This window comes from Molossus molossus, unplaced genomic scaffold, assembly GCF_014108415.1.
Source record: "Molossus molossus isolate mMolMol1 unplaced genomic scaffold, mMolMol1.p scaffold_m16_p_11, whole genome shotgun sequence".
Lineage (NCBI taxonomy): Eukaryota > Metazoa > Chordata > Mammalia > Chiroptera > Molossidae > Molossus > Molossus molossus.
The window spans coordinates 40,914,952-41,158,744 of NW_023425346.1; the positions used below are offsets into that span (position 1 = coordinate 40,914,952).

Here is a 243,793-nt window from a genome sequence, read left to right on the forward strand (position 1 = left end):
AGAGTCTGAAGGATAAAAAAAAAAGAAAAAAGAAAACTCAAGGCACAGTTTCTCTTCTGAGTCCTGTCAGTGTGATCTGACTGTGGTTCTAAGTAACTTCTCAACCACCACCCAGAGTTCCTCTGGTCTCGCTGACCTCCCGTCCTCCTTTCTGTAATTACTGAATATGGCCCTGAAAACCCATGTAGGACCAAACACAGACTCTCAGCTCTGTGATCTCATCGCCACAAACACAGGCTGAGGGACAGTCCTCCTCGCAGGAAGCCGCCTCCACGTGGGACCTCCGGAGCACTGTAATTTATAGTGGTGCCTTTGTAGTCCTAAACTCAGAACGCCCTCTTTCCCTGCCCTTCGCAGGGCAGGCTAACAAAAGGGTTGCTGTAGGAGGAGAAGGGGCCAGAGAGCAAGTATGTGCAAGCATGACCTGTGCCGTCTACTCGGAAGGGCACACATGCCCGTCGGTCCTCTGGGCAGAGGGTCTGCCCGGTAGCGGGCATGTTGCGGCCGTGGCGGATACTCCTTCCTACGTGTGTGCGTCGTGCTGAGGACAGATGAGAAGCCTGCCTCTTCTGCTGAGGTGTGCTTTACGAGGGGCGCTTGGCCAGAGTGCGGGCAGCAGCTGCGAGATGGATGGAGTCCCTCCCTGGCTGCCAGAGCCCTCAGTCCTGTGGCAGGTGATCCTGTTTATGTGCGAATGATAGGAGGATGCCTCAGATATTTGAGCTGCTCTTCAGCAGGCAGTGCTGTCCTGCAGTGAACGCTTCAATACTACCCAGTAGGTCAGCAAGCTGGCGAGAAGGAACTGGGGCACCCAAAGGCCTTGGCAGTGTCGGGGGCTGTCGCTGCACAGGAGATGAGGTCTTTTGGAGGAAACATTAAACATTTGACACGGGGTAACCACCTGGTCTGTGGAGGTTTCTTCTCTGCGTTCTGCTTGAGAACCCTGCTGTCTCTGAACAGGGGGTGGGGGGGGAGCAGAACCTGTCCCCGGCATCACCTGGTTTCCTCCCAGAGAAAAGCGCCTGCCCTCTGTTCTCATCTTTGAAATCCTGGCGGGTAAGGGGGGGGTGTCGTCTCGAGCTCCTCATTAAACAGACTTGAAAGGGAGAAAAGGCCTCCAGCCAGCCTTTGCATGCACAAACCTATTAGCACTCAGGTGCCCTGCCAAGGTGGTTTGGTTGGTCCAAACGTGACTACCCCCCACGGTTTTGTCGTTTTTTTGGCAATGAAGCCCGGCCACATTGCTGCGAGGAGGGAATTGACTTGGGTGAGAGCCGGGTTGTCTGGGTGTGTGAGCAGCAGTAGCTCCCTTGAAAAAGAACACTTTCCAGGATTGGCGTAACTGTAAAAAGACTATTTCCCAGGGAAAGACTCTGAGTCAGTCATGGGAAACCTTTTGCCGGAATCCTTCAGTCAACACACACGACTGAGCATCTGCCTCTACTTGTGATCAGAGCAGGAAGAAGGTGTAGGGGGTGGCCAATGAGACCAGCCTTGAGCACCTGGTAGGAGGGGAACCACATGCTAGAACACAGGTGCCTGCAAGGTGCTCTGAGTGCAGAGGACGGACAGGTGAGATGCGTGGGGGCGGGCCGGGCCATGCAGGTGATGCCCGAGCTGTGCGTGGAGGCTCATTTCCAGAGTGGGGGAGAGGTGTGACAGGATGTGGGGACAGGGAGACCAAAAGCGTGAAGCGGGGCGGCGTGTTCGGAAATGGGGAGTGTCGAGAGCTGGGACCTGTGAGGAGAGAGGCAGGAAATATGGGAAGGGGGTGTTCTGGAGAAGTTCCGAACCCTGAGTGTTTTAGAGAGGTTCTTGGCTCCTTATCATAAACTTTTCAAACATGTCATTGTGTACTGGGCTTTAAAGCCATTAGCATCACTTACAGAGAAAACCTGAGACAGTGGAGGAGGTAAGTGGGACACTCAGTACCTTGCTCCAGACAGGTCCCCAGTCACCTTGAACAGAGGGTGTCAGGAAGATGTTCTCGGGCTTGCCGACCAGTCCTGCGTCCCCCTTGGCTAAGCACGCGTGTACGCTGAAGTCTCTTTCCTCCCCTTTGTGGCTTCACTGGGACTTTAGGAGGTTGTAACTGGTTTTATAAATCTGTGCTGCATGTCTCACGGTGTGAGTGTGCTGACAGGTTTTCTTTTCTCCAGCTTTACTTCTAGCTTCCCGTGGTCACCTTGGCCAGTGGAGCTTGGCCGGTGCCCCCGCCTGAGACAGCCCCTCCTTGTTGCAAGTAGGGGGAGCCTGAGGCGAGGCGAGGTGAGTGAGACCTCCCAGGCGAGGGGGACATCGCGCTCTGACAGAGCAGCTTTTCCAAGATAGGCTGTTTTCTGAAAATTTCGAGGGCTTTGAAGGTAAATCAGGTTTTTATTCATACAAACTTAAGGATGGTTTTTAAAACATCAGTGTTAAAGCACTCTTAATACTATGGATGCTTCAGTTCATTCTTTCAGAACTTTTCTAATTTTACTTATTTGTGCCCAGGGTTTTCTGGTCGTTTTTATAGTGACTAGCACAGTGCCTTCCCCGTGAAGACATGGAATGTATGTGGAGTGAAGGTGTAGCACCTGGGCTTGCAGTTTCATCAAGCCGTGCTTCAGCGCTGTTGATTTTCAGTACTGCTGACTGGCTGTCTTTATTCTGTCATTGACATTCTCCTGTTCCCCATTCCCCGTGAAGACCTTGGTGATGTTCAATTACAAATCCCTCCTTAGGCACCAGGAGACAAACAAGGGAACACGTTCAACTCGCTGTACCTCGCTGCTCTTCCCAGGTTGGCTTTTTGGGATCACACCAGTTACAGCTGTTCTGCAGGCTGTCTCCTACCTTATCCGGAGCTGTGCTGTGCTCCCTCAGGGTTCAGGGAGGATTTTCTATTTGTGTGCTTTAGGAACTTCAGGGAAGTTGCTGAACTTGTCCTCCTGTACTATGGCTTTTCTGTATTATGTGTACATTGTGAAACAAAAATACCTGCTTCAAGGCAGGCCGGAGGTTCCTGGTGGGTAATTGTTGTTGTATTCATCTTATTTGCATTCCCTGTCTCCAACGTACAGCATGCAGTAGGACTCACATAATTCCTCCTTCCTCTAAGGAAGAATTGGCCGAGAACAGTCTCCAGTCCCATCTTCAGTGAGCACAGCGTGGAGGCCTGTTGTCCTGTATGCTCAGCCGCTCAAGCAGTGGAGCAGGGACCCGAGGAGGTGCTGGACGAGTGGTTGACGGGAAGTGCTGAGAACTCTGTGCTGGGTTCCCTTCTCTGTGCATGTTGGAAATGCTCCTCCACAGGAGAGGGGGAGTCAAGGTTAAAGCTGCTTCTAAACCTCTGAATTCTTGAAACGCCCGTGACATGCAGGTGCACTTGGCCTTCTGTCTGGTGTGGCTTGCTAGCAGGATCTCCTGTTCTGCACTCACCCTCCTGCCATGCTTTGCTCATCCATGAAGAACAGAGTAGCCAAAGTTTTTTTGCTCCCCAAAATGTTGGGGAGTCCTTTAAAAGGCAGAGATTCTTAGCAGGAGCCTGGCAGGGGAGAACGTATCAGAATCTCAAATGAAACTTTGAAAATGAGGGTACTGAGATTCACACAGGTGTGCCAAGTTCGAGTTTCGGGGGTGGGGAGGGAGACATTGCTGGATGTGTTTGTTTCTTTTTAAAGCTCCTCAAAAGGTGATGGTGTGTAACTACTTGAAAAATATTTGTATGTGGAGCAGACTTAAAAACAAAAACCTCTTTCTTAGCCTGAGCAGATGTTTGGGGGGAATTATTTTTGAACTCTCCTAACTAGTTGAACCAGTTTATGCTGCCAACCCAGACGTTCCCTTGTTGTGCCATAATTTGCTGCATTGTAGAACCATTTTATAACTTTAATTTAAAACCTCCTGTGACAACACTTTGTACGGTTGTAAGGATGCAAGGGCATTGAAGAACAATTTACTGTATTTAAGCAGAGCTTAGGCTTGTTTAGAAGTCCAGGTTGGAATCTGCTCACGTGGAATTTCACCAAAGTATGCATAGATCTGCGTACTGCAGCCGAAGCCTTTCGACCTGTGGGAACACATTTCTGAAAGTACCGTTGAAATAGCAATTTAAGTGTATTGCCCTTAGAGATTTATTGGACAGGGAATTTATTTAGTTATACTTTTTTTTCCTCCAGTTTTTGGGTGGCACAGAATTAGCTAATTTTTCTCTTCTCTGTCCCTGGGACCAACTTGAAGAAGTGGAAATGAGCTTAATAGAAAAGGTGATTTAAAATGTTTTTTGTGGTTTTTGACAACTGTCTCCTTTGAAAATTCCCTTTCTATGAAAGAAAACCTTGCAACCATTGTTAGGTGAGGTTTTAATAATACGATGGGTTTAATGGACAATAGGGAGTTTCTATTTTGAAATCAAGGAATTTTACCATTGAGGAGGGACCGTAAGGAGACTTATGGTTTCCATGGCCTCAGCGTCTTGGAAACGGCTGTTGTGAAGGTCACAGATGGGCTCTGATAGGACTTTTCTATAGTACTCCTTGTTGGCAACTTCTCCTCAACTCTCCCGGGTTCCTTTGCACCATTCTTGACTGCTTTTCTTTTCCTTCTCTCATTTCTTCCTAGGTCCTCCTGTGTCTGCCCTGAAATGTTCATGTTTTCTGGGCTTTCATCCTTGGTGGTTTTCTTTAGTCTGCTCAGCCTCTTTGGGGGACCTCAGTGCTCCCATGACTTCAGCTACCACCCACATGTTAATGGCCCTCAAGTCTCTCTCTGAGTTCACCCTCATCTCAAACAATCTCTCAGGGATTTCTACTTGGATGACTCATGTGTACTTGTAACTTGTGATATCCAAACTGAACTCATTTCGCTCCTAATTATCGCCTGCCCCCCGCCCCCAGCCCCCCGCCCCCAGCCCCCTCATCCCCATGCTTCTGTCTGCTTTCCCACTTTGGTCATGGGCACTCTTCAAGCCAGAAGTGTGAGTCATCCTGCACCCTCCCTTAGTCAGCTCCACATTTTAATTGGCGATTCAGTCCTATCATTTTAATGTCCTAAATAAGAAAGGCCATACCACTGACATTTTATTATTATGGGCTTTAAAAGTTGTACTTGGGCCCGACCCGTGTGGCTCAGTGGTTGATCATCAACCCATGCACCAAGAGGTCGCCAGTTCAATTTTGGGTCAGGGCACATGCCCAGGTTGTGGGCCGGATCCTCAGTGGGGGGCATGCAGGAGGTGGCCAGTCGATGTTCTAGCTCATCGATGTTTCTATCTCTCTCCCTCTCTCTTCCTCTCTCTCTATAATCAATAAAGAAAAAAATTTTTAAAAAGTTGTACTTGGGCCTATATCAGCAGATCTGATCACATGAGACAATTCTGACTGTTTATGGAATATACATTTTGTGCTAGGCATAGTCCTAGGGACGTCTCACGTGTTTATCTCTAATTTTCACATCTAGTCTGTGGTATATCATCTCTGTTATAAATGAGGAATCTCAGGTTCATAGAGATTAAGTTGTAGCCGAGCACCAAATGGAGTTAGGGTTCGGGGATTTTTACACCTGTGGGTCAGTCTGTCTGACTCCAAAGTCTTTGCCATCAGGCACTGTCTTGCTCTGTTCCCATAATGCCGCAGCACTGTTTTAGGCTTCTGGTCAGTAGGTTGTCTTTGTTGAGGGCAGTAAGTGGTCTTACTCATATTTGTGTGTCACTCTATATATTTTTTCTCACATAGTAGGTGCCAAGGACAAGACTCTTAATGGCTAAACCATGGTCCGTGTCTTCATTTGAGCTCAGTCCCTGGTTCTAGTAGCTGAGCGTCAGCTGGGCTGCCTGAGATTAGGGTGGTGGGCGGGGCCATGCCCTGTGTCCTCTGGGTTTTATAAGAATCAGAAGGGATGGCATCAGGGTAAGTGCTTGAAAATTCAAGGAGATTTTTGAGAAGTTCTTTTTCCTTGTGGAAGTCAGTAATTGGCCAGCTCAGCTTAGCCTCTCTCTTTTTGTTTATAAATGACTGCACGCGACAGTATAAACTCTTCTGGATCTATGATCATGCCGGTCAAATCGTCCACGTCTCCCAGGAAATAAAGGCAGGAAAGGCCCTTTCAAGTATAGACCTTGTTAATAAGGATGGTGTATATAGATCTAATTTTTATCACTTCTGAGCATAACTATTTTAGAACAGATAAGGATGTAATCTACAAAAAACAAATGGTTCATGTTTAGGTATGAGCAGGTGAATTGAGCAGTCTACTGATGTTCTTCCCTTCCCATCATATTTTGGCAAAAAAGTTTGTCTAAGGTGAGGGTCACCTTTAATATATAAAACCAATTTGTCATTATGGAATTTAGAAATCATTTAACCTTCCTAAGTCTCGATTTTTTTTTTAAACAAAATTACCCTATACATTTGGGGTAGTGCTTTGTATTTTACCAGGTTGTTTTAACTGCAGAGTGTCAGAGGTAATGTACCTGAAGATGGCAGGTCCTTGGTGAGGAGTAGCTTCTCCCGTTCAAATTTAGTTATCATCACAGGCCTTCGTTTTCAGATTTAAAAAGGCTTACGCTGGTCCATGAAGACACAACTCGGGAAGAACTCGTGTGAGATGGAAAGGGAGGAGGAGTGTCTGACGCTGTGGTTTTCAGGAGTGTGGACCCCGAGGAGCGGCGTCATCAGCTGGGTCTTGTTACCTAAAACAGATCAGACTGGCAGCGGTTCTCAACGTGTGGGTCGCGACCCCTTTGGGTTTTGAACGACCCTTTCACAGGGGTCACCTAGGACATAACAGTAGCAAAATTACAATTATGAAGTAGCAACGAATAATTTTATGGTTGGGGGTCACCACAACATGAACTGTATTAAAGGGTGGCGGCATTGGGAAGGTTGAGAACCACGGAGTCAGACTCTGGGGTGGGCCCGGAAATCTGCCTTAACAAGCCCGACAGGTGAGAATCACTAACGGTGGAAGTTGGAGAAGCCAGGGCCCTTGGAGTAGTCCCACGCGACAGTGACGGCCTCTCCAGCATGGTGGGAGGAGCGGATGGGAGATGGATTTGGTGAGAATTAGTAAGCTGACTGACGTTTCTCAGACAAGGACAGAAGCCACGACGATGTAGAGGCCTTGAGTCTGGTGGACTAAAGGGGGTGCCTGTCAGCAGGAACCTGGAACCCAGCGTGGGGGGTGGGTTTGGAGGTTGGGGGAACAGGAGGAGCTTAGTTTGGGGCATGCTGAGTCTGTTGCCAGGGTTGGTGCCAGCAAGCAGGGAGTCAGTGCTGTTGCTGTGGCCCAGGTGAAACTGGGGAACAGACCTGTGGGCTGCCCGCAGAGAGCCCCGTTGAAAACAGGGTTTCAAGGTACTTTTTCCGAGGAAAGTGGTAGAGAGAAGAGAGCCTGGATCGATGGGTCTGGAATTGGACATCTGAGGTTGTGGCATCCAGTTTCTCTTTCAGGCGGGCAAGTGTGAATACTTAGGAATCCGTGGTGATACCGTTTTGAACAAAACTAAATGATCACAATGACGGTGGGATTTTGTCACCATGCTATCCTTCGGCCGCATGAGTGTGCAGTACAGGCTGGTCTTGTGCATCATTTTGTCTTGGGATCCAAGGCCGAGGGGCCAGGGGCAGGGCTCTGGTGTGTCTTTCTGTAAGAGGAAGTGGGGTGCAGTGGTCAGGGTGAAGGTGTCCTGGGCAGGCTGCTGAGTTTCTCTAAGTCTCCATTTCTTTCTCTCTCAGTGAGGACAGGTCTAGTTCCTACCCCTGCTTGTTGTGAGGACCGAGCAGGTTACTTCCTAGTGAAAAACTTAGCAGGGGCTGCCACAGGGTCATTAGTCCCTACCTCCACTGCTGTTTTCATGGCGCTTTGTTGGACTTGTGGAGTAAATTTAGGTCTTCTGTTTGTAGCAGATTTACAGTGTTACGTGGAGGTAATTTTCAGAAGTCATACTATAACTCTGAGTTGGCAATGGCATGTCTTTGTGGTTTTCAGTGAATTATCAGTACATTGCAATACGGGCTTTATTCGGTTTGTGAGAATGCAGAAGGGAGTTGGCTTGGGAACTCTGCATAAACACAAGGACCAGATATTTAAAAAATCATTTTATATCCAGCTTGGTTGCAGACTCACATACATATTTTATTGTACCAAAAAGATGTTACAGTGAGACCATGAAAACTTAGTACATCTGTACAACATCTTCATTATATCTAGAACAATTTCCCATCCCCTGTCTCTGATTCAAAGACATTCAAGAAACATGTGTTCCTGTTTTCCACCGGGTTTTAATTGGGCTGTTTTCCTTTAAAGGGAGACACTTGGACCACACATTCATATTTAGGAAACAACTTTGTAACTGTGTTACATGTACATGTATGGGGAATCTTCTCTGTTTGGAGACTAGCTTCTGAAACTCACCACCCCACCCCCAACTTGGAAGAAAAGTGACCTGTGGCTTCTGGGCCACGCTTCACAACACTGATTTTGTTCCTTGGGTCTGAGCTACGTTTCATTCTGTCTGTTCAGAGAAGTGGTGACAGAATCCATGAGCAAAGGTTTCACTGCAGACTTCCTAAGGACTTGACCCGAACCTTTCACTGGGTTTTACAGAACAGAAAATCTGATGTTCATACATGGCCTGTCACATAACTCCTGGTGTCGAGCTTGAACACCACAGGTTTGGTTAAAATTCTGTGGGACTCCTGAAAAGAACATTTGTAAACCCAGTGCATAGGAATTAGTCTGGAATTCAAAGTTTCGCTGAAGTGTGTTTGCTGTGGGGTCGGGTTTTAATGCCTTCAGGTTAGTACAGAGCTCCTGCCCCAGCTCTTCTGCAGCCACACAAGGCTGGCGTCTTTCTGGGAAGCTTGGCTGCTGCCGCAGCTGCAGGAGCCAGACTTAGGTAATTTTATGGGTCTAGAAAGTCTTAGGCTCTTGCAGCTGTTGTTGTAGGACCTAACCATGAAAACAAAACCCGTCTCAGTTACCCAGGATCCATGAGAAATTGGCAGTGGCCCAGTGTAAGTTCATGTATTTTGGACTCTGAATTATATTTATAAATCAGGGCATCCCCCGATTTAGGGCACACAGCTGGGAAATGACCTGACTGTACGAGAGGCTGTGGGGCAGAAGAGGCCAAGCCTTGGGTACCACCCGTGCTCGGAAAGTCTGGTCCAGTTAACTGCTGGATCTTAAATGCTTTTCAAAAAGATAGAATCCAAGAAAGCAACAAAATTAATATAAAATATACCTGTCCCAAATGTTGAATGTGGCTTTCCTGCTTTTGTATACCGTCTCACTGTAAATGCCCACAGGTCTTTCTCCTTCAATGCCAGGCTCGGTGTTGTGGGTGAGTTTGTAATTTGGCGGTGATGGGCTTTCTGGTTAAAGAGGACTTTTACAGACTGCTCTGGAAACTCATCACGGGACTTGGCTTTGGATTGCTGGGAGTGGGGCATGTGTGGATGCCCAGTCCTGCTGCTGTTTGCCAGTCAGTACAGGACTATTGAATGTTCTGAATCTCAGTGGTTCGTGAGTGGGGTAAAACTGAGCTACTGTTTCTCCAGGAGCACCGGAGCCATTAGCGGAATTCTTGGCAAGTCTGAGTAATTGTTCGAGTGAGTCTGACTCTGATTGTCTGGGTCAGGGCCTCTCACCCTTGGAGTCATTGGATGGACCTCTGGGATGCTGTGAACGTGGATGTATGGAAAAATTTTTACATCATCATTTTCACTAACCTCTAACCAAAATGTGGTCTTTCCTTCATTCGTAAAAGTGGGCAACCAACCATGTATTATTGGTAGCACATGTGGCTTTGGCACATAGAAAGGACACATTTTTGACCCTGCCCATGTGGCTCAGTTGGTTGGAGTGTCCTCCCGTGCACCAGAAGGTTGCTGGTTCAGTTCCCGGTCAGGGCACATACCTGGGTTGTGGGTTTGATCTCTGGTTGGAACATGTGTAGAGGCAACCAACCCATCAGTGTTTCTCTCTCACATCAATGTTTCTCTCCCCCCTCTTTCTGCCTCTCTCTCTCTCCCCCGCTCCCTCTCTCCAAGCATGTCCTTGGGTGAGAATTTAAAAAAAAGAAGAAGAAGAAATGACAGATTTGTATCACATTGTTGGAGATAGTTTAAACTATCATTTATGCCTATCACTGCTTAGAAAGCTACAGTAGCTGTTAGACCTGCAGCTGTATCTTGTATTTGATGCACTAAGAAGCACACATTATCACAGATTTCCTTTTTAAATAGTATTTTGATATCTGTTTCAATATAATTGATTTTTTTGTTATTCATACTTTCAATGTCAAAATCATTTCTAAACATTCTGATCAGAGGGTCTGGATTGCTGAAGCAGCTCATGGCAATGAAAAGGTGCACACCTTTGCCTTGGATGGCACCCTTGTCTCTTTTTCATCTTGCTTTGAGACTGGGGTTGTTAACATTAAAAAAAAAGTCTTAACATATTTAGCTGCTGTTTCCTAGCATGACTTGTCTTTGACTTTTACCATCTGGAGCTCTGGTGTTCCCCATTTGGGGGCTATTAGAGTAAATTACAAAATAAAGCCATCGCCCATTCCCACGGGACCTTATTCACAAACCCCGGTGGCAGGCCCCGTTAAGACTGCTTACTGTAACCAAATGTGTATGGACGAGAATTGTTTCCCTTCCAACTTTTGGATAAAAGCACAGTGATGTGTGTGTTACTTGCCTTAGCTGTGGGAAGAGACGATGCTGTGTGGCTTGCACGAAGTTGATTCATCTCCACTGCAGGCGTATCCTTATTTCCATGTAGAACTCTATGTCCAGCGTTAAAACTTTATTGCATCTATTGGACTGTGTAAAACCGCCCAGAGAAAGGAAGTTTGGCCACCGGGCCATTCCTTGCCCCATCCCATCATTCAGTAAGAAATAGGGTTGTGTCTTTGGTTCTTCTTCTTGTTCTTCTTTTTTAAATCCTCACTCGAGGACATTTTCCCATTTTTTGTTCAGGTAGAGTGGGAGGGGGAGAGAGAGAGAGAGAGAGAAACATCTATGTGAAAGGGACACATCGAGTAGCTGCCACTCGCACAACCCAACCAGGGCCGGGACAAACCGCAACCGAGGTACATGCCCTTAGCGGGAACCAAACCCGGGTCTCCCTGGACCGCAGGCTGACGCTCTAACCGCTGAGCCAAGGCAGCCAGGGCTCTTTAGCTCTTCTTGAAGAACATAGTTCCTACCTTCTGGGTGAGTATTAGGATTAGGGGAAGCATTGCTCATGTGAGACCAAGTTCTCTGCCTCAATTTATCTTCCCCGTTGGCAATATGGTGCAACTCCCAGTGTTCTTGCCCCGCGAGCTCATGAAGAGCTCGCTCATTTTAGAATGTATTTCGTTGCATGTTGCCTCCAGGTCACACATCGACAACAGTGGAATTGGAAATAGCACTGATAAGTTGGATGCCTAGCAGAACTTAAGGGATTAGACAGTAGGTGTCTGTCTCTCAATAGAGGTAAATTATCTCTTTAAGGTAGATTTGAGACATGGGATGCTGCTCCAGGGGTGTGGGGTGTACGTGTTCCTGTGTGTACCAAGATGATACTTTTTTCCTACGTGGAAGTTTTGTCTGTGCATAACCACCTCACCAGGCCCCAGGGAGCTAGTCTCTTTCATTTTTATCCAAAAAAGGAGGCATAAGATAGGGATTGCATTGTCCTGCTCTGAAGCTGTTCTGCCTAGCTGGGCACCCCGGCTCTGCGCCTGTGCGCCATGTGACCCTGGGCATGGACCAGCCCCTCTGTGCCTCTGTGAAATGGAGATATTTACAGAGGTAGGTGTGAGGATTAAATGACCACATATATATGTTAGAGTAGGGTCTGGAACATAGTAGTAAGTTAAGTGATGCTACACATTAGAATCACCTGGAGAATTAAAAAAGAAAAACCTATATGAGTAGGTAGTATTGCGAACTCCCATCCTAATGAAATTGGGGCCTGGGGAGGCTGTAACCTTGTTCAGAGGATCATAACAAGTCCCTGGCAGCAGTGGAGGAGGGTTTTGATGTCTTGTGTTCTGGGGCTTTCAGTGAAAGGTCCATCTGTCTGCTACATACGCAAGAGGTCTTTCTGTAATGAATAGCCGCCTTTCACCGAGCATCTTTGAAGCTGTCTGACCTTTTTCACTTTGAGACCAGATGCGGTGCAATTTAAAAAATTTAATTTCTTCAGATTTATAATACCAGACTTCATTCAGCTGGCACTGATTGATCGAGTGCCTTTTAACACTTTTTGAAAAATGGACTTTCTGACATGTCTTCAAGGTCTCTTCTCCCTTCAGACTAAAGGCCTATCACCTGTGCCTCAGACTCCTCCCAGGGGCTCTTTTTTCATCTGTGGTGATGGTTTACCCACTCCTGTGATCACAGTGGTCTTATGAACAAGAAATAAAGTTTCCTCCTTAAAATTATACCACCTACAGGGGAAGAGACCTGACCCTGTCCAGATCAGCAGAAAAGGGAGCAGTGTTCCTGTTCGAGGAGTCTATGGAAGACAGAATCACTTGCCCAGAGTCATTTTGTTTCTGTCAAGCCTCCTCCTCCCTTCATTCAGGGAGCTGTGATTATTACACAGCAAGAGGGTGGTCAGTGTAAGGTAGAGAGAGTAGCTCTATTGTTTTATTTTATTTATTTATTTTTATCCTCACCCGAGGACTTTTTTTGCATTTATCTTCAGATAGAGCAAGAAGGAGAGAGGGAGGAAGAGAGAGAAATATTGATGCAAGAGAGACGCATCGACTGGTTGCCACCCATACGACCCCAACAGGGGCCGGGGACGAACTGCAACCAAGGTACGTATCCTTAGCAGGAACCAAACCCAGGACTCTCCGGTCCGCAGGCCGACGCTCTAACCGCCGAGCAAAACCGGCCAGGGCTCTATTGTTTTTTATTTATTTTATTTTTCTTTATTGATTATTAGAGAGGAAGGGAGAGGGAGAGAGAGAGAGAGAGATAGAAACATCGATGAGAGAGAACATTGATTGGCTGCCTCCTGCATGTCACCCACTGGGGTTTGGGCCCACAGCCTGGGCATGTGCCCTGACTGGGAATCGAACCAATGACCTCTTGATACATGGGTTGATGCTTAACCACTGAGCCACACCAGCCAAGCCAGAGCTGTATTGTATGATACAAACGGAAAACTTAACAGGAAGGAGAAGGGAAAAGAGAAGAGCATATAATCAAGTGTGGTTGTTACGGAGCTAAAAGCTATAATGAGGGCTGGGACTTGAGTCTCCAGTTGCTGTAAACCTTATACCCAGGACCACCCTGTGACCCTAGTCACATGCCCTCCACAGAGCTGTGTGGGAGAGGACGGGACCACATTCAAAGACCATGGTTCATCTGCAAACTCTAGTTGGTTCTCCATGAGCTTTTGGCCTTATGGCCCCTGGGGCCCAGGGTCAATGTTGGCTTTCTCTCATCTTTCCTTGGCTGGATCACCCCCATGCAAAAGCCTCCTTGTCTTTTTTTAAAAAATAGTTTTTATTTATTGATTTTAGAGAGGTAAGCAGAGGGGAAGAGAGAGAAATAGAAACATCAATGAGAAAGAACACTGATTGGTTGCCTCTTGCGTGTCCCCCATTGGGGATCTGGCTCACCACCTGGGCATGTGCCCTGATCAGGAATCGAGCCAGTGACCTCTTGGTTCATGGGTTGACGCTCGACCAAGAGCCACACCAGCTGGGCAAGCCTCCTTGTCTTTGAGGCTTGTATTCTGTGCTCTCCTGGTCATCTCTCTGCCCCTCACCCCCAGGTTCATCGTGGACTTTGGAGGTGGCTGCTCGGTGCCTGAGCTTTCCAATCAGCCCTGGGTTCAAGTCCCAGCTCCACCTTTACTCAATGTTTGACCTTGGGAAAGTTGTTAATCTCTCTAAGCTTTTGTTTTCTAATTTATAAAAAGAAAAGAGCAAACTATTTCACAGATGATTTCTTTTAGGATAAAACGAGATTATATATTTATGGACAACTCTTCATCTCACCTGACATATAGTAAACGCTTAGTAAATACTAGTTATTGGGATAGTGGTTGGTATCCCAAATCCTGCCTCCTGCATTGGCATCCCAGTGCCCTTCCCCAACCAAGAATCAAGTTTCTTGACTTCTTTTGCTTCCAACAGTCCTCACTTGAGGACGTTCTCCTTTACCAAACCATGGTATTAGCCACTGTGTGGACTTGGTCGTTGTCTGGAATTGTTCCATAGCCAACATTTTGAAGTTCATTTAAAAGGACCAGACTTTTTCATCCACTGACTCCAAATGTGTTTGTTCTTTGATCTCTTTGAGATACCGTCTCTGCTGTTCATCAAGTATAAGCCATGTGGTTTTGACCGTGAACTTGAAAATTAGTACAACTCATTGTAGGAGAGTATTGCCATTGGTTTTGGTTTCCCTTCCATAACAACCCTGCTACTCACTCATTTAAAGAAATTTACTTTAGTGTTTATTATACCTTATAAGGAACATTGCTAGGTGACATGGGGATTCGTAGAGTTCAGTACTTTTCACTGTGATTTTAATTGAAATCATGTATCAGTACAAAGTGATGTGTGGTATTAAAGACACCATTTAACTCCCACGGCCTGGGAAGGCTTTCTGGAGAAGGTTGTGTTAAAGGTTGGAGAGCCAAATCCCTTCACAATATTTTAAAATGTCTCTTGTAGCTAGAAGGAAATATATTCTTCATAGTTTCCTCCAAAAGTGAAACTTCCTTCTTGCCAGCTAGTATTCAAAATGACAATTTCTCTAAACTTGGACATAGTCATTTCCCAGCGACTTGAAATACCAGTTTAGGAGAGTTGGATTTTTTTTTTTTAAATCTCACCTGAGGGTATGTTTTTATTGATTTTTAGAGAGAGAGAGGGAGGGAGGGAGGGAGAGAGGGAGAGAAAGAGAGAAACATCATCAGTTGCCTCCCATACGCACCCAGACTGGGGATCGAACCCACAACCTATGTACCTTGACCAGGAATCAAACCCGCAGCCTTTTGGTTCACGGGACAACACTCCAACCATCTGAGCCACCTAGGCAGGAGTCAGATTTTTAAAAACACTTTTCCTGGGGGAAATAAATTGTGTATCTTCTTACAGAATATATTAAATGTAGGTTGAAAGTGGTTTTAATCTAATAGGAAGTTTCCACTTAATTTTGTACATCAGAACTTAAACATTTGAGGTCAGACTTCTTACCCAGAGCACTGTTACGTCTACATCACTGTGACCATCAAGTGACTGTGCTTTTAATAACTCACGCTCACATCTGAAGTCGTTTTGCTGAAGACAAACCTGACTATAAAGAAAAGAGTAAAAGTACAGGTACAATTTGTAGAGGGGGTTTGAATAAAGAACACCAGATAGTTGGGTCTATGTGTCTTGGGGAATAAATTACAGCCTGATGATGCTGTATTTCCCAGCTATGCAAGTTAAGCAAAACCAAAGGCCGATTCTTGACTTATTATCACGATTGCTTTCTGGTTGCTTAATTAATAGTCCACTTGCCTCTTCCACAGATTTTCTGGATAAAGCATCTGGATCAGAGAAATTCAGTGACTGGCTCCCAGTTTCAACGCTAAGACCAGGGCTATAGGACTAGGTCAGTTGATTCTAGGCTTTCTCTACTGTAGAAAAACAAAAATGTGAGCGAGACCTCCTGGAATTTTTTTTTTTTTTTTTTATTATCCTCACCCGAGGATATTTTTCCATTTTTTGTACAGTTAGAGAGGGAGGGAGAGAGAGGAAGGGGGAGAGAGAGAGAAACATCGACGTGAAGGGACACATCGAGTGGCTGCCACCCACACGACCATCAAGGGCCGGGGACAAACTGCAACCGAAGTACGTGCCCTTAGCGGGAACCGAACCCGGGTCTCTCCGGACCGCAGGCCGACGCTCTAACCGCTGAGCCAAACCGGCCAGGGCGACCTCCTGGAATTTTAAGTATTCATCAAGGGTTGGCTTTTCCCAGCCTCATGGGATCTCTGAAAGAATGCGGAGATACGGCTCCTGCTTCCAGGGAGCTTCTGTGATGCGGTTTCCCTCCAGTTTCTACCCCACAGCCCGTGTCCCCTCTAGAAGTCCGCCCCCTCTTTTCCCCCTCAAGTGGTGTCTATTCTGCTTTGTTTTCTCCTCTTTGCTCTGTTCTGTATTATTTATCTTGGAGGCTGCTTCAACTCCCCCTGCCCCCAATACCCATTTCCTTTCTTTTGATAAACACTAGAGGTTGCTAATGCAAAGAAAAGTTCTAAAGGTAGTCATGCAGAAGACAAGATTGTTTAGATGAGTCTCATACCTTACTTATTACTATGTTGAGAAAAAATTCTGAGCCCCTAAAGTGGAGGATGTTTTTGATGTCTTGCCTTTCTCTGAAATAAAACATTTTTTTTTTCTTTAAAATTATGTGCCTCTTAGTTTTCAGTGTGTTCACTTGTAAATATTGCTGTTCTGGCTTTGGTTTATTTTGACAAAACAAAAGAGACATCTTCAGAGATAGCTTTCCTCTGAGGCCAGATGGATAGTTTGATGGGAGAAGCTCCTTCAACTGGAGTGTGTATGAAGCAGGTGTTTATTCAGGACAACTGGATAAGAAGATTTTATCATTACCTTCAGATTTTAAGGTTAATTCTAGTGTGGACATGAAGGCAGATTGCAACATGTAGCATTTTCTCCCTCCTATACTATTGCCTGATGTCACATGTATTTAACTGAGTTTTCTTGAGTTCCTTGTGAATGAGAATATATAGGAATGTTCTTCGTGACTTATGAACTGTGATAAGTGTTGGTTAATCGCTTGATTTGAAAGAAATCACTCATCTGTGTTCACTGCAGCCTAGTTGAATCTGTCTTCCAAGATTGAGAACAGAATGGGTATGGAGCCTGTATGTTCTGGCTTCTGTTTGTGTCTATTAAAGAGTAAGCACAGTCCCTGCCCTTGGCTCACAGAGTCACCTTGAAAGTGTAAACAGGCAGGATGGCAGTGGAGAAGAGGAACATTTTTAATGCTTTTGTTATTCTGTGATTTCAGACAAGGTGGTCATGGTTACGATAACTGCCATTGGGATTGCCAACAGAATAGATTTTTGTCTTGTCTTGACTTCATCCCCCTGTTTTACCAAGGGATTTTTGTTATGTTTTATATACCATGGTAATCACTGTGCAGAATTCTAACACACATCATGGGGGCATTGTGCCTATCCCCAAAGACTTGAAGTGTTAAAGGAGAAATCCAAGAAGTGAAAATAAGCTTGATAGTTGATTTAACTTCTGGGGATTTTCGAAGGAAGGCTTTCTGGCATTTGGAAAACTTAGATGATAGTAGGAAAATAAGGAGATTCGGCTGACTTCAGATCATTGGTCTTCAAAGGATAATGGCATATACTCACGTTTTCTTTTTTTTAAAATGAATATTATAGGAAGTTCTCTCCTATTAGTTAATTTCATTTGTAACCTAGAGGCTGGTCGTTCCTTTCTTTCTCAAAAGTAAAAATATAATTGAAAGCAATGAAGTCCTCTGTTCTTTCCAAGATTTTTAAGTATTCAAACCCAACTGTATATTTCCACTCTTTGCTATCATAGAGGCTCAGGTTTTATGGGGAGAAATACAGGGATTCTATTTGGCCAGTATTTATTTTAGTTGAACCTGTGCATTTTGTTCTATAACATATTTAAAGTGAAAAGGGACGCTGTTTCTTATGTTTTATCCCATAAATGCTTGTCTATAAGTACTTCCTGACCACATGAATGGTCCTCAGTGGCAACCCGGTAGCTTCCAGCCACTCCTTTTCAGTGCGTTGGGTTTGTCACTTAATCAGTTGGATCTGAATGACTGTGTCCAGAAGGCTGGTTTGCATCATTTCTATTTTGCTCACTTCTGTGGCAGAACAGTGCTCACTCTTTTTAGGGGAAAAGTGACAGTAGTTGAAGTTGCCGTGGGAAGGGATGTGTGTGTGATGATGCAGACGTGCTGGTTCGGGGAGCCTGCAGCCTGCCTTCACAAGACGGCTGCGTGGTGGCGTTTACATTCAAGAATTCACCACTGTCTCCCTTTCAGTATTGAAACTGGGGTCAAAAACTCAATCTTCTCCAAGAGATGGCACTTGGCAAAGTGACTCCCTCTAACAGAGCCCATGAGAGCTTTAGTTTAAAGCCAGAACATCCATTTATTAATTTATTCCCAGAATATCTGTCAACAAGCCAGACAGTTGTATGGGGTCGACTCGACCAGCACATTCCCACTGCTGTCAGGCTGAGAAAGGAGCCAAATTATGAGGCGCTTCTCAGTGAGAACGGAATTGGGACAGCGAGAGGAGCTACAGGATGCCGGTGTTGCATAGCACTGGGCCCCGAAAGCCTGATGGGTCCCCCTTCCAGAACTGGGTGTGGGGAGTGTGTTTATAAGTACATAGACACTGTCAGGTGTCAGGTAGGCTTCTCAGGACTATCGACTGCCAGTGGGGGCCCCTCCAGCCTATTGCTAGAGTTGCTCTCTCTGAGCTCCCCCCCCCCTTTCAGATGGGCACAGTCTTTAGGTACGTTGATGAAATCAAGTTCCAGTTATGTCTTTTGGACCATGGGTCATTGGTACTCTTGTGACTTTGCGTAGCTCCATTCTGATCTGTGTTAATTTCAGAAAACTCACTGGAATGTTTATTTTTTCCCCTTCCTCTGTGTGTGTGTGTGTAGGGGTTCCTTACTTTGGCACTCAGGTATAATCAGTTAGTTTCTCCAGGTCACAGTTTGAATAGCTTTTGAATATAAATTTAAGCTCTTTCCCTTGACTTGCTATTTATGGAGGAAAGCAGGAACTGAAAAAAAATGACAGCAAATATCCGATAGCTTCTTTTACTTTCCTCAACTTGACTCAGGACCACTGATGTGGAAGATATGACTGTTCTAAAAACAGCTGAGCTCCCTTCAAAGTAAGCACACAAGGTGTCTGGGAAGAAATGCCCTAGTCAGTGCCTCATAGTCCTTGCCCTGCGTGCTGTATATTCCAGTGGCACATGGATGGGCTGTGGGTTGGTGCTAACCGGGTAATTAGTCAGGATTAATCCGGAAGAGTTCAAAAGGGACCTTGGATGTGCTTCAGTATTTTTCTGTCTTTTTTTTTTAAATCCTCACTCGAGGATATGTTTATTGATTTTAGAGAGAGTAAGGGGGTGAGGGAGGGAGAGAGAGAGAACAGAAATATTGATGTGAGAGAGAAACATCAATTGGTTGCCTCTTGTAAGAGCTCCAACTGGGGAAGGAACCAGCAACCTGGGGCCTAGGTATGTGCCCCGACCAAGAATCAAATCTGCGATCTTTCCGTGTATGAGATGACACTCGAATCAACTGAGCTAGCTGGCCAGGACTTCAGTATTTTTCTTGTCTTATTTTTTAAGTGTATAGTCTTTGCTAAATGACAAACCCTGAAGGTTGATTGGTTTGTTTGGAGAAGAAAATGTCTGTGCTTGCTGGGCATCTATTTATTTATTATTTGATTTTGCCTGTTGTTCTTTAACCACAGCATTGTGCAGTGTTGCTTTTCAGCATGACTGCCTGGAGGAGGTGTGTGTCCACAGAAGTTGTGTGTTCCCTGCCGCCCTCGCCCAGATTCAGGGCTTGCCCTCGAGGCGAAACCCAGATCTTTTCCCCAGGGTTCATTCAAGGAGCGTTTTTAAAAAAAAATTAGGCTCTAAGCCGTGCCCCTTTACCTGTAAAGACTTGTTGAGAAGATGACTTAACCCCAATACACTTCAGTATAACTTTCTCCAAAATCTGCTTAAGATAATAACTTCCTAGTATTTCTGAGGTTTGTTTGTTGTTGAGTTTTTGTTTTGTTTTGTTTGTTGGGTTGTTTTTGCCCAAAGCTTTCATTGCTCTGGGGAGAGAGTGAGGTCCACCGGAAGGAGAAGGACCCTTGCTCTCTGGGAGTCTGCAGTTTGGATCTGACCCTGTGTTAATTAATTAGCTGCCTGACCCCTGGGCAGGTCGCCCCCCCCCCCCGGTTTTCTGTGCCTTCATCAGGAACACAAAGGCCTTGGAAAAATAAATACAGGCCTGGACCAAAATGATAAGGATGATCACGCTGTGTACTTACGTGGTGGGATTCTGTGGATGGCGGCACACTGGGCGTCTCCATGCCTCAGTGATCCCCACAGCACCTGTGCCCGGCTCTGGTGTGGAGCGGTTGTGTTGGGTGTTCTGTGGAGGCCACTGTGTGCATTCAAGTTAAATAGGCAGGTTTGGGAGCCCTGCTCTGTGTGGGGGATTCTCCCTCCCTTTCCCACTCTCTCTCTTCTCCTTTTTCTTCATTTTTGTTTTTCGGGAGCAACCTGCATGTCTTCTACCTTCCTTTCCTTAGTGCATTAGTGATGGTGTGACAGGTAACACAACCCACTCAGGTTTGTTACTGTTTCGAGTTGTCCAGCCGACTCATCTGTTAGTGGAGGGAAGAGAGAGCTGAAGGAGACTGCCAAAATGACGAAATAATGGTCCTTTTGTCTGTCTCTTGATGTTGGGGTGGTTTCATGTTTCATCTTAGACCTGAGCCATTGTGTTGTTTTTACATGCTCAGCACAACCCTGTTTAAAAATACAGCTGGTTTATTGAAAGGATTCAGCCCTAATGCCACTGGCCTGTTCTGCTTTTCTCCCCAGCCCCCAAGACAGCCCTAACTGCTTGTAGTAAAAACCCATTGTAGTGTGTGCTGTTTGATCACAACCCCTGACATCAGTTTTAAAATGTGTTCCCACTGGATTTATTTTGCAAATGCTTATAAGGTGTCTTTCATTCTAATAGCCTTCCAAAATGTTTTCCTTGTGGTTACATAATCAGTAGCACCTGTAAAATATGCTTTTGACCATGTAGCTTCTTAACCATTATCTTTTTGATTTTCTGTTTCTATTTTTGATTTTTATGATTTTTAGAAAGAAAGGAAGGGAGATGGAGAGAGAGAAACATTGATTGCCTCCTACATGCCCCCTGACAGGGATTAAGCCCGCAACTCGGGCATGTACCCCGACTAGGAATCGAACCAGCAACCCTTCGGCGCAAGGAACAGTGGCCAGTCAACTGAGCCACACTGGCCAGGGCTGATTTTCTGTTTTAATGTTTTCTTTTGATGAACTAGGGTTGGGAGGACCCACATTCCTGTGCCAGGCACCTTATAGTAATGTGCCCAGATTTACCCTCCTAACCTTCATTAGATGTGGAATGCTGAGAATGCACTGTTGTGGTTTTCTTTTTTTTTAAACTTTTCTAGTAAGACAGTGAACTTCTAATCACTTTATTGTTATAAAACACTCCTTGCGTCTGTAGCAGTTAGTTCCCCATCTTTCTTTTTTTAATTTTTAAAATGTTTTTATGCTTTTTTTTTTTTTTAGAGAGAGAGGGGAAGGAAGAGAGGGAAACATCAATGTGAGAGAGAAATATTGATTGGCTGCCTCCTGCACGCCCCCTACTGGAGATCGAGCCCACAACCCGGGCATCTGTCCTGACTGAGAATTGAACTGGGACCTCTCAGTCTATGGGACAACACCCAATCCACTGAGCCACACCAGCTGGGCCCCCACCTTTTTTTATTCATAGAAAAAAAAATGTAAAACTCAAGGTACCTTTATATTATCCTAAATGATCTGTGTGTTTGAACTCAAGTTACTGCTTTGTCCATATACCGGTTATATTCTCACAATCATTAATTCCTCTTCCCTCCCCTCCTTTTCTCTTTAGAAGCAAAGGAGTGTTAAACATGTTAAAGGCTGTGCTGAAGAAGAGCCGGGAGGGAGGAAAGGGAAGCAAGAAGGAAACAGGTATGTGTACAGGAATGAGGGGCTGAGCCAGCCTGGGGGCACGGCAGCGGGACCCCATTCCAGGCTGGGCAGTGTCCCTGCCTCGGAACGGGTCAGAGAAGTGATGAGTGTTAGCACAAACAGCATACGAGAACGATGAGAAACTAAATACATCTCTAGCTTTTTTATGAGAAGTGCCTTTGAAAATTGAGTTTGGGTTATAAACAGAATCCTTCCCTAGAAGACTTGTTCATAATTTTAAAAGGTCATTCCGATCTAGAGCTAGAGATGTTGTGGGATAGCAGATGTGTCCAGGAATTTGGTTTCTAGGCAGCTTTTACCCTTTTTCCACATGTGATTGTATTTTATATGTGTGACCAACTGCTGGCTGACTGGTCCTCATCTTTTGAGTATCATATTATCCCCTTAACAGGTGTAGCCCCACTCAAGGCCAGACTGCTAGTTTTCATTTGATGAGAGCTACTTAATTTGGCTCGGATTTCATTTCTGTGTGTAGAGTTTTGGTACATATGTGGTCATTGTGACACTCCATTCCAGTTCAGGTGATGAACTCTTCCACGGTCATTTTGGTGATCACTCAGTGTTACACTCTCTTTCTCTTGCTGGAAAACCTACATAATGTCCACCTGTATTGTACAATAAAATTCTGTTAACATGGATTAATTCCCCTGAAATGTGCCATTTCACTCTAAAGTCATGTTAATCCATATTTGGAGAATGGCTGGTTTTCCGAGTTACTGTATAGTGGATAACATTTCAGTTCTAATTTCTCTTAAAATGTAAATAAATAAATAAATAAATAAATACGATTATTACCAAACCATCACTGAATAATAGTTAACTCCTTAATTTGAAAGATCTTATAATACCTTGTGATAATATTGTTAATATATGTTGTTTCTGTACTTACAGATAAAGTGGATTTAAGAACTTTTTTGATTGTAGAATGCAGACGAGTTTTCTATTAGTTATCCCTTAAACCATGCCTGCAAAATGGCAAGCTTACCTTAAAAGTAGAGTCTTTGTTGCAAAGTTGCTGTTAAAATTCCATTAGAAGCTTCTCATTAATGCCTGAGTAAGCAGATAAAAAGAAGAAACCAGTTTTTAATGATAGAAACAGGAGACCTTAGTTAGCTCCCTACCTTAGAAAATCGACCCTTAGCTCAGAATAATTAATTAGAATTGTTACTATGGAGAATTTTCAGTTCACATAATTTCTATCCAGAGGGACATTCACCCCCTGTTGGGTCACAGCCAAAACATCCTTCTCGTTATTGCTCTGAAAGCAGTTAAAATAATTTCCTTCTTCTTTTTTTTTTTAAGTTTTGGTTCAACTGACACTCATCCTAGGAGCTTTGTTGTTTGCATCTTGAGCTGCCATTGTGATTTTCAGCATAAAGTTAGATCCTAAGCTATCTGGCTAGAGCTGCCAACCAGCGGCCAGGGGTCTCCAAGCCAAAACTACCCCCTTCGTAACGGAGTCTTTCACAACAGCCCCAACTCACGTGAAATAGCAGAATGTGAATGGATTCGACAACCTGCCTTTCAGATGGGCCAGACAGTGAACACAGTTTACACTGGAAACTTTCAGTTGCAGAGCATGTGATTTGGGGTTTAACTCTCCTCCCTTTGGTCTTCAAGAGCAACTACTGTTTTGTGTGTGTATGTTTTTTTTTTTTCTCTGAATCACTTCTTCATAATAAGTCCCACACTATGGCTTTTCACTAATGCAAACCAACTTGAAAGAGCAGTGGGAACATTTCTCATAAAACATCTGTATGGTATGTGCCTTTTTTCTTCTTAACTAAAACCCGGTTATATTAGTTGGGGAACAAAGCAGATGGTATTTTAAATCTTGAAGTTACCTCAGAGATGATTGGGGAAAATACTTGGAATCTGACCATTCATATGTTCAGCTCTGTGCCAACTCTCATTATATAAGTAAATCAGAACTAAGTTTCTCCGTAAATTGAAGCTGGCTAATCTACTGAGACGGCTCTGAAACTTGGGTAATAATATCTTCTGCAATATGGAAAAATTTTGCTCTACTGTTTCCAATTAAAACCAATCTTTGTTGCAAACACAAAGGAAAATTCATTTTTATGTACTTGAACTCACAATCATAGAAATTGTCCAAAATACTGAATTCCGCTTTTCCTATCCTTTGTAGATTATTTTTACAAACAACCTTGAACTACACATTGCGGGGGGGGGGGGGGGGGTCAATTCTCACCTTGGGGATATTTTTCCATTGGTTTTTTGATAGAGTGGAAGGGAGGGAGGGAGAGAGAGAGAAGAAACATCGATGTGAGAGTGACATATTGATTGGTTGCCTTCCACACGACCCTGACCAGGGCCAGGGATTGAACTTGCAACCCAGGTACATGCCTTGACCAGAATCAAACCTGAGTTTCTGTGGTCTGTGGGCTGACACGCCAACCACTGAGCCAAACTGGCCAGGGCTGAACTACACTTTTGTGTTGAACCTATTTTAAGAATTTGGAAAATAATCAGAGTTAAATTTAGTATTAAAATGAAACAAGTATTATTGCCCGGCCAGAGTGACTCAGTTGTTAGTTGGACTGAAGGTTGCTGGTTCAATTTCTGGTGAGGGCACATACCCGGTTTGCAGATTAGATCCCTGGTCAGGGCACCTACAGGATGCAACTGATTGATGTTTCTCTCTCACATCAATGTTTCTCTCTCTTTCCCTCTCTCTAAGCATGTCTTTGGGTGAGGATTTAAAAAAAAAGTGCAGTATTATTCAGAAGTATTGAAAAGTTGTTATATTCTCAGCTCCTATCCCTGAAAGAAGATATCACATATATCTATTTTAAACTATTGGTAAAATGTGAGGGAGTTAAATTCAAATTATATGTCTGTAAAGATTTTGAAACATATGCAGTGAGATATTAAACTATTGAAAGCCATTGCATAAACTCTAAAAATAGCAATAGTCTCATTTATGATTATCCTTTTTTTACCTAGAAAGTGCTTATAACTGAGCAAAAAGTGTTTTCTGGAGGCTATAGAATCACATTGGAGAATGCAATATTAAAAACTTAAGTGCATATTTTGGGAAAATAAATTTACCTGTCTCCACCATTCCATCAGGGCAAATGAGCACTGTCTTTCTCTTGACCTTGGGTTAGGCCGAAGGGAACAAAAATTAATATTAAACCATAATGTGGGGAGCACCAGACAAGGACATCTATTTTTTCTCTCTTATGTTAGGACCTTGATCTGAAACAAGCAAATGAGGTGTTATCTTTATTTTGAAGCTCTCCAGAGAGGTCTGCAACCTTCTACCACATGTCTCTCTATTTTAAGTGACTTTTACTATCAGAAAACGTTCATGTTACTATTATTAAACTTAACTTACATTTGAAAATGAAATAATTACTGCACTGTTAGATTGGGTGTATTCCAGACTGGACCTAATAAGAGTTTAGAGTGACTGTAAGAGTAACCTAGAAAAGCAATGTCTTTTCTGTACAGCAGCATTGTTTAGAAAATGAATAGGAAAAAATAGTCCCATTTTGTAATAGAAAGAAAAAATTTAAATATCAACCGAAGAGGCAATGTGCAAGCCTTATATCGAAGAAAATACTAAAACATTGCTGAAGGACTTAAAGGAAAACCTGAATAAATGGAGAGAAATACCATATTCTTGAATGCACAGATTCGTTTTTTTAAACCATTTTGTAATTTCTTAAAAAATCATCTGTACAGTCCATTTAACCCCTGATGATATCTTAACGATTTTTTTCAAGGTTTTATTTTCTTGGAGCAGTTGTAGGTTCACAGCAAAATTGAGAAGGAAGCTGCAGGGATTTTCTGTGTACCCCCTGACTCCACTCATGCACAGCCTCCCCTATTAGCAACATCCCCCATCAGAGTAGTACATTTGTTACAACTGATGAACCTACACTGATACGTTATCACTCCAGTCCATAGTTTACATTAGGGTTCACTCTTGGTGTGGTACATTCTATTGGTTCGGACAAGTGTATAAGGGCGTCTACCCACAATTAAAGCATCATACGGAATATTTTCACTGCTCCCAATATCCCTGTCATTTTTCTTAACACAGCATAACCATTTGATTTAAAAATGTATCTGAAAGAGAGAATGCTTAAGAACAGCCAAGGGAAAATTGAATGTGTAGGACAAGTGCATCTAAATGGCTGAGCCTCGATCTGGCCGGTTTGACTCAGCAGTTAGAGCGTCGGCCTGTGGTCCAGAGAGATGTGGGTTCAGTTCCCGCTAAGGGCACGCACCTCAGTTGCAGTTTGTCCCTGGCCCTGGTTAGGTCGTACGGGAGATACCACTCTATGTGTCCCTCTCATGTTGATGTTTTCTCTCTCTCTCTCCCTCACTCTCTTCCTCCCACTCTATCTGAACAAAAAATGGGAAAATGTCCTTGGGCGAGGATAAAAAAAAAAAAAAAAGGCTGAGCCTCATCCCATGCCTGTATTCTAGCTGCAAGAGAGGCTGGACAGGTATGTATTTGGATTTCTTAGCTTCTATAGGGCTAGATGGACTTTACCTCTCACCAAGATGTGCATTGCAGAGGATTCTCCGGTGATAGACATTGGGCAGGTCCCCTGTACCTCAAAGATGAACCAAGCACAGAGATCTAGTACAGCTCATTCTAATAGCTACTGCTGCCATGTAGCGAGTAAATGGCTTAACTAGTGTTTTGGACCTTTTCCCCTACTGGTCTCCAAGAAATGAAATGTTATTTCATATAAGCTCATGATTATCGTGTTTTTGTTTTTGTTTTAACTCTGGAGATAGTGCCACCATTTTGGAAGCATTAGACAGGCAAGGAAGGCCTCTTACCATCCTAGAGAGGGTTGGTCCCTCCCCCTCTCTGTGCAGCCCTTCTCTGCCAGGCTTGAATCCATAGTCCTTTGCCCTATCCAGCTCTCCTAGTTACTCCATATTGGTGTGGAAGTGGCTTCAAGTTGAGGCAGAAGAGCCTGGTTCAGTGAAATTTTAATTGTGGTCCTGCCTCAATTAAAATATAGACTGATTAAGGAAAGGTTGCTTAATATACCAAAATAATTGTTTATTAGTCCTTCCCTTTCAGTTTAATTATCTGTGTTTTTTGTGTGTCTTGTTTTTTCAGCAGGGGGCCTTAGTTTGAAGCAATTTATTTTAAAAAAATTGACCTTCACCTTTGCATTGTTAAAACCCAGCTGGTTGGCTAAATACACTTGTAATGGTGTTAATTAAGGCATTGGATGGTCTCTAAGCTTGAATGTGTACTGAATTAATCTGTTAGCTTTGCATCTAATCCTTCACTTTGAATTTGTAGTAAAAGGAAGCTGTTGGCCTCTAAAGTTTAAAAGCCATTGATGTGATTGTTAAATGTGGTATTTTAAGCCATTCCAGGCTGCAGTCTGGTTTTCAGTGGTACCTTCTAAAAATGCCTCCATACAAACGATGCTTTGTTTTATCTGGAAAATATGAAGCTGCTTTTGATTATTCTGTGATGCATTGCCCATTTTCTGTGGTTGTGGACTATTATTTAGGAATTTAGTGCAAGGACTGTCTTGCTGAGCTCTGGATATTTGGTATCTTGTTGTTAACTGACCCCAGAAATGTTTCCCAAGCAACAGAACAAGCAGAAGTAAGTCAATGTAAAGCTATTGCATTTCTCTTTACTGGAGCATTTTAAAAAAATACTGTAAAATCCTGGGATATGCTTTAAACATAGAATGGAACCTGGCTGGGTTTTAGTAGGAGCAGGAAAGCTGTTCCCTTTGGTTTGATCGGTCCCTTTATCAGGTTTTCTCTTTGTTCTCCCTCATACATGTCAGAAAGTGCAGGAAAAGCACAGCTTTTAGAATGAGAAGGTACAGATTCAAATCCCAGCTTGATAACCTCCCAGTTTATTTGAATTCTGACAAATTTTTTAACTTAGCCAAGCCACCTTACAGGGACGCTGTTGGGTTAAATAAGAGAACATCTTTGTAACATTGTCTCACTTGACATCTGGCTTCTGGTAGATAGTACAACTTTGCTTTCTTGAGAAAACTGAGTAGTTCCTTCGAGAATAAACAAAAGCCCTTCTCAAACTTCTTGTTCTTGACTCTGTTGAACAGAAAGCAGGAGTTATCTTGGGCAAAAGAGTAATGTTCTAGAAGCTTCTTTCCATGACTTCTCACCTCCAAATATTGATTCCGCCGTAAACTTTGGATACTAAAGGTTCTTCTGCTTTCAGTACCTTTTGCCTCATAACAAATGTGGAAAATCTCCGATTGTTTGTTGTATGGAGGTTTATACTTTGAAAACCATTTATTTTCCCTTTTAGTCTATATCGAGTACTTGTAGTTGATCCTTTTTCTTTGTGGAGTTAAATTGAAAGGCTTTCCCCCTTGCTCAAGAAACTTCAGGAGTCAGCAGGCAGCTTTAGCAATAGATTTCTACAGTTTATAAAGTTTCTGAGATGTTTCATCTCAGCACATTTTTAGTTAATGAAGGTCTATATGTGGAAGCCCCTGTTCCCCATTCTCTTTGTAGCTTCCGCACAAGTGTGAGGGAAATCTAAAGGATGAAAGAGAGAAGGGAACAAAAATACTCACTGAGCATTTATCATGTGTCAGACACCTACATGTAATGGACCAAACTGGTCCTTCCTGACCTGCCTGTTTCCTGTGAGGGACATAATTAGAGAAAGCTCTGGACCGAGAAGAAGGGAAATCAAGGCTCACCCTGGATCTTCCGTTTTTTATGGCCAGTAGGACCTCAGGCAAGTACAGCCTATCCAAGTCATCATAAAGGATGCAGCAGAACTCTCAAACAGTGCTTGCTTACTTGGTGACTGTTTTGTGTGTCTATGTGCAAACACAATTGGAAACTTAGGGAAATATAAATGAACAACTCAGAGTTCATTTCACACATAATTTTTTCTCATTAAAGCTGCTTTTCTGTAAAGAAACAAACAAAACAATGATCCTATTTTGTATAGACCTCGTTTTCAAAGAGCTTTGTCATGTGTAGTTTCTTAATTCCCATAAAAAACTCCCTATTTGAATTTTCATGTGACCTGTTTTCATTTCCTAGAAGGGGAATTCCAAGGTTTTATTTCTGTTCCACAAAAAATATAAAAAAGTCAATTTCATAGAATCCACTGGCAAATATAGTTCCTGAGAGGGGACGTGGTCTACCAAAGATTTTTACCTAGATGGACTTTTTTTTTCCCCCTCCATGGAGGATGATCTAAACGCATTATTCCTCTTAAGGGTCATTGATGAGGGCATTGGCCTTGGCAGGATGGCCATCAGGGGTAATGAGTTGGGTAACCATGGAGTTAGAGAGTAGGATCTGTCTCTGGACTCTCTCTATACCACATTCTCCCCCTTTGGGTAGTAGGCTAGTTATAATGCATCCACCATCAAAGGTACCAGGGTAGCCTCAGATTCTTGTCCTGTATCCTGGGGACCGCAGCACAATTTTGGGAGTAAAAATAAAACAGGACCCAAGTAGCTGGTTTTTAATTGTTGAGTCCCTTGAAGCTTATTTATGTCAGAGAGTTGACCATTTTTAAGAGAGTTTGGGGACAAAACTGCTAGGTTTGGCACAAGATGAGATTCTTTGTGCCCTGAGACAGTCCCAGAGCAGATGAGTAAGGAGTGGTGACAGCTCTGATCCAGGACATGCATGTAGGTGGCTGTAATGATCATGGACTGGCTGGTGGCAGAGGCTGAGAAGCTGGATGTGAATCCAGGTTAAGGAAAGAAGAGAGCACTTGGACATTGCTGCATCCTGAGGATTGCACTTTTATTTCAGTTCCCAACATTTAAAAATTAATGGGTTGATGGCTTGTTTTTGTAAGGGTTCGTTTGTTCCCACCCCAACCCTAAGCAAATTTTCTAAGTAACTTTGGAGTCATGTAGAAAACTTTTTTCCATGTACCAGATATTAAATTTTTTTTTCATTTTTGATGATGCATTTTCTTATTTTTGTTCATGCTGCCATAAAAACATACCGTAGATTGAGTGCCTTAAACAACAGAGATTTATTTTCTCACAGTCATGGAGCATGGGAGTTTGAAATCAGCACTGGCCTGATTGGGTTCTGGCTTGCAGAAAGTTTCCTTCTCTCTGTGTCCTCATGTAACGAGAGGGAGACAGCAAGCTCTCTGGTGTTTCTTATTAGGACCCTAATTCTACCCTCATGACCTCATTTAAACCTAATTTCCTCCCAAAGTCCCCACCTCCTAATACCATCACACTGAGGGGTAGGGCTTCAACATAGGAATTTGGCTGGTAGCAATTTTAATATGCCATCAACTATTACATTTTGGTTTGGGAAAAGTTAAAGTGAGAATAAACATGGATCTTTGAATCAATGCCAATATGGTATGTGTTCATTGGAGAAAATTTGCAAAAGACAAATAGGAGTAAACAAACAAACAAAGCCCTGGCTGGTTTGGCTCAGCGGTTAGAATGTCGGACTGCGGTCCAGAGAGACCCAAGTTCGGTTTCTACTAAGGGCGCGTACCTCGGTTGCAGTTGTCTCTGGCCCTGGTTGGTCATGCGGGTGGAAACCACTTGATGTGTCCCTTTCACGTTGATGTTTCTCTCTCTCCCTCTCTCCCTCCGTCTCTCTCTCTCTCCCCCCCCACACCCTTCCTCCCTCCCGCCCTCCCACTCTCTCCCTCCCTCCCTCCTACTCTATCTGAACAAAAAATGGAAAAATGTCCTTGGGTGAGGATAAAAAACAAATAAACAAACAAAAAACCAAGATATTCTTTTATCTTTTGCTTTATCCTTTATAATGTCATTAGTCATTGAAAATACCCAATACTTTATTGTACCACTATTCCATGATTTTGTTTGGGTGCATTTTGTTCCCATGGTTTCCTCATTCATTTTTTTTTTTTTTTATCCTCACCGGAGGACATTTTTTCACTTTTTGTTCAGATAGAGCAGGAGGGAGAGAGAGAGGGAAACATCAACGTGAAAGGCATGCATCGAGTGGCTGCCACCTGCACGACCCAACCAGGGCCGGGGACAAACTGCAACCGAAGTACGTGTCCTTAGTGGGAACCGAACCTGGGACTCTCTGGACCGCAGGCTGACTCTCTCACTGCTGAGCCAAACCAGCCAGGGCTTCCTCATTCACTTTTTAAAGAAACCTCTGGAAACTAAGTATCTTTGTACAAATCTCAGATTATTTTAATAGAATGTTTTTAGGCAAGGAATTAATAGTGAAAGGAAATGAACTTTTCAGAAGCTTATTGTAGTTCTTGCCAAATTGTTTCCTGGGATTGTATTGGTGGCACCTGTGAGCAGTGTGTGCGCGCTGACTCCTGCTAGCAGTGGGTATTTGTGGGTTGTGGTCTTTGCCGATTTTATAGGTTAAAACATGTATTTGTTTTCAATTCATATTGTATTTTTAATTCTCATTTCTTAGAGATTGGTAGACCTCCTTTCTTTAACTATTGAGTGCCCATGTATATATTTTCTTCGGTGATTGTCTTACATCCTTGCACATTTTTTCTGCTGGGAATGTATGAGGCTCTTCAGTCTGGTTCTTCCCTTTTCCTCGTATTACCCTGGTGTGTGGTAGTGAGGTTTCCTTAGAAAGTCACATGGGGGAATTTTTGTTGAAGTTGTTCATAGTGAAACTGCCTATGTTAAGTGGGTGAAAGTGTGCCTTGCTTGGTTAAAATTTTGTTTGTGCTGAGGGTTGAGATCTGCTAGTCTACATGCTTCTATTTAGGAATTTATTTTATAGAGAAACCAGAATAAAAGCATAAAATCAACTCAAATGAGTCATCTGGTTTTTCACAGTACTTGAGAGCATCCTGCCTCTGAGCACAGTCAAGACGCCTAGGTGCTTCCTGCTACCCGGATTGTTTGCTGGAAGTCTGACTCCTCGCAAGTCCAGACTGCAGGGAGGGGTAGTTCCAGACAATCAAGTATCTCCTTAATTACTGTATTTTTTTTTAATGAATCTTTTTTTATTTTTAAAGACGTTTTTATTGATTTAAAAAAAAATATTGTTGAACGTATTACAGATGTCCCTCCTTTGTTTTTGATTTTATAGAGCGAGGAGTGGGGGAGGGTAGAGAACGAGAGGGAGAAAGCTCCCAGTGCATGGGATGAAGCTCGACCAACTCGGCCACCCTGGCCAGGGCCTTCATGACTGTATTTTTAACTGTAAAACATTTTGGCTGTGGCTTATATTCTTATATTATTATGGGTAGGGATTATTTCAAACTAAGATAAAGTCATAAAATAAAAGATTTTCTAAAATTTTAGAAGGATCTTAAAAATTGAGTTTGGTGTCTTCATTTTTGAGGACTATTTGGAAAAGAGGCATTGAGCCACTGCCCAAGGTCATATAGGTAAAGTAAAGATGGGATCAAAGCCTGGTTTTTTATTCCAGACTAGTTCAGTTTCTACTATGGCTCTGGCTGGCTTCCTTATTTTTATCTCTAGCATTGAGTAAATATAAAGGAAAACATATCTTTGAAATAGAAAACAGTAGATTTTCTTTATATTTATAATTTCTCTCTCCAGTGATATTTATTTTGATGTTTTGTTGTTGTTGTTTTCACTGGAAGTACTTGCTTTTTCTTTCATTAGAAGAATTATTTCTGAAATTTCTCCAGGGTTATAATCTAGACTCAGTCACTTTGAGTAATATCTCTATTTCTTTTTCTGTATCTTACAGCCCATTTTTGTTTGGTGTTTTCAAGACTGTTATAAATCCATCCCAATTTTTTTTTTTTTTTTTATATAAAGCCACTCAAACATCATTCGTATAATAGTTAAATTAAAAAGAGCTATACAATGATATTAAAAGTAAAGACACCATCCCCATTTCTTCTCTGCGTCCCTTTTCACTCCCCAAAGGCAGTTAATGTTAATAATTTCTCATTTGATCTTTCAGGGTGGGACAAAAGAAGGTTTATTTGTATCCACTTTTGAATATAGTAATTGATAAAGAAGAATAAACCATTCCATGTACTCACAACTGTAAGCCAACTTGTGAAATAGTTTATTCTTGTATTATTTAATAATTATTGTATTAGAAAGTGGATACAACTGTAAACCCACTTTTGCCCCACCCTGTGTATGTACACAGGCATACGTACAGATTCATGTACAGATCCTTAGGACAGTACCCCCGGACCATACAATGTGTTTTATTCTGTAAATTACTGTGTTGATTGAATGCAGTTTTAGACATTGTTTATGTTAGCACATATTAAAAGATAGGTTATTTAAAAGTTGCTCAGTATTATATTGGACATATATTTTATAATTTATTATTCCCCTATTGATGATCGTATCTTTTTGTTGTCTTCGTTATAATCAATACTAGAGTGAATCTCCTTGTATAGCACTGGTTTTGCTTTCATGACAATAGTTGTAAGAAAAATTTGGTTAGCAAGTTTGTTCATTTATAATTTTCCTAGATTTTGTCAAATTGCCTTTCAAAAAAGTGGCGTTATGTTTACAGTCTCACCTTCTATATATGAGAATGCTTGTTTGCTCCCATGGTTATAATTATTCATCTTTGCCAGTATGATAGGGAAAGATTGTATCTCATTGTTTTAATTACACAATTCTTTAGAATGAATGCAAACACATTTTTATATGTTGATTGGTCATTTGAAACCATACTGCCAGCTGTGTCAACTTGGACAAATTACTCATGAGTCACTTATGAGGATCAAATGAGTTAATATTTATCAAGTGCTTAAATCCATGCTTGGCAGCTAGTGTTTGATATGTAAGTATTTGTCAAAAATAAATATGTGAATTTCTTTCTCTGTCCTGCCTGTTCATTCAACCTATTTTTCTGTTGGGTTTGGTAGCTTTTTTAATAATTTGGTAAAGGTAACCATTGATCATTCACTAGCTTGAGTTCCCAGCAAGTCAAGCATGTCATATTTAATTTTGAGTTCTAAACCCTAAAAAAGATTAATCGAGGCCACCCTTCATTTTGATAGGATTAAGTGGAGGGTTTTGTTTTAATGCTGTAAGTTCAATGTTGAAAACTGAGCGGTTACAAATCATTTCGGGGGGTTCAGCTTTCTGTCCCTGCTTTGTGTGAGTTTCAGTGCTGCTAATCTGATTAAACCTCTTAGCCCTCGACATTTTAGCTCTAAAATACTGAAGATTAGGAACTCTGGAGTTTTTCTCCCTGCACCCATGAAATTGTTACCATGGTATTGGACTCCCCAAATAGCACCTCCAATCCCTTCTGGTTTATGGAAGCAGCGTCTTAAACATGCATAATCACTCTGCTGATTTGCCTTCAGAAAATTTGGGAAGAGTCAAGTTTGAACATACTAGTTCTTTTTGAACAAGTTGTTTCATTTTTCTGCCCCTCACTTTTCTTACCTATAAAATGAAGGTAGTAATCTCTGTGTCAATTATAATCGTATCAGTTCAAATGAAATGAAGGTGGTGGTTGTTTTTTCCTTAAACTTTAGGCATGATAATGTTGACATGTGGGGAATTTGTTTTGTTTGTTTTGGTTTACCTCATGGTATCCCTAGCTTTGGGATATACTCATTAATCAAGGAAATAAAATATACAAATATTTAAATTTCTATCGGGAGTTTTTGATAGCCAAAAGTTGGATTCATCAGGAAGTGAACCCCCTGGGAGGAAGTATGGCAGTACTAGTAAAAGTTGCTCTTGGAGAGTTCACTGTGTATCAGAGATTGTGTTAAATACTTATAAACAGTCACCTCCCACAATCAATAGCTTATAGAAAATAACTAGCATAAGACTGCACAGGTACCAAGTGACAGAGGTAGGATTTGAATCCAGTTTGTCTATCTGTCTCCAAAGCCTATGTGCAGGGCAGGATACCAGCCAGGTTGCTAAGGTTCATTCCCTAGGTCAAGTTGCTTGACCTCGCTGTTGCCATTTTCCCATCTGTAAAATAAGGATGCTAACAGTATCTGTCCTAGGACTGTTGGTTGTCCCAAGGATTCAGTGAGTTAAAGTACTTAGAACAGTGCCTGGATTATAGTAAGCATTTGATAAATGTTTGCTGTTATTATAATCTATGGTAATTTCTATACCATTTTGGCTTCTTTGATTTTCCACCCCTTGACCCTCCTTGTAGTAAATGGTGGCGTCTTAGATATGTGTGTTTCGTTCGCTTCTTTGTGCAGCACACATGACCTTGGCCATTCCACCTACAGCAGATGGAGAGCTGCGGGGATAGCTGGTCTTAGCGGAATGCCGGGGGACAGTGGCTGTAAGCAGCCTGGGAGAGGGCGGGATGTGAGACCTGAGTGCAAGGACACCTTATCCGAGTTCTGCACAGAGGTATGTGTGCGTCAGAGGTGTTGCTATTCACCTTGGCTTTACAGGCATTGGCTCTGGTAGTTGTCTGGTGATTCCTAAGCCTGGCTTGTTCACTGGAGCCACTGTGACTCAGATCCCATCAGACCTCCTGAATCACTCACCGGCTGTGGGGCCCAAGCTTCTGCATGGTTTTAAAATGGTTTTTGAACAGGTTGGCAGGTTTGGGAGCCATTTGCTCCTGGGTATATGCAGGGCCAGCCCCGGCAGAGGGGGTGTGTGTGTGACTCTGAAAACACTTAGGAGAAAGAGCTCCCCCATTATCTAGTAAACCCTGTTCTTGGCAGCCCTGTAAAGATGAATTTGAAATTAGATGTACAAGCAGATGGGTTATTCCATTACAGCAATAACCAGGGACAGGATTTGATCAAAGAAATTGGTCAGTCTTTGTTGTTTGGTTCTTGTGTTTATGCCGATTCCTCATCAACATTTGCTTATTCTCACACTTGCAAATTAGATACACAAAAACTAATAGCTATTGGATATAATTATGATGTTTACTTTACATGCAACTGCATAGACAGTGTTAGAGGGCGATTTTCCCAGAGTGAAACTCGGAGAATGAAGTGAGTAACTCGCATTCCTCTTTATATTTGAGAAATCATGATTAGAGTGGAATGTTAATATGGTTAGCTGTGGTGAGACAATATTGACATTGTTGCTAAGATATTTTGCCAGACATATCATTGAGGCTGCTGTTTCAAAAACTGAGCATTGATTTTTTTTTTTTTTGGTGGTGGTGATGGTGGAGGAATATAGCAAATAAAATGACAGAGGCAGAAATGTCCAGTCATCTCATTCTCTCCCCACTCTCTGCCTCCACAACACAGGCCTGAAAAGGATCTTGTTAAGTAGCCACATGTACACACTTAATTTAGGCTGCTTCTTTCTGGAATATGCACTGAATTGGTTGTATTGCATTTTTAATGTGTTTTTGTGGGGGAAGAAACTTTAAATGCTGCCTAGAAACTCTGAGGTATTTCCCCCCAAATGTTTATAGATCCCCTCTTCCTTGTAAGGAGTTGAAATAAGATAAATGGTAGCAGCTCCCTTTTACTCTCTTCCTCGCGTAATGAGGCCTGTTGGCAGCCAGCTCGGCTGACGGGACTGCCAGAGTTTGGATTGGAGTAGGTGAGGGGGTGGTGTACTGGTTATGGCATTGTTCGGAAAACCTTTCCCTCCGCGTATTTTCCACCCCCAAAATGTCAGCATGTGCAATGTGACAGAATGTTCCTGATGAGTATCATTCAGAGAAACATGACTTGCAAAGTTATCTGTGGATGACAGTCAGAATGTCAGCACGGAGCAGCGTTCCATGCTTGGTCCACACCTTGGTTAGGGGGTCCCCACGGTGTGGGGAGGCAGACCAGTGGGACCCCATGGCTGAGGATTCTGACTGTGGGCTCATACTGCCTGGGTTCTAATCTGGATTTTTCACTGACAGGCGTGGGAGTCTAGACAGCATAGCCTCTCTAAGCCAGAGTTTCCTCTTGTGTAACAAGGGGGTAGCATTGACCTGAAATGGAATGGGATGTATAAATAAGCTAATGTCTGTAAAGTGCTTAGCAAGGTGTCTGGAACACAAGTAAGGTCATAATAACTGCTGGCTTAATCATTGTCATACATTCGATGAGCATTACACGTATAGTTAAAACAGAACTCAGTATAAATCCTGTGTGTTACTTGGGTATTCAGTGTGAAGTTCAGGTACGTGTTCTCTAGCAGTTATGGTGGGGCTAGGTGTGTAATCGAGATGGAGAATGGCCAGTGTGGAGTTGCAGGCCCCAGGGCCATCTCATTGCACAGTTTTGGGGTATCATTCACATGGAGGTGACATGTGCAGCTTGGTGGTCCTACCCTCATTTCCTCATGTCACTCCTCCCGACTACCACCCAACCCCCAAGAAAGTTATATGGAAAAAGTAGAGTTTTCTATGTTGTTATAAATTAAAAGGATATATTCATAGGGTGGTTTGGGGGAAAGTTTAATATTAAGAGGAGGATTAATTGGAGATTGGAAGTGAAAGGCAGAGAAGTCGGTGTAGACAGCAGGGAGTGAGGTTCTTTTTAATGACTTTGAAGTCCCTGTAGTAAAGAACTGGGTCTCGGACCACGTGGTGGTTGTAGGAGGAAGTCAGCCCAGAACTTCACTATGAGAACAATCTGTGAGGAAGACCATCCGACATCAGTACGGCCTGGGAGAGAGATGACTATGAACAGTTTGAACTAGATGGACAAGGGTGAGTCTGAGTTAAGTGGATTGAGTAAAACCAATAGGCATAATTAGAGGTGACTGGATATCAAAAAGTGAGCCCTCCTTCCTGGGGAAAGGGTCTCAGAGAGCAGGAACTTGATGGGTATCTGTGTGTGGGGGGGTTTGTGTGTTTGCTGTAAAATCTCTGGGAGTAAAAGGAAATGGATAAACATTTATGTTTCAAATGAATGTTTAGTGGAAAATAAAATGTTCTATAAAAATTCTCATTATAAAAATGTCAAAACATAAGTCAACCTTAAAATGTAAAAGAAAGGGGGAGAAACCATCGATACGTCCACTCTTTTAAGAATCACCACTACCTACATTTTATCGAAATTCCTTTTTCCTTTTTGTGTTGCATGTGATTTTCACATTATCTTCTCAAGGCCTATACAAAACTGTGTATATGGGCTTCAAGGTTTATTCCACATGTTTTAAAAAAATGTTGAGCATATGGTAAACTCAGATTTTTCTTTTTTGTAATTTCAGTTCCTTGGCAATGAAAACAGCCATTGTGGTACCTTACTCTGTTGTTTTGCGGGAGGTGGGGGGAGGTGAAGAGAGCTTTTTCTGCTCAGTTGTAACAACCCTGCAAAAAATGTTAGCCATTGTTTTAGCAAGTTCTGGCACAGGGCGCTATTGTTTTAAGAGATTCTTTCTGCACTATGGGGCGAAGGGTATTGTTCAAAAAACACATTTACTGATGAGAAGGGAGTGGAAGCGGAAGGGGGACAGCTGAGTGAAGCATATGAAGGTTGGGCTGGGGTATAGTTTACTGCTTTTTTTTTTCAATTCCTACCCGAGGACATTTTTGCATTTATCTTTCAGGTAGAGCAGGAGGGAAGGAAGGAGGAAGAGAAAGAGAAACATTGATGTGAGAGAGACACATCGAGTGGTTGCCACCCACACGACCCCAACTGGGGCCAGAGACAAACTGCAACCAAGGTACCCTTAGCAGGAACCGAACCCAGGAGTCTCTGGTCCGCGAGCTGATGCCCTAACCACTGAGCAAAACTGGCCAGGGCTATAGTGTACTGTTTTTTAAAAAAGCATAGTTTCCCCACTGTTGAGTAATTAAATTTGATTCTTAAATAACATTTTTCTCAAGAAGCATTAAATAGGGTGTGTGTTTTCTGAGCCCTTGAATATCTGGGAATGTTTTTTGATTGATATTGGCAGTTTATAGAAAACTTGGCTTATTTTTATATGGTGCGATCATGCTGTTTGCTCCAACTTTCGTAGATGATTTTTTCTTGACTTCTGGCTTTTGGTGTTGGGGAAGAGAAGTGTTGTGGGTGGAACTGTGTCTTCCAAAAAGATAACTTTGAGGTCTCTACCCTCAGTACCTGTGAAAGTGACCTTATTTGGAAGTAAGGTCTTTGTAGGTGAGCTCATGCTGGGTCAGGGTGCGACCTAATCCATTATGACTGGTGTCCTTGGAAGAGAAGAGACTTGTACACAGAGAAGAATTCCGTGATTAGGGAGGCAGAGATTGATGTGTCTACAAGCCAAGGATCACCAGGAACTAAGATCAAGCTGTGAACCAGATTCTCCCCTAGAGCCTTCAGAGAGATCATGCACCTGCCCAACAACTTGATCTTGGACTTCTAGCCTTCAGAACAGCGAGGCTACGTCTCTGCTATTTCAGACACCCCATCCGTGATGCTTTGTTAACAGCAGCCCGAGGGACCAACGCAAGAAGTCTGAGAGCATTAGGTAGTTGGGATCCAGTTTCTGATCCCTTTCAAAGTCTCTGTGGTTTCATATCCCATTAATATATATTTTTAAATACTATATAATTACCTGGATGCGTGTGATAATTTTTTCTTAAACTATCAAGTGTTTCCAGGATGAGGTCAGGGAAACAGCCTAGAGCATGGTGGGTCCTTTTAAATTTGCAAAACTCAATTAAAAATAGATTGTTTTTCTTTCTTTGAGTTTCAGAAATTAACTTGTATCCTTTTTCTTCTCAGAAGATCTTTTGTTTTACGTATTTATACTCTTTTCTCACATCATGAAAACGCTTGACCGTTCCCTGCATCCCAGGGAGACCTCCTCCAGCTCGTTCATCACCGAGGGGACTTTCTATAGAGTTAGTTCAGCTCTTTATGCCTGAGATGTGGATCCTAATTTAGCTATTGCCTTTTCTTCCCTTCTCTTAATATTAGTGTAACCTCTAGATAAAGTAATCAAAAAGAAAACACCGTAAGGAAAGGTGTGGAGGCTGTTATTCTATATTCTACTGAGAGTGCCAAGCAGTTTACTGAAATTTTTCTGTCTTCTTTCTTTGTGTTTTCAAGAAGATATTCCTGTTCCTTTCAATAATAACCTAAGTTGGCTCAGCCTCCCACCATTTATTGTTTTGTTTTTTTGGGGGGGAGGGTGGCTGTGGAAAAGAACTTCATTTCGCCCACTTGCGAAGTTAGACTATAGGAGGTGGCTCATTTAGACTTAGGATCTTTACATGGCTCAACCCCATGCACATTTAAAATGTTTATAGGAAATGTATGTACATAGAAAAGATGTAAACCATGTAAAAGTGCATACTTTCATTGACGCTCCCAACTGGTCAGTTCCTGTCCCCAGAGGCAGCCACATCTACTGGTTCCTATGTGCCCTTCTAGAGAACCTCCATGTGTGTGCATGTGTGAATGTTTACATATATTTATATATAAACACAGTGTGTGAGCATGTGCATACATACAGGAACATACACGTGCATATACACACATATGCCTAGGGAATGCATTGTTGGAATAATGGAAGCTTTTATTTTAATCATCAGATTATTGAGTATTCCCTCAAGTTCCTTTTTCTTTTTCATCTCTTCCACCTTTTTGTCTTGTGTTAGGAGCACATCTTTGCGACCACCTTCTTGACTCTGTGGTTCTCCGTCCCAGCTACACATGAGAATCACCTGGTGCTTCAACGACCAGTACCTGAGCCGGGCCCCAGACTGGGCGGGGCTCAGGCCACCTCCTGTGCAGGGTCTGGGAACTCGCCGTGTGCAGTAGCAGTCGGCCTGGCAGATCTCAGAATCTGAGTGTGGTGGGTCCGATAGGACCCAGGTGTCCAGTACCCCTGACAAGGAAGTACAGAATGATGAATCCCACGCAGATTTAAGATGAACCCTGCCAGGTTGCTTTTGCCCACAGCTGCCTCAGGACTTCGTTCCCCGGGGCCAGGCAGAGTGGCAGGATTCTGGGTTCTGTGCCGGGAATGGTGTTATGTGCATTCGTCTGGGGCAGAGGAGGCAGGCCCCAAAGACTGCAGGAGTTAATGCATTTACAGTGCAAAGCGAAATGAGAAGAAACTATTTAGGGTGCTTGATAACTAAACATCTGTCTCGGGTGCACTTCGCTTGTATGGTAACAGCATAAGGTGTGACTGAAAGAAAATTAATGATCGCTGGGCCCCGGGCGCCTCCCAAATGCAGGGTGCCCGAGTGCTGAGGAGCTAATTAACCAGCCAGCACGAAAAGTGAAAATAGACGAGGGAACAGGTTCTTCCCACGGTGGCCCAGTACTGCGTGTAGACCTACATATGCTATTTTTGGTTTTTCCTATTAAATATACAGAACGACGTCATGGTGAAAGGCCTGTGTCAGTAGCCTCTTGTTAGGGGAGCATTACCGAGAGACTGCATGGGACTGCCTGGGTTCAAATTCAGCTCTGCCATTTGCCGGTTTCCTCCAGCAAGATGCTTGATGCTTTCTGTGCCTCAGTTTTCTTACTGAAGGAGGGACGTGGTAGTAGCACCTACTTCATGGGGTGGTTGTAAGGATATGAGATCGTCGGCTTGAAGAGCCAGAAACCCTGTCCTAACACATAGTACATCTAAAAAAGACATATTTAAAATGTTTTAAGTGTACCCCTCTGGGGCTTGGGAGTGGGAATTTTTCTGCGGATATATATGGATATATATATATATATATATATATATATATTTTTTTTTTTTTTTCCCTCTCTGATTTATAGTTTTGTTTTGTTTTTTTAATGTATTTTTGTTACAGATGTTTCTCCTTTTCCCCCCATTGACACCCTCTTCCCGATCCCCAGTCATATATTCTTAAAACTCAGCAGCTCTGCCTGATGACGTTTCCTCAGGGGAAAATGGCAATGATCAGAGAGGACAAGCCAGTCTGTGTACTCTTCATCTGTTCCAGGATAAAGTCCATTTGGTTCTTCAACCATTGAGTATTAAGAATAAACTGATTTACTGATTTCTGTTTAGAACCCGCTTGGTAAAGTTTTGAAGGCAAAGGCTAACCTTGTCCTATTGACTGGGTTCTTCTGTATTCTGGGGGTGGCGGCATTGTTTCCTCTTAGCGGTATTATTTGGAAATTAGTCACGACTGTGTGAATAATGTGTTGGAAAATTGCTTTCTCGGATACATTAATCTTTCATTTTTGAAAATGCACAGTAACAGTCAGTCTGGCTGGGTACTTGGGGAGATCCTATGAGATGTGAAACGGTTCCAAGTGCTTTCATTTTCAGAGAGTGCCTTCTTAAGTACCCAAAAATGATACTGGATTTTGTGGGAGGAAATCTTCTTCAATTTCCTAGGTTTCTGTAAATATATATGAGTTATATGGTTCTAAAACCTCATGTTGGAAAATATGTTTAAGAAACATTAGTGTACTCCCAGGCAGGGGCCGCATAAAAGACGCCGAACACATTTAATGCCCTAGTTAAGTGTGTCACCCAAGCCCCGTTTTCTGGAACTGGATAAACAGAACATCTTTCCTCTTTCTATTCTGAGCTTCCATTTCGCCCTCCTCCACCTGGCCACTTCAGCGGCACAATAAATGGAAATCTTATTTCCTGCATCTGCAGACCTATTTACCTGAATGTCTGCGCTCACCCTGGCCTTCCTCAGGTCTTTCTGAATGTGCATTTGCTTTCATCTCCCTGGCTCCATCGCCCTCGGTTTTTAAAGCCGTCGCTAATCCTGCACTCCGGGTTGTACATCGCGTTCTGCATAGCCGGTAAAAGGCGGCTAACATGCATTATCTCCCAGATTCGCATTTCCTTTCATTATGCATTTAAATTCCTTTTCACGGTCTGTAATAGTGAAAAAAATAAAATAAAGAACTATTATCAAGAGCCATTTCTGCCCATTTAAAACATCTAATTGGATGACTTTATCCCCTTTGATAATTCCATTATTTTTGCAAACTGTGACTTGGATTTACAGTTCTTTTGTGTGTATGTATGTGCGTGTGTATTTACTTATATTAATTACAAACAGGAAGAACCTTAATGCCCTGTGCCCTTTCTAGTCTTTTATTTTTGGAACTCAGAGAATTGGTGGCTTTAAAGTGAGAAAAGGGGTGTGTGTGTGTGTGTGTGTGTGTGTACATGACAGAGACCGTATGTGACCTAAATAGCAAAAATGTGCTGACCCCTTATAGATTTAACTCATTTAAAAGCATGTCTGTTTGGGGAGGGACCTCCTTTTTTATTTCTTATTTATTTATTTTTTAAAGTAAAGTTCTTAATTGTGCAAAGTAGTGCGTATGTTAGAGCCTGAGCGGGCTAGTTGGGGAGACATTGTGGGGAGGTTCTAACCTTCTCCTCATGGTTAACCCCCCTGCTCCAGCTTCCTGTCTGTGAAACAATGTGACTGGACTAGATGCTCTCTGGGATTAAAAGCATGCCGGGCTGGATGTGAGTGTCTGTGGTGTGTAAATGTTCCATGGGAAACACCTGCCGGTGAACAGGAGGAGGCCTGGTAAATCACTCGTGGCTCGTGGTTGATAGGGTTTCCCTACCCTGGCCTGGGCCTTTCTGCTGCAGCAACAGGGAGTGTGCTTCCCATCACTTTGTTGAGGTGGGAATAATATAGATCACAGTTAAAAGAAAAGCATCTATTCAAGGCTCAAAGAAATGTGCCAGCCCTGCTGGTTGTTGCTGTGAAATGTTTTTAATTCCTCCTAAACCTCTTTAAGCATCTGCTGAAGAATGTTAAATCAACCGGAGAATCTCTGGTGTTACGTTGCCCGGACCAATATTGTATAGTTCCCATGGATGCCCCGGAGAGATTTTCACTTTCTGCCCCTGGCATTGTGTGCATCCTTGTGATGCTCTTGGACTGACTTTGACCTGAACCCCTTTGTCCTCATGCAGTTAAAGCACCAGACTCGACAGCTTCTGTCTTAGCTTCTCAGCCGCTGGATCCCCCCCCCCCGCCACCCCCATGCTTTGCGCCACCTGTTCATACATAAACCCGCACTCCCTTTCCAATACAAGGAAGCTGGAAGTTAGGGATCTTTAATTGTGTCTGCAGAACAAACCAACAGAACAACATGTTTGGGACTGATATTATAGTGCGATGTCAAAGTAAACTTGAAATAGAAACCCCTCCTCCCCACACCCCTTCTCTAAGCCCTGTTTTATTGCGAACCACATGAAATCAAAGTGCCGGAGCACAGCTGCTCAAAGGCCGAAGGTCCTTTTGGTTCCGGCGTGCTTTGGAAATTCACCCCCTCCAGACTTGCAGTTAATGAAAATATTTGTTTTCCTTGATATAAACAAAGTTCATGGGCTGATTTTCTAATTAGGAAACTCTAATTTCTCTTTTATCCTCGAATCCCCGATTCCTCTTGTATCGTATTAGAGAATACTAAGTACTTCAGAACATAAACCCTATCTCAGTAGTGAGCTTTACTTTTTATTTATGGTATTGTCACAATAGCTGTATTTCTTCTTAATTTTGTGTCCCCATCCAACCTCAGGGACTTGAAATCTGGGTGGTTGTTTTTTTAATATATAGGTCAGAAATTCTCTACTGGTACTTGAGTTGCTGCGTAGCTATGCCTCCCAGACTCCACAGGCGGTGCCGGCTGCTTCTGCAGGGGTGGGGAGTGCCCGGCCCTTGGGCTGCAGCCCGTATAGGGCTGGGGTCCATATAGGGCCTGTGAAATCAATACCAGCTAACATCACACACCTTACCAAATTATCCTGACCAGATATAGGAGGCTAATTTTTAAGTTGATAATTCTGTATGGCCTGCAAAGGATGATATAAATATCCAGATGGTCCTTGGCAGAGAAAAGGTTCCCCACTCCTGGGGCAGCCTTGTGCACAAAGATGTGTAGAAATTGAGTTTTCCTGCCTGGCTAGACAGCTTTCAATTCAAATCCAGGCCTTGATTTTTTCAGAATCTGGAAGGCATGGTCAGAACCACTTGGATCGCATTTGTCAGATCAGTTTGCCTGTGGAAAACTAGTTTTGCTATATATTATTAAAAGTTTGAAGATGTTTTTAATCATGGGGATAATGATTTACCTCCTCTGCCTGCACTTCCCCAGTTGGTCCTCAGTGGGGTCGGGGAGGAGGTGATGGGTGGAGAGGAACAATAGGGGGCGTGCCGGTGATCTGAGTACTTTTGGGTTGGAATGGCTGTTTTTGTCTTTTTTTTCAGTGAGGCTAGTCCTAGCTCACATATTCCAGTCCATGTATTCTCTCTTCACTCTACCTGTATCCTCTGTATCTTTCCCTTTGGGTCTGCTTACTCTATACTGTTTAAGTTCATAATAGTAAGCTTGTTTGTCCTTAACTTCACTGGGGGACTGAATGTCAAGGAGAACCTGTTTAATAAGGGAGCCATGGTTCCAGTCTCATGACTAAGGGTTTGGGCTGGTTGAGTTACAGGAGGGTCCACCATGTGCCTTGGGGAATGTGAGGTGGATCAGGTGAGAAGAGATGTATGGGGCTGGGGAGGAATTTGGTGTAGGCTAGAACCCTGCCTAGGACCTTTATTTTGGAGAGAAGTGGAGGGAGGCTAGATTGTTGTGGAATGGATCTTGGTGTTTGAATCTATTCTACTGATACCCATGTAAGACCAGTAACCCCTCCCTTACTTCAGGCTGAAATCAAAGCTTCGTGTTGGTCATTCATACTTGATCTTGATCTAATCTCAGATCAATGACTTTCTGGATTCATTGCTATGAATGAAACTGGACCAGTTGATATGGTGCAGAAAAGGCTATGAGGCAGATACTTGAGGGATGAAACTTGAATTTTCCCTCAAAGGGTAACAAGTTACTAAGAATGGTAGAGGGGGAAAAAGTTATTAAAAAAATTCACACACTTGATATATGGGAATTATATATTATGAGTGCAGTTCTTAGTAATTAAATTTGTTTCTGCCTGTAATGGATAGTCTAACCTATGGTTTTCTCTCTCCACGCCAGGAGGTGACTTTGGTCCAGACACTTCCCCTCCAGTCCTGCCCCCTGGCCATGGTGGCGACTTTTCTGTGAGCAGTCTTCCTGTAGCAGAGGACACCTACAGGGTGAGCTTGGCCAAAGGCGTCTCCATGTCTCTGCCTTCATCACCTCTGCTGCCTCGACAGTCTCACTCGGCACAATCAAGATCAAGCAAAAAATCCCCAGGTAAACAAGCAACAGAACCGCACCCAAACCAGCAGTCTCAGCTGCGCACGTACTACGCTTGTTGAAATTAAGCAAAACGAAGGCTTATAAGAAACCTGGAAGTGGGTTTTTTTCTTTGTTAAAGTAACTTCTGGAAGAAGGAAATCTTTTTAAAAATTATGATTTGAATAGAGTAATTTCCTTAGTTCAACCTGCATATAAAGTATATTGACTACCCAGGCTAGACTTTTACAAAGATTCACGATTTTATTATGAATGATAATGTTAACTGTCGTTTTTGTTTGTTTGTTTTCTTGCTCATGAATCAGGAAACATTTTAATCTGAACACATTGTGGTGCATTTAAAGGTTTTGGATTTTGGCAAGTGTAATCTGATAACAGTCTTTACTACCAAGTACTCTATACTGACATGCATCCTTGATTACATCATCCAACATTTGAACAGCTATACAATTTAATTGTGAAAATTCAGACTTGTACAGCATTGGGGGAAAGGGACTTACGGATTACTTGGTTCAAGTATTTTTCACTTTCCTTATGCTTACCAATTTTTTATACTTAGCATTACCAATAAAAACCCAATGTTACTTAGCTTGGAGAGTTTATGAATCAGATGTGAGGAAAAGCCTTTCCAAAATGCTGATAACTAGAGTCATAAAAGTCCTTTGATCTTCTTGTAGGTTTGCTGAGTATTTGTCGACTGAGGGGAGGACCGTTTGGGGCTTTAATGATCATACGGCCAGTGCAGATGCGTCTCATTTACACGGAACATACTTGGGATTAGTCTAAAATGTGCCTGGAGGCTGTAAAATTGGTATCTGTTTTTTCTGGTTTCCTAGATATGTGTATTTCTTGATGTCATATGTATTATTTATGAACCATTTAGTGGATATTTGCAGTTTGTGGGGAGGTAAAGTTAAGAGAGTTAAGGCTTTAACTGCTAGAAATAGTGCTATGAATTGGTGAGTGTCCAAAATATTTTATTGTTCTAGAACTTTCTTATTTCAGACAGCATTGTTTACAATCCAGTCATTATCTGGAGCTTGGAAGCCTTTTCGGCATGAAGCAATTTCCTGTGCCAGGGAATTTGGCCTGTTTATCAGTATTTGGGGAAATTCCTGGAATGTCCTTTCTTCCTTCTCTGCCTCTACTGTCATACCCCTATCAGATTTCTTCTCTTCTTTTAAATCCTACTTTCCACACTGCCTTTCTTACCGGCTACCCCATTGGAATGGCTCCCTTTCTCTAAGTTGGGCGCAGCATTTTACTTGATCTTTTATCAGCCACGCCATTTGTCCTTTTTCCTTGAAGTAGTGTTTTTATGTGCTTCCCATGTCTGGTGGTTGAGGATAGGCACGGTGTCTTCTCTAAGTGTACTTCCTCTATGTAAAATAGATGATCGAGAGAATCCAAACCCATCTGGATTCCTAGGGGACCTCAGTTGAAGGTCAAGACCAAATGCAGAAATGGGATCATTAGGACAGTTTTCTCTCCTGGGTTCTGTGCTACCGCAGGTGACTTGTTGCTTGAGTCTTGGGACAGGCACACACTTGAGAGAGATTGCTGCATTTCAGATATAATGTCATTAGGAATAACAAATTCAGTTTGTTTTAGTAGGACTTCAATCTTCTTCTTCTTTTTTTTTTTTTCTTATCCTCACCCGAGGACATTTTTCCATTTTTTGTTCAGATAGAACGGGAGGGAGAGAGGGAGAGAGAGAGAGAGAAACATCGATGTGAAGGGACACATCGAGTGGCTGCCACCCGCACAACCAACCAGGGCCGGGGACAAACTGCAACCGAGGTACATGCCCTTAGCGGAAACCGAACCCGGGTCTCTCTGTACCGCAGGCCGACGCTCCAACCGCTGAGCCAAACCGGCCAGGGCTCAATCTTCTTTTTTAATTTGTTTTTTTTTTCCAGATTTGTTGAGATACAATTGACACACATATCCATAATTTTGTATCTGTGTATATTGGAAAATGATTACACTATGGTTAGTTAATACATCCGTCACCTCACATAGTTATTTATTTGGTTATTCAGCGGCATTTTAGTGGCATGTTAGCGGCAGTGTGTGGCATTACAAGCCTGGGAAGTGTGGCTCTCCAGAAGGGTCTCAGAGGCTACAGGCATACCCGCAGGGATGTCCCAGACAAGACCTTGCTCCTGTGTCTTTGGTTTTGAAAAAACCAAATTACAAATCTTTGGTTTTGAAAAAACAGCCTAGAGTTTGTTTTTCTCCAAAGGATCAAAGTTTACTTCTCCAGAAATCTTCTTACTTTTGCAAGGCCTTATGCATAGAAGGAACTACTTCTACACCATTCAACCTTTTAATGGATTGAAGAAAATATTCTTTATAGTCACTGTTCAGGGCCCAAATGGTAATTAAATGCACGAAGCCGGTTCTTCTCTAGCAGATCAGTGCTGGTGTCATGCCCACATCTTCGTAGCAAATTAGTGTCTCACAGTGGAACTTCGGCTTTATTTTCCTCATGATTTTAATTTGAAAAAGAAAGGTAAGGGCAGAGAAGCTTGCTTAAAAATGGCAGTGACTCACAATACATCAGACACATAAATAGCATTTTCCCCAGTGTCTAACACACACGTATTTCTGTTTAAGCCATATTGTCGGAAAACTATCCAGAGCCCTAATGTTCTACCTGCCTGCAAAAATAGCCGACATATGGTTGTGAACGTGCACTGGATTTAAAAATAGCCATCTATTTTAGAACGGGAGCACAGTTGTTGCCAGTGATACAGTAAATATGGTGTGCTCTGCGCTCAGCGCCCATAGCAATGAAGCCCCCCCACCCCAGTGGGATCTTGTCATCTTTCAGACCCCGCTCTGAAATTACCTTGATGATTTTTGTTCTAATTTTTTTTTTTATCCTCACCCAAGGACATTTTTTTGTTTTTTGTTCAGATAGAGTGGGAGGGAGAGGAAGAGAGAGAAAAACATCGACGTGAAAGGGACACATCGAGTGGTTGCCACCTGCACGACCCAACCAGGGCCGGGGACAAACTGCAACCGAGGTACGTGCCCTTAGCGGGAACCGAACCGGGTCTCTCTGGACTGCAGGCCGATGCTCTAACCGCTGAGCCAGACTGGCCAGGGCATGTTCTCATTTTTAAGACAAGACCCCTTTCTCTCTTTTAAGAAGGTGCTTAAAAAAAACACCAAACAACAACAACAAAACCCCAAACCTGTTTTACTTGTTTGAATAGAAACTCTTCACTAATTGATGCTAATCAAGAAACTGTCGAGGACCAAAACTATTATTCTAGCTAAGGTCAAATACTATAAACCCCTGTAATAGGCACTCACACAGCCTGTATTAATGAAAATTTGTATATTGCTACAATTGGTGGTTAGCTCCTGGGCCATGGGAACTCTGGGCCAGAGACAATTTTCACTAACCTTGCAGTGCTATGACCCTGTATTTTAGTCTCCTACTAGCTTGCTCCATTTGTTTATATTTTTTTACTGCCAGTTGAAAGATAGTTTTCTGAGTATTTCAAATCTGTGTTTTCTAAATAGAAAATACATTTTCTGGGAATAAGAACAAGCACCAGTGTCCATGACAGTAATTCTGTGGCTAGTGCAAGACTTTTTGGATTAAGAATCCATTAATATTTGTAATGTAGCCTCTTGTCTTCCAGAAAAGACCAAAGCCCATTTACTGCGGTTTGTTTATTAGTAATATCATTAGTTACTTTATGTTTGGATTACGTTTCCCAGGTTACTTTAGGCCCATTATAAAACAATCAGAAAGTCCTGCACAAATGAGAAGCAACCTCTTACAACACTGTGGTGGCTGGGACCAGTAGATGGTGACCAGTAGGTGATACTGCGTCTCTTATCCTTGCTTGTGTGGGGCAACTGGGTCCCACTGGCTGTTTACACCTTTGCTGCTTCTAGTGCTAGGTCTGTCTCTGTTGACAGAGCTGACATAGCAGTTGTGAAAACTCCTCTGGCTGTCTGTTTCTTTAAGGGAAAAACCTCAAAGCTGACAGGCTGTAAAGTGGAAGTCATTCTGCCCTTTGATTCTTGGACCATGACTTAATGTCTGCTAGCCCCACCCTCCCTCACCCCACAAGAGTGTTTGGAAGGCTCAGCAGAGAGGCAGAAATACTCTTAGTGTTTTGATTTTTCTAGTTGTTTATTTTTTAAATCTACTCCACCTAAACCTGAGACTGCATGTGCTCTGTCTTTTTTCATTTAATATTATATCATGAGTAATTTCTAGTTTGCTTGAAGAACTTGGTAGTTAATGTCCATTGTTTCAATATTTCATAATTGATTTTTAACTGATTTTCATGCACAGTCCAGTAGTGTTAAGTACATTTATGTTGTTGTGCAACTGATCTCCCAAACCCCAGATGTGAGTATTTTTGTCCAGTAATTTTTATTTTATTTTTAATATTTTTTAATATATATATTTTTCTTTATTGCTTTAGAGAGAGAGAGAGAAAGGGGGAGGGAGGGAGAGAGAGAAACATCGATGAGAGAGAACAGGGATCGGCCGCCTCCTGCATGACCCCCACTGGGGATTTGGTCCACAACCTGGGCATGTGGAATCGAACTGGTGACCTCTGGGAATTGAACCAGTGACCTCTTGGTGCATGGGTCGATGCTTAACCATTGAGCCACACCAGCTGGGCTGTTCAGTAATTTTTAATACACAGTTGGTATCTCAAAAGTGGCAGGTTCCCAGAAGTGGAATTATTGAACTAAGTGGACTGCATTTTTAAAGATTCTTGATACATACTGTCTAGTCATTTTCCAGAAAAGTGGTATTGATTTTTCATGCCCTCTAGCATTCTTTGAGAGGCTTCTTTTTGAAGTGAACCTCTTCAAGGAACATCTGAAATAGATGGAGCTGGTAGGTGCTTGTGGGGCTGAGTTGTGGATGCCTAAGAATTAGGAAGAGGAGGCTGAGGGAAGTCATTCTGGAAACTTCCTCGTTTGAACTTCTCTTCTGTCTGCATGTCTCAGACAAGTCCCGTTTTCTCTCTTTCCACGATACTTTCAGGGGAATTGTCACAGCTGGGTCAGATCAAGTTCATGGTCAGAACAACACTCAGTTGGCTTCCAGTTTTAGCGGCAACCCCACACAGTCTGTTTAGTGGCAAGGATCATGGAGGCCCACAGACAAGTGGTCTCTAGAGCACATCCAGCCAGGCCTGTTTGCAGATTCGGAACCAAAGACTGCTCATCTTGGCAGAACTTGCCCCAGTGTACAAATTATTGGTGGAGCTTGGCCTAAGCCCAGCTCCCCCTTGCTCCGCCCCACCCCCATCTCCTTCACATTGCCCTGTGCCAGTCTGCACTGTTCTCTCTGTCCATTGTTGGCACATGAGCTGTTAATGACATGGCTTTGCATTCAGGCTGCATGTACATGGGAAGGTCATAGGCTAAGGGTTGTGCACATGTGCATCTGTGAGGCTCCTTTTTGGGGAGGTGGAGACTAACACAGGAAATGCACAGTCCATGTAGCTAGTTCAGGGCCCTGCCTTCACCTCTGAGTGGTCAGGGCCACAGTCAGGGATCTGACCTTCAGCAAGGTCAGTTCCTCCTGCTGTGGTGAATAGGACAGCATTCTTTGTTTTCTCCTGGAGACTTGTCACATGATGGCCTCCTCCAAGGAGTACATGGCCCTGCCTGTGCTGGCTGCTCCAGCAGCCGAGACCCAGACCCACACACCTTCTGTTCTGCGTTCACACCTGGAACCGTGTGCGTGTGTTTGCTCCACTGTGAACCTAAGGGCTTTTGAATGCCCTTTCCTCCCCTGCCCCTGAGTCCTGCTCTACCCATATACAGCTTGGCTACTCCTTGAAACCACCCCAGAAGTTTAAAGAATACTGGTGCTGGGTCCTACCGTCAGAGATTCTGATTTAATGCAAATGGTATGGCCTGAGCATTGGGATTTTTTAAAAACTTCCCAGATGATTCTGACATGTAGCAAAATCTAAGAATCCTTGATAAAGAATTGTGATTATCTCCTAATTCCTCTACAATGATGGTAAATACATAGGTATTTGTTGTCTTTATTTTCTACATTTTAGAAATGATATTTGAGGAGGAACATATATTTCAAAAATATACAAAATAAAGAGACAGTAAATCTTGGTTCTCTCCATACCCCCAGAAAACAGCTACTTTTGACACTTGGTTGAATGTCTTTCCTGCCTTATTTCTCTAGTACATAAACACAGGGATGCATTTGCCCATTCCCTAAGCATTGGACAAGTAAGAGATTCCCAGTTTTCTGCTAAATAAAGAATAGCAGAAGAAGATTCTTGGATATTAATTTGAAGGCATCTCTCATATTTTCATTGACTAGACCAGCAATTTTCAACCTTTTTCATCTCTTGGCACACGTAAACTAATTACTACAATTCTGCAGCGCACCAAAAAAATATTTTTTGCCTACTTGACAAAAAACAAATAGGTATAATTTTTATTCATTCACACCAGATGGCTATTATTATATTGGCTGTCATCATTTCTTTATTTGACAGTCTAAATGAAAAGAGGTTAGTTCCCCTAACTAAAAAGTCAAGTATTACATGTTTTAAAAATACTTGTAGCACACTGGTTGAAAATAGCTGGAATAGACTATGAAAGTAGGATTACTGGGTGAAAACTTGTTAATGTCGAGAACAAATGTTTATATACTTATTGGTCATTCGCTCCTTTTTCTTTGGGGAATTTTTTGTGATCGTTGTCCTGTGTTCTGCTGTGTGTTTCTTACTGAGTTATCCCAGCTTTCATGCTGTTTGGATAAGGCTGTCAGTCATGTTGGTTATTAAAATTTTTTCCCGGTTCATCATTTTCCACTTAATTAAGTTTATAGTGTTTTATGACTCACAGAAGTTTTTTGTTTTCTCAATTTAAATTGAAACATTTTTCCATTGTGATTTATCCTATTACATTTTTTAAAAACAGCTGTATTGAGATATTTTACATACCATATAATTCACTCAAAGTTTACCGTTTAGTGGTTTTTGTTTTTTAGCATTTTTACAGGGTTGTGCAGCCATTGACACAATCTAATTTCAGAACAGTCTTATCTCCCTTAAAATGAATTCTCATTAGCGCTCACATTCTTTCCTACACCCCCTCATTCCCCTCTCCCATCCCCTATTCCCTCAGCCTCAAGCAACCACTAATCTACTTTCTGTCTCTACAGTTGTCTGTTCTGGGCATTTCATAGAAATAGATCATATAATATGTAGTCTTTTGTGACTGGCTTCTTGCAGGTTACAGTGTCTTCTAGGTTCATCCATGTTGTAGCATATATCACTACTTCACTGCATTTTGTTACCATATATTTTATTCTATGTACATACGTCACTTTAAAATTCCATTCTTCAGTGTATGGACATATGGGTTGTTTCCACTTTCATCTATTATGAATAATGCTGCTGTGAACCTTTATGTATGTATTGTTTTTGTGTGGATATATCTATTCTTTTTTTTCTTGGGTAGAACCTAGCAGTGGAATTGTGAGATCATATGGTAACTCCGTTTAACCTTTTGAAGTACTGCCAAATTGTTTTGTAGAGTAACTGCACCATGTTGTATTCCCACCACCAGAGTATGAGGTTTCCAAGATCTCCATACCCTTGCATGTATAATGGCCTGTCTGTTTGATTACAGGCATGTGAACTGCTCTCTCGTTGTAGTTTTAACATTCAGATGTAAGAATTCTTATTATAGTCTAGATACAAGTTATGCAATATGCAGATGTTTTCTTCTCTATGGGTTTTCTTTTTCATATTCTTGATTCTATTGTTTCATGCACAAAAGTTTTTTTCTTTTGATGTAGTCCAATTTATTATTTTTTGCTGTCCTTTGATGTCATATCTAAGAAACCATGGCCTAATCCGTGGTCACAGAGACTTATGCCTTTGTTTTCTCCTAGTACTTTTACAGTTTTAACTCTTGCATTTATGTCTGTCATCTCTTTGTGGGTTTATTTTGTGTGTGTGGTGTGAGGTTGGCGCCAACTTCATTCTTTTGCATGTGGCTATCCAGTTGTTCCAGCGGCAGGTATGGAAAAGATCATTCTTTTTCCCTTGAGCAGTCTTGGATTGACTGAGACATTGCTGTGCCCTAAACCAGCCCTGTCGTTCCGCCTGCTCCTTTGCGTATTCTCTTCCCTGTGGCCTCGGCCAGCACTTGCCCTGTCCGAGGTGTCCAGGCGTGGCCTGCATCTCTGCTGCATCCAGCCTTCCTCTGTGTCTCTCCTTTGCCCCACGTGGGAAACCACTTCTGACTCCAGACCCCTGTGAGTCCTCCATCTGCCCCAACATCCTGTGAGCTCCTTGCTTTTGTGTGGGTCTCTTTCTTGTTTCCCCTTGGAGCCTGGAACACAGGGTCTAATCAGTCTAATCACTTCCTTCACTGAATAGGTATCTGCCTTTTTAAATGAATACGATTTTAGTGGCCGGCTTTCCTCAGCTCCATGTGATTGGTTGAAAATACTAAAGGACGCAGCAATTTAAATGTAATGCTATCCTACATTTATAAAGCTAAGAACATACCTCCCCCTTATCTAGTGAGAACTGATACTTTAATTCAAGCCCTACCTCTCTCTCAGGGCTTGGCTTCTCATCAGGCAGTGAGCTCTCAAAGAGGAGGAGGTTTCACGCTGGCCTTGCCAGCAGCCTCCTCAGCCCTGCTTCTCTGCGCTCCTGTCACTGTCCCACTTTCCCAGGCTTTGGCATTTCTGCTGCCTGTTTCCCACCACGAAGCTCATGACGACGGGGGTGGGGGCTTCATCCTGTGGGTTTCATGCTCCGGCGGTGTCAGCTGCACCTGTGGCGGGGTCAGATGGCGGCTGGAACAGACCCAACCCCATGCTTAGAAATGAGAGTTTTTAATCTCAGAAACATGGTTGGGGGCAGGGGCAGTGGCATTGGGAATCTTCGTTTGGGTCATTTCTGACTCAGAGAGAAGCAGAAGCCTGCGGAAGCGTTTGCATCTGTACCGAACATTAATGAACACTAGTGTAAAGTAGAAAGAGACAGAAGGAAAGACTGGCGTTCCAGCGCGAATCCTCGCACTTGTCGTGAAACAAGTCTGCGTGTGTCGGCAGGAGTGGCTGGCCGTGTTCCAGGCTGGGGGGCAGGGTGTGCGAAGCCGGAGTGGGAAAGCACAGTGAGCCCCGGACAGTGATCTAGGGGAGAGCCAGTAAGAACCAGGGTGCCTTACCGGAGGGAAATGGGACCCTCGGGAAAATCGTCTTTTCGTGGGACCTGGAGCATTGAAACTGGTGAGCTTTCCTTGAAGGGCCTCAGTAGAATAACTAACTAACCGTGTGGCTTTCTTGTCACTTCTGTTACCAACAGAGTCCTCTTTTATTGGTCAGAGGTCCTAACTGGCCAATAACGAATTCGGTTTTTTAAAAATAGATTTTATTTTTTAGAGCAGTTTTAGGTTCACAGCGAAATGGAGTGGAAGGTACAGAGATTTCCGGTATACCCTCAGCCCCCACACGTGTACAGCCTCCCCATTATCAACATCCCACCAGAGTGGTGCATTTGTTAAATCAGTGCACCTGCATTGACACGTCATTGTCACCCAAAGCATCCATAGTTTACCGTAGGGTTCACTGTTTAGGTTGGACATTCTGTGAGTTTGGACAAATGTATAATGACAAGTGTCTATCACTGTAGTATCACACAGTGAGTATTTTCACTGCCCCCAAATCCTCTATGCTTCCCCTATTTCTCTCTCTCCACCCCACCTCGAACCCCTGGCAGCCACTGATCTTTTTCCCGCTTCCAGTTTTGCCTTTTCCAGAATATTGCGTAATTGGTTTCTTTCACTAGTAATAGGCATTAAAAGTTCCTTCATGTCTTTTCATGGCTTGTTAGCTCATTTATTTTTAGCACTGGATAATATTCCAACTGTCTGACTGTACTAGGGTATTTTTATTTTTATTCATTGACCTACTGAAGGGACATCATGGTTGCTTCCAGGTTTTGGCAGTTTTGAACAAGGCCGCTACCAACACCTGGCGCAAGCCTGCGTGTGGACATAACGTTTTCAGTGCCTTTGGGTAGACGCCAGGGAGCACGATCGCAGGATCGCGTGTTCCGTTTGTAAGGAACTGCACACTGTCTTCCAGAGTGGCTGTGCCGTTCACATCCCCGCAGCACCCCTGAGAGCCCCCACCGCTCCACACCCTCCCCCGCGCTCGGTGCTGTCAGTGTTCGGGGTTTGGGCATTGTAACAGATGTTCCCTCATCTGGGAAATGGGGGGCATGACAGTGCTTCTCTTACAGGGTAAGTGAGGTTCAAATGAAGCGTAGACTGTGAAGTGCAGGGCCTGATCCGCAGCTTCTTCTGGGGTGGCTGCTCTTGCAGTGGACCCCTCTGCCTGGGAGCCCCTCTTCAGCTTCCTCCATCTGTCTGGGGGGCCGAGCATGATTTCCCACAGTCTCTGTCCCCTCGAGACCTTGTCCTCAGGCGGATGCCCTCCAGTGGCTCTCGCCCTCAGTCTGTTATTCCCTGGCAAGCATGTGCCTTCTTGACATGCAGCTGGCTCTGTTCCCGGTGAACAGGACGCGAGAGCAGCACGCATGCCCTGGCCGACGGCGCCCGGTGCTCCTCCAGCTCTGCCACCAACTCCTCGGCTTACTCGTCTTCCTTCGGTTTGCACGTGATTCGTGATGAGAATCGTACGTCTGTAAAGCTGCCCTGTGAGGGAAGCTCTTAGACCCAGTGACGCAGGTGTAAAAATGTAAGGAACGGCCGTTCTCAGCAGAGAGAAGAAATTCAGGTGGAAAGTGAAAAGGTGGGGTACCGGGGGGTGCCCGGCCTCAGCAACTTGTGGAGCTCCCAGGAGCTCTGTGTGGAAATGAGAGCCGGTGCTTCCTGAAGCTGGCCAGAGTGCGTGCCCCAGAATGGCCCTGTCTGCCCACCAGGCAGTGAGGGACACACTCCCGTGGAAGGCGAGCAGTTTTACCGCCTGAGACTGCGCTGAGACTACAGTTGTGCCTTCCGCAGGTGAGTGAGGAAGTCAGCAGGTAAGGCAGAGACCCTTGTGTCAGGTTACCCTTGAACACCCCTGACATTGCCCATGAATGCCATAGGCAGACACCCTGTCTCCGGGAGGCCCAGCTGTTTTTCTTCTGCCGTGAACACAGATGGCTGTTCATTTGAACGCGCACCACAGGAAGGAGATTGCCTGTGCTTAGGTCTGCATCGTGCCAGGAATATGTACCTTAGACACCAGCATCCCATTACGTGAGGGGCAGGGGGGCCGAGACCGGTGGAGGGAGCCACGCACACGTGTCTCGCACCCTTTAGAATCGTCTCATCTTGTAGAGCACGTGCAGTCAAATACAGCAAGGCTGTAACTCATGCAACACTGGACAGAAGAGTCCTTTGAGAATGAAGAAGTATTCCTGACACGTCTGTCGTGGGCACTTTGATGTGTTCAAAGGACCCTGGATGGTGAGGGTCTTCAGTACTCAAAAGGAAACATTGGCCAGTTGAACACTTCCTAGAGTCTAGTATTCATATTTGATTTGGAAATTAGAGATATTGGACTGAGGCATACAGGCTTCTCTGTCGATCAAAAAATGATTGTGGACTACAAGCTCTTGAGCAAAAATTCAAGAGAGAGAGCCTGCATTGAAAACACTTTACTTTTATACAATGTTTTACTTTTTTTTCAGTTACAGAGTTCCTAATAGAGCTAGATGTGGGTACTCTAAAATTTGAACGAGCCTGGGTGGGTGTGGCTCAGTTGGTTGGAGTGTCGTCCCGTGCACCAAAGGCTCGTGGGTTCGATTCCTGGTCAGGGCATATGCCCAGGTTTTGGTTAGATCCCTGGCCTGGGCATGTGCAGGAGGAAGCCTGTTGTTCTCTTTCTTTCTCTCTCTCTCTCTCTCCTCCCTTTTGTTCCTTCTTCCTCTCCCTCTTCTCTTTTTAGAATCAATGAGAAATATATCCTTGGGTGAGGATTATAAAACATTTTTTTTGGATGAAGTTATATATGTACTCATATAATGCATTAAAATTTAAGTTTGTATATTGAAAAGATGATCAGAGTGTGATTTTTTTAGAAGTGTGAGGTTTGAGCAGATCTCTCTGTATCAGGTAAGCTTGAACTCTCTTCCCTCTCTGCCTTCTAAGTGGAGACATTCCACCCGAGCTATGTAGTGTCATGGGAGTTTCTGGCCCTAAAAGATACACAGACCTGGGTTCAAGTGTCCAGCCCTTGTTCTTAGTAGCCCTGTGTCTTTGGGAGTTACTTGACAACCTCTCTGATTCTTGCTTTCCTCATCTGAAAATGAGAATAAATAATCTACCATTCAGGTCTTTGAGCACATAGAGAGAATGTTCTAAAATGCCTGGTTCCTAAAACACACTCAGGAGATGCTGCTGCCGCCCCAGCTTGTGAGGTCGGGTGATCTGTCCCTCCCCTGCTTCGCTGGCCTCTCTCATACTTCATCCTCTTTTTTAAAATCGAATTTATTGGAGGTGACATTGGTTAATACAGTTATATAGGTTCAGGTGTACAATCCTATCATACATCATCTGTATATTGTGTGTTCCCCATCCCAAGTCAAGTCTCTTTCTGTCACCATTGACCCCTTTTACCTTCTACCTCCCTCTACCCCCTTCCTCTCTGGTCATCACCATACTGTTGTCTGAGTCTTTCAAGGTTTTTGTTTTTGTTTTTTTGCTTAACCCCCTCACCTTTTTCACCTAGCCCTCCCACCTGACAGCTGTCAGTCTGTTTTCTGTATTTATGAGTCTGTTCTTATTTTGTTTGTTTACTTTGGTCATTAGATTCCACATATGTGGGAAATCAAATGGTACTGTCTTTCTCTGGCTGGCTGATGTCACTCAGCCGCCCCGGCGCAGGGACCCTTGGATTTGGGTTAGTCAGCGTGGAGGAAACTGTTCAAACTAAATTGTTAATGTTTGGATTTGTGTTCGTGAGTTCTGGGCCTGGTGCTGTGGACTAGCTGACCCACCCACAGCTTCTGTGACAGCATCTTGTTCGCCGTCTCTTTGGTTTTCATTTCTGTCGTGTGTGTCACGCCGGCCAGATGTCTTGTTTATTTATTCTCGGTTTGATTGTAGCTCTTATTGAAAGTGATAAAGATCTACCAGTGAGAAACACAAGTAACTGAGTTTAGAGGAGGATGAGAAGCAATTCACCAGGAAGCAAGACCATGCCAAAGATTGGGGGAGGGGCAGGAAACTGGCCAGCATCTCTGTGTTATCTGGTGTGAGGGTTGGATGCGTCTGGCTGAGAAAGACGCCCCAGAGTGGCCACCTGAGCCCTCTTAAGCCAGTAGGAAGTGGGCCAGGTGAGGAAGTACACACTCAACAGTTTCTGAGGAATTGATATCAACTGAACACTAGTTTTCACTCTGTATGTTTCTTAAGTTTGTGGTGTTTTAATGAGCAGCTGAGGAATTCTAGCTCCTTTTAAACAGGAAAACTCTGACTGTAGCTTGATGCCCGTGAGGCACCTTGACTTATGCTCACTGTGTTGCGTGTAGATTTCTTCCTGATACACAGAAGGGATAAAATAAAGACTGTCCAGTCTAACATGTGTTCCCTGAAACAAGAAAGAAACATCCTAGCAGGCTGCTTAAGAAAATCACCCTTTGGTTTGCATTGCCTCCCTTTCATTATTTTTTGTGGTGTATTTTCCTTGTTTCTTTCTTTCAAAGTGGAAATTCTTTGTGTGTGTGCCCTTTGGTCTTAAAAATAATCCCTTTTTGAGTATGGTTCAGACTGAAAACCTCAGAGGAGCGGGGGGCGGGGGGATAGATGAGATGAACCAAAGAACTTACATGCATGTATGCACAACCAATGACATAGACAACAGTGGTAGGGGCGTGGGGAGGCGGGATAGGAGGAAGGTGGCTGGGGAGGAAGGAGAAACATCTGTAACAAAAATAAATTAATTAAAATTGGGAAAAAAATTAATAGACAAAAGGAAAAAAAAATCGTCCCTTTTTACGGACTGGTGCTCTCTCGTGCTCTTTCTCCCTGGCTCCCCTGGACTTGACGGCAGCTAAGTTGGCAAGAGAGTTTTCCGGGACCCCTTTCATCATAAGATTCTGTGCAGGTGGATGTGACCGTTTTTGGTGGTGCCCTTTATTTTCCCAAATGGCCTCAGAGGCACTCTGAGTGACCTCAGGCTTTTTCACTGAGCTTCCATAGACATGTGTTGCCTGCAGGTTATCGAGCATCAGCTGCATGTTGGACACTTAGCTGGACATGAGGTAGATGCAAAGGTAAACAAGTCCTTGGCCCTGAGCTTTGGAGACCTCGTGGTTTAGTGATACATGTAACAGTTAAGACATCATCTGAGGTGTCTACAAAGTTGTGACATCTCAGAGAAGAAACAGGCCTCTCTTTGGGGGAGCTGATAAGGTCCCAGGAGTATGTGATACTGGAGGGGTCCCTGAAGATTGAGTTAGGGGTTACCTGGCAAAAGGTGTTTCCAGGGTTGGGTTGGGTTGCGCAGGAAGCCTGTCCCATAGGGAAAGAGCAGCCCCTCACAGGTCTGGAGGGCACCGGGATGAGGGAGTGGCCGGGAGTGACTGCAGTGGCTGGAGCTCACGAGGCAAGGTGGGCATCAGCGAGAATGATGGAAGTACAGTGGGAGCCAGCAAGGATTCTATTCTTTTGGCAGTAGTGGTGGTGGACCATTTTCTAGGCAGAGGGATGAAATAACTATACAGGCCATCTTGGAGTCGAGGAGACCGGTTGGGACTCTTTTGCAATGATTCAGATGAAGTAAAGTGGCTTATACCCTGGCTGTGACAAAGGAGAATGGAGGGAGCTGGAGGTCAGTTTAAGTTTTAGGGAAAAAAAAATCTATAGGTTTATGAAAATCAGGGAAGGAAGAGAAGTGCAAAATGGCACACAGAGGGAGTATTGTTCCAGCTCTCGGGGTAAGTGGACCGTCCCTGGAGGCACTGCCCAGCAGACCAGACAGCTGGGGGGTCCTCCTCTCCTCACACCACACTCTTAACTCATTCTTTGCACCCAGCTGGGAAGCTGACTAAGGGCTCTCACTTGGTTTTCTAGATGGGTCCAGATTCCAAAAATTGCTAGTAGCTTTACACTTTCCCCTGTGTGGTTGTTACCAGGTGTCTCCAAGGTGGTCATTATTATTATATTTTAGGTAAGAACACTAAGGCTTTGACAGGTATAATGCAACCCAGGTTCTGGGATTCCCAGGTGATGTTGTCCTGTCCTGTCACAGGAAGGTGCTGGTGTTGGCTACAGTGTGGAATACAGAACAGGCTGGTCAGGTAGGGGCAGCAGGTTTGGGTTGGGGGATCTTGAATCTTGGATGTTCCACAGATCACTGGGCTTAAGGGAGGAGGCAGGATTTCAAGACCTGGCATCTGTGCCGGATGCTGTGAAGGTCAAGTACGATAAGGGATGGAAAGTGCTTGTTAGCGATTGAAAATAAGGTAATCGATGACCTTAGACTAGAGTCAACAAACTGCCGTCCCGAGCCAGGCAGTAAATAGCTTAGGCTTTGAAGGCCACATGGTCTGTGTAGTAACTACTCAGCTCTGCTGTTGTGGTGCATCAGCTGTGGATAGTACATGCGTGAATGTCTGTGGCTGTGTTTCTTATAAAAATGTGCAGTGGGACAGATTTGACCCCTAGTCCATCGTTGGTCAAGCTGACTTAGAGGAAAGGGAATGGGGAGTGGAAATAGTGTTTATTCGGTGCTCACCACATACTAGACACTTTAGAAACATTTTTAACCCTGAGGTGTGGGTACCAGCCCCACTTAGAGTTTAGTGCTGTGCCTGAAGGTGACGCAGCTAGTTAATGACAGGCTGGGATTTGAACTTCAGGCTGCCCGATTCCAAAGCCTGGTCGTGCCCACTCCACTTCATAGCCACCCAGCCTCGGGCCAGATCCCTCTCCAAGGGCCAGATGGCACAGAAGCCAGCGAGCTCTGCGTTCCTGCCGTAGTTCTTCCCGTGACCTTCAGTGAAGCTGTCTTTTTAGCTTCATCTTCGTATTAGTCAGCTTGGGCTGCCATAACCAAGTGCCACAGACCGGGTGGCTAAACAACAGAAATGTATCTAGGAGGCTAGAAGCACGTGACCAAGGTGTCGGCAGACTTAGTTTCTCCTAAGGCCTGTCTCCGTGGCTTGCAGATGACCATCTTCTTGCGGTGTCCTCGCGTGGTCTTTCATCCCTGGTACCTGTCTGCCTGTCCAAATTCTCTCGTTCAGAAAAGAGAGAGAGAGAACTCATGGACACAGACAACAGTGTGTTGACTGTAGGGGCGGGGAGGTAGAAGAAGCTATAGGGGGGAGTAAATGGCAAAGATGGTGATGGAAAAAAATAACATGGAAAAAAATTTCCTCTGTTAAGGGCATACCACTCAGATTGGATTAGGGTCTGCCCCAGTGGTCCCATTTTAATTTATTCACCCCTTTAAAGGCTTCATCTCCAAATACAGTCACTTTCTGAGATACTAGGAGTTAGGGCTTCAGCATCTGAATTTGGGGGAACACAGTGCAGCCTATAACAGCCTCCCTCCTCTGGGGTGAATGTCACAGCACTGTCGGGAACACAGCGTAAATGCCTCAATACAGGAGACAAAGGAAATCTTCTGTATGTGAAGGCGTCTCTCAATTGTCATTTGCGCCTTCAGTTAACTTTTTTAAATAAACATTTTTATTTTAGAATAGTTTTAGTTTTATAGAAATGCTCTATAGTTCAGAGTCCCCATAAACTATATACCCAGTTTCCCATTATTCGTATATTATATGACACATTGTCACAACTAATGAACTCATACTGATACATTATTAGCTGAAGTCTGTGCTTCCCTTATATTTCTTTAGTTTGTCCCTAATAGCAAGGATCTTATTCAGGAGACCACATTACTTTTAATTGTCATGTCTCCTTTGGCTCCTCTTGGCCGAGACAATTTCTCAGACTTCCCTTGGTTTTGATGACCTTGGCAGTTTTGAGGCATAGTGTTCAGGTATTTTGTAGGATGCCACTCTGCTAGGATTGTCTGTTTTTCTCGTGATTAGACTGGAGTTGTGAGTTTTGGGGGAGGAAGACCTGAGGTGTCAAGTGCCCTTCTCATCACGTCGTGTTGATGGTACATATTAGCATATGACTTATCACAGTGTGTAATAACTTGAGGCACCTGACCGAGGCAGTGGTTGCCATGTTTCTCCAGGGCAAAGTTACTCTTTTTCCTTATGTCCCTCTCCATACTGTGCTCGTTGGAGGGAGGTCACTCTGCACAGCCCACCATGAAGAGGAGTTATGCTCCCTTCCTTGAGAGTGGAGTATCAACATAAATTATTTAGAACTTTTCTGCATGGGAAGTTCGTCTCTTCTTCCCTATTTACTTATTTATGTATCAATATAGATACACGAGTAGATGAAATTTCAGCATTGTACTGTGAGGTAATGAACCCAGAGGTCCTTCTGCCCCCATATTGCCTTCTTGGTTCTAAGTGAGGCTGATCAGCCTTTGAAAGACCAAAGATGTTGGAATTCTGTTAGGTCCAGCCTAAAATGGGGGCACAGAGTTGCTGCCTCAGCAGTTTAATTCTACCATATAGACTGTTAACCATATGTGTGTTAACTGTAACCTTAAAGAAAAGCATTTCAGGACTTCAGGCTCCTAACTCTTAATGGGTGCAAGCATTGTTGTCTTGATGGTAAAGAAACACACTTAGGGATTTAGTCTGAAATCAGCATTGAAGCAGCGCCACCGTGTGGTCAATGCTGAAGGATCAGTGTGTTCTAGGAACCATTTCTGTGAATTGCATGACTTAACTGACTGTTGTGTGTACTGTCTAGTAAAAAAAGTACTTTAAAAAAATTTCAAATTTCTAAAGAAAAGAAAAGCTACCTTCTGACTTGGCATATATACATGCCTGGGTTCACATAAAAAGTAAACACTTTAAAGTTAAAATTCCCAGTTTATTTTTTTGGGTATATTAACTGCTAACTTTTTATTTTGTTAGTTTATTAATTTATTTTTGTTACAGATGTTTCTCCTTTTTCCCTCATTGACACCCTCCTCTCCAATCCATCCCCAGCTTTGTTGTCTATGTCTACTGGTTATGCATACATGCATATAAGTTCTGTGGTTTATCCCCCCCCCCCACTTCTGAGGATTGTCCGTCTGTACCCTACTTCTATGACTCTGGGACTATTTTGTTCATCAGTTTGTTTAGTTCATTATGTTTCAGAAATAAATGAGATCATGTGATATTTGTCTTTCTCTGCTTGGCTTGTTTCGCTTAGCATAATACTTTCCAGGTCCCTCCATGTCGTTTCAAAGGATAAGAGATCTTTCTTTTTTACAGCTGCATAGTACTGCTGACTTTTAATAGATATCTTAAGATAAGCTCCCCCCTCCCCCCGCCGCGATTATTCAAAATTGTTTAATAGCTAAAGTGTAAGAGTGCAACAGATAAAAATCCCAGTCTTCTGGAGCTGTTTTTCTTTGGCTATAGGCAGGTTGGGGACTTAATGTAATAGTTTCATTCTTCTTTGCCTAAATGTTTGAAGATGTTTTTACACTTGGGCCTAAGATGTTCAAGCTTCTGTGGAAAGTAGCTGGGGAGGCTGCTAATGCCTACCGTGGTAGGTGGGCTGTGGGGCGGCTGGGATTAGCCTTCTGGAAAGTTTACGTCCACAGGAGGAGTTTTCAGAATGGGAGAGGTGGGCGGGTTGGTGAGATCATTGGCTGTGGTCCGTGGTTGACCTGGGTGACTAAACTGGAGATTAGTGTGGCAGCCTGTTATAGAGCTGGTTTATAAAAAAACCAAGAAGCAGCCACTCTTTGTTGACATCAATCGGTGTTATTCTGGAGTTCTCAACTTAATGTTCATTTTAATCAGCTTTTGAGAGTGAGATGAGGTGAGATTGCATTTCTTTGGCAGATAAGAATGATTCTAAGAGAAGGTGGACTGTGACTCAGTTATGTGGAAACCCTCTCTCGGCCGTGTCCCGCACCCAGGACGCTGACAGGAAGTCCGCGTGGAGTGGCGAGGGCTGTGCCCGCCTGGCACCTCGGGTGGGGAGGGGGTGCGGTGAGGAGACAGCCCGCCTGGGCCTCTTCACCTGGCTCCTTGTCGGTGATGTCACGGGTTACCTGTGTCCTCTGTGAGTGCAGGCTGTCCTGTTCATACTTGAAAGAGATAATGGCCAAGCCCCAAAATATCACTTCGCTGCTGCTCCCGTGGGTTCCCGATGTGTTCAAGAGGTGTTTCAGATAGTGGGGGTCACATGCTTCCCGGCGTGACCTCCTCACGGGACAGGTCAGAGAAGGGTGTTTGCCTCAAGCCCCTAGGCATACCCTCTGCTGTGCCCTTTCAGTCTCGGCTGGGGACGCCCTGGGATTGGGAGCGGCCGCTTGTGTGTGGCCTGCCAGGCCAGTCCTGACAGTGCTCAAAAAGATTGCGGCTGCTCCTGACCCCAGATGGTGTCTCAGGGCAGAGCAGACAGTCTGCTGGGGAATGCTGGCAAGTGCACAGCGGTGACAGTGACAGAGGACACGGAAGATTCTGGAATTCAGCTGAGAAACCCGAGGGGTGGGGAGTGATAGGCTGTAGACAGTGGTGGACTCGAGATTGTGTTTCCTTGCTTCCTTTCTCCCCTGTCTGTCCCTCTCCTTTCTAGGATGAGAGAATCTTGAGCTCCTGTGAGTATTTCCGAGCCACTGTTGTTAGAACGAGCGTTTTGACGTCCGGGAGCAGCAGTCTTTTGTGTACAGATGATAAGACTTTCAAATCACTGCTCAGCGTATTATAATTAAAAATTTAAAACACGGCTTCCCATAAGCCTTTAAATTCAGTGTGCAAATCTTATGTTTATAATTTAATTAAAATTAAACATTTAACATGAATTTCACTTGAAGCTAAAAATTACATATTTCAAATAGGAATCAAAGCTAATCAGCCTGATACTCTGTGTTACATTTTTTTTAAATGCTAAAAATTCTCTACGGGATATATTTCCTGATTATGCCCAGTGATGCAAACTTATTCCTAAATATAACACCGTTATATCAATATTTTGGGTTTGACTTACTTCCTCAACTCTTGATTTAATTTTCAGTCTTGCAGAGGTTGAAAGACCAACAATATTCTAGATCCACTCAGGCGAGGTGAGGTTAGAGCCAATAATTCACGATCCCAGTATGTTACTGGGGATTGTTTAGCTTCTAGTGAAAAGCAGTCAAATACTACGTAATAGCTTACACAAGTAAATATTTATTTCTCTTTTTGGTGAGCAGTCCGGGGTAGATGGACCTCAAGGCATCACCAGGGGGCCAGGCTCCTGTTTGCTGCACACCCTCTGCCTCAGTCTCCTGGGGCTGCCATAGCAAACCACAGACGGCGGCTTAGAAACAACAGAAGGTAATTAATTCTCTCACCTTTCCAGAGGCCAGCAATCCAGGGGTCAGCAGAGCTGGACCTCGTCTGGAGGCGCAGTGGAGGGTCTGTTCCTTGCCTCTTCTAGCTTCTGGGGGTTCCAAGTGAGCCTTGGTTCTGCCCATCTGCACATGGCCCCCCCCCCGTGTGATGACCTCATCTCCCTCTGCCTTTCTTTCAGAAAGTGACTTGTGATGCATTGCAGGCCCACCTGGATAACAGGGTGGTGCTTTTATCTCAACATCCTTAGTCACGTTCGCGTAGACCATTTTCCTAAATAAAGTAACAGTTACAGGTTGCAGGGATTTGGGTCATGGACACACATATCTTTGGGAGCCATTATTAGCCAACCACACCCTCCTACCACAAGGTCACCTTGTGGTCCAACGTGACTGTTAGAGCACCAGCTCGCATGTCCGGGTTTCCTGCCCGTGGAGGAAAAAGAGAAGAGCAGAAAGCGACCTCTCCCAGCTAGGTCAGCTCCCCTCAAAGAGCCTGTCTTAAGATCCTACCCAGCACCCACTTTCCTCTCGGTGGCTGCATTTACTAGCTGCCAAAGAGGCTGGAAACCGCGGGCTTTTATTCACGTAATGCGCTGTGCTGCTAAGTGTAATTTCTCAAAAAGGCGAAAATACGACATACAAATAGAAGGGGGTCATATGTCAACCATTTTATTTGGCTCATTAATTAAGGAGGGAATGAGCAAGATGTTAAGGCCAGTTTAAATGAGAATTTGGATCACAGAGATTTAAAATCTCTGCCAGACAAAACCCATTGGTGTTGCTGTGGACAGGAATCATCTGCACTGCTCTCGGGTTTTTTGCAGTTTGCAGAGCTATAAAAGAGTCCAGTTGCTAGAAAGTCAGTCAAGTCTGTACACACCCATAGAATGAGACCATCCTGAAGAGTCTGCTTCACATAAACCGCCCCAGCACCCATGAAGGGACACCCTATAATCTTTTTTGTCTCTTTCTAAGTGTTGGATACTTCCAAAAACAGTTAAAACTTAGGGCTCTCTTACCAAGGTGGAACGGTGTGGTAGATGCTGGGCTGGCCTCCAGCTGTTTCTGCCTCTCCCTGGTCAGACACTTGCCCGGGATGGAGGCTTCTTACAGCCGGAGCGACGCTCCCCTGCACAGATGGATGCCCTAAGTTAGACCCCACTGTTTTTTTATTAAATTTTTTTTTCACTAATTTTTAAATTTACATACAATATATTTCTTTTTGATTTACAGCCTGTGAGCTTTGACAGGTGCGTGGAGTTGTGTAACCATCACTGCCATTAAGTGCAGAACAGTCCCTCCTCCCCCTCCTTTGCAGGCAATCCCTGTCTCCTGGAAGCCACTCATCTGTTGTCCAGACCCATAGTTTGCCTTTTCCAGAATGTCATGTAAATGGAACCATGCAGTGTACAGCTGTTTTGAGCCTGGCTGCTTTCACTAAGAATCATACCTTTGAAATGCATCATGTTGTAGTAGGTATCAATACCCCTTTACTCTATCCTGTGGCATGGGTGGATATACCATAGGTTATCCATTCATCCGCTGAAGGACATTTGAGTAGCTTCCAGTTTTTGGTGATTAGGAATAGAATGGCTATACATATGTGCATTCGGGTTTTGGGGTAAATATACAATTCCACTTCTCTTGGGTCAGTCAGTACCCATTTGTGGAATTGCTTGGTCATATGATTTTTAGTGTTACATAAAATGCCAGTTATTTTCCAAAGTGACTGTACTGTTCTGCATTTCCACCAGCAGTGTAGGAAAGTTCCTGTTGGTTTGCACCGGCAGTTTCTAATCATCGGAAATTTCCCCCCTAAATTTTAGCCATTCTGCGAGGTATAGTATGGTAGCTCATTGTCTAAACTGGGCCCTCTTGAAGGTGCCAATGCAACCTAGTCAGGTTGTAACCAACACCTATGGTCAGTCTTTTGACCTAGTCTGATTAAATGGATAAATCCTCCTATTCAGAGCAACAATCCTTATAGATATTTCTCTGTAGAAACTGCTGGATTCTGTCTCGCCCTTGACCTTGACCCCCTGAGCACAGGTGGGTGGGTTAGCATTCATGGATGCCACAGGGCGAGGATCACTGCAAGTGTGAGGATGGAGCTGAGGAACGTTTCAGGTGTTTCCCTCGGCTGGCCGCTGTGTCTGGGATTGGGAGCTGGGGTTCCTGTGCAGGGTGCGTGCGGGGTGTGCATGTGTGTGTAGCAGAGGTTTGTGTGAGGAGGATGGAGAAGTCTGGACCTGGCCACTGTGGAGAATGGAGCGAGAGAGCTGATAAGTGAGACACAGGACTGCTCTTCCCCTGCCCCCTCCAGGATGGTTAGACCCCCCTGCCACCTGGTGGGAACCTCTGGGACCCTGTTTTTCTCTCCCACCCCATCCCTTTCGCCCACATCTCCTACTCTTGACGAAAGAAAGACAGAGGTTACGATAGGATTCCATAGTAGCCACTATACTGCATGAATATTTGGAAAATATTCTGAAATCAGGAAATTCTTTAGGAATTATTAGTTTTTCACAAGTAAGTTTAATTCATTTAAAAAAGCAGAAAGAAACCTTTTCTTATCAAAATTAATAAATTTCTGTTGCCTGCTGAGTACACAGCACTGTGCTGTGCAGTGAGGAAGCCAACAGGGCACAGGTCTCTTCCTCAGGGTGCTCTTACGTGGGAGTGGAGGGGGGAACGCTCTCTCCCACCTCTGCGCTCGCCCTCTGGGAGCATGGCACCCCCACCTCACCCTCAGCCCGGCACAGGTCCTGCCTCTGCCCTTCACGGCTGCTGTCCTTCCTGAGTCATTGGCACCGGCCCCGTGTGACTGTCTCTGTCTGCTCTTTGTACTCGATTGTAAGCTGCTTCACCCCAGTGTGCACCTGACTCACTCGGCTGACAGTTTGCATTTCTAATGAGATCCCAGCTGCTGCTGTTGCTGCTGGTCTAGACACTACTCTGAGCACAACTGGTCTGAACCCACAGGGAAAGATAGTTCTCAAGGGCCCCGCTGCCTCCTCTGTGGAGTCAGTTAACTTTATCATGCAGCACAGGGCTCGTTTGCTGCTAGTCTGAGAACCAGGACCCCTTTCCTCGTTCCTTAGAGATACTCTGAACTTTCCAGTTCAGAGAGGACTCAGATCTTACTTCCAGAGACTTTTTAAAACCCAGGTTTGTGGTTATTCATTTATTTGTCACAATTTGGTTAGTGATTCTTACCAGCATAATGAAACCGACTTCAGGTATTAAATTCTTTATGTTAAATTATAATCACTACCAGAGTTAGAGGAGGTGAGGGCTAGAGATTTCTCTATAAACTCACTCAAGTATAAATGAAAACAAGGCTCAGACTGAATTCTGCCTATACGTAGGTTTATATCCAGGTTTGCATGATTCAGCCATATAACAAGTTTTATATGTGTAGTAAAGTCCCAGCTACTAATTTTCTATTGTTGCCCTAAGAAATGACTACAAATGTATTAGCTTAACACAAATGTATCTCACAGTTTTGAAGTTAGAAGGCCAGGCACAGTGTGGCATAGCTGGGTCTTTGCTCTGGGTTTTCTGGGGGAGCTGAAGAGGTTGGGCTGTTTTCCTCTATGGAGGCTCGTTCAGGTTGGCAGAGATCAGTGCTGTGCAGCTGGAGGGTTGAGGTCGCCTTTTCCTTGCTGTCTCTGGGCTGGGGATTGCTCAAAACTTCTGTGCACTGGCTGCATTCCTGTTCTTTTGGCCGCCTTCCTGCATCTTCCAACCTAGCAATCTGTTGAGTCCAGAAGGGTTGAGTCCTTCTCGAGCTTTGAGTCTCCCTGGCTGCCTGTCCTGTTTCTGCCTTGTCTCGTACTTTTTTTTTTTTTTAATCCTCTCCCAAGGATAGAGTGGGAGGGAGGGAGAGGGAGAGAGAGAAACATTGACGTGAGAGGGACACATTGCTGGTTGCCTCCCGCACGACCCCAACCAGAGCCAGGGATGAGCCACAACCAGGGCACGTGCCCTTGACCAGAGTCGAGTTCGAGACTGGTCCGAGGGCCGATGCTTTAACTACTGAGCCAGACCGGCCAGGGCTTGTCTCCTACTCTGGGTATGGATGAGGTCACTTTAGTAGTAATAACTCAAATTGTAGACTTGCTACCCTCCTCTCTTTACACAGGCCCTTGTAAAAGTGTTTCTGGAAGCCCCCCAGGGGGCGTGTCACGTTCTCATGAAGTGACTGAGTCTTCAGTCTTCCTCTTTCTGCTTTTAGGGGTTTCTGTGATTGCTTTGGGCCTACCCCTCCATCCAGGGTGATCTCTGTCGTTCAAGGTCAGCTCATTAGCATCCTTCTTATCCATGTGCTGATTCCCTTTACAGCAATGCCCAGATTGTGTTTGATTCAATAACCAGGCGATGGGGATCTCGGCACGACGTCTTTTCAGTTCTGCCTATTACAGATGGAATGCCGGTTGTCCTAATGTTGTGTATCTAGGGCCTAACAATCCCCTGGAATCAGCAGCTGGACCTGGGGCCATTTACTTATCAAGTCTCGGGTGCCTTTCTGAGGGCCTGTTAGCTCTGCATCCCTGGGTCATACAAGGGCCAGAGTTCTTCTGTGGTATTTCTAGTCAATCCTCGTACTTTAGGTATCTATCATAAATTTCACTACTAAAAATAAATTTCCACAACCATTGTACTAATTAACAAAGTCAGAAATTTAGCCAGTATGAGAATCCACGTCTAACCCCAAGTGTGCCACTTGGTGTTGGCTGTGGGGAGGGTGGCTGGCTGGCTGACCGGCCAGTGGTCCCTTCATTAAAACACTAGATAACTACTCCTGGAGTCCGTATTCCAGATTAAGACAACAAATTGCCTTTGGGTGACAGGTTAAAGCCAACTGACACACATTTATGTCACACTGTTTTTTTTTTTTTTTGTTTGTTTGTTTTTTATCCTCACCCGAGGATATTTTTTCATTTTTTGTACAGATAGAGTGGGAGGGAGAGAGAGGAAGGGAGAGAGAGAGAAACATCGACGTGAAGGGACACATCGAGTGGCTGCCACCCGCACGACCAACCAGGGCCGGGGACAAACTGCAACCGAAGTACGTGCCCTTAGCGGGAACCGAACCCGGGTCTCTGCGGACCGCAGGCCGACGCTCTAACCGCTGAGCCAAACTGGCCAGGGCTATGTCACACTGTTTATGTTGAAATGTTTTGAAATAAAACTCAGATGAGGTTGCAAAGACACGTGAACCCTGAACTGAAATCCTCAGGGTCTCACCCTTATTCTCACCCTGTGCCTGGCACACAGTGGACTTGCAGCAAATACCTGAGTAAATACATAAAGCGAATTAACGAGCTTCTGGGCTTCAGTATATACAGCGGTTACATACAGTAGAGGAACAGTATGTCAGATGGAACTGCACAGGAGGAAGTGGAACTATGACGGGTCATTCTGTGGAACGAGGACTTGATCATACTCAGCGCTGTAGACGTGCACACTGCAAACAGACTCCAACATCTTTGTCAGCATTGACCGTAATGATGCCTTATTGGAAGGTGCATGCTGCATTTTGAGGTATTGTTTTAATAACTAGATTAAAGCACCTGATGGTAAAGGACGTTTATTTACATCCACCATCAGCAATTACCAGTTTTACCCCTTTCTCCTTCCCACCTGACTTTCTCAGACCTCACCTGTCTTTGGGTGTTGTGGATGAAGTCTGTTGGTAGTAATAACTCAGATGGTACTGTCTGGCAACCCTCCTCTCCTTACACAAGGCCCCGGGTCCTTGTTCAAGGGTTTCTGGAAGTTTCTGGAAATCCGCAGTGGTTATGTCAAAGGTCTCATTACTAGGGCCGCGGCTGCACCTGCGCTTCTCCCTGAGCCTTGCCCGCCAGCGCCGCGCCCAGCCCGTGGGTCAGGGGAGCTCGGGCAGCCGTTTGTCATTCCCTGGAGTAGAACCATCTCAAGCGGCAGTTTAAGTTTATATTTACAGCCTCGCCCCTGCTCCTCATGGGAGAAACATGACTGATGGACAACACGTGCTCAAAACTGTCCTCCCCTCGAACTGAGACACTGTGACTGGGTCAGTCTATCATCTGGCTCCTTCCCTCAAAGTGAAGCCTCCCAAGGAGCCTCACTCCTCATGCACAGGCCGTGGGCAGCCCACCTGCTTCAGTTCCCCGAGGGACACATCCACAGGGCGTCTGCAGCCCCGGTCTCTGTTACAGAGTGCCCCTCTTACGCCAAGTTTTCCCTCTTCTCAGTCCCAAATTCTGCCTCCTCACCTCACCCATACCTTCTTTATGGGGTGTAGGAGGGAGAGGGGTCCAACTTTGGAAGCCTAGATATTGTGCCCTTTAAAAATCCAAGACTGTGATCTTACAGTAGTTTACCAATTGGAAATGGCTATTTAATGACTTTTGCGTTAGTGATAAAGGTCCCTGCCCCCGCTCCCCCACAGTCCTCTTACTCATCTCCTTTTTACTTTTTTCTTCGTGTTGTGAGCATTTCCCAATGTGAAATGAAAACCTAGACCAGATAAAATTGACAGGAACCTTTACTGTGAAAGTTCAAGATGCTAAAAAAAAAAAAATCTCTGAAATGATGATTGATACCACAAAGTATCACCTTTCGTAGTCTCCAGATGTCGTGAGAAATATAAGATCTGTTTTAAATGCAATAAAGAGCCTCAGGTACTCTGGTCCCCAGTATTTCTTTCGTGTGTATGTGATTATATTTACCTGAAACACTCAGGAATGAAAAGTGACCCCTGCCCTTCTCTCTCCCTGCCCTGAGATAAAGCCCAGTTTGGTTTATTTCTGCCATCCTTAAAAAAAAAAAGAAAGAAAAAAAATTCCTTATATGGCAGTTTCTAAGCAGCCAAATAGTCAGCTGTGTGATTAAAATGTCAAAAAAGAGTAGGAAAGCTGGCCCCTGGGAAAAGTATGTTTGGAGATTTACACAAAGGCTGGAGACGGACCGGGGAGAAGGCTGTGCCTCCGGGTCCTGGAATACAGTGACTAAGGGCAGTTGGCCGGTCCCCTCCCAGACTGACACAGGCCTTTCTGCACAAGAAGGGAGCTGGCAGGAGCTCTTGGCGTGCAAGCAGCGCACCTGCTTAACCTCTGCTTAGCGCCTTTTCTGCTTCTCTTCACCTCACAAGCCTTTAGCTTTGAGAGCCTCCTTCCGCAGTATCACATAGCAGCGAATGGGGTTCGGGGTGGGGAATGAAGGAACTGGGATGAGGAAAGGGATCCGAGGTGCAATGAGGTGGGTTTAAATTATGATCAAGAATGATCCCCGTTTACCTCAAACCTTGTAAACTGGACAAGTTGGTGCATCAACCACAGCCCTAGACCCTGCTTTAGACCCTGACGGGAGAAGGGTCTTCCTCAGAAGCCCCGCCCTCTGCCAGTGGTCCCGCCCTCTGCCAGGGGCCCAGGAGTGACTGGGAGGTGGGGCAGTGAGACAGGGAAACGCGGTGGCTTCTAGAGAAGCTGGTTTTCAAGCTAATACCTAATGGTCTTGTCTTGTTTTTAAAAGCCTCTTGCCTTAAAACACAGCTAGTAGCCGGAATACCGTGCTCTCTGGGTAATTATTTTCTGGTGTTGCATCCTGGTTAACTTGTGTCGGTTAACCTGATGCATCTGCTTTGTGGAAAGGGGGGAATTACTGTAAGGTAGCTTATGCTAGGAAGTGAGGAGCATTTCATTTTAAACAGAAAGCTGTGTGTGGAAAGGTGATGGCAATGGTTTCCCCCGAGTCAGAGGGTGTCGGGGAGAGAGGTTTTTCAGATTCGATCTCTGTTCAGCACTTTACAAGGATAGTGGGCACTTCATTTAGGGGGAGTTTTTCATTTCAGTGGCATAGAAATCATTGTCTTTGTGGTTTAATAGATGACAGTTGCAGTGTAAGAGCAGTGTCTCCTGGTTTCAGTGGCTCCTAACAGGTCTGGTGTCCAGTGGTCCTCATTCTCGAGTCAGTCTGCTCAGCTGACCACCTCAGGGACCTCGAATGCCCCTTGTCATAGTAGCCCAACGTGGATACGGTAGCTCTTCTCATTCCGGAGAGCATTCCTCTTATTCTCTCTGATTCCTTAGGTCCTTTGTTAACTTGTTTGGATGGCTGTCTTTTAGAGTAGGGTCTTTCCTGGGCTGTTTGGTCATCTGTGTATGTATGTAAGTGTGCGGTGCTAAAATGCTGATTGAAAGGGGTGGGTGTTTATTGAGCACAGGCTTTGAGTAGAGTGATTGGTCAGGGACCACTATTTCTTTCCTTTTTCTTTTGTCTTTTCTTTTTTTATTTAATTAATTAATTTATTTTTGTTACAGATGTTTCTCCTTTTCCCCCCCACTGATCCCCACCCCCCCACTTTGTCCCCAGCTTGGTTGTCCATGTCTATTGTTCATGCATACATGCATGTAAGTTCTGTGGTTTATCTCTCCCCCAACACCCCCTCTTTTGGGGATTGTCAGTCTGTACCCCACTTTCACATCTCTGGGACTACCCCATTCCTCAGACTGTTATGTTCATTATATTCCACAAATAAGTGAGATCATATGATACTTGTCTTTCTCTGTTTGGCTTGTTTGACACTTTCCAGGTTCCTCCATGTCGTCTCAAAGGATAAGAGAGCTTTCTTTCTTATAGCTGCATAGCATTCCATTGTGTATATGTACCACAGCTTTTTTATCCATTCATCTACTGATGGACACTTGGGCTGTTTCCAGATCTTAGCTATTGTAAATAGTGCTGCTACAAACATGGGGATACATATATTCTTTCTGATTGGTATTTCAGGCTTCTTAGGGTTTTTTCCTAGAAGTGGGGTCACTGGGTCAAATGGAAGTTCAATTTTTAATTTTTTGTTTGTTTGTTTTTTATCCTCACCTGAGGACATTTTTCCATTTTTTTGTTCAGGTAGAGTGGGAGGGAGAGAGAGGAACAGAGAGAGAGAGAGAAACATCGATGTGAAAGGAACACATCGAGTGGCTGCCACCCGCACAACCGACCAGGGCCAGGGACAAACTGCAACCGAGGTACGCGCCCTTAGCGGAAACCGAACCCAGGTCTCTCAGGACCACAGGCCGACGCTCTAACCGCTGAGCCAAACCGGCCAGGGCAACAATTTTTAATTTTTTGAGGTAACACCATATTGTTTTCCATAGTGGCTGCACCAGTCTGCATTCTCAACAGCAGTGTACTAGAGTCCACACCCTCGCCAACACTTGTTGTTTGATGATTTGTTGATGATGGCCATTCTGACAGGTGTGAGGTGATACCTCATTGTTGTTTTAATTTGCATCTCTCTGATGATTAGTGATGTTGAGCATTTCTTCATATGTCTCTTAACCATTTGTATGTCCTATTTGGAGAGGTGTCTATTTAGTTCCTCTGCCCATTTTTCAATTGGGTTCTTTGTCTTCCTTTTGTGGAGTTGTATGAGCACTCTATATATATTGGAAATTAACCCCTTATCTGATACATCATTGGCAATTATGCTCTCCCATACAGTGGGTAGCCTTTCCGTTTTGATGATTGTATCTTTCGCTGTGCAGAAGCTTTTGAGTTTGTTGTAGTCCCATGTGTTCATTTTCTCCTTTGTTTATGTTGCCTTAGGGGATGTATCAGTGAAAATTCTGCTGCATATGATGTCTGAAATTTTGTTGCCTACATTTTCTTCTAGGATTTTTTATGGAGTCATGAGTCACATTTAAGTCTTTTATCCATTTTGAGTTTATTCTTGTGTAGGGTGTAAGTTGATGGTGTAGTTTCATTTTTTTTTGCATGTAGCTGTCCAATTTTCCCAACACCATTTATTAAAGAGGCTGTCTTTACTCCACTGTATGCTCTTGCCACCTTTGTCAAATATCAATTGAGCATATTGCGTTGGGTCCATTTCTGGGTTTTCTATTCTGTTCCATTGATCTATATGCCTGTTCTTGTGCCAGTACCAGGCTGTTTTGATTACAGTGGCTTTGTAGTATAACCTGAAATCTGGTAATGTGATCCCTCCAACTTTGTTCTTCTTTTTCACGATTGCTGTGGCTATTCAAGGTCTTTTTTGGTTCCATATGAACTTTTAAAGTATTTGTTCTAGGTCTGTGAAGTATGTCATTGGTATTTTGATGGGGATTGCATTGAATCTATAGATTGCTTTGGGTAATATGGATATTTTAATTATGTTAATTCTTCCAATCCATGAACAGGGTATATGCTTCCACGTTTTTATATCTTCCTCTATTTCTTTTTTCAATGACGTGTAGTTTTCTGCAAATAGGTCCTTTATTTCTTTGGTTAAGTTTATTTCTAGGTATCTTAATTTTTTTGCTGCGATGGTTAATGGGATTGTTTTTTTAGTTTCTCATTCTGTGAGTTCATCATTGGTGTATAAGAAATGCTGTTGATTTCTTGATGTTAATTTTGTATCCTGCTACTTTGCCAAATTTTAGTGTTGCCCATTGAGTATGATGTTGGCTGTAGGTCTTTCATATATGGCCTTAATTATGTTGAGATATTATCCCTCTATTCCCAGATTGCTGGGCATTTTTATCAGAAATGGGTGCTGGATTTTGTCAAATGCTTTTTCAGCGTCTATTGATATGATCGTATGATTTTTATTCTTAACTTTTTTTATGTTGTGTATCACATTTATTGATTTGCGAATATTGTACCAGCTTTGCATCCCTGGGATGAATCCCCACTTGGTCATGGTGAATAATTTTTTTGCTGTATTGCTGGATTCGATTTGCTAGTATTTCGTTCAGGATTTTGACATCTATGTTCATCAGGGATATTGGCCTATAGTTTTCTTTCTTTGTAGTGTCTTTTCCTGGTTTTGGAATTAGAATTATGCTGGCCTCATAAAACGAGTTTGGAAGTCTTCCTTCTTCTTAAATTTTTTAAATAGTTTGAGGAGATCGGGTATTAGTTCTTTGAATGTTTGGTAAAGCCATCTGGGCCTGGGCTTTTGTTTGCTGGGAGAGTCTTGATTACATCTTCCTTTTCTTTTGTTGTTATTGGTCTGTTCAAGTTTTCTATCTCTTCGCGGTTCAGTTTTGGGAGACTATGTGTTTCTAGAAATTTGTCCATTTTGCTTAGATTGTCGTAATTGTTGCCGTATAATTGTTCTTAATATTTGTTAACAATCCTTTGTATTTCTGTGGTGTCAGTTATTATTTCTCCTCTTTCATTTCTGATTTTGTATATTTGGGTTCTCTCTTTGTTTCTTGGTGAGTCTAGCTAAGGGTCCATCAATCTTGTTTATCTTTCCAAAGAACCAGCTCTTTGTTTCATTGATCCTTTGAATTGGTTTTTTTTGTTTGTTTGTTTTCCATGTCATTTATTTCTGCTCTGATCTTTACTATTTCCTTCCTTCTACTTGCTCTGGGGTTTTCTTTTTGTTTGCTTCCTAGTTATTTAAGTTGTGAGGTTAGATAGTCTATTAGAGATTTTTCTTGTTTCTTGAGGTAGGCCTGTAGTGCTATGAACTTCTCTCTCAGAACTGCTTTTGCTGCATCCCATAGATTTTGTCTTGTTGTGTATTTGTTTTCATAGGTTTCCAGGAAGTTTTTAATTTCTTCCTTGATCTGCATGATAACCCATTCATTATTCAATAACATGCTATTTAGCCTCCATGTTTTCAAATGTCTTTGCATGTTCTTGTTGCAATTGATTTCTAGTTTCATGCCATTGTGATCTGAGAAGGTGCTTGATATTATTTCAGTGTTCTTGAACTTGTAGAGACTTAGTTTGTGCCCTAACATGTGGTCTATCTTTGAGAATGTCCCATGTGCACTTGAGAAGAATGTGAATTCTGTAGTTTTGGGGTGTAATTCTCTATAGATAACTATTAAATTCATTTGACCTAGCACTTCATTTAGAGTCTGCGTTTCCTTGTTAATTTTTCCTCTGGAAGATCAATCCAGTGATGTAAGCAGGGTGTTGAAGTCCCCTGCTATGATTATATTGCTGTTGATTTCTCCTTTGAAGTCCTCTAGAAGATTTTTAATATATTTTGGTGCTCCTATATTGGGTGCATATATGTTTACCAAGGTTATATCTTCCTGTTGGATAGATCCTTTCAATATTATGTAGAGGCCTTCTTTGTTTCTAGTTATAGCCTTCATTTTGAAATCTACTTTATCAGATATGAGTGTTGCTATCCCAGCTTTTTTTTCCTTTTCGTTTGCTTGAACGAGTTTTTTTCATCCCTTCACTTTCAACCTATGTGTCTTTTGTTGTGAGGTGGGTCTCTTGTAAACAACCTAAATGTGAGTCATGCTTTCTTATCCAGTCACCTACTCTTTGTCTTTTTATTGGAGCATTCAAACCATTCACATTTAAGGTGATAATTGATATGTACTTATTTATTGCCATTTTTGTTTAGTGTAGTTATATTTTTCTTTCTATTTCTTCTAATTACGGCAGTTCTTTTAGCATATCTTGCAGTGCTGGTTTGGTGTTAATATATTCCCTTAGCCTTTTTTTGTATTGAAAGCTCTTTTTTTGACCTTCTATTTTGAATGTTAGCGTTGCTGGATAGAGTAGTCTTGGAGTCAGATCCTTGTTTTTCATGACCTTGATTACTTCAACTTGGTTGGTTTTCAATGTTTCTATATCTTTACTCATGGTGCTGATGTCCTTACTCATCCTGTTGAGCTTCCTCAAGATCATGGCTCTGATCTCTACCTCTGATAATTTACTTAACTGCATTTCATTTATCTCATCTTCGATAGAGTTCTCTTGTTCTTTCATTTGGGATTTGTTTCTTTATTTCATCATTTTGGCTATCTCAGTGGGTTTTGGAGCCTGCCAAATTTTCCCTGTGGGTGTTGGTGTTCTGCTGTTTGTGGCTCCCTTTACTGGGTTTGGATGAGCCTGGGTAGGCCCATGTTAAACACCACTGTCAAGTCTTACTTTCCTGAGTAGATTTGCAAGCCCAGGAAAGGTTCAGTTATCCTCTAGCTTTTTCCTGGAGGCTAGTAGTCTCAGTTACTCAGTGCCTTAGAATGTAGCCCTGGTGTTCTGCGTGAGAGGATTTCCAGAGGGTGGGATAGATGCTGGCTTGATAGATGCCTGAGGCTCAATTTGCATTTCTTTGCCTCACCTGGGAAAGGCTGAAACTCCGAAGGGGAGGCCTGCTGCTTTTCCCCACAGCTCTGGGAAGGAGCACACTGGCCACTGTTCTTTGTGGCTGCAACTCAGCAAAAACTCTGAGTGCCCTCCAAATCCTGGGTGTCCCCACATAGTTCCAGCCCAGTCTGCCCTCCCTCTGCCGTAGCCCCCAGGTGAGTGGCTGTGGCTATTTTAGCACTCTGTTCAGGATCTCTGCACTGTGGAGTGGGCTTGGTCTTTATTCCCCAAAGGTGCTGCTCACAGCTAAGACTGCTGCTGTCCATGGGCTCCCAGCCTGCCACCCTCTTGCACCTCCGCAGATCCTACCAGTGTCTCTGGTTATATAGTCCTGTCCTGCTGCTTTACTGTTGCTTTTTTTCCTGAGGATTTGTCTTTATTTTAGTTGTAATTTCCATTTGGTCTATGTAGCTTCCATTCACTCTGCCTCCATTTTCACATCCTCTACACCTATCTTGTGTGTAGCTGGGTTAGGCAGGCCTCTCTGGTGCCCCCGCACCCTGCAGGTCCCGCGGGTAACTGGATTGCACAGACCCTTTGGGGACCTGGCTCTATGCCTATGTTATGGGCTGCCGGGTCGCACAGGCCTCTGTGGTGCCCCTGCACCCTGCAGGTCCCGCAGGCAGGCAGCTGGATTGCACCAGTTTCTCTCAGGCTCCGTCTTCCCACTGCTGTTGTGAGCTGCTGGACCACACAGGGCTCTGTGGAGCCCCAGGTCCCGCTGCTGGTGGCTGGGGAGTGCTGCTGCCCTGTGGGGCTCAGCTCCTGCTCAGCTTTTGCTGTAGTTTTTGGGGATGGGTCTCAGCTGCTGGTCTGTGCTTCTGTTGCCTGGGGATGGATATCTGCTCCCCAGCCTCTGTTGCTGGGGGTGTATCTGGACTCTGATCGGGCTGCTACTGTGGGGGATGGTGCTGGGCTCCGGGCTGTCTGCGGCTTCTGCAACTGGTACCTTGGCAGCTCCACTACTGTGCACTGGTCTGTGTTGACACAGAGTGTCCATGGTCCGATGGTGCCAGGTGCGCTGGTGGGCTCAGGTCGCTAGGCCCTAGCCGCTCACACTGCCTCCTCCCAGGGAAGACCCGGGATCTTCCAAAATGGTGGGACCTCCCCACGGTGCAGGGAGAAGCGCCCTGAAGGGCCTCTTACAGCAGCAGCCGGCTGCTCCGTCCACAGCACAGGGACCTTCTGCTCCGCGGCTCTGCACTTCAGGAGTTTGGTCGTCCACCTTCACGTCCACTCACGCTCTCTCACACTAGTTCACTCTCACAGACACACCCTCCCTCCGGTCCTGCCCGCCTCCATCTTCATGGGGAATTCTCAGGACTGCTTTCTTCAAGTCTAATAGATTTTGCATTGTTGTATGTTCATTTTTGTTTGTTTCCAGGAAAATATTTGATTTCTTCTTTGATCACATCGCTAACCCATTCATTGTTTAATAACATACTATTTTGCCTCCATGTGTTTGAATGTTTTTGATTTTTTTATTGTAGTTGGTTTCTAGCTTCATGCTGTTGTGATCCAAGAAGATGCTTGATAATGATGTCAGTCTTCTTGAACTTGTAGAGACTTGATTTGTGTCCTAACATATTGTCTGTCTTTGAGAATGTTCCATGTGCACTTGAGAAGAATATATATTCTGCTGCTTTGGAAATAAATGTTCTGTAAATATCAATTAAATCCATCTGATCTAGTGTGTCATTTAAGGTCACTGTTTTCTTGTTGATTCATTGGTTGAGTCTTGTATGTGCCCTGTCCAGTAATCAAACTGTTACCTTGGTGTATCTGGACAGTGCTCTAACCAACTTAGTTACCTGCCAGGGTAGTACTTGCCATTTCTTTGGAGGCATGTCCCCAACATGCCTGTGATTATTGATAGGTCTTTTCCCTTGCTGAGTTTCCCAGAGAGGAATCCTCTAGTTTCTTCCTGCCTCTGTGGGCAAGCTTGTAGTCAGTGTTCTTACAACTGAGAGGGAGGAGGCATCCCTCTGAGACCCACTGATCTGCATGCAGAATTTTTTCTTAATTTCAGTTATTTAGCCAAACATTGAAGAGTTCAGCTCTTGAGTCTCCATGGGCTTTACATTCAGCCTTTCCAGAGAAAAACTCAGTCTTCAGGATGAGGGATGCAATGCCCCTGGTTCAGGGTGGGGGTGGGGATCTTGAGTATATTTTCAACCATGGTCCTCTCTTTGACCCCGCTTGTGCCCCTGCCTTCAGAGGTGTCTCCTGTCTCAGCCCGAGTCCTCCCGTCCTGCTACCCGGCGCTCACTTTTTCTAGTTGGCTCTATCCACTGCCCCTTGGCAGTTTGTTTCTGACTTTGACGTTTGGTTTCTTGCCTGTGGTTGTCTCCTTACCCCATTGGTCTCTCTAAATTCTCTTTACTGCAGTTTTAGTGGTGTTTTGAAAGGGAGTTGATGGCAAACAAGCGTTCGTCTGCTATGTTTAAGGGAAAGTGAATACAAATTCTCTAATAAGCGATTGAGAGTGGGAAGAATAAAATCTATGGTTATAAATTTATCTTGTTTTATGGTGTTTTAGATCCAGCTTCTTGTGAAATAAAAGGACCATGTTGGAGAACAGTTGTTTATATTCACCTCATAATATTTCAACTCCTGGTAAAAGTTACAATGAATAAAAGATTTGCTGACTATTCAGCCAAGGTCCACTGCCCTGGCCTTTTCTATAAATGCACATTTAATCTGGATTTCCTAGTATTGTAAACACTGAGTGGTGGTTTAATATGTGGGCTTCACACCTGCATAGACTACAAAACTGGATTCTGCTTTGCTGTGTGTGGGCCATGAGTAAATTGTCGAACTGATTGGACCCTTAGTTTCCTGATCTAAAAATGGGTGAAATAGTGCTTTTCTCCCAGTGTTATCAGGCTTGAATTCATTATTATTTGTAAGTGCTTATGTATGACCACTGATTATGTACTTTAGTATACTCTAGGTCTCCTTTTTAAAATAATTTTTATTTATAGATTGATTTTAGAGAGAGAGAGAGGAAGGGAGGGGGGGAGAGAGAGGAAGAGACATCGATTTATTGTTCCACTTATTATGCAACCATTCATTCTGGTTGCTTATTCTTTTTTTTAAATCCCCACCTGAGGATATTTGTTAATTTTAGAGAGAGAGGAAGGGTGGGAGAGAGAGAGAGAGTGAGAAACACCAATGTGAGAGATAAACATTGATTGGTTGCCTCCTGTATGTACCCCGACCAGAGAGTTGAACCCTCAACCTTTTGGTATATGGGATGATGCTCTAACCAACTGAACTACCCAGCCAAAGCCATTGGTTGCTTCTTGTAGGTGCCCTGACTGGGACGGAACCTACAACCTTGGCATATAAAAGGGACGATGTTCTAATCAACTGAGCTACTCAGCCAGAGCTTAGCTCTGCTTTTGTATCTGGTATCGCTGTTCACTGTGGTGAGTCTAGAGGCTCTGCTCCTCATGCCCTCACTCCTCAGTGTTGAGTAATTCTTATAGTTAGTGGTTGCCCTGTGAATAGAACACAGTTCAGACAGTTAAGTGGGTGGGCATGGATGCTATCTGAAGGCACTGCCTGATATCGGGGTTCGGGGTTCCGGCCATTTGTAGTGACCGTTGTGCATCCATGTGACATACCCACACTTGTAGAGAGTACTTATTTGTAGAGAACATTTCTGAAGGACATATGGGGCAGGTACATTGGAGCCAGGAAGCAGATCTTTTGGAGATCTACTGTTACTGTACCCTGAAGAGTTAAGGTGAACAGAAAGGTACAGGTAACTCTTGTGCAGGGGCATGGTGGCCGACTGAGCAATTCGAATAATTGGGCAGTGATAATAGAGCGTGCTCTCTCTATTAAGTCCTTTTAATAGAAAAAAGCAGATGACCAGAGAGAAATACGTCTGATCTCTTCTACCATAGTGAGTTGGTCCCAAACCAAACATGAAGAAAAGTTCTCATGTGTGTCCTGGTTCCACTTCTGCTTGCCCTGTTTGGGCCTCCCTAGTTTTTGGCTCCTCCACAGTAAATATCTTAGTGCTCCCTCTCCCCCGTCTTTCCCTCCATGAGTATTTCCATACGGATATGTGCATGTCTCACATAAAATCTGAATCGTACTTCGTACTCTGTTATATAGCCTACATCTTACACTTAAATTGTCGAAGAGCATATTCCTCCCCACCCCCATAACCATTCCATTTTAACCTTTAAAAAAGCCCTTCTCTAACACGGACAAATATTCCTTAGAGAAGAATCCCAAATAATACATGTGAAGAAATGAGGGAGATACTGAATCACCATTGGAACACCCCAGTGTTAAATACTGCAGGCAGGCCCGGTCAGTGTGGTTCAATGGTTGAGCATCAACCCATGCACCAAGAGGTCGCCGGTTCAATTCCTGGTCAGAGCACATGCCCAGGTTGTGGGCCTGCAGAAGGCAGCCAATCGATGTTCTCACTCATTGATGTTTCTGTCTCTCTCTCTCCCCCTTCCTCTCTCTCTAAAATCAATAAAGAATAAAATATTTAAAATAAATAAATAAATGAATGAGTACTGCAGGCAGCACCGGAGGCTGAGTGCTAAAATTAGGGAGCAAACCTTTAAAGAGAAATAAGACATTTGCAGAGTCTCAAAGTATTTCCCTCCAAATACTTACTGATTACTGTGATGGTTTTAACCAATAAAAATTCCTTGACACTTTTTGCTTCCAGAGGTGGACCTTAGTTCTCCTTTCCTTTGAGTGTGGTCTAAACTTAGGAACTCACTCGTAAGGAACAGAGGAAAGAAGAGGAAAACTGGAAACCTTATGGTGAGAGACCTGATAGGTGCCCCTAACTACGTGATCACGGTTATATCACCAGTAAAAGTCACGTTGAAATCATGAGCTGTTACAATCAGATGTGATGAGAGGGTCATGTCACCTCTGTAGTGTTCTTCCGAAAATCTATAGCGCCAGTCTAATTCATAATAAGACATCAGATAAATCCAAATTGGGGGAAATGCAAAGTATCAACTAGTAGGCTCTAAAATAGTCGAGGTCGTGAGAAACAAGGAAAGACTGAGGAATTGCAGGAAGAGGAGAGTACGGAGGCAGGATGACTGATGCAGTGGAATCTCAGATTGGATCCTGGAGCAGAAAAATGTTTTAAAAACCATGGTGTCTAAGGTTGGAAATCATATCCCTATTTGTCAAGTACCATAAGCTTCTTCAATAAGGTAGTTTATTTTCAGATGTAGTGCATTATATCTGGCTGGGAGTTGGATTGTATTTATGGTGGTAGAGATGCTTTTGCAGTAAACCTTTAGATGGCAGCATCTCTCACCATAAACCTCACTCTGAACTGAATTCCTCAGATGTGTAAGATGTTTAACACAGAAGGGCGCTCAGAATTAGCCCAACTCGCCCCTTCAGTGTGTGGTGACAGAGCTGAGGCCCGCAGAGGGTCAGGGCAGTGGCCAAGGGCCGAGTGGCAGAAGAGCTGTGGACCCCTGTCTGGCCCTCTTCCTACCACCCTTTCTCTTCCTGGTTCTGGGGCCTTGTTAAAAGCACACTTTCAGCCCTGGCCGGTTTGGCTCAGCGGTTGAAGCGTCAGCCTGCGGTCCGGAGAGACCGGGGTTCGGTTCCCGCTAGGGGCATGTACCTCGGTTGCAGTTTGTCCCCGGCCCTGGTTGGTCGTGCGGGTGGCGGCCACTCGATGTGTCCCTTCACATCGATGTTTCTCTCTCTCTCTCTCCCTCCTGCTCTATCTGAACAAAGAATGAAAAAGTGTCCTCAGGTGAGGATAAAAAAAAAAAAAGCACACTTTCAGTATCAGGCAACCAAGGAAAACAGGAGTACAGTGGGTGGTTTTGAACCGAAATGTGATATGATGTTTGAAAGGAGCACACAGAATAGGCGATCTATCTTTTTTATATATAAGAAGAACTATTTAGATATAATCCTCATAGCATACAACTCATTTAAAGTGTGCGCAACAGCAATTTCAGCATATTCACAAGATTGTGCAACTATCACCACAACCTAATTTTATAACATTTTTATCACCCAGAAAGAAGTCCCTTACCCCTAAGCCATCACCCCAGATGCCTACATATCTCCCAGTCCCTGGCAGCCATTCATACTTTGTTTCTATAACTTTGTCTATTATGGACATTCCGAATGAATGTGATGTAATACGTGGTCTTTGGGCGCTGGCTTCTTTCAGTTAGCATAAGGTTTTCAGGTTTTATCTGTGTTATAGCATGCATGAATCAGTACTTCATTCCTTTTCATTGCCCAATAATATTCCATCGTGTGGGTACATTGTATTTTGTTGTCATTAGTTGACGGGACATTTGGCTGCTATGAATAATGCTACTAGGAGCATTCACGCCCAAATTTTTGTGTGAACGTATTTTCACATAGAAGTGGAATTGCTGGGCCATTTGATAACTCGTTAACCTTTTTGAGGACCTGCCAAACTGTTTTCCAAAGTGGCTTCACCTGTCCATTGCACTAGCAGCGTGCAGCGGTTCCATTCCATCTCACCGAGAATTCCAGCTCTTCCGATAAGTTGGGGTGGAGGGAGCAGCGAGAGAGGACTCTGAGGCTCTCTGGTATCTCGAATCGCACGCCGCCGGCTGCGGTGCTGTTCTGAAGGCAGCCGTGCCAGCTGCCAGGAAAGCAGTCGTCTGCTCTGCCCCACGCACTTGCCATGCGTCACAGTCTGATAAAATGCCTGCGTCCTGCGGCTGCTCGGAGCGTGTTGATATTTCAGGCTGCTGTTTGTGATCCTTGCCTCCTGACTTTGGAGAGACCGAGCAACCCAGTCGTCTTTGTCCCACTTAGAGAAAAATTCCAAAGGGAAAAGCCCTCTGCCTCGAGCCGTCCAGGTTTGAACATGTCAAAAATCACTTACTCGACACACACCAAGGACAGCTGTGGAGCCTTCACAGCAGAAGAGCCGTTTGCTTGTTGTCAAAGTTGACATTCTCCGAACCGGGCTTACCCGTTTCTTCTTTGGCAGCCTACGCTGGACATTCCCGCGTCCGCGCTGAAATGACTGTGTGTGTGCTCAAGGGAGGGGAACGGCTGGCTCTTCCTTTAGGCATTTTTGGGTCCTGGTGAGGACACACACTCTACAAGCTGGGGCTTTGTTTGCATCTGGAAAAAATTAGCCACACTCAGATCTTTCCCATGCAGGTCCTGTCAGGAAGCCCAAGTATGTGGAAAGCCCCAGAGTACCTGGAGATGCTGTTTTAATCCCGTTCAGAGACGTGTCCAAGCCAACAGAGCCTAATGAGAATGGTAAGAATCTGTTTTCAATAATCCCCCCCCCCCCAAGATTTTACATAATGACACTTCATTTCTGAGTGAAACTTGAGTGCCTCTTTCAGGGATGCTGTGCTAAACTGAATGTATTTGGGAGGTTTCCCCCCCCCTGGGGTAGTTACAGAGATCTGTTCAACCACTGTAAATTCTTGGAATTATGTACATAGTGTAGCAATAGTTGAGTGGGTGTATATGCATTGTTTAAGGGTTAACTCTTATTTCCTCTCAGTTTTGACCTTCAGGGCACAGGGGAATATGAAAACTCAGACTGCTTCCAAGACTTTGTTTTGTTTTGTTTTTTAGTACTCCATCATTGTAGAATATTCAACAACAGGTTTTCGCTGAAACTCTAGCTGCACGAAGATTATAATAACTAGCTTACTTAAAACCATTTGGTGGCTTTTGAATGCTTATGTTTTAACATCTATAATTTTTCTTTAGGGGAATATTGAATGGGACAGAGGGGAACAAACCTCAAAGTGATTGAAACCTTTTCAAGAAGACATTTTATATTTTGCTTTTTTCCCCCTATATCTAGAAATATGTGTAACAGACATTACAAACTTAGAGCATTTCATGGATGTATTAATAGTTCTTTATTTTTTACAAATCAATTCAAGAATTTACCTATTTGTTCCTTTCTTGGGGTGGGGGGAGTCTCCCAACTCACAACTCTATAGTTTTTAATTTGTGTTTTTGAGTTTGTATCCTAATTTCCTAAAGAAACATGTGGCTAGGAGCCCTGGCTTATGTAGGGAAACCTGTTTTACCCTCATTTGGACACAGGCTCATGTAGTAATATGGAAAGAGAACTTGGGAAAACTCTTCTGTGTTTGCACTTTGAAACACCTGGCACCCTGCTCTCCTGAGTGTGGGTTGGGAGTATAGCTCCCGTATGTTCCAAGCAACAGGTGTGCATTTTGAGTTTCTGCATCTCGCATGGTGGAGAGTGGGTATGAAGTCGGGCATGGTAGGAAAATGGAGTGGGGTGGTGGTGGTGAAAATAAAGCTGAAAATGAGCTGAGAGAGGAGGGATTGGCAGAGGATGAAAATCGGGAAGGGGAGTTTGGGATGGTGGTGAGTGGGATGGGTCCAGGACTGGGCATTTGGGACAGGGAAGGGGGGTGTTGTGTGTGTCTTGGCATGAGTAATTCCACCTTTTCCCCTTCTGTCCAGGTGCCCAGTCATAGGTTTAGGTAAGAGGCTCCCACTGGGATTTGTGCTGAGGATGGGCAGGGTATGCAGTGGTGAAGAGGGCAGAGTCCACAGTGGTATCTGGTTAAGACGGCCATCCTACATACATGAGGACCCCCTTGGTTGCGAATTGCCGTGAGCAGGGTGTCCGTGTGTTGATCTGTTCTCTCATTTATGTTTTGGGTGTTGAATGGAAAAATAGCACCCTGTTCCACTAAAGTGAATATCAGTAATCTGCCTGTTTCTGAATAAGCCTGCCACCTCTTGCCCTCATTCCCACCCCCAAAGTCTTTGTAATCCTGGGTGGTTATGTCCCTGGCATTTTGGCTGGCCTAGACTCCATTATATAACCTCTTCCTCCCTGATGGAGAGTATTGTGGAGGTCCTGTCTCAAGTTTATGACTTCCCCTACAGTGAGAATGGGGGAGAAATTTAGGATTTTTATTGGGCAAAGAAAAGAGGTTATAAATAGCTTCCATTGTCAACTTCCCTCCTCTTGCTTAGGGTGGAATTGGCCGTCTTTCTCTGGGTGAGGAGGCATTCTTCTGTTTGCTGGCAGCTGAGCTGAATTCAAGAGTAGTGATTTATATTACAGCAGTCGCCCGAGACCCGAGCTCTTGGATTCGGCATCGTCATTCTCTGTGAGATCTTAAATTATGACATACTATAGTTTAGAAGCAGGGTACATTTTCCCCTTTTTTAGGTGTCTGGAAAAGGGGTGTCATTCATGTCTGTGGGCACATGGTCATGTGTAGCTAGCCATGATGTTGGTGGAAGCCCAAGCTGAGTTACCTGCTGGATGATGAAGAGGTGGTTGCCTAACAGAATTCAAGTTCACAAATGGTCAGGGATGCTGTGTTTGGTCATTTCCATGGAATCCTTTGAATTTCAAAGGAGTTAATTAAGTTTGCCTTGTTAAAGTGTAAATTTTGTGTCCAGGTCATTGAACCTAAAGGAGAGGCTGGAGTGAATTAAAGCTAATTGAGTTTTTTTTCGTTGTTTTTTTTTTTTTGGTACATGCCCTTAGTGGGAACCAAACTCGGGACTCTCTGGTCCACAGGCCGATGCTCCAACCGCTGAGCCAAACCGGCCAGGGCAAGCTAATTGAGTTTGAACCCAAGTATGTACAGATCCACTTCTAGGGTTTCGTATCATCATCACTTAAGTTTTAATTGAAAATTTTGGCTTATGCTTTCCGTGTTTCCTTTGGGCATTTAAAAAAAATCTCTAAGACATTTTTCTGGGTGCTGTCAATAATAGCATTTCAGTCTTCACCAGTCTAACAAACTCTATGAAAATAGCTCTTAGTGAAGTGCTTGCTAAATTTCACATAGACTCATGATATATCAGGTTATTCCTAAGTGTTGTTAATACCCCTCCGACACTAGCTGCCTTGCTTTATGGGCATGTAGCTCCATAAATTCTTGATTCTTAGCTTCGTGTTTAAAATGTAAATCAGCCCTGGCTGGTTTGGCTCAGCGGTTGGAGCATCAGCCTGTGGACCAGAGAGTCCCGGGTTCAGTTCTCGCTAGGGTCATGTACCACCCCCCCCCCCAAAAAAAAATTAAATCAAAATAAAATTAAACCAATGAGCACTTTGAATTTATAAGTAATTACAGTTACCTGTAATTTGCATGTTTTAGCCATCTGGGAAGTAGGTTATAAGGGCAGATGAACATTTTTAATGTAAACAAAGAACCTGTTAAAATTTTCATTCACCTGGATCCATCTTTAGGGAAAGACATTCTGCTTTATTCAGTGTTTTAAGATAGTTTTGAAAAACAGCATTTTCTACTCTGGGAAAAAAGAATGACTTAATGAGGTCCTCAAACAAAATACAGTCCCCCTTTTCTTGTCAAATGGTCCTAATAAGCTCTGTCACACAGAATAAATTCTTCATAAATAAGCTTTCTGTTGTAAAGCAACATATTGCCTAGGGAAGAAATGTCATTTACTCACAAAACAATACCTATGCCTTAAGGGTAAATAAAAAAACAGATAAATTAGAGGGGATTATTAAGTTATAATAAGATTCACAGCTGTGTTTCTTTGAATTAAGGGCAACAATAGTCCGTTTAGGTTTGCTTCAATCTATCATTGGCTACTTGAGCAAGTTTTAGTCTTATGAGTCATTGCTGAAGATCAATCTCAAAATATGATAAAACTGTTTTTCTGTCAGTCTACTTAGCAAGTAAAACCAACACGTAAAACGGCAAAATAGCCCTGACCAGTTTGGTTCAGCGGTTAGAGCGTCTGCCAGTGGACCAAAGATTCACGGGTTCAGTTGCAGTCAAGGGCACGCGTACCTCAATTGCATTTCAGTCCCCGGCCCTGGTAAGGGAAGTGCAGGAGGCAATCGGTCAATATGTCTCTCTCACATCGTGTTTCTCTCTCTTTCTTTCTCTCTCTCTCCCCCCACCTGTCCGAAAATAAATGGAAAAATACCCTCGGGTGAGGATTTAAAAAATAATAACAACAAAAAAAACAATAATTAAATGCAAAACTCTTATTGGGAGGAGTGGGTTTTTTCTGAGATACATGTTTAATGAAATATCGATGCCTTTTGTTTCTGGTGATTTCAGGCATTCGAACAGATGTAGAGAATGAAAAGGTGTGAAGAATAATGGCATCTGTCTACCCACTATTTAGGTTAACAAGTAAAACATAACTCTTTCCTCCTGATCTTGTTCCTCTTCCTTTCCCAAGAGGTAACCTGGCTCCTGCTGTTGAATTTTCAGTTCTGAGCATGGTGATGCACTATTTGACGAATGGTCGAGTAAGATTTTATTAAGTGAAAGTACAGAGGGGCACACCTGGTAATGTGTGTGGTGAAGAGAGACTGGAGGTAGAGCATTTATTCATTTTCTGTTTCTTTGAATAAATATTAATCACATTCCTGTACTGTGAAAAGCTGTATGTTAGACGCTATTTGAGATGGGTTATCAAGCATAGGTCTTCTCTTCATGGAGGCTTAGAGTCTGCTTGCGGATTAAAGGCCGTGTACAGAGTGACTATAGTACGGGGGGAAGTAGAGTTGACTAACTCAAGCTGTGTGATGAAGCGACTGCACATGGAGGTGCTGACCAGGAAAGACTTAGTTGGACCTATGCCTTAAGATTTACCTGCCATAGGATCGAAAGAGGCAGGAAGGAGACGCGGATCAAAGAATGTCTGGAAAATTTCAGTAGTTAAATGAGAGAATAGAGATCTCAAATTAGAACAGGATCAGGGAAGAAGAGGTGATGAACAGGAAGATTCTTGAGAAGTTCCAAGGACCCGGAGCCATTAGAGACAAAGATGGTGATGACTTCAAGGCTTTGAGAGTGTATTGAGAGGGCAGTGGAGGAGAGAAAAGCAACCATTTTTTGGTTTGAGTTCAGTTTCAGGCATGTTGAGTTGGAGGTGCTGGTGGAACATTTAGGCAAAAGTATCCAATGAACAGTTGGAAAAATCAAACTGGTGCCCAAGAAAGAGGTCAGGTGGTCATCTGGGCAGCCATTTATTCACAGGAGACCAGGTGTGTTAGACTAAGACAAGGTAGTTGAGAGAAGAGGACTGAGAAACTTTGGTATTTTTATTAACCTGTTAACCGGGGAATTCCCTCTTTAATCACACAGCATATAATGGGTGCGAAGACGTGTAAATACGTCCCACTTGGTTAACAGGTGAATGAGCTGTGAATAAGGAAGGAGAAGCACCAGCGAGAGGGTAGGAGAAGAACCCACGAGACCACACAGTTCCTGGAACCATGGATTTCCCCTTTGGACGTCTTCCATGATAGTTGCCACTTGCCCCTTGCGGGACAGTGTTTACAAGGTTAAAACATACAAGAATAACAAAAGAGGAGGCGGAATGTTCTAAAAAAAAAATTACTGTGTTTAATAGCAGTGTTTGAGGAGAGCTGTGAAGGTACTTGAGTTTGAGTTGTAGGTTGGTGATGAAGGAATTGGTGGGGAAGGACCCCTTTTTTATCCCAAGGCATTGGGAGGGTAAGGGAAAATGAGAGATCCGTTAAGTTACTAGGGTGGGGAGTGTGTGAGACTATGGCTCATTCATTTCTTTTTAAGAAAAGGGAGAATCTAATATTTGACACTTAAGGCAGAGGTTCTCAAAGTATATGTAGGTTGTGGACTTCTAGGCATTCCTGAGAGCCTTGCAGGGGTCTGTGAAATCAAAACTCTTTTCATAATAACACTAAGAAGGGATTCCCATTTCTGTTGCATTGAGAGTTGCACTGATGGTTAAAAGAATCATTGATAAAACTGCTGATGCCTTAGTACGTGCCAAAGTAGGGGCACCTGCTATTTTAGGGCTACACGTGGTATTTTCCACCACTACTCATTCGCATCAAAAATAATTCACTGAAGAATGTCCTTGATGAAAGGCTAAAAATAAAGAATGTTATTAAATCTTGACCCTTGAGTCCTCCCATGGTTGTCGCCAGGAAAAGCAGTTGTGTGGTTGTTTGCATTGCAAGCTGAACAGCCTTATTATTTTTTTTTTTAATAGAACATCTGTTTTACTTGAAAGAATGGCTGACAGACCATGGTTATTCAGAATTAGGTATTTGACACACATTTTCTCGAAAAGGCAAAACATGAATGTGTTGCTTAGATTTAAAAAAAAAAAGAAGAAGAAGAGAAAACCTGACAGGGTTTGTTGCCAATAGTAAATTTTGACCTTTCAAGTGAAAATTAGATTCTTGGGAATTTGTCACATGGAGCTTGACAGCTACCTAGGACTTTTCCATTGAGATCTGTGGTGATATTAATAAATGTGATTTTTTGGTATTGTGTAATGAAATGTATCATCATTTGCAAGATCTAAGAAACCAGTATTTTTTTTTCTAAATGACCCAAAGCATGATGTTACAAAATTTTGTATGGGTAAATATCCATTTGAAGCATTGAATTTTACTGTAACAGAGTACAAAAAGTTCATTGAGATGGATTCAGAGTCAACATTGGAGTAACCTTTAAGAAACAGTTACTTGTCAAGTTTTGATGAGGTATCAACGCATATCTATAGTGAACTAAAAAGGTTCCTCCCTTCCCCAACTGCATATCTGTCTGAGGCCACAATTCTTCACATATTTCAACTAAAAGAACATATCCTAGTAGGTTGAGTGTAGAAGCAGACACTAAAATCTAGCTGTCTCCCATTAAATCAGACATTAAGAAGAACTTTGCACAAATGTAAAACAGTGCCCTTCTCAATTAACTTTTAAAATGGGAAATAGTTTTTTTTTTATTTAAAATGTTATTTGAGATGTAATAAGTTTTATTAACTTAAACTGTATTAACATGCATTTTTAAATTGTTTTCATTTCTAATGTGGTAAAGCATCAATGGACATAAGCCAACGCTCTCTGGAGTCCTCAATTTTTAAGAGTGAGCCTTGAGACCAAAAAACTTTGGGGAGGAGATGCGGACTTCAGAGATAGGGGGCGTGTGAATTCAGGACACATTCTGAAAGAAGAAATGGTATGATTTGGTGATCATTCAGTATGAGGTAAATGAGATGAAAAACTTAATAATAACTTGTTTGTTGGCTATTTTTTTTTTTTTAATTAAAGACTAGAAGCCAGTTATTGACAGAACAGCCCAGGTTGGTGTGCGGATGTTCTTCCAGAAGTGCTATTTTGGGAAATCCAAGGAGGAGGGGACAGTGGTGCCTTAGGAGAAAGAGCAGCTTGGAAGGAACAGGTGGATGCTGGGACATAGAAGGCAAGAGGATGGGCAAGAAGCAGGCTGTGGATAGGTAGAGGCAGAGGAAGTGATTTAACAAGACTGTGTTTCATGTATCAGATTTGATTGAGAAATACTGTCTTGGAAACTGATGTTAAAGGTGCTGTAGCACCCTGGCCAGTGTGGCTTAGTTGGTTGGAGTGTCATCCTGAACACCAAAAGATGGCAGGTTTGATTCCCGGGCAGGGCACGTACCTAGGTTGCACATTTGATCCCTGGATTTCTCTCTGTCTCTCCCTCTCTCCCTTCCTCCCCCTCCCTCTCCCTGGGATCAATTTTTTTAAAAAAGAGGTCCTGTAGCTTGTAAGTGGCCGGACATTGTCTACAATGTCCAGTGCTCTGTAGAATTTGAGGAGGATGAGAGTGGAAAAAAGACTTCTCTTGATGGGATGGTCTTTGGTAATCTCCAGGGATCTTCATGGTTCTAACAGTTTGGCTTTAAGAAGTGGGAATGATTAACTCTGGCCGGTTTGGCTCAGCTGTTGGAGCGTCCCGGGTTTGGTTCCCGCTAGGGGCACGTACCAAAAAAAAAAAAAAAAAGAAGTGGGCCCTGGCCAGTTTGGCTCAGCGGTTAGAGCGTCGGCCTGCGGTCCGGAGAGGCCCGGGTTCGGTTCCCGCTAAGGGCACGTACTTCGGTTGCAGTTTGTCCCAGGCCCTGGTTGGTGGTGCGGGTGGCAGCCACTCGATGTGTCCCTTCACGTTGATGTTTCTCTCTCTCTCTCCCTTCCTCTCTCTCCCTCCCACTCTATCTGTACAAAAAATGTAAAAATGTCCTCCGGTGAGGATAAAAAAAGAAGTGGGAATGATTAGATAGGAAATGAGAGCAATAAGTATGGGCCAAGTTGAAACAGTTTGATAATCAGAAAAAAAGGAGGGGAATAGTGAATTCAGAAACAGTTATTTAAGACAGGAAAATTATAAACAGAATTTTTTAGGTAAGAGAAAAATAAGCACATTGTCTATAGATGTGAATCCATGAAACCAGAAAATGAAGTAATAGTGAAAAAGTAGGCTCTTGGTGTTGGTAAGACTAATGACCAACTTTGATACAGGATCTCATCTCAAGGATGTTTGATTTCTAAAGTGTTTCTCACTTTTTAAATTTATTTTTATAAATTTAAATTGCCACATGTAAGAAGTAGGTATTGGTGACTTGCCTGGTGGGAAATTAGAGAGGTTAACACTGTAAGGGGTCCAGAGAGCTTTAGCGTAGAAAAAAGCTGAGGCTTAGGGAAGGGCGAGCGGATGATTACAAAGGACACAAGTAGGTTTGAGTTACGTTGGCAGCCACTGGAGAGCCAGTTTATGGACTACACCTGAATGTCCGTGCCCCAAACATGGTCCAACAGGTGTGAATAGACAGGAAGTGATCCAAGAAATTCCCCGTGCCTTTCTCCACATGGTATTCCACAGTGGTGTGGTGTTCAAGGATTCTTTGAAAACCCTGGGAGGGCTATCACTCTCCACTTGCCTAGTGGATTCCTAGGGAGTGAGGCAAATTATTCTCTCAGATCCAAATACAACCATCATAAATTCTTTGAGTATTTAAAATCTGTGAGATACAAAGCGTTGCTAAGAGTTGAGGTCTTTCTCTCATCCCTTATACCACTGGTGTTGGGTAAGGTACACCCATTATTGATGAGTGATTTAATACTAACTGCACAAATGAAAATAAACTCTCCCTTTAAAGTGTCCCAGTGGATTTGGGTCCTTTTGGAGTAAGAATTAGCTTAAAGAAAATCCTCTCTGGCTTTTTAGATTTCAGTATTTGGTGATCAACAGTGGAAATAGAAATGCATTTCCATGTCAGTCAAATGCATCAGTGTGGGTTCCCAGGCACCTGCACTGTCGCCCTTCACCCAGGTGTCCTGCCACAGTGAAAAATTCAGTGAGAGAAGGCTCTGTGTGTCCAGGAAGGTGCAGATGGCTGGGTGTGGACTGAGGCATTCAGAAGGAAGGGGACTTCTGAGGGGGGAAGTCACTAGGATGGCATTGTGCAAGAGAGAGTAATATGAAAAGATAGTTAGGAAGCTTCCGGAAGAAAAAAAAAAATGGCAGTGGCTGAATGAATGTCAAAACGGCCATAGTGTCTGTTCATTCATTTCAAACCTCAGTAGGGTTTTTGGAGCTTAGGTAGAAGCCAAGTCCAGGTTGAACAGCGTAGAGAACAAGTTAGTCATGCATCTGGGTGTCTTTTGTGAATTCAGGCATTAAGCTTGTCTGAAGGGAGAGGCTTGGATGACTATTTCTCTTTGACAGTCTGGGCTGACTGTCTGCAGGCACAGTGTGGAGGCAGCAGTGACTCGGCCGGGGGCACCCCTGCTCCCCGCAGGGCCGACACGGGAGTGAGCCCCAAGTGAGCCACGGTGGGCTGTTTGTCTTCAGGGTGAATTTTGCGGGGGCCAGGCCTGCGCAGCTGCTCTCCCTGCCTCCACGGCAGCTGCCAACTGGGAGTCGTTTCTGGCTCCTTCCCCAGCGTGTTTCAGGTTGAACTGGAAGCTAGACCTTCTGGGGCACAGTCACAATTGGGTAGCAGTATGGAGATTGTTTCGAAAGGAAAGGGGGGCGTGGAGCACAGAAACTGCTGCGTTCTGCCCCTTCACCCACTTCTCCCCCTTGTCAAGGGCATCCTGTTTGTTCCCTCTGGGCCAGCTGCCACCTAAGATAAAGTAGCTGCCCTGCCTGAGCCTTGGGGCAAGGGAGGGTGGGAGTGACCCGGTTCTGAAGTGGTTCCGCCCTTGGGTGTGCCGGGGCTGTGCTGATTCGGTTTGGTTCCTGCTTTCCTCACCCAAATACGCGTACCTTTGAGAATCAAAGTGTGGCTGGGAAGTCTGGTGGGAAGGGGTCTCTGTTGAGTGGCTCAGGGTGTGGTGGATTGCCCCCGGGGTGGTTCCCGGAACCCCATTGGCTTGGGACCACTGCCACTTCATGTTAGGAGTTTAACTCAAATGATCTGGGCTCTCTTGACCCAGGCACTCAGGCCTTGGCTATTTTACCCCTAGTTTTCTAGAGCAACTGAAAAAAAAACCCAAGTTGGTAAACAGCTCTTCTTCCCATCCCACACATTGGAAGCCTTTGCGAGTAAGCAGGGGTGGTGCTTGTCCTTCCTTGAAGATGCAGCCTCCTAGTTTCCCTGGTAGCTGCCAGCGGCCGTCCTGGGAGCGAAGCTGATGCGAGTGAGGGCAATACAGATGGTCTCAGCTCTGCTAGTGTTGGTTGTTGGCGATTCCTTACAAAAGGCGGTTAGCATTGACCTTCGGTGCTAATGTTATAGCTCAAAGGTAACAGTGCTATTTTGTTCTTCTTTTCTTATTGAATTTTTCTAAGACCTGTTATCTATTTTCTGCAGATTTCCACATCTAGGGAATATTGGTTCATGAATATAGGGCTCTAGGTATCTACACAATTTAACAAAAATGAACAAAACATTAAGAGGAGAGACTATATTCCAGGTTGCATATTGTTCTTGAGTTCTGACTTCTGTAAGCAGCACAGTTTGCTTTATACATTATGGCATTCCCAGATGGGTGCTGATTTTAAAGTGTAAGAGAGGTATTAGAATAATGCGAATATCATTTGTCAACCATAAGTAAGTATGTGCCCTTAGGCTTAACCTGCAGCTCTATATTTAAACCAAATCCAACAATAAAATGTCTTAAGTGCAAAAAGCAAGATGACCAGCCTTGGGGAGACCAGAAACGAAAGGAAGGTTCCGAGTATGCCCCGAGGCCTTCAGATAAAAGGGGCTCCTAGTGTCACTATGGAGTAGGTTGAGAGCACAGCCCGAGTTGTCTACATTTGTGTGGACAGCAGAGCGTATTACTAGATCCGGCCTCTTGGGACACATTTCACTGGGATTGAAAATCTTTGTTTCAACTTGGACTTCTGGTGGTTGACCCTTGAGTTGGACCTGTGAGTCTGTCTCTGCTGGGGGTATGAGAGCAAGTTTGCACTAAGTGGTTGTGCCCCTGCCCTGTTTAATGAACTTGCATTTCAGTTTTACCCCAACGTCTAAGCGGCCTGGGCCTCTGCCAGCATGCCTCTCGGGTTTTACTTTATTTCAACCTCCTGTGGACATTGGCCACACCGCTCTTCAAGGGGGAGATGGAGGGCAGGCCTTTTTCTATTCTTGGTGTCTGACGTACCGGTTTTCACATGCCATGGACGTAGGAATCGTTTTCAGATAATGATACTAGGTTCTTCTGATTCGGGTCAAATATTTCACCCTTTGCACTTGGAGTTTCTCTTTCAGTTTTCTAACCCGTCACAGCCTCCTAATTAGCACGTATTGCTAGTGGACAGGCAACATTGTCAAACTTTGTGCATTTTACAAAAATACACAACAGCACCAGCCAAGCAGCTGTGGTGCCAACTCCTCCAGATGCGATACTGAAACTCCCCAGAGGGCATCTTCATTGTTGTCTTTCTTTGTTCCAGAAGCAAAGGCTGATACTGAACAGAGCTGTTCGCCGGCAGCTCAAGAACTGTTGACAAGGCTGGGATTTTTACTGGGAGAAGGGATCCCAAGTGCCACACACATAACCATTGAAGAGAAAAATGAAACCATGGTAATGCCCGAGGAGGCTGCTGCATTCCAGACCTGCTCAGAAAGGAAGGAGGGGACAGCCATCCTCTCTCCCTCCCCAAGGGGGGGTGTCACTGTTTAGTGGAACGACTTTGGGCTGTTGGGTATTGAGATTGATCGCAACTGCTTCTGGGTTTTGCGGTGGGGGAGGGGGTAGAAGCAGGAGGGGGAGAACTTAAGAGAATGTGCACATTAACCTTCCAGGCAGCACCCTGAGAAGAGGGGCTAAATGAATTAAAGTGGCTGAGCGGATTCCTCGGTGATGATACTACTTTTATCTTTATAGCCACCATTCTCCTCATTTGGCTGCTTTGGTGTATGCTTTCCTGTGCTTTATTTTTTAAAGCACTTGAGATTTTGGAGGGTCAGTGGGGGGAGGAAAAGATTTATAGATGAGCCAGAGACCAAACGAGATGAGACCAAATGGTTCATCTACCAGAGAGCACTCCCGTGTCCCGGGCCACAGCACCCTGCCACTTTGGAGAGAGGTGTCCATTTGAATCGCAGCGAGGGGCTGGAGCTTCTGCCCGCTGCAGGGTCTCTGCATGGGTGTCATGCCTCGAGGGAGCAGGTAGTGACAACCAGTCTCCTGCCCCTGCTCCCGGAGCCCATAAATCTTCAGGAATCGAATCAGGCTGCAGCGCTGGCGAGAGTACAGAAGCGGGCCCCGGGTTCTCCGTACAGAGGTCGACGAACCCATTTGTCTTCCACACATCTGAAGTGAGAGGAAGTCTGCCTGTTAGCTATTTCTGTTTTACAACTGTGCATTCCCACTCCATTATTCCTAAGACTGCCCGTGCCATAAAAAAGAAAAATCACACGGGAGGGGAGCAGAGCTAGGATGTTTCTCTTTTAGAATTTGGGAGGCCACGTAGACATTTAGCTCCTGAGATTTTAAAAACTGTTTTCCACTTTACTGTTTTAGTTTTATTGTGTTAGCGTCAACAACAAAAGAATGTGCCGAAGTGTCCTGTGTGAGCCCTGCTAACTCCTCCTTCCATTCGTCTTACAGTGCACAGCCCTGAGCCAAGGCATCAGTCCTTGCTCCACACTAACAAGCAGCACCGCCTCTCCCAGCACCGATAGCCCCTGCTCAACCTTGAATAGCTGTGTCAGCAAGACGGCAGCCAACAAAAGTCCCTGTGAGACCATTAGCAGCCCTAGTTCCACCCTGGAAAGCAAGGACAGTGGAATTATAGGTAAGAAGCACACTGCTGGGTAATGGAATGGCTCGGTGCACGTCAGCCAGACCATTCATTCGCCAGGCTCTTCTTAGGAGGGTTTAGCACGGTCTGTGAAGGTCGGTCTGCCAGGGCCTGCTCTGTGTCTTGCAGACAGCGCTGGCTCTGTGCACAGCCGACAGAACAAAGCATCGGCTTTTACTCTTGATGTTTCTTTTACCACACTGGACTCATTTGGTAAAAAAAAATTTCCTGATCAGATCTGGAAAAATTTGCCCTCCTCACCATTGAATTGCATTTATTGGGGATTGGTCCCACCAGGACACAGCGAGGCAGTGAAATCCATGGATGTTTCAAAGTCTCCCCGGCCCAATCTCAAGGTCACTTATGCCCCCACATATTTCTAGGTGTTCTTAAGTTTCTTATAATGGGATCTGACCAGTTGTGAGGCCAGGATTTTCTAAGAACGCCCCTCTTTGTCCCCCCACAATTGCATTCTTTGCTCATCTCTCTCACGGGGAGTGGCCAGCTGTATATTAGAACCATCCAGGGAATTTAAGAGCCCTTGTTTTTACATCCCATCCCAGACAGACTACATTTACATTCCTGCAGGTGGGCCTGGGCATCTGTGTCCTGAGTCTCCAGCTTGGCACCTTTCAGATAACAGGTGTGTGGGACCACCGGACGATTGTTCAGGTCCTCTGCTCTGAGATCCTGCTGCTGTGTAACGTCGGTACACTGCCGAACAATTCGGCTCCTTCCCTTTTGCTGAATTCTGCACCTCTTTGAAGGATATTTTACATTTTATTATGGACTGAATCCCATTTAATTCTATATTAATATGTAAACAAATGGAATGACATTTGAGCTCCTTGTTTTCCTCAGAGACCTGTAGTCTCTTTCAAGCGCAATTTGAAAAGCCAAGTTGCGGGTTCACCCAGTTCGTATTTTGGAGATTGCCCAGGGGTCTGTGAGAGCCCTGGGACTGGGCTGTGGGGCAGCCTGGTGTTGCGCTCCCCATGGCTTTGTGTGGGCCCCTCAGCAAGGGGAAGGCAGCCTCTTCCCTTAGTTTTCATAAGGATTAGGCTCTTCGGTGGGTTTTGTTTCGCCAATTGCTCTGTTGAGATATAATTCACATTCCATAGTATTCACCCATTTAAGCCATTGAATGGTTTTCAGTATATTCATAGTTATTATACAACCCATCACCACAGTCTGATTTCAGAACACTTTCATCACCCCAAAAAGAAATCCTGTGCTCAGGCCCCCCCTCACTTCCAGCCCTACTCAGTCTGATTTCTGTCCCTACAGATGATTGATTCTGGACACTTCACATAAATGGTGGGCTGAGGTTTTTGTAGCAAATTTAAATTCTTCTCGGTCTGCGTCCTGTGAGCTTATTTTGCGAGTCCCCCATCCTCATCTCACTCTGCTTCCTCCCTGCTGTTAGTCTCGTCCAGCAAGTTTTTCCCAGTGGTGCCTCTGTTCTCACGCCCGGTCTCTCTGAGCTGCTCACCTTTGCGAGATCTCTGGGATTCGTTCTGTGATAGCCAGACGACTTCCTTTATGGCCTTCTTCGCTGTTCTGACACTCCCTCTCCTCCGTAGAGTTTATTTTCATTCAAGGAGTTAGCCCCTGCTGCAGTCTTTCTTTACATCCCTTTTCCCTGGGTGTTCTGGCATTGGCATTACGTGCCTCTTGCTATAACCAAGCCAGCTTCTTGTTTGACAGTTAGAAGCTTTCTCAATAGTATATAAATGATATTCATTCATTTATTCTTCTCTCGCGCTCTTTTTCCCTTTCTCATTAAGATACAGTGCTGCAATTTAAAGTGTTCTAAAGAGAGGAAAGAAAAGTTGCTGGTTTGGTTTTCTGTCGTGCCAATGAAGATGATTGAGCTGCAGGAATATTGAGGCTCTACTAAGTGTTTGGTTTAAAACAGTTCCATTCAGCCCAGGCTGGTTCGTCTCCTTTTTTTTTTTTAATGGTTTTTATTGATTTTTTTAGGGAGAGAGAGAAACGTCCATGTGAGAGACATACATCAATCGGCTGCCTCTTGCACGCCCCCTACTGGGGATTGAGCCCACAACCCAGGCTTGTGCCCTGACCAGGAGTTGAACTGGGACCTCCCAGTCTATGGGATGATGCTCAGTCCACTGAGCCACACCAGCCGGGCTTAGTCCCCTTCTTATATGCTTTCCAGAGCACCTTAGTATTTTCTTTCAAGGCACTTTTTCTTGTTTTACTATTTACAGTGATACCTCGGTTCTCGAACGCCTCGGTTTTCGGCCAAATGGAGATTCGAGAAACTTTTGTCTCGGAATCCGAACAAATATTTGGAACTCGAACTTCCGAGATGAGCCGAATGGCATTCATTCGGCCCAGCGCGCCTTGCTTGCGTCATCAGTGTGAGTGCAGAGAGAGAGTCACGCTTTGTGGAGTCACGCTTTCCTATTGGTTTCATTGCTTCGGTTCTCGAACAATTCGGTTCTCGACCATCCTCCTGGAACGAATTATGTTCGAGAACCGAGGTATCACTGTACTTTTGTCTCCATAGAGAGAGGGGTCTCATCTATATTATTCGGCCCTCTACTGGGCTCCCAGCAGGATGTTGGGAATGAGAAATTAAAGAGAGCTGTTGCCGCTATCAGGTTGCATCGAAAGATGGAGCGTTCAGTTGGTTTATAAAGAAGCTGTGCAGCCCTGGCTGGTTTGGCTCAGCGGTTGGAGCGTTGGCCTGCGGTCTGGAGAGACCCAGGTTCTGTTCCCGCTGGGGGCACGTGCCTTGGTTGCAGTTTGTCCCTGGCCCTGGTTGGGTCGTGTGGGTGGCGGCCGCTCGGTGTGTCCCTTTCACGTCGATGTTTCTCTCACTTCCTCTCTCTCCCTCCAGCTCTATCTGAATAAAAGGTGGAAAAGTGTCCTCGAGTGAGGATAAAATAAAAATAATTAAAAAAAAAAAAAAAGAAGAAGAAGCTGTGCAGGCTTTCCATCCAAGTTGGCACTGTCAGATCTTCGAATGTCATCTGTATTTTAAGCTCTCTTGTCCTTAAAGTTAAATGACACATTTTATGTCATTGAAGCTGTCCTTCATTTTTTGGCTCAAGTTAACATGTTCCCTTAACTCAGCAGAGGAGTGGGAGGAACTAAGAAGTGGTAGGTCCCTCTTTTATGGAAGACCCCAGGCTGGAGGTTCTCTTCTTGTCGCTCTGGCCGTTCTGCAAGGACTGAAGGTGGCCGAGAGGGAAGCCACTGCGCTGGTGGCAACGTTCCTCTGTTCTCTCTCCTTTCGTGACCTGCAGAGTCAGTCTGTTGCCAAGGGACACACCGGAGGTGTGGTAGGGAGAAGGGGAAAAAGCAAGTATTTCCTCTCCAGACAGGCTGTAGCCACAGCCCTTTGAAGAAGCAGGAGCGGCGGGGCCAGGGAGTGAAGGCCCTTCCCCTAGGGCTGTGCAGGGTGTGCAGCGCCTTGCTCTCCAGAAAGCAGGGGTCCGTGACTCAGTTGTGGTTCTGTGGTTGCTGGGGTGGTGTGGGCTGCTTCTCCCCGATGAACAGTGTCTGTTTCATAAGGTGCAGCCCGGGAATGGCAACCATGGGGCCTCTTAAATGTTTAACAGAATAAAATGTTCAGGAACACGGTGATCCCAGCGGGCAGAGATGAAAGAGAGAGCTCAGCGCTCCGTTTTGGAAGGCCTGGCAGCGGCTTGTGAGAGGCTGGTTCAGATCCATGAGCCGGCTCACTTAGGGCCTGGAGACGGGAGGAAGAGGCTTTCCAGTTAGTTTTCCATTTTAAGTTGTTGAAGATTTGTCAATCCGTAGAGCTTAGGTACGAGTGGCAGAGGTTTTGAGGGCGGGTTGGTATAAAGTACACCACTGTTGTGGCATTGCAAGCTTTGGGGAACCAGGAGCCCTCGTACTGTAGGGCTCAGTCCAGAGCGCCCTGTACAGCATCAACACAATTCATTTAGGACTTTTAGGGGAGATTTCAAACAGTGCTAACCCATCCTTACATATCCCCGGGCCTCCCCTTCCATTTAAGCTGATTTCCATCGTGCTGATTATATTCGATCTAAATATTTTGGCCCAGGATTGCCTGAGGGGGCTTGTTCTCACACGCTGGCTCAGACAGCCTCCTCAGGGCGGCCACAGGGTGCCCTGCCTGTGTTGTGTTTCCACCGGTTTTGACATATTGCAGGGGAAGAGAATTTTCTTTTTAGGAACTGCTTAGTAGGAGAAAAGGCAGGCTAATAACCATTAGAAGAATTTATTGGATGCCGTCCAGTCTTTCTCTGTAGAGGCCAGAGCTTAGCAGAACCCTCCCCACCCCCATTCCCACTTCATTGTGTTACACAGAGGGGAGTCCCACTTTATCCTATTTCAGGAGGTCCACGTTCTGCCAACATAAATGTCTTTAGAAGTATAATAATCCTGTCATTGAGAAATACTGTCTAAGCTGGATGGTATTAACTGAATTCCCTATGACTATCTTCTTTGAAAAAAAATTCCTTACTCTTTATATATTGAAATCTTTGGCATGACCTAGAAGTTAGTGTCTGACTTTTCAAATTTGCCAAGTAAAAACCTTCTAAATGTTGAAATCCAGGTGTATCCAATCATCATAAACTATACTTTTTTTAGTTACTTGCTTTGAAAAGGAAAAAAAACTTTATGAAGAAGTGGCTTTTAAAGGTGTTTCCTCCATGCCTGAGACAACATTTTTCTTAGTGATACTCCCTTGATATAACTTGCTTCCAGCTGTTACCAAGTGGAAATTGTAAACCGTAGTAATCCCAGCTTCCAAAAAAAGGTATGTGTTTTCTTCAGAATCTGTGTGAAAACCGATCTGACTTTGTTGTTGTTGTTAATCCTCACCTGAGGGTATTTTTTCCATTGAATTTAGAGAGAGTGGAGGAGAGGGAGGGAGGGAGGGAGGGAGAGAGAAACATTGATGTGAGAGAGAAACATCAATTGGTTGCCTCCTGTACATGCCCAACCGGGGCCAGAGATTGAACCTACAACCCAGATACATGCCCTTGACTGGGAATTGAACTCATGACCCTTTGGTGTGTGGCTGATACTCAATCCACTGAGCCATACCAGCCAGGGCTGATTTCTTTTTAACTTATTCATTTTAGAGAGAGAGGGAGGAAAAGATGGAGAGAGGGACACCTATTTGTTGCTCCACTTATTTATGCGTATCGTTGGTTGATGCTTGTATGTGCCCTGACTGGGGCTTGAACCTGAAACCTTGGTGTATGCGTTCGATGCTCTCGTCAACTGAGCTACCCAGCCAGGGCACAATCTGATCTTTTTAAAAAGAATTACTGGAAGTAGTGGGTTTCGAAGCACTTTTTGATGTAAACATATTGCTTAATATTTGTTTATGTCCATATCATGATCAGCATTTTATGTGTGTGTATTTGTTTCAAGGAAATGGGCTTTTCTCTTAAGAAGGAGAATGGATATTTGATGAGGAGAAACAAATAACACCCAGCTTTCCATATCAAGATTTAAAAAAATAACCAGTCTTTCCTGTTCATCAATACATGTGGCCAGGACAGGGACTTCCAGGTAGCAATGAGGAAAATTCTGGCTGAGACGAGAGCTGGTTAAAAGTCAGTCGCCCCTTCCATTCCCTCCTCCTGCTGTCCGCTTGTACCTGCTGACGTTGATAACCTCCGGATGGCTTCTGTGGTGTGTTGGATATGTTTCCTTTTGAGAGCTGGTGTTAGGACAGCTCCAGGACAGGAGGGGAGAGGATTCCAAGGGACAGTGGCCCTGTCTCCCCCACTGGGCGGGTCTCCTGCACCGAGCAGGTGTGTTATTCACCTGCCAGGCTCCCCAGCCTCGGAGCCACCACATTCCACCAGGCCAGGTAGCTTTCAGGATGATTAAGTGCCCAGAACTTGGAAAGGGCAAAGCAAGAACTTGGGTTCTTCCTGCTACCTTTCCCCTTTCTCTGGTGGGAGGGCACTTGCATTTGCTTTTGTCCTCTCACTTCGAAGCTGGGAGGCAGGTACACACTCAGGCAGGGGATCACGTCCACAGGAGCCTTCTCCCGCGGAAGTGACTTAAGTAAAATAGTGGACACTGGGATTCGTATCCTGCTGGTGCTTACTAGAGTCTGATAATAGTTGTCTTTCTGCCCAGTTGCTTAGGATATTTATAAAAAAAGTTATGGGGGGGCTGACTTTTATCTTCCTGTCTCTCTTCTGTGCCCAGAGCTTGTAAAATGAAAGGGATTCCAGAGGTAGCTTTAGACCTTTCATTTCCCGGCCTTTGTGTCCCAGGAGAGATGATCAGATGCAGGAGAGGCAGACAAAGAGGAATTAATTGTACTATATTTTCATTTTTAACTTGTCACTCCTGCCCTTTTGATTTTATGCTGATGCTGCTTTGTTGCCCTGCTTGCTGCTAAATGGAAATGCTTCGGAATTGATTTGGTAATGACTGTTTAGTGTTTCAGATGTGTTAATATTCATTTTACTTCATCGCCTGCCATTTAAAAAATCATCCTTAATTGTAGACACTTTCTTTTTTTTTTTTTTTTAAACCTCTTAGGTGAAGGAGGGAAATTTGCCTTTACAGATGTAACTCTGTGATATTTGTAATGTGGGAAAGAAGCCCGTGGTGATTTGAGTCAGACTGCTTGTTCTGTCAGTGGAGCACGTATTTTTTGGCACCTGCTGTACCAAGAGCAAGTCTGTCCAGTACTGGAACAAGGGACAATAAAGATAAGGCACAGTATCTATGTCAAAACTTGTCCGCCTGTGGGACCAAGAGTGGCCTGTGGTCCTGTGGAGGGTCTGGGCAAGTTGTCAGTGCTGAAAAGGGTTCGAAACATGACAGTGGTCGACCCCTCTGATGGAGGATGTATGTTGAGGTGCATAACCATACCAACCACTAATAGTGCCTTGTGCTCCTTTATGGAAGATTCCAGAACGCTGGGGAGTCTGGGCTATGTAAGAAGCTCCACTGTCTGTGCCTTCAGTGTCCAGGTTCTGTGAAGCTGTGTAGTGCGCTAGGAAAAGTCGTGTTTAAATCCAGAGGCTTTTTTCCAGAGACTGTTACCTGCTGTCAGACTGAACCGGGCCGTGTGGCCGAGTGAGGCGGGTCTGGCCTCCCCTCCCCCACCGCCCTGCTCCAGCTGATCCTTCAGGTGTTTCCACAATCAGAAGCTTGAAGAATGCTGCTATGAATGCATGGCTCTGGTCCCTGGCCTTGCTGCATGTCATAGCAGAACACGCCTTGCGCAATGCAGTGAGCCCTGAGCAGATTTGGTACAGAGATCTGTGTGTCACAAGCCAGAGCACAGGGCATCTGTGCAAGGCCGGGAGGGGAGGACTCTGCAGCACGTCACACACGGCTGGCCAGAAGAGCCAAGCTGTTGTCCGCAAAGAGTTGCAGAAGGAGAAGCCAGAAAGTTCCCTGGAGCCAAAGGTAACCAGGCCACCCGCCCCGTGGCATTCCAGGGAAGGGCGAGTTAGCGTGCCTGCCTTCCTGAGTCCTCTCCCCGCTCTGCCCAGGGAGTGCGAGAGCAGTCTGCGCAGGTGAGCCTCAGACCCTGTTCCCCGCGTGGTTGTCAGTGTGTGGGTGGGGCAGAGGGAGAGGCACAGGCGCGTTTCTGGTCTGCCGGTTTCATCCATGCCCCCTTTCCCTTTGTCACTTGGGGAGAGCCACGCTGTGGCGGGGCAGCCTGAACCGTGTGTGGAGTGCGTGCAAAGGAAAGGAGCAAAACTCAGGTCAGGTCGCGAGGACCAGGGTGAACACCTGTCTCTTCCTTGCCGCGGCGCTTTGATCTTTTCCCACTCGTTAAGTCTTTCTTTGCTTTCCCTTTTGAAAGTTGTTAGTGAACTTGATCCGGTCATGTGAAAGGAGGTGGTGTCTGCAGTACTCACATCTTCCCTCCTCTCACTTGCATAAGCGACCTTTATGTGTCTTGTTTGATCTTTATTGACCGGTCCGGTGTTTTAACTTTTAAACTCTTCTCGTCAACCATGAAGCGGAATATAGAAGTTTAAACATGTTTGGTTTTTTTTTGTGTGTGTGTGCTACTTTATTTTTCTTCAGTTGTGTGGGGAGGAAAACATTCTTGAGTAATAATGACAGGGGAGGCCCTTCTCCCAGCCCGTAGATCCAGGTTTCCCCATAGACCAGGGAGGGACAAAGGGTTCTCTTCAGGAGCCCTGGCTTTGAGTCTGCAGAATGCGAGACAGTTACGGTATACTTGAAGAACATGCCAACTTCCATTTTTTTCATCTTTTCAAAGGGTATATTTTTGTGTGTGGTGTATATTATAATCAGAATAGTACATGTTCATAATTTATAAACACATGTATCTGGGGTGCAGTCTCAACATTTTCTACTGATAGTGTGGTGTGATCAGAGCGGTGTAGAGCCCCAGGCGGACGTCACGGGGCTTTCTTGACCTTGGGCCCCTGTGAGTATGCAGTGGGTTGAGATGGGATGAGTTTAGGGCAGAGCCCTAAATAGTAAGCACTGTTATAATACTCATTTAGCCACTTGTTGTTATGTCCTAAGAATACTCATTTGTTTATGCTGAATCCCTCCCCAGTGAATTTGAAATGCTCAGACACAGACATTTAGCAAACCAAGGTTTTCTTTTTCAGTGAAGGTATGAGTTGGGGAAAGGCAATAAGCAGAGTGAGAGAAAAGATGAAGTCAGGAGTCACCTGAGGATATTTTTTCCATTAATTTTTAGAGAAAGTGTGTGGGAGGGAGAGAGAGAGAGAAAAACATCAATGTGAGAGACACACTGATTGGTTGCCTCCCACACATGCCCCACCCCAAGCTAGGGATTAAACCTGCAACCCCGGTATGTGCCCTGGACCAGGAATCAAACCTGAGACCCTTCAGTGTGAGGGCCAACACTCTAACCACTGAGCAACACTGGCCAGGGCCAAAGGGAGTTTTAAAACAGACTACATGTGCGGTCAAAGAACTGGTATTGGATATACCATTAACCGTGTGTGCACACGTGTGTGTGAGATCAGTTTCTCTGGACTGTGTATGTGTGAGATCAGTTTCTCTGGAGAAAGTAAAAGGTGAGGTCGATGGTTCTCAGCCCATCCACCTCTTCTCATGGTTGTGGTTGTGTATGTGTCCTCATATGTTTTTGAAACTTTCTGGAAATAGTATAGCACTGTGCACTAGTCTAATAGGTCTGGTTCAATATGCTGTTACTACAGAGGAAGATAACACACTGTCCGTGGTTAAAAGGAATTTTCAGACTACACAGGGAGTCAGCAGTAGCACCTGTGAGTCGGTGAACGGGGGGGGGGGCAACCCTAAGTTAACGCTGCATGGTGAGCACCTGGCAACCTCAGACTTGCTAACGCGAGGCCTGATGAACCCCTCACAGCATCTTGCATGAAGGAAGAGTGTTGGAGACCTAGTATGAATGATGACAGCAAGTCGTCTTTTTTTTCTTTTGGTTAATTCTCACCCAAGGATATTTTTTTCCATTGTTTTTTTTTTTTTTTGAGAGAGTTCGAAAGGTGGGGATGGAGGAGAGAGAAATATCGATGTGAGAGAGACATATCAACTGGTTGCCTCTCGCACATGCCCCGACCAGCACCGGAGCAAACCTGCAAGCAAGGTACGTGCCCTTGACGGGAGATTGAACCCGAGACCCTTTGGTGCTAGGGCCGATGTTCTAACCACTGACCCACACCGGCCAGGGCAGATAGCAAATCCTACGTGATAAAAGCAGGCATCTAGCCCCAGCAGGTTTAGCTCAACGGTTAGAGCATCGGCCTGTGGTCCAGAGCGAACCGGATTCGGTTCCCGCTAAGGGCACGTACCTCGGTTGCAGTTTGTACCCAGCCTGGTTGGGTCGTGTGGGTGTCAGCCACTCGATGTGTCCCTGTCACGTCGATGTTTCTCTCTCTCTCTTCCTTCCACTCTATCTGAACAAAAAATGGAAGAAATGTCCTCAGGTGAGGATAAAAAAAAAAAGAAGCTGGCATCTATACTTACTGCAGGAATAAAATGTTAGAATTTTTAAGTTGTTAGGGAACTTTAAAGATTATCCACTCTCCAGAAAATGTCAAATGGCACTTATATTTTAGGCTTTTTATAAAAATCATCGTAGTTAAAATGGTGTGTGTGCATGTGTGTGTGCAAGAAAGAGAACTTGAAGGTGGCTTGGTTAACTTCAGCAGCACTTTGGAATTCTGTAGCCTGGGAAAAAAGAGATATTTTTCGTAGCCTGTCATTTGTTGTCGGCACCAGCTTTCTCTTCACTGTGGACTGCGGGCTGCCTACCTGGTGTGCTCCTCGGGTCATGCAGGGAAACTGGACAGGCTGGGCCTTTATCTGCCCATTGGATCAGCTTCGGGGCCTAATCATGCCTGAGTGGAGATAAAAGTACACTGCCTGGGCTTCAAGCCATGTAGGTGGACCTGGTATTGGATCCCAGGGAGGAGGAATCTTGTGAAGTGGGACAATCTTAGTGGAACATCTCTGTGGGAGGGCCCGTGGCTTCAGGGCCCTGGTGAGTGTGGACGGTGGAATGTACCTCTCAGGTAAACTTCAGGAGGGCAGTGGGGCATCTCCTACTTACACCATACAATACATTTATGCTGCTTTGGGAGTGGTGACCCCACCTGGGACTTGCCATCTCAGCTCCTGTTCCTGCAGCTGGGCCTTCCTCCCCACCCACTTTCCTGCCGCTCGCTGCCAGGACCTGGCTGTCGTCACTCATCGGCCAGGTCTGTGGCTGTGCGGTGAGAACTGGCCCTGTAGCCTGTCCCTTCAGTCCAGGAGCTCTGGCCAGGCTGGCCCTGCTTTCCTCCGCTGCGTCCTGGGACCCAGAAGCCCTGCTTTGGGTGCTGTCCCTTGCAGCAGGAAGTAGGAAAGTCCTTTGTCTCTGTTCCCACGCTTGAGGTCTGAGTTAGGACTCAGATCCTTGGGGTGTGATTCTCAAGTGCATGACACTTAGCGGGGGACAAAAGAGGAAAAAGATCACTTTGCTTTGTTCCTTTTTCACTTTAAGGATATGTGCCTCAAAAAAAAAAAAAACAGGCACAACTATAAAACGGAACAAATCACCCCCACCCAGTCTGTAACTTAGATACAGGCGTATGTAGCCCAGGAACCTAATTCATTGTATTATGCCTGTGGGAAAAGCATTCCGAGTCCCCAGAACTGGATTATAAATGAAGGGTTGTAACACATACACAACCTATTAATAGGGTTACAATGAATAATTAATTACCATTAATAAGCAATAATCTCATTTATAAATTAGTGTATTCCTGTGAAGCACTTAGCACATATAGTAACCTTCAGTAAATGTCAGCTGCTGCTGTTGCCACTAGCAGCAGCATTTTTAGGATAGAAGGAGTCACACTTGCTATTTATGCTCATATGAATGGTCCACCAACACACACACACACACAGTGAAGGCTGTGATTAATTCCACATAGGTGGGGAGATGAATATTCATACTCCTGACAGAATACTTGGGAATACTGGGAATAATGACAGATATCCAAAAAGTATGACGGACCTGTCACAAAGAAGTTTACACGTTGGTTAGAGACATAACACCAACAGTCCTGAACCAGTAACAATGAGATTACCTGTGGTGTCTCTGACCACAGCTGAAATAGAAGTTTGTTCATTTGCTCATTCTTTGACTAAGCTAGCATTTATTGAGCACTTAGTATGTGCCAGGCACTGTGCTGTTCAGAGAAGAGATCCTGGTGGTAGATACTCTGAAGAGGGAGGCTTCAGAGTGTAGGAGGGACTTGTAAATAGACCAGCAGTCCAGTCCAGACTCGAACTGCAGGAGCAAAGACAGTTTCAGAATTGGGGCAGAATGCCCTGCAGTCACAGCGAGGAAATTGTTTTGTCTTTACTTCTCAACATTACAGAGCATTGTAAAAATAAGCAAAACCCCTTCGGACCTTTTGATCCTAGATAACGGACTCTGTTGGGAGCTCATTGACCAGCCTGCTGATAAAAGTGTAAGTCCTCATGGTATGTTGATGAAACAGCTTAATCCAGGAGGCTGGGTTCTGAAGGCACTCTGACCTGTGCACTCCCACTTAAGTCCACAGAGAAGGGCCTAAGCTGCTGGGATCCAAACAGGACACAAAGGGATCAAAGGACATGGCCTTTGTTCTCAAGAACAAGCCAGTGTCCTTGGTGAACGGTGTTTGCGGGATCACATATGACTCAGTGCCTTTAGATTGAAGTGGCTGTTTATAGTAGCTACATATGGTGAATACAGGGTGGGTTCAAAAAACAAAAGCAGGTTTACAGTTGTCCATATGGAAAATAACACAATAGTTAATAAATAACAGAAGAATAAACTGTTTCTTGTACTCACCAGTGTAACCTCTGCTGCCCACCCTATAGTGCTGCTTTCCTTTTCCCTCCTCTGCCTAGACCTTCTGTGCCGGTTTTCTTTCTTAGAGGTTACATTTTAATTCTGCAATCACACGCCCCCTCCTATACTGGTGTTTTCCTTGCACTGTTTACATAGAGGCTTTCCATTCTGTGCCCCTGAAGGAATAAAATCCAGGCAGCCTTTCGGATTGTCTGGAACAGATGTTACAAAGTTTAATGCTGAAGACCAAAGTATCTGCTTGCCTCCTAATTGTAGTTTTCTTTTCATAGATTTTTCTCCTGCATCTTTTCTGCATGAACCATGGTGCTGCCCTGTCTCCTCCCCCATACACAAATGTTGTTAATTTGGAAAAATTATTTAAAGACTCAAATGAGATATAAATTCTTTTGTGAGCAATTCATCTGTGTTGAAAAGAGAGGCAACATCATCTCCAAATTACACAGATATACCATTAACTCGCAGATACTTTAAGACAGCTTTTTCATTATCTTCTTATCAGAGTTCTTTCTCCTCCCCTGTAGAATAATTTAGCAGTTTATTTCCCCTGATAAGCAACATTCTTCTAATTTACCAAAATACATTGTATGAAACAGACTTTGATAAAAATCTGTGTGGACCGGAAAACTTTCCCTTGATTGTGGGGAGGGCTGTGCGCGTGCGTGTGTGTGTGTGTGTGTGTGTGTGTGTTAAATCTCCTCAGCCCAGCTATGCCTGGCCTCCTTCAAAGTATTCTGGTCTCTCATTTCAGCCACAATTACAAGTTCATCCGAAAATGATGACCGGAGTGGCTCCAGTTTGGAATGGAATAAAGACGGAAGCCTAAGGTTAGGGGTACAGAAGGGAGTGCTTCATGATCGCAGGGCAGACAATTGCTCCCCAGTGGCAGAAGAAGAGCCCTCTGGGTCAGCGGAGAGTGTGCAGCCCAAAGCTGAAGCCCCAGCTGGAGATGGTCCGGTTCCTTATTCTCAGGGCTCCAGCTCGCTAATAATGCCACGGCCCAACTCAGTTGCAGGTAAGGCCTCGCTTCTTGGAAGGGTTCTCGTACTGGGTCTGAGGTGCTCTGTGTTCACTCTGGTCACTTGGGAATCGAACTCAGGCATAAGCAAGCTTTGTGAGCATGGGTCAGACACCTTCTCCAGACCTCAACTTACCCATGTGTAAACACGATAAGGCTGCACTGTGTGGTCTTTAAGTGATCCTTCTGCTCTGGCATTCTTTTTATTTTATTTTATTTTATTTTATTTTATTTTTATCCTCACTCAAGGACATTTTTCCATTTTTTGTTCAGGTAGAGTGGGAGGGAGAGAGAGGAGGAGAGAGAGTGAGAGAAACATTGACATGAAAGGGACACATCGAGTGGCTGTCCCCGCAAGACCGAAACGGGGCCAGGGACAAACTGCAACTGAGGCACGCGCCCTTAGCGGGAACCGAACCTGGGTCTCGCGGGACCACAGGCCGATGCTCTAACTGCTGAGCCAAACCGGCCAGGGCTGCTCTGGAATTCTTTAAGTCTAGTATTTAGACTCTCTGGCTCTTTGTGAGGGAAGAAGGACCAAATTCTGTTCCTATTTTTGTTATTTTAAGCCTGAGTAAATTCACGCCTTTGTATTACATCTTAGTATATGGGAATCATACTTTAGAATGAGTTTGTTAATAGCAGCTCAAAGAATTTCTAATCCAACTTTCAAACTTAGTTCTTATCATTGAGGCCCGTCCTGCAGATGGGAGGTCCAGTTTCTGGATAAGTCTGTAAGAAGGGTCTCACAGCTGAAAACCTAAGCAGCGAATGAGAACTCTCAGCTGAGGAAATGAAAACAGGCACACTGGGGCAGTGGGAGCCAAGAAGAGGATACGAAGTGGTGGCTGTTACTAGATGACCGGTCAGTGGGTGGTCATCAAGCAAGGAGAGTCGTTTGGGGTGGGTGGGGAAAGGAACCCTGCCTCTGAGCTGACTGCCTGCTTTTCGATCCTGACTTTCTAAACTCAGTGCCCTTGACTTGAACTGAGAAGAGGAAGTTATTTCGGTCCTTCTTTGTTACCAGCACAAGGCTTACAACTTCTGCTCTGCTAACACATGGACCCAGGTTCTCTCCTTCTACATTAGAGGCTTTTCCTGTGGTTTATATTGCTCCATAGGGATGTGGCCGGCCACTCTGGTGCTTGTTGTTGTTTTTTACAATGGAACTCTGAAGCAGCTGAGAAATAAAGTGCCCTCATGGAAAAGTTCGGAGACATGACTAATTTGCTTTCAAAGGAAATAAAATGGCCTTATTCCAGAAGAGGCACTTGGCACACCTGCCGGAGAGAAGTCCTAGGGAGCCTGCTGCGGATTTGAGTGACGGTTCTTCCAGAAGCGTTTGTGTCCTCCCACCCGTCCCTCTTCCTGTGGCCCAATGTGTTGCACCCAAGGCAGGCGTTTTAGACCAGATTCACCTAGTTACGATGAATGCTTCTTTTGTATCATCCCAGGCCTTGACAGTTTTATTGATGTCAACAAAGTAGCCAACTTGTATTCAATTTCATGAAGCTGTTTGAAAATTAAGAAGCACATGAATAGATTAATTCAGCAGTGTTAAAAGCACCCCGTTTGGGGTGATGCTGTCTGCTTGATGTCCTTTTCTGTGGTCTGTCGCCTTGTGAGGTGACATGGGTGTGAGCTGAGCTTTCTCAGGGGTCTGCGGTGACTGTAGAGAGGCTGTCTGAGTGCTGCTGGGCCCACGTGCGGCTCCCTCGCGCGCCCTTGAACTCGTCCGCTGTGCTGGCGGGCGGGCCTTACACCCCGGGTTTGAGCACTACCTGCCTGGCCTAATGGGTCTGCTCCTATCGTCTGCATTGTACATTTTATAAACTGAAAGCATATTTTGTAAAGGAAATAGGCAAGTACCTTACATCATAGTATCTGTTGACGAGCTGGGCATCTGATAGATTTTTCTTTTTTTGTTGTTGTTGTTAATCCTCACCTGAGAATATTTTTTCCATTTTTTTTTTTAGAGATTGTGGAATTGCGGGGGTGGGGGTGGGGGGGGAGAAACAAACATCAGCGTGGGAGAGAGACACATCGATTGGTTGCCTCCCGCACCCACCCTGACCAGGGCTGGGGATCGAACGCACAACCCAGGTATGTGTCTTGACTGGAAATCAAACCCTCAACCCTTTGGTGTGCAGGCTGATGCTCTAACCACTGAGCAACACTGGCCAGGGCTGGTAGATTTTTCATTGCCCACCCTCCTACCCCTAAAGCTGAACCTCAGTTCAGAGGGGATGGCAAGATGTTTCCAGTGTCGCTGGAAAGAAGAAAAGATGCAGGTTGCCTGTACGAGGAGCAGCTCTGCTTGTCTAGTGATCAGAAGGCCAGCGGGGCGGCAGGCGGCAGGCGGTGTTTGGAGGGTGGCAGTGATCCGTGAGGGACCTAGGCTGCAGTCTCGCAGAAGTATTTGCATGTGAGATCCATGTAAACACACATACATTTCTGTTTGCTAGGAAACATTAAACGACTTGATTTGATGTACACAGAATAAGGACTGGCGGGTGAAGGAAGGGTGATGCCGGCCTCACGGGACCTGGGCCCCCTGGGAGTGAGGGTCTGGAAATGGGTTCCGGGGCTGCCAGCGTATCTTGTCCCTGAGCCTGTTACCAGGAGCTCTGGTGGTCCATTCACTGGTAACCACTCAGTACAGTGAAGTATGTCAACGATTATAAAAATAAGTTGGCTAGATTTGGAGATTGTTTCACTACAAAGAGATTTTCCTTGTGAAGGGTTTGTTAGAGTGGAATTGCTTTAGAACGCTGCGGTCAGGTTGTTGCTGTGCATCACATCAAAATGTGCGGCTCAGGCCTTGGCCCGTGTGCCTCAGCAGTTAGAGTTGTGGGTTCGATCCCTGGCCTGGGTTGTGAGGGAGATAACCAGTCAGTGTGCCTCTTTCACATCAATGTTTCCCTCTTTCTCTCCCTCCCTCCCTTCCTTCCACTCTATCTACAATCAATGGAAAAACATCCTCAGGTGAGGATTAACAACACAAAAATGTATGCCATGGACACTGTATTCCTTTATTGAAAAACAGAATAAGAAGCCTTTAAGATGCTGTCTTAGATCATTTAGAAGTTGGGTAATTAGATTCTATTTTGACGACTTGTTTTTTTTTTTTAAATGCTTCCTAAGTGAATCACAGAACACTGTTTAATTTTCACGGAAACCAGCAAACATAATTACCAGCCAATTTTCCTAAAACTCTAACTGGTAATTGCCTGGACTCAGTCATTCACCTTTCAGAGGTTAGTCCATGACGTTTCAACAGATGCTTCCCTTTGCGCAGCTTAGAGGAGTCTTCCTCTGCTCCCCCCCACCTCTCTCTGCCCCCCTAAAAACCCTTTCCTGCAGCATATTCAATGTACTTCTCACCCAGATGTTGGACACAACACGTGTGTCAGTAGTGTGTGATTAATGTAATTGCAGAGATATTAGCAGTGGGTTTATTGCAGCATGAAGTTACTGGTTTACTTCTGACTTTTCTCAGCCCTGAATACTGTTTAGGATTTTGAGAGCGTTTAGTACTAAACACCAGAAGTGAGTCTGATCCTCGTACTGGTCATGTCCGAGAACCTGCTGCAGACGATGTGAGGAGGCAGACGGGGGCCCGCACCAGCTCTGGGAGCGGAGGCCCCGGGCGCAGGGCTAGGCAGCCAGAGCTTCCCTGCTCCCAGTCCCCAGTCTCCCTGTGGCTTTGACAACACCTGAGAAAGCAGAGGCAGCGGCGGCTGGTGGCTTGCAGCTCTGCTGAGCGGTGGCCCCTTTCAATGCAGCTCAGTCATCTTTAAAATAGAGCCCGACAGAGCTGTGGCGTTGCTGAGGCCGCTTATTGTGTACTTTGGAACGGAAGCTCTGGCGGCTAGAAACCTGAAAACAAGCATTTGAAATGTCATCTCCTCCATGTGTGTCAAGGGCTTTTTGGGGAATCTTTTCTTGGGAATGATTTAGCCCTGTGTAGTCTCATATTCTTAATCCTTTCGGTGGTCACAGAATTATAAACCGAATGTCATGTTTTAAGGGGTCAGCGTACGAAGGGAAATGGGGATCCCAGCATCTCCGTGTCCCCAGAGCTGAGACAGCGGGCCAGACGCTCATGGTTGTTTCTTCTGCCTCAGCCTCGGGCGCGTGGGGTCTTCGTGGTGGGCAGGACAAGGAGGGGGCGTTTGCAGAGGCCCAGGGCCCAGGCAGGAGCCTAGAAACAGGTCCCAGGCTGTGTTTATTATAGGAAGCCAGGGTGCTGGATGTGGTCTTGATGGCCCACACAGCCTGATCATGAAGGACTGGGAGAGAAGCTGGAGGCTGCCGTTGAAGTCCCATAATGTGGGCCCGTTGGAGGTCCTGCATAAGGCGCTGGTGGAACCCTTGTGATGGGAAGGACGGCGAAAGCACCGACGGCGAGCTCGCGGGTGTGGGCGGCCACGGGCCGGTTGTGGCTGTGCACCGAGAGGTCGCGGCAGTGTTCGCTCTTGCAAAGTCTAGGTGTCAGTTGTTTCTCCACAGACTGGGAAGGTGAGCAGGGTACACAGGGGCCACACTGTCACAGAGCCCCCGGGGGCTTGTCGAGGGAAAGAGGAAGGAGAGGACTGAGGCCTCAGGACACTGGAAGGGACCAGATCAAGCAGATGGTGCGAGGCGACAGCTGGAGGCTGCGTCAGAGCCAGAGGGTTTCAGCAGACAGAAGGCCCCACGTCACGTCTGTCCCCTGAAACTCGGTTCCACTAAAGCTTTCTTCAGTCCTTGGAAGCCGTAGCCCTTGGAACGTGACTCCCTCTCCCTCCTTGTTTGCCCTCACACGACATCTGTGTCTTATTATCCGGGAAGATCATCGTGTCTGAGAGTAGCAGGACTTTATGTTGGACCACTTAACCCACAAACCAAATTAGGTTAATTTTATTTATATTTCTCTCGTAGTGACCTAGGGTGTATATATAACTAAGAGGAGATTTTATTAAAAGACAAAACAACACTGTACATTTGCTTCTAAGATTCGCTGAGGATTAGTGAAATTATTTTGCATTGGTTGTTTTTATAATCCAATTTGTGACTATGTTGGCATAGATCCTACATCCTTCTTAAAGGTACCTATATGCTGTGAATCGTACTGATTTGATCAGAGGGAAGTGTGGTTACTTATTTTTAGAATATTTAAAAGTATAAACATATGGAATTTTATAATACATACATTAAGAAATTCGAAGCTTAGGAATGTGTTTATTTCCAATGAAAGGCTGTTTACTGCCAAGAGCTGGCTTTCGGGGTTGTGAGCACTGGCATTGTGTGGAGTCTGCTCACTGTGTCAGGCTGGGTTCCACCAGCTGAGAGATGTCCGGGCTGCGTGTTCGCGGTGAGGCCTGGAGCTTTGCAGGGGACACTTGATTGTCAGATGTCTTCGTGAAAGTGTATGGTGACGTTTGTCTCTTTTCCGGAAACACGGAGACATTCAGCAACTACATCAACGTGACTTTCGTTTAAGAATGAGGAGCACTTGTTTGTTTTTTACCACTTTTTGGTTAACAACATCACAGGAAAAATAAACGGGATGGGCGAACAAACCCATAATCACCTTGAAGTAAATTTCGTTGGACCCCGAATGGAATCGCTCAGTAATTAATCATTATAGTAGTTTGGGTGTGACATTAAAGTCCACTTTGAAGAGACTAACCTTCCGTTTCATATTACAGCGACCAGCTCAACCAAATTGGAAGATCTGAGTTATTTAGATGGGCAGAGAAATGCTCCTCTCCGAACGTCAATTAGGTTGCCGTGGCACAGTACGGCCGGAGGCAGGCCGCCGGAAGTGAAAGGTATCTGTCCTCATCCGCAGCCCTCGTGGGCGTGAGCTCACTCACTAATCGTGGGAAGTCCGTGATAACCAGCGTTTAAACCAACTATTTTTAGAACATGATGTGAAGGGGGTGTGTGTTAAAAGTTTATCTGGAAGGGGTGCTGGGGACCATCGTTAATAATTTCGGATTTCTTAAAATATGATTTACTTTCTTCTTGAGTTGAAAAATAATTCTGCCACATGGTATTTTGAAGTGAGGAGTCGTTGAACACTCCCTCAATTTTATTTGTCATCAACACAGAATCACCTGTAGGCGTATTGGCCACCTCCTACATCTACCCATAATGCACACTTGTGTGGTCAACAGTGTCACCATAAGGGGCAAAGCGCCATGACACACAGGTGTGCGCTGGGGCCCTGTGTTTAGGGAAAACGCGCTTTCACTTGACTCATGCAGTAGTGGAAGAAACGTGTCATAGATACTGTTGGAGACAAACTGATGAGACATGATTTGGCCCTTGGAATCACTTTCTCTGATTCTCTGTGGGTCTGCCTTGATACATGAGAATAATTTAGAGGCAGAAAAGGCCTAGAAAGTACTTTTAATAGGATACTTCGTAGGATCAATTGTGTTTGATACATGAGGTATTACAGAAGTATTCACAGGGTCAGATTGGAAACACAGATCCTTTTTGGGGTAAAACTACAGGCTCTACTAAGTGTAACATGTGATAAATTGTGTGTGTGTGTGTGTGTGTATGTATGAAATTATGACATTCTTCTAAAATAATTATCTTTTTTCTTTTCCTCAGCACGATTTGCTCCCTACAAGCCACAAGACATTTTGTTGAAGCCCTTGTTGTTTGAAGTACCGAGCATAACCACGGACTCTGTGTTTGTGGGAAGGGACTGGCTCTTTCAACAGATAGAAGACAACTTGAGGAACACAGAACTGACAGAAAACAGAGGCGCGGTGGTTGTCGGCAGTGTGGGCTTCGGGAAGACGGCGATCATTTCTAAGCTGGTGGCGCTGAGCTGCCACGGCAGCCGCATGAGGCAGATTGCGTCCAGCAGCTCCAGCTTGTCGCCTAAAAGTACGTCCGTGTGTAACTGCTTGTCTGGCTGATTATATTCATATCAGACAGATGGAGGAAATAGCTGTTTAGATAGACATAAATTCCCAATTTCCTCAAGTTGTTCCAGCTGCTCTATCAGGTTTGCGATCACATGTCGGAGAGCTTCTTGGGTGTCCGTGCATCATAGAGCCTGTGTGGCTATGACCGGGGGCGAGCCCAGCCGACCCTGGTGTCCTCCCAGCTGTAAGCACCTCTCTCTCTGAGCAGAGACGGGGCAGTGAGGCCCGATGGAGTGCCCTGGGGAGTTTTGGGTCCTAAAACCAAGAGGGGTAGGCTCCTGGCAGAGCACGCCAGAAAGAGTCTGTGCAGGGTTCTCTTGGACCCTGTGCTCTGCAGCCTTCTCTACTAGATTTACCAAAAATACAAAAACCAACTTGGGAGTGGGAGGGGTAGCCAAAGATTTGACTATTTATGGCTTATTTTATGTGTAATAAACACATTAAAAGAAAGTGTCTCTACCACTGTGAACCAGGAACAAGTGAGCCATGCAAGATTTGGAAAAAACAACAACAACAAAAAAAACCCAAAAATAATGTAATAAAGGAGATGAGAGACAGCAGTTCTCCAGGGAGGGCAACTGGGTGGACGGGAGACGGGCGGAGGGGGGCTGGTGCACCTTCTCATTTGCACCTTTGTTCACTCACTGCCTAGTAGTGTAGTGCTCTCTGTCTCAAATCAAGAAATAGGTTCAATATCCTGCCACATGTACCCCTGTTCTGATGTTGTCAACGATGGAATTGGTCTCTTTTCTCTTTAGCGTCAGATTCCTCCCCGGATCTTCCGTTCACTCCCTTGCTTTCACCAAGTCCTTCTACCGGTGGTACCAGTGTGGCTGAAACGCCTGCTGGGTCAGGGTCTGACGCTCCTGGAAACCAGAGACCCAGAGAGGATGCAGTGAAACTCCTCGCTTCCAAGGTAACGTGCTCCCAGTCTGCAGGAGCTTCCAGAGGGTTTGGCTTCTGAAAATGGATTATAAGAGGGATCTTAAAGCAGAGACAGCAGTTGCTTAATGCAAAAGCAGAGCTTTTGATAAAATTGTGTTGGAGTACTGCAAAAGAAAGGCATTGATGAACCTAAATATGTTAAGACAAGGGCAGTGGACTGTATTCATCTTAACTGATGGACTGAAATGCCTGCACTTGCCGGAAGTCCGCCTTTCCTGTTGGAAAGGGAGCAGGGGGCTGGGAGCCCTTAGTGCAGCCCGCAGGCTACCTCTGCCTCCACTCTGTCGCCTGGGGCCCTTGGTTCTCGTGTCTTTCTGTCAGCGATTTCTTGTGATGTTGTAAAAGAGACTTGGCTGACCTTTCCTTCCTGCATTCATGGTTGTCAAGATCCTTCTGAAAGTTTCCATCTGCTCAGCTTCCATCACAGGTTCATAAGCCACCGTCCCGTGTTAAATCTGTTACATCTCGCTCCTGGTGAGCTGCTTGGTCTTCCTGGTGGCCGTGGTGCGAGAGGTGGAGCGGGAGAACCACGGGGGTGGGCAGCGAGGAGGGGCTCTGAGGGAGGGAGGTACACGGGACTGAACCGAAGGCTTCTCTGCCCAGAGCCCTGCCCCTCACTTCCGCTCCCTGGCACGGGCAGGCCCGGTGCCCTGAGCAGTCCTCTGTTCACGGACAGGGGTCAGGAACGAAGGATGCAGTGCAGATGACACAGCCGCCAGCTTTGGTCGTTTCTCACACCACATTGTGACCCACCCTACGAAGCACACCTTACACTGGAGACCTGGTGCTCACACACACAACTGAAGCAAAAACATTAGAAGGCTGTGCTTATTCTTACAACCTATAATAGTCACTTTATTTAAATAAAAAACAAAAAGCTGTTTGGCTCCAAATTGGTGTCGTGATGCACCATTGGGTTGCCAGGCTTCCGTGCTGGATCGACTGTGGTCCAGGCTGTTGCCTGGTGTTCTGTGCAAGCTCTCAGGTCCTCTTGGCTTCCTGCTGCTCCCTGTCCAGGGAGAGTGGAGGGCCAGTCATCTTGCCTCTGACTGCTGTTGATACATTTAGTTGAAAACAGAAGCCACGTGGCGGTTCCACGTTGGTCACATCTGCACTTGCCACTTCTTTTTTTTTTTTAAATCTTCACTCAAGGACATTTTTCCATTTTTTGTTCAGATAGAGTGGGAGGGAGAGAAAGGAAGAGAGAGAGAGAGAGAGAGAGAGAGAGAGAGAGAGAAAGGGACACATTGAGTGGCTGCTACCCGCCCTACCAACCAGGGCCAGAGACAAACTGCAACCAAGGTACACGCCCTTAGTGGGAATCGAACCCGGGTCTCTCTGGACCACAGGCTGACGCTCTAACCGCTGAGCCAAACTGGCCAGGGCTTGCCACTTCTTTTTAAGAGTCTGCAGACCTGTTGTCTGATCACAGATCTTTCCTTGCTAGTCTTGGTCACACTGGCAAGGCGTGTAACTGTGGATCTGTGCCCTCCACTGTGGACCGAAGCTGGTGGTTCAGTGTGCCCGGTTGTAGAACTGAGTGGACAGCACGGACTCAGACACTCCTGAAAATCATAAAGCACTTTGCACAGATGTGTGCTGACCTTCTTCACCTTCCTTACCCCATTACTTACTTCCTCAGTTCATTCTCCCTGGGCAGCCTTCCGCTCACTCCCAAGATAGTGCACCTGTGACGCTTCCTTAGGGTCTCTAACGGATTCCTGCTGCCACCTCGTATGGGTCCCAGCAAAGGGAACATGCGCCATCCTCGGTGCCGAGGCAGAAACCTTCCTCTCTGTCCTTTCACGGGGTAGGAGAAATGTGATGATTTCTGATGTTGATTTTTCTGATTGCATCACTGTTGAACTTCTCCGAGGTGTCCCTTGTGGCCTGTGCGTGGAGGGGGCTGAGGGTGTGAGCCAGGCTGCCTGGTCCTCCCGCCATGGGGAAGAAGCAGCTGTGATTTCCTGGCCTTTGTAGCCACCGACCTGGGCTGATCTTAGTGCTAATCAAGACGATTTTGTGGCTGCAATTAGAAGTCTAGGTCTTGGCAAACCACATGAATGAATGAAGAAATAACTGAATCAATTACACTAAATATATGTTTCAATCTTGGGGAATAGAAGCAGCATATTTTGTTACCCCGCGGACAAGAGAACGCTGTCCTCGTGTGAGCGCGAGGAAGGAGCTCTGTGAAGAGGTGAGGTGACACTGACGGTCTGCTTCCCCCCAGGTGGTGGCCTACCACTACTGCCAGGCCGACAACACGTACACGTGCCTGGTGCCCGAGTTCGTGCACAGCATCGCGGCTCTGCTCTGCCGGTCCCATCAGCTGGCCGCCTACAGAGACCTGCTGATAAAGGAGCCCCAGCTCCAGAGCATGCTGAGCCTCAGATCCTGTGTGCAGGACCCCGTGGCTGCCTTCAAGAGAGGAGTGCTGGAGCCACTCACAAACCTGAGAAATGGTACCTGCCAGCAGCCACCCACAGCCCTTCTTTGGCAGCTCAGAGTCCCCAGGGCGGTCTTCAGAAGGAGGGGTCAGCTCGTCCTCAGGGTGGGAGTGAGGTGGGCACAGGGAGAGGAGAGGGGTGAATCTGTATCTCTCCGCCCCTTCCTCAGAACCATCTCCCAAGGTCCCTCCCAAATGGTGTCGTTTTAAATGAGACATCTTTAATAGGTAACTCCCCCAATCGAACATTTCCAAAGTAGCTACCTTGTAGCTGTAGGTTGCATAGATGACTTACGCTGTAGGAGCTGTTGCTGCATGTTTTGCACTCCTACGTAGCAGAGGGTAAGTTGTTTTGTTCAGGGCCACTGCTCAGTTGGGTTGAACCCAAAGCTATTTCCGGAAGTCCGATTTTGATGCCCTTGAATATTCTACAAGGTAGGGGGCATTAGTGCTATTATGGGTCCTTTGGTCTTTCATCCTTATTCCTCCTCCTCGTCTTTTGAGCTAGTTTACCTGCCTTCATAGCGCTTCTTCCGAAAGGTGCTAGAGAGAGGGAATTGAAACAGATATCATCATTTGTCCTCAGTTCCCTGGGTAGAAAGTTGGTGCTAATAAACAGGGAACTAGATTGAGGTTTGTAGGAGAGAGCCCTGTTCTAGGAGTCTGTCCAGCAGCACCCCCACCCCGGCGAGCTGTGTGCCTTGGGCAGGGGGTCCATTTTCCTTCCCAGAAACCCACTGAGGGTGCTCTGTTGGTGGGGAGGGGCCCTCGAGTCTCCCAGATTTCCTCGCTGTATGTCATCTTCGCTGTGCTCACCCCAGAGACAGCAGTTTATGAAGAGCTGACTCTGTCATATACATGGGTGAAATTCTGCTAGATGTGTGTAATGCAGTATATTTCTGAAACCTGTTTTGTGAGAAGTGGTTTCCTTTTTGGCTCGGTGCTCTAGTTTTCATTATACAGTTAATAGAAAATATGCTTCTGTGTAAACCATTTCTGCTGCCACATGTAAACCTTTTTAGTTTTCCCTAACACCTTAAACTGCATTAAAATACACGGGGTGGTGCCATTGTATGGAGATGTATAATTTTTTAATTAAAAAATATTTTATCCTTCAGAGCAGAAAATTCCTGAAGAAGAATACATTATTTTGATAGATGGCTTAAATGAAGCTGAGTTTCATAAGCCTGACTATGGAGACACACTTTCCTCATTTATTACCAAAATTATCTCCAAATTTCCGGCCTGGTTGAAGTTGATTGTGACTGTAAGAGCAAATTTTCAGGTAAAAGAGGATTTTCACATCTCTTTCCAAGTCCTTATACTCAAATTTTACAGTGATTAAACTGTTTAAACCATTTAGCTGCTGAATCGAAAGCTAGATTAAGGCTTTGAAATATTAGTGCACACAGCCCCAGATGGGCGGAACTCTGACCTTTTCCCCACCCAGGGCACATTTATCAAGATGTCGGGTAAGTCTTCCGTTAGCACTGAACTGCTTGTGCTTCTGAAATGGGAGTGCCAGCCCTGGCTTACCATCGTCCAGTTTGGGGGAGCTGTTCGAGGTGTCTGGCGAACAGGACTAACAGAATGGATAGTTGTTCCTGCTAGTGGTCATTTGCCGTGGGGCTTTGTTTTTTTATTGTATGAAGAAAACAGTGGCAGTAGACCTCAGTCGAATTGGATGTTTTCTTTTTTACTGGAAATGTGATCTGTACCTGTGCAGTCGTGTTCACGCAGTGAGCAGAGCCTGGCGGTCAGCGGGCTGGGGAGCTGGACTCGGAGGCTTCTGCACTGGCTGTGTGTGTGTCTTCAGAGGTTTGGTTGGCGAGCGTCCGCGCAGAATGCGAGTGACTGTGCTCTGCCTGCCTCCTCAGTCACTACATTCAGTGAGGACATGTACTTAAGTACTCCAGCAATTATACTGGCAAGTTAAAGTAAAAAACCCACCAAACTCGTCTCTGAAAGTTAATAACACCATGCGATTATGATTTGTGCACTCCTGTCTGTATTGCTTCAATTTAAAAGTTTACTAAAAGCCAGCAACTTAGGAAAGGGACAGACAGTGTGCTGTGCTACAGCAGGCCCCTTTGTGTTGCAGGGGGTCCCCACGCGCGGCCTGGGGCAGCGTCAGGTTTCCTGGGTCAGGTTCGCAGCCCTAGCGCTCCGACCGACAGGACCTACGGGGATGCCTCTTATCTGAGTGTCTGGCCGTGTTCTTAGAAGTACAGTGGTGGCTTGTGTTCGTCCCTGTTATGTAACCAGTTGCACAATGTAAGGATGTTGGGTATCAGGTCCCCTCAGGGCCTCACGACCCCTTTGTGGGTCTGGCCAGGTGGCCTTGTCGCCGGGGCGACTGCATCTCCCTGGGCCGAGTCTTTGGATCAGGGCCTTGGAAAAGCTTTTGCTGATTTGATCTCGCATCAGGATTTCTTTCACTTAAGCTTTTTATCTTCAACTTATCCTATTACATGTTTTAATACAAAATAATGAGTCCCTGTAATCCATGAAAATCCTCCTTGAAAGAAAACTAGTGAATCTAGTTTGAAATGCAGCTGACATAAAAGAAATCTCTGTGGAGTGACACTGGGTTTTGGGGTTTTTGTGTTTTTTGTTTTTTTTTGCAGGAAATCATAAGTGCACTGCCATTCACCAAGCTTTCCTTAGATGACTTTCCCGACAACAAGGACATTCACAACGACCTGCACGCGTACGTCCAGCACAGGGTCCGCAGCAGCCAGGACATCCTCAGCAACATCTCCCTGAACGGCAAGGCCGACGCCGCCCTCATTGGGAAAGTGAGCAGCCACCTGGTGCTGCGGAGCCTCGGCTCCTACCTGTACCTCAAACTCACCTTGGACCTCTTCCAGAGGGGACACTTAGTCATCAAAAGTGCCAGCTACAAGGTGGTGCCCGTGTCTCTGTCTGAGCTCTATCTGCTGCAGTGCAACATGAAGTTCATGACCCAGTCCGCCTTTGAGAGGGCTCTTCCCATCTTAAACGTGGCCCTCGCGTCCCTGCACCCCATGACGGACGAGCAGATCTTCCAGGCTATTAACGCTGGCCACATACAAGGGGAGCAGGGATGGGAAGACTTTCAGCAGAGGATGGAGGCCCTCTCCTGCTTCCTCATTAAGAGGCGAGACAAAACCCGCATGTTTTGCCACCCGTCCTTCAGGGAGTGGCTTGTTTGGAGAGCAGATGGTGAAAACACGGCCTTCCTGTGTGAGCCCAGGTATGACAGGATGCATTCTGTCAGCTCCTCGCAGGGGGTCGGATGTGCACTTGGGCAGGAGTTTCAAACACAATTCACGCTTTTTTAATGAAAAGGCAGCACAGGATGAAAAATTCAAGAGGGACGATGGAAAAGTCTCTCTGCTACTAACCAAAAGCTCCCTCCGTTTAATTTCTAGAATCTTAGGACGACTCAGTCCCTTTGGGTGAGAGAGAACCTAGGCGACACCTTGGTGCTATGTCTTTGCCTTCCCTTCTCTTCGAGAGCCTGCCCCCTGTCACAGGAGTCATCACTGGTGGGACAGTGTGAGATCAGCTCCAGGAAGCAGTGGGCTTCCTCAGAAGCCGTTCCCAGCTCAGTTCTTCACCTGAGCGGTCGGTGGACTGTCTTGGACCCCCAGCACCCCTCCACCCACCATGCAGCTTGTCCCAGGCGTCTGATGTGGCTGCTGGCCCGGGGGTGGGGGCCCAGCAATCACATCTGGCCACCTCGTCGGTATTTGTGGTTTAGCTTGCTGTAACAGCCTGGCATTTGGGGTTGGCAGGATGGAGGTTCAGGGCTTAGATGCCCCATTCATGAGACGGTGGTGAGCAGCCTGGCCGATTTGAAGATGTGAGGATTTGCAGCATGGCGGGGCCGGGGTGCAGTTCTCCTTATGCCCAGGGGAGGAGGTGGAGGGAAACCTGCTGTGTGGCCTGATGGTAGTCAGGGTGAGGTCGGGACCTTGAGGGGCAGGTGCTTCCAGAGGAGGGTCTGTCCATGTCCACCACCGCTGCCGGGCCTGGCCTGCAGCATCACTGTCCCGAATGGCTTCAGCTCTCTGCGAGTCAGGATCGGTCCTGGTTCCTGCCACACGTCTGGCAAGGGGCTGAGCTGTCCCCTTTGGGCTGGACTAGCCTCCAGAAATGGGTAAGAACTTGTGACCAGAACACGACCATCCTCCCATGGATGTTGACAGTGTTGACCTAACAGGTCTACCTGCCATTTCATATTGTGATAGTGCTGTTTCTTTAGGTGACACTGGGCTAAGAATTGACCTTGGGGACACGGTTTAGGGCAATTAACTGTAACTCCCAGGTTACTGAGCCAGACCATAATAACTATGTAAATTGTATATCATGACATATTTAGTCAGGTGAGGTGCTTTTCTGGGAAAAGTCAGAACTTTGGGGAATAGAGAGTGTTGTTGAGTTTGTAGAGACATGAAAACAAGTCGAAAGATTTCAACAGTGGGTGTCGATTTGTTAGAGGTCTGAGGCAGGGTGGTTGGACTGGAGTCACAGTGATGCTTCACTCCCTCTTGGGAGGTTGGTGACATGAGGTTGTGTAGCCTAGGGCAGAGCTGGCAGGGGGGTGACTGATGGGTTGTCATCCCTGGTTGTGGACCCCTGGGCACTGATGTGTTCCTATTAGGAGATGTGGGGACTTATCAGGCGCAGGGCCAGGACTAGACTGGGCAAGAGAGGCACCCGGGTGCAAAGGATCTGTTACGTCTCAGAACTGTGCAAGTCAGCATTTACCCAAGATCCCTGTAGTTCTTGAACATCATTCAGCAGCAGACAGTATATAGAATCGTGTTGGAAGGAAGCTCCTGGAGTTGATTCAGCACAAGTTTCTGCAGACCCACGACATGCAGGGTTGAGTGGCACATACAGAGATTCCTAGGATGAGGGCCCAGTTCCCAGAGACTTCCCCCACAGCAGGGCAGGGGAGGGGGGCTTGCGGGTGCTGGGAGGAGCCACACTGCACGTGGGCCTTCGGGAAGGAGGAGACGCCTCCCCTGGGGAGGCCATGTCTGGAGAACGTTTCATACACACAGTAACATTTGAGTTGGGCCTTAAAGGATGGGTAGCATTTCTCTTCCCACCCCAGTTAATTGTAATTTCCCCCAGTTATAGAGAAGAGAAAGAAAAGAGACTCCAACACCCAGAAGCAGCGGCACTTCACGTTTTATTTCTGCCCCTTTCCATGCATTTTAAACATTTTCCAAATTATTTTTTTCTGTATTAAAATTCCCATTCTGCTTGTTCTGCTTAATACATCGTGGGCATTTTATTTTATTTTAATCCTCACCCGAGGACATTTTTCGATATTTTGTTCAGATAGAGTGGGAGGGAGGGAGGGAGGGAAGGGGGTGGGGTGGGAGAGAGAGAGAGAGAGAGAGAGAGAGAGAGAAACTTCGATGTGAAAGGGACACATCGAGTGGTTGCCACCCACACGACCCAACCAGGGCCGGGACAAACTGCAACCGAGGTACGTGCCCTTAGCGGGAACCAAACCCCGGTCTCTCCAGACTGCAGGCCGACGCACTGACCGCTGAGCCAAACCGGCCAGGGCCATCGTGGGCATTTTAGAAAGCTGTTTGGATATCTTAGTACAGTGTCGTTCTGCATGGCTGTGCAAAGCTCCTAGGAGGCAAATGATAATGTCCTTCACCATGCCCTTATTGTAGGGCTTTTACACTGTTTCTGGGTTAGTTATAAGCATAGAAACCTATTGTAAATATCTGGGTGCTCTACAGGAAAGCAGTAGAGTTTGAGGGAGGTCTGGATTAAAATCCTGTTTCCATTAGTACCTTGTATAATTCTTGTGCACAATTATTTTAATTCTTCAAGCCTTAATCTCCTTATCAGTAAAAAGAATAAGGGTATCACCTCATTGTGTAATGATGGCTGGTACAGAGAGAAGTACTTAAGAGGGTGCGCTGCTCCCCTTCCTCTCCCCCTCTTCCTCCCTTCCTGTTTTTGATTATTCCTTAGGCTTGAATCCAGGAGCAGAATTAACATGTTGAAGAATAAAGTTACTCCGAGCCTTCATTTACCTAGGCTTCAGCATCGTATTTTGCAGTATTTTTCCATCTGTTTTAAATTATTTTTAATCCTCACCCGAGGATATTTTTTCATTGATTTTCCGATAGAGTGGAGGGAGGGAGAGAGAAACATCCATGTGAGAGAGAAAGATCCACCGGCCACCTCCCGCACGACCCCAACCCGGGCCAGGGCTCGGGATTAACCATACTGAAGTACGTGCCCTTGACCAGAATCAAACCCGCAACTCTGATTCGTGGGCCAGTGCTCTAACCACTGAGCCAAACCAGCCAGGGCTGTTCTTTTCTGTTGAAATAAATTGTATACTTCACGATAGTTTACCTGGAATGATTGATTATAAACCTCAAAAAAAAAAAGAGAGATTTTCATACTTAACCACAATACCATTGCAATACCTACACTATTAGTACTAATTCACCAGTATCATCATATATTTAGCTATGCTCAGATTTCCCCATTTTCTTCATATTTTTTTTTAGTATGTATGAATCAGGATCCAGATACGGTCCATAAGATGTGCTATGTTGTGTCTTAATCTATAGATTCCCTCCTCCTCCCTTTTTTTTTTTTTAACATTCTATTTGTTTAAAAAGAACAACTAGGTAGTTTGTCCTATTAGTTTCCCATGATGTGAATTTTGCTAATTGTATTCTCGTGGTAGTTTTCAATGTATTTATCACCTTTATTTTTTATAAATTGGTGGTTAAATCTAGAGGCTTGATAAGATTTAATTTTATTAAAAAAATTTTTTTTTGCACAGATCCTTAGTAGGTGGTACTGAGTCCTTCCATCAGGAGGCACTGAACATCTTAATGTTCTTACAGCCATTGATGGTCACTTCCTGGATCCTTTGACTCATGGGAGGTGCTCAGGACTGTTAATCTAGGACAGTGTGCCGCCCTTCTCCCCCACATCACTGACTTGAGTGAATGGGAGGATTTCAGTAGGTGGAGCAGGCTGTTGGGGCCGGGAGGAGCTGTGGAAGACACGGCGGCGTTAGAGAAGCAGGTCGTGTTCCGGCAACAACAAGTGTAGTGTGACCAGTGCACTCATCACGGAGTGGAGGAGCAGAAGAGCTGACATAAAGGCTGTGTCTGGGAGCGTGGCCTTTTATCAGCCACCTCTGGAGAACCAGGGACAGTTCTGGAGTGCGGATCATCTACGTGGATGGCAGCGTGGTGGGGTGCGCATGGGGACCGCTGTGACAGCTAGGAGTGGGGGCTGTCGAGCTTGGCTTCAGGGCGCAGTGGGTGGAGACAGGCCTCGCCGACATGAGAGGCGGGCATGGCTTAGCCTTGTGGGCAGCCAAGGAGGAGAAAGTGCCGTATCCAGGTGTCGCCTCAGAAACCAGCGGCCTTGCGCTCAGAAGGGTAAGAAAGGCAGCAGGCGTGCGACGGGGCTTGCAGAGCAGGAGCTAGCTTTTGCTCTCGGCAGTTTCCGTGTGTAGGGTTGTGGGACCCCAGCCGGACAGGTTCTGATGGCAGGCGGATCTGAAGGTTGGAGAAGTTGGAGTTGAAGATTTGGCATCATGGGTGGAGAGGTGGTGGTGGGACTTGGTGGGGACGTGTACACAGAGGAGAGGAGCGCTTGACTGCTGGGCATGGAGCAGGGTTTTGGGGAAGGAGGTTGGGCTGTAAGTACATCTGAGAGGTGAAGGAAGATGAGGATTAAGAGGAAGCTGTTGGCATTTCAGTTCAGGAGGAGAGTCCTGGGTACTTAGCGACTTCACTGGGCTGTGAGGAGGGAAAGAGGGGAGAGCCCATGTCCTGGGGTGAAAGTGGAAGGGTGGGAAGGTTCGGGGTGGTTTGAGTGTGGGGAAGGGAACATACAGGAGATTGGGGCATGGTTGGAAACATTGAAACATATGGAGAAACCCAGTTCACAAAGGAGAAGAAATTGGAAATGCAAGGGAAGGGGGGCTAAGGGGGGGGGCTACTTGCCGCCTCTGTGTTCTCATTGAGTCTGTTCATAGCACCACGCTAGCTGAGTTTCTCTTCCAGCCACTGAGAGCTCCCCAAGGGAAGCACCTTCCATCGTTCCCACCAGACCCCCAGTATCAAGCGTGGTGCAAGGGGGATGTTAATGAACAAGTGAATGGATGAGAAGTCATGTTTAGCTGATTAAAAGCATGGGCTCTCACGTTGGGTAGACTGCAGTTCAGCTCTCTGCTCATTTACCAGCTGTTTGCTCTTGGGCAGACTCCTTAGCTATGCAGGCCTCTGTCTCCCCATGTCAACAAATTGAAAATCATAATCCTTAAGGGTTCCCATGGTTGTGCAGGTTGACAAAATACTGAGTTTCTGCATCTGGCATACAGTATATCTTAGTATGTATAAACTTTGCAAAATGAGTGGACTCCTGAGTGAAGGTACGTGGAGAAGGTAGCACGTGATCCCAAGGCCAGGAGTAAAGGAAGAAGAGGTAGACGGGACATAAGGGAGTACAGGTGTCCAGCGATTGCATGGTGACTTGTCTGCTCAGAGAGGTGGGAAGCCACCTGCTTAGCTGAGAGCCCTGGAAATCTTCAGCCCAGCCATAGAAGCATGGTGTCACCCCAAAAGGGCCAGTGTGTCTTTGTTGTGGACACAGCTGGCATGGCCACAGAGCCCAGGAGACTGGGGAACTGGGGATGGAATAGCCATGGTTGGGAGAGTGGCCCTGATTGGAGTTATGTGGACCAGTTTGATGCTGGGACCAGCCCATGGATAGGGACTGGGGAGGGCGTGGGGGCCAGGGGCACCGGAAGGTAGCAGAGGGCAGTTTCCATGGCAACAGGGGAGCAGGAGAGGTGGGAGCATGGGAGACTCTCTCACCTGAGAGAGGAACCCCAGCTTGAGGTTTGGGAAGTGAAGTTCATGCATGGAGCACTGGGTATGTTGCTCACAGAAGCTCCAGACCCTTACCAGGCATTGGACACTCAATGGCAACATGGCCTTAAAAGTCATGCCTTCCCCTGTAGTATGAAAAGCATCTGTTGGTTTCCACCTGCTTTTATTTCCTCTTCTCCAAGGTGGTTTATAACCTGTTTGGAAACAGGATGCATCTGAATGAATACTGTTGAAATGATGAATGCTTTAATCATCTAGATTAGCAGCTATCAGAAAACATATTTAGGAGAATGTTGTTTTTTTCCATAATGTATATTTTTTCCTCCACAAACACCTGTTTTCCCCTCAAATTCAGCACATCACAGCTTTCTGGTGTATAGAAATGAGAATCATTCATACTGTGCGGAAGTCACTGTTGTTGGAGTAAGCAACAGTTAGTATCTTTTCCAAAGAAACTGGCTCAAAGACATGATGTCTACGGGAGGCAGAATGAGGCCTATAGACACGCAGGGAAAATGGTAGCATGGCTCCTCCATGGGACAGTTGGTGGGGGCTTTACTGGTGGTATCAGTTGAATATCCCCCATGTGCCCAGACAGCAAGCTCCCTCATACATCTTAGTTTTCTGATCTGGGTTCCAGCCACGTCTAGAAGTCTAGGTGTTTCTGGTCATGAACTGTTGCTACGCATGACCTGGTTTTTCCTTCCTTCCCATTGTACGGCCTTGTCCTTTGGCCCGGGTTTACCCCAACGTGATCACCCCGAGGGGAGACCAGAATGCCAGGTCCTGGGGCGGCTCTGCTCCACCTGTCCGTTTGTGCATTCATCCATCTGTCTGTCCATCCAACCAGGAAATACACATTTGAGTACTTCCTCGGCATTTGCTAGGTGTGATGACTGTGCCTGTGACTTCGACAAGACCCGTAATTTCATGGAGCTTACATTTTTGTGACAGACATAACTAAGGTGATGACAGAGTGATGGATGAGGGACAGAGAGGACGATTCCAGAGGAAAGACCTGCCCTGTCACAGGGCTTCCTCTGGGTCGTCCACAGAGAGAGGGGAACCCACAGGAAGGCCTTCCACTGGCTTGAAGAACAGACGGCGTTGGCCATCGGAGGAGAAGGGGCTCGTTCCGCCGTTTCGTGCAGTGTGGCCTGTGGTGTGGCAGCGCGGGGTCTTGTTACAAGTCTTTGTGTTTCTGGCCTAGGAACGGGCACGCCCTGCTGGCCTTCATGTTCTCCCGCCAAGAGGGCAAGCTGAACCGGCAGCAGACCATGGAGCTCGGCCACCACATCCTGAAGGCGCACATTTTCAAGGTGAGACACACCCCACGGCGAGGACCGGGCGCACGGTTGTCGTCATTGTCTTTCTGAGTCTTGGTTTTGGAGATTGTTGACAGCTTTGCCAGCCCTCACAGAGCCTCCAGGAGCCCCTTGCAAACCCCCCCCCCCCCCGAACGTAGCCACTGTCCGACTTACAGTCACTCGGGTATATATCTAAATGCCAGGGTCATGTTTTACTCCCCCCCTCTAAGTTTCTTTTCACCTGAAGTTTCCATTTCATTCATTCCCTTTTGTGTCCTTGTTACTTAGTTGTCAAAGAACATGAGTTACTTGACCTCTGTTTTGTTTGTTTGTTTTTGTTTTTGTAGTCAGACAATTTATTGGACTGGATTTAGAATCAGTGTCAACTTGGCTTCTAGTTTTACACCACCTAGATTGTCTGATTGTTCTTATTTCTCGTGATCTAGTGGAACATGTTCCTCTTTCCTCTGAATTGCCTGTCATTTGGTAGTTGTGTGTAGAGGTTTAATCAGATTCAGGTTTGATTTTGTTTCCAGGGAGTCACGATTACTTTCTAGTGACACTTGGGGCTTAAGCTCTGGATAACTCCGGGGTCTCCTGCGTCCGGACGCACAGCCTTGTGCCGGCTTCCATCAGCCAACGCAGGTCTCAGCCTGGACGCGTCCGTTCATTGCGGGGTACAGCATGGCGATACTTTATCATTTTCTTCCTTTGATTGACTGGAGCTCTTCTACAAAGAGAAGACACTTTCTCCTCACCTGCCGTCTCTGTCCCCAGGCCTGCGGTTCAAGTGCGAAGGCAGGCTGGCTCCTGGACTCTTGGTTTTCAGGAGAGAAGGCTCACAGGCTCGGGCGTGCTTTGCCACCTGTCCGCACGCGGCCCCAGCCAGCGCCGCAGGTGGGAAAGGGGAAGCTGAGGCCGGTTTGTCTCTGATTGTTTCAGGGCCTCAGTAAGAAGACGGGGATCTCCTCGAGCCACCTCCAAGCCCTGTGGATCGGGTACAGCACCGAAGGGCTTTCTGCCGCCCTCGCCTCTCTCAGGAATCTCTACACGCCCAACGTGAAGGTGAGCGAGCGGCCCCTTGGGCCCCAGGTGGAGCCCCCAGCCCAGCCAGCCTCTCCCCAGCAGGCCTCCCCTCCCTCTGCCTTGGGCGCCGCCAGAGGAGCGGCTGAGGCTGCTCTTTCCTGCAGTAAATCACACAGACCGGAAAGCTCTATTATCAGTTCTCTTCCCCACATTTAGCGTTCCCCGGGCAGGAAGACGTGGGTGATCGGGGCAGCTCTGTGAGCACAAGGAAGCAATTCACAAAGGAACCAGAGGTCAGGGGAAATTGATTTTTAAAGTGACCTGAGTTTCTAATCTGGGCTATCTCTTTATGGTTCATAGGAAATTATGCACCGATGAGGGACACAGAGGAAAACTGTCACTGAATGTGTGTGCACGACCGTGGGAAGCGTATCAGGGTTGGCTCCCTGCCGAGCCAATAGCTTCCTCAGTCTTGGTCAGTGGCTGTCATGTCACAGTATTCTACTGAGCTTTGTGGGATAGATGCCCCCCCCCCCCTTATTTGATACAGTCTGAGACTCTAAAGCACACAGTGGCCAAGTCTCTGGTTAAATCAGTACAGAAGGGTTAACTGCCACAAAGCATGGGAATTACTGCTTTACGTGATAGCAATGCAGCTGTCTTCTCCAGTGCAAAGTAGAATGGGATCATAGGTATTTTCACAGTTTATTTTTTTGTAATTTTATTTTTTAAAATATATTTTTTTATTGATTTCAGAGAGAGAGGAACATTGATTGGCGGCCTCCTGCATGTCCCCCACTGGGGATCGGGCCCACAACCTGGTCATGTGCCCTGACCAGGATTCGAACTGGCAACCTCTTGGTGCAGGAGTCAACGCTCAACCACTGAGCCACACCAGCCGGGCTGTTTTCATAGTTTAGATTAATCACCCACTTGACAGTCCACTAGACTCTAGGCCTTTCAGTGGCAAAGCCCCTACACACCTGGCTGCCCTCATGGGCTCGGAGGCAGTTCCCAGGGTTGGATCCTGCCTCCTGTGGTCATACCTGTTCCCCCCTTAGGAGCATGAGGGTGACCCGATGTGGTCATGCAGCACAGGCAAACAAAGCCCTGTGAATTTGTGGCTATGTCTTCCACTTCTTACTTTGGGTTCATCAAACTCACCTGGGAAGGGGGCTGAGAGCCCCAGAGGTGGTGCTGGGGGGACACTCACAGGGGACATGCGGAGGGACTCTGTACCTCCCCTCCCATCCGCACACCCACCCTCAGTGCTAGCACCTTGGTGTGTCCGGGGACTGGCAGAGAGCTTCCTGTGTCCAGCAGGCGTTCGCTCTGCCCTCCTCTCCCTTCCCTGCCTTCCTGGTGGATTTTTTCTTTGTCTTTTTTTTTTTTAAATTGAGATATAACTGACATCTAACATCGTATTTCAGGTGTACAACCTAATGATTTGATATTTGTATATATTGCAAAGTGATCACCATAATACGTTTCGTTAACGTCCATCACCACACCGTTAATAAATCTTTTTTTCTTGTGATGACGGCTTTTAAGGTCTACTTTCTTAGCAGCTTTCAAATATACAATGCAGTGTCACTAACTGTGGTCACTGTGCTATGTGTTGGACCCTCACTTCCTGGTATGTAGAGGGGAGGGTGTGACGATGCTGACGGAGACGCTGGGTGTCAGAGGGACCTAGCAGTGCCCTGACTCGGGAGCCCTGCTGCCCAGTCCAGGGCCTTGGTGTCGGTTAGAGAAAGACCACTGCCTCCAGGTGGACGCAGATAGGTCTTTGCAGAAATAAAGTACCTCTTTGTGCTGGTGGACTCAGCCCCATTAGGGTTCCAGACTGGGTGGCCAGGGGCACACCGGGTTTGGTCCCGACAGGCCTCTCGGCCCTGCCCCTTTGCATGTTTGCAGCTCTGTCCAGACCCGAGATTGGAGTGCCTGTGTCTCTGCTGAAGCCACATACAAGCTTAGGGGCAGACGGACAGGGAAGCTGTTTCTGTAGTTACGGAGAATTAGCTTCATACGGCTTCTACTCATCAGAGAAAGCTCTCCCTTTCTAGGCAGAGTTTAGACTTCACATAATAAAATATTTGTATCAAGAATTTTGGTTTTACTTAGACTTTATAGAACTTGGGTTGAGTGTGCTATAATAATATTGTTCCATCTTTTGTCTCAGCTGAAAGTATACCTTTTGGCTTGTCCATAATTAAGAAAATTCTATAATGATGTCAAGGAAGAAAGAAATAACAAAAATGGCAATATTGCCCTGGCTGGTTTGGCTCAGCGGTTAGAGCGTCGGCCTGCGGTCCAGAGAGACCCGGGTTCGGTTCCTGCTAAGGGTGCGTACCTCGGTTGCAGTTTGTCCCCGGCTCTGGTCAGTCGTGCAGGTGGCAGCACTTGATGTGTCCCTTTCACATCGATGTTTCTCTCTCTGTCTCTCTCTCTCCCACTCTATCTGAACAACAACAACAACAAAAAAGCAAAAATGGCAATATCTTTTTTTATTATTTTCATGAGTTGTGGGCACAGAAGTTACTCTTTCAATATGAAGAAAATTAAATGGGAAACATCATACTCTGTTGCATATGAGTTTTTAAGACAGTGAATTAAAGGTACAGCATAATAATATAATAAACTTGACCTTCCTGGGATTACAAACTTTTCTCTTTAACATATTGCACTTTTAAGAGTTGTTCATCTTTACTTTGTCTTAGAGAACCTGGGTGTCACCGACATCTACACTGTCCCCGAAATTCTACAACTTGGTTACAGAATTTTGAGGTTTTCCATTATGCTTCTGTTTTCTTTTATCTTTCAAGGGGAAAAAAGGGGGTTTTCACAGAAATTTGAACAAATTACAGTAATTTAAAATTATGCATGCAATTAAGGAACTTTTTTTAGAGAGTATTAAATGTTGTCATACAGGAATTTATGTCATTCTGAGCAATAATTGCAGTTTGCCACTTTGGTAAATTAAAGTGCCTTTGCTCTGGAATGATTACTTGGTAGATGAATTTTAATTTTAATGGCATGCCAGTGACTTCTAACAATGGAGTCTCCCGGTACCAGGCCAGCATCGTGCCAGCCCCGGCCCCAGCCCGCCCCCTGGGGTCCTTGCCTCCAGGCCCCTGTCCAGCTGGCGGTCTTGCTCACACTGTCCCATCGGACTGGCCGCCATCCACGGGCTTCCCCAGGCTGTGGACACTGGAGAATTCAGGTTGTGATTCATCTCTCAGCTAAAGGCAGGGAGGAGCAGAGACAGGCATGGACTTTGCCTAACGTCCCTTGGCTGAGAGGGTCCGGTCATGTTCTGCATGACAGTTGGTTAGGCAGAGCACAGTTTAAACCGGTCGTGTGGCTGTGAGCCCCCAATATACTACTGAGTCCACTGAGACTTGTACTTTCCAACTGGGCGGCCAGCGCCTCTTCTGTGCCTCATGGTCATGTTGCTTTGCCAGCCCCCAACCTCCTTTTCAATTTTCTTGCATTCCAGAAGTTTATAGATAATATTGCCATTTCCAAATGATATTGAAGGAGACCATCTGTGGCGGTGATGGATGGAAAATGTCCATGTAGTTGGGGAGAATGTAGAGGATGAACCATTTAAACCCCTTCCTTGAACACACAGCAATCTTAGCTAGAGCTGCTGCTTAGGCCGCTGGACTGCTCCCTGGCAGTAGTTAGCTCTGTGCCCAGAGATCCTGTGTGCTTCATCCCCTGAGCCTCCGTTTTCCCACTTACTAACAAAAGAGCCTGTCTTAGAGTGACGAGAAACCTCAACGAGATGTGAAAACTCTTGGGAAAATACTGTGCATGTATTACATGGGCAAGTGAATTATTTTTATCAGCGTGTTGTCTCCTTTCTGGAAACAAAGACACTGCTGTAGGCACCTGAGCACTTCTGGATGTGTCTGCGGCGGGAGGTGATAAGGAGCTGCCTGCCATGAGTTTTGATGGGTCCAGGTGACTCATGTAAGCACGAGGTCTGCTGGCAGGGAGGCCAGACCTCCGGGTGGCCAGGCGCCTGGGCGGAGTGCCCTCCTGTGCCTTCTGGCAGTCAGGGACCTGGGCGCTTGTCCCCCCTGAAGATTCTGTGAATGGTGATTGTAATGAGAACAGTTGAAACTTCGCATTTACAGGATGCTGAGGACTGTGCTCCATGCTTTATGTGTGTCTGTGTGTGTTTTTTTTTTTTTTTAAATCTTCACAGCAACCCAGTGAGGTGAAACTTTTTATCTCCACTTCTTCGATGAGGCTGAGAGCATTTGGTAGCTTGTTCCAAATCACACAGCTGGAAGGGTACCTGGCTGAGCAAGCCCATGCTCCACAGGTGCATTTATCGTCGCATCTGTTTACAGCCCCAGCTGCCACCTAGGCACCGGGGAGCCCAGCCAGGGCAGAACCTCCCAGGGTGGGGCACAGGCACTGGAGACCTTCAAGCTCCCAGATGTTTTCAGTGTGCAGCAGGGTGACGAACCCTGGGTTAGGGAAGGATCCACAAAATGATTGGGGGTTCAGCGGTAAAAATGCCCATAGCATTGTATCATTGAAGGTGGTGTTTTTCCCAAGAAGCAGAGATGAAGTGTGAATTGTTGACAGACATCTTTAGGAAAGCTTTCCCTTAACCACATACCCTCCAGGTACTGTCTTATAAGGTATCAGCAAGACAGTGCTGAAAGTACACCTTCTGACACTGTTAGCAAAAGGACCTGTTGGGTAGAACAGATGGTCTACTGGCTGTTTTCTCAGGAGGCACCTGGAGCACAAGGAGGTGGAATAATTTTCTGAAAATCACACAGCAAGTTAGTTAAGGGGCTGATTGTGAACTCAGACTGTTTAATCCATCATCTTTTCTTCTTGGGCTCATGGATCTCAAGAGGGCCTGGGAATGGTGGGCGAGGTGAGAGGGTAACTGACTCTCAAGGTCACCCAAGGAATTGACAGACTATCCCTGCCTGTCCTGTGGCGACCAGAGCCCGGTGTGCCTCTCAGCGATGTGATGTGGGTTTTGAAAAGGCTGCCATGCCCTTGCCGGTTTGGTCCAGCGGTTAGAGCTTCAGCCCGAGGACCAGAGTGTCTCGGGTTTGATTCTGGTCAAGAGCACGTGCCTTGGCTGCGGTTCCCGGCCATAGTCGGGGTCATGTGGGACGCAACTGATCGATGTCTGTCTCTGTCTGTCTCTGTCTCCGTCTCTCTTTCTCTCCCCCTCCCACTATACCTGAAGATAAATGGAAAAATATCCTTGGGTGAGGATTATAAAAAACAAAGCTCCAGGGTTCTTCTGTATTCCTCTGGGTGAGAATTGATCTCCTCGGCCTGTATGAAGTCCCCAAAGATTTCACCAGCATCGTCCTGTTCTTTCCACACTAATAGCAGTTGCTCAAGGGGAAATCATTTTCTAAAAAGCCCTTATTTTTGTTTAGCACTTACAGTTTTAAACACTTTTGAATCCTAGTTGAGTCTGGCTTTGAAGAGCAAACCCATGTAGATTTGTGGAGCTGGCCCAGCAGGGTAAGGTCATGTGCTAAATATCAGTGTGATCACAGGGACACCTTTTCTGGATTCTCTTCTGGTTTCTGTGCCCTTTTTGTTTTGTTAATCTTCACCCAAGGATATTTTTCCATTGATTTTTTTAGATAGAGTGGAAGGGATGGAGGGAAGGAGAGTGAGAGGGAGAAAGAGAGAAACATCAATGTGAGAGAGATACATCGATCTGTGCCTCCTGCATGACCCCGATCAGGTCCGGGGATTGAATCTGCAACCCAGATATGTGCCCTTGACCGGGAATCAAACCTGCAACTCTTCTTCTGTCTGTGGGCTGATGTGCTAATCACTGAGCAAAACCGGCCGGGGCTCGTTCTGTGCCTTTCCATCCACCTGCTGGCTGGCAGTGGGAGGCTGGAGGCCGAGCTGGCGCTGACCTGGGCGGGACTAAAGATGCTCCTCTCGGATGCGCGTAAGTGACGGGTCAGGGGCTGGCTCCTGGGGTCTCCTCAGCACTTGTACACAATCTGTCCTTCCTTAAATGTAACCGATGTCCTAGATGTGGCCATCCTGTCGTGGAGGGCCTTTGTTTGGCACTCTTCTCTGGGAACTCCGGGATCTTACAGCAGCAGCTGGTGCAGTGGGCTAAGCTGGAAAATGGGCTGTGGTTCTGTGTGGACAGGTGTGCACACTTGGGCGGAGTGGTGGGAGTGGTTTTTACTGGGTGGGGACTTTTCCCTGGTGTCCTGGCACTGGAACAGGGACCTGTAGGAAGCCATCCTCTGTCACCTGCATCTGTGGAAAGGGGAACATGAAGGGTAAAGGCCAGAAGCCTGGGGCCTGCTCGCCATTGCTGAGGGACAGATTGGACCCGTGTGGCCAGCCGCAGTGGGGGAAGCGAAGGGAAGGTGCTGGGAGGGGAGGACAGAGGGAGAGCTGAAGGGCCAGGTCACGGGGTCAAGCTTCAGCACCACCAGGACTGTCCGAGTTCACGCTGGGGTTCCGCGCTGTCCTATGTGGTCACACAGTTCCAAGCTGTGCTTTCACCACCTAGCAATATCACTTTCTATCAGTTTGTAAAAATTCTGTCAGCTGCTCTCGTGGACACATATCACTGAAATAACTTGAATTTATATGACTTACCGTCTTTCTTTATCTTTTAATGATCCCTTGTGACTCTAGTCAAATGAATGACACAGTTTCTGTGGTTTTCACACCTCGTGGGCAGCCTGGAGGCCTGCCAGGGTGTGTGGGGGAGTGACGGAGGCAGGCGGCCGGGCCACTGACGGGAACTGTCGGAAGAAATGCAGTAGGCATTTTAATAGGTGTTAAAGAACTGGCATTTTTTCCAGTGACCTGGAGATAGGCAGAAGATAATAGTAGAGCTACAATTTGCATAATGTATTCAGTGATTTTATTTTAAAATCTGTAGATAAACTTCCCCTCATATCTGGATCCAAGTAGTTTGGTGGGTGGTTAGGAGAAGGTGAGTTTTTAGGAGTCGTGTGCTGCCGACAACCCACAGGCACATGTTTTCGTGTGTCTGCGTTTCCTCGAGAATGTTCCACTTACTTCTGGCCCTATTATCTCACTGTTAATTATTTAATCCTGTGATGATTATTGCATTGCCAGAATAATGAACTTTATTTTTATTTAGATTGATCAGTGACTTTTCAAAGGGTGGGCTCCAGACCAGCAGCACCAGCATAAGCAGGGAGCTCGTTACAAAGGCACATTCTCAGGCCCGGCCCCAGAGCTACTGAATCAGAAGTCCAGGAAGTGGGCTCTGAAACTGTGCTTTAAAATGTTTTTAATTTTGGTAAAACAAAGAAACCCAACAACAACATAAAATGTATTATCTTTACTTGTTTTTTTAGTTAAGTATAGTTAGTATGTGTTAGTTATATTGGTTTCAGGTGCACAATATAGCGATTTAACATTTTTATGCCTTACAGTTGATCACCTCACTAAGTCTGGTCATCATCTGTCACTGTGCAAACCTATCACAGTGTTATTGACTGTCTCCCCTTCACCTTTTCATCCATCCCCCACCCCTCCCTTCTGGTAACTACCCCTATGGTCTCTCTCTCTTTTTTTTTTTTTTTTTTTTTTTTTTTTATCCTCACCCGAGGACATTTTTCCATTTTTTTGTACAGATAGAGTGGAAGGGAGAGAGAGAGAGAAACATCGACGTGAAGGGACACATCGAGTGGCTGCCACCTGCACGACCAACCAGGGCCGGGGACAAACTGCAACCAAAGTACGTGCCCTTAGCGGGAACGAACCCGGGTCTCTCCGGACCGCAGGCTGACGCTCTAACCGCTGAGCCAAACTGGCCAGGGCTGTCTCTTTTTTTTTAAATAACTTTTCTTTATTGATTTTAGAGAGAGAGGAAGTGAGTGGGGGAGAGAGAGAAATGTTGATGAGAGAGAACATCCATTGGCCGCCTCCTGCATGCCCCCACTGGGGATTTGGTCCACAACCTGGGCATGTGCCCTGACCGGGAATCAAACTGGCGACCTCTTGGTGCAGGAGTTGACGCTCAACCACTGAGCCACACCAGCCAGGCCCTATGGTCTCTATTTTATCTTAATTATTTTTAAATGTAGAATTCAGTAGTGTTAAGTATGTTCACATGATCGCACAGTAGATCTCCAGAAGTTTTCCATCACGTGAAACTAAATCTCTGTACTCATTAAACAACTCTCATTTCACCCTCCCACCAGCCCCTGGCAACCTCCAGTCTACTTTCTGTCTCCCCGACTCTCACTACTCTAGGTGCCTCATAGAAATGGAATCTTACGGAGTATTGATCTTTCTGTGACTGGCTTGTTTCACTGAGCATAATGTCCATAAGGTTCATCCACAATGTAGCATGTGTCAGAATTTCCTTCCTTTTAAAGGCTGAGTAGTAGTCCATTGTGTGCATATACCAGTTTGTTTGTCCACTCAGCCATCGGAGGACACTGTTTGCTCCTGTCTCTTGGCGGCCGTGAGTCATGCTGCAGTGAGCAGTGCAGGTGCCTCTCTCAGATCCCGCTTTCGCTTCCTTCGGGCGTGTACCCAGAAGTGGGATTGCTGGGTCTTGGGGAACCTCCGCACCATTTTCCAGTCCCACCGCGGAGAGTGTGTACTTGCTGCACATGCCCAGGTTTGAGAGCCCTTGGATGAAAATGAGGATGCTCTCCTCCACAGAAGTTGTCGGTGTCATGACACGTATGTGAGAAATTAATCTTGCTGGGGGACATTATCCGACAGGTGAGCCGGCTCCTGATTTTGGGAGGGGCCAACGTGAACTACAGGACAGAAGTGTTGAATAATGCCCCGATCCTGTGCGTCCAGTCTCACCTTGGCCACGAGGAAGTGGTCACTCTGCTCCTGGAATTTGGTGCCTGCCTGGACGGGATGTCGGAGAACGGCATGACCGCCCTGTGCTACGCCGCCGCCGCTGGCCACATGAAGCTGGTGTGCCTGCTGGTCAAGAAGGGGGCGAGGGTAAGCAGCAGCCTTCCCAGGGGGGTGGGGAAGGGTCTTATATCCTTGTTCGAATTATCCACTGGGCCAGTCTTTCGTTGGTCTCTACTTTGTTGAATTGCAACGAACAGACATGAACAAAGGGTGGGCTCAGGCAGAAAGGTGTGATGTCACCTGAGTGAGTGCTCGAGTGGCAGCCTTGGAGAGCGAGGGGCCGTGTGTTTTGCTCCTAAGCTCTTACTCTGCTTAATAGTGCCCCCGGGGGAGGCCGGACACCAGGGAGGTTCCTGGCCACCAGCTGCCCCAGTAGGGCCATCCTTTCTAAAGCCTGCAAGTGTGGACCCAGAACGAGCACAAAATTTAACATAGCACTGATTGGTTGAAAAGATTTAAATGTTTGCTTTTATCCCCTCTCCTTATACCATTTCATTGAACGCCTTTTTAAAACAATAAAATGAGTTCTGTGGGTCTTTGAAGCCATGTGCTTGAGCACGTGGATCCCGGAGCTAGACAGCCCAGAATCCTCATCTCTCCAACTGCCAGCTGGGGCGGGCCCGCGGCTGAGGCTGCGTGCCCCCGGCTCCTCTTCTGTGGCGTGGGCGCAGCACCAGGGTCCACCGCGGGGCGGTGGTGTGAGCATAAATAAATCCACATGTTAATATTATCAGTACATAAGTGACTCTGGGGCTGTCAGTGTTAATAGATTAAATGAGAACATACTTAGGTTTACCATGAGCATTTCACTGGGGTGGAGGGTGTGCTTTTGAATAACAGTAGAAATAAGTTGATATTTGTCTCTATATTAGGATATTTAAGGTCCAACAAAAAGACATTAGGTTTATAGTAACTGTAGGAGCCTTTTTGGTTTTTCTCTCAAAAACATTTGGGATGGATGAACTTTAATTTAGCTCGTGGAAGAAGAGGGATGTTGCTGTTGGGCCTTCCCATGGGTGCCTTCGCGCTGTCAGCTCGCTCCAGATCCACACTCAGATGGTGACTCCATTCTGTTGGGAGGCTAGCAGGTCCCCTCCCGTCCCAGCTGAAAGCTCTGTAGGAGGAGGGCAAGGGTCACGTAGGTGACTGTTGCAAAGCCTCTGGGTGAGGGTGCAGAGCATCCTCAGAATTTGCAAGCTAGGAGAGGCTGGACCCTACACTCTGGGCCCGTGTGCCTGGGCTTGGCCAGGGAATGACGCCTTCTGGGCTGCCTCTGCACCTTTAGGAGGTAGGCAGCGCTCAGACACTCTGTGGCTAGCTGGCCTGCCCAGCTCTGGAGCCACACTTGACATGCTGACATGTCCCAGGTCACCTGCCTGCACACGGTCTCATTTCCCAGTCTGATGCCACTCAGAGTCCCTTCCTTGTTCAGAGCTGGCTTTCCAGATCCCTCCCTCTCACCAGCTCTCCTGACTTAGTGACTACGGACTGCTCTGCTCCCCCAGAGTGCAGCTCGTCACAGCAGAGTCAGAATGTTCCACTCGGGACTGAGGTTGGTCTGCACAGGGCTTTGGCTGCAGCTTTGGTCTGTGTCCTCACACATGCTCCCCAGAGAACTCGGAGCCCCCAGTGGTCTGCTGGAGAGACACAGGAGTGGGGAGGATGTGCTGTGGTAGCCGGTTCTACAAAGGGCACCTGAAACCTGGCACCGTGCATTCCTTATGTCAAAGTAACTCCAACGCGATTTGGTGTGCTCCAGAAAACACACTGGAATGTGGACCCCCAAGTTCATGTGCAGTGGGAGGGGGTTTGCATGCAGCATTTGGGATGGGCCCATGTTCCTAGAGCAAAGGTGATGCTAAACGCTGACCTTCCCTGCTCCTGCCTTCCAGTTGGACCATTTAGATAAGAAAGGCCAGTGTGCGCTGGTCCACAGCGCGCTGAGGGGCCACAGCGACATTCTCCAGTACCTGCTGACCTGCGAGTGGGCGGCCGGTCCTGCCCAGCCGGGCGCACTGAAGAAGAGCCAGGCCCTGCAGCAGGCGCTGACAGCGGCCGCCAGCATGGGCCACAGCTCGGTGAGTCGGGCTGTGGGGTTCTTCTTGGGACACTGGAGGCCGTCGTCCAGTGGTGGGTATTTGTGTCAGCACCTTCTTCTGAGTTGCTAGCTCGTGATACATGGAACAAATGAAGGACAATGAGGGTTTCAAGAAACAGCAGTTGGTTTGACCCTGCGTAACCATGATCAAGGGTGTTGGCATTACAGCCTTCCCGTGAGTGACAGCCCAGAGCCCAGAGGGTCCAGTGTGCATGCGTGCTCACATGGCAGGGGCGGGCCTTTGCTACACGGAGGCCTTCGTAATATGCTAATGTCCATCCTCCGCTCTTCCTTTTCTATTTCTTTTTTTAGAATTGATTTTAGAGAGGGAGAGAGAGAGAAACATTGATGTGAGAGAGTAACATCAATCTGTTGCCTTCTGCATGTGCCCCAACCGGCGATTGTACCTGCCACCTTTTGGAGAATGGGGTACGCTCCAACCCCCCGAGCCACACCGGCCAGGGCTTCCTTGTCTGATTCTCTCCTCCTTCCCTCCTCTGCTTCTCCTCTTGTCCTGCTGCCTTACCCCCCCACACACACACACACACTTTGCTTCATTCTTTTGTCCTTGTCACCTTTTAAGAACAATCACATGGAATCCTAATTCTAAAATTGTCCCTGGGTATTTGAAGGCCTTTAAGCGCAGGACCCGGTGCGCTCCAGCCTGCCAGAACGCCCGCCCCTCGCAGCTCCTGCCCTGAAGGCAAACCCTCGCTGTCGTTCGTGCAGCGCTTACTTCTGGAGGGCGCTGGTGCTCCTCCGTTCACTGTCAGCTCCTGACCAGCCTGTCTGTGAGCGTAATAGTATTGTACCACTGCCTTCTATGTATTTCTCACTCTGTATGGTCCTCAAGCAGTCAGAGTTGCCAGTATTTGGTAAGAGTCTTCCCCACAATCATTTAAAGTAAATGTGGGTGCACAGCTAGCTGGCTGGCTGGCTACCTTTGGGCATTTGAAATACCAGGGCAGACACACACACGCACACTAAAAATACACATATACAACACTTCGCAATATATTGCAACACGTTGAATACAGAAACGTAAGAGGGTGTAGCTCTCCTAAGAGAGACATGAGAGATTTACAAAAATATGAAATAATGCCGCTCAACTTACATGTTTTTGTTTTGGGGATAAAACACAAATGCGTTTTTATTAAAATAAATTGTATTTCACAAAAATACGTTAAACGTGACATGTAACGAGTTGGTGATAAGCTCAGCGCCAGCGGCTGGGAGGACTGTGCAGAGGGGGCCTCCGTCCCCAGGCAGGGGGCGTGGGAAGGGCGGGTCCGTTCACCAGGAAGCTCGAAGCGGGGATGAGCTCCCCAGTGCTGCTGTAACATGTGACCCCAGGCCCGAGTGGCTTGAAACAGCACGCACCCGTTCTCTTGCACACCTGAGGTCAGAAGGCTGAAGGTAAGGTGTCAGGAAGCCAGTGTTCCTTCTGGAGGCTCCAGAGAGGAATGGAGTTTAGCTTTTTTTCTGGTTTCTAGAAGCCACCTGTATTTCTTAGCTTGTGCCTCCTTCCTCTGTGTTCAGAGTGCCTCACTTTAACCTATGCTGCTGCCATCCATCTCCTCTTCTCTGTGACCTGTTTTTCTGTTCCTCCTAGAGGACAGCTGTGATTATGTCAGGTGCATATATACACCTGGGCGATTCACGGTAATAATCCCATTTCAAGATTTGAAATCACATCTGCACATTCCGTATTGCCATGTAAGGTCACATTCCCAGGTTTTTGGGATGAAGATGTGTACATATTTGGGGGCTGTTGTTTAGCCCCCCGCAAAGGGCACAGGTTGGGAAACAGGAATGACGTTGCTGTCCTCTCCTGCGGCTGCTGTGCATGGGGAACGCCGGCTCTGGTTCGGGGCTCAGATCCTTCTGACTCCCCAGGAGCCAGCATCCTGCTCCACACTGTGACCCAGCCGCTCTGATGGGGGAGATGCCTGTACGGAAAAGAATACCAGCACTGTCAGTGTAAAAATCATTTGGACAATACTATTTATTTTATTAAAAGATATACATCGCCTTGTTTTCTTTCCTTGTGAAAATGGGTTCACCATTTTCAGGCGATGTCTGCAGAAACTGCACGTTGTGTGATACCCCGTGTCCTTTGTTGATTAGGCTGGCATATTTGGGTCATGTAGGAATTCATTACAATTCTAAGTACCTGGGAATCCTGAACAATGCTGCTGAAATTCACCAAGATTTTTTTTTCTATTCTTCTCAAAGTGAAAGTGTGAATAGCATATGAATTATGCTCGAAAACGGTTTTCATTATATTTTCTCTCCTTGTGCAGCATGAGATAATCATGGTTGAAAAACAACAGGCTCTCTCCTTTGATACGTGGGGTATAATAAGCACATATGGCTATGAGAACTCATTGAATCACCTTGCCGCTTCCGACAGGTGGTCGAGTGCCTGCTGGGACTGGAAAAGGAACATGAGATAGACGTCAATGGCACCGACACGCTGTGGGGAGAAACAGGTAATCATGGATCCACTGCTTGGAGTCCGGGCCAGCCTGATGTCCAGCCCCCGTTCTGGCCTGCCTGTCTTCAGGAGGACTTGGGACGGATGGGTATCCTCCTGTTGTTATTTTATCACAAGGCACTGGAAGCTTAGCACTACTTTTGAGTAGTAAAGCTTCTAGAAGCATACAACATTTGAATTGTTTCGAATTAGATCAGCAGTTCCTGTTAATCTGATGAATGTCAGCCAGAACGGCCTACGTAAGGTCTTCCGTTATCCTAACCAGCCTGGCCTCTCTCCTGTGAGCAGGGCAGGAACTTCAGCCCCGGGTTCGGATGAATCCGAGCTGCCCTGTGGAATGAGAGCAGGACTCAGGCCTCGGGGACCTACTTAAATACTGCATACCGGCCACCAAGTCCATTTCCATTGGTGCGGGGGGTGTGCGTTTAACTGTAGCGCGGGAAGGAAGCCCACAGTGAGCGTCTGAATGAAGGTCTGACAGGTTAATATGGATAGCGCTGCTTTGACATTTCCATGGACTGAATTGGGATTAGAAATGTAAGACCGTAAGTTGTGCGTTGTTGCCTGGATGTAACCAAGGTTGGTTAATACGTGTTCCCAGGCTGCATACTGTGTGGGTATCGTGTACATGACTTCATTTCATTGGCACATTTATTTCCCAATGCTTCCGAATTATTTCCTAACCAGCTAGATGGTAGTGTGTAGAGTTTATCAGCTAACTCGTGCTTGAGGGGGTGGGAGTGCTGGCCTGCATTTCAGGGCCTCTGGTGTGGTCCCTTGGGGGCTCTCATCGTGCGTGACTTCAGTGCCAGTTGCGGTCCTTCAGGAGGAGGTGGCCCAGCCCCCGGTCCCCGGGAAAGCACAGGACCTCAGACTGGGATGGATTATGCTTGGGGCTAAATGTGTGTAGACTTAAATATTGCCCTAATTCTCTATGGAGTCTTTCCCCCACCCATTTATTTTTTTTCCTCACCCGAGGACATTTTTTCATTTTTTGTTCAGATAGAGTGGGAGGAAGAGAGAGAGAGAGAGAGAGAGAGAGAGAGAGAGAGAGAGAGAGAAACGTCAATGTGAAAGGGACACATCGAGTGGCTGCCACCCGCACGAATGACCAGGGCCGGGGACAAACTGCAACCGAGGTACATGCCCTTAGTGGGAACCAAACCCGGGTCTCTCTGGACCGCAGGCCAACGCTCTAACCGCTGAGCCAAACCAGCCAGGGCTCCCCCACCCATTTAGATAGCATAGGCTGCTCTATAAGTTGGTGAAAGCAAGTTCCCGTCCACGTCCATAGTGTGTTGTGGACGGTGGCGTGGGGCAGTGCGTGACTTGGCTTTGTGTTCAGCCAGGAAGTCCGAATCCCCGCCTTTTCACCGCCTAGTGGAGCGAGTTTGGATGAGTGACTTTGCCTCCTTGTCAGACGAGGTAACAGTATCTCCTCTCCAGGACCGTGGGGAAGATACCTAATCTTGTCCAAGTGTACCCGATGATGAGAACCCCTGGAACACTTGGGCCTCGACATCCTGATTCATTAGGTCTGGGGGAGCCCCGACTCGGTTTTCTTAACGGGCACGCCAGGTTGTGTCAGGTGACTGACTCCAGGACAGATGGGGACCCCCTGTGAAAGCTGTTTGAAGTCCAGCTCCTGGTGGCGCCGCGTGAGAGGTGCCCGCGGGGATGGGTGCCAGCTGACAGCTCGCACTGAGCTCGTGTGGGCGTCTCCAGCCTCTAGTACTGAAGATGCTTTTCTCTCTGGAAGAAAAGTCCAGAGGAGGGTTGCTTTTGAGGGCCTGTGTGAGTAGACTGCTGTGTCTCTCAGGGACCCGTCCTGAATTTCAGGATCCCCCGCCCCCTTGAGAATCTGCTAGGCTGAGAGCTAGAGAGACGTGTGAGAGAAGCCACTGACTTTCCCCCTCAGTCCTACTGAAAAGATGCAGAACAGCTCAGCCCGCCTTCAGAAGCACACCCTTCAGACCTCTCTGCAGCCTGGGGAGGAGTGCCCGCCCTTCCTCAGCAGGCCTCGGGGTGAGTTTCATAGTTTAATCAGCGGAAGAGTTTGAGGGACTTTTTAGGAAATTTGCAGAAAGAAAAAGTTAAGGATTGTTTCTTTGGTGCAGAGGGTCCCCAGTGGACTCTCTGTGGACTGCATGTCAGTAAAATCAGCCTTGCCTTCCCTGCATTTCCTTTCTCCCCTGTTCCTTCCGATATGACCACCATGCTCTGCTACCCCACATCCCCCTCATTTCCAGGTCTGTGGTCGTCAAAGGTGGTTGGACTTTGAGATCTTGTAGAGGAAGGTTTAAATGTGGGGCATTGCCCAGATCAGAGGTCTGTGTTTGGGATTGGGCCATGGAGGGTCCACCCTACCCCATCCTGAATGCCTCCTGGAGCAGAGGGTTTTGATGGTGAGCATGTGGGCCAGGTCACAGTCCTCGTTCCCACCGAGTAGCGACCTAGCGGCTCCCCATTCTTGGGTGTGGTCAGCGATGACTTGTATCTCAGACACTCCGGAATGGGGCTTGTCTGTCTCCAGCCACAGCTCGAGGGTAGCATCCCGAGGCTGATTCTGTCTGGAGTGTGGGAAGATGCCCGAACAACGGAAGCTCTGTGTGCATACTGCAGTTGATGATTCGCCTTTGAACCTTGTGTGAGTTTCTACAGGTCTGTCCGGGTAGCTTCAGCTCTGAGCAGCTCAGCTTTAAAATCCCAGCTGTTGGGGTTGCAAGGCGGGGTTTCTGAGTCTGTGTCCGGCTCACCTGCCTGGCTTTGAAGGGCCCATTGTTTCCTGTGCGGGGACCCCACCCTGTTTGGGGCACAGCTGCCTGCCTGTCTCTTCTCTGCTGGCCACATTCCGGCAGAGTGCTGACCTCACACAGTGCCCCCCGCTTTCTGCCCGAGACCCTTGCGATCCCAGTGGGTCTACCGTACGTCGCAAATGTGTGGTTTTCATGCCTGGTGCTGACTGGCAGCAGGTCATCCATGAGAGGTGACAGCTGGCAGTCGGGGAGGAGGGGGCACAGGGAACGGCCACCCTATGTGAGGTCCCTTGTCACTCAGGTCAACCCAGGTGGGGACGGTGGGAGCAGAGACAGTTGAGCACCTTCAGGACCCTGTGCGTTTCCCTGCTGATGACCTGGAGTCATCAGATGTCATCACAGAAGAGGACGGTTCCTATCTTAGGTTTAGAGACAAGGAAGATAGACTTAAGACACCTAAAGTGGTAACAGTGTTAAGTTTAGGGTTTATGGCCGTAAATCGACAGCGTTTGGAATACCTAGGCTCTCTCTACCTGACTCAGCAGAGCTGACTTTCTGTAAGCCTCCCTTTTCACCGGCCTCTGGGGCCGTTTGCTGTTTATATCCGTCTGCTGCTGAGACCCAGCCCTCAGAAATCAGTTCTGGAGTCTGGCAGCGTCCCCTCCTGTTCACGAGGGTGGAGAAGCAGGGCCCAGGGAGCCAGCTCGGAGCTGCTGGTGTCTCCCAGCCCAGCAGCCCTGCCCTGTGGCTGCGTAGGCCCGTGGCTCCGTGACACTCAGTCTCGGGCTCCCGGTTTCTGGGAGGCCTGGATGACAGGAGCCCAGCAGATGCCCGTGGGACCTGTTTCCGGCATTCCATAGCCACAGAGCCCAACCCAGCAGAGTTGCTGTTTCCACGTCAGTGTTGATGTGAATTGGCCCAGCCTGAAATGATCAGAGAGGCTAGACGCCTACATGGTGACCTCATGCTGTAGTGAACTGTCAGAAAGAACTGTGTTCCAACCTCCAGGCAACTCTCACGACTGTAGCCTGTTGTCTGTGCTTCTGGTCAGGACTCCTAGCTCTTTGCAGGGGTTCCGAGGCCCTTCTAGCTCAGCATTTGCCAGTTTACATACAAATAGTGCCTGCCTTGTACGCAAAGCTTTCCCACCCTGAGTCCTTTAGGTTCCTCTGCAGTTTCCTTCATAACACTTGCCACTTATAAATTTGATTGTTGCCCGGCCGGTGTGGCTCAGTGGTTGAGCATCCACCCATGCACCAAGAGGTCGCCGGTTCAATTCCCAGTCAGGGCACATGCCCAGGTTGTGGGCCAGATCCCCAGTGTGGGGGCGTGCAGGAGGCAGCCAGTCAATGTTCTCTCTCATCAATGTTTCTCTCTCTCTCCCTCTCCCTCTCCCTAAAATCAATAAAGAAGGAAAATTTTTTTAAATAAATTTGATTATTGTTGTTGCTTCTTTGATAAAAGGCTGCTATGCCAAAACTGTGGGCTTCAGGAGGGCAGAAATCGCCATGTCTCTTGTGCTTACCTGTGTGTATGGCGACTGTGTCCAGTCTCGTGCCGTCCAGGAGGTTGTCTGTGATGATGGAGGTTCTCTCCATCTGTGCCGTCCAACCTGGTAGCCACTAGCGTGGTCTGCTGCTTCTCACACAGGTGTTGACTGAGTGGACTAGTGGGTTCATAGAAAACAAAGCCATGTAATTTTTAGGGTATGTGACATTCACTTTGAGACCAGTTTGGGAGAAATCTTGTTGTTGGAGGGGGAGGGGGAAGGAGCCCTGCACCTGCTGCTCATAAGGACCCAATCTTCTGGATTCTCGGTGTCTGTCTGAGCACAGGTCGTGTCCTGCTGGGTTCCAGGCTGGCTTAGAAACCCTTGTCCTAGTCACCGCTGTCACGCGTGCGGTGAGCGGGTTGGGTGCTGGATTGCATCTTTGGTGTTGGCAGTGGAACACGCGACGGGGCTGAATGGCTCGGGGCAACCCCACCCAGCTTTGTGCCCGTAGCTTCTCCCTCCGGCACCAGCAGCCCAGCGAAGCAACCCCAGGGTGTGTGGTGGCCTCACACTTGTCCCTTGGAAATCCTCACTGCTTTATCGCTGGTCTGCCCACAGGCCTGAGTCCTGGCTTCACCCAGGGCTGGATCCCATCCTGCCCGGCAGCCTGCAGGGCTGTCCTTCCCGAATTTCTCAAAGGGGTCAGGCAGCCGTGTTTAGATGGTGGCTGAAATGCCTCTGTCCAGTGTTCCTTTATGCTGGTCATGCTATTTCAGTTGGTAAAATACTTTCCAAGGAAGTTTAGTCATTATAAATATTATGTTGTTTTAATTGCCAAAGCTGTTAAAAACACCTTTGCCTCTACTTCTGCGAAGGGCTGAGTTTTGAGCCCCGTCAATTGAGTAGGTTACTTAGCTGCTATCCTCCGTGTCGTCGTTTTAGTTCAGCTCAGCGTGTGTGCTAATCACAGCGCCCTGTTCCTGATCCTGGACAGAATTCTGGGCACGACCTGGCCAGAACTTGAGTCTGAGGCCCAGCAGCTGGGGTGGGGGGCTTTCCAGGGCAGTCCTGGGGCAGGGTCCTCACACCTGTTTCCTTACTGGGCCGTGGAATGCAGTTGTATTTCATCCTTGATGCTCTAAGAGTTCCACGCTCGTCTCCCTGGACCTGTTTTAATTTCCCACTCTGTGCCCTGCCCATCCCGGAGTGGGGTGTCCTATGGTTCTGCATGGCAGGTGGGCCCAGGCCAGGATGCCTGAGCTTGGCACACTCGGGGCTGCCCCAGCACAGTGCCTGTGCCCCGGGAGCAGGAAGCCTGGTGGCTGGGGTAGAAGTGAGCCTCTGTTCGTTTGGATTTTGCCTTCCTGGTTCTGGAGAGAGGAGTTTGGCGCTCGTGTGTGCGCGCACATCCAGGGCAGAATTCGGGGAGACGGGCAGGACAGGCGTCTGCCCACTGCTTGTTGGGGCACCTGGAGCATCCGTGCGAAGGAATTCGCTAAGTGCATCTTGTGGAGAACAGCTGACTGCGTCGGTGTTTGGTTTCTTGGAGGTCCCCAGCGTCTCTCCCGCACTGGTGTTGGCAAATACTTGGCAAGGCATCCCTCCCTCTGCTAGGGTTGTTTTAGGAAAGTGCAGGGAGGTTCGTGGAAATCCAGGTTTCTGTCCGTCCTAACAGGTGGGAGTTCTTGATTGTCCTTGGTGTAAAAGCATGAAAGAGGGTTAACCTAGGACCCTAGAGGGTAATCTAGGATCCCAGATGGTTGGGAGAGGGGTAACCCAGGGCTTCGGAAGGGGAGAGAAACATTAGGGTGACACAGAGCCCTGGAGAGTGTGGGAGAGGGGTGGCTCAGGACCCTGAGGGGAGGGGCTGGGGTGAGGTAACCCAGAGCCCTGTACGAGGAAGGACAAAGTGGGGTCAGGAAAGAGGGCGATGGGCATGGGGGTCACCCTAACAGTAGAGGGGATTTGGGGGTAAGAACTAAGGGCACTGGGTTTGTCCACATCCTGTCCCCTTCCTGCTCTGGCAGACCCCTGGGGTTCAGCCCTGACCTGTGTGTCCCTACCCTGCCCGGAGGACACGGGTAAGGAGGGGGCGTGTTGTAAACCCAAGTGACTGGTAGCCTGACCCCTACAGGAACTGTTCACACCTTCATCATGTCGCTCTTTCTGCACATAGTCACCATTCTGGTGAGTGGTTCCTTCACATCCACCTTTAAAAAGAAACCTCTGCTTCAGGCATAAAAACTGGGCTCATCTACACTGTGGTCGCTCAGAGCCTCTACCCAAGCACCCGCTGCTCGGTCTCCCCGGCAGCCACTCCTAGGATGCAGACGGTTCGTCGGCTCTCCCACAGAGGAACCATGTCGATTCTTTCAAGTTTATATTGAAATGATACTTGGATTCTTTTCTTGCTTTCTTTTGCTTTTTTGAAACGGGATGTGAGCTTTTATAAGATGGTTGCGTGAAAACACCCCTTTCACGGGACGCCCCACGTGGTGACCGCGGGCCCCTGTCCTCAGCACACACGCCCAGCCCTTCGCAGTGAGACGGGAGAGCAGCTACTACGCGTGTTTCGACTCTCGGTGGCTCAGAGGATCTATCAATCCGTGCGCGTTCTCGGCACACGGGGAGTGACAGCTGCTCGGGGCTGCGCTCCCCTGACAGATCTTTAGAACAGAGTCTGCCTGAAATGTGATTTATGTCATCCCCAGTTTTTAAATTGGATTTACGTTATTTATAGCACACACGATTCCTCAAAGGATTCGAGGCTTATTTGAAAAGATACATATACGAATGGGGGGGAGTAAAGTCAGGAAGAGGACACCAGGAGCCGCACAGGTCTTCCTGCCCTCGGGCCGGACCGTCACGAGGTTGCGCCCCGTCTTGGCCTCGGAGGCCATGTGTCCAGTTAGAAGGGAACGCGGTCACTGTGGGTCATTCTCCTTGTCCGTGAGGGAGCTTCATGGTTCTTCAGAGAAGAAAGGTGCTCTCCTGCACTCTGGATCTAAAACAACATTTTAGGCCATTTGATTGGCTGGCCAGTTTTAAAGGAGACTCCTGGAGGCGGCGGCGTAGGAGCTAAGAGCTCAGACCCCAGACAGACTCCCTGACTTCCAGTCCAGCCCCTGCCTCCCACGAGCTGTGTGACCTTAGGCAAGTTATTTAACCTCTCCGGGCATTATTTTCATCCTCGGTGGGACCGGATGTGTAGTACTTGCCTCACAGAAGTTAGCTGTATAGTAAGTGAATTTCTGAGTTAATTCCATGAAGCATCTCGCAGGAAGCACTTTGGGGTCAGAGTGTGTTGTTACAATATGTCAGCATCTTCCTGTTTGGCTCCAGGTTCACCCAGCCACTGGGTTTAATTCCTGGCTCACAATGATTGGCTTCATGATTTGGGACCAGTGATGTGACTCGTTTCCTTCACCTCCAGAAAGTGCACATGACTGTGTGACTCAGAGGGTCCCTGTTGGGGTGAAATGAGAATTCACCCACAGTATTTTGCCCAGAGCTCGGCCGTTGTAAGTGTTCAGCAGATGTACTACGCTGCCAGGTTGTGATAAGGTATTTGTTGCTATTACTTACCATTGTCACGTGTTCCTAATTTATGCTATGCACTTGGTCTTGATATAATATTAAAATGTGTAAGTGATAGAATCTTAGTTACTTTGCAGTTGCTTGACAGACATGAAGAATAGACAAGAAATTTGGTCACACGGAAAGTCCTGTTGGGTGGCGTTTGCACATTTTATTTCTTTCAAGAATTCCCTGGCAACGCGAGGTTCACATTTAATCCCTAATGTACGCACGGGCACTGACAGCATGTTTCTACCCTGGAACTGGTGACGTCAGGACTGTCCGGTTCCTCAGATCTGACCGCTGCGCCGTCTCCCCTCCTAGGGAGCTCAGGGAAAATGGGCTGGGGGGGGCAGCCTTTTCTGTGTGCTTGGTTACTGCCCATTGCTGTGTCCAGATTCCCTCTCCTTGGCCCCTGCAGGCCCTCCTGGGGGACTTCGGCCAACTGGAGAGCCTCAGGAAGGGTCAGGACAATACGGGCATGTTCCCAACAGGGGCTCCTGAGATTCGGAGAGCATGCGGGCAGAGCTGGCTTCCGGCCTGGCCCCCGGCACGGCTCCGGCCGAGGCCTCTCGGCATGTCCCCTGAGGCCGCGATGCTTCTCAGTAAGCACAGCCCGCGGTGTTCACTGTGAGTCACATGGCTGACGGCGGACGGAGTGACCGCGGTGGAGACCAGGGGTTTATAGCTGTCGGGCAGTGTGTTCTCCTAACAGAAGCCCCCGCCCTCAGCGATGGGAGGAAATGCCTAACAAAGTGAGGCTGTGAGATTGGCTTTGGGTAAACCTCAGCCCTGTTCCTGGCTGTTGCCTGGCTTTGGGGTGGCGGAAGTAGGGAGCCTACCTTCATTCGGCCAGGACTCGGGGGCCCAGCTCTCCCAGGCCCTCCGCGTGACAGCCCAGCCCCCAATGGCAGCAAAGCCAAGCGCAGGCCGCGGTCCCCTCTGCTGTGACAACTCCGAAGGCCAGCTGTTAGGAGGCGGAGGGGGACAGATTGTTGTTGTTTGTCCAGCGAGCCTTCAGCTCAAACGTCACTCACTGCCTTTGTCACATCTAACGCTGTCTGTCTTGGTTGCAACCAGATGACATGAGAACCCTGCTGCTTACTGCTAACATTGGCACTTTCGTCTTTTTCCATCCTCCACTTTCCGTTTTTATAAGTGACGGGAAAAGCCAATATATTAGTAAATAAATTGCACACAAAAAACAAACGTGCAGCCCAGCTGGAGTGGCTCAGTGGATTGCGCGGTGGCCCATGGACTGAGAGGTCTCGGTTCGATTCCCGGTCAGGGCACATGCCCCAGCTCCAGGCTCGATCTCTGATGGGGGGCGTGCCGGAGGCACTGATCGATGTCTCTCTCACACTGACGTTTCTATCGCTCTAAAAAAAAATACCAATAAAAAAATATTTTTTTGAAAAAGAAACAAGTGTGCAAGCAAAGCTGGGCTGCGGTGCTCATGCCCCGCCCTCTCAGCTCGGCCTTGGCGGGCGGTTTGGGTCCCCCGTGTGTGACGTATGAAAAGGTTGCCATCTGGAGTCTGGGCATTGCCTCTGTGGGTGCTGGCCTGTCACCCTTCTCTCAGAGTCTCCGAATCGGAGGCAGAGACTGGGGGGGGGGAGGGCTGCAGGTGGTCCCTCCCTGTGCATTGAGTTACGGATCTGCCAAAAAACACTGCGGACAGCCCTGTGTTCCTGGCAAGGGGGAAGTTGAATTTTTGTAGGTCACATCTTTGCCTGGGGAAGTCTAATATGTAAAAGATTGCTGGAAACGATCCATTCCACAAAGAACCCTGTCTCGGTGATGTTTGCAGTGACCCTGTTGTGGCGTGTCACTTGGGTGTTCTCACAGCGAGTATCTGCTGTGACAAATCTATTCATGCTCTGAAGACGAGGGACAGCATTGCTGAGGCAGTCACTCGGGATCGTCAGAAAAGGATGCATGTTTTCTTGGAAATTTAATTACAAGAGTGTCATCCTGTGAAGGGGGTTTTGCCAGTGACAGAAACCGCGTCCAGTTTGATCTTCTCCTTCATCTTTGGGCTTTGGCCAGAGGACAAGGCCTCGCCCACAGCCAGGGCACCTCCTCCTTCCTGGTCCCCTCTCCTGTTTTCGACCCTTGTTGGAGTCTGGTGGCCAGCTCAGAGGTCAGCCTTTTCAGCAGAATAGTTGGAATTCCTGAGCAGACTCTGCCTTGATTTTGTTTGTGTAAGCGTGTGTTGACTAGTCTTCCGTCCCGCTTATGTCCGAATATGGTATCCTTCGATCCTTGTGGCTGCTGACACTTGACACACAGCCTAGCCTCAGGGGTCCTCAGGGATGCAGCCAAAAATATTTAATCTTGGTGGAAAGAGGAAAACACGGGGCCTGTTGTTTATTGGCGTCGCTGGGAGATGCGAGCCTCGTGAAGAATTTGTGTGCAGAATGGGTGTGTGCAGGCTGAGAAAACAGTCTGCTCACAGCCTGTGCTCCCGCCGCCCCGGAAGTTCATCACTGAGTGCACAGGAGTCAGGCCGGGAAGGAAGAGAAGGAATCCAGCCCGTCGGCAGGCCTGGGGGGCGCTCTCATCCGCTCGCTCGTCAGCTGCTCCAGCTTCTGGCTCCTCTGGCGCCTCCTCATAGCTCCAAGCCCTATTTTTAGAGCCGGGCTGTCACTTCCGATGTGCTTCTGCTGCAGAAATTCCCATGTAAAGGAGCCATTTATAATGCGGAGGAAACTTGTTTACCCAACAAAAGAGAATGGAGTGTCACGGTGGCTGGCTGCTCCCACCTCACCTATGGGAGCCCGAGTTGATTCCTTCCAGCATGTACACCGGCCAAGTCCCTGCCCATAGCATTCATCTGGTCCGTTCGCGTGTTGCTGGTCATGCTCAGCTGCAGGTGGAGGAGGGAAGAGGAGGCCTCCTCACCTGGAGGGAGGTTGCAGAGCAGCAGGTCCAGGTGGCGTGGCTCATTGCCCAGGACTGCCACCCACGAGCCACTCACGGGGTCATGTTCACATCCATTCAGATGGTGTCTATGAGAGTGGCCAGTGGTTTAGGAATCACTGACAGAAGCATGATGCCAGGGCCGACCTTGATGGGCGTGCCCCAGGCAGTGGGGCCGAGACCCTCCAGGGTAGACTCGCGTAGTGTGGACAGCATCGCTTTGGCTGCTCGTTTTCAAACGGTGTGGATGTGAACCTCCCCCTCCACCCCAGTGCACCAGTGTGTGAAACTGACAGACATTCTCTTCTGTTCATGGCATTTGTCATTGCTTTACAAGTTGAGGTGTAAAGCCAGTGCCGAAGAGCCTGGCCATACATAGGAACGTCACCACCGTCGCGATCAGTGGCTTACGCTGCGTGTCCGATTCGTTCCGGCTGCACTGTCTAGAGAAAAGCAGCCTCACGGATGGCAGCTGCTGTTGACAGCGACTCTTCTGTAGTCTCAGGAAATTCTTAGACTAGACAGATGAAAGCATTGTTAAGATTGCTGATGACAAGCCACGCGTCACACCTTCCGTACCTGAGGGGACCGAGGGTCACAGTTGGAGCTGACGTGTGTCCTGGAAGGAGAGGGTTTGCTCCCCTCCGTGTTCCCCGGCCTGCCTTGTACATCTTTGGGTCCCAAATGGAGGACTGTTTGCGCCCGCTCACTGCCCAGCCCGGCCCCTCACTTCCCCAGTGCTGAGGCCGCCGGATGCAAACAGCTCAGGGCATCTGTCGGGCAGAGGTCGGTGCCTCTCTGTGATGAGGAAGGTCACAGCCCGGTCCTGCAACCTCAGGAAGGTCCGCAGAGACGTCTCTGTGCCTTGGAGGAACGGCTCTCTGTCACGGGTCAGGCCCAGGTGTCAGATCCACGTCCTGTGTGTGGTTCCTGGGGTTTGAGCATGGCCGGCTGACGGGGGTCGGAGTGGGTGTGTCTGTCTGTTCCGAGCATGGGGGCCGAGCCATGCCTGTGGAAGGTGTGTTCCTGACCTTGGCTGCCCCTGTTGTAGATGCCAGGGGAGCAGGACGCCGGCCCGGACTCGGACTGAGCCAGGGCCCGGGCCTCCTCTGGGACCGCTTGGCCAGGCCCGGGTCTGTGCTGCCTGAAAACAACGTCGCCGTGTTGGTACTTTGTGTTTTGTTTCTTGTTTGTGAAACTGGCCCAGTGTGTTGCACTTAGCTGCATACCATGTACTGCCATTGCCGTGTGACCGCCCAGTGTGTGACATTCTCCTGCTGATGGCGTCTGGGCTGCTTCCAGTTCAGGCGGCCGTGGGCGCCGTTGCGTGCGTCTCGGTGCCCTCCAAGGGCTCCCACCCCGGCACGTGTCTGCAAGGCGTGGGGTCGCCGGGTGGCAGCCCGTGTGCATCTTCAGCTTGAGTCAGTAGGGTCAGCGGGTCACCCAGTCCTCACCCCCACCAGCAGCACATGAGCGGCCCTTGTTCCACATCCATTCCTCAGTGACGTGGCTTAGAATAAGGTGGGGCTCTGTCCACAGTAAGCTCACTGGCATTCACATCACCCTGGGAGGGGCCTATTCCTGTGTCTTCCCCGTTTTCATACCGAGATGCCTTCTGACTTGTAGGAGTGCCAGGCCCAGTTCTGAAAGCGTGAAGCTGCGTCCCAAACCAGCTGCCCCAGGCAGGCATCGGGAATAGACAGCATCACCCTCGACCCTCTCCTTCTCCTCTGCGTCATAGAGGGTCCCTCCCAAGGCATCTCTGTCCCTTGCCCTCAGCCCCTTCCTGTCCCCTTTTCCACTGAAAGCTTGTCATCTGGCTGGCATGGCCCCAGACCCACTGTCCTTTCCTGTAGACGGTGGTTCCCACAGCACGGCAGAGGCCGCTCGTCTAGCTAACCCCCTTTCTGACATGCCGCCCATCAAGGATCACGGCGTGGGGGGCGCAGCCACCGCCGGGGGGTGTTCTCTCCAGCGTGCCCTGCCGGCCCTCCCCACGCACGCCACCAGCTGGCAGCTGAGGCAGCTGACTACCTCCAGGGTCCCGTGGGCTGTTCGCCAAGCACTCGGCCTCTCATCTCATTTCCCTTCCCTGACGTTCCTGATCTCACAGCTCGATGTGTCACACAGGGTCTAAGCTCCATGAAGGCAGGAATGACGGGGTCCGTTCTTTACTGCTCAGTAATTATTAGTGCTTGTTGAATGAAATGTCCAACTTCAGGGGAAGAGGCCAGACTGGACAGCGATACTGATCTCTGTGCTTGTGTTGCATTACCCCGGTTATTTCTTGCTGTAAAAAACAATAGAGCGAACACTTACCGAGTCCTGAACCTGCAGTGTGGGCCATCTCGGTGGGAGGCGCTCACCCCTGCTCACACCGCTCGGCTGGAGGGGTGCGCTCTGTCTGGGGCTCCATCTCCGCATGGTGCACACCCAGGGCTGGCTGTCTGCTCAGCTCCCCTGGGACCGCCACACACACGCAGGCCTTGGTTCTTGTCCCCATGGGTCTCAGCACAGGGCAGGTGGCTTCCTTGCAGCACGGGGTCTGGGTTCCAAGTGACAGCCGCCCACCTCGTAGGACCTGGGCCCCAACGCTGGCACAGCATCATTTCTGCTGTTCCGTTGGTCACAGAGCTCACCCAGAGTTGGGGGCAGGGGGCATGGCTACATAGACCCTCTTTCTCTCCATGGCAGGGGTGCCCGAGAATTTGGGGCTCCCGTTAGCCACCACTTCCTAACAGACTGTCCTCCGTGACTTTCCTTCAGCCTTGACGGCCGCAGCGGGACGCGGGAAGCTGGAGGTGTGTGAGCTGCTGCTGGAGCGTGGAGCGGCTGTGTCCCGGACCAACAGGAGAGGGGTCCCGCCGCTGTTCTGTGCGGCACGCCAAGGGCACTGGCAGGTACCCAGCGGGCCCCTGAGCGCTCCAGAAGCAGTGAGTGGGACAGAGATTCCAGTTGCCCATCGCCCCTGGGCCTCCACGCAGCTCCCCAAGCCCTGCTTTTTCAATGTTCTGGTTTCTGCTGGTGCCCTCTGCCCTGTGTGATAAAGGGGTGCATTGGACAGGCTGGCACCGTCAGCCTTGCAGGCTGCCGAGCAGGAGCTAGGCTGGTAGCCAGGTCAGAGACACAGCGGCTTCCCGTTATCTGGGGAGGGGAAGTAGAGAGGGGGCCCCCACTATGACAACAGAAGACTTGCTGTGACATATCTGTTGGTGCGATTGTGTGACCCATTTGTCCAACACTCTCGGAAGAAGAGGGGTCCTGCTGCACTCTCAGGAATGTATCCCTGCCCCTCCTCCCCTACCCTGCGCCCCTCCTCCCCTGCGCCCCTCCTCCCCTGCGCCCCTCCTCCCCTGCCCTGCACCCCTCCTCCCCTGCCCAGCGCCCCTCCTCCCCTGCCCTGCGCCCCTCCTCCCCTGCCCTGCGCCCTTTAGTACGTGAGCCTCCATGACCATCACTCGCCCCCTTTGTTCTGCTTGTGTCTCCCATGTGCCCCTCTGTGACTGTCTGGTCATTACTGGATTGGGGTTGGCATCCAGATTCCTATGTATGCGTGGTTTGGGCATGTTGTTATTTATTTTTATTTGGGGGGGGGGTATGTTTTTGAAAGTATACATCTGAAAGAAGATTTTGTCCAAAGGAGTACAATAGAAAATTGTTAGTGGCCACACAGATTCCACAGCTTGGAGGGGTTTTTTAAAAGAGGAGAGTCCTTTTACTGCTTTTAAAGATGGAAAATCCTCGCTGGGTAGAGAGAACGTATGAAATCTAGCAGGAAGGTTGTAACTCGGCGTGTTTGTTTCAGATCGTGAGATTGCTGCTGGAACGAGGCTGTGATGTGAACCTAAGTGACAAGCAGGGCCGCACGCCCCTCATGGTGGCCGCCTGTGAAGGGCACTTGAGCACCGTGGAATTTCTCCTTTCAAAAGGTAGCGCTGGCTGCTCTGCCGGGTTTCTTTTGGATGGACAAAGAAAAGAGCCTTGGTGGACTCATTCAGTACTTACTGATTCAAATTTTAAGTCCTTTTGTCATGGAAATTTTCTAACTGAACCAGTGGAGAGAAGGGGCACTGAAGCCCAGGGACCCCTCACTCGGCTTCAGCAGTGGGGAGCGGGTTGGAGCCGGTTGCCAGGGCGCCTCGGGTGCTGCAGCACCGCCTGCCACATGCTCCGGCCGGGTGTCTGCAGATGCAAAACCCTTGCTGCCCTGGGCTTTGTGTCACGGAGTTCAGGTCCCATGATTGGGCTTTTTTTTCAGGTGCTGCCCTTTCTTCTCTGGACAAAGAAGGTTTGTCAGCATTAAGCTGGGCTTGTCTGAAAGGTCACAGGGCAGTGGTCCAGTTCCTGGTGGAGGAAGGAGCCGAGATAGACCAGATGGACAAGAACGGCCGCACTCCCCTCGACCTGGCCGCCTTCTACGGCGACGCAGAGACCGTAGGTACCCAGGTGGTCGCCTTCCTCCGCCTGCCCTGCGTGCGGGCAGTGCCACAGAGGAACCGGGAGCTGAGCCCTTTCCCGAGTGCGTGAGGCTGTGCTGAGCGTGGTCAGTGTGCATGTGTGTGTGGAAGACTGTTTTTATTTTTCTTGAATTCTGGGACATGCAGTCTATTCCAGAACTGTAGTAAAGATTTGAATAAACTCTTAACAGCTTAAAAATAGATGATTACACACTGTATGTACAACAGATACACACACACACACACACACCTGTAGTAATCTTATAGTAATCCGTATAAATAGAATTCCTATATAGATCATGTAAAAATCGCTTCTATGTATTTGAGAAATGGCTAATGAAATAATCAGCTGGTTTGTTTTTAAAGCGATACGGCAATTTCTAGAATGCTCTGGGCACTGACTTTGTCTCTTGACTGATGCCTAAGTCTGAGGTCTGAGGGGATGAAACCGTAGTAAACTAAGATCCACACAGTGTTTTTCAGGGTAGAAACCATGTCTTTGTCAGGGTTCGCATCTCTGGCACTCCACAGGCCCCAGAGGAATATTCAGCCCTGTTGGACTGGCCACTTCTGAATATGTAACGAGTCTGGCGTCAGGTGTTATGCTGCTGGGAGGTGGGCCTCGGGCAGGAGCCGCCACCGCCCTGCACACCGGCCCGACGCTATGAAAGGCGGTGACACCAGAGTGGAACCGTCCCCACTTCCCAGACACTGTCAACGGCACTTCACGTCGAGTTTCAAAACCAGCTATTTAACTGAACCTCACATATCTACACCTTATTTTTCAGCTTATACTGCCTTCCATATCCTGTAGCTGATCAACATTAGGGGAAAGTGAAGGAGCTTAGCGTACCTTTTTTAAAATTGTGATGAAATAACAAAATGTGGCACCGGAGCCATTTTTTTTTTTTTTATCCTCACCCAAGGACATTTTTGCATTTATCTTCAGATAGAGCCGGGGGGGGGGGGGGGCATCCATGTGAGAGAGACACATCGAGTGGTTGCCACCCAGGGCCGGGGACAAATTGCAACCGGGGTACGTGCCCTTAGCATGTCTGGTCTGCAGGCCGACATGCCTGAGCGATTTCTAAGTGAAGAACTCAGTGTTAGGCGCACACACTGTGGTACGACCGATGTCTAGGTTTTCTCATCTTGTAAAACCGAAACTCTTTGCCCATTAAACAGCTCTTCCTTGTTCCTCCCTGCCCCGGCCCCCGGAAGCCGTTCCCCTCTGTCCCTGCCTCGGCCGCGCCCGGCACCTCACACAGGTGGAATCAGTGTCTGTCCTCTCCTGTCTGGCTTGTTTCACTTAGCAGGATGTCTTCACGGTTATCCAGGTTGCAGCATGTGACAGGATTTCCCTCTTTTTTAAGACTGAATAAACAGCCCACTGTGTGTATTTACTTCGTTTTCCTTAATCATTCATCATCTGCGGGCACTCAGGTTGCCTCCGCCTCTTGGCCGTTGTGAATAGTTCTGTTATGAACACGGGTGTATGAGTATCGCTTTGAGATCCTGCAAATTCTTTGAGACCTGCCCACGCTCTTTTGCGTATAGACCCAGAAGTGGCATTGCTGGATCATATATGGTAGTTCTATTTTTAATTTTTTGAAGAACCTCCATACTGTTTTCCATAGTGGCTGCATCATTTTACATTCCCACCAACAACCATGTGCAAGGGGTCCAGTGTCTCCACATTGTGAGCACCAGTTTTTATCTTCTGTTTTATTATTTTTTAATAGTAGCCATGCTAACGATCTGAGGCGGTATCTCATTGCGGTTTTCCCTAATGATTAGTCATGTTGAACATCTTTCCATATGCATATTGGCCACTGGTATATCATCTTTGGCAAAACCTCTGTTCAGATCCTTTGGCTGTTTTAAATTGGGTTATTTGGGATTTTGCTGTTGACTTGTAGGTGTTCTTTACATATTCTGGCTATCTGTCCCCCCTACTGTCATTTTGAACAGAGGCAGACTGATAGGGAGCAGCTCTCAGATCCATATAAAAATCCAAACTGGCTACAGTCTTATTCAGTGAGTGGAGCAATTTGAGTGGCCAAACTGGTTTCTTCTGTTCTCTGTTTAGTCCAGGTGATGATTATTTTATCACACCAACCAGCTGTTGTGCCAGGGTCTCCAACTTGTCATCTTTACAGTCCCAGTATTCAGGCCTCACTCCTCAGCCTTGAAGTGAGTTATAATCGGGGCCATCTGATCCCAAGTTACTCATCTGTCCAGCCTTGCGGTGCCCAGCGTGTGGGTCTGAGTGTTTCTGAGGTGCCCGTGGCCGTAGCTGGCCAGCATGCTGGAGCCATTGCACGGTGCCTCCTGTGTGACTGACCGTGTCTCAGCCTGGCCCAGGAGGTGGGGTGACACCGAGCCGAGAGGACGTGCGTTTCCCGGCCTGTGGTGCGTGTACCTCCCCTGGGGCCTCGCTGCTGATATCAAAGCTGCTTTAACAGCGGGTTTCAGGCGTGGATTGCAGCTTCCCTTCTCTGGTCTCTGTCAACTTCATTCCGTCCCAGGATCCCTGACGGCCAGAGGCACCGAAGAGCAAGGAAAGCTCCTAGGCCAGGGCGCTGTGGGTGGCGGTGGCGGTGCCTCTGCCAGGAGCCGCCCTGACTCCGCTGCCCCCCCTCACGCCGCTGTCCCCCCCTCACGCCGCTGTCCCCCACAGGTGCTGTGCCTGGTGGACAAGGGAGCTGTGATTGAGCACGTGGACCACAGCGGCATGCGTCCCTTGGACAGAGCCATTGGTTGTCGAAACACCTCCGTAGTGGTTACGCTGCTGAGGAAAGGAGCCAAATTAGGTCAGTGAACACCTCCGTCCAGCAGGGAGGGGAGGTACCACTCTCGGGTTAAGATGTCAGGTGTTCGGAGATTATTTTCCTCCTTCTCTAACGCTCATTTAATCGGTCACCTAAAATGTTTACATGGCTCATAACATTATTGCCAGTGTGGGCAGGAAGCAGAGGCCAGCGTGGAAGGACAGCCCAGAGTCTCGGGTGTTGGGGTGTCCGGGAGCCAGCCAGGGGGCAGGTCCATTGGACCCTGTGGGCGGGGCCGTGCAGGTGAGCTGGCCGCTGACTGCAGGGAGAGCCGAGTTCAGGAGCCTCTGTTCTAGAGGAAGCGTAGGGCGGGGTACTGGCAACCCCAGCACCCTTGCGATGAGGGAAAGTCGTGGTTTATTGGAGACGTGATGGGGGTTAGTTGATGTCGGGCAGAAGCAGCGGACTGAGTAGGGAAGCCCTTCGTGTGCCTGGTTGGAACCTGACGTGCCGTTCAGAGGACTTGGGGGAGCAGCAGCCAGAACACCACCGCTGGTGTGATGGGGCTGGACTGTGGCCAGCAGCGGTTCTGGGGAGGGGACTGTGCTGAGGAGGAGGATGGGCGCTCATATCATTAAGCAGTTCACCGGGGACTTTCCAGACAGTTCTATGTTTTAGCTTTCTACTCACCTGCCCTAGTAGATGGATGGTGGTAACAGCATCACGCTGCAGAGCAGGAAACCAGGGTACAGCTTTCGCTAGGTCATCGTGGGCAGCAGAGTCGGGTTTGGACCCGAGCAGTCTGACGCCCGAGTCTGCTCGTGAGCGTCACGCGCTGCCCGTGTCTGGAGGGCGTCAGAGAAGGTCGTGGCTGTGCTGGGGGCTGGGAGAGGTTGGACACGGACGTGGCAGGGGCCAGGGCTAAGTGGTGGGAAGAGGGCAGAAGGGCGGCAGCTGAGGCATCTCAGAGCAGATGGGCGGCAGGCGGCAGCGGAGCGCTGGAGGACACCGCTGGAGGACACCAGAACGCACACCCTCACTGCCCTCGGGAACTAAGGAAATTCCTCCTCCGAAGCCTTGTTTAATGGATTTTACCCCAAACGCCCCCTGAGGGAGGGGTGGGTCCTGGCTGCTCTGAAGCATTTGTTTCCCTGCACTTTCTCACCAGAACGACTTGTGCCGGGGACGCTTCCCATCCCCAGTGCTTAGTTCAGCGTCATGTTAGCAGGGAGGCCTGCTCCGGGTGTCCTGCTCCCTGTCCTTGGTGGTGTTGCCGGCTGGAGACCTGCAGGGCACGAGCACTGGTCCCTGCAGCCGGACCCCTGCTGTGCGTGACCTCAGTTGTGCTGGGGCCACAGAAGTTTTGAACTCTGCTCCCAGGCCGCCGGAGCGCCTCTGAATGCGTGTTTATTTTGCAGGAAATGCTGCTTGGGCGATGGCTACTTCCAAACCTGATATTTTGATTATACTTTTACAGAAATTGATGGAGGAAGGAAACATGATGTACAAAGTAAGTGGGTTTTGCCCTTTTCTACGACGTCGTAATGGCCCACAAGCCACCGCGTGTAGCACGGACGGAGCGTGCTCTGCTCGAACCCGCGCAGCGGAGCCCTGATAGAAGTTCCGAGAGGCCAGCCTGGCCCCGCCCGGGCTCTAATATCCTAACGTAGAAAGCACTTCTCGCTGCGTTTGAGGACCATTATTTCTAACCGAGTCCCCGTGGCTGTCACTGCCTGTGGCCTGCAGCCTTGGCGTGAAGGCAGAGTCGCTTGGTTTAACGGGCACATCACGCAGGAGACGCCTTCGCGCAGGGTCACGGAGCACCGGGAAGGGGCCTTCAGGAGGCGCTTTCAGAAGCAAGTCTCGCGGTGTCTCCCGGGCCCCGATGGCCTTATTTCAGCCTCTACAAGCGAGAGGTGAAACTCTCTTTAGACATGTTTTTACTCAAGATGTTAAGTAATGTACAATACTCAGTCACTCAGGAGGCTGAATTAATTTTTCCCCATTTTCCCTTAGAAGTGGAAATATGATTTACACATTAATAAATTTGACTTTAAAGTAAGACATCAGTTTAGATCAAAAGCAGACTTTTTCTGGAAAGGGCCAGATGGTAAATATTTGAGGCTTTGCTACGTGGTCTGTGTCACTGCCCAGCTCGGGTGCCGGGCAGCACAGAGGCACCGCAGACAGTACGCACACTGATCAGTGTGGCTGTGCCCCAGTCAGACAGTGCGACAGTCGGGCAGGCCATATTTGGCCCACAAGTTGTATTTTGCCAACCCCCGGGTTAGATAGATGCTTAGGCCATTTATATAGATCACTATTTTTTCCTTGTCTGTAATTAGACGGCATTAAAGGATTCTAAAATTAAAAACCTAGATCATGACCATTTTAATCCTCTTTACCATGAGGCTGCTGCACTTGTGATGTTTTTTTCTTTTTTTTCTCCTTTAAAAATAATAAACAAATAAATAGGCATGCAGCATGACCCAGCAGGGTTCCTGTCTTGGAATCAGTTTGAAATTGAGTTCAGAGTGTGTATTGTTGCGGCTTTGAAGTGGTTTTAACGCGAATGGCGGTAGGCAATTATGTTGGAAATACCGAGCCATTTCCACAGTCGCGCCTGCTGGGCGGTAGAACTGGCTGAGCATAGCATATGGATTTCTTTAGCCTTGAAAATGATGTGTGTGCCGTTCTGATTTTTTAAAGCCCATGCTTTCGTTTCTCTTAAAAGAAAAAATTATTCTACAGCAAGCTCTAGAAGGGCTTTATCCACAAGACTCTACTTGCCTGAGGAACCACATTATGTTTTCATCTGCTCTCCATTACGCTTAGCATTAAAATATCTCTGTGAGACGTATATGACATGTAAAATGAGAGACATGCATGAAACGGTTTTCAAAAATCTATGCCAGAGGATAATGTGATTTGGTAAGATCGATGGTTATCAGTTTGGCAGTTTACAGACGCCCTCTTGTAAAACGGGCTCGTGTCTCACCCTGTGGAGCGCCGGAGCCTGGCGGCAGTGTGGCCGCGTTCACACTGGTTGGTGTCCGGCTCTGGCTGCGGCGCTTCGTCTTCAGGATCCTTTCCACGTGCTGTCGTGATTTTGGCAGCAGGGGCAGAATAGCCTCTCCTGGATCTTCAGGGTGTGGGAGCTTATTCCTCTTGGAGCTTCCGGTACAGGATAACTGGCTGTGATTTTTGGATCCTAGAAGGGGAAGATGAAAGAAGCAGCCCAGAGGTACCAGTATGCCCTCAGGAAGTTCCCTCGAGAAGGATTCGGCGAGGATATGAGACCATTCAATGAACTGAGAGTTTCCCTCTATCTCAATTTGTCTCGCTGCCGAAGAAAAACAAATGTAAGCTGTGCCCCCTTATTCCAGTCCTATAGCAATAGACAGTTGTCACCGTGGTGAAGGCCAGCCCTTCCATAGACCAAATCAATGGACCCTAGCTGACTTGTGTGCGTGTTTCTGTGAACCTGGCATAGGGGACGCTCGCTGCTTCTCGTGGATGCCCACCGTTGATGGCTCTCACTAGTCCTCTCGAGACGTTGAGAGTGCACTTGGGCGTAGTGTCCTCTGCCTCACGCACACTGCTCCTCCACCCCTCCCCAGCTGGGCGCTGCCTGCATGGTCATGCATGGCCCATCCCCAGGTTCAAAAGGAAAGGACACGGTCAAGTGCAACTCAAATGTGTTACAGTCTGCCTGGGGCTTACTATGCTTGCTTAGAAGTTATTCCAGGAACCGTTTAATTTGTAATAAATAGTAGCTAACTCAGTTAATTTGTAACTACTAATTGCTAGATTTGTTTTAGTTCTTCTCTCATCTACTTTTTTTTCCCTTTAACTTCACCCTCCCACCACCAAGTCTATTGACTTGCCTGCTTCTGGGCCCCCATGTTCAGCCTCCCGTCCGGTAGGTGGGTGAGGCACCTGCGCCCCTCTGAGGCTGACCCTCCCGTGGTGGGCGGGTTCCACCCGCTGCAGCCTCTGGTGCCCTGCGCCCACCACTGTGCTCTCTCCTGAGTCCTCTGTTCTCGCTTCTCTACTGGATTCTTCTCTTAAGAATATTAATATGCTTTGACTCTCTCCTAACTTTAAAACTAAACAGAAAAACAAACGCACCTTGCCCTTCATCTCTCTCCAGTTATGTCCTAATTCTCTGTTAACCTTTAGAGCAAAACTGTTAAAAAGATGCCTGTAATCATGTTTCAATGCTTCTTTTGACTTGTGCATTTAAATATTGACACCAGGACTTTGGCATGGCAGAAGAGTTTGCTTCCAAGGCTCTCGAATTGAAACCAAAGTCCTATGAAGCCTTTTATGCCAGGGCGAGAGCGAAGAGAAATAGCAGGTACTGTCTGGGGTTAGGTGGCTTCTTGTGCTTCTGCTCCTGAGCACTACTCCGGTGCCTGTCATCCCTTTTACCGCTAAATTGGTAGCTTCGAGAGGCACAGCAGTGGATATTAGCAATGGCTGCACTTACGTTTTCTCTTGACACCTGAATGACTAGTCCTCCCCTCTACCCCAGCTGACACTGCAGCATCAAGTTCCTGGATTGGTCATCAGTGCAAGTGCCAACGAGAGACATTACGTGGAGGTAGTGCGGGGGAGGGAGAGGCACACAGACTTGAGCTAGAGGTGGGCACGGTGAGAGGAGAGGGAGAGGATAGCTTCGAGGGGATTCCGGCACCCACTGCCTCATGCCTGTTCTTCCCAGCGCAGTGGTCCTTGTAGAGACACGGGCCCTGGAGTCGCAGCCGGGGTGAGACGTGGCCCGCTTAGCTGCGCAGCTCTGAGCCAGGTGCCTGCCCTGTCCCCGGAGTGAGCGCTCCGCCCTCGCTCGCGCCTTCTTTCCTGTGGGCAGCGCCGCGGACCGGCCCGTGGGCTCGGAGCGTCGACACGGCTGGTGACACCATCTCCTTTCTCCACAGGCAGTGTGTGGCAGCGCTGGCCGACCTGCGAGAGGCCGTGAAGCTCTGCCCCACCAATCAGGAGGTGCGCAGGCTGCTGGCGCGCGTGGAGGAGGAGTGCAGGCAGCTCCAGAGGAGCCAGCAGCAGAAGCAGCAGTGCCCGCCCCCCGCGCCCCCCAACGACTCGGACAACGACGAGGAAGCCCCCGCGCCCGGGCTGAGTGACCCCTTTCACCTGGAGGAGGCTGACGAAGAAGAAACTTCTCCACAGGAAGAATCCATTTCCCTGACTCCCAGGCCCCAGCCACCTGCCCCCTCTCCGTACATCCGGAACCTTCAAGAAGGGTTACAGTCCAAAATAAGGCCAGTGTCTCCGCAGAGTAGGCCAGGGATCAGCCAGCCCCTGAGGGAGCCGGTGGCGCAGCCGGGGTTGGTTATGCAGCCCACCAAGCAGGCACAGATAGTGAAGACCAGCCAGCATCTGGGTTCTGGCCCGGCTGGCATGAGAAACGGTAGCACAAAAATGCAGGTGTCTTCCCCGAATCCGCCCTCCAGCCCCATGCCAGGCCGGGTCTCTGCAGCTCCCCCTGGCGGCAGAAGCCCGCACTCGGAGGGAGCAGGTGCTTGCGCTGTGGGGGCGGGTTCTGGCCGCTGTGCAGAGCGCCGGGGCCCGGGCCACGTGCAGCCACAGCTCGGTGAGGGTGGCACTGCATATCCCTTACCAAGCAAGATCAAAACCGCAGAGCGGCTTCTGTCTCACGCCTCTGTGGCTGTGGATGTGGCCCCGCTAAACCAAGGTGGGCCAGTGAGCTGCAGCGACCTGCGACACCCAGCTTCCCTCACCAGCTCAGGCTCCTCGGGTTCTCCATCTAGCAGCATAAAGATGTCGAGTTCAACCAGCAGTTTGACTTCCAGCAGCAGTTTCTCAGATGGCTTCAAGGGCCAAGGACCAGATGCTCGAATTAAAGACAAGGCTGTTAACCAAGTTCAGAGCGGCACCGCTGAGCACAGACCACGCAATACTCCGTTCATGGGCATCATGGACAAGACTGCGAGGTTCCAGCCGCAGAGCAACCCGCCAGGCCGCACCTGGCACTCGCAGGTGCCGGAGGGGCTACTGACAAGCACGTCTTCTGCAGCTGGCCTGCAGCCCTCGAACTCCGACAAGCCCTCTCTCAAACAAGCAGCAGGGTATAGCAGCCAAGCCAAAGCCTGTTCTGTGCCTACCCTGGGTGGCAGTGTCCACAACGGGGCACAGGTGAAGGAGCTAGAAGAAAGGAAGTGCCAAATTCCAGCCCACTGTCAAGATAACAGGGTAACCAAGACTGTTTCTCATCTGTATCAGGAAAGTATCTCCAAACAGCAGCCTCACATCAGTAACGAAGCCCACAGAAGTCACCTTCCTTCAGCAAAACCAAAGCGGTCCTTCATAGAGTCCAACGTGTAAGCCTGAAGAGAGACCCACTGGGAGAATTTGAAAAACAGTGTGTTGGCTCTTGGTGGTAATTAAATGTTGTTTTTTATGGGAAAAAATTACTTTTTAGCCATATTTTTTCTTTCTTTTTTCCTTGGGGGTGGATCAGATACCATTGATATATTTAAAATATGGGATAAAATTTCTTTCATAAATACCAGAAGTCACCATAAGAATGCTAACCAAAATTGAAAACTACAATTAGTTATGCCTATTAAGTGAAAAATTGAACACAGCCAAGAAGACATTAATGCATGATTTTCTCATATGAAATTCTTTGGTTTTTATCACTTTTCTCCTAGCCTTTGCTATGTGATAAAACCATGATATTTCTTAGAGAATATAAATGTCTAGTCCTTTGATATGTGGCAAAACCATAATATTTCTTAGAGAATATAAATGTCTAGTGATAGGTTTAACTCATGACTAAATAGCCAGATAATGTATTCTGTAAAAGATGGAATTTTCAAGTTACAGTTCCATTGAGTCAAATCTCAATTTATATATATATATGATTAAGACCCAAGTGATTTCTAGCTGAATATGTGTGACTATAAATGTTATATAGCTGTTTTTATTTAAGCAAAATACGAGAACAGCCAAGTATTGTTCCCTTCATAGCAGCTCCCTGAAGAGGATTAAGCACTTATTTCCGTGTTATGGTTCTCATTAAACATGTTTTTATAGCACCTTTTGTGGAGCTATATTCCCATTTCAAGGTGTTTTAACATTTGGAAACAGTGTACACCATTTGGAATCATGATTGGTGGTCAAGTTGGATTTGGGCTAGAATACTAAGAATATAGCATTCTTGGTGACACATAAATTAGCTTTCAACTGGTTCCCAAACTGCTTTTTAAGAGTGATAGCACTCCTGGAACAAGCCTTCCAAGGCCCTTTAAGGACAGTATTTAATTTGGACTCTTACGTCTGGTTCATTGGTTGCTTTTGTTTTATTATACAATCATTACTTTATAGTTACATGTTGTACATATTAAATAGCCAAGTGTATTCAGACTTGTAAATATAACTATTTCAAGTAGTTAATCTTTAAAAAAAAAAAAGTCATATATTTGCATGTTCTTTGTAAAATTCATCCATACTGGTTATTGCACTGAACAATATATTATGGCATGTTAACAGTGTACCAGTAACGGCACTTTATTTCATTTATATGAACACCTTAGAGGTGCTACTTAAGTTCAAACTGATGTATTATTCATTTGTAAAGATAAGGTACAGGAATGAACCTTGGCTTAAAGGTATTTTTATATGAAAATGGTATGCTATTGAAGGATGTTAAAAAGCTAGTTTGAGAGAGGTGGGAGTGTATTTGTTTTATATGTTGGGATGTGAAATTTATTTTCTAGAATTGGGGAGAAGGAAGTTCTATATTTACAGAATGTTTTAAAAATGAATAGTTGTAATGAAGTTCCTGTGAGCATCATTATGGTTTTGTACGAATAGGAATCTCCTGGTGTTACTCTTCAACATTTGTTCCTCTTGTATTTTGTACAGCTTTGTCATTTTTTATAGGCTTTTCATGAGTTCTGCTATAACTACTTATAGGCTTATTTATTGTTTATTGTTTTCTTTAATATTTGTGAGTCTTACTCTTTTGTTATGTAGGTTTGTTTCTGCACAACTACTGTACTTTTCCACATGGAATAAAAACTATTAATAGAGTTTGTTTTGCATTAAATGAAACCATGGATAAGTCGAGAAGATCCTGATGACAACTATAGGCCTTGCTTTAATCCTCGGTGATCTTGTTACCCTAAAGAAAATAGTGAAAAGCCTATTTTTACAGTAATATTATCAAATGCATATTTAATTTCATTTAGTAATACTTTTAAAACAAAGGTGACAGCTCTAAAAATCCCCAGATATTCAAGGGTCAAAATTAGTCTTTTTGTCTGAAATAGGGAAGAAAGCACAAAGAAGAGCATTCTATAATTTTCTCATCTGTTCTTGGTGTAAGTTTTACTGGAAATAGGGTATGTTTAGTACTAAACTTGCAAACATTTTGGCGACACAATGAACACTATGAATGTGGAATGTTGTTCTTTGGCACATTTGTATTTTTCAGTTAAAAGTATGTTTGCTTTGTACCCACATATTTCGGTTTCAAAGCAGCATGAATGAGAGTGGGCATGAAACTGCGTTGCACTGGATGAAAATCCTGACTTGGATCTTAAGCCTAAATATTCCCTAATACTACTGCAGGTTAACGTATGGTCACTGCTGTTAGTAACAGGACTAACATTATATAGCATTTGAAGTCCTTCTTTAAAGGTATATATTTAAACTAAAGGTTAAAAACAAACTGGGTGGGAAGGAAAAGTGTTCTTGGCTAATAGATAATTCCTGTTGGATGACTTTTCTTGTGAAGCTACTAGTGTGACTACTAGCAGAATTTATTACATGTGACCTAAGATTTTGATATATTCTTTTTTTTTTTTAATTTAAAATTTTTTTTTTTATTTTTTGTTACAGATGTTTCTCCTTTTTTACCCCACTGGCACCCCCCTCCCCATCCCTCCCACCCCATCCCCGGCTTTGTTGTCCATGTCCATTGGTCATGCATACATGCATATACGTTCTGTGGTTTATCTCTTCCCACCCACCCCCCACCCCCTCTTCTGAGGGTTGTCAGTGTGTGCCCTACTTCCATGTGTCTGGGTCTACTGTATTCCTCAGACTGTTATGTTCATTATATTCCGTGTATAAGTGAGATCATGTGGTATTTGTCTTTTTCTGCTTGGCTTATTTCACTTAGGATAATACTTTCCAGGTCCCTCTATATTGTCTCAAAGGATAAGAGATCTTTCTTTCTTACAGCTGCATAGTACTCCATTGTATATGTGCACCACTGCTTTTTTATCCATTCGTCTACTGATGGAGACTTGGGCTGTTTCCAGATCTTAGCTATTGTAAATAGTGCTGCTATGAACATGGGGGTACATATATTTTTTCTGATTGGTGTTTCAGGATTCTTAGGGTATATTCCTAGAAGCGGGATCACTGGGTCAAATGGAAGTTCAATTTTTAATTTTTTAAGGTAACACCATATTGTTTTCCATAGTGGCTGCACCAGTCTGCCTTCCCACCAGCAGTGTACTAGAGTCCCCTTTTCTCCACACCCTCGCCAACACTTGTAGTTTGATGATTTGTTGATGGCGGCCATTCTGACAGGTATGAGGTGATACCTCATTGTTGTTTTAATTTGCATCTCTCTGATGATTATTGATGTTGAGCATTTCTTCATATGTCTCTTGGCCATTTGTATGTCCTGTTTGGAGAGGTGTCTATTCAGCTCCTCTGCCCATTTTTTAATTGGGTTCTTTGTCTTCCTTTTGTTGAGTTGTATGAGCACTCTATATATTTTGGAAATTAACCCCAAATGATACAATTATCTGTTGTATCATTGGCAATTATGCTCTCCCATACAGTGGGTTGCCTTTCCATTTTGATGATTGTTTCTTTGCTGTGCAGAAGCTTTTTAGTTTGATGTAGTCCCATGTGTTCATTTTTGTCTTTGTTTCTGTTGCCTTAGGTGATGTATCAGTGAAAATTCTGCTGCATATGATGTCTGAAATTTTGTTGCCTACATTTTCTTCTAGAATTTTTATGGATTCACGGGTCACATTTAAGTCTTTTATCCATTTTGAGTTTATTTTTGTGTAGGGTGTAAGTTGATGGTCTAGTTTCATTTTTTTGCATGTAGCTGTCCAATTTTCCCAACACCATTTATTAAAGAGGCTGTCTTTACTCCACTGTATGCTCTTGCCACCTTTGTCAAATATTAATGGAGCATATTGCCTTGCGTCCATTTCTGGGTTCTCAGTTCTGTTCCACTGGTCTATATGCCTGTTCTTGTGCCAGTAACAGGCTGTTTTGATTACAGTCGCTTTGTAGTATAACCTGATATCTGGTATTGTGATCCCACCTACTTTGTCCTTCTTTTTCAAAATTGCTGTGGCTATTTGGGGACTTTTTGGTTTCATATGAACTTTTGAAATATTTGTTCTAGTTCTGTGAAATATGTTGTTGGTATTTTGATGGGGATTGCATTGAATCTATAGATTGCTTTGGGTAGTATGGACATTTTAGTGATGTTAATTCTTCCAATCCATGAACAAGGTATGTGCTTCCACTTTTTTATATCTTCCTCTATTTCTTTTTTCAATGTCCTGTAGTTTTCTGCAAATAGGTCCTTTACTTTTTGGTTAAGTTTATTCCTAGGTATCTTAATTTTCTTGCTGCGATGGTAAATGGGATTGTTTTTTCAGTTTCTCTTTCTGTGAGTTCATCATTGGTGTATACGAATGCCGTCCATTTCTTGACGTTAGTCTTGTATCCTGCTACTTTGCCAAATGCATTTATTAAGTCTAGTAGATTTGTGATGGAGTCTTTAGGGTTTTCTATGGATAATATTATGTCATCTGCAAATAATGACAGTTTCACTTCCTCCTTTCCAGTTTGGATCCCTTTTATTTTTTCTTCATGTCTGATTGCTGTGGCTAAGACTTCGAGTACTATGTTAAATAAGAGGTAAAAGTGGACATCCCTGTCTTGTTCCTGTTCTTAAGGGAAATGTTTTTAGTTTCTTCCCATTGAGTATGATGTTGGCTGTAGGTCTTTAATATATGGCCTTTATTATGTCGAGATATGATCTCTCTATTCCCACATTGCTGAGCGTTTTTATCAGAAATGGATGCTGGATTTTGTCGAATGCTTTTTCAGCGTCTATTGATATGATCATGTGGTTTTTATTCTTCATTTTGTTTATGTGGTGTATCACGATGATTGATTTGTGAATATTGTACCAGCCTTGCATCCCTGGAATGAATCCCACTTGGTCATGGTGAATAATTTTTTTTGATGTATTGCTGGATCCGATTTGCTACTATCTTGTTCAGGATTTTGGCATCTATGTTCATCAGGGATATTGGCCTGTAGTTTTCTTTCTTTGTAGTGTCTTTTTCTGGTTTTGGAATTAGAATTATGCTGGCCTCATAAAACGAGTTTGAAAGTCTTTCTTCTTCTTGAATTTTTTGAAATAGTTTGTGGAGAATGGGTGTTCGTTCTTTTTTGAATGTTCGGTAAAACTCCCCCGTGAAGCCATCTGGGCCTGGGCTTTTGTTTGCTGGGAGAGTCTTGATTACCTCTTCAATTTCCTTAGTTGTTATTGGTCTGTTCAAGTTTTCTATCTCTTCCTGCTCCAGTTTTGGGAGACTGTGTGTTTCTAGAAATTTGTCCGTTTCGCTTAGATTGTCGAATTTGTTGCCATATAGTTGTTTATAGTTGCTGTTAACGATCTTTTGTATTTCTGTGGTGTTGGTTGCTACTTCTCCTCTTTCATTTCTGATTTTGTGTATTTGGGTTCTCTCTCTTGTTTCTTGGTGAGTCTAGCTAAGAGTCCATCAATCTTGTTTATCTTTTGAAAACCAGCTCTTTGTTTCATTGATCCTTTGAATTGTTTTTTGTTTTTTTTTTGTTCTCCATGTCATTTATTTCTGCTCTGATCTTTACTATTTCCTTCCTTCTAGTTGGGGTTCTTTTTGTTTGCCTTCTAATTCTTTAAGTTGTGAGGTTAGACAGTCAATTAGAAATTTTTCTTGTTTCTTGAGGTAGGCCTGTAGTGCTATGAACTTCCGTCTCAGAACTGCTTTCGCTGCATCCCACAGATTTTGTTTTGTTGTGTATTCATTTTCATTGATTTCCAGGAAGTTTTTAATTTCTTCCTTGATCTCCTCAGTGACCCATTCATTGTTTAATAACATGCTATTTAGCCTCCATGTGTTGAAATGTTTTTGCATGTTCTTGTTGCAATTGATTTCTAGTTTCATGCCATTGTGATCTGAGAAGATGCTTGATATGATTTCAATCTTCTTGAACTTGTAGAGATTTAGTTTGTGTCCTGTCATGTGGTCTATCTTTGAGAATGTCCCATGTGCACTTGAGAAGAATGTGTATTCTGTAGTTTTGGGGTGTAATTGTCTGTAGATACCTATTAAATCCATTTGGTCTAGTGCTTCATTTGGGGTCTCTGTTTCCTTGCTAATTTTTTGTCTAGAGGATCTATCCAGTGCTGTCAACAGGGTGTTGAAGTCCCCTGCAATGATTGTATTGCTGTAGATTTCTCCTTGGAAGTCTTCCAGAAGATTTTTAATATATTTTGGTGCTCCTATATTGGGTGCATATATGTTTATCAAGGTTATATCTTCCTTTTGGATAGATCCTTTCAATATTATGTAGTGGCCTTCTTTGTCTCTAGTTATGGCCTTCATTTTGAAATCTCTTTTATCAGATATGAGTATTGCTACCCCAGCTTTTTTTTTCCTTCCGTATGCTTGGAAAATTTTTTTCCATCCCTTCACTTTCAACCTATGTGAGTCTTTGTTGTGAGGTGGGTCTCTTGCAAACAACATTGGATAAGACGAGTCATGCTTTCTTATCTAATCAGCTACTCTGTGTCTTTTTATCGGAGCTTTCAGTCCATTTACATTTAAGGTGATTGCCATTTTTGTTTAGTGTGGTTATATTTTTTTTCCCTATTCTACTTATTACAGCAGTCCTTTTAACATTTCTTGCTGTGTTGGTTTGGTGCTAATGTATTCCTTTAGCCCTTTTTTGTCTGGGAAGCTCTTTATTTGACTTTCTATTTTGAATGATAGCCTTGCTGGGTACAGTAGTCTTGGATTCAGATCCTTGTTTTTCATGACCTTGATTACTTCATGCCATTCCCTTCTGGACTTTAGTGTTTCTTGTGAGAAGTCAGCTGAGAGCCTTATGGGGTTTCCTTTGTAGGTAATCTGTTGCTTATCTCTTGCTGCTTTTAGGATTCTCTCTGTCTTTAATTTTTGGCATTTTAATTACCATGTGTCTTGGTGTGGGCCTGTTTGGGTTTTTCTTACTTGGGGCTCTCTGTGCTTCTTGAACTTGAATGCCTTCTTCCTTCATCAATTAGGGAAGTTTTCTTTCACTATTTCTTTGAATATATTCTCTAACCCTTGCTCATTTTCTTCTTCTTCGGGTACTCTTATGATGTGAATATTATTACGTTTCCAGTTGTCCCACAGTTTTCTTAAGCTGTATTCCTGTTTTTTAATCGTTTTTTCCTTTTGGTTTTCTGATTGGTTGATTTTTTTCTACCCTGTCTTCTAATTCACTGATCCGGTCCTCAGCTTCCTCTACTCTGTTTTTTAGACCTTCCAATGTGTTCTTCATTTCTGACATGTCATTTTTGATATCTTCTTGGTGGTTTTTAATTTCCAATTGTTTTATTTTCAGCATCTCTTTGTCCTTACTCATGCTGTTGAGCTTCCTCAAGATCATGGCTCTGAATTCTAGCTCTGTTAACATGCCTAATTGCTCCACATTGATCTCATCATCGGTGGAGGTCTCTTGCTCTTTCATTTGGCCTTTGTTTCTGTGTTTCACCATTTTGGCTATCACTGTGGGCTTTGGAGCCTGTCAAGTTCTCCCTGTGGGTGTTGGTGTTCTGCTGTTTGTGGCTCCCTCTCCTGGGTTTAGATGAGCGAGGGAGGACCCACGTTAAACTCCACTGTGGAGTCTTACTTTCCTGGTTAGAGTTGCTAACCCAGGAAAGGTATTGTTATCCTCTAGCTTTTTGCCTGGAGGCTAGCAGTCGAGGTTACTTGAAGAGTTTTGGGTTGTCAGTTGATTGAAAAACTCCCTCAGGTGCTCAGCCAAGGGGCTTTCAGGAGGGTGGGGCAGATGCTGGTTGTTAGTGAGCCTCAATTAACACTTCAATGGCCCACAGGGTGGGGTTGGATCTCCGAGGGAGGGGCTGCTGCCTCTCCCCAGAGCCCTGGGAAGGAGCAATGTGGCCACCGTCCTGCGTGGCTGCAACTCGGCAAAAGCTCTGAGCGCCCTCCAAATCCCGAGTGTCCCCACACAGTTCCAGTCCAGTCTGCCCTCCCTCTGCCGGAGCCCAAGGTGAGTGGCTGTGGCTGTTTCAGCCTCTGTCCCGGCTGCACTGTGGGGCCGCCTGGGAGTGTAACCCGAGGGCGCTGCTCCCAGCTGAGGCCGCTGCCGAGCTGCCGACCGTGGGCTCCCAGCCCCCGTCTCGCGCCTTCGCAGGCCTACCGGGATGGAGTCAGTGTCCCTCGTTGTACGGTCCTCGCAAACTGCTTTTCTGTTGCTTTTTCCCGTCGATTTGTCTGTGTTATAGTTGTAATTCCAGTTTGGTTCTGGGAGATGGTCTGTGTAGCTTCCGTTCACTCTGTCGCCATTTTGGAATCTCTGATTTTGATATATTCTTAGGAAAGATAAAATATTTGGTTCCCTCCTGCCAGAAAGAAGTAAAGTATCCTCGGGAAGCTACTGGTCAGTCCCGAGGCCTGGGCAGCGGCAGGTGAGTGCTGTTCCCACGCAGGCCTGAGGCAATGGCAGGGCCCGGAGAGGGCAGCAGGGGTTCTGTGGTGTCCCTTCCTGGGGGTGGTTTTGAATTTGGTTTGTTTAGTTTCTTGTTTGTTTCTGTATTTGTGGGAGGGGGCTTTGACTTATTTCTAAGTACTTCATTTGGTAAATTATTGGCATCTCAGTTTTTAGCCAGTTTGTTTGACAAGAAACTATACTGGTTAAATGTAGAAAAGACAATTATTTTTAACATTTAAAAAATAACCTTTTATTTTTTTTTTCTATAAATGACTTCAATGATTTTTAGTAACTTTTTTGTAAAAACCAAATATCCTCCTTTGGAAAATAAGTCTATTACTTTATCAAAACAAAAGAGGCCTTGGCCTCTTGGTGGTTTGGGTATTGGCCTATGTACCAGAGGGTCTCAGGTTCGATTCCAGTCAAAGGTATGTACCAGGGTTGCAGGTTTGATCCCAGCCCTGGTTGGGGCATGTGTGGGAGGCAAGCAATTTGTCTCTCTCTCATATTGATATTTCTCTCTCCTCCCTACCCTCCACTCTCGAAAAATCAACGGAAAAAATATCCCCTGGTGAGGATTAACAAAAAGTTTTAAAAAGATATTTGGTCCAATGGTGGGCTCTATCAATTTTTTTAAAAAATGTTAGCATCCTTTCCCTAGAGAATACAATAGAAAAACTCCTTTTAGAATATGTTCTCATCCTTTTATTTGTCCTCATAAGGTGAGAAGCATGTGTAATAATAAAAACAAAACAAAAAAACCACTCCTACAATCCTAGGATTGTGAATTCTAGCTAAAATTCAACAATACATTATTAGGATGACAGAAATCGTACAAAGGCGCAATTATAAAGAAAAGGCATTTGGAGAATTCGGTGGTAGCTAGATTTTCCACCTTTCTGTGAACATATAGTTTATTAGCTATAAGTTTATAAAATAAAGGAAAAGACTAAATATATAAGGTAACTACATGGCTTTACCCCTTTTATTTCAAAGTTTTCAAATTTAACATCACAGCAAGGGTTTGAGGTCCCTGCCTGCCTTACAATAGTTCTGACAAGTTTTCCCACTCATGGCCTCCATTCCGGTAAACAATTTAAGGCAGGTGTGTAAAAATGTGTAGTCCCCATAGCTTAGAATATTATGTAGGAACTTCAAAAATTCTACATCCTAAAAAAAAAAAAAAGGCTAATTTGCCACTTTATATATTTCAGCAAAGTTAACTTGATATAATTTATTCCATGTAAGTTGTACAATGGTTTTGGACAATGGATAAAAATATCACCTTGATAATTTAGAATCCAACAGAATTGCTCATTAAATATGTGAAAGTTATTTTCTCAATTTAGTCATAAACTATAATTATTTTGCTACAAATTCTAAGGACCCCAAAGAGTTATCAAATGAGTGGCTATTAACTAGGATTTAAATATCTGTTATATTCTAGATTATTCCAATCTTTGTAATGGGATATGACCTATCTAATAAGAATAAAATTGAGCACTGCAATTTAAAACCAAATAAAATTTTATTTCTCTAGAGGTTTTTTTTTCACTAGTACAAAAAATGCTCTTTTAGTAATAGAAAAGAGGATAGACGTGCTATTTAGTCCATATACATTATAGAATGAATATAGATATTAGTTTTTATAGGTTACAAATTTACCATTTTCCTTCTGTTTTGAGTCTAATAATGTCCAATTAGTATTTACCTTTAAATAATTCAAATGAGATCACTGATAAAATGTAAATAATACAATATAATATAATTTTATTTTTGATGTGTCTCAAGCCATCGATTGATGGCCATTTTCAGAGTCCTGTTCGGTGTAAGTACCGCTGAAGGAAGAAGAAGATTTGTCATGGGACTTGTACGTTTCTTTTTGCTTATCCAGTTTTCCATTGCTTCCTTTTCATATGAATAGCCATCTGGAAAAAAAAAAACCCACATACACAAATTATTTGCAGTATAGAAAAAGGAAGTTAGGATTACTAAAATGATTTGGGTATAAAAACTTCATTGCCAGGGTCTTTATTGTGATTCAAGTGGTATTGTTGTCTTATAGCACTACTGCCACAGTACCCTAAATTCTACCATTTAGGATGCATTAAGATTGCACAAATCACCTTGAACAGTGTCAGTATTTTACTGCTTCTCTTTGACCACTGCAACTGAAGAAAGAACCCTGTTGGGAAATTACATGGAGTGGAAAGGAAGAAGAGCCCAGTGCATAGTGGTATTGAAGATACATTAGAACAGATGCCAAGAGATTCTAGAACTCACCTCACTGAGGACTTGACAGGAAAGGTATATTTGTGATGCAAACAGAAAAAAAATTAAGATTCACTGGCTTAAAATTTTAAGGCCACTGCCTGCAAAATTCTTTGCATGTATAAAGATTGGAGTGTTTGCTTTACACCTTTTTAGTCTGGTAGCTCTTTCTCTTAAACTGAAGATATTAGTTCCTTATTACATTACACATTAACGTATTTGCTTTAATCTACAACTGTTTCAAACTGATAATGCCTATATATTAGTAACAGAAGGAATCCACTGGAGATGTATAATTGCAAATCAGTAAAACTTGACAATTTGGTCTACTTGTTTCCCTTTTTATCCTCCCAAATTTTAGACATTGGTTAGGTTTTCATTATTTTAACTCTGTATATTTAAGTGGTGTCTAAGTAAAAACTGTAAAACAAGGTACATTCAGAGGAGTCTATTTTCTCTCTGTCCACACATTCCCTCCCTTCCCTGATAGGTAACCATGTATATTAGTTTTTGTTTAGTTTATCCTTTTTTCTTTTTGAAAATATAAGCAATTGTATGTATACATGCACAACACATTGTTAAATGAAAGCTAACATGCTGTATACTATTTTGTACCAGCTTGGTTTTTACTTGACTATTTCCTTGCTTGTCATTTCTTCCCCACAGTACACCACTATATGGATGTATTGATGGACATCTGGGTTGTTTCAAATCTTTGCCTTCTACAAATAGTGCTGCATTGAACAGTCTTATCTTTTGGGGGGAAATTCCACAAGTAGAACTGCTGCATTAAAGGGTAAATGTGTATACTTTTGCTACATATACCAATATTTCTGTAGGAATTCTACCCCCCCTTTTTTTTTGTCCTACTAACAATGTTAATGAGAATTCCTTTTTCCCAGAGCCTCACCAAGAGAAAAGTTGTAAAACTTCATTTTTACCAGTCTCTCATGAGCAACGGTATAGTATATCAGGTAGTTTTATTATGTGGGAAATAGAACATTTTTCATATGTTTAAGAACCATTTGCTGACTTCTGGTCAAGATGGTGGTGTAGGTAAACACAGTACTCACCTCCTCCCACAACCACATCAAAATTACAAGTAAACTGCCCTGGCCGGTCTGGCTCAGCGGTTGGAGCGTCGGCCTGCAGTACAGAGAGACCCGGGTTCGGTTCCCGCTGAGGGCACGTACTGTACCTCGGTTGCAGTTTGTCCCCGGCCCTGGTTGGCCGTGCGGGTGGCAGCCACTCGATGTGTCCCTTCACATCGATGTTTCTCTCTCTCTTCCTTTCTCTCCCTCCCGCTCTATCTGAACAAAAAATGGAAAAATGTCCTCGGTTGAGGATTAAAAAAAAAAAAAAAATTACAAGTAAACTACAGAACAACCATCATTCAGAACCGCCTGAAACTGAGCTGAATAGAAGTCCTACAACTATGAAATTTTAAAAAGCCACGTCGAGACTGGTAGGAGAGACAGAGGGGTGGATGGGCTGGTCCCACACCCAGGTGTGGTGGATCAAAATCAGGAGAGCTACCTCAGCTGGGAAGGTCCTCCCTGAGGAGTGAAGAGTCCCCATCCCACACCAGGCTCCCAGCTCAGGGTTCCAGTGCCAGGAGGAGAAGTGCCCATCACTTCATGCTGTAAAACCAGCAGGAACTGAGTTTGAGGGAGGCTGCTGGAGCCCCATGCAATTCCTCTTCAAGAGCTGGTGCATGTACTTACTGAACTTACTCCTCTGGGCTCCAGCAGGGGGCAGGCAGCTCAAAAGGCACCAGAGACATATGGGGAAGAATTAGTTATTTGGCATCAGGGTAAGAAGTGGAGAGGCAGCTTTCTCCTGGACAGACAGGTGCCATATCTGGGACTCCAGCAACCTGGCTCAAATTGTTAGCTCCACCCTGGTGATTTCCTGAAGCCCTGCCCCGCCCAACTTTTGCCCAGTGGCTTTACCATAGGATTGGCCTGCCTTGGCTCCTGCTTCAGATTTTCCTAAATTCTCTCAAACATCTGGCTTCAGTGAGCCCCAATATGTTTTGCTAAGTGGCCCCAGGCCTTGCACTAGAAGCAGCCAGCCTTGATTCACAGCTTGGCTTTGCCTGGGCACCTCCAAGCCCAGCACAAGCAGCAGCCATCTGCAGATCATTCTGTAGCTTATGCCTGGTGGCCCCAGGTAGAACACAGGCAGTGGCTGACCTTGCTCCGGAGCCAGCACACCCAGTGGACAGCTTCAGACCACATCGAAGTGCGACCACTGAACCACCTCCATGAGTGACATAGTTAAGGAGTGAACTCAGTGGGTACCAGAGCCCTGCTGAAATAAGTCTTGCTCTGTGTAGTGGGCCCTTGCACAACTGATCCACCAAGGTAGTCAGGGTTGGTGGTCAGTGGGCACAGCCAGTCTTTACAACTGATCAGGCTGAGTAAATCCCTCCCACTGACATGCCAACAGCAACCAAGACTCAATTACAACAAAAGAGTGTACAGTCCACATGAGGGGTGCACCTCGAAGGCCCAGCTGGGGTGACCAGAGGCTGTGCCACTGGATCCTACAGGACCCCTATTATAACAGGCCACCATAGGAAGCCTAGGAGACACAGCAACTCTATCTAATATATAGAAACAAACACAAGGAGGCAGCCAAAATGAAGAGACAAAGAAACATGTTTCAAATGAAAGAACAAGACTCCAGGAAAAGAGCTAAATGAAATGGAGATAAACAACCTAACAGATGTAGAGTTCAACACACTGGTTATAAGGATGCTAAAGGAATTTAGGGAGGACCTCAAGAGCATAAAAAAGGACCAGTCAGAAAGGAATGATGCACTAACTAAAATAAAAAATAATTTACAGGGAATCAATAGAGTAGGTGAAGCCAAGAAGCAAACCATCAATTTGGAATATAAGGAAGCAAAACACACCCATTCAGAATAGCAAAAAGAAAAAAGAATCCAATAAATGAGGAGAGTGTAAGAAGCCCCAGGGACAACTTCAACATTCGCATCATGGGGATACCAGAAGGAGACGACAGAGGGTAAGCAATTGAAAACCTATTTGATAAAATGACAAAAAACTTTCCTAAGTTGCTGAAGGAAACAGACATACAAGTCCAGGAAGCACAGAGTCTCCCAAACAAGATGAACCCCAAGAGATCCACACCAAGACACATCATCATCAAAATACAAAAGGTTCAAGACAATCTTTTTTTTTCTTATCCTCACCTGATGACATTTTTTCATTTTTTGTTTAGAGTGGGAGGGAGAGAGAGGGAGAAACATCGACATGAAAGGGACACATCGAATGGTTGCCACCTGCATGATCCAACCAGGGCTAGGGACAAACTGCAACCAAGGTACGTGCCCTTAGTGGGAACCGAACCCGGGTCTCTCTGGACCGCAGGCTGACACTCTAACCACTGAGCCAAACCAGCCAGGGCAAGACAAAGAATCTTAAAAGCAGCAAGAGAAAAGCAGTTCGTTACCTACAAGGGAGCTCCCAAAAGACTGTCAGATAATTTCTCAAAAGAAACTTTGCAGGCCAGAAAGGAGTGGCAAGAAATAGTTAAGGTGATAAAAAGCAAAGACATACAACCAAGATTACTCTATCCTGCAAAGCTATCATTTAGAATCGATGGACATATAAAGAATATCCCAGACAAGAAAAAGTTGAAGGAGTTCATTACCACCAAATCAGTATTTTATGAAATGTTGACGGGTCTTCTTTAAGAAGAAGAAAAAAATATGAACAAAATGGCAATAAATACATAACAATTGACTCTACAAACAAAATGAGCAAATAGAGCAGAAACAGACTCATCAGATTCATAGATACAGAGAACTTTTTGTTGGTTGCCAGATGAGAGGGGGTTTTGGGGGAATGGTTGAAAAAGGTGAAGGAATTAAAAAGTACAAATTGGTTGTTAGACTGATGAACCTCAAAGGGAAAGGGGGAGGGAGGCAGGAGATAAGCCAAAGAACTTGCATAACCCGTGGACACAGACAATAGTGTGGGGAAGGCAGGCACGGGTCAAGGTTGGGGAAAGGGAGACATCTGTAATACATTCAACAGTAAAGATATGTTTTAAAAAAAGAATCATTTACTTTTTCTTGTTCTATGAACTGACTTCTATATTTGTCTCTTTTTTCTATTAGGTTGCCCTTTTAATTTAGGAAGAATAATGTTTTTAAATTGAGATATAATTAACTATAACATTATATTCGTTTCAGGTGTACAACATAATGATTCAAATATATATTGCAAAATGATCACAACAGGCCTAGTAAACATCCATCACCACACATAGTTACAATTTTTTCCTTTTTTCTTGCAATGAGAAACTGTTAAGACCTACTCTCTTGGCAACTTTCTAACATACAATACAGTATTATTAACTATAGTCACCATGTTGTATAGTACATCCCCAGGACATACGGATTTTATAACTGGAAGTTGGTAACCTTTTGACCAACTCCCACTCCCACTTCTAGCAATCACCAATCTGTTTTATGAGTTTGGTATTTTTAGATTCCACATACAAGTGAAATTATATGGTATTTGTCTTTCTTTGACTTACTTTACTTAGCAAAATGCCCTCAAGGTCCATCTATGATAACAAATGTCAGGATTTCCTCCTTTTCTGTGGTGGAATAATATTCCATTGTGTATATATGCATTTTTTTAGCCATTCATCCAGTGATGGACAGTCAGGTTGTTTGCATGCCTTGGCTATTATAAATAATGTTACAATGAATGCTGGGGTGCAGATATCTTTTCTAGTGATTTTGCTTCATTCACATAAATACTCAGAAGGAGAATTGCTGAATCATATGGTAATTCTATTTTTAATTTTTTAGTAATCTCCATATTATTTTCCATAGTGGTTGCACCAATTTACATTCCCACTAACAGTGTGCAAAGGTTATCTTTTCTCCACAACCTCACTAATACTTATTTCTTTTCCTTTGTTAATAGCCATTTCTGACAGGTGTGAGGTACTTGATTTACATTTCCCTGATTAGTGATGTTGAGCACCTTTGTATTCACCTATTGGTCATCTGTATGTCTTCTCTGGGGGTGGGGGGGTGGGGGGGAAATCTATTCAGGTCCTTTGCCCATTTTTTAATTAAATTGTTTGGGTTTTTGTTACATTGCATGGTATGAGTTCTTTATAGATTTTGGATTAGCCCTTATCAGATATATATTATTTGAAAATATTTTCTCTCATTTGGTAGTTTGTCTTTTCATTTTATTGTTGGCTTCCTCTGCAGTGCACCAGCTTTTTAGTTTAATGCTGTCCCACTTGTTAATTTTTGCAAATTTTGTTGCCTTTAAGAAGTCATCACCTAGGCTGATGTCAGGAACTTACCACCTATATTTTTTTCTAGGAGTTTTATGGTTTCAGGTCTTACATTGAAGTTGCTAATCCATTTGAGTTTATTTTTGTACGGTGTATGATAGTGGACCAGTTTTCCCACCATTTACCGAAGACACTGTCCTTTTCCTATTGTATATTCCTGGTTCCTTTGTTGAAAAATAATTGATTTTATTATGTGTGGTTTTATTTGTGGGATCTCTATTCAGTCTGTTAGTTTAGGTGTCCTTATGCCAATGCCATACTGTTTTGATTACTATAGCTCTGTTTGAGATCTCACTGATTATGATGTGGGCCGTGGACTTGCCACACATGGTCTTTATTATGTTGAAAGTTTTAATCATAAATGGATGTTAAATTTTGTCAAGTGCCTATTCCTATGTCTATTGAGATAATTACATCATTTTCACCCTTTGTTAATATGGTGTATCACATTGATTTATGAGTGTTGAACCATCCTTTCATCCCTGGAATAAACCTGCTTGATCATGGTGTATGATCCTTTTAATGCATTGAATTTGGTTTGATAATATTTTGAGATTTTTTTTCATCTATGTTTATCAGGAATATTGGCCTGTAATTTTCTTTTCTTGTGGTGTCCTTGTCTAGTTTTGTTATCTGGGTCATGCTGGCGAAGTAAAATGAGTTTGGGTAAGTTTCTTCCTCTTCTGTTTTATGCAAGAGTTTGAGAGGGATTAGTATTAATTCTTAAATTTTTTTTTTTTTTTTATATCTATGGAACAGTAACGCTTCAGCTGTTTTTCACTTATTTCTTTTGGATTTTGAGTCCAGGTTAGAAAGGAACTTACATTTTCTTCTAGACATTGTACAGTTTCATTTTTATGTTTATATCTCTGATCCATTTGGAATTAATTTTGATATACAGTGAAGATGAAGCCAGTTTTATCCTTTTCCATATGGTTGTTTAGTGGTCAGAATACCACTTGTTATTTTTCCCATTGATTTAAAATGCCTTTTTAGCCCTGGCTGGTTTGGCTCAGCAGTTAGAGTGTCGGTCTGTGGTCCAGAGAGACCCAGGTTTGGTTCCCGCTAAGGGCACGTACCTCGGTTGCGGTTTGTCCCCAGCCCTGGTTGGGTCGTGCGGGTGGCGGTCACTCGATGTGTCCCTTTCATATCGATGTTTCTCTCTCTCTCTCTCTCCTTCCCACTCTATCTGAACAAAAAAAAAAAAAAAAAGGAAAAATGTCCTTAGGTGAGGATGAAAAAAAAATGCCTTTTTAAAAAATCATTCACTACATTTCCAAATCCGCTTGGATCAATTTCAGGATTTTTAAAAATTATTTTCCATTAGTCTGTCAATTCATGTTACATCCAGTTGCCACTGTTATTTATAGAGGCTTTGTAACATGTTCTCACATCTGGTATCACTAGTGACAGTTCTCTTTGTTGTGTGTTCTTTCCATGGAACCTAATAATCACCTTCTGAATCTCCAAGAAGAAACCTAATAGTCTTCCTATCTATCATATCACCATGTTATGCTTTCCATTTGTTCCAAGTATACTTTACACTGGGATGTTTTATAATTTTCTTATATCTGGTACTTATGTCTCAGGTTTTGCTTTTGTTATTGTAAATTAAGTCCTCTGTTATACCTTTTAACTATTTTGTGTTTATTCCTCTTTGATTTAACTTGCTAAATGCTGATGAGCCCTATTAAGCTATTGTCTCTCAGCTACAAACCCACACATGATGCCGAGGGGCATGCTGGGGCCGGGACACTGCAAACCACCGTTCTGTTTTGGCAGCTGTCTCCTGTTAGCTCCTGGAATGGGTTCTCTGAAGGAAGACCAACCAGGGTGAGAGCCTCAGCACTGCCTGCTCACGGCCCTGCATCTGGCAGGCGGAGTTGGTTACACCCTCCAGATTTATTTGCTTGCTTCATTGTTAGTACTGCCCAAATTTGTAGCGCCCCCTTCTGAGGCTCAGATAACCTCAACTTCTTCCCTGAGTCCTAGAGATGGTTTCTGTAGACACTCTCTTACTACTTTTTGGTTTTAAGCTAGAATTCACATACCATAAAATCCACCATTCTAAGTACACAATTCAGTGGTTCTTAGTGGTGATTGTTGCCCAACTCTGTGAATTATGCTATCTAATTTCAGAGCCTTTCCATCACTCTATAAAGAAACCCTGCAGCCATTGGTGCTTACTCTTCCCTCCCTTGGCCACTAGACATTTCCTAGAAACAGATCACACAATACATGCAATACATGGTCTTTGGTGTCTGGCTTCTTTCATTTAGCATAATGATGGCTTCTGAGGTTTGCCATGTAACATCTGTAAGTATTTGTTCCTTTTTTTTTTTTTAATCCTCACCCGAGGATATTTTTACATTTATCTTCAGAAAGAGTAGGAGGGAGAGAGAGACACACATCGATTGGTTGCCACCTGCACGACCCCAAGTGGGGTCGGGAACTAACTGCAACTGAGGTACGTGCCCTTGGCCGGAATCAAACCTGGGACTCTTTGGTCTGCAGGCTGACACTCTAACCTCTGAGCCAAACCGGCCAGGGCATTTTGTTCCTTTTTTATTAATATTCCATTGAACATATCTATTCACCCAGTGATGGGTTATTTCCACTTTGGGGCTATTATCAATCAGGCTACTAAGAACATTCATGTACAACCTTTTATAGCAACTGCCAGACTGTCTGCAACAGCACCGTTTCTGCACATCCTTGACACGTGGTGTTTTGATTTCTAGTCATCCTAGTGGATATAAAGTGGTATCTCACTGTGGTTTCGATTTTCCTTTCCCTAATGAAACTGAGCACCTTTTCTAGTGCTTATTGGCCATTTGTATACCTTCTGTTGAGAAAGGTCTATTCAGATGTTTTGCCTATTTTTAATTGGGTTATTTATCTTACTGCTGAGTTGTAAGACCGGTTTAATTAAGAAAATATACAGCAGATTCTTGAATAATATCATTTTGTTTAACATCCTTTAGTTATAATGTAGATGAGATGGCAGAGTAACTTAATTCTTGTTAATACCAATTAGCCTATGGTAAAATTGGTTTTGCTATGTCATTTTGCTTAAAGTCACAGAATCTATCAGCAACATTGAGGACTTACTGGATTTAATTTTATAAAAAGCTGAGAATAATGAACCTCAGTTTTATAGAATACAATCACACCGGTCTATTTCTGTGAAATATGGTGAGTTCAGTGACAGCTAATTCATTTGCCACTAGGCTAGATAAATCTGATAACAGCATGTTTTTAACCTTCCAGGTGAAAAGGGAACACTGTGATGACATAATACTGTTTGTGTTATTTCTGATGGTGATACTTAAATGTGGTTATGAATGTCCTTATGTGTTTCTATTTTGAGCATTCCGAGTTTGAGATATGACTTTGAGGTGTGATCAAGTCTGTCACTGTGCTGTCTTTCTCCTCCCGAGAATTGTGGGCTTCAGTATTATACAGTATCCTTGTGTCTTCTTAAATTTTGGGGATGTCTTAATTCTACTTTCACAGACAAGTATGTAACCCCTCCTTTAGTTTTCATTACAGTTTTCTCATTTTTGCCTATCCTTTCTGAATCCTTGTTTTAGTTTGTGTTGAGCTTTGTTAGTTACTAATCTCAACTCTTGTCTCTTTAGGAATGAGAGTTAAGACAAATTATTTATTAAAATTACCAGTATGTTCGGTAATAACGCTATCATTCTTTCACTATAGTAAAAGCGGGTTTCAATGCTTAGGGAGGTTTGTATTTTTGATCGGCTGCCTACCTTTACACTAATATCTTTTAAAAAGATATATCAAGAATATTATTAGTGTACATTGGTTTCTTACTACAAGTAAGTTAAATTAGCTAGTAGTCTTTTTCACTCCCTCAGCAACTACATTTTAAAAAGGCATCTGCTTATTCAATTTTTTATATTCTTTCCATTTTTAATAGGTATATCTATGTTGTGAGAACATATTATCATCATATAGTATATTTTACCTTTAACTGAATTCCCTTAAGTGCATAACTTTCCCTTGCCTGCCTGCAAGTCGTCAGGTAGCAGGGATGAACTCAGCTCATTCACTCGGTGCAGGTGCAGGTGGCACACTGCAGGGACGGCAGTTGCACTGGCCCTGGTTTACCCTAACGTTCAGTAGCTGCTTTCCTTGGGAGTCCCTGAAGTAATCAACAGTTTTCTACTTGTGGCAAATATGATCCTTAAAACATATGATAAACAGAGAAAGCAGGAGTTCTGCGTGGATCAATGTTGCTAGTTATATTGTAAGGTTTGAAACAGTTCCACTAAAGTTCATCCCAAAGCAGCAAGAGGGAATATCAGGTAACAAAGCAAAGACCACTTTCCACCCCCATATACACACAGAGCCTTTCAAATATAAATGAAAAAGAAAGCAATGAAACATAAGTAAAAACATTTGATACTCTTGGTTTCTTTTTAAAATCACATGTCACCAGGGGGAAAACTGGCAATTTTGAGGTTTGCTTATTTTCATCCAAATAGCTCCATCTGACTCTTCCTATAAACCAAGACCCATACCAGGTAATTCTAGTACAATATTTAGTAAGTTCTATTCACAAAATTTTATTTTAAAAATCAGCTTCATATACAGTCGTCCCTTGCCGCTTCTTTTGCGGCTTCACTCTAACGCAGTTTTTTCAAATATATTCATTAAAAGGTTGATCGAAACAGTGAAAATGATACAGCGCTCAGTTGTCTGAGTCAATTATACACCCCTACATTACAATTAAAATTACTGTACGTATGAACTGTAGGCCAGTGTCTTCGAGCACCCCAGGGATCTTCAACGCCAGGTGCAACCGCTGGAGTCTGGAGTGGACTAACCGTGATAAATGAGGGACGACTGTTCTTAGATGAATGGGTTCTGGCAGATTAAGTAAAACCAAAATTTCTTGCTACTTTATACTTAGAAATGGTGACTAGAAGAAGCATCTTTTTACATGGATTTGAAGCTTCTAGACAAAAAGCTTGTCAGCCCACTGCTGCCCACTTCGGGTGCCGGGAAGGGACAAAGCAAGCCCTACGCCTCTTTGGAGCTACACATCCTCTTCCCACAACAGAACTTCACAGGTGTAATGCTTCACTGAAGACAAGCAGACAACAAAGACCAGGATTAGGATGCCACACACATCAGAAAGTAGATAACAACCTGAGAGTATTTCTAAAAATAGTATACTATGAAAAAGAAATATTTAATACTCAGAGCCCCTATGTCTCTAGCTTAGACTGTCCAGAGCACCGTTACTTACATTTACTCATTTAATCTGCACTACAACTCTGTGAAGGAGCTGATGCATGACCTGAATAACTTTCCAAGGTCACACAAATAGGGAATGTCAGAGATGGGTGTAAACCCAAGCAGTCTGGCTCCAGAGTTGTGCCCTTTATCTACGTGCTAAGTCAGATTTCCAGAAATAACAACTGCAGTCAGTGAGAATGTTAAATACATTATGACAATCAGAAGAGATGAGGGGTATAGAATAAGTGTGGCTGAAAGTTTTCCAGAATTAATAAAAAGGTGAAGAATTCCATAGAGAAAGCACTGGGCACCCTAAACAGAAAAGTATGTATCAAAGAAAAATCAGAATTAAACTGACATTGTATAAGCACTAACAAGCCCAAATGTGTTGATACATAATTGAGATAAACTTCAGAGAAAAAAGTGGTCAGATAGGGATTAAACCCTAAGTATAAACACAGATTTTTCAAAAAAGATATAAAAGACAAAAACAGATGGAATGCCTAATTGTCATTTCTATTCCTCACTCCACCCCCAAATTAATAAAAATGTTGAGGTTTTATTTTATAGCATGACAAAATGACTAACATTTATCTGGAAGTCTAAATGGGCAAGCCAATTTTTTAAATAATGAAAGGTGAGCATGATTAAAAGATGGCAGTGCCTATCAGTATTAAGAATTTATCCAACAGCAATATTTAAATAAGTGTACCTGTGAAGAGTTTTTCTACGGAATTACTTGGAGTACGATGTCTATCCACAACGGAGTAAGGGTTAATTTATAGCACATTCATACCATGAAATATTGTCCTGTAGTTGAGAATGAAGTAGTTCTGGATATATACTAACGAGGAATATTATCCAATACATTAAGTAAATACATTTTCAAAAGTGTGTGTCATATCCTGTATGTTACAGAACAAATTATAAATGGATAGACAAATATCTGGAAGGATAAATCAGAGTACAGAAGCATCTCCCCATTTCCAAAATATTTCTATATTATTCACATGCTGTTTTCATAATTTAAAAGGATGCATGAATACAAATACTGTGTAAGAATGTTGAAATATAAGCAGAAACAGGTCTTGGAAATTTTTCTGAGGCAGTTAATTCAATAAAGTACACGCCTTCCAAAACACCAGAGGGAAAATACCAAGAGTACACATGATCAATTGAGAAAAATTCAGGAAAGGAGGAGGAAAAGGGAACTAGAAGAAAGCAAAATAAATTAGAAACATATGCTGGAAGGGATTATCTTAAACATATCACTTACAATATAAAGAAATCAGTTCAATTCTATTAAAAATGAGGACTGAATATTTTTTTAATTCAACTTATGTTTCCCACAGGGAACACAGGAAGGCTAAAAAGACTCTTCCAGGATTATGCTAAGCAAAACAAGTTTGTCCCAAACAGTTACTTATTGTATGATTCCATTCCTATAGCACTTTGAAATGAAAGAATTTTAGTAATGGAGGATAGACTATTGGTAGAGGTGGGAAGAGAGCAGGCAGGTAATGGATGTAGATATAAAAAGGCAATAGCAGGGGTCCTTATAGGTTTGGAACTGTTCCATCTTGACTGATGGATGATGATGCTCAACACCCCCAAAAGGGACAAAATTGTGTAGAACTTAATACACACACGTAAAACTGGGAAAATCTAGAGATTTGTAGAGTGCATCCATGTTGGTGTGTACTGGGCAAAGTGTACAAGATACCTCTCTCTGTTAGGTCTCAGAACTGCATATAAATCTATACTTGCTTCAATAAAAATAAGACTTGGGAGCAACTAGAATTCTTATATTGCTGGTAAAAGTGTAAACAGATTCAACCACTCTGAATAACTATGTATACCTGCTCCTAGGAATATACCCAATAGAAATATACACATATGTTCACCAAAAATCATAAATAAAGGTTCAAGGCAACAATGACCATCAGCAGTAGAATGAATAAATAAACTGTGGTATATTCAAACATGAGAATTAACAGGTTACTGCTTTGTGCAACAACAGGGACAAATCACACAAACATGATCTTAATAAAAGATCCCAAATTGATATACTTTGATTCAATTTGGATAAAGTTTCTTGGTTAATCAGAAGAACATTTTTTTATGAATGTTAATAATCAGGATATTGATTACCCTTGGTGAAAGATCGTTCATTATGTGAAAATTCAAGATGTATACTTAGAAACAGAAACATACCATGCAGGTATAAAGAAAAACAGCCAAGCTTAAAACAATTGAGACAAAATACATTAAATGATGCCAGCAAGAATATTTTAAGTTGATAAAAAATACAAACCTCCAAGAAGGGAGAACATACACAAATCTAATTTGATGGACTAACCTGTTAAAAGCTAGATATGAATTCATAACAGTCCATGGTTAAAAACTCTCCTACAAAGAAAACTCCACATCATGATGACTTCATTGATAAGTCCTGTCAAACATTTAAGGAAAAAATAATAGCAATACTATACAAACTCAAAATATGGACGACTGGGAACACATCAATTTTATAAGGCCAGAATTACCTTTGTGTCATATCAGACAGACACTACAAGAGAACTACAGCCAATGTCCCTTATGAACACAGATACAAAAATACTTCAAATATTATATCATATCCAGCATATAGCCCGGCTGGTGTGGCTCAGTGGTTGAGCATCAACCCATGCACCAAGAGGTCACCTGTTTGATTCCCAGCCAGGGCACATGCCCAGGTTGTAGGCCAAATCCCCAGTGGGGGGCACGCAAAAGGTGGCTAATCAATGTTCTCTCTCATTGATGTTTCTATCTCTCTCTCCCTCTCCCTCCCTTTCTCTTTAAAACCAATAAAGGTGGGGGGAAAAAACAACCCAGCCTACATAAAGAGGATAATATAAACCCTAATGGTTTCACACAAAAAAACTATTCTAACAAACAAATTCAGCAAAGTTGCAGGATACAAAATCAACATACAAAAATCACTTGTGGTTCTATACACTAACTATAAAAACTATAGAGGGAATTAAGGAAATTCCATTTAAAAATAGGTAAATAAACTTAAATAAATTAAAGGCACAAATAACAGTAAAGACATCTCATGTTCAAGGACTGGAAGACTTAACCGTTAAAATTCCCATGCTATCCAAAGCAATTACAGAGTCAATGCAATGCCTATCAAAATCCCAGTCACATTTTTGCAGAAACAGAAAAATCCATCCTAAAATTCATATGGACTCACAAAAGATCCCAAATAGCCAAAACAATACTGAAAAAGGAAAACAAAATTGAAGACTCAACATTTTTTGATTTCCAAAGTTACTACAAATTAACAGTAATCAAAACGGTGTGGTTCTGGTATAAACACAGACTTGTAGACCAACCGAATAGAGAGTCCAGAAATAAACCCTCACATATACAGTTTAATGTTTTCAACAAGGGTGACAAGACAATTCAACAGGGGAAAGAATACTCTTCAACAAATGTGGACAACTGGATATCCACATACAAAGGAATGACCCTTACCTTAAACCATATACAAAAATTAACTCAAAATGGATCAGAGACCTAACTTTAAGAACTAAAACAATAAAACTTTGAGAAGAAAACATAAGAAGAATGCTTCATAACCATGGATTTATTAATGATTTATTGAATATGACACCACAAATACAGGCAAAATAAAAAATAAACAACTTCAAAATTAAAATATTTTGTTTTATAACAGAGTAAAAAGGCAATCCCTGGAAAGAGAGTTATATTTGCAAATCATGCATCTTATCAGGGATTGATATCCAGAACATACAAAGAACTAGAACTCAACAACAAAGAAAACCAGATTGAAAAATGGGCAAAGGACTTCAGAAGATATTTCTCCAAAGAAGATATACAAAATAGCCAGTAAGCATATAAAAAACGGCCAATAAGCACATAATAGGCTCACCATCCTAAAGCAAATCAAAACCATAATGAGAAACCACCTCATACCCATTGAGATGGCTATTACAAAAATAAAAAATCAAAATAAGAATTGGTGAGAATGTATGAAAATTGGGACCCATCATGCTTTACCAGTGGTCCTGTAAAATGGTGCAGCCACTGTGGAAAACGACACGGTGACTCCTCAAAAAATCAAATATAGAATTAATGTATGACCTAGTAATTCCACTTCTGGGTATATTGCAAAAACACTGAAAGCATGGACTTGAGCAGATACTTGTACATCCATGTTCACAACAGTGTTATTCACAATAGCCAAAATGTGGAAACAATCCAAATGTCCATGGTCAGATGACTGGATACACTAAATGTAGTATATTATTTGGCCTTTAAAAGGAAAGAAATTCTGACACATGCTCCAGTGTGGATGAATCTTGAAGGCTTTATGCTAAGTAAAATAAGCCAAACAAACAAGGACAAATATTGCAAGATTCCACCAATATGAGGTACTTATAATAGTCAAATTTAGAGAGACAGAAAGTAGACCGGTGGTTATCAGAAGATGGGGGAAGGGGAAAATGACAGCTATTACTTAATAGATATAGAATTTCAGTTTTACAAGACGAAATAAATTCTGGAGATGGTAGTGATGGTTGCGTAACACTGTGAATGTACTTAATGCCACTGAATTTCACATCCCAAAATTGTTAAACATATATATTTTAACACCTAAAAAAAAGTCATTGAATGCAACTTTGGCAGGCAGAATAATGGCCCCACAATTATGTCTATATCCTAACCCTGAACCTGTGAATATGTTGCATGAAAAAAGGGAATTAGGGTTACAAAGGAAATAAGGTTGCTAATCAGCTGATTTTAGGATAGGAAATTATCCTAGATTATTATCCAGGGCAGTCCGTCTAATCTCATGATTCTTAAAACCAGAAGAGGAAGGTAGGAAAGTGGGTCAAAGAGATGCAATGTGATGCCAGGAGATACAACCCACTGTTTCTGGGTTTGAAAGATGGAGAAAGATGGCCACAAGCCAAGGAATGCAACTGCTTCTATATCAGATTACCCTAAACTTAGTAACTTAAAACAACACAATTTATTATTTTATTGTTCTGCAGATCAGAACTATGCAATCAGTTTCACTGGTCTAAAACCAAGGTGTCAGCAGGGTGGCATTCCTGAAGGCTCTCGGGGAGAATCTGTTTCCTTGCTTTTATCAGCTCCTAGAGGCTGCCTGAATTTCCTGGCTCACAGTCCTGCATCACTCCAATCTTTGCTCTGTTGTCACATCTCCTGTTACTCTGATTCTCCTTCCTCCCTCTTTAACTTATAAGGATCCTTGTGATTGATTACATGGGCCCACCTGGATAATACAGGACACTCTCCCCACCTACAGATCCTTAACATAATCACATCTGCAAAGCCCCTTTTGCCATATAAGATAACATTCACAGGCTGTGAGGATTAGGACATGCACATACTTGGGAAGCCATCATTTTGTCTACCAGGGTTCGGAACAGCCCTCAGCTTATAGCCAGCAAAAAACAAACGGGCCTCAGTTATACAATAACAAGGAACTGAATTCTACCAACAACCTAAATGAGCCTCCAGAAAGGAACAGAACCTGCTAATGCTTTCTTTTAGCCTGTAAGACCATACTGAACTCCTGACCTACAAAAATTTTGTTCTAAGCCACTAATTTTGTGGTGATTTGTTAGGGCAGCAACAGAAGACTAATATGGGCAGCAACAGAAGACTAATATAGTTATCTATTATATTACAGGATAAAACCATATTATTTCAATGGATAAGCATTTTTAAAATGCTCAGCAACTTGGAATAGAAGGAAACTTCTTTAGCTTGATAGAGGACAGCTAACATCATACTTAATGGTGAAAGACTGAATGCTTCCCCCTTAAGAGCACGTTAAAGTAAGAAGGTCTACTCTCACCACTTCTTTTCAACACTGTACTGGAAATCCTTGTCTGGTATAACAAAAAACAGGACTGTGGGGGAGGGGCAGAGGTAGCATTCCAGCCTGAGTACACAATGCAGCTAAACCTAGTGGGAAAGAAGAACTTTCAGACACCTGAACTTGTCCCCCACAGCCCATCACATGGAACCTGGCAGAGGCGGCAGGGACACCTCGGAGAGCATGCTGAGGCTGGCAGCTGCTGGTTACAAAAAAGCAGTGCTGGGAACTCACAGGCCCAGAGACGCACTGACAGCCACATCTCACCATGGGTGTGATGTCTTGAGTCCAAGGTGACCCAGTCACAGAGGGACACTTACCTCCTCAGGAATATGGAACATTTTTTTCTTTTCTTTTTTTGAAATATGGGAAATTTTCAACAGCCAAATGATCCATCAGCTACCACGAGAAACAAGGTAGCTCAAAAAGAAAATGAAAAATCTCTAGAAACAAACTCAAACACATGGAAGACTGCAATTTAAATGACAGAGTATTCTAGATTGTAGTTCTGAAAAAACTCAGTGAGGTACAAGAAAACTCAGAAAGGCAATTCAATGCGTTCAGGAATAAAATCAACAAACAAAAAGAGTACTTTAACAAAGACACAAACTATAAAAGATGAAGCATGAATTCGAAAGCTTAGGAAATAGAGCAGATCAGATGGAGAAAGAATTCGTGAATTTGAAGATAGAAATCTAGAAATGACTCAAGTGGAAGAAGAGAGAGTTCAAAGTTTTTAAAAAAAGTCTGTAAGAACTGACCAGAAGGAGAAGAGAGGGAACAGGGAACAGAGAGCCTATTCAAACAAATATCAAGAAGTCCCCAAACCTAGGGAAAGAGCTGTACTCTCAAATCCAAGCGGCTAACAGAACACCAATTATTTCAATATGAAAGATTTTAATGAAGACACATTACATTAAAACTAAAAAATTAATGACAAAAAATGAATTTCAAGGTAGCTAGGGGAAAAAAGTCTCTGCCTATAAAGAAAGCTCTATTGGATTATCATTGAATTTTTCAGCAGAAATCTTACAAGCTAAGAGAGAGTAGAATCATATATTCAAAATATTGAAAGAGAGAAATACCAGCCAATAATATATCCAGCAAAGATATCCTTTAAATGTGAAGGAGAAATAAAGGCTTTTCCAGACAAACAAAAGCTGAGGGAATTTACCACAAGATCTGCATTACAAGAGATGCTGAAACAAGATGACAAAAAGACACAACTGTAAGATAACAGACAGAAGCAGGAAATTGCAACCCTATTTCAGAATAGGATATTAAATATTTAATTATAACATAAAGGTTAAAAGGAGTAAAAACAATTTTTTACTAGACAATAGCTTCTGCAATTTGGAAATGAATGCACAGCATAAAAAGGGATAATTTGTGACAAAAACATAAAAGGGGTAGGGGACAAGGACTGAACTTGCACAGGCAAATGAAGATAAGATGCAATAGAAGAAAAAGGACTACTGTGTGTATGAAACTTTTTTTTTTGCATAAACTTTATGGTAACCACAAAACAAAAATGAAGAACTAAGACACATCATTAATCTAAAATAAAAAAATCACAGGGAAAATGTCACAGAGCACCACCAAACTAAAATAACACAAAGAAACACAAGAGGAGAAACAATGGAGATATAGAACAACCAGAAAACAAAAGATAAAATGGCTGTAATAAGTCCTCCTATATCAATAATTGGCCTGAATGTAAATGGATTTAACTCACCAATTAAAAGGCAGAGTAGAGGAATGAATTAAAAAAACAACAACAACAAAAAAAACGATGAGAGCATCAGCCTGCGGTCCAGAGAGATCTGGGTTCGGTTCCCGCTAAGGGCACGTACCTAGGTTGCAGTTTGTCCCCAGCCCTGGTTGGGTCGTGCGGGTGGCAGCCACTCGATGTGTCCCTTTCACGTCGATGTTTTTCTCTCTCTCTTTCTCTTTCTCTCCCCCCCCCCCCCCAATCTATCTGAACAAGAAATGAAAAAAATGTCCTCAGGTGAGGATTAAAAAAATAAAATAAAAAAAAAACAAGACCCAACTACATGTTGCCTGCTGGAGACCCATCTAAGCTACAAGACAAACAGACTCAGAGTGAAGGGGTGGAAGATGATACTCCAAGCAAATGGCATCCACAGAGAAGTGGCTGTAGCCACACTTGCATCAGACAAAACAGATTTCAAGATAAAAAAGGTTAACAAGTGACAAAGATGGACATTTAATAATGATAAAGGGGACAATTCATCAAAAAGACATAACATTTATCAACATATATGTACCCAACCTGGGAACATCAAAATATATAAAACAACTGCTAACAGAGCTAAAGGGAAAAACTGACAAAAGTACAAGTATAGTAGCAGACATAAATATCCCACTGACAGTAATGAAATCAACCAAACAGAAAGTAAATAAGGAAATATCAGCCTAAAATGACACATTAGACCATACAGTGATACCTCGGTTCTCGAACATAATTCGTCAGGAGGACGGTCGAGAACCGAATTGTTCGAGAACCGAAGCAATGAAACCAATAAGAAAGCGTGACTCCACAAAGCGTGACTCTCTCTCTGCACTCACACTGATGACGCAAGCAAGGCGCGCTGGGCCGAATGAACGCCATTCGGCTCAACTCGGCTCATCTCGGAAGTTCGAGTTCCAAATATTTGTTCGGATTTCGAGACAAAAGTTTCTCGAATCTCCATTTGGTCGAAAACCGAGGCGTTCGAGAACCGAGGTATCACTGTATTTGTTATAAACATAATTGTTATTTACAGAGCTTTATATCCCAAAATGACAGAATATACATTTTTCTCAAGTGCATATGGAAAATTCTCAAGGATATACCATATGTTGAAGCACAAATACTGGTTTCAATAAATTTCAGAAGACTATAATCATATAAACATATTTTCCAACTACAATTATGAAATTGGAAATTACCTGCAATAAGAAAGCTGGAAAAACCACAAATATGTGCCGACTAGACAACATGCCACTGAACAACTATTCTGTCAAGGAAGATATCAAAAGGTTCAGAGACAAAAGAAAATGACAACAAATACAAAATTTGGGGGATGCAGCAAAAGTGGTACTAAGGGAAGTTTACTGCATCACAGGCCTACCTCAGGAAACAAGAAAAATCTCAAATAAACAATCTAACATTTCACCTTAAAAAACTAAAAAAGAAGAACAAAGCCCAAAGTTGGTAGAAACAAGAAAATAAAAATTAGAGTAGAGTGAAACAAAATAGAGAAAAAAAGACAATAGAAAAAAATTAATGAAACAGGGTTGGTTCTTTGAAAAGGAATAAAACTGACAAATCTCTGACTAGACTCACCAAGGAAAAAAAGAGAAAAGAATAAAATAAAATCAGAAATTAAAAAGGATTTTCAACAGACATCACAGAAATACAAAGGATGATACAGTAATACTATGAAAGGCCATATGCCACTAAATTTGATTACCTGGAAGAAATAGACAAACTCTTAGAAATATACAACCTTCCTAGACAGAACAATGAAGAATTGGAAAATCTAAATAGACTGATCAACAATCAGGAAATTCAAACAGCAATAAAAAACCAACCAAAAAAACAAAAGTCCAGAATCAAATGGCTTCTTCACTGGTAAATTCTACTGATCATTAAAAAAATTACTACGTATCCTTCTCAAAGTCTTTCAGAAATATTTAAGAAGAGGGAATACTTCTTAACTCATTCTATGAGGCCAACATTACCCTGATAGCAAAATCAGACAATAACAACACACACACAACTATAGGCCAATATCTATGATGAACACAGAAGCAGAAATCCTATTAAAAAAAAAAAAAACTTAGCAAATCAAATGCAACAATACATTAAAGAGAAATGTAAGGATATTCCATGTTCATGGATTGAAAGATTTAACATACTTAAAATGTCCATATTACTTAACGCAATATATGTATTTAATGCAATTCCCATCAAAATCCCAATGGCATTTTTCAAAGAAATGGAACAAAAATAATCATCAAATTTGTATGGAACTTCAAAGGACCTATGGAGCAATTCTGAGGAAAAAAGAACAAAGCTGGAGGAATCACATTCTCAGACTTCAAATTATACTACAAGGCTGCAATAATCAAAACAGCATGGTCTTGCCCTGGCCGGTTTGGCTCAGCGGTTAGAGCGTCGACCTGCGGTCCTGAGAGACCAGGGTTCGGTTCCCGCTAAGGGCGCGTACCTCGGTTGCAGTTTGTCCCCGGCCCTGGTCGGTCGTGCGGGTGGCAGCCACTCGATGTGTCCCTTTCACATCGATGTTTCTCTCTCTCTGTTCCTCTCTCTCCCTCCCACTCTACCTGAACAAAAAAATGGGAAAATGTCCTCGGGTAAGGATAAAGAAATAAAAAATAAATAATAATAAAAAAAACCCAGCATGGTCTTGGCAGAAAAATAGACACACAGATGAATGAACTAGAATTGAGAGCTAAATCCACACATATATGTGCCACTAATTTTCAACAAAGGAGCCAAAAATATACATTGGAGAAAGGAAAGCCTCTTCAATAAATGGTGGTGGGAAAATTGCCAAGCCACATACAATAGAATGAAACTAGAATGCTATCTGACACCATACACAAAAATTAACTCAAAATGGATTAAAAACATAAACATAAGACCTGAAACAATAAAACACATAGAAGAAAACATAGGCAGTAAATTTATGGACTTTGGTCTCAGAGGGGTTTTTGTGAACTTTACCCTAAATGCTAGGGAAGTAAAAGCAAAAATAAATGAATAGTACTACATCAAATTAAAGCTTCTGGAAAAAAGTCAATACAATAAAAGCTGCATAGCAAAAGAAACCATCAACAGAACAAAAGGGCAACCAACAAAATGGGAGAATATATTTGCAAACAATACTTCCAAAATATACAAATAACTCATATAACTCAACAACAAAAACAAACAATCAATGAAAAAATGGGCAGAAGCACTTTTCCCAAGACAACATACAGATGGCCAACAGATATGAAAAGATGCTCAACCTCACTAGCTATAAGGTAAATGCAAACCAAGCCACAATGATACATTATCTAACACCTGTTAGAATGGCTATTATCAGTAAGACAAGAAATAGCAAGTGTAGGAGAGGATGTGAAGAAAGAGAACCCTTGTACACTACTGGTGGTATTGTAAATTGATGCAGCCTCTATGAAAAACAGAAACAAAAACAAAAAGTATGGAGGCTCCTCAAAAAATTAAGACTAGAACTACCATTTGACCCGGCAATCCCTCTTCTAGGTACCTACCCCCAATATTTCAAAACACTTATTCATAAAAGATATATGTATCCCTATGTTCACTGCAGCATTATTCCCAATAGCCAAGTCATAGAAACAATTTAAGTGTCCTTTGACATATGACTAGATAAAGAAGACATGGTACATTTATACACAATGGAATAATACTCAGTCATAAAAAAAAAAAAAAAAAAAAAAAAAACTGAATGAATACTGAGAGTATCATGCAAAGTGAAATATGTCAGATGTAAAAGGACAAGGACCATATGATTTCACTAATATGTGGGATATAAAACAGAAAGCAAAGAACAAAAAACCAAACCAAAACAAAACTTATAGACAAAGACAACAGTATTACAGTTACCAGAGGGAAAGGGGGTGGAGGGAGAATGAAGAGGATAAAGGGAGCCAAATACAGGTGATGGAAGGAGACTAGACTCTGGGTGGTGAACACTCAATGCAATATACAGATGTTGTATTATAGAATTGTACACCTGAAACTTATATAATGTTACTGACCAATGTTACCCCAATAAATTCAATTTTTAAAAACTGATGAGATGGTTAAAGATACTAGGAAAAAAGAAAAAAAATGTATTGCCTCCCTAGCAATATAAGGAAAACAATTCCAAACCACCATTAAATTTGCAAAAAGAGAGTTATAAAATTCAATGATCACAAAATTGGAAAACCAGGTACACTTAAATATATTGCTATTAGCACTGTAAACATTTTTTTTAAATAGAAAACAATCTAATAACAAAATGAATAAAAACTATCAAGACTTCTTTTCATGTTCATAAAGTATAATTTGATTGGCTAATTCTGCTTTGGGACACACATGTCATGAAAATAGCCTGAAGAAATGGTAACAGCAGAAAAGAAAGGAGCACCAAGATGTGCAGCACTATTTACAATATAAAGATTTGCAAACTCATACATAATGCAAATAGAAGAGTAAAACAAAATGTAGCACTCACAATGGAAAAAAGTTATTAAAAAGGAAAATTATGCAGACTTAGTCAATATTCAGAAATATATATATAATAATGTTTTACTCCAAAATTTAAAAATACAACATAGATTCATTCATTACAACTATGTCAAGTATGTATGTCTGTGTTTACTGACAAAGATGAAAAATTAATGTGGAATGATGCAACTTTGTAATCTTTAAATTCTTATTTCGTAAGGTTGTTGAAATTCATGAAATTAAATATAAGAGATCTGGCCCTGGCCAGTTTGGCTCAGCGGTTAGAGCATCGGCCCATGGACCAGAGAGTCCTGGGTTCAGTTCTTGCAGTTTGTCCCTGGCCAAGGTTGGGGTTATGTGGGTGGCAACCAGTTGATGTGTCTCTCTCACATCGATGTTTCTCTCTCTTCCTCCCTCTCTTCCTCCCACTCTATCTGAAGATAAATGCAAAAATGTCTTTTTTTATGCATGTGAGATCTGAACAGTCTATCCTAAAAAACAATATTTTAACTTTACATTCCAGTAACCACACATTTCTCAAGTAATTTAAATAAAGCTTGTAAAACTTATTCCCTTTGCCTTGCATCTTATCCAATCCTACTCCATTCAAATTTATTTATTAAGAAATATACAATGTTGCCCTGGCCGGTTTGGCTCAGCGGTTAGAGCGTCGGCCTGCGGTACAGAGAGACCTGGGTTCGGTTCCCGCTAAGGGCACATACCTCGGTTGCAGTTTGTCCCCGGTCCTGGTTGGTCGTGCGGGTGGCAGCCACTCGATGTGTCCCTTCTCGTCGATGTTTCTCTCTCTCTCTCTCTTCCTCTCTCTCCCTCCCACTCTGTCTGAACGGAAAATGCAAAAATGTCCTCGGGTGAGGATAAAAAAAAAAAAAAGAAATATACAGTGTTCTGCCCAGCCAGTGTGGCTCAGGGAACTGAGCATCATCCCATGGACTGAGGTTCTGGTTCCATTCCTGGTCAGGGCACGTGTCCGGGTTGTGGGTTTGATCCCTGGTTGGGGGCATGCAGGAAGCAGCCAATTGATGTTTCTTCCTCACATCACTATTTCTATCTCTTTCTCCCTTTCTCGCTCTAAAAAATATAAATAAAAACAAATGTTCAATAATAGTTCACCTCAGATCTAATGAGTTTTTATTTATTTTTAAATTTTTTTCTTGATTTTAGAGAGAGAGGAAGGGAGAGGGAGAGAGACAGAAACATCGATGAGAGAGAACATTGATTGGCCACCTCCTGCATGCCCCCCACTGGGGATCGGGCCCACAACCTGGGCATGTGCCCTGACTGGGAATCGAACTGGCGACCTCTCAGTGCATGGGTCGATGCTCAACCACTGAGCCACACTGGCTGGGCTAGATCTAATGAGTTTTTTAAGAGGAAAAAATTACTTACAAGAAATAAAAGAGGAATTCTGAAATTTTTCCACATTTTAACCAACTTCTGTGAACTGTCTACATTATTTATTCATTTAGCAAAAAGTATACCCTGAAACTTAGAACAGAATCACACATACCTGATGCGATGACAGGATCTTGCATAAGCTCCCTGGTGATTGGACATATAAATTCATCAGGAATTTCAGAAGAAAGAGTTTTCACCTTTGTCCTGAGCTCTTCGATTTTCCTCAGAACTTTACTACGCAGCCCTAGAGAGTCTTAAAAAAAACAAACAAGAAACACATTCTTCTGTTAGGACTGGAGAATTACTGGTAACCTTTAGGCAAATCTTTAGCAAATAGAGGAAGACTTTATCTACTACAAGCAAAAATCGTCAGGAATATTGTTTACCACCTCAAACTATTTTCTTTATAAATCCTTTCATGAATTTCTGTAGTATAGAATACAGTATGGTTAATATAAAGCAGCCACTAATTTTTTATTCTAAACAATCTTAGATTCTGAAAGTTCCTCAAGAATTTTAGATTGCTAAACACAAATATGCTACACAAAATCAGAAAGGGCTCATTATTATTGGTTATTGAGACAAGAAAAAACTTTCCAAAAATTAATTTTTAAAGATGTTCAGCATAATAATGTAAACAACAGTATGGTGATTGCCACAGGGAATGGGGCTGGAAGGAGGAAGAATAGAAGGAATAAATGGTGATGGAAAGAGACTTGACTTGGGGTGGTAAACACACAATGCAATATATAGACAATGTATTGTAGAACTGCATACCTAAAACCTATATAATTAACCAATGTCACCCCAATAAATTCAATAAGAAATTCCATCTTATGTTTTAAACGTTATGAAATTGGATATATTATTTGCTAATTCTTGAATAAGACACAATCACAAATAAAGTTCATCTGTCCAAGACTGTACACAAGTTTCATTCATTTGTATTTTACTTTTCTCTTAAGTTTTTAAAATTCTTAATTTTTAATTTCAGGAAGTTTAGTGTTACTAGCTGTTTACATGTTTAGAATGAGCTGACAATTCTACTCTAGGTGAAGGTGTTTGGTGTGCCATAGGTAAAAAAAAAAAAATTACATTTCAGAATGCCCAATAGTTCCCATGAAAAGCCACACCAGCTTTCTTTCTGTTGGTGTTTATACACACCACTGAAAAGATTGCAGACACCTTTTCAAGGATGTTTGCAAACATCCTTGGAAGCTAGAGAAAGTGTCTCCCTTCCAGTCAGAGAGCAGATGTGTTTCCAGGTTAAGTAAAAAGATAATGTCCTTCTCTTGGGCTGGTTTGCTAGCACTCTCCTTATGATTGGTGTGGGTAGGTATATAGGAGCTTAAGGTTCCTCAGCTGTGACCCTAACACACATTGGCCCCACAAGACCCAGGGGGAAAGGGAAACAGATCTGAACATGAAGCTCATGCTTGCCTGCTGTGCCATCAGCTGTTTACATCTATTTGGGACTGCTTCACTGCTTTCCTGAGACTTCTTTCCTGTGTAATTCACTGAACCAAATTGAGGATTTGTTAAACGATTTTTAAAAGCACCACGTTTATAATTAGACAGTAGTCATCTCATTTTTAAAATTATTTTATTAATTTGTTTTTGTTACAGATGTTTCTCCTTTTTCCCCCATTGACAGCCTCCTCCCCATCCCCAGCTTTGTTGTCTTATGTCCATTGGTTATGCATACATGCATATAAGTTCTGTAATTTAACTCTTACCCCCCAACACCTCCTCTTCTGAGGTTTGTCAGTCTGTAATCTACCTCTATGTCTCTGGGTCAATTTTGTTCATCAGTTTGTTTAGTTCATTATATTCCACAAATAAGTGAGAGCATGTGGTATTTGTCTTTCTCTGCTTGGCTTATTTCAATTAACATAATACTCTCCAGGTCCCTCCATGTCATCTCAAATGATAAGAGATCTTTCTTAACAGCTGCATAGTATTCCACTGTGTACCTGTACCACAGCTTTTTTATCCACTCATCTACTGATGGACATTTGGGTTGTTTCCAGATTTTAGCTATTGTAAATAGTGCTATGAACATAGGGGTACATATATTTTCTGGTTGCTGTTTCAGGCTTCTTAGGGTATACTCCTAGAAGTGGGGTCACTGGGTCAAATGACACTTCAATTTTTAACTTTTTGAGGTAATACCATAGTGTTTTCCATAGTGGCTGCACCAGTCTGCATTCCCACCAGCAGTGCACAGGAGTCCCCTTTTCTCCACACCCTCGCCACCACTTGTTTGATAATTTGTTGATGGTGGCCATTCTGACAGGTGTGAAGTGATACCTCATAGTTGTTTTAATTTGTATCTCTCTGATGATTAGTGACGTTGAGCATTTTTTCACATTCTCTTGGTCATTTGTATGTCCTGCTTGGGGAGGTGTCTATTTAGGTCCTCTGCCCACTTTTTCATTGGGTTGTCTTTCTTTTGTTGAGCTGTAAGAATACTCCATATATTTTGGAAATTAACCCCTTATCCTGATGTATCACTGGCAATTATGGTCTCCCATATAGTGGGTTCCTTTTCCATTGTGGTGGTTGCTTCTTTTGCTGTGCAGAAGTTTTTGAGTTTGATGTAGTCCCATGTGTTCATTTTTTCCTTTGTTTCTGTTGCCTTAGGTGATGTATCAGTAAAAATTCTGCTGCCTATGATGTCTGAAATTTTGATGCCTACATTTTCTTCTAGAATTTTTATGGAGTCATGAGTTACATTTAAGTCTCTTATCCATTTTGAGTTTATTCTTGTGTATGGTGTAAGTTGGTGGTCTAGCTTCATTTTTTTTGCAAGTAGCTGTCCAATTTTCCCAACACCATTTATTGAAGAGACTGTCTTGACTCCACTGCATGCTCTTGCCACCTTTGTCAAATATTAAGCATATTGTCTTGGATCAATTTCTGGGTTCTCTGTTCTGTTCCATTGATCTGCCTGTTCTTGTGCCAGTACCAGGCTGTTTTGATTATAGTGGCTTTGTAGTATAACCTTATTATCTGGTAATGTGATCCCTCCTACTTTGTTCTTTTCTTTCAATATTGCTGTGGCTATTCAGGGTCTTTTTGGTTCCACATAAACTTTTGGAGTGTTTGTTCTAGTTCCGTGAAATATGTTGTTGATATTTTGATGGGGATTGCATTGAATCTATAGGTTGCTTTGGGTAGTATGGACATTTTAATGATGTTAATTCCTCCCATCTATGAACAAGATATATCTTCCCCTATTTCTTTTTTCAATAACCTGTAGTTTTCTGTGAAGAGGTCCTTTACTTCTCTGGTTAAGTTTATTTCAAGGTATCTTAATTTTTTTAAAACTTATATTTATTGTTGAATGTATTACAGATGTTCCTCATTTTTCCCCCATTGATGCCCTCCTCCCCATTTCCACCTTTCCCCACACTGTTGTCTGTGTCCACTGGTTATGCATATATACATATACGTTCTTTGGTTTATTTCTTCCCACTCCCATCCCCCTTCTCTTTGAACTTTGTCAGTCTAGCAACCAATTTGTACTTCTTAATCCCTTCATCTTTTTCACCCATTCTCCCAACCCCCCCTCCCATCTGGCAACCAACAAAATGTTCTCTGTATCTATGAGAATGTTTCTGTTCTGCCTGTTCATTTTGTTTGTAGATTCAATTGTCGATAGATATGTATTCATTGCCATTTTGTTTGTTCACATTTTTTATCTTTTTCTTCAAGAGCACCCTTCAACATTTCATATAATAATGGTTTGGTGGTGATGAACTCCTTTAGCTTTTCCTTGTCTGGGAAACTATATGGCCATCAATTCTAAATGACAGCTTTGCAAGATAGAGTAATCTTGGTTGTAGGTTCTTGCTTTTCATCACTCTGAATATTTCTTGCCACTCCCTTCTGGCCTGCAAAGTTTCTTTTGAGAAATCAGCTGACAGTCTTATGGAAACTCCCTTGTAGGTAACTAACTGCTTTTCCCTTGCTGCTTTTAAGATTCTCTCTTTGTATTGAACCTTGTGCATTTTGATGATGATATGTCTTTGAGCCTCTTGGGGTTCATCTTGTTTGGGCCTCTCTGCGCTTCCTGGACTTGTATGTCTGTTCCTTTCCCCAAGTTAGGGACGTTTTTCACCATTATGGTTTCAAATAGGTTTTTGATTTCTTGTTCTCTCTCTTTTCCTTCTGGCACCCCCAAGATGCTAATGTTGGTACACCTGAAGTTGTCCCAGATGCTCCTTATACTATCATCATTTTTTTTGAATTCTTTTTTCTTTTTGCTGTTCTGATTGGGTGTTTTTTGCTCCCTTATATTCCAAATCGATGATCTGCCTCTTGGCTTTACCTACTCTACTACTGAATCTGTGTAAATTATTCTTTATTTCAGTTTGTGCCTCGTTCATTTCTGACTGGTCCAATTTTATGCTCTTGAGGCCCTCACTAAGTTCACTGAGGTTCTCACTAAGTCCACTGAGCATCCTTATAAGCAGTGTCTTGAACTCAGCATCTGTTAGGTTGCTTATCCCCATTTCACTTAGTTCTTTTCCTGGAGTTTTGTTGTTCTTTCATTTGGGACCTGTTTCTTTGTCTCCTCATTCTGGCTGCCTCCCTGTGTTTGTTTCTTTGTATTACTTAATGAGAGGTATGGGGCTAGCTGAGACCAGTTGCTGCTTTTTTTTTTTTTTTATCCTCACCCGAGGATATTTTTCCATTTTTTTTTTGTACAGATAGAGTGGGAGGGAGAGAGAGGAAGGGAGAGACAGTGAGAAACATCGACGTGAAGGGACACATCGAGTGGCTGCCACCCGCACGACCAACCAGGGCCGGGGACAAACTGCAACCGAAGTACGTGCCCTTAGCGGGAACCGAACCCGGGTCTCTCCGGACCGTAGGCCGACGCTCTAACCGCTGAGCCAAACCGGCCAGGACTAGTTGCTGCTTTTTTGAAAGAATTTAGGAAAAACCTGAAGCTGGATCCAAGACAGGCCAATCCTATGGTAAAGCAACTGGCAACAGCTTGGGTGGGCCTGAAAGTTGGGTGGGCCAGGCCTCAGGGAGTCACCAGGGTGGGGCTACCAGTGTGAGCCAGGTTGCTGGAGTCCCAGATATGGAGGCAGTCTGCCATGCCAGGGAAGGGCTCACCAAAGGAACAAAGGCCTCTGACAGCACATCTGTCCAGGAGAAAGCTGTCTCTCCAGCCCACGCTCCAATGCCAAACAACTCAGTTCTTCCCCATATGTCTCTGGTGACTTTCAAGCTGCCTCCCCCACACTGGAGCCTGCAGGTTGCGAATCCAAGTCCATGTGTGGGCCCTTTAAGAGGAGCTGCCTGGGGCTCCAGCTACCTCAGCCTCAGTTCCCAATGGTTTTTCCAGCAAGAAGTTATGGGGACTTCTCTTCCTTGCACTGGAACCCTGAGCTGGGTGCCTGGTGTAGGATGGGGACCCCTCAGTCCTCAGGGAGAACCTTCCCAGCTGAGGTGTCCTCCTAATTCTTTTTCATCACCTGTGGGTATGGAACCAGCCTGTCACGCTTCCACCACACCTACCAGTCTCAATGCGGCTTCTTTAATTCTATAGTTGTAGAACTTCCATTCAGCTCCATTTCAGTCCGTTTTGAATGATGGTTGTTCTGTAGTTTAGTTGTAACTTTGATGTGGTTGTGGGAGGACGTGATACCATGTTTACTTACGCCACCATCTTGACCAGAAGTCCTGGTCAAGTAATCTTAATTACTTTGCTGCAATGATAAATGGGATTTTTTTTTTAGTTTCTCTTTCTGTGAGTTCATCATTGGTGTATAAGAATGCCATCGATTTCTTGACGTTAATTTAGTATCCTACTACTTTGCCAAATTCATTTAACGCCAATAGATTTTTGATGGAGCCTTTAGGGTTTTCTTAGTACAATATCATGTCATCTGCAAATAATGACAGTTTCACTTCCTCCTTTCCAATTTGTATTCCTTTTATTTTTTCTTCGTGTCTAATTGCTGTGGCTAAGACTTCCAGTACTATGTTGAATAAGAGTGGTGAAAGTGGGCATTCCTGTCTTGTTCCCGTTCTTAAGGGGAATGCTTTTAGTTTTTGCCCATTGAGTATGATGTTGGCTGTAGGCTTTTCATATATAGCTTTTATTATGTTAAGATATGATTCTTCTATTTCCACATTGCTGAGTGTTTTTATCAGAAATGGGTGCTGGATTTTGTTGAATACTTTTTTAGCATCTGTTGATATAATCATATGGTTTTTATCATTCATTTTGTTTATGTGGCATATCACATTTATTGATTTGTGACTACTGTACCATCTTTGCATCCCTGTGATGAATCCATTTAGTTATGGTGAATAAATTGTTGATGTATTGCTGGATCCGATTTACTAACATTTTGTTAAGGATTTTGGAATCTGTGTTCATCAGTAGTCATCTCATTTAAAAAAATAATTATACAACATCTAATAAGAGAAGAATATAGAAACATTTAATATTCTGAAAAATATGTATTTCCCATTCTGTACAAAATATTATACATTTGTTAATATTTAGAATCTTTATATTATTTATAAGAGAATATAGAAAGCCTATTTCAAAATGTCCCAGATAGCCCTGGCCAGTTTGGCTCAGAGGTTAGAGCATCAGCCCACAGACCAGAGTGTCCCGGGTGCAGTTCCCGCTAAGGGCACGTACCTCGGTTGCAGTTTGGCCCCGGTTGGGGTTGTGCAGGTGGCAACCTGTCAATGTGTCTCTCTCACATCAATGCTTCTGTCTCTCTCTCTCTTCCTCCCTCTCTATCTGAAGATAAATGCAAAAATGTCCTCGGGCGAGGATAAAAAAAAATGTCCTAGGTAAGAAAAAGTTAAATTGTGTGTTATCCTTGTCCAATTTTAATATCATTTTTAAAAAGGGAAGCAGTTACCAAGTCAAATCCACAGAATTTAACCAGAAAAAAAATATTTTGTGACTGGGATTTGGGAGTACGTGTTGTTAAACTGAACTGCTCAGAAAGAAAGGACCCTTACCAGCTAAATGGGCAATATTTAGCTATATAGGCATACCTTCGAGATAAGAATTTCTGATTATTTATCTGGCGATCAGAATAGAATTCTATTACTATTAATTATTTTTACTATGTTACTCTTCTATTTTCAAACATTCATTGAAATCTGAGATTAATTTACATTGTCAAGTGTTTCTGCAAGAAAGGTACTGTTAAGATTTTTTGTGAGAGAGTAGCAAGTAATCAACTAATGAAGATGTTAAATTCACCAGAACTTTAAAAAATAATAACTACACTGTATTTACTTTGAGAAAGAAAGAGTAAATTATAAAACAAATAAGTTATTAAAGATACAAAAATAACTTTCACAGTATGGCCTGGGTACAAAACCATCTAAACCCTAAGTATTTTCACAAAATCAGCATTCTGTTAACTTCTTAAAAGGCCATGAGCCTCCAAGAGATTTAAGTAGATTCATATACTATCTTTACAATGTAAGAAAAGTATAATACTATATTTTAAAATGGTCTTCTGAACAAACATTGTTATTTGACTCTTTGTTAACAATAAATCTCACTAGGGATATCCTATTTCCTAAGTTTTCTGGTTAATTAAGATTTTACTATAGCATATTGATGTTTATTATGTTTATTGAGCATGACACTAAGACTTCAAACTGTTTTTGATAAGAAGATAGTATCCAGAATACATAAACAACTCGACAATAAAAAGACAAATAAACCAATTTAAAAAGGGCAAAGAATACACTAATAATGAACAGTCAGAAACAAAAAAATCTCATTTACTATCACAACAACAACAAAAATAAACTTAACCAAGAAAGTAAAAGACCTGTTCTCAGAAAATTACAGGACACTGAAAAAACAAACAGAAGAAGATATAAAAAGGTGGAGACATATACCATGTTCATGGATCAGGAAAATCAACATCATTAAAATGTCCATACAACCCAAAGTAATCTACAGATTCAATGCAACCCCTATTAAGGTACCAATGGTATATTTCACAGATCTAGAACAAACACTTCACAAGTTTATATGGAACCATAATAGACCATAAATAGCCACAGCAATTTTGAAAAAGAAGAACAAAGTGGGAGGGATCACAATACCAGTTATACTACAAAGCCATTGTAATCAGAACAGTCTGGTACTGGCACAAGAACAGACATGTAGATCAATGGAACAGAACAGAGAACCCAGATATATCGACCCAAGACATATGCACAATTAATATTCAACAAAGGAAGCAAGAGCATATAATGAAGAAAAAACAGTCTCTGCAATAAACGGTGTTGTGAAAATTGGACTATATGCAAAAAAATAAAATTAGACTAACTTACAACGTACACAAGAATAAACTCAAAATGGATAAAAGACTTAAATGTAACCTGTGAAACCACAAAAATCCTAAAAGAAAATATAGGCAAAAAAATCTCAGACATCATATGTAGTTGAATTTTCACTGATCTATCACCTACGGCAAAAGAAACAAAGGAAAAAATTAATAAATGGGACTACATCAAAATTAAAAGCTTCTGCGTGGCAAAAGAAACCAGCAACAAAATGAAAAGGGAACCCATTCCCTGGGAGAACATATTTGTCAATGATACATCGGATAAAGGGTTAATATCCAAAATATATAGAGTACTCATACAGCTCAACAAAAGGAAGACAAACTATCCAATAAAAAGGGGCGGAGGACCTGAATAGACACTTCTCCAAACAGAACATACAAAAGGCCAGAAGACATATGAAAAAAATGCTCATCATCTCTAATCCTCAGAGAGATGCAAATTAAAACAACCATGAGATATCACCTCACACCTGCCAGAATGGCTACCATCATCAAATCCTCAAACTACAAATGCTGGCAAGGATGTGGAGAAAAGGGTACCCTAGCACATTGCTGGTGGGAATGCAGTATGGAAAACAGTATGGTGTTTCCTCAGAAAATAAAAAATGGAACTGCCATTCATCCCAATGATCTTACTTCTTGGAATACAGTATATCCTAAGAAGCCTGAAACACCAATCAGCAAGAATATATGCACCCCTTTGCTCCTAGCAGCGCTATATAAGAGCTAAGATCTGGAAACAGCTCAAATGCCCATCAGTAGATGAGTGGATTAAAAAACTGCACTACAGCCCTGGCGAGTTTGGCTCAGTGGTTAGAGCATTGGCCTGCGGTCCCAAGAGACCTGGGTTCGGTTCCTGCTAAGGGCGCATGCCTCGGTTGCAGTTTGTTCCCAGCCCCGGTTGGTCGAGCAGGTGGCAGCCATTCCATGTGTCCCTTTCACATGGATGTTTCTCTCTTTCTCTGTTCCTCTCTCTCCCTCCCACTCTACCTGAACAAAAGGTGGAAAAATGTCCTCGGGTGAGGATAAAACAAACAAAAAAAACTGCAGTACATTTATACAATGCAATACTATGCAGCTTAAGAAAGAGAGATATCTTACTCTTTGAGAAGACATGGAGGGACCTGGAAAGTTATTGTGTTAAGTGAAATAAGCCAGTCAGAGAAAGACAAGTACCATATGATCTCATTTATTTGTGGAACATTAATGAACAAAATAAGCTGTTGACCAAGAGAGATCCAGAATCATGGAAGTAGGGAACAGACTGACAAACCTCAGAGGGATGGGGGTGAGAGGAGTGGGAACAGATAAACCAAAGAACTTATATGCATATATGCACAACCAAATGACACAGACATTAGGCTGGGGAAGGCAGGAGGGGGGTGGGAGTGGGAAGGAGAGGGTCAATGGGGAATTAAGGGAGACATCTGTAATATTTTCAACAATTTAAAAAAAAAGGTCAAAGTATCCATATAGACATTTCTTTCAGAAGATACACAAATTGCCAATAAGCACTTGAAAGGATGCGCCACGTGATTAGGTAAATGTCAATCAAAACCACAGTGAAATATCATTTCACATCTGGTGGGATGGCTAGGATCAGAAAGACAGGTAATAACAGGCATTGACAAAGATAAAAAAAAAATTGGGAACCTCACACATTGCTGGTTGGAACTGAAAATGGTACAACTGCTTTGAAAGAGTCTGGCAGGTCCTCAAAATGTTGAATGTAAAGTTATTTGACTCCCAATTATACCCAAGATAATTGAAAACATATACTCACATAAAAACTCAGACATATATGTTCATAGAAGCATCATAGATAATAGCCAAGTGGAAGCAACCCAAATGTCCATCAAGTGATGAACGGATAAACAAAATGTGGTATAGCCATAATACAATGGAATATGTTCAACCATAAAAAGGCATGAATGAAACCTGAAAGTATTGTTAAATAAAAGAAGCCAGATATAATCAAATGGCCAAGAGACGTATAAAAAAATGCTCAATTTCACTAATCATCAGAGATACAAATTAAAAACAACTATGAGGTATCTTTGCACACTTGCCAGAATGGCTGCCATCAACAAATCATCAAACAAGTACTAGTGAGGGTGTGGAGAAAAGGGGACTCTAGTACACTGCTGGTGGAATGCAGACTGGTGCAGCCACTATGGAAAACAATATGGGGTTTCCTCAAAAATTTAAAATGTAACTGCCATTTGACCCAGTGATTCCACTTCTGGGAATATATCCTAAGAAGCCTGAAACACCAATCAGAAAGAATATATGCACCCCTATGTTCAATAGCAGCACTATTTACAATAGCTAAAATCTGGAAACAGCCCAAGTGTCCACCAGTAAATGAATGGATAAAACAAAAAGCTGTGATACACTAACACAATGGAATACTATGCGGCTGTCAATGGGCCGGGGCGGGGGGGGGGGGGGGGGGGGATATCTGTAATACTTTCAACAATGAAGATTGAAAAAATAAAGAAGCTAGATACAAAAGACCACTTATTATATGGTTTGTTTAAAAGAAATGTCAAAGATAGGCAAATCCATAGAGACAAAAAATAGATTATAGATTTATGGTTGCCAGAGGCTAGAAAAAGAAGAGATTAGGGTTCTTTTGGAGGGTCAAACATTTTCTGAAATTAGAGGGTGATGTATATACTATAAACCACTGAATTTTATTTTTAAGAAAAAATGACTTGAACAATGAAGATTACCAAAAAATTGTTGAAACCGAAAAAGACCTGAAAAAAAAAATTAGAAAAAATATTGTCTTAAGGATTAGAAAATTAAATATTGTTAAGATGACAATAATCCTCAAATTGATCTACAAATTCAATACAGTCCTTGTAAATATCAAGTACCTTTTATGCAGAAATTAAAATTTTACATAAAATTCATATGGAAATGCAAAGGACCCAGAGTAGCAAAACCAACCTTAAAAAATAAAAACAAAGATGGAGAACACATACTTTTCAATTTCAAAACTTACTACAAATCTACAGTAATTAAGACTGTGTGGTACTAGTATAATAGACGATTAGATCAATGAAATAGACTTAAGAGTCCAGAAATAAATCCTCACATTTATGGTCAGTTGCTTTTCAACAACGTGCCAAGATAATTCAAATGGGAAAGAACAGTCTTTTTAACAAATGGGGCTGGGACAACTCAAACCCACATCTAAAAGAATGAAGCTGGACCTCTACTTTATAACATAAAAATAAAGTAAAAATTGATCACAAACCTAAATCTAAGAGCTAAAACTATAAAAGCCATATAAGAAAACATAGGTATAAATCTTTGAGACTTGGGATTAGGCAATGGTTTCTTAGATACTACACCTACATACAGGACATGTAACAAAAGAAAAAAAATAGACTGGACTTCATAAAACTTTATTTTTAATATGTTTTTATTGATTTTTTAGAGCATGATAGGAAGGTAGAGAGAGTTTCATAGAAACACTGATGTGAGAGAGGAACACTGATCGGCTGCCTCCTGCACGCCCCACACCCTAGATGGAGCCCAAAACCCGGGCATGTGCCTGGACTGGGAATTGAACCAGGACCTCTCAGTCCATGGGACGATGCTCAATCCTCTGAGCCACACCGTCCAGGCAGGACTTCATCAAAATTTAAAACTTTTATGTAGTACAGGGAGAAATTATTTACAAATCATACGTTTGATAGGAGTCTAGTATCCAACTTTATATAAAAACAACTCAACTATATAAAGACAAATAACCTAGTTTTTTTTTTTTTTCTTGCTAACCTAGTTTTTAATATGGGCAAAGGATCTGAACAGACATTTCTCCAAAGAATATATACAAATAGCCAACAAGCACACTAATCATCAGGAAAATGCATATCAAAACCACAATGAGAAACCACCAGGATGGCTACAATTTTAAAAAACAAATAACAAGTGTTGATGACTTGGAAAAACTGGAATCCTCATACAGTACTAGTGAGAATGTAAAAATAGTCTGGCAGTTCCTCAAATGTAAGCACAGAGTTACCATCTGACCTACCAATTCCATTCCTAATTACACACCCAAGAAAATTGCAAACAGATGCCCACTCAACTTGTGCATGAATTTTCTAGCAGCATTATTCATAATAGCTAAGAAATTGAAATAATCTAAATCCAATCAACTGAAGAATGGATAAAAAGTGAGAAATGTATGCAATGGAATATTATTCAGTCATGAAAAGAAATGAAGTACTAATGTATGCTACAACATGCATAAACCTTGAAAACCTGCTAAATAAAAGAGACCAGACACAAAAGGCCATATATTGTATGATTCTATTTATATAAAATGTCAAGCATAGGCAAATCCCCCCAAAAAAAGAATAGGCAAATCCTTAGAGACAGAAAGTAGATTAGGTCACCAGGGACTACAGAGAAAAGGAATAAAGAGTGACTGCTAATAGGCATGAGGTTTCCTTTTGAAGTGATGAAAATATTCAAAATTAGATAGTGGTGGTAGTTGTACAACTCCATAAATATACTAAAAATATCACTGCATTATACAGAGTGAGTTTTATCATATGTAATTATATTTCAAATTTTAAAATATATGTTTTATTTATCATTTTAATTTATTGGGTGACTTTGGTTAATATAATTATATAGGTTTCAGGGGTATAATTCTACAGTACATCATCTGCACACTGTATTGGGTGTTCACCACCCCAGGTCATGTCTCCTTCTATCACCATTTATCCCCCCTTTACTCTCTTCTACCTCCTCCACCCCCCTTTCCCCCTAGTAATCACCATACCGTTGTCTATCTATTTGTCTTTGAGGTTTGTTTTGTTTTGCTTAACCCCTTATCTTTTTCACCCAGTCCCCCTAAAATGCAGTTACAAGGTGGCTTAAGTTAACCTAAACATTTATTTTCCTCAACCCAGCAATTTTCAACCACTGTGCCACAAGAATTTTTAGAACATGCAATACCTGACTATTTAGTCAGGGGTACTGACCTCTTTTCCCTTAGATTGTCAAATTTTAAAAAATGACAACAGCCAACACAACAATAGCTGTCTGGTGTGAATGAATCAAAATTATGTTTATTTTTTTGTCAGATCAGCAAAATATATATTTTTTGTATGCCACAGAATTTTAGTAGTTAGTTTGTGTGTGCAATGAGATGAAAAGGGTTGAAAATCGCTTCCATAATCTAATGAAAAGATATTGTCCTATACAAAGACATAATCTTTCACCAATCTTACCAATTTTCAAATCATCAGCCAGACTTTCTTTTGTAAGATTCAACAATTCTCTCCCATCAATGTTATTCATTTTGAAAATACCAACAAGGTCTTTTAAATCTTGTGCACAAAGCCATGTAGAGACATCATCTTCGGACCAATCTTCAGTAAATAGCTTCAGTTGATATTCTGTGCTGCTTGCTAAAAAAACAAACAAAAAAACCCTACAAATAGGCAAGTGAAATAACAAACAAAAGAAAAACTATTTCCTTCATAAATTAAAAAGTAAATAAAAAGTCCTTAAATCTGTGTTTTACTACTTTAACATCCCTTTAAAAATGTCAGAAAATCAAATAGCATGTATAATTAAAGTGTTATTTAATACATTAAATACTACTCTTTTGGAACTTTTTTTTTTTTTTACTGAATAAAAACAATTTTTCTTGCCCTAGCCGGTTTGGCTCAGCAGTTAAGAGCGTCGGCCTGCAGACCAGAGAGTCCCGGGTTCAGTTCCTGCTAAGGGCACGTACATCAGTTGCAGTCCGTCCCTGGCCCTAGTTAGGGTCATGTGTGTGGCAACCAGTCGATGTGTCTCTCACGTCAATGTTTCTCTCTCTCTCTTTTCCTCCCTCCCACCCTATCTGAAGATGAATGCAAAAATGTCCTTGGGTGAGGATAAAAAAAAAACAAAAAACAAACAAAAAACCCAACAAAACAAAAACAATTTTTCTTAATTATATAAAATTCTTATCAGGAAAATAATTATACTATCATCGGCATATTAGCACCACTATTTGGTTAATTCTTACAGTTTGATAAAAATAAAAAATAAAACAAACTCTTAAATTATATGGCAATGTTGCTTGATGAGGCCAAAAATAAAACCAAAAAAATGAAACTATGATTTCTATTTTGTTCACAGGCTATATTTATCTGAAAAATGAGTATGGAGTATAAATAGCTTACAAAACTATGGGAAGTGTGATATACATGAATGTGTACCTAAAGTATTTATCGGCAGTTTTAACATAGATCAACAACTTTAACACTGTCTTTTCTAAAATTATTTATATATTAAATATGGATGTATACTTTTTTTTTATCCTCACCCAAGGACATTTCTCCATTTTTTTGTTCAGATAGAGTGGGAGGGAGGGAAGGGGGGAGGGAGAAGGAGAGGGGTGTGGAGAGAGAGAGAGACAAAGAGACAGAGAGAGACATCGATGTGAAAGGGACACAATGAGTGGCTGCCACCCACACAACCCAACCAGGGCCGGGGACAAACTGCAACCAAGGTACATGCCCTTAGTGGGAACCGAACCCGGGTCTCTCTAGACCGCAGGCCAGCGTTCTAACCGCTGAGCCAAACCGGCCAGGGCTGGATGTATACTTTTTTAAAAATCCTCACCCGAAGATATTTTTCCATTTATCTTCAGATAAAATGGGAGGGAGAGAGAAAGACAGGGAAAGAGGGAGAGGAGGAGGGGGGAGAGAGAGGGATATATCGATTGGCTGCCTCCTGCTTGACCCCAACCAGGGCCAGGGCCTGAACCACAATCAAGGTACGTGCCCTTGACTGGAATCAAACACGTGACTCTTTGGTCCTCGGGCTGACACTCCAACTGCTGAGCCAAACTGGCCAGGGTTGGAAGTATACTTTACATTGAGAAAAGCAATGTTAATAATTTGTCAAAAACATTCTGAATTTGTTATTTAATAGTAAACGGGGTTGAACTGGGTTAAATATAATGTCCTTACTAACCTTGGCAAAGTGTTTCCGGGTCAAATTGCCAGATGTTCACTGTTTTGTCCATTGAACCAGTAGCAAGTAAAAGGATATTGGGTGCAAAGGCACAAGTTGTGACATACCTAATTAATAAAACAACTATTATGTATCCTCGGACTAATTTTTTACTTATATTAATACAAAGTAAGGTTAAAGTCAGACCTGGTATGCTGAGTCAACACATGAAGTATATTCTCAGTATTCTGAAAAACAAAAAACAAAAACAGCTTTACATTTACTCAGGCAAAAGTTACTAATAAAAACTTGTTTGACATCAACGGTGTATATACTCAATGTATTTTAAAATTATCAGTCACTAATATAGGTTGAAATGTTACTCAATGCATAAAGAATAGCATCTATACCTAATAATATTATCAGGTATTTATTTCACTCTTTCTTAATTATTAGCACTGTTGTTTAGTGACCACTTTCCTAGAAATTTTTAGCATAATGTACTGGCTTTTGCTGATTTGTTTGAACTTACTAATAATAACCTCAACATCTATTACATGAAATAATTTGTACTGGGTGGGAGCGGGAAGGGGGGGGACATCTGTAATACTTTCAACAATAAAGATTTTTAAAAAAGAAATAATTTGTACTTTTGCTATGGCATTTGACTTGTACCCATTTCAGGACCAGTGAATAGAAATGTCACTTAGATTGAGTACACTTAGCTGGCCATCCAGCATCAGATGTATATAACAGACTCATACACATATTTTATGGAAACAATTTATTATCATTGTTTTTGTAAATTTAAAAATATCATGACAATTTTATCAGAAAGATTAAGGATCTACTTCACCTTGTTTGAGTATTCTTTCTCATTTCCTGCCCGAACCTCTCAGTGGTTTGAACTTCTATGTGGAGGACCAGTTTGGATTCCTGCTTGACTCACTAGACTTTGATGATCTGCATCTCCATTTCATTTGCTGGCACAGCTACAGCCTGAACTTGATCACTATAAGTCTTTCCTCAACACTGACTTCTCCTGGAGAATATTTTCATTAACTACATCTTCACTATGTGTAAAACATTCATTTTTTTTTCATATTCATGCAACCTGGTCTTCATTCGCATGGTTCTGCCAAAAAACCCCATTTTTCCAAAACCATTATGACCTACTTTCCTTATACTAGTCTCTGACTCCAACAGTAGAAGGCCACTGCCAGCTATACCCTCACATACCCTGGGGTAAACAAACTTTAAGAATAATTGATATAAACTGATATTTTGGATACTGGTGCTCTTTAAATCTGTATTTTTTAAATCAGATTAAGCATCTGTCCATCTTAAAATCATTACTGAAATATTTAAGGACTTGTCCTAGAACCAATACCTTACTTGCATAACTATTTCAGCATTTCTGAAAATGTTTATATTATATACCTGGGCACCCTAAACAAAAAAATAAGGTGTGCATTTTTTTACCTTGCCTAACTAAACTTGAAGTTCAGTAGTCTAATAAAAAAACATACTACTTTACACAGATCACATATGCCAAGATTTTAAAATACTTACAATATCATACACTATGACAGACTTATCCACTGATCTTTAAAAGAAAAAAAAACGAGTGAAAAGTTCTTTACAGAATATAGCATTTATTTAGCATTTTAAAATCATTTAAATAACTTTTTTAGAAAAGGTTAAAATATTGATATACAAACACTTTTTCATATGTATGAACTTTTATTCAGAAAACTACATGCCATTTATGAAATTTATCAGAAAATTATAAACTTTATTAAACACTAGCATATGCTATTTATACTATATAGCCATAAAGAGAATAAGCATTTGTCATGTATAAATAAGAAGCAATCCCATATCAAGTTCATAACTCAAAGAGAAAAAAACACTACAAGGGAAAGCTATTACTTGCTACTTGGTTTTTGTTTCAGATAGCACTGTTCTTTATCATTGATATAGCTGTGCCTTAATTACTAATCGATGTATATGTCTTGATTGTGACTCACTTTTGAAATTATAATTCTAAACTTGATATGAACTCTACATGGTTTTGGTTAATGGTATAAGAATTAAAACCGCCCTGGCCGGTTTGGTTCAGCGGTTAGAGCGTCAGTCAGCCTGAGGTCCAGAGAGACCTTGGTTCGGTTCCCGCTAAGGGCATGTACCTCGGTTGCAGTTTGTCCCCAGCCCTGGATGGGTCATGTGGGTGGCAACCACTCGATGTGTCCCTTTCATGTTGATGTTTCTCTCTCTCTCTCTCTTCTCTCTTTCCCTCCCACTCTATCTGAACAGAAAATGGAAAAATGTCCTCGGGTGAGGATTTAAAAAAAAAAAAAAGAATTAAAACCATCAGGGATAATTCTAGTGGTGGAAAAAAAAAATCATACAAAAACACTGCAATACTATACAAAGTACATAATTAAAAACAACAGATAAATGTGCTTCTATATATTTCTCCCCTTTGGAAATGGAGTTTATACCACCATGATACATGTTGCAAGGCAAGAAAACATAACAACACAAGTGTTACTACCTTCTGTACAACTTTAACAATATTTATACTTATTATTAAAAGGTAGCTGATTATAGTCTGACCACAGAAGTCATACTTATGGAAGCCTGAAAATTCCTCTCAATAAGATTTAAAATGCTTTGTTTAGTAGGCTATTCAGTGTTGATAATGCATCTTAACTGCAGAATCTTTGTCATATATTCAAAATAAAAATTATACTTTTAATGTTCAAATATAAAAGAAAATACAAGAAAATGGGAATCATATAAATGTATTCTAGATGTAAAAAAATAAAAACCCCACATAGTTATAGCATTAAATGCTAAACTTCAGCCAAATATTTTAAGATATCATACCCACAGCTAACCTTACTATATATGCTAGACATAATTTATAGACACTCTTATTTAGTCTTAAATCCCTCAAGGTACAAGGTACTATTACTGGAACATATAAAATTCTTAGGTAAATCTCCATTATTTCTGAGCATCCTAAAAAAGAAAATACCAATTTCTGAGACTACCCCTAGTACAATGAAAATTAATTCATTCTAATGATATATCACTTGAGAGGTTGGACCATCATTAGTCATCTTAAAACCACTGTATTGGGAAAACAGAAATTAGGGCAACAAGCAAGAGTTCACATATGGGAATAGCAAACAATAATACTGAACAAATACCATGCTCATGGACAGGAAGAATTAACATCATTAAAATGTCCATACTACTCATAGCAATCTACAGATTTAATGCAATCCCTATCAAAATACCAATGTCATCTTTCACAGAACTAGAACAAATAATCCTAAAACTTATACGGAATCACAAAAGACCCTGAATAGCCAAAGCAATCTTGAGAAACAAGAACAAAGTTGGAGGTATCATGCTACCTGATATGAAACTATGTTACAAAACCATAGTCATCAGCATGGTACTGATATAAAAACAGACATAGAGATCAATGAACAGAATAGAGTCCAGATATAAACCCATGTCTATATGATAAATTAATCTATGACAAAGGAGACAAGAATATATAATGGGGTAAAGACAGTCTCTTTAATAAAATAATGTTGGGAAAACTAGACAGATACATTCAAAAGAGTAAAACTGGATCAGAAATACCAACTACAAGAATAAACTCAAACTTTTAAAGACTGGACTGTAAGACCTGCCAGCATAAAACTCCTAGGAGTAAACACAGGCAGTAAACTCTTTGACATCACTCTATATTTTTTGGATATGTCTCCTCGGGCAAGGAAAACAAAATAAAAACTAAACAAATGGGGCTATATCAAACTAAAAACTTTTTGCACAGCAAAGAAAATCATCAACAAAATGAAAAGAAAACTTGCTGAATAGGAAAAGATATTCACCAATGACATATCCAATAAGGGATTAATAGCCAAAATATATAAGAAATTCATAAAACTTAATACCAAAAAAACAAACAATCCAATTAAAAAATGGGCAGAGAACTATAACAGACATTTCTCCAAAAAGGACATACAGATGGCCAATAGACATATGAAAAGATGCTCAACATCACTAGTTATCAGAGAAATGCAAATTAAAACCACAATGAGATATCACCTCACACCTATCAGAATGGCTGCCATCAATAAATCAACAGGAAGTGTGAGGCTGTGGAGAAAAGGAAACCCTTGTGCACTGTTGGTGAGATCATAAATTGGTACATACAGCCATTATGGAAACCAGCATGGAGAGCCTTCAAAAAATTTAAAATAGAACTACCATATGTCCCAGCAATTCCACTTCTGGGTATTTCTCCGAAGAAATCCAAAACAATAATTGAAAAAGATATATTCACCCCATGTTCATTATTTACAATAGCTAAGATATGGAAGCAGTCTAAGTGTGCATTGATAGATGAATGAATAAAGATGTGGTACCCATAAACAATGAAATATTATTCAGCCATAAAAAGAATGAAATCTTGCCATTTTTGATAACATGGATAGACCTAGAGGATATTATGCTAAGTGAAATAAGTCAGACAGAGAAAGACAAACACCATATAATTTCACTTATATTTGGAATCTAAAACACGCAAAAAATGAACAAACAAAACAAAAACAAACTCATGGATACAGATAACAAATTGATGGTTGCCATATGGGAGGGGCATTGGGGAGAATGGATGAAAAAAGGTGAAATGGATTAAGAAGTACAAATTTCTAGATATAATAAAAGTCATAATTATATATAGTACAGTATAGGATATATATATAGTCAATAATATTATAATAACTATGTACGGTGTCAGATGTTTTATAGATGTATGGGAGGTGATCATTTTGTAAGGTATGTAAACGTCTAATCACTGTGTTGTACACCTGAAACTAATATGTCAACTGCAATTGAAAAATAAATTTGAAAATATAATTTTTAAAATAGGGACACTGAGCTAAATTACAGAACTAAAACTTGTTCAAGGTCATATAGGTAGTAAATGATAGGGCTGGGATTAAAACTCACTTCTACCCTGGCCATTGTGTCTCGGTTGGAGCATCATCCCATACACCAAAAGGTCTCGGGTTTGATTTCTCACCACTTCCTCTCTCTCTAAAATCAACAAAAATATATCCTCAAGTGAGAATTTTTAAATTTTTTCTTTATTGATTTTAGAGAGAGAGGAAGGGAGAAGGAGAGAAAGATAGAAACATCAATGAGAGAGAACGTTGATTGGCCACCTCCTGCATGCTCCCCAATGGGGACTGGGCCCACAACCTGGGCATGTACCCTGACTGGAATCGAACCAGTGACCTCCCAGTGCATGGGTTGATGCTCAACCAGAGCCACACTGGCCAGGCAATTGAGTTAGGATTTCTAAAAAAACCTCAATTCTACAGGATCCTAAATCCCACAAACATTAGTCCCCAAGAATATATTAAAATTAAAAGTAATTCATAATAGGCACATACCCTGACAACTTTAGCCTAAATAAAGCAGATGGCATGGTATTCAAATGTAAATAGGATTCACATACATTATAACTGATGAGGAATTATGATGTTATAAATGAACTTAACACTTCTTCCATGATTCAGAGAGTAAGGGCATGTCAGGATCTTGCAGTGTAATTATTATCATGAACATGAACTATCAAGAGAGAATTAAAGCCCAGCTGGTGTGGCTCAATGGACTTAGCATTGTCCCATGGACTGAGAGGTCCCGGTTCAATTCCCAGTCAGGGCACATGCCCGGATTGCGGGCTCGATCCTGAGTAGGAGGTGTGCAGGAGGCAGATGATCAATGCTTCTTTCTCACATTGATGTTTCTCTCTCTCTCTCTCTCTCTGTCAAGAAAAAAAAAAGAATTAAAATATCTTCAATGTGGTACATATATAACAATGGAATACTACTCAGCCATAAGAAAAGACTAATAACTGCCATTTGCAACAACATGGATGGACCTTGAATATCAATGCTAAGCTAAACAGGTCAGTCAGAAAAAGCTAAGAACCATATGATTTCACTCATATGTGCGTTATGAAGCTGAAACTCACAGACACAGACAACAGTATGGTGGTTACCAGAGGTAAGTGGGGTGGGGGATAGTAAAGTGTAAAGGGAGCCAAATATATAGTGACAGAAGATGCTATATGCAGATCATATATCGTACAAATGTACACTTTAACCCTGTATCAGTGGTTCTCAACCTTCCTAATGCCGCGACCCTTTAATACAGGTTCCTCATGTTGTATGTGGGTGTATCTGCATGTGGGTGGACCCGCCTGGAGACAGAAAGAAGAACAGTGTCTCGGTTCTTAAGACCATCAGAAATATGTGTTTTCCAATGGTCTTAGGTGACCGCTGTGAAAAGGTCGTTCGACCCCCAAAGAAGTCGCAACCCACAGGTTGAGAACCACTGGCCTATATAATCTTATTAACCAACGTCACCTTGATACATTTAATAAAAAATTAAAATTAAAAAATTAAATTTTAAAAAAGAATTGCGCCCTGGCCGGTTTGGCTCAGCGGTTAGAGTGTCAGCCTGCGGTCCTGAGAGACCCGGGTTCGGTTCCGCTAAGGGCGCGTACCTTGGTTGCAGTTTGTCCCCGGCCCTGGTCGGTCGTGCGGGTGGCAGCCACTCGATGTGTTCCTTTCACATCGATGTTTCTCTCTCTCTCTCTGTTCCTCTCTCTCCCTCCCACTCTACCTGAACAAAAAATGGAAAAATGTCCTCGGGTGAGGATTAAAAAAAAAAAAAAAAAGAATTGCAGTTTGCCTGAATATCGGGTTTCCTTGCTGAATATATGTGGAGATAATAGAAGATTTATCCAGGTTGCATAAATCAATCAAACATCTTTAAGGGCACAGACAATGTCTCATGCATCCTTTTACATGCCCTGTTGCAACTGGCAAAGAGCTGGGCACAAGACAGTCATAAATACTTGCTGAAGGCCCTGGCTGGTTTGGCTCAGCGGTTAGAGCGTTGGCCTGCGGACCAGAGAGTCCGGGGTTCGGTTCCCATTAAGGGCACGTACCAAAAAAAAAAAAAAATTGCTGAAGTTCATATAATCATTTTGTCCTTTAACCTCTCTACTTAAGAGTGGAACGCACAATATGTCCCCTCAAAACAACAGAAGGAAATCCAACTTTACTTGTTTAAACTTTCCAATGACTTCAATTCTAGGGCAAAGGAGAATTACTATAAATACTTTCTGATAATAAACTGTTTTCATCTTTTGAGGTAAGTCTTCTAAAATAACGAGAACATAACTAATTATTTGGCAAGGATTGGAGTGCATTGGGAAAAGTACTTAGTCCAGAACATTTTCAGTGTAAGTTAGGAGACCTGACTGTCTTGGCTGAAGCCAAAGCTGCTATGAAGAGCCATGAATGTGGATCTGAATGCTATGGCTCGTGAGACCAGACAGAAACATTTTAGAAAATCCGATGACAAGAAGAAGAAAATACACAAAAGTATTCAGAGAATATAAAATTATTAAATCATGCTACTGTGTCCCAAACCATTTGCTTTACATAACACATAGCTTTGAAAAATAAAAGCCAAGATCAAATTTTTAAGAGAATAGAAATTTAAAAATGATATAGTGCACTTGGGGAAAAAAAGAGCCAAACAGAAATTCTAGAACCAAAAATAAAATAGCCAAAATTAAGGAACTGTCAACTAATCAGTTTAATAGCACATTAGATGAAGATAAAATGAGTAAAGGGAAAACCATTTTGAATAAAGCACAAGAAATATAAGAATTAAAAATACTAGGAGAATAAGAGACAAAGTTTTTATAGTAAGAAAGTATAATTCACATTTAATTGAAGCCCCAAAATTAAAGGAGAGAAAGACAAGGACAGAGGCAATATTTGAAGAGATGATGAATAAGAATTTCCCCTAAACTGATGAAACAATCGTTCTATATATTTAAGCTCAATGAACTCCAAGCAAATTAAATAGAAAGAAGCTCAAACCTAGATACATCAAAGTAAATGTAGAAAACCACAAACAAAAAGAAAATTTTGAGAGAAGATAGTACAGAAAAAAAAAAAAAAAAAAACCACTAAAGGAGCAACAGAATAAAACTGACTTTCCTATAGCAATACCCCAAAATAATGTCCTAAGATGTTTATTACAACAAAGCAAGGTTGACTTAACATTTGAAAATTTGATATAATTTACCACACTAATACAATAAAAGAAAAAATATATAATCATTTCAAAAGCCGTAGGAAAATCATTTGATAAAATATTAACACCTATCCATAATAAAAAGAATTCTTACAAACCGAAAGGAATAGAAGAGCTAATAAAGCTTATATCCCCCAAACCTACAGTGATCATACTTAATAAGGAAAGCTTTTCTTTTGCAAAGAGGAATGAGACACCAATAGCTTTTATCACTACTTCCATTATCCTGGTAGTGTTAGCCAGTTCAGCAAGGCATAAAAGATATTCAAGGTATAAGGATCAGAAAAGAAGAGACAAAAACCATCATTAACATATGATATGATTATCTACATATTAACATATGTAGATAAATGCATTGGCTTTCCATATTTATTTCTCTATATTAGCCACATCTTTTATAACAGCATCAAAAAATTAAATAACTAGAAATAAATCTAATAAAAGTTGAGGAACCTCTGTATGAAAGTCAAGTATTAAAATAAATCAAGACAATTAAATGGAAAAATATTCCATCTTCATCTGTTAGAAAACTCAGTATCATAAAAATACAATTCTCCCCAGATTTATCAGACTCAATGTAATCCAAATCCAAATCCAAACAGGTATGTGCAGAGCGAGGAACTTGAGGCAATTTGAGAAGCTAATTAAAAAATTTGTATGTAAGTGTCAAAAGCCAGGAACAACTAAAATATAAAGCCTTAGAAAGATAGAATGGCATTAAAACAAGGACAGTTAAACAGAAAAATAGAACAGAACAGCAGGCTGAGAAACAGACCCACACTATGTAGTCAATGATTTCTGACAAGGTAGCTTATCAAAGTGGGTTTTTCCAACATATGTTGCTGGACAACTGGGCATCCATATGGAAAGAAATGAAACTAGATTCCTATCACACATAATACACACAAAACAAATTTGAGGAAGGAACAACAAAGAAAGTTTTAGAAGACAATATAGGAAAATATCCTCATGATCTTAGAACATAAAGAAACTACTGCCCAGGCCAGTGTGGCTCAGTTGGTTGGGTCCCATGCACTGAAAGGTTGCCAGTTCAATTCCCAATTAGGGCTCATGCCCAGGTTTATGACTCGATCCCAAGCAGGAGGCATGCAGGAGGCAGCCAATCAGTGTTTCACTCTCACATCAATGTTTCTCTCCCTCTCCTTTCCTCTCTCTCTAAACACTAATTTTTTAAAAATAACTAACTACTACAATTATAAACTGTAAAAAGGCAAATCCACAAGGTAGGAAATAATATTCGCAACACATATAACCAATAAATGACTCATACACAGAAATACAGAGAGAAATTTATATATTTAACAACAAATCAATAAGAAAAAGATAATCCAGAAGAAAAATGGGCAAGAGACTTGAACAGGTACATCATAAAAGAGGAAATAAACATGGCCAATAAAATTCTGAAAAAGTTCTAACCTCATTGTTTTGAGGAAATGCAAATTAAAGCCATAGGAAGATAACACTTCACACCCATCAGAATAGCTAAAATTAAAAAAGATCCACAATATCGAGTATAGGCTTGGATGTGATATAACACTGCTATAGGAGTCTTCAACCACTTGGAAAATAATTTGGTGTTACCTGTCAAAGTTGAAAATACAACTATTCTATGACCCATCAGTTCCATTCCTATGTATTTATCCTATAGAAACACATTAACATGTGCAGCAGGAGATCTAGATATATTCATAGAATTATTATTGTAATGCTCCCAAACTGGAAATAATCCATCAACATTATTTGGATAAATCAATTTGGCTCATCAACATTAATATGGATAAATTATAGTACATATACAATGGAATTATTACACAGCAATGAAAATCAATAAACCACAGCTATATGTAGAAATATGAATGTCACAAACATAATGTTGAGTAAATGAAGCCAGATATAAAATAATTCACATTGTATGATTTGTTTTAAATCAGTTTAAATGAAAAAAGTAATGTTGCTTATGACCCGAGGTGCCATCCTGTCACTAGAAAGGGCACTTGGAAGGGGAGGACTTCTGGAGCAGAATCAGCAGTGTTCTATTTCTTGACTTGAGTAGTAGTTACAGGTTTGTATCACAGTAACTTAGCAAGCAATTCTCTTATGTTTTATGTACTTTTCTGTATATCTGTTCTATTTCATATCAAAACGGTTTAAGAAAATTAAAACTAAATAGCTTACCCTGAGACTAGCATCTGCCCATTATGAGAAAAAGCACAAGCCAGAACAGGAGCACTGTGCCCACTCAGTGTGCTTTTATATTTTAATTCAAAACCTGCAAATAACAAGATGAGAAGAATTAGCAAGGTGACGTTCTTAGAATTCATTCTTAAGTCAAAATTATTGCACTTATTTATTCACTTAATCTTTGAGTGCCTACAGGACACAAATGAAAAAATCCTCATGCAATCCAGGTATTGGAATATAGTGTGATTTCAAAAGTTCAGAAATGGGTAAAGAAAATGGTGTGCTCAGCAAACACTAGACAGGGGGTTGCTAATATTATCAAATTTTAAAACTATATAAAATTTTAAAGTATCTTACAATCCTGGTTATTTACTTTTAAAATATGTTATATATTTTATTTAATAATATACATACATCAATTGCCCAAATGCCTAAAAAGAATCAAATACCTGTAGTTTTTAAAATCTGATATTAAGAAAATATTTCTCATTTCATAAATGAAAAATAATCAATGGAAATTTATATATCTTATATTTCCAATATATCTTATAACAACATGCCTACCAAGTATGGTAACACTAAAATCCTTTTTATGCTTTCTATAAGAACTTGACAAGAAATATCAAAACTATTTTAAAGGTAAACCAAGGGAATTCAATATATTTTAGTGATAACCTATAAAAATAATTATTAAGAAGAAATGGCCTGGGGTGGAGGGGACAAAGAACTAAGTGAAATCTGTAATTTTCTCAGACCTAATAAAAAGTTTTTTCAAGTGTTCATGGCTCTTAAGATTGCAAGAATTCAACTACTAAACAAAAAGGTCATTAGAGCAAGTGTCAACAACAAATAGTTTTATTTATTATTAAATATGTATTTTATTTCTATTCAAAATAGAAAAAAATACATTTTTTTTTTTTTATCCTCATCTGAGGACATTTTTCCATTTTTTTGTACAGTTAGAGTGGGAGGGAGAGAGAGGAAGAGAGAGAGGGAGAGAGAGAAACATCGATGTGAAAGGGATACATCAAGTGGCTGCCACCCGCACGACCAACCAGGGCCGGGGACAAACTGCAACCGAGGCACATGCCCTTAGCGGGAACCGAACCCGGGTCTCTCCGGACCGCAGCCCGACGCTCTAACCGCTGAGCCAAACCGCCAGGGTGAAAAAAATACATTTTTTCTGGGAGAACAGATGTGGGCATTAAAAGCACTGTGTGGAACATGCAGATGAGTAAGTAGGCATAATCAAACAGAGCAGAAATGTAAAGTAGCCAACCAAATGGAGACCAAACAACTTGCAATATGACCGTAAGTAAAGGGTATATTCTCAAATATAAGATCCATATGTCTATCTATTCCCTCCTACATATAAGCAGTTAAAATTTGGTATAAATGATGAATGTTTTATAAAAAGGCTTTAACTGCACATTTATAAACAGTGATACATGTTTTTTTAAAGAGTCAGTGTAAAGCCACATGTTTCATTCTTTTTTAGATTTTATTTAAATCCTCGCAGAGAGAGAGGGAAAGAAAGAGAGAGACACACACATCGATTGGCCGCCTCCCACACAACCCCAACCAGGGCTGGGGACAAACCATAACTGAGATACATGCCCTTGACCAGAATCGAACCCTCAACTCTGCAGTCCGAGGGCCGACTCTCCAACCGCTGAGCCAAACCGGCCAGGCCAAAGACACATTTTTCAGACAGTGTATGAAAAGCTCTACTTTTGAACAATGTTATTTAAAATATATTGTGTTTAGAATATCTACATATATGACTAAGTGGATGGTTTCTTACAAGAATTTTACTTTGATAGGTAGGAACAGATGGCGGAGGTAAGATAGACCTTGTAAAGGAACCCTATCCTCATCAGCAAGTAACTGGATACATTAGAAGAATTACTAAGCATAACTTAATATGCAACGAATTAATTAAATTTCCACAAAAGGAAATGCATCTATTTCCTGATGATAGGCCCATCTCTGTACACTAGTATAATGGCAAATTCTCTCCTTGACCAAACTCTGCCAGGTTCTTCTGAGTTCTCTTCTTGACTAGTCCTTGATCTTGGCCTATAAAGACTTTGACAGTTTCTAAGAGCTCAGGTTGCATCCCCAAAATGACCCTATCCACCTTAAAGTGCCTGCCTGAGAAAACTCAAGGCTGTCAAAAATTTTATTATTTGTTTCAGCCAACACCTGAAGAATAGGGATCCTGACTCCCAGACTGTGGGAAGGTAGGAGTTTAACTTCCAATTAGCAAACCCAAATGGGTTTTACATGGGCCAACCCCTGTTCTTCCTGCTTTTGTAATTTTTCACTTCACTCTACAGAGCCCCAACTTACTGACCTTCTTAGTTCCTTATTCTTCCTTTAAAATGCCCAGTCATACCCTGGCCGGTTTGGCTCAGCGGTTAGAGCATCGGCCTGCGGTCCAGAGAGACCCGGGTTCAGTTCCCGCTAAGGGCACGCATCTCGGTTACAGTTTGTCCCTGGCCCTGGTTGGGTCGTGCGGGTGGCAGCCAAGCTACTTGATGTGTACCTTTCACATCGATGTTTCCCTCTCTCTCTCTTCCTCCTACTCTAGCTGAACAAAAAATGAAAAAATGTCCTCGGGTATGGATTAAATAAATACATACATACATAAAGAAATAAAAATAATAATAATAAAATGCCCAGTCACCTCTGTATAACCTGAAGTTGAGGTCAGTTCATGCCAGACTCTTTTCCCTATTGCAATAATATTACTGGTTAAAAGCTGTCTTTACTACTTTAACTACTGTCCCACTTTGTCTATCGTTGATAATAATTATAAACAAAATGTAGTCTGTACTATAACTGAAGCTTATTAGATAATAAAATAAAAATATTTTAGGCAACTGAAGCAAGATGGCCAATTGACCATTTATCAACAGCCAGGGGGAAAGGAAAGTCTGAATGACACAAATACAGACCTGGAAATAGGAAAAATAACTAAAAGTCTGTTTCTGAAATACCCAGTGTCTTCCTCCCAGACCCACCACAGCATGCTGCTTGACAGCCAGATGCTCTCCCCAGGCAAAGCGTATTCTAAGACATGTAACTGCCAGGGGAGCTCCAGGGAAGTCCCAGAGGTCAGAATACCCAAATTCTCTAAGCCCCTAACCCCTCCCCAATAAGGGCTAACAAACCACCCCCTAACACTAAGGGGAAGCTAGCAACAACACACCATCATGTGTCCTGGGCTTTAAACATCTTATTGGTGTCTAATTCCTAAATGTCAATGGAATCCAGGCTTTAGGTAGCTACATGAAAGGGAAAGATCAGAGTAAACCAAAAAACGGTCCAAGAGCAAACAAAGATAATCAGGACACAAGGGAACTTAAACACAAAACAAAAAGCCTCGAATTATTATCCTGAGAGTTTTTCAAGGATCTTGCATTCGTAAAGTAAAAAGAGGACGCTATGAAAAAGAAATAAAGATGAGCTTTTAGAAAAGGAAAACATGATTGATGAGATAAAAAAATTCAAAATAAGATTAAATGATAAAGCTGAGAAATTTTCCCATAAAGTAGGAAAAAAGATAAAGAGATAAATGCGTGTGTGTGTGTGTGGGGGGGATAGAATCATGTCAGAAGGTCCAACACAATGAATAATGTAAGTTACACAAAGAGAGGAGATAGAGAAGAAAGTATTAAAGAAATAACAACGAAGTACTGTTTCCAAAATTGAACAAGTAAAGGGTCACCTGAAGGAATAGTACAATGCATGAAGAAAAGACCCACAAAAAACAATAACTACAATGAATAATGTAAAATATGGTAGTATAAACAGTATTTGTGGACTCTGTGAAAACCACCAAAAGAGTTGAAAACAGATAAAGTGCAAAGTGTAGTTACCACTGTATGTGGTGGTGGTGTGGTCACAATCAGCAGTGAGCACAAAATGTTTAAATCATTTGTATGTATTACTCTGATTAAAAGTTCCTAAAGCATTTTAATAATCACTCTTAGGTAGCAAGAGTACCTTAGGTAAAAAGATTAAATAAAACAAATTTTATCTGGATCACAATTTTAGAGAACTACTGGTTGAATACATACCTAAGATATGGCTAAAAGAAACAACCCAAATTTTGATCTGGCAATCCTGACCACATGATGCCAATCGAAAACACTGAAGATCTTGCTCTCCATCTAAAAATGTAAATTTGTTAAAAATAAATACAAAAGAACTTATAAAACTTTTAAACCAAAAATATTTCAACTTCCTAGACTGAGATGTTGATTCTATTCATTTAAACTATATTTACAAGCCACATTAATCACACCATATAATGAAATGTCAGTTGAAGAATTTCTTTTAAACAAGGTTCTTCAAAGGATAACTTTAACCCTTAACGTTGTTACAACTTTATATTTCTATTTTAAAAATATCTTTTTTAAATCCTCACCCGAGGATATTTTTCCATTTATCCTAAGACAGAGTGGGAGGGGGAGAGAGAGAGAGACACATCGATGTGAGAGAGACACATCGATTGGTTGCCTCCCGCACGACCCTGAACAGGGCCAGGGACCAAACCATAACTGAGGTATGTGCCCTTGACTGGAATCGAACCTGAGACTCTTTGGTCCACGGGCCAACACTCTAACCACTGAACCAAACCAGCCAGGGTTAAGAAATATGTTATTTATAAAATATCTTTTTATTTAACTTCCACTAAGAATATAACAGAAGGCTGCAAGGGCCAATACTGAGTCACTAAACCTATGGCATCCTCCATCCCAATTTCAGAGTCCATGATGTTAGCACTGATAGAAAAAATTAGAAAAAAATATCAGTTATGATATGGATGTTAAGTGCTTAATTATTACTGACAACTTCTTTAGGAGATATCCATTTCTTAAAAGCTTAGTCTACACTTCATATGCTCTAATAATGAAATTTTTTCACATTTGATTTTATCATGACAAAGACTGGAATTATATAAACCCCAAATAATATCAATTTAGTTCATTTGATTTAGTGGAAAATATTATACAAATTAGGGAATGTAATCAATCAATTAGATTGTCCCCAAAAAACCCACTAGTTTTTATGCTTACTTGGATAATTTCAGGTATTATTATGTACCCACCAGTAAGTTCCTAAATATGGTGGATAATGTAGACAATGTAAATATTGGTATCATCGACTCAATTTTAATGAGTTCACCTAATACCACAGACGCAGTTTGGCACTCATATGCAGTAAGACATAATTAAGTACAATCTTAAGATTGCACTCTGGTTTTGCAAATATTCAATACATGGTATTTAAATAAAATATTTTGTGTACCTGAGTATGTGAAATAAATTTTTTTTATGGACTGTCTTGTTGAAAGCATATACATTTCATTAACATGCAACAAATTAACTTCCTTCTCATTGAAAGTTTTTCTAACTCCATGGGACTTCCACATTTCAATAGCATTTTATAGTTTTTAATAGCATAGGTTCAGCCAAAAGGCATCTTTTCTGAGAAAGATGTTGATGCATATAAACAATTCCTGATTATCATTAAGTCTTTCTAAGGTAAAACATCTTACTCAGTAAGTGGCTAAGAGTAAATTATTTAAGTACTAGATTAAATTAGGAAAACTTTTTTTTCATTGTGTGACTAAATAGATACTTGCAAGACAATTTTGATGTTTAAGTAGTGAGAATTCAGCTAGGACAATGAAAAACTATGGAGTTTAAAACATGTCTATACTCAATATCTAAATATAATATTTAGAAATATACTTTTCTTCAGAAAGATATCTAAATTGTAATAATAACCTAGTCCAAGTTTTCTTTCATTAAAAATGAGAGAGAGAGAGAAGATTTGACTTTAGGTGGTGGGCATACAATGCAATATACAGATCATGTACCAAAGAAATGTACACACGAAATCTGTATGATCTTATTAACTAATGGCCCCCAAATACATTTAATTTTTTTTTTTAATCCTCATTCGAGGACATTTTTCCATTTTTTGTACAGACAGAGTGGGAGGGAGAGAGAGGAAGAGAGAGAGAGATGGAAACATCGATGTGAAAGGGACACATCGAGTGGCTGCCACCCGCACGACCAACCAGGGCCGGGGACAAATTGCAACCGAGGTACATGCCCTTAGCGGGAACCGAACCCAGGTATTTCCAGACCGCAGGCGGACGCTCTATCCGCTGAGCCAAACTGGCCAGGGCCAAATACATTTAATTTAAAAAGAAAAGCAAGCTCACATCCAACCCATTCACAGGCATACCTCATTGTACTGCACTTCACAGATGCTGTATTCCTTACAAACTGAGGGCAAGACCCCCCACCAGCAACAATACTGCAGTATTTGCTTTGTTGTGTTGGTCGGAACTGAACCTGCAATATCTTTGAGGTGTGCCTGTATACAGAGTAGATGTTTTCAAATGGCCTTCCTCCTAGTGTAGTGCTAGTTTCACTATAACTTCCTTTTCTAGGTTGCCTGCATTATTTATAAATAGGAATACCTATGCCTCCCTAAAAGGAAAGACATATTTGGGTTGAGATTTTAAAACTTTTAAATTCTCTAAATAAAAACAATTGGGCTCTTTATTGTAAGCTAGAAATTTTATCAGTATGTAATGAGAAAATTGATGATTTATCTTCAGGCATAAATGAGATTCTTTTTCTTTATTTGAGCAAAATGTCACAAAGACAGAAGAGTCAATATGTTATAAGTATTTACTGATATTAACAAATACCAATTAAACAATAATGAATTAAAATGACATACTTTGTCTTTTAAGAAAATACAGTAGGTCCCATGAATTCTATAACAATCCCTTTTGAAGCATTTATCAATTTGTTTCAGGGAATTTACACAAGGTTAATAGCTTCTTCAACAAAAGTTGAACTAAAGAGACACAGATTAGAATTATACTGAGAAATATACTTTGAAATATACTCCAAAGGTGGGCTAAGGCTGTAGGTATTACACTTATTTTAGAATCTCACCTAGAATTCTCTGCCTGATTTAATGAACCTTTCCAGGCCCCACCTGCTGTCAATCCCTCTAAAGATAGGACAAGGATGCCCTTAGTTTTTCACTAATAATGGTATTTTAATTAAAATCTATTTTAGATCATTTAAATTCAACGAAGAAACCCAAATCACCCTATATTTCTATAATTCAGCAAAGATTTGAGTGCATATAAGGTTTGGAACAGGTGCCACAGAGGGAAGAAATGGTTCTTGTCTGTTACAAAATGGTCTTAGAATAAAACAGCACAAAACAATATATTAAAAAATAAATGATCATAATTAAACTAGGTAGGGAATTTAAGAATGGGTTCATAAAACAGACCTCTATTAATTTGCTATATGATGTTAAAATGTTAAAAAACAAAAATTTCAGCAAATCACTAAAAGGAATCTTATTCACCAATTTACCTTTCAAGGCCTACTATGTATCCGGCCCTGTCCTCATGGAGCTTTCAGTCTAGGAAAAACACCATTAAACAATCTACATAAGTAAACATAAAATTAAATTTGATACTTCTGTAAGTACTGCAAAAGAAAAATAAAGTATGGACATGAAAGGCTATCACAATGCTTTAGATTGGGTTTGTTAGTTTATCTTACTTTAACATTCTTTTTTAAATTGATTTTAGAGAGAAGAGACAGACATTGATGAAAGAAATACCCACTGGTTGCCTCCCACACGTGCACCAACTGGGGATCAAACCTGAAACCTAACGTGCCCTGACCAGGAATCGAACCAGCCACTCCTTGGTATATGGGATGATGCAACAACCAACTGAGCCACATCAGCCAGGGCTACTTTAACATTATTTTAACAAACCATGATGGGTTTTATTTATTTTTTAATCCTCACCCAAGGATATTATTCTATTTATCTTCAGGTAGAGTGGGAGGAAGAGAAAGCGAGAGAGAGAGAAACATCGATATGAGAGGGACACATTGACTGGTTGCCTCCCACATGACCCCAACCAGGGCCGGGCACAAACCACAACCAAAGTACATGCCCTTGGCCGGAATCGAACCCACAATTCATTGGTCTGCGGGCCGATGCTCTACCACTTGAGCCAAACTGGCCAGGGCCCATGATGGGTTTTCAGTAGGGGAGTGCCAACACTGTCCTGCCACTGTCTGGATCTGGCTGTCCAATAAGGTAGTGCCTGGCCACATGTGACTACAGAACACTTGAAATGTGGCTAGTTCAAGTTGAGATGTGACATAATATACACACATTTCAGTGACCTAGTACAAAAATATATATGTATATTAAAGAACCTGATTTTCACATATATTTCTTTGTAATTTCAATGTGATTAGAAAACAAAGGAGAAGGATGATTCCTCAAAAGGAATAAATTCAAAGGGCTCCTCGTTTGATAAAATAAAAATGAATAAAAGAAACAAAAGTCACATACAAATTACAAATAGGATTCACTAACGCTTAAAAGAGTAAAATAACTAACCAGAAACTGGCTGTGAAGAAAAATCGCAGCAGGTAATGCCAAGATCGTGTGCTTTTTCACTGTGCAGACACCTCATTGTATCCTCCCACACTGTTAAATCTCCACAGGAGGAGCCAGTGACAAAGAGGTTTCCGTCGGGAGAAAATGCACAGGACACCAAGGAGCCATCCTTAACACTACCACATCTGGAATAAAAGCAAAAAAAAAAACAAAAGGAGGTTTTCATTTCAGAGCGTCTTTTTCTTCATAGTAGTTTTTACTTCATAGCACAATTTCTAACAGCAGCTTGATAAATGACAATAAAGAATAGAAAGGGCTATAGATGCCTACAGAAATAAAATATCATTTTTACACTATAAACTGAAACTTGCTTTCTGAAAATAAGAAGATTTAAACATTATTTTAACTAATGTGTTCAAGCCTGAACTATGGGGATCCAAACCAAAGTTCACACAGCAAGTCAGTATGAACACATTAAAATGTACAAAACCTAACAAAAGCAGTGACAACCAACAACATCAACTACAGTCACATATATATTTTTTAAAGATAAAACTATTTTTATTGAATAACATGTTTTGGGGGTCAAAGGTCCATCTTTTATATTAAAATCACCTAGAAACAACAGTGAGGCCTTTCATCTCATCTTCAAATACAAATTCTTTATGAAAAGAAAATGCTATGGACAAGTTAAAATTATCTTGGGAAGATAAAGAAGCACTGTGCTACTGCGCTAATGATATCATTTTTTCAATTAGGGAAAATAGACTAGAAAAAAAAAAATGATTGGTGCAGTGTCCCATCCAGTGGTTAAATCTATAGCAGTGTATTATTTTACATCATTAATTAAGGAACTAATGCTATAGAGGCAGAAGTCAAAAAGATCTCTTAGCTGACAGCTGCATTTCATTCACAGACTATAACTTAAAGACATTCCATTCTTTCTGCCCTTTCTCTTTAAACAGTTTATTAACACCACTTGAAACACATCACCTTGTTCAACCCAAAGACCTAGACCTAACTGAGCAACACTTGTTTACCAGCTGGCATCTGTGCTCTGCATGATGTTGAGGAGTAGGAAGGGGGAAAGGGACATTAAGCTATGTTAAGAGGTATTATTTAAATGTTTATGGTTTTTAATGTACTTCATGTCACTGACCTGTACAGTTAAAAAGTGTAAACTTTGTGTTAAAAACATTTCACCATGATGTAAGTACATAAAAGTACATAGTTTTAATGTTGGTAAGTTGTAACAGAACATTACTCATGTAAATTAATGGATATATTTTTATTACAGGAGTTTTTCAGGTGTTGGGGTTTTGTTTTGTTTTTAAGAAATTATACAAATACCACTCTACTTCTGGGCTTGATCATTCACTCAGCAAGAATCCTTGTCAGGGAATAGTCTCTCTCTTAAGTGAGACTTACCTGACATTATTTTATTATTAAGAACACTTGAGCCTACAAAAATAAAACCTAAAATCACTAATCTTATTCACAAGACTGTTTTCATTCTCTAACTCTCACAGTAAAAATCCATAAAAGTCTAACAAGATTAACCCTTATTTCATAAAACAAAGACTGAAAATGTAAAACTCTCAGAGCCAAGCCAATCTGCTGCAAGAATCACACTAAACACCCGTTCTTATGACCTTCAGAAAACAAGTCAAAATACTGTTCCTTGTGGTGTCTGAAAATGACGATACTTAAAATCATCAAAATATTCTTTGTATTTTTTAAAAAATAGGCCAGTTAAAAGGATTGAAAACAGAAAGTGTTTAAATATCCATACCTATGTAACTTGTATGACTGCGCATTCCACAAAACAGCAGTTCCATCAGCTGCCCCTGATACCACCCAAGTGGAGTCTGGGGAAAACCGACAAACCCTCACAGGGCTCCCACTGGGCTGTTCCATCACTGCCAATGTCTGTCCATTCTGAGTATTCCATAGGACGGTGGTACCATCTGTTGAACATGAAGCCAAAATGTGTCCTGAAGGGGAGAAGCAGCAGCAGTGGACAGCATAGGTGTGAAACTTCAGTGGCGAGTGTGGTAATTCAGTAAAGTCACTGAGGAAGTACAGGCGAATTGTTTTGTCCAAGGAGCAAGTAGCCAAGAGGGAAGAGGAGAAGGCACAACAGTTGACATCATCACCATGATCAGCTAACGTGTGGATTAGTTTCACCATATTCTTTACTTGAAGTAAAATATCCTGTAATTTTTAAATAGATAAAGGTTACTTCATCCTAGAAAGCAAATAAATGTGACTCAAATCCATACACAAGGGCCAGAATCGACTTAAGAATTTGTCCAGTGAAAGCTCCTACATTCATACCTCTTTTTTTAAATCCTCATCAGAGGACATTTTTCCCATTTATTTTCAGACAGAGTGGGAGGGAGGGAGGGAGGAAGAGAGAGAGAAATACATCGATTGGTTGCCTCCCACAGGACCCCGACCAAAGTACATGCCCTTTACTGAAATCGAATCCGTGACTCTTT

At 43.8% G+C, this 243,793-nt stretch overlaps 2 protein-coding genes across 6 annotated transcripts; one reads left to right on the forward strand and one right to left on the reverse strand.

Annotated features, from left to right (window-relative positions):
- Positions 1–35,024: 35,024 nt before the first annotated feature.
- TANC1 (tetratricopeptide repeat, ankyrin repeat and coiled-coil containing 1) lies at positions 35,025–172,207 on the forward strand. The gene is made up of 27 exons (XM_036253328.1): positions 35,025–35,114; positions 40,255–40,338; positions 41,637–41,646; positions 45,602–45,802; positions 86,526–86,630; positions 98,033–98,163; positions 99,193–99,379; positions 112,486–112,749; positions 118,446–118,568; positions 119,362–119,643; positions 120,443–120,600; positions 122,863–123,094; positions 124,197–124,363; positions 125,706–126,313; positions 133,180–133,288; positions 134,219–134,341; positions 143,051–143,287; positions 145,093–145,278; positions 147,712–147,790; positions 161,308–161,441; positions 162,347–162,470; positions 162,800–162,975; positions 165,679–165,811; positions 167,188–167,279; positions 168,985–169,131; positions 170,029–170,129; positions 170,710–172,207. Exons 1-27 carry the CDS (start codon positions 35,025–35,027, stop codon positions 172,133–172,135), a joined length of 5,709 nt encoding a protein of 1,902 aa, XP_036109221.1. The 3' UTR covers positions 172,136–172,207.
- Positions 172,208–182,323: 10,116 nt separating this feature from the next.
- WDSUB1 (WD repeat, sterile alpha motif and U-box domain containing 1) lies at positions 182,324–243,515 on the reverse strand. Of its 5 annotated transcripts, none has more exons than XM_036254043.1 (10): positions 243,085–243,515; positions 241,293–241,477; positions 236,900–236,992; positions 232,809–232,902; positions 223,974–224,007; positions 222,609–222,649; positions 222,423–222,529; positions 220,682–220,861; positions 207,176–207,316; positions 182,324–182,496 (listed from the first exon to the last, which is right to left on the reverse strand). In XM_036254043.1, the coding sequence occupies exons 1-10, from the start codon at positions 243,480–243,482 to the stop codon at positions 182,339–182,341; spliced, it is 1,431 nt and encodes a 476-aa protein (XP_036109936.1). In that variant the 5' UTR covers positions 243,483–243,515; the 3' UTR covers positions 182,324–182,338. The 5 variants fall into 5 exon arrangements, with proteins under 5 accessions (XP_036109936.1, XP_036109939.1, XP_036109937.1 ...); XM_036254046.1 differs by lacking the exon at positions 182,324–182,496 and adding an exon at positions 194,235–194,269; XM_036254044.1 differs by lacking the exon at positions 182,324–182,496 and adding an exon at positions 195,819–195,911.
- Between the last annotated feature and the right edge of the window lie 278 nt (positions 243,516–243,793).

What these genes read in the sequence shown, in the direction of transcription:
- TANC1 (XM_036253328.1), top strand. Translation starts at nt 35,025, where the DNA reads ATGCCGGGGGACAGTGGCTGTAAGCAGCCTGGGAGAGGGCGGGATGTG. An exon ending in CAGGCCGCCGGAAGTGAAAG is followed by an intron (nt 118,569 to 119,361) that starts GTATCTGTCCTC and finishes TCTTTTCCTCAG; the next exon opens with CACGATTTGCTCCCTACAAG. An exon ending in TGGTCAAGAAGGGGGCGAGG is followed by an intron (nt 143,288 to 145,092) that starts GTAAGCAGCAGC and finishes CCTGCCTTCCAG; the next exon opens with TTGGACCATTTAGATAAGAA.
- WDSUB1 (XM_036254043.1), bottom strand. Translation starts at nt 243,482, where the DNA reads ATGGTGAAACTAATCCACACGTTAGCTGATCATGGTGATGATGTCAAC. An exon ending in CTGTCATAGTGTATGATATT is followed by an intron (nt 222,650 to 223,973) that starts GTAAGTATTTTA and finishes TTTGTTTTTCAG; the next exon opens with AATACTGAGAATATACTTCA. An exon ending in CCCGGAAACACTTTGCCAAG is followed by an intron (nt 220,862 to 222,422) that starts GTTAGTAAGGAC and finishes TTGTTTTTTTAG; the next exon opens with CAAGCAGCACAGAATATCAA.